Source organism: Alligator mississippiensis, chromosome 6 (assembly GCF_030867095.1).
Source record: "Alligator mississippiensis isolate rAllMis1 chromosome 6, rAllMis1, whole genome shotgun sequence".
Lineage (NCBI taxonomy): Eukaryota > Metazoa > Chordata > Crocodylia > Alligatoridae > Alligator > Alligator mississippiensis.
In genome coordinates, this window is record NC_081829.1 from 19,630,678 (window position 1) to 19,851,532 (window position 220,855).

A 220,855-nucleotide genomic window follows, 5' to 3' on the forward strand; every position below is an offset into this window, starting at 1 on the left:
ACTATGGTAAGTGCAACACAGTTTACTCCACCTTCACTGATGGATAAACTACCTTACATTTCCTGTGGCATAAACATGTATACCAAAATAGCTGATATGCAGTACATTTACACCCTGCCTTTTCTCAGAATAATTGTTTGTATAGTCATATCCTTAGTTTTTGTACTAACCCCATCTTCTCCAGTTTGTCTAATAATTTCCCATGTGCATTTTAACACATGCTTTATGGAGATCTTAACAAGAACGATAGGGGTTGCACCTTACAGACCAACTCATTTAGAAAGGCATAGGCTTTTGTGGATGACACCTTCTTTTTCAGATGCTATACAGAATGACATAGCTTCAGCTGGATTAGTGAAAAATGACTCCTCAGTTTAGCCTAAAGTTTGAAGGTTGGTAAATTGTTCTAAGACGTGGAGATGTGAGTTTGAATGCCATCAAACTGAGGAGAGAATAAAGCCTACTTGCATCTTTTCCTGGGTGAGTGCTCTGACTAGTAGGCTGCTTCATTAAAGGTGACCACCACCACCACTTCCTGTTAGTTTTTGCATCTCTTTGATCAGCGTTTCTGCATGTTTTTGGATCCTATCCTGAGGTGCCTAGATCTCTCCATTCACTGTACAGTGAACTAATGTATCTATCACAGGGTCTTGGATTTTACTCCCAGGGCCAGGTGCCTGAAAGCTAGTAGGGTTGAAGTATTGTGTCCATGATGGTCCAGAGAAGTAGAAAATGTGCAATAAGTAATCTTAACAAGTAGATGTCACTATGTAGTCTGGCTCCTTTCTTCATGCTGTGGATTTCCCATCATAAAATGGCAGGATTCAATGTTTTTAATAGATAGACACCAATAAACATCAATGAACTTGACATTCACAGACTGACAAATATTTTAATATTGTAACCATCAAAATTTACATAAAGGAGACTAAAAAAAATCTGGGACAGAGGTAAGGAAATCTGGGGCAGGGGCCATTGCACCCATATGTACACACACACTGGCCACTGCAGGAGCTTGGGGCTGTGCTGGTAAGGCTGTGCTGGGAGCAGGGGTTGGAGAGGCAGGGCTGGTAGCACTGGGGAGCCCAGTGCTGCTGGCTGCTCGTTCTGCCCAGGTCCCAGCCAGGGTAGGGGCCAAACTCTTTACCAGCATGGCCCCCAGCCCCTGCAGCGGGCACAGCACATGTGTGCATGTATGTGTATATGTACCAAATCAATAAAAGTAAATAAATAAATAATGCCCCTAACTTCATGCAATCCTGAAAATGTCAAAATTGATAAAATTTAAATAAGTGTTTAAAAATAAATGTTAATTTTAGCCATTGAAATTAAAAAAAAAAAAAAACAACTTCTGCCAAGCCTATCCATGTTGCAGTAGGGTTCAAATGTTTTATGGACTTGATGGTCCAGAAAATATGTAAGAAACAAAAAACAATTGTCGCTTCTCTAAAATTGCTAGACTCTAAGTTTGGTATTGGATTGTTTAACTCTACAAAAGGTTTATAAACAGATTAAACTTACTGACATCCCACAGTCCAAACTACTACATTTTTACTCCAAATTATACAAGGAAAGAATTAAATTACAGTATTTCCTTTTGTCTTATGAATCAGGTATACAAAGGTATTAATATGGCTCCAGACTACAGGTGGATCATGGAGGTTGGGGGTGTGGCCAGTGGTGGGAGGGGCCTGCCATGGAATCTGGGGCCCCAGTGCCGGTGAACATAGCCCTCAGTGGAAGAGGAGTGAGTGAGGGCTGTGCAACATGCAGTTGTTTGTACACCCCTGCCATGGCAAACAGCTGCTTGGCTCACTGTTGCTCTGGTCACTGCCCAGTGTCTGCCATGTCTCCCAGGCTGGATATGGCCTATAAGATGCCCATGAGGCTGGATCTGGCTCAGGGCCCAAGGTGAGTTTCACATCCCTGAGACATACCATCTCTCTATATGGCACTCTTGTCCTTCAATATAATATCCCTTTATTCAACACTAAACCCCCAAAAAGTTAAATGAAAACTTTCTGACATAAGCAAGGAATATATAAAATATCTATCAAATTTATAGAAATTATTAACTCTAAAGTATCTTTTTTTTTAATGGTTGTTGTTCACTAAAACAACTGTATGAATGGCATGGCATATGAAGGAAAAAAACATTAAAATGGGTAGACCCCTGAATATGCAGCTTTGACAAATTAAGATGAATTGCTTAACCTGGGAGTTTTAATTAACGATGTAGCTTAAGACAGAAATACAACCTTGCAAGAAAAAAGCCTCTGCCGAGAAAAAGATCAGAAATGTGTTATACGCTGCTGCCACCCAGTGGATAGTGACTACCATAACAGAGAACTATAAGAGGTCGGAAACTGGGGGCACATCGCCACACGCGCTTGCAGCAGCAAAAAAACGTGGCACAAATTTGCGTCGCTTTTTGCAGCCAAGCACTCCCCTGCACGTGTACATTGGAACAGGGCAACATCCCCCAACTTGGAGAAACTGCTTTTTTCCTGCTCCTCCCAGCTCCCAGCATACTGGAGAAGCTGGGGCAGAACTAGGGGAGGGGAGATGTTTTGGCCAGCAATCAGAGCATCTCCCAAGAGGACTGTGATATGCTCCTGTGGCGTGCACTACATTGCTTTTTTCATGGCCTTTTTTTCTGTTGCTACATAGATTTTCTGGCAGCAATTTTTGCCCCCATGCTACAAAACTTCATTGCAGGGCAAATTTTAACATGCCAGGAGTGCAGTTTGTCACATCACAAAGAGGTTTGCAGTGCCACTGCTGCATGTGCCAGTACATCTGGATCTGGCCTGAGGGTCTAAAAGAAAATGTCTGAGAGAGAAGCAGTAAGCAGTTGCCCTTCATGGACCCTTGATAAAGGGTATAAAGTGTGAAACCATCACGTAGACACCTCAGAGGTCCTGTATCTATCAGGTTTCTGAGTGCATGAAGCACAAATGGATGCTTACATCCACAGGTGACTGGTAGCGGGGGCATGTGCCCCCCATGACAGGGCTGAACCCTGCTGCCAGCAGCTTCTGCTGGTGCTCAACAGCCCCGTCCCTGCCACTGCTGCCGCCAGCTTCTGTGGGTGCCCCACTAGATTCAGGAGGCACCAGTCACCCATGTTTACATCATCCCATCTGGACACGGTGGCCTTCCTCTCAGGATAGGCAGTAGGGCTGTGCGAGGCTTCGGACAGAACTTCAGATCCGGAAAAGCTTCAGACGCTTCAGGGTCCAAAGCGGCACATCCGGGTCAAAGCGCTGGCCTCATTAGGCTTCCTGAAGCGGTTCGGAGCTTATGAAGCACTTTGGAGCCGCCTTGGAGATTGGGTATAATGGGGAAACAATAAAATATCTAGAACTTTGTTGCTTTTTGTCTGATTTGAATTAAACTTTCAGGAGTAGTAGACTCTTCAGAGAGCATAATGCCTGCCAAGTTTCAAGAAGATTAATATAGGGGTTTGGGGGGAACTGTACCCTGAATTCTTGAAAGAAAAACTCATGTCATGTCTATGTGTTACAACATGGTGGGGAGGGGGGTGAAAATGCCGGGGTGGTAGCTCTTGCTGAGACCACCGGAATCTGGAAGATCAGTGCCGGGTGTGGGGCAGGGAACTGCACTTGAAGCTGCTGACAGGCAAAACTTGTGAAATAGATGACCCTGTGTGTGATAAGGCACAGCGGGCTGAAAACTGCAGGAGAGGTGGCCCCTGCTCAGGCCATGAAGTCTGCCAAGTTTCAAGGAGATAAGTGCAGGGGCTTGGGGGCAACTGTACCTCAAGCTGTGGACAAGCCAAACTCATGACATGGGTGACCCTGTGTGTGTTAAGGTGCAGCAGGGTGAAAGCTGCAGGGATGGTACCACCACCATCCCTGCAGCTTTCACCCTGCTGTGCCTGAACACACACAGGGTCGCCCGTGTCATGAGTTTTGCCTGTCCGAAGCCTGAGTTGCAGGCAGTTCCCCCCAAACCCGTGAACATATCTCCTTGAAACTTAGCAGGCTTGGTGGCCTGAGCAGGGGCTACCACTCCTGCAGTGTTCAGCCCACTGCGCCTGAACACACACAGGGTCATCTATGTCACAAATTTTGCGTGTCAGCAGCTTCAGGTGCAGTTCCCTCCCCCCCACACTGATCTTCTTGAAACTTGGCAGGCTTTGTGGCCTCACCAAGGGGCTACAACCCCTGAAGTTTTCACCCCCCCCCCCCCCCCGGTTGTAACACATAGATGTGACAGGAGTTTTGCTTTCAATAATTTGGGGTGCAGTTCCCCCCAAACCCCTGCACCGATCTTCTTGAAACTTGGTAGGTTTCATTCTCTCAGCAGAGGCTACAACCCCTGCAACTTTCATCCAAATGAGACAAAAACCAACAAAATTATAGATATTTCCTTGATTCCCCACTATACCCTATGGATCAGGGTATAATGGGAAATCAAAGCAAAAACCTGGTCTGGAGCTCCAGATTGGATCCCTGGCATCTGAAGCAGCTGGATCAAATAGCTGCCCACTCTCACGGGTCTAACTTGCGCAGCTTGTGAACACTGCAATACTGGGGCACATGGAGCATCCCACAGGAGTGCAGGGGGCCCTCCACGAGCTCAGCGGGGAACCCAGAATTGGATCAGAAGTACTTCCAAGTCCACTTCTGGGTCCACCAGGGAGCAAGCTGGGGGGCCCCCCACACCACCCTGGCTTGACGATCAGCTGTGGGGGGACCCTTGGGGGGGGCTCAGCTGTGGGGGGACCCCGAGTGCCCCCCCAGACCCAGGAAGCACCAGTTGCTGAACCAGGAGGGTGCATGCAGGGGGGCCTCCCACATGATCCCCAGCAAACTCAGAAGTGGACAAGAAGTGCTTCTGATCCACTTCCACGTCTGCTGCCAAGCACAATGGGGAGCCCCCCGCACTTCTGTGGGATACTCCATGCACCCCAGCATTGCAGCATTCATGAACTCCCTACTACCTAGGGGTTTGTAGAAAAAACATGTAAAGCTGTGTCTATATCCAAATCGCCGAATCTCTCCAAATCGTTTTGGAAGGTTTCAATTCAATTTGGAGAGATTAAAGGGTCCTCCAATTCAATTTGGATTCAGAGATTTGGCCACCGAATTGGGCCAAATATCCACCAAATCAAATCAGGGACTGAAGCTTCGCGCAGCCCTATTAGTGAGTCAAACTTATTGTATGTCTTGATTTGAGAAGTAGGTGTCAAAGTATGAGCTCACCTGAGAAGAATCTAACATTAAAACGAATAAGTTCCTTGAAATAATTAGAAAGGATTGTCCTTATTAAGTTTCATTCAAGTATCAGTTCTCGTATTTACCAAAATTAGAAAATACTGTTTGTCACATTTGGGCTTTTAAAGCTAAATTGCACACTGGCAAATTCAGAAGTTTCACCTCCTACCACTGGATGCCCAGATCCAGCTCCAGAATTTCTCTCCTTTGAAAATCCAGATATTTCCAGTTTGTTTCCATTTCAAATTGGGATAAAAATTAAAACATCAACATTTTCATGGAATCAAAGTTTTAAAAAAATTTGGTCTAGAATTGTAATGTTTTATGTTGGCCTTTTGGATCAACAAAAAACATTTCTGATCTAGAATATCAACACATTTCATTTATTCTGTCAGACCAATAAGAACGTACCTTACTGTTTGTGTTCAGCTCTGTAAGGTATTTGCCTACTGCTGCACTAGCCAATGAGCTGCTCTGTGGCAACATGAGGAATGAACTCTACCATCCCAAGAGATCCCAAATTCCAATTTATTGATGGGAGAGCTAGATTAATGAAGAGCTCTGAACATGCTCAAGGCTGGTGGAGCTGCAGAAATGTGAATCTTCAGAAACTCGGTTCTATTTTAATTTCAGACAGGCCTGAATCCACCAGTGGAGTAGCACTAGGGACTTCCCCTGAGCCTGATTTGAGCCATTGCTGCTCTTTTAGCAAATTAATTAATTAGCAGGTGGATTTGAGTGGAGTTCATGTCCCTGATGCAGTCAGCTTGCTAAACTGCTCAGATCTGATCACTGAAGTTGCATCAGCTTGATGTTGTGTTAAAAATCAGCAGTGTTGGGATAGAACAAATTGTCAGCTGCTGAAGGGTAAGACCCACTGGATCAGCTGCCCCACAGAACATGAGAAAAATTGTCACTGTCTTCAACAGCATAAAGTTAAACACATGGGCAAGGTGAAACAAGGCTCTAGACAGGACTCAGTTTCCTAATTTGTGAAAAGGGACAATACTCATAGAAAATGAGGGGTGGTAGGAACCTCAGGAGGTCATCTAGTCCAACCCCCTGCTCAAAGCAGGACCACCCCCAACTATATCATCTCAGCCACGGCTTTGTCTTGCCAGGTCTTTAAAACCTCTAAAGATGGATATTCCGCAACTTACCTGGGCAAGCAGTTCCCAGTGCTTTACTACCTTCATTGTGAGAAAATGTTTCTTAATACATAACCTAAACTTCCCTTGCTACAACTTGAGACCATTGTTCCTTGTTCTGCCATCTCCCACCACTGAAAACAGTCCAGCTCCATCCTCTTTTGAACCACCCTTCAGGTAGTTGAAGGCTGCTGTTAAATCCACCCTCAGTCATCTTCTCTCCAGAATAAATAAGCCCAGTTCCCTCAGCCTCTCCACAGAAGTCATGTGCCCCAGCCCTCAAACCATTTTTGCTGCTCTTTGCTGGACTCTCACAAATTTGTCTATATTCTTTATATAGTGGGAGGCCCAAAACTGGATGCAGAACTCCAGATGTGGCCTCAACAGTGCCAAAGAGAAGGAAAAAATTGTTTCCCTTGATCTGTGGGCAACACTCCTACCAATGCAGCCCAGTATGCTGTTAGCCTTCTTGGCAACAATGGCACACTTTTGGCTCATACTCAGCTTATTGTTCACTGTAACCCCCAGGTCCCTTTTTCTGCAGAGCTGCTGCTTAGCCAGTCAATTCCTAATCTGCACTGGTGCATGGGATTGTTCCATCCTAAGTGCAGGACTTTGCACTTGTCCTTGTTGAACCTCGTGAGAATTCTTTTGGTCCAAACCTCCAATTTGTTGAGGCCTCTCCAAATCCTAGACTCACCCTCCAATGTATTTACTTGGCATCATCTGCAAACATGCTGGAGGGGTCATTCCATCCCATCTTCCAGGTTCTTAGTGAAGACATTGAACAAAACCAGCCCTAGGACCAATCCCTGGGGCCTTCCACTTGATACTGGCTGCCAACTAGACATTGAGCTATGGATTATTACCTGTGAAAGGGGGAGAGAAAATTCACCCTGACTCTCACCGGCACTCACCGCAGGGGAAATGACAAGAGACAGCCGGTTCAGGCATGCCATTTTTTAAGCTGCCTGAGCCTGCAAATCAGCAACGGGAGAGGGCATGGCCAGAGAGAGGAATGTGGCCCTGAAAACACAGACAGGAAAACAGCTGGGGGCAGCGTGGGAAAATTCAAGTCCGGCAGCAGGGACACACCGTGGCATGCTGCTGGAGGCGAACAGCGTACTGAGGCACTGGCATGCCTAGCAAGTACCCAGAGAGGAAGACTGGGAAGTGCTGCAGAGTGCAGGGCAGAGGAGGCACTGGCATGCCCAGCTGGTACTCTGGGAGGAGGACTGGAAAGTGCTGTGGAGCACCAGCATGCCCTGGAGAGGCACCAGCATGCCCTGGAGCTTCTCCTGGAAGAGAAATGGGAAGCATTGTGGAACAGAGTAAGGGGCCAGGAGGAACGGGCCGAGTGCTGTGGACCTGCCACACTGACAGGGAACCTCCAAGCGGGACGAGGGCTGGAGACAGTACCAGGTGGTGAGACAGTTGGTAGGACAGGCAGCAGTGTGGGGCCATGGGGCTACAACAGCCCAGGGCCTGAACAAGGCAGGGAACCAAGATGGGCTGCCAAGGCAAGAAGTGGGCACACCAGCTGGAGTGACCCAGACAGCCCAGCCTTGGGTCAGATGGGACCAAGGTGGGGACCCAAACAAAGCCCCTAGAAGAGGACTGCTGGGGGCACAGCTGCGAGCTACCAAGCCTGCAAGGCAGTTCTTAAAAAGGGGAAGGCAAAAAGTCCCAGCCAGGAGCCTGCGAGCCTGAGAGACAAGACCTCAGGATCCATCAGTGGATGCTGATCTTTTCTGTTGGTATTACTCATAAGTTTACTGTTATCTCAAGATTGAGGCAGGTTTAATTGCAAAGTTTACAGTCCACAGATGAAGAACGGCCTATGAAGAGCTGATGGACAGAAAGTCGCCAACCCTCAGAGGTGGAACGGCACAGATAAGATGATAAGTGAGATCTTCGGAGATTGATGTACATCTAGGCCATAGATGTGGTAAGGGTGGGGTAAAGATGAGATTGGAGCCCCACGAAGAAGCCCAGGTGTGAGACCCCATGGGTCACCTGCTGGAATTGTCTACTAAGAAGAACATCAAGTCATGACGGGCAAGCAGGAACAGCAACCAGAACACACAGGTGGTGCTAACATGGGGACCCATCCTGACATCGCTAGGGGCAGGGCACTAGCTAAGTAGGGACCCAAGCCCTACAACACCTACCAGTGACACTACCCTCTGATCCTGATGATCCAGCCAATCTCCTACCCACCTTACAGTCCATTCATTCAACCTGTACTTTCTTAGCTTGCTTGCAAGAATGGTATGGGAGACTGTATCAAATACCTTGGTGTTAGCAAGGCTTATCTCACTCACTGCTCTTCCCACATCCAGAGAGTCAGGCAGTCATCTCATCATAGAAGGCAATCAGGTTGGTCAGATATGACCTGCCCTTGATGAATCCATGCCGGCTGTTCCTAATCACCTTTTCCTCCAAATGCTTAGAAATGGATTCTTTGAAGACCTGCTCTATGATTTTTCCAGGAACTGAAGTGAGGCTGATTGGTCTGTAGTCCCCTGGATCCTCCTTCCCTTTCTTAAAGATGGGCACTATATTTGCCCTTTTCCAATCTTCTGGGACCTCTCCCAATCACCACAAGTTTTCAGAGATAATGGCCATCAGCTCTTTAATTACATTGGCCAGCTAATTCAGCACTCTTGGCTGCAACATGTACAGCCCCATAGGTTTGTACAAGTCCAGCTTTTCTAAATAGTTCTTACCTGGTCTTTTACCACTGTTGGCTGCTCACCTCCTTCCCAAACTGTGCTGCCAGATGCAGTAGTCTGGGAGCTAACTTTGCCTGTGCAGACTGAGGCAAAAAGGCATCAATTATTTCAGTCTTTTCTGCATCATCTCTCACTAGGTTGCCTCCCCCATTTAGTAAGGGACCCATACTTTCCCTGATGTTTCTCTAGTTGCTGACATATTTGTAGAAACTCTTCTTGTCACCCTTCACATTCCTGGCTAGTTGCAACTCCAGTTGTACTTTAGCCTTCCTGACTTCATCCCTGCATGCCCAAGCAATACTTTTATACCTCTTCCTAGTTGTTTATCCAAGTTTCCACTTTTTGTAAGCTTCCTGTTTGTGTTTTAGGTCACTGGGCCCATCTACTCATGCTATTAATGCACTCAGAAAACCTCTGGCACTTTTTATCAGAGTTTATTACCCTCAGGTGCAGCATTTACACGTGTGCCCAGGACCACAGCATGTTGAGCTGGGGCAGTGCAACCCCAGCTGACCAGGGAGGAAGGGGAGAAAGGGGAAGGCAGGGGGAGGGGCCAGCCTGCCAGCCCACAGCTGCTTCACCCTGGCTCAGTGTGCTGTGGAGGCAGCCCCTGTACTAATAGCATCCTCATGCCCCAGCCAGCCCCAGTCACAGTCTACACGTGCATTGCAACATACTAAATAACTCTGCCATAGAATAGTACTTGTCCGGAACAGTACTATCATACAGCGAAATTAATTAGTTTACTGTGGCCTAATAGTGGGACCCACAGTTATGCTTTACTGTGGAGCTAACTAGTCAACTCCACATAAGTGTACATATAGATGCTGCCACTGAAGAGTTCCTTGCTAAGCCAAGCTGATCTTCTGCCATACTTGCTAGTCTTCCCGCACATACTTACCCATCTTTGCAAAGTGCTTTGAGATGTTCAAACAAAAAGCACTATATAAAAGTGCCAAGTATATCGTGTTACGGACTAGTATTTTTCAAGTGGGATCTGGCCTTTGCCCTAATGTTTCCACCTTGGCCCAAAACCAAGAATCAATATATTACCAAGAATCACCAACTGGTCGATCCCGATTGACCCGCCCCTGATAGTCGATCTCAGTCTGGGCGGGGTCTAGCCCCCCCGGACTGAGATCAACTGCCAGAGGCTCTGCAATTCAGAGTGTCCAGGATGCAGTCCGGGAACGGCAGGACATATAAGCGGCAGGACACATGACAGGATGCCAGGGCCTGCTTGAGTGAGTGGGATGATCCCCCTCCATACTCCCTGCCACTGGGTGAGTGGGGCCCTGGCCAAGCCAGGCCAGGGGAGGGTCAGAGCCCGGGAGGCTTGTCCAGGCGTGCAGGGGGGCTCCCACCACTGCATGTATCCTGGTGGAGGCCTGGGGGCCATGTGCTCCCATGATCTGTGTGCAGGGTGAGGTGGCTGCCACTGTGCTCTGGGCTTTGCACCCCAAGCCCTGATGCAGTGCAGGGGACAAAGCCTGGGGCACAAAGCCCAGTGTGCATCAGCAGCTGCCTTGCCCCATGCACAGATCACGGGGCACATGCCCCCCCCCCCCCCCAATGCAGGCCAGCTCAGGTGGCTGCAGCAGCAGTGAGGGAGGAAGGGAGTGGGGCTAAAGCAGGGACAGGCCCTGAAGCTGGGTCGGGACAGACCCACAAGCGGCTTGTCTAGGGGAAGTGGGGACATGCACCATGGGAGGGCATGGGGGGCACATGCCCTCAGATCTGCATGCAGGGTGGGCTGTAGCTGTGGACTGGAGCCAGGCTCTTACTAGCAGGGGGGCTATGCTGCCGGGAAAAGCCCAGCCTGTGGTGATGGCCCTGGCAGTGGGGCCACAGGTGAGCTGCAGCCACCCAAAAATTTGCTGTAGCCCCCCCAACCACCCCTCCCAGTGCCACCACGGCCTGTCCTGAGCACCGTGGCACAGACTTCCCCTCTCCCTGAGCATAGGAGACATGTGCCCAGGATCTGCATGGGGCAGGGTGGCTGCCATTGTGGGCTAGGGCTGGGAGCCTGCACTGCGCTGGGGCAGGCTGCAGTGGCAAGTGGCAGCACTGGGAGGGTGGGCTACAGCCTCCCCGTAGCTCTTCTCCAAGTGCCACCAGCCTCCCTGCCCAGAAGAGCCTGGCCCCAGCCCACAGCTGCGGTCCGCCCCACCCTCCCCTACATCCAGATCCAGGGGCACGTGCTCCCCATGCCCTCCCTGCTGGGGGGTGAGTCTCCAAATATTTTTTTCTCCCTCTGCCTCAATCTGCCTCCACCCTTTCCCTCCCCACAGACTTACCTGATGGGCTGGGGGGGAGGCGAGGGGTAGATCTTGGGTTGCTTTTAAATTCCAAAAGAGGGAACTCCTACTGAAAAAGGTTTCAGCTAGAGGTCTTCATCTGGCAGCAAGAGAGTTGCCAGATGCCCCAAAGATCCCGTAACATTTTATGGTTGAAAAACTTACTGTGCATTTCCTTCAAGTTTTGGGGCTTAATAAGCCCGTTGTGGCAACGGTCGCTGTAAGCCATTTTCTGTACATGAGGGAAGAAAATGGGAGATCATGCTAGAGACAGAGGGCATATGGGGACACATTGAACCCCTGAAGGAAGGGAGATCAGGGTCCCTGTTATGGTGGGGGTGGGGAATGAGAAAGGGGGACATAGCTAAGATAAGAGAGGTCCTGGGAAATGCACAGCCCCCTGCTCTCACAGCACAAAGGACGGCTTTGCAGGGAGTCCCTGGAAGTCTGGAGAAGAGGAGAGGTGGTGCATGAGGAGCTTGTGGGAGGGAAGACTTTGACAGAAGAGACTTAAGTGGGCTGAGCTCTTGTTGGAACCACTTTGGGGGTGGGCTGGAGTGGAGGCTCCAGGTAAGCAAGCTTTGCTGCATAGAATTCTTGTAAATAGGACACTTTTACTCCCTCTTCTCCTCAGGGGCAGATGGTAGCCTAGGCCTGATGACAGCCACAGAAACCACACTCTGACTTGTTCCCCAAGATAATGTTTCATTGCATTGGGCGAGTGCTGTCTCCAGATGAACACTATAGTTCTGTAACTGTTCTGTTGCATGGGTAACTGACTGGACTTGAGGAGAATGAGTGAGACTCTGAGGCCATGTCCACACAAGCATGAACGTTTATTTACCTGGGGACATCTAGCAGTGGGACACCTAGTGCTGTCACTAGTTGTCCCTGGGGAATGCCTGTGCCATGTGCCCTCTGGCATGCAGCAAGTTACCCCAGGTGGAGTAGAGGAGGCTTGGGTCAGCGCTGGACTGGCTCCAGCAGCCTTACCTGGGTTCCTAGGGGCTCCTGGGGCTGCAGCAGCAGCAATCCTGCCACTCAGAGCCTGGATATGGCTGGCCAAGCTCTGGTTTTGAGCTGCATGTGCTGTCCCCATGGGTGCCACTGTTTTTTGGGTTGGTTTTTTTTGAGCCCTGGAGGTAAAAAAAAAACCACTGTGCTGCTCCACTGCAGTGCAGGGAACAGCTGAATGTGCGGTATGTGGTGCTGCAGACCCGTCTGCAGCACCACATATCCAGACAAGTGTGGCTGTGTGGTGTGGCCCGAGAGACCCAGAAATGGGAAAAAGGTTGTCCCAGGAGGGACAGAGAGATGGCCCCAGGAAGGACAAGTGGAGTCTGTGGAAGGACAGAGTGAGCTGGAATGGCATAATAAAAACTGCTTGTTTTGGAGCAGAATCTGTTGTGCTGTTTGGGATGTTGGTCCTCTGACCCCTCCTCTTTAAAGAACAAAACACCCGCTCCTTCCCAGGTTCGGACTAAAAAAAAGCTCTCGGACATGGGGATGCTACAGATCACCGGGGAAGCCAGGGACTGAGAAGACCCAGGGTCTCAGAGCCAGAGGCTTGGCTCTTGTGAAGCCACACCAGGGTGGGCTTCCTCGTGGAGGGGTGGGAAGGGGGGGGGCGGCAAAATAAGGCTGCTTCTTCAGGAGTCCCCAGGTAGACAGTTTTCCCCTTCCCCTCAGAAGGGGCCTTGATCCTTCATGACAGAGAGGAAATGTAGGGATGGGTGCAAGATAACCCATGGGTGCAATAAGTCTGGCTGACAGAAGCAGCACAACCTGCAATCCCCTAGTGCCATTATCTTAACAAGTGCCTGGCACCACTGTACCCAAGCAGAGCAGAGGCTGCAGCAGTGCCAGGCTCTAATCACACATCCTTGCCTTTGGGTTGGTCATTTGTGAGCCTCTTGCAACAAAACAAGTTTCTGTGTCTGCCCACCCCCACCCACTCAATGAAGCACACCACCCTTTGCCAGCTCATCCTCACTGCCCAATGATTTCTAGGACAATCACCTTCCGTGATCAGGCCTTGGCCAAAGGTTTCCCCTTTTGCAGGATATTTGCATTAAGCAAGTGATCACTAGTTCTGTTTCTCCAAGTATCCTAGGAACTTTCACCTTACATCTTCATCTTCTGACAGGCAGCCAGGTGGACTTTATGTACTTGAATGTCTGACTACCATATCACCAGTCCCTATCCTATATAATCACTGTCCTGATGCTGATGCAACTTATGCTGTTCCTTTCATCAGTTGTTAATAACACTCACCAAGTAGTTCTGGTTCATTATTGTTGACTGTATAATTCAGCTTTTGCTCCCAGAGACTGTTCTTCACTTCCTGTCCTAAGCTGCCAAGTAATGCAGTGCCGAGCTGCTATGCTCTGCCCAGATGATGGCTGTGCTTCAGTCGGGCAGTGATGAAGTCCATTGGCAAGAAAGACACTTGGTGGATGAAACAAATTATGATTAGCTACTACACTTAGTTACCTCAAACCATTTGATTATTACAACTGACTTCCACTTGCAGCTAGATCAGTAGTAGGTAACCCCTGGCACGGGTGCCAGAGCATGGCACATAAAAGCATTTTGCCTGGCACGTGGCACCTCAGGGCATATGGTGGGGAAGGGGCCAGGACTGGATCTGGCCCCTCGCGGCTTCCCTGCTGTCCACCCCTGGCACTCCAACATCTTACAAGTCAAGGTTACAGGTGTTTTTGGCACTCTGCCCAAAAATGCTGCTGACCGCCAAGATACATGATAGACTGCTCTGTTTCTTTGAGCTCTCACTCCAGTATTATATGCTCCAGCAAGTCAGTGGTAAGCCCTGAAGACATCTTAGCCCCTCTCCAGGCAAAATGATGCGCACAAATTCTTGCTAGGGAATAGACCTGATCTAGCAACATTTATGAATAGCCTTATTAACTTCACTGGGCCCAGGATGGGGCCTTTCAAGTCACAGAGAAGTACAGATGCCTCCCTCAGAGGAAGAGTCATATATACATCACTCCCATACTGAAACTATTACTCTGATAAAACAGAATGAGAGGAAAGGCTCTTGCGCCTCCAATGAAGTTTGCTGTGGACAACACTTTCTAGATTTCATTCACTCGTTCAGCACCTGGGAAGATGTTATCAGCTTTATGCCCATTGTGTCACACACCTTGGCCCATCACTATCTGTTCCCCAAACTCTGCTACTGGCTTTCCATTCTAAGGAAGGGTCATGATATTATGACTTAACATTTAAGCACAGTTCTCTGAAGATATGCTCAACCCGCTTCCAACAGCCACCACACCTGACCTGGCCAAAAAAGCGAAAGCTTAATGTTCATTTGCCCCAGGGCCTTACAAAAATTTAGCCTTGCAAACAAAAACTATCAGACCAGCCCCACACACCTCTAGAACAGCAGTATTCACATAAAGGAATTCATATAAAAACTGTGGATTCAAAACACTTGAAAGTTTGGAATAACACACAGTGTCCAGTGAGGAAGATCATATGTTAATGCCACAGGATGTATTATGATCCTCTCACCTGAACTCCTGCACAGCAGATATAAAATACCTTCTACTGAGTCCTGCATTGTATCTAATAACTTATATTTGATCTAACAGATATTCCTCAAGAAACTGGAGATCCACCCAGCTATTTTCAAGGTTGCTCACCTTTCTTCAAAAACAACCCACCTTCAGCATCCAGCTACTGGTCCTCACTATGCATTGGGCTTCTACTTTAGCAGACATTTGATCAGAAGTTTCCTTCATATGAAGTTTGCAATTAAATCTCTTCTGGAGGACTTGGCATCTCTTAGGTTTGCCCCTCCCTTTGCAATAAAAGGATTTCCTTGCCAGTTACTTTGGTTTATTTTTTTTTTATAGAAATGCTTTATTGCTGCAGTCAACCCTGTGTATCACAGCACAAATAACCAATTACAGTTTAAGAAACTAATAGTACTTCTGCAAATGGTAATACTGAGAAAACGAACATACAGAAAAGGATACAAAACTATACATTTAAGTTACTAGAAATTTACTAAATAACTAAAAAAATTCTGCGGAATTGTGAAGTGTCTTGTAGAAACTATACAACACATGCCAGTGTAAAGTTGATTAACAGTATACAATCACCTATCTACAAATGTTTTATCTAAATACAAGATCAGCTGTAATTTTTAACAGTTATCATCTATACAAAGACAAGTGCTTGCTAATTTTCAGTACTTCACTGGAATACATAGATGCTGCAATATTGCAAACTAAAAAAACCCCAGGAGAATCACAAAATAAGTGGTCCTGTTTAAAAATTTTATTTGCATATCTAGGATAATGCTGTGAAAATCCAGCCCGCAAGAATGTTGCTTTTGTATTTGCCCCTCACAGTGCCAGAAAACTAGAGGGATCTAAACCAGAACCAGAGACTCAAAAGCCACTGAAGCGGTGTGCATGGAGGGACAACAAAAAAACAAAACAAAACAAACAAACAAACTTACCCCCATAGCAGATCTCACTCTCTACAGAGAGCCACTCCAGGCATCAAGATCCCAGCACTCCTTTGTGTGAGAAGCATTTGGCCTGTTTGTCACCCACCTAATTCAGTCATCCAGGGGCATAAGAATCAAATCCCATGTGCAGCCATGACAGTACTTCCCAAGTCCTCCCAGTGCTGTTGGAAGGCCTCGTACACCTAAATTCTCTTCCCAACAGTAGGAGCTAATGCTTAGATCAGTGAAGCTGAATTGATAAAAGGTCAGAAGTCAAGAAAGATACACAATTCTTTCACAGCATCCCACTACCATTTACCCCTGCCAGTTCAATCTACACCTTTGCAAATTTTCTCTACTTCTACAATGCACTGCATGATATCCTGGCTCTGAACACCAATGATCTCTGTAAAACTTGGTCTTCAGGTCTCATCCATTTCTTTTGAATACAGGGCAACAATGGCATGCATTTGTTTTTGTTTGTTTGTTTGTTTTTTAATCTCCTGCCCACCCACGTAAAAAGTTAGTTTAAGAGAATCCTGAGATTTTGTAGGGGTTTAACATATGATGATCTCAGAGTGAATCAACCTTCTCTAACATGCATGTGTAGCTCTAAATGTGTGCTTATGACCCTGCAGATATACAGGAAGGAGATTTCCTCAGCATAACTAGACATGTTGGACAAGACTATGTAAGACAGTGAAATGCAAATTTTCCATTAGACTATATTTCATGATGTTCCTACTCTGCAGAAAACAACCAATGCGGGATCTGACAGTCTATAGATAATGCTGTAGTAGATAAATTAAGCTACTGTTCTCTTTGACTCAAATTCTACTCTCACTTATACACCAGGAGGCCCATTGACTGTGGTCAGGAATTGTGGGTGTAAGACGAGCCAAAAATCCACTGTAGTTTTGCCTGATTATTGGAAAAGTATCCAAGACAACAGGCTTAGAGTGCCTGATTTGATAAAGAATGGTCATTGTCATGATCAAAGTCCAGAGAGAATGCTAAAACTTGCAGAATGAGGGTAAATGCTTTGCAGCCCTTGTTGATGGCCTTTATTATACCACCTGATGGCACTGTGGTAAAGAAGCAAAACATAGTTTTACAGTCCACTGGGCAAGAATCAACATGAGATACGTCCATAGGATGAACAAAAGTCAGCAAGAATAATAAACAAATGATCAGTTCTGCAGCTCTTACTCTCACAGTTCTGTTGCTTTCAAAAGGGCTACACACAATTATTATTTGCCTTGGTAAGGGTTGAAATACCATGCCTTAATTTCACTCAGAAAAGATGAATTAGGGAAAGGAACCTTACAGCATCCCAAATCTTCTCAATGGGGAGAAGGTTTGCAGATAGGAGGGCAAAGATGATGGGAGCAGCAAGGGACAAAGTGTTGGAGGGAGAGAGGGGGGTGGTAATGCAATAGTGGTCAAGCTGCTTGATTCCCCCATTGCCTGCCTTCCCCACTTCCTGTCCCCGTGCCACTGCAGTGGTCCAGGGGATGAATTTAAGACAACCCTCCAATAATTCAATTTTATACATGGAAAATGATAACAATTTTTTTTTTCCATGTATAGAATGGAAATGTGATTATTGGAAAGTTGTCTGAAACTCAGAATCATCTTGGATTCTGATGAATACAGTCAATTTAGTGATGTTTCTCAAAGGGTTGTGGATTAGATAGGATGACATGTGGCACCAACCTAAAGGAAGCTGTGTGTGTTAATTTTTAATCCTTGAAGGCTTGTATGCATGGAAATGTATTAAGAACAGGATGAAGGCATTGAGGACCTGGTATTCAACCTACCTGAGTATACTTATATAACCTTCCACAAAATAAAAATAAAACACTGCATTATCTGGGTTCAGATACAAAGACATGAAATCAATAGCACCCCACATAAGACAGTTCAGAAAGAGGCCCCGTATAATTGCACTTTAGAGTGTGGCAGACACAGGTAATGGACTCTGCAGGCATGGAGACACGATGACTGCAGCCAAGATGGTGGAAGTGAGGTTTCACCTGCTTACATCATGTAATCCTGGGACATAATGGCACCCAGCATAGCACACACAAGTGCATCTTGAGAGACTGTCCAAAAGCATGTGATATTTTCAAGTATCTCAAGAACAGGGGACCATGTTATTAATGAAGACTGAAGCCAGTAAGCTTGAAGTTAACACACATGCACATGTATGCGCGCGCGCACACACACACACTTTGAAGACCACAGGTCCATGTCCTCTTAGTATGTTCCCTCTTCTGCCACATAAGAAGCAGATTTTTAATTCAAAAGATTGAGATATAAATAACTCAATTCCACATTTCAAGAAAAACTCCTTGATTTCTTACTGTTCTTCCATTCTAGGATCCATAAGAGGAGACATGTTCATTAGGCCCAATTTATGTTCAATACGAGTTTTATTTGAGAATGGACTGAGAAACCCCTGAATAAGGAGTCTGAGATCCAGGCCAATATTTCAAGATTTTCTAGTGAAATGAGAGGTCCAGAGCAATTTCCACAATAGTCAAAAGGGAAAAATTCTCATTGACTTTACAGGGAGATTGACTGAGCCCCTGTAAAGCAAGTCATCATTCGAACATGGAAGCTATTTCATAATGACTTATTTTCCCCTTATGTGTGGTGGCACTGACACACTACTCTGCATAAATTAGCCCTGAGTAGCCTTCACTTTAACTTGACTGTGCTTGAGGCAATGATTTCCTAACAAAACACAACATATTTCCAAACTTCTAGATGCCTCTATCCAGTTCTCCAAGAGACTGTTTACACCATGGCTGCAATATGTCCTAGCTGAGATGACCCCAGATGTGCCCATTCCACTCCCACTTACATGCTCCAAGGCTGGAAATGAGACAGTAAGGCTACTCCAGGGTGTCCCTCTGTGGCTGTTCTCAACCATAGCCGAGTCCATGGCCTTGACACCTACCATAGAAGCATGCCCTGGAATAGGCTAAATGCCATCTTTCCAGATCTGGAGGGTGAGTGGGAGTGTGTAGTCAGGGCATGATGCTTCCAAGTGAGAACAATAGTGGTGCAATGTAGATACACCCACACGGACTACAGAACTGTGCCTCTTTCTGTTCAGCAGCTAGTTCAATGAGCCATTTGCAAAGTTAAACCAAACCAAACTAAACCCACTCTGTCCAAGGAATATATCACAATCTGAGCTTAACAATCTTACCTTTGAAGAGACTGAAATTCTTATGCAATATTTACTCCTTATAAGTTATCTACAGTGTCAAATAATGCACCTTCATAATGTCAAATTCTCACACGAGTCACACATGACACAGCATTAACAGAGGCAAACTATGTCCAGCTGTATTAACAGTGATGAGTTTTTGTTTTGTTTTGTTTCATTTTTTTAAGAGCTCACATTTTTCCGGTACAGCATCACTCTTCTGCCAGTAGCTTGGGATGAAAGTTACATCAGGAATGTGTTCAGGTCTGTTAACTGTGTAGCTGATCTTTTTAAAAAGCAAAACAACCCCTCCAAAAGAGAACACTGCGACCATTACACATTAGAAACAAACATTTCTACATCCACTATTCTCCATATACAAGTCACAAGTGCAATATTCTTCCACAAATTTGCTCCTGAAAGGGGGAAAGAAACCCAAGAGGCAGATTTTTTAGTGTTACATTTACTATGATACCATGGGCATGTGCTGAAAACCATATTAGTTGTTTTGTTGTTTTTTGTTTTTTTTTTAATAAGGCAAAAGGTTTAGAATCTAATAGGATGGATGTGGATCAAGAGTGAATATTAAAAAGGGATATTCTGAAATGAGACATTCTTTCAAGTTTCATTCCCATTGGACACTTATATTACAAAATAAAGATTTTAAAAAGTGCTATATGCTTTGTGAGTCTTTTATCACAATATGTAAAGCATAATTTTACAACTGCTGCCTAAGTCAAATGTTAGTGGCAGTGTTAGCAGTAAATTAGACTCTAGCGCTCTCATGGTTCTCTCTCAGCTGCTCCTCAGAGTCGGATGCAATGTTATCCCACACACATTCTGAGACGTATTAAAGCTGTCTTTCGAAAGCAGCGCACACCATAAAGCCAATGATGGTTTACACTAGGGTTTGCCATGCACTGAAGCCTTGCTTCACACTCATATTTCCTGTGTCTCTTTGTTCAGGTCAGTCTGAGAGACAAAACACTGAGAGGTATGCAGATGATAACATATTGACAGGTATATCAGAGCATTTAAAAATGTAAAAAAAAAGAAAAAAGAAAAAAAGTTCATCTGCCAGTCATAGGCATTTAGTTAAATTGAAAAGGTAGAGCAGTTTGAAGTAAACAATGATGTTTTAGATCTTTGACAACATAGAGGATAAAACCCCCCAACAATCAGACATGAAGGATTTCTGCACCACAGTCTTCTGGCTCCGTGTAATGTGAAGAGTTCGTATCTGAATGGTGAACACCAAGCATTTCTTTATTTTCAAAGTTTGGCTCCATTAGTGCAGGTTTTTCAAAAATATTTTTTTTGCTAGTTTCTGGACAGTTTTGTACATATATTACTCGATTATAAGCTTTGAGTCTCTTCCACAGTTGTACATACACTTTGCACTGTACGTACATAAACAGAAGTCCTCCAGTGAAACCAATAGCTACAACCACCAGCTTAGTCCAAAATGGCCACTCCAAAATCCCTGGAAGAAAGTGGGGAAAAAAAGGACCAAATTAACATCAGTCAGGCCACACTATCTATAAAGCAAATCTTTAAGTGAGGGTTTACAGGGTTCCATCAATACAAACAGTTTACGTTTTAATATCCCACACAGGGCAAATATAACAGCCAGCAAACTTTTTTATACCCTACTATTTTTAAATGGAGCATTTATGAAAGAGGAAAAAAAATGGGCAAATGAAAGCATGAATCCATTTATAAAAGAGGATAGTTGATGAGATTGCTGCAATAGCAAGGGACTGCACTTGGGGATCTAGGAAGTCTCTTCCAGCCCTAGGTTCCAATCTGTGATCACAATCTGTATGGATGCCAACTATAAAAAATATGCCATAATAATGGTAGTTTGAATTTGTCATCCTGGCGTTCTGGCCACTAGATCTTAGTATCCCTTAGTTTCCTTGATTTAAGGGGGGCATTAATATTAAATATCTTCTCCTCATTCAAGTACTATGCATATCAAACCTCTCTACTATTGACTAGTCAAGGACACTGCAGGAAAGACTACTGCCTTCACTTTGATCCATGCCTGTTCGCTTTCCTAAACCATGTATAACAACATATCAAAATCCCAGCTTTCTAAAGATTCTCCATTGGCCCATACTTGGCCACTTGGAACTGCATGACAACGCTGGTAACAGACCCCAGACCCTGACCCTCTTGTTCCAAAGGTAAGAATCCATGCCCCTTGGTTACAGTTAAATCCCCATTATTGATCAGCAGCATACAACTAGGACTAGGGACCTACCAAAAATCACATTTTCATAGATTTCGCAGAAATCACGAAATCCAGCATTGCTCGTGAAATCCATGAAAAAAGTCTTACTGAAAATAAAATGCAGGCTACTCAGAGTGAGCCAGCAGTCCACACAGCTCTATGGCCCAGCTCCTCAGCCCACCAGGGAGAAAAGAGAGGTGGGGGGCAGGTTTGCCTGCATGAAGGGCAGTCCCAGGTGGCTGCTGCTCCTGCCCGTCTCCACTGATTGGCTGAGGGTTGCCTGGGATGTAGCCCCACCCCTCTTCCAGCAGCGAAGTGCAGGGCTGCATGATGGAGAGCCCTCACAGCCAATCAGTGGCGAAGGACAAAGACAGCAAGTCTCTTGCCCAGAGGCATGTTGGAGGATGGTGGGGGGGGCCACCATAATCAGCCCGTGAATGTGGCAGCTGGCCATGCTATCTCCCCATGAAACGGGCCAGCCACCTCCTTGAGTTAGGTAGACCCCCTAACTATAACACCCAGCTGAACAGTTCTGATCCATCCAGTGCAAGGCAGTGACAGCTGCATCCATTCTCGCAACTCACTACAGTTCTCACCAGAGTACTCACTCATCCCATGTGGATGCCAAAGCAGTGTACTGTGCATCAAGTACTAACTATTCATATTACTCAATTTATGCTCCTCTAAAACATTTATCATCTAAAACAACCTGAAGGCTATACGTGTTTGAAAGCATATGCTTTTTATAATCATATTGAACCCTCAAAATTAAGAGGCCAGCAATTTTCGCTACGCATATAAAGGATGCTGTCAGATGGGAGAAAGACCAGAAGCTTTCAATCAAAGCAACTTCTTGACTGAAGAAAGAAAAAAAAATAATCAAGAACATTCAAGCTAAACTGAAAATGAAAAATGACAGTCATCAAAAGTGTACAGTTTGAAGGCTGGCTCTACCCTAGAGAAAGAGATTCTAACATAACTTTATGAGCTTGTAGGTTTATTAATACTCAACTATTTGCATGGCAATTTCATTCCAAGTAACAACACTTGCTTCTAAACTGCCAATCCTGCAATCTAAGATTCAAACTAGAATCAAATCCTAGCTACAAAGTATCTACAAATCCGACCTACAAAACAACAATTCACAGCAAGTTAAAAGGGGGTGGGAGCTTGCTCCAGAGCAGTCCGTGCCAGGTAACTGTTTGTTAGTCCTCTCACTCCCATGGCAAGTTAAACTTAAAACCTCAGTGATTTAGCCTGTTTTAGTGATGGATATACTTCCCAGCTTAAATTTCACTTATCATAGGGTAAAACTAGCACAGTCATCAGATCAGCTGTTCAGTGAAAAGTCCCCATAAAAGAAGTGTCATACTGGGTCAGACCAATGGGCCATCTAGCCCAGTATCCTGTCTCCCCACCCACTTTTAACTTGCTATACTTTCATTTTTTGTCCAATATGAAGTATTCTGGTTCACATATTATGTGACATTTAATCAAGGCAAACTGTCCCTTGGAACACCAGTGTATACTTACTCTGCAATGGAGTGGTTTTAATAAACAATACTCCTCCTGAATTGAAAGGAGAAACTGAATCTAGATCTTGGTCTTTTAGCTGTGTTGGTCAGCAAGATTAAAGAGTAATACATAGCAAACACCTAAGGCTGTATCTAAACTTAGGAAATGCACCAGTTTAAAAACTGATTTATTTAAACAAATGCAAATTTGCATGTGAAAACTCTGAATACTGGTATTGTTATATGAGAAAATTTGTTATATGAGATTAGTGTCCGCACCCTTTTATTTCATAGATGCAAGGTAAATCAACGCAAGACAGATTTTGGTTGATTTTAAAAGTGTCCACATATAAAAGTTGCACTTGTTTTACAGTGTAACTGATGGAAGTGTGGCTATATTTCAGTTGCTGAAACCAGAAGCTCTTACTGAATAAAAAAGTTGTATTCCCCTTTGCATTCAGTCACCAACAGGATAAAGAAAATAAAGTAATGTACCAGTAGTCTGTCCCTGTTTAATCTCTTCAGCAGTCCGGTCTATGAGGACATATAGAGACCACACGACGCAGGTGATGGCAATGATATGGAACGTTACAGAGCACATGATCTTCCTCCTCTCACTGGCTGTCATCTGCAACTTCTCCCACTAGTAAGAAATCCAGAAGGCAGAGTGAGATTAGAGATGTTTGTTCTAGCAACAGCAGATGATCACAAGAACACTGGTAAACACACTTCATAGGCAGCAGATTGTTTCCCTAGACTCACAGAAGTGTTTCTTTAAAAGAGTGATATGATGTAGTTGCCCTTACCTAGCATGTACCAATTCAAGCAGCTGAGACTGGGACTTGATCTTTTCTTTCTTCCACTGACTCCACTGATGTTCCCAGAGCTGATTGGGAGCAGCAGTGGATTGTTAGAGCTGTGCTGGGTCAGGGTGCACTGCTACTTGTTGGGTCAGTCTGTGCAGAGGGGCTTGAGCCAGGAATGGATCCAGGGTGGGGTTGTGGGGGGAGCATCAATGTATGCACAGTGAGTTCTCTGAGCTCACTGGCATGTCAGCACCGCGCCTGCCAAAGCTCTGCATATGCTGCAAGACCTCTGAGCTCACCAGCTGACCAGCACAGGGTCTGGCCACAGCTCCTGCTTTTATGCAGCTCTGGAGACCAGAAACGAGTGCTGCTGCTTGTCCATGGTCTTCCCTGGCTGTTCAATTCAGCAGACAGGGCAGGAGACAGGTGAATGGTGGCAGTGTTCACCCCTGTGCTCTAAAACCATGTAAAAGCAGCTCCAGCAGGAGCTACGCCGACATGCCAGTGAGCTCTCAGAACTCACTGCACATGCGTCATGCAGCTGACGAGGGGAGTGTGGCTGCAGCCCTCTTGCCTCCATTATGGATCTGCCCAAGGCTTCAGTTATAGATGACTAGCTTTGTGACTCAAGTTAAGACTGTTTGTTCCCAGTCAAACTAGAGGTTAAGGAGGGAGTGGGGAGGGAAGGGTAGCAGCTGCTCCAGCCAAGCTCTAGGTCAGGGGTATCCAACCTTTTTGAATGTGGGGTCGGATCATGAACTTTTTATCACCCAGTGGGCTGGCAGGAGTGGGCGCTCACGCGGCCTGTCCAGTCTGGCCACGGCCTGGGGGAGCAGGGGTCAAGGGGCACTGCCTGACCCCCCTGTGTCCCCCCTGGCACCTGGGCGGCCTTGAGGATGCTTCTACACCTGCGTGCCTGAGCTCAGCAGCCAGGGGGACATGCGGAGACCCTACAGGGGGGTGCGGGACATGCAGGAACACCCCCCTGCTCCCTCTCCCCCGGGGCAGCCTGAGCCCAACCGGCAGGGCTCCTTCCCTCCCCAGGGCCCGTGACTCACCACCCCCAGCTTGATGTCTGTGGGCACAGGGGGGGAGGTGGGAGTGGTGCCAGCTTCCTGCCCCAACAGCTGCAGGCACAGCAGCAGCAGCAGCAGCAGCATCTCCCGTGGGCCTGGCTGCAGCATCCCTCTGCGCTGGCATCTGCACCCCCTGCATCTGCCCGCCCACTGCACCGTGACCTGCTCCGGCCCGCACGGCCGGCAGGACCAGCGCAGGGCGGGGCCAGCATGCAAATAAGGAAGGGAGGGGCGGGGCTAGGACGGGACACAGTGAAATGAAGGGGGAGGGGAGGAGCCGCACTGTGTCGGCAACGTCAAGCTGACACGGTGCGTGTGGGAACCTTGTCCCTTCCCCAGCCCTTCAGCAGCCATTAGGAAGCTGCTGAGGGGCTGTGGGAGGGACAAGGGGTGGAAATGAAAGTCAACAGTGTTTACTTTCGTTTCCTTTCGCAGCACTGTGGGCCACAGAAAATGGCTTGGCGGGCCACATGGTGGCCTGCAGGCCATATGTTGGACAAGCCTGCTCTAGGTCAATATTCAGAATGGTCTTGTGTACTAGTATAACAGACACTACTCTAGAAGGGCATGCGCGACTCAGTGGTCAGCATGTGTGACGACTCTCTCTGTACCGAGCCCAGAGAGAGATAAGAGTATTGCAACCCCCAAATGCAGAACCTGCCAGTAGAGATCCATGCTGTCAGCTTGGGAAGCTCCCTGTCTGAACTCTTACATACATTTCATGCTAATTATTAAACAATGAAAGCTGTCACCTGTTTTATAGCCAATGTTTCCAGGCACTAACGTAGAACTACCTTTCCCCAAGAAGTAGTCAATGGAGACAATGGGATGTTCACTTTCATCAGCGAGAGGAAGCAGCAGGCAAAGTCCCTAGATCTATGCCTATTATAATGACTCTTCTAACCCCATTACAAACCACAGATTCTGGCCACTGCTAAGAAGGAAAATTGAAGAAAAGGTAGAGAGTTCTTACCAATACTTTGAGTGCTAATCATCACTCAGAAATGGCTTTGGCTTTTGCCTAGAGATCCTTAGAATTCATCAGAGGCTACTTCCCCACTTTTAGCCCAGGAGGTATAATTTTGTTATAATGCATTTGGGAATAGGCTGGGTCTTTCAGTTACTTCTCCATATGTCCACGTCAAGATAAACCCTGCACACACCTTTGCTCTATGCATTGTAGACATAAGTTGTTCTCAGTTACAGCTGTGTAAACCTGTAGAACTGCATTTGACACCAAATGGATGCATTTAGTACACCAAAGCCTTTAAGAACAGGAACAAAAATGCTATAGGAACTGAGTAAGAACCACCTGCATGACTGGGGAGTCCCAGAACTGGCAGCAATAGCCCAGCTTCTATGAATGTGAGAATATTGGCTGCATCACGTAACCAAGAGGAGGAGTTGGTTTTTTGTGTGTCCCACTAACAAGGGACTCTTCAGATCAGCCCAAGACTGATTTTCAGGGATTTGGGGTGCCCAGAGCTCAACCTGAGGTAGGAATTTTGAGGTACTCAGTACCTCTAAAAAATCAGGTTTGAGATCCTTGAAACATCAGAATTTTACATTCTCTTGGGGTTTGTTTTTTTTTAAACACAGTAGTAGCCAAAAGTTTTCTACTTAACAATTTTAAAACAGAAAATTGAATGATTATCTAAATTATTTTCTCCACAAGAAACATTTGCTTTTCGCATACAATTCTGATGGTCTTTGCCATTAAGAAACCCTGACACCTGCAACTTGAAATATTTTGGTTTGGCAATGCCATCACAAAGCCTCACGGCAACTGCAGTTCAGATGCCTTATGCTCCTCACCATCCTGTCTAAGCTGAGCTCCCTATTTGGACTACATCTCCTATGACTGACTTCAATCTGGAGTCTGGGACTCCCCATGGTGCACCACTTCCCTCCTCTAACACAACATGGTGCATATTAGGAGACAGAGGTTCAGTCTGGTAATACAAGAGCATGGGAGCTGGAGGCACCTGAATTACAGCTTCTATGAAGCAACATTTAAAAAAAATTGGGGGTGAGGACACAGATTTTTTTTTTTTTTAATGTTACTGAAATTCAAAATTTTCTGTGGAAAATTTAGATGCAAATTATTCCCTCATTTTAGCTGAAATTTTCCCTGAAACTTCAACCTATCTATGTTTGCCCAAATTTAAATTCAGAGCTAATTTTCTTGTTTCCAGCCTTTCTTTTATTGTGCAAAATTTTTACAGAGCTAGTTTGCACCTGTTTTAACTCCCCTATGACCCAGCATTCAATTTAGGATGACCATTTGGCTCCTAACCTCCAAGATGCATCTGGGGTACTATTTGGCCCACACTGCTCATAATCTCAATGGCTACAAGGCTATTTTCTTCTGATTGATGAGACATCACATAAGAAGAATTGAAGACAGGATGCTGACATTTTTCATCTGATGTAGTTTGAATCTCAGGAACACTTTTGAGAGGCAACTCTATTTTGTTCAATTTTTTTTTCCTGTTTGTTGCTCTGTTTCTATTTTAAGGATCTGGTAAATCACAGTTTCAGAAAGGACTATTCTATTGATTTTAAGTGACTTAGTATTTCGCCTTCTGACTTGGTATTCTTAAAAAGGTCCAGATTTTCAAAAAGCTGAATTTTTACACATGCATTTAAGCACAGCTACATTTAATGTGCATTAAGCGATTTTTGGCAGGTGTCTACACGTGCATGGACTCGGCACTGTAGTTGGTGTTATAGGATGATCCTGTTTGAATTTAATCTCCATCACTTATTTTAGTCCCAAATTGAGATTACTTTTATTAGTTTATTTATCATTGGCAAACCTAGCAACATTTGCCAATTCTAAGAATATTAGTGTTACACATCCAGAAATCCTGATGTTGAGCACTGTCTGTCTTTGAAAGCTAGAAATATCTGGGAAAAGGAAAAAACCTACTAAAAAAGAAGCTGAACATCTACTGTGACTTACAATTAAGTATCCTTACTGCAAGACTGCTACAATCCTTTAAAACAAAGATGTTGAAGTGCTACCATGCATTTCCAATAAATGATAACAATGTAAATATTTTCTGGGTGAATTTAAATTACACTGTAAATGAGATTCTGAATTTAACAATCATTTGCTGCATTGTTTTTACAAACAACTGGCAGACTACATGAATAGATACATTCTGTACATAAATTTGCAGCTGGAGATTCCAACATCTTTGAGAAAATTCACAAGCCATGCAGATAACTGTGCACCAAAAACCTTGGGCATCAACAGGTCTTGCAGCTCTGAAGGACAACTTTGGGGAAATGATAGGTTCTGACAAAACTAGACATTTGTACAGTGTGTATTCACAGTAACAGCTGCCAGCTTGGCTGTCTACAATAAACATTTATTGCTACTCCAGAAGCCTGGCAAAACCAACACAGCTCAGAGAAGGACCTAGATTCTCTTCTGGCTCATACAGCTTCAGCAGGCTTCTAACTTAAGTCCTGACAGAAAACCATCACTATAGCTAATGCATAAAGCCAGAAAGACTCCTGCTTAACTCAGATCAGTCATTTATAAAACTGACCCCATTGGATAGGAAATCACTGAGTGATAATAAACAGAGTCCCATTGTGCCATGTTAAACAGTCATTTTTTGAAACACAGCCATGCTTGAATGAAGCAGTTTCTTTGGAAATGATCCTTACACCTACCTTTCTTAAAGGCTTTAATTTGGTCTCCATGATGAACTCGTACTTGCAGAGTTCACAGCATCGGGTGTCAGAACTCTTGATCCATTGCTGCAGGCAGGCTTGGTGCACAAAATGCAGACTTCCTGTGCAGTGACAGGGGGTTATCAAGGGACTCTCGTCGTCTCCTTCACAGTGACATATCCTGTATCAGAAGCAATGCAGCTCATTAGAAGGAGACAAAGAAGTTGGAGAAGCTGAGGTGCCATAGAAGAGGCAGGAATAATGCGTGATGACAAATGGTCACCCATTGAGGATCCCAAAAGACAAATATTTCATAAAAGAATATATCCATCAGCTAAAAACATAAAATACCACATAAATAATGGTGCACAGGCACTGCTAACCACAGCTCTATAGCAGACGCACAAGGTCTGAAAAAAAAAACTGATAACAAAAAAGAGAAAGAGGAGGGTAAGAAATTACAACATGGCATCTCATCTACTAGAACAACAGTACTTTACTGAAAGTGGCATTTAAGCGGTATGGATGACACTTCCCAAAACAGGTCGTGTGTGGAAAGATGCGAGGCTAATTGGAACTTGCAATTAAAACAAGTCTACAGTAAAGCTGGAATTTAAGCCTCCAGAGCTGTACAGAGACATCTTAAACCACTCTGCCACCACACCCTATAAGAGGATGAGGGCTGTGATAACAGACATTACACTTAGTGCTCCCCACTTGCCAACTCACCAATCCCGGCAGAGTCATGGACTCTCCCCACTAAGAAAGGTTCAGGGCTGGAGGGCTGCCTCTGAGTGCCTCAGATGTAATTAAGCTTCTTCGGCTTCACCGTTCATTTAGATCATACAGCTATAGTTGGTCCCTAAGCCATGGATGTGTGTCAAGGCCACAATCTGGCCTATCACTACCACTGGGATGTTTTATCACACTTTTTACCTAAAGCCACCAGGTATAAATATATCTGTGAAAATGAATGGAAATATCTTAAAGAATCATAACTAAATTGACCCCCCCAAGCTGAGAAAGCAACGCTTAAATGGCCATCCTTGCAACAACAGTCAGCAAAGCACATTATTGCTCTTTAAGCTAAAAAATTGTTCAATTTGCCCTTTAATATGTGTAGCTTATTCTCTCAGATATTCTTGGCTTTGGCACCAATAAAACCGTGTTGGAACACACAGCTGAGAAACGAAATCACTTTGGGGTGCAAAGAATTCATTGACTCAAAAAGGAAGCCTCTGCTTTGCAGACAGATATTATCATCTATGGGGAAAGCTGTGGGCCTCAAACTGCACATATTAAAGGAAGGTGACAGAGAAGTCAGAGAAAGCAGAGCAGGCCCCCGCAAACGTGCGAGGTTTCAGAGGAAGGCGGTTCTCTGTAAACCAACCTGCAGGTATCCCCTGATGCTGACACAGGGGAGAGAGGGGGGAATTTTTCTGATAGGGGGGAAGGGCAGTCTAGGTCACTGTCCTTCTCAGCTGAGCAGAGCGGTGCCCGCAGCTCTTTCATCTTCAGCTTCACAGAAGCACTGTCCTCAAACACATCATCATCTCCCATGTCATCGGAGCCAAAGCCTGTGCTTTCCACCAGCATGCTGGAAGATTTCTCTGCGTGAACATGGCTTGGATAGCTCTCCAGTTCATGGAACTTATGCAGGCTGCTGGCACTTGCAGTGTGGGAAAAGGAGAAAAGATAACGCAGCAGCTTTTTGCTTCTTGATATCTCATGGTCCACCCTGTCCTCCAGGAGAGGAATGTGTACCATGCTTTCGTTCTCTGCTCCTCCTGATGCACTCGAGCCATTGGAAAAAGAAGGGATATAGGAGTGTTTGGAACTGTTAAAAGAAAGAGGCCCAAGATTGAGTAATTTCTTCTCTTTCAAGTGAAATCTGTTAATCCTTGAACACTGCTCCTGAGCTGGTGTCAATTTGCCTTCTGAGCATGTTCGCTCCATGTAGTTAAAGCCCGCAACAGTGCTCTGTGCCTTCTGGTCAACATCATTGAGGGACTTGGAGAATTTCAGAGAGTGGGTGGAGCTTGCATTGTTGGCAGCCTGGACTGGTTGCACCCAATCCTGCCCATGGGAATTTCTCTTTGATGCCTGTAACGTGTCCTGACAGATTACTGTCACAGTGACCCCTTGTGTCAGAGAATTCTGGCAGTTAGGATTTTTCAAGACAACAGCAGACTGCACTGGACTGTGATGACAACATTCAGAAAACACTGCACTGGAACTGCATGCAGAACAGTGGAATAAAAGCACAGAAAGTAAAAACAATTACAAAAGAGAACATGGATAATTAAAGCGAAGAAATGAGAATTATGGCTACAGTAGGGATGGTAAATACAGTGAGCAAAACAGTAAGTGGGATCCAACAGAGCAGTGTTAGACAGCAATCAAGTCAAACAAACGGGACATTAGGATCAGAACCCCATGTTGCTCACTTCCCAGGGTACATGCTTTCTAGTTAATTGGTCCTTGTTGGAGCCTCATTGTTGCCCTACACACAACTCACTTTACCTGCAGATGTCCTGATTGGATGGTGTGACAGATGTCCGAGGGAAGCTATGAGGAGCAGAAACAGAGGTTGGACTGCCAGCCTGCAATGAAAAATCACAGGTTAGCTTTCAAATTGTTTGTTTTTACATACCATTAACCTTCAGCATTAACACAGTACACTGAAGTTAGTTACTGCACCAGATCCAGTGGTCTCAGGTTAGCTGTAAGCATGGGAGGCTTTATTGCTGACTGTCAGAGAGCTTAGCATGAATAATGAACATGTACTGCCACAAAGTAGTAATTTGTATACATGGAGCATTGCTCTTAACATCAAAATGCAATGATTTCTGGGGTAGGATCTACTAGCTTGTAAACACTGCACAAAACAGGAACTGTTATACCCAATCAAAGGAAAAATTAGATGTGGAGAGAGAATATGTATTTGGGTAGAAATTAGCACACAGAAGCTACCACTTCTACTTTTAAGAAAAACACAGAGGGACTTTTAACAACAAGATATCAGGGTGTTGGTTTTCCAGCAGGCAGGACTATCAAGAATTCAGTATCACAAACACAATTTGGGGGCCTATTTTTAGTACCAGCACCTGGAAATAGCCCTGACTGCTAATAAGACTGCCCCTGAAGGGGACTCTATATTTTGATGTCCTATACTGTGGACTTATAGGGTGTCTATACACATATTTCAGGAGTGGGAGGGGAGGACCTTAATTAGAGTGGCTCCAAGAGTTGCTGTAATTAAAGCACCTGGAGTGTCTCATGTATCAGCATCCCCAGACTGGAAAATGGCAGTGGGGGTACTTTAACAAAAGCTTGTCAAATGAGCTTTAGTTAAAGTACCCCCATCGCCATTTTTCAGCATGAGGATGCTGATACATAAGACACTGGAGTCTGCTGGAGTGTGGTAGTTATCACGCTAAAGCAGACTCAATTAATCAAATTCGCTCCAACCAGGGCCGGTGCGTAAGGGGTGCACACAGGTGCAAGTGCACCTCCCCGAGCATGGCGGTGCACCCCCTAACAAAAGGCACTGCCAACACCGCTGGCGGCATCTGTGGGCTAGTCCGTGATCCGCACTGGCTGCCGCCGCCACTGTTGGTGGTGGCTGCAGGTGGTCGCCAACCCTTGGTCAATGCTCGCCACCCTCCCCACTGCCACCGACTATGCCCCTCTGCCTATCTAAGTACAGACAAGTCCTAGTGATGTTTAGTTTTTGAGAGCCAAGAAGATCACAGCCTGAAATGAAACAATGAAACAAATTCTGCTGGCCCATGTGAAAAATACATAGCATCATTTTTGGCTGAAATTAACAAAGAAAACTTTAGGCGAAATTTCAGGAAAACTGGTGGGATTAGATTGCACAATAATCAGTAAGGGGAAAATGGCAGACGTTCCAACCGTTCACACATTTAAATTGGGTAAAATAGCAAGAGCAAGGCAATCTTGCCCTGCTGGTAGGACTAGCTAGATCCTGTGGTTTGTTTTTATTGGAAGTTTCCAACCACCCTAAAGTTTTCTGAGAGACAGAAGCTGGTTAACTCTCTGTAAATGGGTAATCTTCAGGATTGGCTCCGTGTGTTTTACAATTTTACACCTAGGTGCAGAATCAGATCTCACCATTTAAACATAAAACTGTTCCAGCCCACCTCGTTGCAAAGCAAAGCTTGAAATATGGACAGAGAATAGGCAGTGAAATGTCAGCCTGATCCTAAAGACAGCCTGAAGCAAGAGCTCCAATTGATGTGAAATCCCCCATCCATTTTCCTGGGTTACTCTGAAACCTAATGATGACCATTTAACAATTATTATTTAACAATAATGCCTTCACTATTTAACTTTTCAGGAGACATGTCCAGCTAATGTGCTGGCCCCACCATCCTAAACTGACTCAGGCTCCTTCTGTTGCCAAAATTCCAGGCTTCCCAATGGCAACTTTTATCATTCAGGTCTCTGTTTCCAATACAAAGCGCCTTGGGACATAAAAACTGGAACAGCATCAAATAAGTGTGATTTTCTACCAAAATAAAGACTATACTACTGAGTGCATGATTCCATTCTATATCTAAAGCCTTCAAAGCCCTGATGGCATGTTTAAGCAAAGCTGCTCCAGAGATTAGGAATCTGGCTGCTAGAGGCCTGATCTACATAACAGGTTTGCTCTCTCTTGGCGGCAAAACCCCTTCCTCCTGCTAGGAGAACAATGCCAGCTCTGCAAGCAACAGGAGGCTTCTGCCACCACAGAGAAGCTTCCCTAAAGTGCATAAAAATATGCCAACATTTTCTGCTAGCAGCTGTGGCCCTTAGAACAGCTGGTGCCTCTTAGGGTGCACTGCGGCACAGCTGCTGTAGTGGAGCTGCCATAACCTGTGAGAGGGGAGATGTGCTCTGGCAGGTTCCCTGTGGGGACAAAAGGCTTGTAATGCTGAGAAGCCTAAAAATAATTTCTGCTTGCCACACAGCATGCACCACACAGTGCTTATGGGACGGGGATGAATTTACTGCAGGACACAGGAATTTATAAATAAAATGACCATTTAAAACAGAAGCAACAGAAGACTACAAAGATGTTTGAATAATCTTAAGTATGTAACAAGCCAACTGCAACTTGAATGATCAGTTGCCATCAATCATGTATTTTATGCCATGCAGCCAATGAGCTGCTGATACAGCTAAGTGATAATGTGCATACACTGAGGTGCGTTCAGGACAGTGCCAGCTGTTAGTATAACACCCTTTTTTTGCCTGTTTCACAGCCATGTTACCACTTAAAAGAAAGTTTCTCTCTGCCGTGAAATGAGCCAATCTCTTTAAGTACATTTCAGGAATGATTATGGCTGTTTCTCTAACCACTTCTTTTTCTATGCCTGTCTGCTATAATTATGCAAATGCACATTAGTTTCTCTTTAAAATTACACTATATTTAAAAGCATATTTAGCAATTTCTTAAAAACAAAATGCTAACCCAACAGCATGGAAGGATGCACTTTGCCATGGAAATGTTCATGAGCATGTTGCCATCAGAACTAGAGAAACTGATTCAAGAAATAAACACCCTTCTGCCTTTCCGTTATGCTAAGGGATGACAAGGTCCAATGGTCACAAACTCCTCCAAGACCGTTTTAGGCTGGGCATATGGAAAAACTTCCTTATTGTCTGAGCCCCCAAGGCCTGGAATAGACTCCTTCCAGAGGTGGCACAAGCACCTACTCTGGACTCTTTTAAGAAACATTTGGACGCTTATCTTGCTGAGATCCTTTGACCCTAGCTGACTTCCTGCCTCTGGGACAAGGGGCTGGACTCGATCTTCCGGGGTCCCCTCCAGCCAATCTATGAAATTTCCTCTTGTTACTTCCAAAGAAAACAAAATCAAAACAAAACAAAAATCAGTGAATATATGACACTATTATCTACAATAGCAGAGAAGTAGACTTAATGAAATAGGAGGACCCTTCCAGTCTTATGTTCCTGCGCTTGCTGCTTTCTTGACCTCATCAACCTAGCACCAGTCTCGCTGCTCAGGACAGTAAAGGATTTGGATGAGTGCTGTGGGAAGCCAACCCTTCCAACTACTTTTGAAGGTAGAGTTGATGCATCAGGATTTGATTAGCCATCCATAGGCATACCACAAACCATGAACACCATCTGACTCCAGCCTAAGGAGGCCCCAGGACCAAGAACTGCTCCACAACTGCATGGCAACAAGTTGTAACAAGAGATCCTTGTATAAAGGGTACTAGACCTTGTATAAAGGGTATCAAGATGAACAGTGATCACTTAGTCCCAGGGAACTTTTAGAATAGAGCCCCAGAAATGCCAGGTTGAAAGGCATAGTATCTTGCAAGAGAGATCTTTATCACACAGCTCACACACTATATGTACAGAAACTTTTCATAAAGAACTACTTTCAATAACAAGGTAAAATGCTTTGATCACCTATGTTCTTATTCTGCCACCCCAGAAACTCCATGGTAGCCCAGTCCTCAGACTGCCTCTAGAGATGCCACACTTCCTGTACATATTTCCAGGAAAGCTTATTTTCTGGCACAGAAGGCAGATAGAAGGGACTTCAGGAGATCACATAGTCCAATGTCTAGATTGCCTAAATTTGTTTGGGAAAATCGCCCATGAAGCAGATTCCATAACCTCCACAGGGAGCTTGTTTCAGTGTTTTACTACAAAACAGGTCAGAAACATTTCCTAATAGCCTATTCAAATAATTTTTGCTGTATATTAAGCCAATATTCTAGTACTTCTTCCAGTGCTCACAGCAGTGATTCTCAACCAGGGTGGTGAGGGATTCTTTCAGGGGTGCCAGACAATGTTAACACTGGTAGGTGTGCAAATGTGATTCACAAAATAAACCCAGAGATTTCAAAACGAATCCATGGTGTTGGAAATATTCTGATTTGCTGTGGTCTTTTTGAATTCTTTGACATAGAAAACTCTTCTGGAGTCAAAAAGCAAGTGAAGATTAAGAGCTAGCATTTTCTAAGGAGTGCCTTGAGTCCAACAACAGGTGCTTTGAGTTTAACAAGAAGAATCGCTGCTTCATGGGGAAGGATTAATTGCTTTCCTCTTTAAACCAGCTTTTTTACATTTTGGAAGACTTAACATGATTTTCTCTTTTCTAGACTGAGCAAATCCAACTTCTTTTTCATACACACCTCTTCCTCATTGGTCAGGATTTCCAAACTTAATATTACTCTCTCAAGTTTGTCTACATCTTTCTCAGTGTTGTGACCAAAACTGAACAAATACACCAGCTGTAGCACTACCAGCAGTGAATAATGCAGAATAAACACATCCAGGCATGTCTACACTAAATGGGCATTTAATGTGCATTAGCCTGATTTAAAGCAAATTAAGGGCATGCATCTACATGTATGCACACTTAATGAGCCTTAAAACTGGCAAATTTAGGCGAATCCTGCCTAAATTTGATACCTGCATGAAGCAAGTATCAAATTTAGGCACAGATAGTTAAAATGCATTAGTGCACGTATAGGCACGTTAACGTGCATTAACACAGGGACTTTAGTGCTGGGTCTGCCTAGCCACTAGGGGGCTGGCCAGAGCCCAGCCACAGGGCTCCTAGCTGGCTGCCTCTCCTCCTGCAGGCCTGGGCTGCTCTCTGAATGTAGCACTTTGCACTTGGCTTTGCTCAACTTCATCTTGTTGATTTTGGACTCTCCCCACTTCCTCTATGGCATTCTGCATTCTGGTTCTGTCCTCTACAGTGCTTGCTACCTCTGTCAGTGTAGTGTCACCCACAAAGCTTATAACTGTACTTTGTATTCCATCCTCCAAGTCATTAAGGCTAGGGACAGAAGTTACACATAAACCGGAGTAAGTGATTGGAAACCAGTTCAGAACTCTAACACAACAGAAGATCAGTGCACATAAACTGCTTTCAAGATGCATCTGGATGGATGTAGTATCAGACTTAACTAATTTAGGTTAAATCAGTTTATTGAACTTCTGTCCCAGATCCCCTCCAGAATGAAGTTTATTCACAGTCCCCCAGTGTGCCAGGATGTTTTGTACCGCCCCCACAGGGTGAGCAGGCTAGCTTTGGCCCAAAGCTGTCTACTCCAGTAGAGCAAGGAGGCGTGTTCTAGCATCCCCCCATTCCTCTGCCCCCCGTTTCTGGCCTGGGCTGCTGCAGGCATGCAGCTACATTTCCAGAATCAAAAGTGAATGTCTGTTCAACTTGCTCCACTTAGGCTAACCTGCAAAGACTGAATTTATTCAGCCTCAGGCTTTTTGACAGTCTGTATTTAGCCACAGGTTTGGATACACATACATTAGGAGCTGCTTAAGAAAGGGTGGAGAGGAGCAGGACTCTTGCTGTGAATGGCATAGCAGCTGTTATGCACAGCAACAGTTAGGTGTGGGCAAGCAGGGCACCATACAAATGTAGGAGATCTGCTCCAACTTTAGTACCACTTCATTCAGGGTTAAGGTTGGAATGTTTTTTTCTACATTTGTACCATTCCCAGCTGGTTCACACTTGTAAGAATCAAAAGAGCAGTAGCTGTTACAAACATCCCTCCCCCTCTTTGAAACTGCTCTAAAATGTATGTATGCCAATACCATAAAGAAAACAGTGAATAGAAGCAGAAAGACCCAAGACAAAGCCCTGTAGGACCTCACTTGAAATGCCCCCTCAGTCTGACAGTGAACCGTTTGAGAACAAATTTTCAGCCAGTTGTGCAGCCACTTTATATTGATTACAGCTAGACCAGATTTTCTCAGCTTGCTTATAAGAAGGACAAGTGAGAAAGTGTCAAAAACTTAAGGAAAATCAATATACATCACATCTAGTGCCTCCCCTTTATACGCTAGGCTAGTTAACCTGGCAAAGAAGGATGTCAGATGGGTACAATACAACCTGCTCTTGACAAACCCAACATCTTATCTTCCATTATCATCAACTGCATCATCACTTATAGCTTAGGGGCGTCAAAGTCATCCAACCCCATGGACCAGATGAAGGGCACGGGACTGGGTTGCAAGCCGGATTAAGCTACAGAATGGCCTCGTGTGTGGTGTGCAATTTACAGAAGTGGTCCAGGGCACAGGCTGTATATGGTGCCCAGAGCTGGTCTGTGGGCCCAAACCAGACAAACCCCCAATGAAAGTAAAGGGCCAGTTTGGGGCACCCCTGGCTCATGGGGCTAGGCTGGCCTGGTGTGCTGGATCCAGCATGTGCAGCAGGTCTGTGGACCCAAATCTGGACCAGACTGGGATCCAGCATGCAGGGCTGGTCCAGCATGGGTGCCACATGCAGCACACACCCCAGACTGCCTCCACACACTGCACACAGTACACACCAGCTCCAGCCTCTACACCATGTGCAGTATGTGCCAGATGGGCTCTGCATACCATATGCAGTGCACAGGGCTGGGGTTGGGGCTGGAGCATGCTTCTTGCAATGCGCTGGTCCAAGACCCCCAGCACTCCATGCTGGATCCAACCTGCAGGCTCCCCTGCTCTAGATAGTTAGAGATGAATTGTTTAATGTGGTCCAGAATCTGTCCAGGAATTAAAGTTAGTCTGACTGGTCTATAATTTCCTAGGTCCTCCTTTCTGAAAAGTATGCGCTATGTTTGTTCTTCTCTATGTTTGTTCCCTGTCTTCTACAAGCACTTGATGATAATGGCCAATGGTTTAGAGATTGCATCAATTAGTACGTTAAGTACTCCAGGGTGAGTTTCCTCAGAATTTGCTGACTTGTATACATCTGCCTTATCTAAATATTCTGTAACCTGTTCTTTTCCCATTCTGAATTAGGCTCCTATCAATTTGCTCTAATTATTTTGTTAAGCACCTGCTGTGGATAGGGGATATCTCTTTCTTCTACTATGGAACAGCATTAATAGTTTGGCTGCCACTCTACTCCCCAGAGGAAGCTGCTTTTCAGTAGCACTGGTGGTAAGGCACTAGGGCAACATATAATAATATTAATAAGCATAAAAGGCCTCAAAACACAGATTAGCATTGGAAAGGCTGGCCTTAATCCAAGTCCAGAAGCACAAATGGTAAACTCGATGCCAACAAAGCAATGCTCAAAGCGACTATGAAAACCAGGATTGGACAGGAAGAGTTCAGAGAATTCTCTCACACAGCAACTTAGCTGAATTACAATGGAGACAGACAAAACTTGCTGATCTGGCCCTACACAGCAGGACTCAAAATTGTGCCCAGTCATAGGACTGCAGGGAGTATAAATTTATTCTGAATGAGATACAAACCCTGCTGAAAATCAGCACGTGACCAAGAAATCAAAGGTTGTACTGTAATACATATTCATATACAACCCTAAGGATATGGATAGATGACTAAATTAGTTAGAATTAAGTTGCTCTGGTTTAAATTTCCACTTACCTCAAAATAGGAACAGATTTGTCTGTTACTACAGAACAACAGATGTGTGCTTTTAACTCTGTAAATTGTCCATCCACACCTTAATTTATTCATTTTTAGTGCTGCTTTTTTCCACCTTAAGGAAATCTTGTTTCATTCCTTAAATCACTTCCCTAAATGCTATTCCACCTGAATACTCAAGGGAAAATCCATTCATTTTTCTTATGCAAAACTACAACAGAATATGGAGAAAACTCTATCAACTATCAGTGTACTATACCTGGCAGCCATGGGAGCAAAAAAATGTTGCAATATTAAACTTTTCAAAAAGTAGCCTATTCTAATCCAATAAAAACCCAGAGAACCTGCAAGTACATTTTCTTTTTTTGTGCCTTTTAGAGCTCAGTCAGATCTAAACAGATTGTCAGTAGACTTGGGAAAGGCACATCTGTTACTCAGAAACAATGATTCTGTCAAATTTCAATCTTTAAAACACTACACCTATTTATGAACACTTGCCAAATTCTTTTTCACAAAGAAAAAGGTCTTTCCCCCCTCCCCCATTCTTCCTTCTCAAAACCAGTAGATCTGCTGGTTCTCAAACTTCTCCCAAAACATAAGATAAACCAAAACTAAAATTTAATCTCTGAAAGTGACCGGCCCTAAAATTTTTCAACAACCTGAAGGATGAAAATCTGAGGATGTTATAATAAACCAGGGGTGGGCAATTATTTTGGGTGGAGGGCTGCTTACTGAGTTTTGGCAAGCCATCGAGAGCCGCATGACAGGCAGCCAGGGGCAGATAAATATTAATTTTCTTAATTTTAGGGGGCCCCATGGGCTGGATAGAATGGCCTGGCAGGCCGCATCTGGCCCCCGGGCCACATTCTGCCCACCCCTGTAATAAACTGTAATAAAGTCCCAAGAAAATAAATGCTTAGCAAACAGTAACATTGTAGCTGCTCCTGTGAACAACAGGTTTCATGCCTGTGCAGGAAGTCTCTAAGTAGTAGTATTAATTCAAATATCAATGTGCAATAAGACTAGTAATGTTTTTAAAGCATTTTGACCTACATAGTTTTTTATCAATGGACTAATTCTGCCCTCACACTCCAGATTCACATATAGCAATTCAATTGACTTGTGTGCTTTCGCTCCTGATGAATGCTGGTAAATGTAAGAGAAGAATCAAGTGCACAACTCCTAGAACAAATGCTGGAAACCACACTGTACTAAATTGCCTCATATAATCATAGCTGTTTCCTATAATAGCTCAGAACAAAGGTCAGTACTTGGTTATTAGTGTATATTGACATTCCAATCTGTTGCAATTCAGCGAGATCAGAACGTGTTCTTCTATGCTGTTGTTCAGATAATCACAGTGAATTTGAAGATGATAATCCTTCACAGAGAGGTAGTTAGCCATGTTAGTCTGAAGTCAGGCAGAAGGCAGGCTACATTTCCACCTTATAAACTAACTGAATCCAAGATATAAGCTTTTGGGAGCTCAAACTCATTTCAAATGCTGTGAAAGGATATGCATAAAGCAGAGTATAAAATGGAGACTGAGTGATTTCACACACTGCTCTATGCACACCACTTCACAGCATCTGATTAAATGAGTTTGAGTTTATGAAAGCTTATACTATATCTGATTCATTTAGCCTACAAGGTACAAAGCTACTCTTCCTAATCCAGCATAGCACATAGTTAGCACCAGGTTCATCATTAAAAAGATGACTGTAGTAGTCTTTCAGTCTAATTCTTCTATCTCCTGTGGCCAGTCTGATCTGCGAATGACTCAACTCAGCACATTTTTTAAAGCTGTCTGCAATCAAGTGCTGGATATGCAATACCCCCAAAATCCAGATGCACAAATTGCACTGTAAGCAACAGAGAATCAGCTAATACTGAGGAATATATTTAACTACTTAATCATTTGAGAGAAAGATTGTCTTCAGTTACCATTGTCCCACTTTAGGCTGCACTTTAATACTCTCTATAATTATTAGCAACAAAGAACAGGCTTGTCACATTCAAACAAAATTATATTATTCACTGAAGGCAAAAAAATGCATAACAAAGTCAGATCAAGAATAAATTCTCCATTGATTAAAAGCCTGGCAGGAATCAAGTGAAGGGTTTCCTCATGTTCCTCAATATTGACACATGACACTGTAATCTAAGGTGCACATCTTTAATGGTTTGTATTATAGAATCAGCTATGGGCCTTGATTAAAACTGGGTCACAAATGTGTTAGGTGCTGCACGTTAATAGTAAGAGACCCACCACACTCCAAGGCTTTTACAATCTAAGTAGAAAAGTCAGATAGAAAAAAAAGACACTTTCTTTTCCTCTGTCTAAATAGCTAAGGAATTATGGCAGAGACAGATTAAGTTGCACACAAAAAAAAAATTATCACAGTGTAAGGATCAAACTTTAAGCTCCTGAATTCCAGCCATATGCCTTATTCACAAAACTCCTTCCTCTGGTTTTGTTATGATGCACCTATTTTGTACAGTATTGCATCACTGGCACAAAAATCTAAAAATGGTCTAACCAGACCTTGGAATCACCCTAGTCCAAGGCACCTCTTGTGGCATAGAGCTGCCCTGGAAAATAGCACTTTTCCCCTTCCCTGCTACGGTAGCAAGGGGGAAAAAAAGGCGGGGTGGAGGGGGAGGACAGCAGAGTTTTCTTGCATCCAGATAATCTAAGCCAGGGGCATCACCCTCACTATCTCTACCAGAACTGGATCTAGAACGTGGAGGTCCACACAGGCTGGAACCAGACATGGCAACAGGGCAACCAGCAGCAGTTAGTGCAGCTGTCACTCACCCTCTGCCATCACATTCCCAGCCCTTCTACAACACCCGGGGCCACACAATATGGCTCTATGGGCCAGATATTGTCCATGGTTTGTAAATGTGACATCCCTAATCTAAGCTGCCTACCCACATTTTGCTCAGTCTCTGCTTCTCCCCAAGCTGATTTGTATGCAGCCCACCTACAACCAAAGAGCTATCCTGTTACCTTTTAACAACACAACAACCATCCTGCACTGTTCTACTTCTCAACCTTAGTTTCTCAATTCTGTGGGTTCTTAATGGTCAAAATTCGTAGTGTAGCCAATAGCAATCAGGACTTGTAGTAGAGACAATCAGGACTTGTAGTAGAGATTATATCTTTTATTAGACCAACACGATTTTTGCAAAAAAAGTTCTTTAATTGCAAGCTTTTGGGCACAACATATGTTTTGCCTTCAGATTTCAGGGAAGTCAATATATTTATAAATGTAACAATTAGCAATTCCAACTCAGTCCTAAGTACTCTTTAAATGTACAGAAACTCATGAGTAAGGAAGGTTTATGTTTAGCCTGAGGGATACATCAATCAGCTATTTGAAGACATTGCAGAACACACAATATTGCTTGACTCAGTCTAGTGCTACTGGTCCCTTGCCTTTCCAAATGTCAAAAATACTCACGTTCTTAGTTAAACACTGCAAATATACACATACATTGGCTCAGAGACCTCAATGCACAAGTGACATACAAGCCCAGCACAACAGTTTCTAGAACAGGGACAGTCTTTTTTTCCTGAGAGACATAGGAGCATAGGAAAGTAGGGCTGGAAGAGATCTTATAGAGTAATCTCATCCAGCCCCCAGCTCAAGGTAGGATCATCCCTAATTAAACCATCTCAGCTAAACATCATTTTCAAAAAGGGGAGGAAGGAGGACCCGGGCAACTATAGGCCGGTCAGTCTCACCTCCATCCTTGGTAAAGTATTTGAAAAAATTATCAAGGCTCACATTTGTGAGAGCCCGGCAGGACAAATTATGCTGAGGGGAAACCAGCATGGGTTTGTGGCGGGCAGATCGTGCCTGACCAACCTAGTCTCTTTCTATGACCAGGTTACGAAACGCCTGGACACAGGAGGAGGGGTGGATGTCGTATACCTGGACTTCAGGAAGGCCTTCGATATGGTATCCCACCCCATACTGGTGAACAAATTAAGAGGCTGTGATGTGGATGACTGCACAGTCCGGTGGGTGGCGAATTGGCTAGAGGGTCGCACCCAAAAAGTCGTGGTAGATGGGTCGGTCTCGACCTGGAAGGGTGTGGGCAGTGGGGTCCCGCAGGGTTCGGTCCTTGGACCGATACTCTTTAATGTCTTCATCAGCGACTTGGACGTGGGAGTGAAATGTACTCTGTCCAAGTTTGCAGATGACACAAAGCTATGGGGAGAAGTGGACACACCGGAGGGCAGGGAACAGCTGCAGGCAGACCTGGATAGGCTGGACAAGTGGGCAGAAAACAACAGGATGCAGTTCAACAAGGAGAAATGCAAAGTGCTGCACCTAGGGAGGAAAAATGTCCAGCACACCTACAGCCTAGGAAATGACCTGCTGGGTGGCACAGAGGTGGAAAGGGATCTTGGAGTCCTAGTGGATGTCAGCAGATGCATGACAAATAGGTCCAGGGAGGTGATACTTCCCCTCTATAGGGCGTTGGTCAGACCGCAGTTGGAGTACTGCGTGCAATTCTGGGCGCCACACTTCAAGAAGGATGCGGATAACCTGGAGAGGGTACAGCGAAGGGCAACTCGTATAGTCAAGGGCCTGCAGACCAAGCCCTATGAGGAGAGACTAGAGAAACTGGACCTTTTCAGCCTCCGCAAGAGAAGGTTGAGAGGCGACCTTGTGGCTGCCTATAAGTTCATCACAGGGGCACAGAAGGGAATTGGTGAGGATTTATTCACCAAGGCGCCCCCGGGGGTTACAAGAAACAATGGCCACAAGCTAGCAGAGAGCAGATTTAGACTGGACATTAGGAAGAACTTCTTCACAGTTCGAGTGGCCAAGGTCTGGAACGGGCTCCCAAGGGAGGTGGTGCTCTCCCCTACCCTGGGGGTCTTCAAGAGGAGGTTAGACGAGTATCTAGCCGGGGTCATTTAGACCCAGCACTCTTTCCTGCTTATGCAGGGGGTCGGACTTGATGATCTATTGAGGTCCCTTCCGACCCTAACATCTATGAATCTATGAATCTGCCCAACCTGCTCTTGAGAAATTTCCCAAAATAGAGATTCCACAATTCTAAGGTAGCTTGCTTGGCCATCCTCATAGTCAGAAAGTTTCTCCTACTTTCCAACCTAAATTTCTCTTCCTGTAGCTTGAGACCACCATTTTTAGCCCTGTACACTACAGCCACAGAGGAAAACCCCATCTTCATCCTTTCATAATCTCCCTTCATGTATCTGAAAACTTATCAAATCTCCCCTCAAGTCTTTTCTTCTCTGGAGTGAATAAGCCTAGCTCTTTCACCCTTTTCTCGTGTCTTGCTTCCCAAGCCCCTAATCATTTTTGTTGCTCTGTGCTGTAGTCTTTCCAATTTGTTCACCTCTTTCTTGAAGTGTAGGGACCAAAACTGGACACAGTGAGTACTCTCCAGTACTGAACACAGTGGGAAACCACTTCATTTGATTTGCAACAGACACTCCTGTTAATACAACTGAGGATGCTGCTAGTTTGTTGTTTGGGTTTTTTGTGTGTATTTGGGGGGGGGCGGGCGGAGGAATTGCAACAAGATCATGCTGTTGGCTCAAACTCAGAGGTATACTGTAACCCTGAAGTCCTTCACTACTGCAATTTAGCCAGTCATTCCCCAGTCTGTATTTCTGCATTCGGTTCCAAGTGGAGAACTTTTCCATGTTGACCTTCATCTGGTTGACTGCAGACCATTTCTCCAGTCTATCCAGGTAATTCTGGATCCTTATGCCTGACCTCCAAAGTGTCTGCAACTCCACCAAGCTTGGTGTCACCCACAAATTTGCTAAACATGCACTTAATCTCATCATCCAAATCATTACTGAAAGGTATGGATACTTGATCCAAGACAGGCCCCTGGTAAGCCCTGCTTGATACGTCATCCCAACTAGACATGGAACCACTAACTAATTACTTAGCATGACAATCCAACTAATATACATCCACATTACAGTACTTTCATCTACTCTGTATTTTCTTAGGTTGTCAGTGAAAATGTCTTAGGAGACCATGTCAAAAGCCTTGCTAAAGTCAAGGTATATCACATCCACTGCTCTGCCCCCATCCACAGAGCCGATCACTTTAATCATAGTCTATACTGTGCCTAGCAAAACAGGGTCCTGATCCCCAAATGGTGCAATGTGTATGTAATAATTGCTGTTTCTGGTATAGTTTGGCCCATCACTTGGGGTGGTCAAAATAATACAGGTGGTTTCCAAATGGACACTGACAGGTGCAGGCACTGAAGCTGTTTTCTGAGGCTCAGACAGCAGAGCAACAAGATCAAAGAGTAATAATTTATGGTGCAATTCTTTAAACCTTTACTCACTGCCACAGGTCATTTTGACTACAGTAGAAAACAGTCTCCCTTGTGTATTAACTAAGAGTCTGTGCCAGAAATGAAATGTATTGCTGAGGCATGGAATAACAAAGAAAACAGAACACCATGGCAGAATGGTTTGAATAAGCCAGTCTCATTGTCAGAGAAAAATGGTGTCCCCCTAAGTTGGATCCCAAAAAACACTGCAATTGGAGCATCATGGATTTTCAGTCTTACCAAGGAAGCAGAGTTGAAGGAAACACTGTACGGTCATATGTGGAAAAGACAGGTGAAACTTTCATTGTGTCACCTTTGATGTGTTCTCCTGGCAATGGCTCTCAAGTAATAGGTTCTTCTGGAATGGGTTGTTGTAACAGGACCATGCCTCAAAAGGCAGTAGTGTTGGCCCCTGGCAGCCACACTAAATCTGTTTTCTGCTCTGGCTTATCAGGGTCACCTCCCTGATGATCACTAACCTGCCACACCTTTGATATTATAAAATTGGGAGGCTGTCCCACTCCTGGGTGATTCTTTTACCCCTTAGCCCCATCTCTCTGGATGTCTCCAGTAGCCTCCTGCCTCCCCTTCAGCCATTTCCAGGCCTTGTACCTTGAGCAGCAACATAAATCAAACCCCAAACACAATCATATGCAGCTGGGGTCCTTTCTCCAAGCTCTCCCCAGGCTTCTACTAAGTTCCAGTAGCTTCTCCTTCCAGAGCCTACTCACAGTTCCCCCAGTCTCCAATGTTATTTCTCTGTTCAGTGCAAGTAGCTCCTTCACCTAGCACAGCCTACCAGTCTGAGACTCCATCCCAGTGAGCCAGGTTTATATAATCCTTTATTCCTCCCTGTCGGGTCACATAAACTGAGATCCTCTGAGCAGGATACAGATGTTTGCCATTGACTGCTTCAGCAGCTTTCTAGTTCTGTTGCTCAGCCTCACTCTCAGTCACAGGGGTTGGCCCTGTTATACCTGTCAAGAGAGTATCTCCTACATTTGCACTCCTTTCCATATTGTACAATCCATGTAATCCACAGCTTAAAACTTGCTATATTCCTTGAAACCAAAAAGTTAGCTAAAATCAGCTTCCACTCAGATTTCCCAAAAAGAAACTCTTGGAAGGATTCTGGAGGGACCTTAGTGGGATGATATCAGAATATAAAGCATTCAAGAGTGGGTCACCTGTCAAAAATCTCCAAAGGAATAATTCATCTCCACAGGATATGGGTAATTCTCTTTGATCTCAGTGAAAACTACTTGCACAGTACAGGCAGATTTTCACCTCTGTCTTTAATTATGGCTTTCAAAACATACTTGGGGGACTGAGGGTATGAGCAGACAAATAAATCATACCATGTTAAAAAGGAGAAACTTACTGTGCATCACACAATCCATGGCAACTGTTCTAGGTGTTCCATCCTATAAGAAATGAAAGCTAAACAATGGGGGAAAAGGCTGTTTCATTAAAGCATAAGCAGCCAGGTGCTCCAGTTTAGTTTTCACTTACGGTGGGACAGGAACGGATATGACACAGCCAGTGTAGAACAACCAGACCTGTTGTAGGTGCCTCCCTTTTAAACTTAGTATAATTTGTTTGTCTGCCCATGCCCTGAGAACATAAGAAGAAACTCCTCTCTTTTCCTGCTGCTCCCCAACAGTTCTTAATAACTGCACTGACAATGAAGTTAACATGGAAAATCCAAAGCCTGATGCAGAGTACCAGAGAATGGGGGGGATTAGCTGACACATAAGAGTATTATCACACTGTGCTTGAGTACCAGTTTACATGCCTTGGGGGAAAAAAAAGAACATATTTTAATCTTCACATTATAGAATTGTCCATGCTTTCTCTTTGCAATTACTTTCCCAATAGCTTAACAGAAACAGGATTGCTTTAAATAAAATGCTACAACCCTACCACACCCACCCACCCCCCTGCCCCAAGTACCTGGAAATAATACTTTGAGCAGCAGTTCTTTTCAGTAAGACATGGCCTTTTGATGGAACACAAGAGAACTAAGCTCAGTGAACTGTATTTCTGTGGACTAGTGTTCGTTGAATCCATCAAAGCTTTAGGCAACAGTGGACGTGTATATTCATACGCTTTTCTAAATCTGTTCCGAGCTGATGAACAGCCTAAATGGATTTTAAATTTCATAGTGAGCTTAGGCTACCACTTTGCATCTGCATTGGCTGCCATTCAGGGCAAGAATAATTTAATACTCTGCTGTGTACCTTTGCTCCAAAGATAAAGCTGCACAGGCCTTCAGAAAAGACAAAGTATTTACATATCTTAAAAGAGGGCACTTTTGATCTCTGTGCCTTGATCCCATAATTACAATTTTCAAAGACTGCACCTTAAAGGGCTCTGAAAACCAGAGTAGGAGAGCATCTTCACTGCCTTGAAATTATCCCATAAGAGCATTCAGAGAACAGACACAGTACACAGATGACCTGAAGATATTTCCATATATTACATCATCCACCTGAGGCTCCAGCAGACACTCTAAAGCTAAACAATACAGCTAATTTGAGGACACCTGTTTACCAACTAGTGTGTTAGTGACCTCATTTAATTATATCATTAGCAGAATTCCTTTGTTTTATGCCAGAAGCCCTGAATCACCAGCCACGTTTGAGCTACTCTGTGTTTATATATATATATATTTTAGGATAAGATATAGTTACATTTAGAAGCAGAGGCTTCATTAAGTTTAATGTCTTTCCCATGTGATATATATGATAAAAGCACGTACTAATGAAGGGTAGCTTCTAAACAAAGAAGCTGGTTTGGTACAAGCTATAGACCTGTATCTGGCCTGCTTATTTCCATGTCATCCATGAGTAATTCCCTATGGGTCACTGGGCCATCTCAGTAATTATTCCTTTATAATAGTCATATTTAATCTCAGATGTGACTTAACCAGCTGAATGCAGCCTGAAGTGTTATTATTTTTAAATTTGGAACAAAACAAAAAGGTAATCAAGACATGGAAATTCATTTTGGGCCGAGCAGATTCAAACAAATGCTCTGAATTTATTAAAAACAAAACAAACCCCAAGAAACAAGCAGGCAAACAAACAACAACAAAAGAAAAACAGATGAGGCTGGGTAAGGGCTATGCTCCCTGATGGGCGACTGTGACAGCTGCCCACCTGACTCACCTGCTTGCGGCAGCACAGACAGCTGGAGTGCACATGGGCAAGCCCCAGGGCTGTGGTGTAATGTAAGCATGGTTTTTGGCAAATTTGAGAGCGGGCCCAGAGGTTGGAAGAGTTTATGTACAGGTCCAAAGTGGGACTGGAGCCCTCAGGTGCAGTCCAAGAGGTATTCTTCCTCCTGTGCTGTGTGGAGGTAAGGTCTACGCTGTGTTGATCACCAAGTTGTTCTGTGTCGTGGTAATATTCCCTTAGTGTTAGGAGACCAAAAAAAAAAAAAGGCTTGAGGTCTCCATACAGCTGCACCCTATTGAGTTGTGTAGTGGAGCCAGAAAGTCAGACCTTGGTATAGTACAGTCACCTCAGAAGGGCTGAGTGTGGTTGGATGGGTTGATGATGCTTCTGTGCACTGCAGAGTTGCTGCTGAAGCATGTGAGTTTGCTTGCCCTGTCTTCTGCCTGATAATACTGAGTGTAAGAAGCTAACAGACAGATTTGGAAGCCAAGAAAATAGTAGAAACTTGAGTCACTGTTGTAGACAAGTATAACTGTTTCTGTTCACATGCATATCAACATTTCTGGTGTTGCAATGCACAGCTGATCAGCAGTATTTGCTATTGCAGTTAAAGGGCTACTCTTAATGAAGCACAGTACCTCCAAGGTCAGAGTTCACTCGGGCAAAAAAACAGAGGACAAGACTACAGCTGTACTCCATTCCCTGTTTTGCTGCAATGGACACCCACCAGAACCTATGTTCAGAAGGACAGTACTTCTGAAGGTACCTTGATGGGTGAATTCTGACAGCTATTTTTATATAGGGTCATAGACAAAGCTTCAGCTTGCACCTGCTCATCTCTGTGGTAAAACCAGTACAAGTGAGCAGGGATCAGTTGCAAGTTATTTGCCCTGTTAGGTGAACTTGCATACTCTAGGGCTGATCCTTGTACTTCTGTCAACATGGACAACTTGTGTAGAGAGGATGGAAAGCTGTGTCTTTTCTGAGTTGCCTCTACCACCCACAGGAATTCTAGCTCTTCATGTCAGATTTTGCTAGTCCTTGTGTATCTGGAAGGCCAGGACTGGGATCCTACCATTTCCCTACATACGTTCTGTTTGGAATAGAAGTCCCACAACAGAAGGCAAATTCAAATCTTGTCCTTCTTGTAAACTGGTGGATTAAAAAAAAAACTGTTTTAATAATACTAAATACAAGCTAGAGATACCATGAATGACACACACAAAGATCTGCTGCTGTATCACTGATGTCAACAGGCTGTTCAATTTACTGGAAGCAGGACCAGGCCCTTAATGCACACTATTATGGAGCCCTGTCAATATGACAACATCTGCTGACTTCAACAGAGCCCTGAACACTAATAAGACAGTCTGCACTGCACAACTACTCTTACACAGCCAGGAGCTGATCCTAAAAAATATACACACATACACGCAGCATGCAGATTTACTCACTAGGGAAAAGGTTTTTAGAGAAGTGCAGTCCACGCTGTACATAGCTGCTCCAAAGGAACAGTTCCCATCTTCTGCCTTATTGCTGCATAATATTCTTAATTATTACAGTTCTCATTTCAATCCAAGCAGCACATCTGAATAAATGCATCCTCCCAGACACAGATTTGAGTGGCACTGCTTAGAAGGAAGTTCAGGCCCATTTCACCATACAGGACTGGTGCTCTAAGGAATGGCTTTTATGATTGACAGCAACAGTAATGTAGGAAGTTCAAAGGTAGCAGTCTTCTTAATCAGCTGCATATTAATTGACTATCATAGAAACGATAGAAAGCCTTGCGTTTACAAAAATTGACAACAGTTCATCATTACAGCAAGAAAAGTCTCCCTCAGTCATAAAGAAAGTATCTTATACAAGAAATAACTTAGAAGCACACCAAAGGCCTGATTTGCTGCTCTTCCACATCAGCTTAATAGTAGGGAAAGTAACTGCACCCCTATAGTCACACTGCTGTACATGTGGAGAATCAGGCCCTAAACATACAATGACTAAATAAGAAAGAACATTAATTTCTTATGAGGTTATTTTGACTAAACTAAAAAGCTCTTCACAAAGGAGGTTGGTAGCACTGCCTACATTTTGCAAGCGGATAGACAAAGGCACAGGAAGCAGGAAACAGACATGGAAAGGGGGAAATGATTTGCTTGAGATTACCATGGAAGGCACACTGCCAGCCTTCGTGGTTCCTGGCACTGAACTTAGAGGCAGGGCTGTCAGGCCAAAGGTATTATAAACAAAACAGCTTTCCTCCCTCCCTCATATCAGTCATCATTCAATTTCCAAGTCTCTAAAACTTTACCAAGGAAAAAAGACAATTATTTCATTTTTCTCCGAAAAGGTAAGTCTGTCTCTCTAAGCTCCTTACTGGCTAATGAGTTTTCCACCAAACAGAGAGCTACTCATGAAACCCTCACTGAGGAGCTGAGACCCTACTGAACTATAGGCCCGTGTGAGCAGGCAGCTATTCGATCCGACTTCGGATCCAGCCTCTTTGGACGCCAGCGATCTGATCTGGAGCTCCGGACTGGGTTTCTGCTTTGATCTGGCCAAAGCGGCTCCAAAGCTTAGGAGCCACCTTGGAGATCCGGCCATAGGGTATAATGGGGAATCAATGAAATATCTATAACATTGTTGTTTTTTGCTCATTTGGATGAAATTTGCAGGGGTGGTAGCCTCTGCTGAGAGCATTAAGCCTGCCAAGTTTCAAGAAGATCGGTGCAGGGGTTTGGGGGGAACTGCACCCCAAATTCTTGAAAGCAAAATTCCTGTCATGTCTACGTGTTACACCACAGTGCAGTGAAAGCTGCAGGGGTAGTAGCCCCTGCTGAAGCCATGAAGCCTGCCAAGTTTCAAGGAGATAAGTGCAGGGGTTTGGGGGGAACTGCACCTTAAGCTGCAGACAAGCAAAACTCATGACATGGGTGATCCTGTGTGTGCTAAGGCGCAGCAGGATGAAAGCTGCAGGGATGGTAGCCCCTGCTGCAGCCACAAAGCCTGCCAGCTGTCGAGGAGAAAGGTCTAGGGGTTATGGGGCCCTGCACCTCTGGCTGCTGACAGGCAAAACTTGTGTCATGGGTGCTTGGGCACCTGACTGTCTCCGTCTTGGGGCAGTTGATTGTCTGTATTGATTATTTCCTCTCCATAGTATATGGTTTTGTAGGTGTTAATCCATGTTCATTAAGTCGTTATGTATTAGCTAGGTACAGTGTATTAAGCTGGTCCCTGAGTGAATCGTGATTGATTGGTAACTGGTAACACAGTAGCTTAGCAGCCAGGCCTGCAGTAGTCCCGCCCCCACCCCGTGCCCCAAGACAGACATAGTTACACAAGCATCCATGACACAAGTTTTGCCTGTCAGCAGCCAGAGGTGCAGGGCTCCAGGACCCAGAACCCCTGCACCCATCTCCTCAACAGCCGGCAGGCTTCATGGCTGCTGCAGGGAGCACCATCCCTGCAGCTGTCACCCTGCTGCGCCTTAACACACACAGTGTCACCCATGTCATGAGTTTTGCTTGTCCACAGCTTGAGGCGCAGTTGCCCCCAAGCCCCTGCACTTATCTCCTTGAAACTTGGCAGGCTTCGTGGCTTCAGCAGGGGCCACCACCCCTGCAGTTTTCAGCCTGCTGCGCCTTAATAAACACAGGGTCATCTGTGTCATGAGTTCTGCCTGTCAGCAGCTTGAGGTGCAGTTCCCCCCCAAACTCCTGCACCAATCTTCTTGAAACTTGGCAGGCTTTGTGGCCTCACCAGGGGCTACCCCTCCTGCAGATTTCACCCCACTGTGGTGTAACACATGGACGTGACAGGAGTTCTGCTTTCAAGAATGTGGGGTACAGTTCCCCCAAACCCCTGCACTGATCTTCTTGAAACTTGGCAGGCTTCATGCTCTCAGCAGAGGCTATGACCCCTGCAAATTTTCTCCAAATCAGACAAAAAACAACAACATTATAGATAGTTCATTGATTCCCCATTATACCCTATGGCCGGATCTCCAAAGCGGCTCCAAAGCTTTTCCGAAGCGCTTCGGAAGCTCTGAACCGCTTCAGAAAGCCTAACGAAGCCAGTGCTTTGATCCGGACATGCTGCTTTGGATTCCAAAGCATACGAAGCTTCTCCAGATCTGAAGCAGGGTCTGAAGCCTTTTACAGCCCTACTGAACTATGTGGCTTTTAGGCATCAGTGTTGCACAGCTTGGGCACCCTTGCCTTTCAGCTATAGCCATAGGGTTTTGAGGGCTAGGAAGTGCAATATGTGAATATGTCAAAACCTACTGTCAAGCTAGTCAAGAACAAATAATATCCTATTCAAATCTACAGGAGGCATTCAACTAGATATATTTTCCTTACCCCTACACACCATGAAAATACATTCCTGTAACATATATGGTCACCGGTGTAAAACTCAGAAAACCAGAAGTCTACCTGAAATTCAAAGAAAATCAGCTCTTGGCACTGAGCTCCAGTAGGTAAGTCGAAGTCAAAAAAATTTTAAAAATCTAATGATTTATTTTATTTCCATTAGGTGTATTCCTGGTGATTTGTTTAGCAATTAAGTAATATAACAAAGAGACTCTAAATGCCTGAAAGGACAAGTTTATGGAGCAGTTAAATACTTTGGTATGATCTAACTGGCAATCCTGAGAGTGCCCAAGTGACCCTTGCTCTACACTTTTTTCCTAAGTCAGCTATTGTGAACCAAAATGGGTCTAAACTGAATTCTGGCTCCAAGCACTTCTGAAACGGAAGGATTTGGGATTCAGATCTCAACTCTGAAGCATGCCCCTTTCTTTTCTGTGAACCAACCAAACCAATACAGAGCACCCCTTAACCTTGGGGTTCAGTTCACATCTAGTACTGAATTTGGCAGCTTGGGCTCCATCTCTGTATGCACAAAGCACAACTTGGTTCAGCTCGAAGGTATTCAGGAAGTCAGTGGCAACTGTGAGCCTTACGTATCACAGAGAAAACTGGAGTACTTGAACGTTTGCTTTATATGCTCCAATGTAGCTTTATAAAAGACAGAGGCTTCCTCCACACTACAAAGCTCTGCCAGCAAAGTCCTGGCTGGATATACATAAAACTCCGCTGTGGAGGAGGACCACTAACTTTAAACCATCTCTGAGAGCAGAAAGCATGCATGTACAGTCCCAGTCTCTCTCTCTGCAACTGCAGCCTACTAAACCTTATGTACATCGGTTGCACAGTTGTTGAGGAAAGTCATTCAAACCCTCCAGAAAAACCTGGTGATACATAAGCTCTGGTGGAGTAGCTCTGGCAGCAGAGGCAGGTGAGTGTAGGCAGTGACTCACCAATTTGCTCACCAACACACTTAGTCACAAGAGGCATTTATAGACATGCTCCAGGAGCCTGTGGGGGGCACTTTAATTAGCACATCCCTGAGAGCTACGCTAATTAAAAGGGCATGGAGCATCACGTGTATCAGTGTCCCTGTGCTGAAAAACGGTGGTGAGGCACTTTGAACTAAAGATCAAACAAGCTTTTAAAAGTGTCCCTCTGCCATGTTTCAGTGCAGGGATGCTGATACACGTGACACTGGAGTCTGCTGGAGTGTGGTAAATACAGCACAGCGGAGCAGCCTCCCTGCACATGTATAGGAGCCCAAGTCTCTTCACACCACTTCAGCACCACTATAACTCTTAACACAGGGGGGTGCAGACAAAAGTGACAATTTTCGCCTGATCTGGCCACAGAAAGTGGTTTATAGCCATGATCAAATACAAGAACATGGCTGCAGACAGCTTCAAAAAAGGCCGTTTGGGTGAAAATTGTATGAGGGGTCAGATGAAGACATTTCCAAACAGAACACCTTCTGTAACTTCTGTCTGCTTTGACTGCCAGCCTGAAGCTGTTTTCAGAATGGGAGAGGGGAAAGGGAGTGGAAGGAGTTCGGGGGGGGGGTTTCAGTCCCTGCTGGCAGGTGGGGTAGGTGTACTGGAGTCCCCCCACCCTGGCCAACGTGGAGGAAGACTCTGATTCACCCTCCCCTCTGGGGAACCCCTAAAATGAGCTCCCTCTGCTCCCTTTCCACCCGCTCATTCTGAAAACTTTGCAGCTTCACAGGGAGCAGGGGTTGTTGCTGGGGGAAACTGGCTGTAGGCTCTCAGCCAGCAGCTAGATTCCCCTCCTCCCTGTAACCAACAGTGAACTTCTTGCTCCAGGGGAATCTTGTAACTCAGAACCCTTCCTGCAAAGTGTTCTCAGTTACAGCAGGGAGCTGCACTTCTGTCTGAATCCAAGGTGTCAGGTGTGTAAGCAGCCTTGTGTGGGCCTTTCATCAAGGGATGAAACCTACTCTGGAGTGGCAAACTGCTCCTGCCAGAAGATTTGCTTTACCAGGTTTCACATGTAGCAATGACTTGCTAGTAAAAAACAAAAAAACCCAGCTATCCTTGCTGAACAGCACTTGAAAAATTCAACTAAAGAAAAGCACAATCACTCCACAAGGGAAGAGCAGGTACATTAAAGGGAATGTACAGAGCAATTTTCTCCTCCAGTTCCCTCCCCCCTTCAGAAAGAGAAAATCAAAAGGGCACTCAGATTATTTGCACGACACACCCAGGAACACCACCACAGAAATCCCCCTGCTCAACGAAAGACAGCACTGTTGGGCACGTGTTCAAGAGCACACATTGCCTCATTTCTCAGGTTTAGTGTCTGGGAAAGGGGGTGTAGCACAGTCATGTCCTATGTCTCATGATGCACCTTTATCCACTCACCCTACCTCAGTACAACCCTGCTAAAGCATAGGTTGTAGTACCTTTTGTTCCCAAAAGCTGAGGACAAAACAACCCTTCCAGCTGAGATATACCCAGGTTCTGGTCTGAAGGTACTTCAGGTGTCAGAATTATGCTGCTTGTTTACTTAGGGCAAGGCACCGAAACACAGGAGTATATGGGCACAGGTCACTCACCTATGCTCCCTGCAGGGCTCTGTGCCCTTGTACCAGGGAATCTAAAGCTCCTGTTACTGGGGATGCTGCAGCAGGCTGAGCTTGGGCCGGCTGTGGTAAAGTAAGCAGACAGCACAGAAGGAACAACTGCAGGCAGCTGAGCTAAGCTCCAGCAGAGGAAGGCAGGCTAGTCATCAGGCCTAAATGGAAACCCCCATGGGTGGCTGGAGAGCCACCTGACAGGAAGGCGCAGGACTTTGTAGGCACATATGGCCCGTGCCCAAGGACAGTCTATCAGTCTGACCCTGCAAGCAGTAAGGAGGAGACCCCCTGAGCAAGATGGCAGCAGAGAAGAACTGACCAGTACCCAGGCTATCCCTGAGATGCAAGTAGAGAGCTAAGGGGGACTGCCATCTTGCAGGTGGTAATTATGGACCCAGCATGGGAACAGTTTTAGTTATACAGCCAATCGGTTTGCATTTTCATTCTGATTAAGTACTGATGGACTGGGTGTGGCTATCAGAGGGGAAGAGGAGGCCACACTGGGGTGCCTGAAGGACACACCAAGGCTTAGGTCACATCAGAATGCCTAGCAGGGCAATCAGAAGCAGGCAGCTTAGCTTGGGGGTCAGGGACCCAGAGAGCTGGGGTTGATGTGCAGTGTTAGGCTAAGGTGGGACAAGCTAAGGTCAGGATCAGGCAGTCTAGCCTGGGGTTAGGGACCCAGAGGACTGTGGGGTTGGTGCAGGTTGAAGCTGAGGAAGCCAAGGCAAGTGGCAGCAGTTCAACCTGGGGTCTGGGACCAGTGTAGCAGAAATAGCCTGGCCTGGGTTCTGGGACCCAGGAGGCTGAAGCTTGGGAAAGGGCTACATCTGCCATGTGAGAGCTGAGGGCCCAGAGAGCAGAAGAATAGAGCCAGAGCAGACTTAAGCAAAGGGTGGCTAAAGCCTAGAAAAGGGCTGAAGCCCAGGACAGGCCATCAGGCCAAGTGGACAATTTAAGGTGACATCTGCAAGGCATGGTTGTGGCGGGAGGGGTGGCAGGAGACCACAAATAGCCCTTGAGGCAGGGGCAGGCAATTATTTCAGGCGGAGGGCCACTTACTGAGTTTTGGGAAGCCATCGAGGGTGACATGCCAGGCAGCCCAGGGCAGATAAATATTAATTTTCTAAAATGTTTAGGGGCCCCGCAGGCCAGATAGAATGGCCTGGCGGGCCGCATTTTGCCCACCCCTGCCTTAAGGTAAATGGTGCCCTGGAACATGGACAAAGGACAGGATTGGGACCAGCTAAGTCCAGGAGGGACCTTCTGGCCAAAGGGCTTGTTCTGGGACCCTGGGGAAGCCTCCCTTTTCTTTTTAAAATAAAATAACTTCATCAAGGTGTGGCAGGGGAGAAAAAAGAGGATATCCAAGGAGCTGGAGCCGGATAGGGGTCCTGTGGCCACGGGGGAGGATCACAGCCATCCCTGGGGCCCAGGCCCAACACAGCCCTACAGATAGCTGCTCTGTGTAGCCACTACGTCATTGCGGGGTGCAGTTAGGTAGGAAATAAGCAGGCTGAGCCAGAGAATGAGCCATTGCTTTGGCTCCCATCCCCAGCTCTTGGCCAGCAGAGCTGCACCAGCATGAGGAAGTGGGAAGAAGTGAACTGGTAAGAACTGAGGCCCAGTTTCCTCACTGGCCTGCTCCTAGGGTGGCAAAGCCTCGTGTCATCCCTTCTTCAGAGCAGACTGCGAGCTGACAAGCTCTGTGGGACACATTGTTTCTCCTATGTATTCTTCATAGCATTCAAAACAACTCCCAGCACCAACCCAAGGATTCACACTTACTCAGCTACATAAGATGGTCTAAAGCAATGTTGTGACCCATGTTTTTCTCCTTTAAAGGTGAAAAACATGGTAAGCCATGGCTTTTCCCTTGCTGGCTGTCAGAGTTCCAGTCTGCAAGGGGCTGTTTGGGGCCCCCAACCCCACACACACCTCCCTCGTACCATACACCCATCCTCTGGCCCACACACTGGGGGGCTGGGGCCTGGGGGTGGGGGGCAGCAGGTTGGGACTGACCACTAATGTTTACAAATGGGTCCTGGTACAAAAAAAAAGGTTGAGAACCACTGTTCCAAAGGACCTGACTGTGACTAGCCTCAGTGGTAAAAGGTGTGTAGGGCTACATAGCCACAGCCAGAGTGCTTACACTCTGTGAGTGGTACAACTGCTCCACACCAACCTTACCAGTAGTGAGAGGACTGTCCTGTCTTCTACCTTACCCGCTGTGTTAGCTACCCTAGGAGGAAAGGACCTGAGCACATGCACCCCAGGAGAAGTTTGGGCCAAATGAGCACAGTTCCTTTGTTAAATCCCATAAGGCAGTGTGGCTTTTACCATAAAACATACCTTTGAGCCAAGATGTCATATTCTGAAAAGCTCTCAATGATTTAACTTTAAGGGGCATTGTAAGCTGAGACATCACTGCACTCAGCAATATTCCATGCAAATATAGCTAGTTGATCATTAAGAACAAATTATTTCAAACCTAATGTTTAGGTCCAGTGATGCTATTAACATATTTGTTCACATACTACATGCACTTTTTCAAAAAAGCTAGCAATGGAAAATTGAAGTGTGTGACTTAAAGAAACTAATTTCCATGGGGCCCTGGAGGCTTTGGTCACATGAAAATGGGCAGGATTCCTCTCTTTAACCTCACTCCCCACTGCAGGTCTAACATCAAATGGTTTAACCCTCCCCAGCCACTGCCGACTTAAGGTTTTTATTATGTTGGTTTGCAAACAGTTAGGATGCAGCTATGAAAAGGTTAACCATGTAGCTGGTATAGTAGAAATCACCCATGGGGGACAGGGATAGACCATCTTGACAGATGCTGATGAAAGGATTTGACCCTTGTTCCTCATGGCCCAAGCCTGCATCAACCACCTAAACACCATTTTTTTAAATGAAAAACTGGTTTTTCTTCAGCCTGCGTTTCCAAAACAAGCCATGTGTCCTATTCAGGGGCATGTGGTATTTGAGTCAATAATAATTATAATTAGCTGTAATTACAAACAACACCTTCCACTGATCCCAACAGAATGCACACCCTACATTTAAAATAAAACAAGATCACAGTATTTCAGATTTACCCCACTCTTCAAACAGTTGGGTACAGTACCTTTGAGATGTTACTGGAACGGCTCACAGAATGCCCCAAAGCCTTCTCATTCTGGAAGAGAACAGAACAGAATCATTGTACTGACAGGTATCTGCTGTAAGAAGGTTTTAAAGAGGTATTAACAGTGAAATAAATACATTGAAAATATTAGAGAAAGTTTGGTTTTGTGTTTTTTCCATAGGATTTTGCTTCTACTAAAGTCAATGAGAGTTTAGCCACTGACATTAATAGGAGGTGGCCTGAGCGCTTTGATTAGTTGAAAGTATATATCACCCAGCCAAAATCCACTAGACAAGATAAGCATGAATGGGAAAGTTAAGACAATGACCTTCTGTGCCACATCAAAATTCACAAATAATTTTCCTGTACAAAGCCTAATTTGAAAAGGAAACCTACCCACTTCCACCTTATTTCCAAACAATAATATATTACCACTGCAAGTGAAATCCTAAACCCTTACTTAAGAAAAAAATTTTCCCGGTGATGTCAAAAAGGAATGTTCATTATTCACAACCATGTCATTCTTTAATATAAAATACCATGGAACTTCCTTTTTCCAGGGCAGTCTGAGCATGATTAAACTGGAAACATCTTGATAAATGGAGCTTTTAGAATGCTCTACTGGTTTCATTCTCCTGGCAAATGTTACATTTGTCAAGGATTATATGCCAGGATTGCAAGACAAATTGTAACATGTCACCTGGTCACGTTAAAATTATTAAGGGATAATTCTACATTGCAAAGAAGTTGCTGTTTCAATGAGTTCAACTGGTTTAACATCTGGCATATAAACAGACAAAAAATGTAATGGCTGCCAGGGTCTTCAGGCACAGGAGACAGTTTGGACATATGACTCATTTACACTGATGTAACCGGCCTTTACATCAATTTAAAACAACAACAAAGGATTGGCAGACACTATACAAACTTATACCAGCCGAACTTATTCATATCCATTATAGAATTACCTCAGTAAAAATCAGGGGCAACACTTCATCAGTGTAAGTTAGACCAGTGTACTTACTGTTTACAATTTATCCAAGGTGACCATTTCCTCAAGGAAAAATGGGTGATTATTTGCTCCCCACCACCTAGTGGCAATGTGCTGTAATATTTACCTACTGCATATAGCTACCTCAGAGTAGCTCCAGGTGTGTCTGCTCGAGAGCCCCCTATAATTTATACCAGTGTATATAAACAGATGTGAATTACACTGGTGTAAATGTGTAATGAGTTCAGCACCTGAAATTAATCTGGTATTAAACAACTATTCAGGTAATTTCCCTCCACAACTAGCTGGATAATTGTATCCAGAAAGGACTACATACAGCATGTAGCCCCCTTGCTTGCTTACCAGGCAGTCTGCCCTCTGTTTAACTAGCTAGTTACATAGTTGTTTTCATAAGTGTAAATAAGTACCTCTGGATTCCAGCCACACATTCACTTTTGAAAGTAATGCAAATTTGCCAACAGTGGGGTATGCCACAATTATTCCAATGCTGAGAAACTGAACAGTGTTAGTTGCTTGTTCTGGCTGGAATCCAATAAGGAATTTTTTCTTTTACATAAATACCAGAAATGAAATCAAGCCACAAGGTTTAATTGTGGAGCAAAATTCAACTTATTTGAAGGCTGGGGGTGGTCAGTTTAAAGTGTTTTGAAAGGGAACTATGCCCCAAATAAATGGAAGATTAACCAACTTCTTCCATAATTACTGGCACAATGCAAATATTTCTTGTGTAGTATCACAAGCACTGAAGTGCTGCTCCTGCATTAGGTTGCTTTCCTTCCAAAAAAAGATATGCATACACCCTCCAAAGGGATTCTGACAGCATCTTATGCCTGATGACTTGGAAACGGGGCGATCACGCTGCTGTAAGATGGTATGTTGTACATATGAGAAATCATAAACTGGTTTAGGCAGGAAAGGTATTGGGTGTTACAGAGGGCACAGGTTGCAATTTGCTACAATTAAGGTGAATTTTAGTAAATAACTTCATGTCAAGCTAGCACATGGTCAGGGCAGTCCTGAGCACATGAAAACTGCAGATCTGTAACCACCAAACACGTTAAAAGCCCCAGGCTTCAGGAAGCTTGTTCACTTAGCACAATGCCTAGTGCCAGTAAAGAGCTCTATGCTGAGATGGAGAAGAGGAGCAGGCCAGAAGGTCTCTGCAGTATGCGTCAAGTTGTAAAGTCTGGTCTAATTCTAAATGCCAAAACCCAATTTTCTCCCTTTCCCCCCCATATATGGGCACTGTGCAAGGGAAACAGCAACTGATTCATCTCTATGCTGACCCTTCATACTTTATGGAGTCAGTGAGACACAGGTATATGGCATGGGAGAAGTATGAGTACAAAAGGAAACAGCATGGAGAAGAGCCAGATGTCTGGTCACCCATGCTGTGATGGTCACTGCTAGAGGTGCAGTTCAGAAGTTTTGAGCCATGTGGTAGTGGCTGGTGCAACACTGGCTGGGTCAGCAGCAGCTGCCATTCTTGCACCTCTCCTAGTCAGCATTTAAGGTGAACATGTCATTTGCCCACCTACTGTTACACTACAGGTCATAGCTTCAGTTCCCTGAAGACTTATGGAAGGAATGTTATGTTGCATGTGTTACTCTACGCAGAGGACGTGCAGGCCTGTTGCAGAACACTTTAACCTCCTTGGACAGTCCATCGCTGACCCAAGGGGGACTGTTCTCAGGCAGAAAATCTTCAGAAACAGATTTGCCTGGGAATGGTGGATCAAAAAAATCATCCACAGACTGGATTGGTGTTAAGTATGTTTTAAAGGAAGACTATGGATTCCTATCCCATTACATGGATAACTGTTGTGACTCCTTTGTTTCTATGGGTTTATTGTTTGCATGTTTGCTTTTCTGCAGCACTGCACCCCTTCCCCTCTCTGCCCCCTTTCTGCTTTTGTATTCAAAAAATTCTTTCTCCTCATATGCGGTTTTGTGCACACCCTTTCACAGCATCTGATGAAGTGAACTTCATCTCATGGAAGAGCTTGTACTATGCAGCTACTTTCGTTAGTCTATAAAGTGCAAATCTACCCTGCCTTCTGTTTTGTTTCACAGAATCATAGGGTTGGAAAGGACCTTGAGGGTCATTTAGTCCAGCATTTCTCAACCCATGGGTCACAACCCATAAGTGAGTTGCAAGACTATATGAAAGGGTTGCAAACAAACTTTAAAAATAGATTTTCTTTTAAAGGAGAAAAGCCATGGGAAACTATGGCTTTTTACTTACAGGTTGGCAGAGTTCCAGCCTGCAAGGGACTGTTTGGGGCTCTCCCTGCCCCACACACCTACCCCCTGCCCCGCACACTGCGGGGGCTAGGGCCCAGGGGCGGAGAGAAGTGGATCGGGAGTGAGGGGCACTGGGTCGGGACTGGCCACTGATGTTTACAAATGGGTCCAGGTACAAAAAAAGGTTGAGAACCACTGATCTAGTCCAGTGGTTCTCAACCTTTTTTGTACCAGGACCCATTTGTAAACATCAATGGCCAGTCCTGACCCAGTGCCCCCCACTCTCACCCCACTGCCCCCTGCTCCCAGGCCCCAAAGCATGTGGGGCAGGGGATGGGTGTATGGGGCAAGGGAGGTGGTATGTGTGGCGCATGGGGAGCCCCAAGCAGCATCTTGCAGGCTGGAACTCTGCCAGCCAGCAAGGGAAAAGCCATAGTTTCCTACATTTTTCTCCTTTAAAGGAGAACCCATTTTTAAAGTTTGTTCACAACCCTTTCATATATTCTTGTGACTCACTTTTGGGTTGCAACCCATTGGTTGAGAAACGCCGATCTAACTGATGCAGGATGTGCTGTCCCTAAGCCAGCCCAGACAGATGTCTATACAGCCTTTTTTTGACAGTCCCCCAATCAAGGAGATTCCTCAGCTTCACTACACAACTTGTTCCATTGTCCTACTGGTCTCACAATTAGGAAGATTTTTATCCTGAATTTTCTAGTTTTCATGCCAGCAAAAATACTCGCAAGGAAATGGCGATCAGGGAGCTACTGAAATTCTTTACAAGAGAACCACTTGCCACATTTAAAATCAGTGTGGACCAAATTCAGAGTCAGAGGAAAGTGTCCTCGCACACTGCAAGACTGTGTTTTGGCTTTTGGGGTGGAGATGTGTTTTTATTAAGTGAAAATTATTATTTCTAGGAACTCTAGAACAAGAAGAAGAACAGTTCAAACCAATAAGTAGACACTGTGCTGAGACATTAATCTTGAATTGCTACAGTAAGAAATCACATGGCTCAACTACAGTAGTAAAGGAAGGATTTGGTAACCTCATCACATCAAAGGAAGAGTGACTATAGCAACAGAGAAAGTTCACTGACTGCAGAAAGCAGAGAAAAAAAGAATGGGACTGTAATGCTGGGGATGTGTTTACAAGCCATGCTGATAGGAGAATGGAACAGGCAGGTGTACCCAAGGACAGCTTTATAATCTGTGGGGTTACACTCACTTAACTCTAAGTGATGGGGTGGGAGGTAAAATAGAGAGCTATCCCAGAGGGCAGGGAGGGACAGAGAAAAGAGACTGGGATCAAGTCTGCCTGAACACAATACTCCATGTGGCATCAAGACAAAATGAAATAACTCAGAGCTTTTTTGTACTAACTCCGTTCTCCACAAATTCTGTTCTTTAGCTGCAGCAGATGTCAAGCTAGGGAGCATGACTGAACGCACATGGATGTCTGTGTTGAAAAGGACAGGCTGAAATTTAATAAGAATGCACAGGGCTGAAGCACAGGGACTGTGTATGTGCAACGTGATACATTATGCAGGTCAAACCTGTTCTTACGCAGGCCACAGATCTAGCTTTGCTGCTGTACTTCTGTGGTTGCAATTTGATCTGCTCGAGGTTTTGAGCAGCTGAGAGACAGCAACTCAAGTTACATTTATTGATCTATCATTAGAAAACATTCCCGTAATGGCTTCAGTGGATCATACCAGCTAGCACAACTGGTTTCACTGTTTAAAAGGGATCATTCTTTGAATTAAAAAAAAATACAACACTCTTGGGTGAGTATTTCCTCAGGTTTCCTGAGTGGAAAGACTGTTTTTTTGTCGTTATGCAGCATGCACACACAGATACACACTCACTTAGTAACATTATTTCTAGTGTATTCTGCATTGTATATAATCACCACACAAATGCTAATGGATCTCAGATTTTAACTCCTTACCACACACCCACTTTATTTCGGCAGCAGAAAGGGAACAACACTGTGGACCTAGACCGTGTATCTGATGAATATATAGATATATTTGAGATATATTTGATGAATCAGAAATTTTTTATGCCACTACTACATCACAGGTTACAGTACCACACATTGTGATGTTCTTTAAAATGTCTTTGTGTGATAGAGCTAAAGAATATCAGCCCACCAAGCAACATCAACATGTACTTCACCCCATTCACAGAACAGCTCTCCTGAAAGAAACCATAGGCATCTCTTTCTAGTTTCTCAAGAGCTGGAAATATTCTGATTATTCAAACAGCAACAGAGAGCTTTTATTCAGCAGAGTTTCACAAGCACTAGCTGTGCTGCAAAGTTCTCTTTTCCAAATACAGGGATAAAAATCTATCCTTATGGAAAGTCAGTATTTGTCAGGGGCTACAACGGTGTGCTAAACAAATGTAGTTGAGAGGTTTTGCTGTGTTTTACCATCATTAAGACAGGAAATAGAGCTGTGGTGCCACAAAAATAGCTATTGGTAATAGCAACCACTGTAGTCAAGAAAAGAATAGAAATGTTAAATAAAATGAATTAAAATTAGTTGCAAGGCAAACAACTCAACTGTATATTTAGGATCACATCCTATTCCATCTTCTGGGTGTTTACGAGGACTTTGTCACTTAACTGCAGTCCTGTTCTACCCTGTTAAAGTCCCTTAAAATCCATGAATGCATCTACTTTTGTAACATCCATTAGCTGGATCTAATTCTGACCCTTAAGATGGAGTCAGACATAAAGAACAAGGAGCAGAAGAATCTACACAAATTTCGCATTAACTGTTTTTCAGGGACTCTAGGTGGAACAGAATCTCATTCAGGTGCTGAAGTCAACTTATGCACCTAATAAGTGAAACAAAATCTGGCCCGTAACTTTTAATGATTTGGACTGTTCACATGTTACAATCAGCACAGGTGAGAGAAGATTAAAAACGTTATCAAGTTACTATTACCATACAACAAATAAAAGGTGCTAAACCAGTCTTTTTCCAAAGCTCTCCTTTGAGTGCAGCAAGACATGCTCCAGCTTGGTGATTATATTTCTAAAGCAGTTTTGTTGTCCTGCAGGGAGAGCGTTAGTCTTTGCACTGGAGTGTAAGGTCAAGACAAATAAAGCATCTGCTATCATGGAGTGTACAATTATCACTGGCTAAAGACTATGCAGTTGTTCTCTGGCAAAAGGTCAGCATTTCCGTAAAGGCTAATAGGAATCCTGCTTTTGAATTTCATCCCACCGTATTAAAGACATCCAGTAGGCACTTTTTCTGAAAATGAGATTGTTTAAAAATAGCCAATGCAGCAGGATTTAGTTTCTCTCCAGCTGGGGCCAGCTGCTACTCTAAGGTCTCCACTGGAGACAGGGTCTAGAGAAAGAAAGTGAAGGGGAAAGACAGGGAAGCTGGTGTGAGTAGGAAAACTACTCTGGCTCCCCCAGCAGCACTCCCTACTCCAAATCTTGGACTCAGGTCATTATTCTCACACTTGCTTTCCTCATTCCCTCCTTTGACTCTCAGGCCTCCTTTCTCTCCTACTGCCTTCTTCTGAAGCCTGCACACTGCTATCACCCTTGCTCATGGACAGGCCTCCTTGCTGCAGTCCTGTCTTCCTTCTCCACCTCCCTGACCTGCACCTTCCTCCAATCACTCCGCTTCCATGCAGTTCCCCTCCCACCTATGTCTCCCATCTAACTCCATGAATCAGGTCCATGGCTTTTCATCCCATTTGCCTGACTCATAGATCACTTTTGAGACTCTTGGAAGTGTGTTGTTTTATTACTTCTAGTTTGCTTAGACCAATGAATATATCTCCTGCAAACACAGATGCTGAATAAGCCGTGCATATACAGAAAGTCCAGACTAGACCCATGGCCACTTGGCTCCCACAACACCAGCCTCTATATGAGCTAACAAACAGTCCTGCCTGCAGGTAGAAATAACCAGAGTCAGTAGGTAGGAGCACTTACTCTCTCATGCAAGCAAAATACACATGCAAAGTTAACGAGTTACAGTGCCTTCTCCTCAAATTCAATCACTCCTGTAATATAACATCATGTTTTGGCAGATTAAAGCAAACAATCCTTTGAACTATGGTGGAAAAGTAGATCTTGGTAAGGCAATAGGTTTGGGTTTCCAACAGTACTTAGAGCATTCAATCTGAACAACAGGGGAGGACAAAGATGAGGGAAATCTTACTAGGTGCCTAAGAGGGAAGGAAGGGTAGGGTGGCACCTTAGAAACATGGTTAACTCTCTCTCTCTCTAGCTGTCTAAGGAACTGTGCCACAGTTGAATTACCAGCTACCATGGAATCAGTGCTACCAAAAATCTTCTGAGAATCGCTCCAAGAGATCTCTATGGGTACAAAAATTAAGTATAGCATGAACGTAATACGCAAAAGTAATCCACATGCAGAAGTAGCAAATGTGAACTTTCAGGAGAGATCGCAGGACCCTGTGGTAAAAGCAGTGGCCATTAGGACAAGAGGCAGAAGAGTTATTCCACCTGTGAATAGGGGCAATGGGGTGGATTCTGTTCTAATGCTCTACCATCTACATTAGTATGTGCGTGTCAAAGAGAAACCAGACTCACAGAGGACAACCTGGTTCCAACACGGATCTGTTGCACGAGACTGAGCAACTCACTCTGCCTTCCTGCACCCCTCAGACCTTTGTCTGTTTAGCAATAAGTGCTCTTACTAGGTTTGTACAATGCCCTCACCTTGGCTGGGTTCTCTTGTTTAACACAGATAGTAATCATGCCCTTCCCACTGATGGAAGAGCAGAGAAAAAAACTGCAGCATCCCCCTGTGACTGCAAAGACAACAAAAATAGCTCCCCCCATTACCCTGACCCTTTCCCTATCCTCCCCCAGTATATGCTCTCAAAGATCAAGTTCTCCTCCTAATTACTCTATTTATTCGAATTTAAGATGAGGATCGCCCCCCAATCAGCCTCTTGGCTTAGATTCTGATACAAAGTGTATGGTGGGAAGTGGGGGGCTTGCAGCTGCTCCAGCTCTGACTCTGGCCCTGAGCCCAGGTTGGGGCCACAATCAAACCCACAGCAGCTGCCTGCCCCTCAACTCTACTTACCCTCTGGAGCTTCTGCCCCCGCACTTCCTCCCCACTTACTGTTAGGTGCAGCTCAGTTCTAGCTTGGACTGGATTTTTTGAATGGAAACTCTGTCCACTGCCCAGCCAATCAGCAGCACTGCTGCTTCTCCATGGCCCAGCAAGGGCTGTGCTTCCACGTGTTGTGCTCTGACACAGGAAAAAGAGCCAAAGCAGCATCTGCTTCTCTGCCTCTTGGGGGCTAAGATCAAGTGGGAGCATCTGAATCCTAAGACCTCCAGGCTTGGGCCGGCACGTAGGATGCCTGCCAATGGATTTGGGAGTATCTGTGGTCCCAGGGTGAGAGCCTGGGATGTAGTTTGCTTGTTGGTCATAGCATACATGCAGTTTAAAAATTATTTGAGTTCTGCTTGCTCAATTAATATGGTTTTTGGAACAACTGAGTTCTGCTCAATCAAAATGATTTGGAACTGATTTGGCCTGGAACATGAAAAATATTTATTAAAAAAAAAAATCTAACAGTAAATGGGGGCAGGGGGAAGGGGAAGAGGCAGAGACTTCAGGGAACAGGGAGGCAAGGGGCAGAGACTACAGAAAATGGGGGGGAGGAGGGGCAGAGGTTGTGGGGAGCTGGAAGTCTGGGGGTGCCAGTAATGGTGGGAGGGGGTGTGCAAGGCTGCAGGGGGAAGAAGTAGGGAGTGCAAGGGGGCCACCTGATCACCCCCTCTAGCCACTGCTTTTCCTGCTATAGCAGCGGGAGGAGGATGAATTTAAGACAACCCTCCAATAATTAGATTCTATACCTTTAAAATTATAACAAATCTATATTTTTTCCATATATAGAATATAGTTATTGGGAAGTCACTTTAAATTCAAGGTTGACTTAGGCCATTCTGCAAGGCCTTTCCTAAAGAGGCAGATCCATAGCACAGTAAGTGTTAAAGAAGTGAGGGAATGATCCACAGTCACTTGTTGATAACACCTTTGCTTTAGGAACTGCAGGTATGTTTAGATTTAAATAATTAAAATTTATTCTGAACTACACCTTCATCATTTCTTACTTACACCCAAAGTCACATAGGAAAATAATCTGGGAGTGTGGGTAAAAGGTCCAAATTTGCCACTAAAATTTCAGGAGGCAATTTTCTCTACTCCAACTTTTGGGGTGGGGATATAGAACCCACCTGGCAAGAAGATAAATGGAAGGCCTTCTTCTGGCCATCCACAGCATCAGGTCACTTGTGTCTCAACCATTCCCAGTTTCAAGGGAGTGCTAGCTCTGGGTCTCTCTGGCTGAATCTAATGCAGTGTCTTGGTTCAGCTGCTGGACTGTGGACAGCATATAGTCCATTCTCATTACCAGTAACAAAAATGCTTAGCATACAAAATATGTTATGTTCCCAAATTTGTGACACTGCTGTAATTTTCATAAGATGGCCATAGTACAAATAGATTAGGATCAAACAAAAGAAATAAGGAAAAAAAACCCCAGAGCTTGTGTGAGAAAGATGCTGTATAAGTAGATATTTTCTATAATTAATAATGGAGAGTAGGGGAATGACTCAAGATTATACTCAAAGGCAACTGATCTCTTTACAGCAGTGCCCTAGTGGAAGAGTTACACTTTAAAAGTTTCCCAGAAGCCGGTCAGCTGTTGCAGTAATCACTTCCTGATAATAGCCTTGCTCACTGCCTAGACCAAACAGGGCTGAGATCATGCATTTCGAAGCAGCCTTCATACAACTGTGGTTTTATATCTAATATCTTAAACTCATTTAAAAAATAATTTTGTGTCTTACATTTTTTTTTTATAAAGATAGCTTAAGTATACATTGATATTTCATCTGACCATGCTATATTCTCGGCAGTAATTTGCTGAACATTTTAACAGAATTATCTAGTTTTACCAGAATTCTTGAATCGGTGCAAGAAAAGATGAAAGGAAAATTCAAGAAAACACAACTGGATCACTCCGACATCATCCAAGTTCTGACGGAATTTAATGGCATAACAGTTAGGCCACGAACTAAAATGGTTAATTTATCACATTGACTTGAACCTGAGGCATTTTTTTCTCCAGTCAGCAGCTGGGGGGGGGGGGGGGTGGGGGGGGTGGAAGAGGAGGAGAGAGGAATGCAGACCTCATCATCTTGGATTCACATATAAAGCGGGGGGGGGGGGGGGGGGGGGGGGAGCAGGAGGCTTCTGGGGCTTCAACTCTAGCCCTGAGCCCAGATCAGGGCCAAAGCCACAGTCACGGCCTACCCCACTTCCACTTGCCCTTTGCAGCTTCTGCCCCTGCCCCTTCCCCCCGTTACTGTCAGGCACAGCTTGGCTCTGGCTTGGGATGGAGGCCCTCATGGGCACAAAGAAACTCTGTTCCCTGCCTGGCCAATCAGCAGCACCACTACTGCTACATGGCCCAGCAAGGACTGCACTTCCACATGCTGTGCTCTGGGGAGGGAACAAAGACTGAGAAGCATCTGACAGTGAAGGGGAGGAGAGGCAGAGACTGGGGGGAGCAGGCTGGGGGAAGGGGCAGAGACTGGTGGGGTGGGGAGATGCAGGTGGCAGGGGGACAGGAAGGCTGCATGGGGAAGAAGTTGAGGGGCACATGAGCCCCCCCCCCCCCAGTCACTGCTTTCCCTGCTGTAGCAGTGAAGGGAAGGACACAAATTGGAAACAACTCTGATAATTATATTTTATAACTGGAAAGTATAACAAATTAATCAATTTTCTATATACAGAATCTAATTACTGACGGATCATCTTAAAAAGTCAGGGTTGTCCTAGACTTGAGTAAATACAGTATTATTATAAACAACTGCCACATTAGAGGGTTGCCTACTCTGTTAAAAAGCTACTGTTTAAAAACCTGTGACAATCATCACAGATCCTGGCCTACGTTACTTGCATCAGCAGCAGCTACATCAGTTAAAGTCTTTGCAGCACCAGCAGAGAAAGAATAGGTGCTCCCACGGTGCTCCACACCTGGGAGCAACACACCTCAGCACACCCCACTCTCTTGCACCTGTTCACATGTGCCAGGTACTGATGTTAATACTGTATTTTTTCAGATTGGCCTTCAAGGGGTCTTTTAATCTCTTCTTTTGCCCACCTCTAGAACAGTTACCATCAGTGAGTCAGCAGTGTAGGACTGTCAGGCCGTGGCACTGGTCTACCTGGTGCAGCTGCTCATCCCGGACTGCCACTTTCTCAACCGGACACTGGGGCAGACAGGGGGCCAAACCCTCCATCTGGGTCTAGCCACACACCCACTCCCTGCCACCAGAGAGTGGCCAACCAAGGTCAGCTTACCATTCAGCCCTTCCATCATAAACACCTGATCTGGAAAAGGAAGTGTCCAGGCAGCAAGGCTCAACCTCATACCTAGGCTGCTGCACCCTTGGCTTGTGCTGCTGCTGACTCGACAGAGTCTCTGGATAACCAACCCAGCTTGCTCAGACCTCAAGTCTGGAGTGACCCTCTGGACAGCTGACTCAACTCTGGTTTGATTTCCTGAATACCTGACCCAGCTGGCCTCCTGATCTCATGCTCGGCCTGACCCTCTGGATCTCCGACTTGGTTCCCCAGATAGATTTCCTGGCGTCTAGCATCCACACAGTCAGACCCCTCATACTTCCCTCAGATCCTAGCTGCTTCTTCCAACCCTTAGGCAACCCCCTGGCCCTGTAACCTGGCATGACAAGGATCTGTTTTGGGCAATGGTTCTCAGACAACTTCGTGACATGCCCTAAGAGCTGGTATTGTATAAACATGGCTTCAAAGCTGGTAGTGTTCGTTTGAGCCAGAGTGCTGGCATTTGTTCTTCTGTCCTTCCAGTTGATACAGAGGATTTTCTGAAGACAGCACTGATCGTAACATTTCAAAGCTTTCAGGCATTTCCAATATGTCATCCCAGGTCACCCATACAACAGGGGAGGGCTGACAACAGCTAGGTAGATGAGGAATTAGGCTTGCGTCCTGATGGCATGATCATCAAAGACTTGATTCTGGAGACATCCAGGGTTGAATACTGTCATCTATGTTTACTTTTTGGGAAAGGTGGCTACCCAGCAGGGGAAATGCTCAATTTCCAAGGACTGCCCTCCCATTTTAAAATATGGCAAAGTAGCTGGTTAGTTTGGGGAGGGCTGGTAAAGTACCTTGGTTTTCACAAAGCTGACAGTGAGTTCAAGCATCTCATATGCTTCACAGAAGCAATCAAGACTGACCTGGAGCTCCCCAATTGAGCGGGCACAAGAGGCCCCTCATCCAGTCATCAGCATATTGAAGATTGGTAGGAACCTACCTAATTCACAGACGGTACCTCCAAATGTTGAGGTCTTAGCTTAGTATCAGGCACCATTTTCATGGTGGAGTACAGCGAGGTCCCCCATGCCTCTGATTGGCTGAGGGGCCCCATAAGTCCCACCCCTCCCCAGACACTGACAGGTTTAATACCATTCCAGTTGAATAATAGGTTGAATCTGCAATCATTCTGCATTCAGTCTTGCAACCTGGTAGCTATCTGTCAATCTCCAGAGAGAGGAGGGACTTCCAGGGCCCCTTGGCCAGAGGTGGGGGGGGGGGGGGCATTCTGCTCCAAAGATCTCCCCCCCACTTCTCTTCCCTCCATGTTTCAGGATGCCAGGGCTTCCTGCTTCTGTTTGCAGCTCCCTTTTCCTCTCCCCTCCCTACCATTTTCCTGCTTTTTCATGGTTCCCATGTTTTTCACAGGAAACCTACCAGTTTCCACAAAAATCATGAAATCATGAATTTCATAGGTCCCTAAACATTAGTAATGGAGGTACTAGTTTTCTTGGATTTAGAATGTAACTAACTGGTTGATATTAAAAGAGATTTCTGGCCAGGAGATACTAGATGCTGAATCTAGATGGAAGCTTAGTCTGTCAGCAATAAGAAGCCAAAACGCTGCAATGTAGATGGGAAAGAGTGCTGGTGCAATTGCACAGTCTGTCTTGACTCCAGTTCTAAGAGTGAGCCATTACTTTGGATGGTTGCTGTTGTGTCGTCCTGAAGAAGTCTGATAACAGTACTGTAACAAAATTTTGGCAGGCATCCAAATAGCAACAGGATCTTCCAACGGGCCTCTCTGTCAAAGCAAAAGCCTTAATCAGGGCAAAGGACACACAAAAGATGATGGTATTGGTTGAAGCACTTCTCCTGCAGCTGTCTAACAACAAAGACCACATCTCTATTGTACCTCTGTCTAAAACCACATTTTTGACTCGGGTAGAATTGCTTTAGTGAAGAAAAGTGAGTCTATGAGGACAACACTGGTGAGCATCTTCCAAGCTATGGACAGCAGTGCAATACCACGATAACTGCAATCTGATCCATCTCCTTTCTTGAATATAGTAACAATACAGTAACAATTCCAGAATCTCTCAAGTCACTGGGAATCTGTTCATGTTTCAGTGTTTTCATAATAATAATGCCTAGATGGTGAGAGGTTCTTCCCACCTCCCATCTTGCTTATAAATTTCAGCTGGTATTTCATCAGAACCACATACTTCATTGCTGTTCTCGATGGCTTTCAAGGCCTCCTGATAAGTAGGTGGACCTGGAAGGTAGTCCTTAAAGGGGTGCTATGGAATGACTTTGATGGTATTGTCTCCAACATTAGAATCTCAGTTCAAGAGCTCTTGAAAGTGCTCTCTGAGTGCTCGTGCTGCCGCGCAGTACAGGGATTGCCTGTCTTGCCTGCCTTGCTTGGCACCCATGCAGCATCTGCCCCATAGTGTGGGTGCAGAGCAGCTGGACATGGCCCCACGTGCTGTCTGGGAGCTGAGATGGCTCCACCTGTCAGCTGGAGCCTGGAACTGCTCAGCCCCAGCCCCCAGACAGCATGAAGCACCCTGTCAAGCCACACTACACCTGCACCATGGTGCATCTGCCAGGCGGGTGCTAGGTGGCAGAGGAAGGAGGTGCGATCTCCACTGCCCCACAATGCATGGGGGGCTCTGCCATGAGCACCCAGAGGCCCCAGTCACCGCCGGTGAGTGTAAGGCTTTTTTTTTTTTAAAGCTCTGCACTCAGCGGCTGCAGCAGTGGCAATTGGGGCCTCTGGGCACTCATGGCAGAGCACCCCCCCCCTCCCTTGTGCAGCACGGGGCAGAGGGTGGCAGCAGAGATTGCCCATTCCCCTGCTTGGCACCCACGCAGCAGCTGCCCCATGTCACGGGTGCAGTGTAGCTTGGCAGGGCTCTGCATGCTGTCTGGGAGCTGGGGCAGCTCCACATGTGAACCAGAGCCCGGCAGCACTCAACCCCAGCAGCCCCAGCTCCCAGACAGCGTGCAGTGCCCTGCTGTGCTGTGCCGTACCCGTGCAATGTGACAGCTGCCACGCGGGTGCCAGGAAGGGGGGCTGATCCCCTCTGCTCCCCACTGTGTGGGGGGGCTCTGCCCAGAGGCTCCAGTCACTGCTGCTGCAGCCAGTGAGTGTGGGCCTTTTTAATTTTTATTTTTTTTTAGTGCCAAGGCTAGGCTGAGGCTGCACGGGGGATGGGGCCATGCAGGGCAGCCATGGGGGCTTCTCCCACAACTCCCCCCACCCAGGGAGAGGCAGGCACAGCTGGAGGAGCCATGGGGGAACCTGCATCCACCCAGCTGTGCCTGCCTCTCCCCGGCAAATCCAAATCAGCAAATTTCTCCGAATCAGAGCCGAATCTTCCAAAGCCAATTCGGCCGAATTGATTTAGGACAGTGATCCGAATCTCCAAATCGAATCACTGTCCTCCGAATCAGCCAAATCTGAATCGAATACTTCCCTATTCATACAGGCCTAATACCTCAATTGACAACCCCTGTCCTAGAAAGTAGGGAATAGTGCTGCACTGGCATTATGATGGACTGGATGCTCTAATTGGTCTTTTCTGTCTTTGATCGGGGCATTAATAGAAAACATTTAATTGCAACTTTCTTCCCCATTTGAGATAGCAGGAAACATATGTTCATATGATGCCCCTGAGTGAGAACTTATATGCAGAACTGACACTGGAAAAGTATTTTTAGTGTTTAATGTACTAGGACCAGCACCTTGGAGTCAGTCACATCTCTGAAGACCCTAAGGGGCCTCTGGGCTACTGAAAAAACTTGTCATAGATATTGCAGACCTTTTCCCTTTTTGTCCTGCATCTCTCCTATTGTCATTTATTCCAGGAAAATGGTCCTAATTCTGATCTGCATCATTTCATAGTCACTTTGTCTTGATGTACATGACTATTCAAAATGCAAGGCAGAGATCGTTTGGGTCCAAAAGATTCTACTAAAGATACTTGCACTCTGAGCGAGGCTGGTTTGAGGCCCCTGTGAAATCTGGCCTGAGATGTTTGGAAGTGTTTTTAACCAAGTTTAACACACTGAGATCTAGCACAACAGGTTTCAGCAAGTAAGGTCCTAAGATATCAAAACAGAAAAACTGAATAAAAAAAAAGAAATGAATGAAGACTATTAAAAGTAAGCATTACTCCTAAAGGAAAGGTTACTTAAATAAAGCATTTACATTTTTATCTATAATTGAGGGGAAATGCAGTTAAACTGTTTAAAAAGAACCCACTGAGAAATAAAGTTATTAGAAGCAAGAAAGCAGTGAAATGAGCAATCTCAACAGAATCATCTTGGAATCCTGGCTAATTAATTATACAGTAAACTCAGGTGTCAAGTGAGTATTTACCCATACTACTTGATTAAAAAAATCCAGCACTCTCTGCAATTTAATGGATTATTCTTAAGAGAAATAAATCCAAATGAGTGCCTCAGCAGTTTGTATGCTGGGGCTGTGCTAGGAGTTTGTCCTAAGGTGACTGTCCTGCTTTCCTTCTGCTAACAATACTCTGCACAAGAGCTCCAAGATGGTACTGAAAGAGGAACTACTGTTCACTTGCTGTTATATTCCTCAGTGACTGCAGAGAAAGAAGCACTAGGGCAATCAGCATTGTGGTACAGTGACTGGTAATGTAGGGCCTGCAGACAGCAAGTGGCTTGTGCTCTGTAGAAAGTACAGCTAGGTCATGTGTCGCTTTAAAAAAAGATCTACAAATTTTAGATTAAAATAGAGGTTATCATCTTAGATGCTCACTTCTGTCCTTGCTAACAGAAAGGTAAAATAAGGAGTCACTTTTTGAACCCTGAGACAGGCTGCTGATCTCACTGAGCATGGCATAGAGAAGCAGAAAGTAAATCTATCCCCAGAGCCCAAACATTAAGGTGCTAACATACTGCAGCACGTATATTATAACAAATGGAGCCAGGGTGCAGGTACATGGCTCCATCTCTGGCTTTGGACAAGGCACTATTAGTACCCTCTTCCATAAAATGTGAGTGACACCATTACATTCTTTGAAGATGTTAAATAACTTATTGCTAACCTCTAGAGAAGTCTGTATTTGTGTCCCATTCCCTGACAACAAACAAAAAACCCCAAAAGACAAGAATAAAGTAATTTGTCCAGCAGCCCCTGCCACAACATTAGTAAAGATTCATGCTACAATAGGTCTGTCTCCACCCCACCTCTAATATAATGGAGAACACTTTTAGACACAAAAGAGACATGGTCTGGGTGTCTTGAATTGCATCACACATGCTCCTTTAAGCGGCTCTGAGGCAGCAGCAGAAATCCACTTAACAGACTAGCAATTGCAGCACAGCACAGCAAGGCTAGGGACAGGCATTACACATAAACCAGTTTAGGTGATCAGAAACTGGTTTAAACCTGTAACAGAACAGATGTTCCATATATATAAACCAGTTTGAAAATGGCTGAAATTGGTTTGAGATAAACTTAGTTGAATGTAATATCAGACTTAACTGATTTGGTTTAAACTGGTTTATGCAATGTCTGTCCCAGACCTCTTGCTGATTGAAGTTAAATCAGAGTCCCCCAGCATCCCTGCATGCTCTCCGGGCTGGCCTGGGTGGGGCTCTCTGCTCCACAGGAAGCCAGGGTCTGCCTGGCTTCCCTGTGTGTCCCCCCCCCCCCACCCCGCCCTTCACTGGTTAAGCAGAGCTCCCTTCCTCTTCTCTGCCACAGCACGGACTATAGCCACCAGCATGTGGCGTGCTAGCTAATGCTGAGATGGGTCCGTGTGTGTCTCTCTCTCCAATTTCACTGGGATAGGCAGACAGAACAATGACTGCTTAGGGCTTTTGGAACTAATCAACAGGGCAGCTGGTAAGAGTCCTGACCCTTCCACAGCCTACAGGGATTTAGATATGAAGCTTATAGCTAGGGTAAGAATAGCATCCTCAGGAGATACTGAGCACCTATCATTCTTGAGATCTTCAGCAAGAGCTGCAGATGCTGAGTACCCTCAAGCTTAGACATAGTTACTTATTGAAGACTTTTTGCATGTGGTTTGCTTCTCAGTGCACCTGAGAAGTGGTTGTACCACTCAACAGTGAGGATAAACAGAGTACCGCGCCACCAGCCACCTTGTATGCCATTTTTACACCACAGTTACAGGACAGTAAAAACAAGAGTACAAGTCTTAGCAATCGCTTATTGTTTCCTCCCAAATATCACTCACATATCAGCACACAAATACAGTAGCAGAGCAACTGCAGTATCTGGAATGTAATTAGCTGTGTTAGTCTGAAGTCAGACAGAAGACGGGGCAGAGATGCATCTTATTTAGTTAGTCTATGCATCTCTACCTTGCCTTATGCTAATTTAGTTAGTAACATCCAGGTCCATCTCTATAAAAAGAACACTTATTAGCCAGCTAGAAAAGGCTTATTATTTCCTCGAATACACATCATGTTCTCACTGTCTTTTTTGTGTCTCATTTTTCCCTGTAATTGCCACAACAGTATTTACCCACTCCAGTCTTGCAAAGGGAAGCACTTGGGATATTCAGATTATCTACCTTCTGCCCTCAAGAGAGACATTGCTGAAATGGAGGGGGCTCAGAAACAAGCTATACAATTGATGAACAACACCAATTTCCACATGGAATGACACTCTAGTGACACACTTTAATTTAGAAAGGAAATAAATAAGAAAAAGCTATTCATAGATTCATAGATGTTAGGGTCAGAAGGGACCTCAATAGATCATCGAGTCCGACCCCCTGCATAAGCAGGAAAGAGTGCTAGGTCTAGATGATCCCAGCTAGATGCTTATCTAACCTCCTCTTGAAGACCCCCAGGGTAGGGGGAGAGCACCACCTCCCTTGGGAGCCCGTTCCAGACCTTGGCCACTCGAACTGTGAAGAAGTTCTTCCTAATGTCTAGTCTAAATCTGCTCTCTGCTAGCTTGTGGCCATTATTTCTTGTAACCCCCGGGGTCGCCTTGGTGAATAAAAACTCACCAATTCCCTTCTGTGCCCCCGTGATGAACTTATAGGCAGCCACAAGGTCACCTCTCAACCTTCTCTTGCGGAGGCTGAAAAGGTCCAGTTTCTCTAGTCTCCTCGTAGGGCTTGGTCTGCAGGCCCTTGACCATATGAGTGGCCCTTCTCTGGACCCTCTCCAGGTTATCCGCATCCCTCTTGAAGTGCGGTGCCCAGAATTGCACACAGTACTCCAACTGCGGTCTGACCACCGCCCGATAGAAGGGAAGTATCACCTCCTTGGATCTATTCATCATGCATCTGCTGATGCACGATAAAGTGCCATTGGCTTTTCTGATGGCTTCGTCACACTGCCGGCTCATGTTCATCTTGGAGTCCACTAGGACTCCAAGATCCCTTTCCACTTCTGTGCCACCCAGCAGGTCATTCCCTAGGCTGTAGGTGTGCTGGACATTTTTCCTCCCTAGGTGCAGCACTTTGCATTTCTCCTTGTTGAACTGCATCCTGTTGTTTTCTGCCCATATGTCCAACCTATCCAGATCTGCTTGCAGCTGTTCCCTGCCCTCCGGTGTGTCCACTTCTCCCCGTAGCTTTGTGTCACCTGCAAACTTGGACAGAGTACATTTCACTCCCTTGTCCAAGTCACTGATGAAGACATTGAAGAGTATCGGTCCAAGGACCGATAGTGTTATAGTGCCTCAGCTCTATATATGAGATACATTGATATGTAAACATGGAAGAGGTTGGGAGAGGGGGTTGTATGTGCATCTCTAACTGCATGAAGCATCTCGGCACAGGGGACCTCAAGTTCATTATTAAAGTAATAATCAGCATGTGCCAGCTCTTATGAAACCTTTCTGGGTAGGATCTAAGCTATCAACCTTGGCCTAACTGCCCCCATTGCAATCAACATGAGTTTTATAATCATTGGCAACAGGAGCAAGGTTAAACAAAGAGTAAGGCCCAGATCCACAAAGATATTTATATACCTAAATAGCAGATAGAGAGGCCTTTGTGGACTTGGGCTTTACTGCTTTTGAAAATACCATCCAAAAAGAAAATGGAGAATAGAAGGAAGAGCACACAACTGTAAATAAAAGTCAGCTAGACTTGTATGAAGGAAACATTTTAAAGAAAAACACAAACAGACGTGGACAGTTATGTAAGAGCAATAATACAAGGCGACCCAGATGCCAGAGTTGTACACACCTTAAAGCTGAGATAAACCTAGTGAACCAGCACATTAAAGCAAGCAACAACGATGCTCTCACAGTAGAATCATTGGTGCAATTCACAAAGGGAAGCGCTGAGTACATCTACAACCACCACTGCATCCATTAACTAATGTAATCTACAAGTTTGATTCCAGCATCAACACACATTAGACATACAGGGAAAACTCTGTTAAGCAATCAGCTGGAAAGTGTGTGCTAACACAAGGGTGATCTTCCAGCACAGCTGGGGCAGAAATTATACTCCAGTCATTGGGATATTTTGGGACAGATAAAAGATGTCAACACATTTGAACGAGCTAAGTGTCATTCACTGCTTAATGAGATGAAGAGAACTATTTAGTTATCATTACAGGCTCAGGAATTATTATACTTTGCACTTAAAAACAAACAAACAAACAAAAAGCTCTCCCAGCAATTTGATTACTGTTTTTACATGTTCCTATTCATCTCATTACCCTAAGCTTCTGTGCTTCACTTACTGTATATACTACTCAGTGTATTTCTGTGGTTTCTAGTTGAGATACATGAATAAGTTTGCAAATACTAAATATTCAACTAGTAAAATTAAGCAGTTAACTTAGTTGGCTTCTTCAGTCTAGTTCATGCAACTGTAAAGCAAACTACAGCTGGCAGAGTATTTGCGGACCTCTAAGGAACCGTACTTCATTCTTGCACGTAGACTGATACAGCATTTTTTCCAAAGTTTGTCCCGGAGAGGACTGGTTATAAATAAATTGCATATTCACAGTAAATCTATCCGTGATGTTCTACAGCTTCTAATTAAAGCAATTTTTGGTCAAATGAAATTATATCAAAGTCTCTTTTTCAAGAGCCACACATTCTGGATTAGTTCATATGATTTACTGTTGTCACTCTGGTTTTAAATTGACAACCAAAATGAGAAAGCACAGAACCAAATTCTTATAATTCAGTCTTTTCTATATTAACTGCTATAACATCTACAGTCATCAACTTTAGACATTTTTGGAGGTTGTATATTTACAAAATTTAAAAAACGACTTATATTAGAGAACTGATAGCAGTCTATTTAAGTGACCTAGCAGTTTCTACTATGAGGTTCTTGGGAGTTGCTAGCATCTCTTTTATTTTCAGGAGCCCTTTAATATATGTGGTAGGAGGAAAGCCTGCAGCTAAAAAGTACCATATTTACTTGAATACAAGAAAAGTTCATCTCTCACCCCACTCAGCATGGGGACAAAAGCCCCTCAATCTTACATTTGCATATAAGGAAACCTCACTAATATATTGTGTCTCTCTCTTGTCTCTAATTATATAATTGAACTGCTGCTAAATGCAGCATGGGCTCAGAAATGGAAGCAAACTACCAAATTGAGTAAATGCAGCCAACAGTGAGCATTGCTATAAAGCTCATGGCCCATATTGAACTAACATACTGATGAGAACCTACCAGAAGAATAGATTAATGTAGCCCATCTGAATTAAGATATGTTGGGGTGCCTATTGAGTGCAGTCCCCGCAGTAACAATTCTTTTAAAAAGTCATGGTGAGCCACTACGCTGAATACATTTCAACTTCCTCTTCGCTCCCACAGCTGAGCTGCACCTTTCTGTCCCATGTCAAATTATTCCTGTTTCTTTAACAGGCTTAAATCTATGGCAAACACCATGAAATGGGGCACCAAACAGTTAACTCAAAATCTGTTGCATCTGATTAGTACAGCCCTACCCTCCGTGAGGTAAAGCTGGACTAAGTTGCCTGTGTCTCATCTGCATACACATTTATGGAGGATCCCAGAACTCGTGACAAGAACACCCAGTTCCAGTCATGAATGGGGGGCTAATTAGAACATGGATCCTTTGTGATGGATACTGAGCAGTGCTAAGCTGTTAGGTCAGCATGGCTTGAAGTACTATTGTGTCTGGTGGGCCCAGCCCAATGAATTACATGTTAAATCATAAGCCTTTTTGCTTTGGACTAATATATATAATACAAACTATGCATGATAAGTAGGTGCCAAAGTGCTGCTCAAAAGTGTGATCATGCAAGTTTACCTGTGCTAAAACTTGCAGCAGTTTCAAAAGAAGCACAATGCATCAATTCTGGGTGAACTAAGTCTATAGGTACTATATGTAAATTACTATCAGCATATTTATTTCAAAATTAGTGTTTTCAAATTTGCCCCTCCCTTGCATGTGCTCAGGGAGTGCAGGGTCTGACCGTATGTATTTGGAGAAGGGGCTACAGTGGGAAGAAATTATGAGGGGCAGAGGCCAAGGGGGCTACCTGACCTTTCCTCCCCACACCAGTTTGTAATTCTGCTGTAGCAGTGGGATGGGGACAAATTCAAGGAAAACCTCCAGTAATTAGATTCTGTATCTGGAATATTATAACAAATTTATAAATTTTCCATACATAACATTTAATTATTGGGGGGTCATCTTATATTCAAGTAAATATGGTGTAACCCAGGCGGTACTCCAAAAGGTACCCTCTCTCCAATTGAAGGGATCAGAGCAGGTGCACAAGCACTGTGGGAGGTGTAGGGACTCTCCTCCTCCTATAGAGCAGAGCCAGACCACCACTGCGGACTTAACCATATACCTTTTAATGAGGGAACATAACAGGCATAATCGGCGGGTATAGTGGACACCACAATGCCCCAAGGGGCAGGATTCAACAAAGGTTAGACACTTACAATCATTGGCAAAAGACAGGGTTAACAAAATATAAAACGCACAACACAAACAACAGAGAAAACAATACTGGTTGGGGAAATATAAAAAGGCACAAAATAAAAAATGTCAAAGGACAAAGAAATATAGGGCCTGGGTCACTGGAGGGGGGAGAAAGGTGGGGAAAACAGAATGGCTCCTGTCTACTGCAAGAGGAATTTTCCCTTGTTAGCTTGCTCACCCCAAGTCACCAAAGCTGGGACTTGAACTCAGATCTCTCACGTGGGAGGCAAGAACACTGCCACACAGCCACCACTGCTGATAATGCTTCAAGCTGCTAGGGGTCTTGACCTTCCTGGAGCCCCTGCCTCACATCAAGCTGCCTGGCCTCTGATTGGAGGAGCTGGAAGCCAAGCTGGGACCCCTCAGGTCGCTGCTTAGATCCTCCTACTGGCCACAGCCTCTTGTAGGGGATCCTGGAGCCCAGCAGGAAGCCTCTCTTGCCAGCCACACACCTTGCTGCTGAGGGGCCCGCTGCTGCCTACAGGTCCGGCTCCTTCAGGCTCTTCTGGGGCAACTGCTTCCGCCCCGCTGGCTCAGCTCTTGCCAGCTCTTTGAAGCTCCTTCCTCATAGTTCCCCGCTGGTCTCCTCTTGAGTCAGCCGTGCTGTCCCTTTTATCCCCCTCCAGGTGACCCAAGGGGCCAATCAGGGGACATGAGGGGTGAATCTCTGGGCCTGATTGGTAAGGAAAGGGAATCCCAAGTCCTCCAATCATCTTTTACCCCTTCAAAACCCCTGGGCCAAATCATTACCAGATTGGTGAGGAAATGGAATCCCAAGTCCTCCAATCATCTTTTGCCCTTTCAAAACCCCTGGGCTAGGTCACTGCCAGCTAGCCCATCACAATGGTACCTTTCCTTTATCCTGTGAATTTACATTTGGGTTTTGCTTAGATACAAAACATTCAGAACCCTCCATTTCCTGCGAGTCACTTGCTCTGCTCAAGAAAGCAGTGTGTTAACATAATAACCAAAAATACGCTAGGCTCATGCTGATGCCAAAACAGCATTACCAGTCACCACTAACATATGCTCTGATGCTGCTGGAGCAGCGTTAGCAAGATTTATGCAGGGGAAGGGAGAGGTGAGCTGAGCTAAACTCTGCCCGAACACCATCTGGACACAGTACATAACTTCAAAGACCTATCCCTTCACCAGTAACAGCAATATTCTCTTGCTACTGTGGAGCACAGCTAGATCTCTAACTCTAGAAGTCAAAGTTGGTGCAGAAGGTTCAGGTTTCCAGCTGCATGTAAGGGAATTTGTTTAACCCTATTCTTTTAAAATAAAAACATAGAAAATAATTACAACCTGCATTAGAAGGAATGTTGTTACTTAAATTGGGGGGGGGGAAATCAAGCACTCAGAAGTTTGGGAAGTCCAAATTTTGTGTTGCCAAGCAAATATTTAATTCCCTTACATGTTATGCTACAGCATTTAAATTACATGGTTCCATACTTTTTTTCCACAAGAGCCTTTCCTCACTCAGTGCACAGTAGAGATGCACAATGAAGCAGAACTAAGGGTGCATGGGCAAAGATAAAACTGGCATTTCTTAACTTTTGAGTGCTTAATATTGCAATTTCAAAATATTCTTTTTATGCAAGTCTCTGCCTACAAGCATGCAAAAAATAAATGAGCACATAGATATGCACCCTAGAAATAATATTCTTTATAATGACATTAATGTTGAACCACATGTGGAGAACATGAGAAAATTCTGTATTAGTTTTAGGGGACAAAAAATGCCACCTACGAGTACTGAAAGGGTTAAATTTCTTTTCTGGGACAGGAGAACAAAAAATGGGTGTTGTTCACATAGCCATATGTGGATTGGTTGGAATAAACTATGAAGAACTGTCAGCACATGAAAAGTTACCTTGGGGACACAGTGGAAAGGCAATGACTGGAAGTTAACTTTAAACTACTGCTGGGGAAGACGAGCAAAACACATGACATAAAAAAGAATGACTAGGGCTTGAAACAAAGAACAGAGTTCAGGACACTGCAAGAAGTATTCTGCTGCCCAGTGCAGTGGAGAGATGGCATCCCAATATGTTTAGGAGCAAAGAAGCACAGTGTGCCATGAAGTCTAGCCATACAACCCACCTACCCACACCTCTCCACCCAACCCAGTTTTACATTTCCATTTTAATCTAACAACCCTAAATACTGTATTCCAATAAACTAATATAGGCTTTCTTATTCTGAAAGAGCTAGTCTTGGGTTGTGCAAAAATCTGATTGCATAGATTGCATATGATGGTTTTAGAAATGTTAAATAATTTTAGAAATGTTTCACACCACTGATCATAAATGAACGTGAGACATGGTATTTGCATGCCACAGCCAGCTTTAATAATCATGACATTCTAGCAGAAGAGGGATAGTGAGCTCACTAAACAGGGGAAGGGGGGGGGGGGAAGAGGCCAATCACTATAGACCAGGGGTGGGCAATTACTTTGGGCATAGGGTCGCTTACTGAGTTCTGACAAGCCATCGAGGGCCGCGTGACAGGCAGCCCAGGGCAAATAAATATTAATTTTCTAAATGTTTAGGGGCCCCGCGGGCTGGATAGAATGGCCTGGCAGGCTGCATCTGGCCCACCCCTGCTATAGACTAAGGGAAGGGGAGAAGAGTGAAGGGGGGGTCATGCCTTGACTACCCAGGTTACTGCTGCCAATTAAATGGTGTCAGTTCCAGGTAGCAGCATCCCCTTGGCCAAGCTCCCTAGTCCCTGATCTTAGTGCCCTGTTTGCTCCCCTCCCCCCAGATCCATACAAATTGGAAGCAGGGCTGTGCCTGCTCTGGCAAGGTCTCCTGTGGTGAGAAGTGGGACAGCACAATTCTGTCTGCCCCACTCACCCCCTTCCCTCTTCCACCTCCCACATACACTACTTGGTGCAGCACTGCACTGCCCAGCTCCTGTGGCCAGGCAGGGGCCGCACAGGACTGTCCCTGCTGTGACAGTCTCTTAGGACGCATCCAAATGAGCACAAATGTGCAGATGGTGGCGCTGCAGACTCGTCTATGATGCCACAAGCCACGCACACTATACATGCAGGCATCCACTGCGCTGCTAATTTGTATCCAGGTGTCAAAAAATACATGACAAAAGAAGCAGGATGGAACATGTGGCGGCAGTGCGCGCTGCCTGAAATCAGAGCCTGGCCAGCCAGAGCCACACTCCAGCTGCTGGCCAGAGTCCATGTGCCTGGATCACCACTGCTGGAGCCTCAGGAGGCCCCCAGGACCCCTGGTAAGGCTGCCGGGGGCCAGCCCAGGTGCTGGTCCCATTCTCCCTTACCCCACCCGGGGCAACTTTCCACGTGCCAGGGTATGTGTGCACAGGCACTCCCTGACACAACTATGTGTTGTTGCTATTTATCCCCAGGGAAATGCCCATGTGTGCTCTTCTGGAGGGCCACTTAGCAAGTTTAGGTGAGCTCTTGAGCGCTGGCCCTCTGCCCCACCCCCCAAATCCCTACAGCTCTTCCTGTATCCCCTCCCCCACCCTGAGTCCCGAGCACATGGCCGGGTCAGCAGGAGCTGCACCAGGCACTCCAATTGCCCTGATATAGCCCAAAGTGGTGGGTGGGAGCACAGAGCAACAATGGCCCAGCTGCATGCTCAGGGCAGGGGAGGGGGTACAAGGACAAGGGGGCCAAGAGCCACAGGTTGCATAGATTTTCCTTCTGAGGAGCAGTCACAGGATGGATAGAATCATTTGGTGGGCTGAATCTGGCCTGTAGGCCATCTTTTGCCCACTCCTGCTGTAACCTATAAATTAATTTTTGAAACTGGGTGCCACTCAATTCACAAAAGATATGGAGGGGTGCCTCAAAACCAAAAAGGTTGAGAGCCACTGAATTAAACTAATTTCAGTTGAGGTAACTTAAGAATACATTTCACAAGTTTATGAATTCATTATTTTAAGACTTTACAAAGGCTCTTTATTGTAAAAGTAACTTGATTTAAAGGAACAAAGACAAATTGTGTAGGTCGTTTATCTCTTTGCTTAGGAAAGTCTTTTTGGAACTTGTTAAATGATCTGTATTTTGTACAGCTCAAACAAGTTTCCAAAAACTGGTCACAGACAGCTCATGAACAACTAAAGACCAAAGTTACTTTTATCATATAAATTTACAAATAACCAAATTAATACTTCAGGAATCCCAAATGGCATTACCTAGATCTCATTCTTACAAATAACTTGATGAGAAGCCATAGTAAAGTCAATGGAACTCAGCATAAGCATTGTAGTTTGACAGCATGAAGTCAATTGCAAAATCTAATTTTTAGGCGGGAAGCTCTCTGGGACAAGAGCATCTTTTTGTTGCATGTCTTTACCACATGTCTCTCAACAATGTATCCATGATCCCCAACTGGGGTTTTAAGACACTACCAGAAATCAAACAGTGCAATTGATAATGTTAGCCTGTTTTAAGTGCTAAAGGAAAGTTACAGAAAGAAAAAATATTACTGCCTTGAACACGCACACTTTAGTGTGTATATAATATATAGTATTCTAATATAATAAAGGGCTTAGTCTGTCTGTCTATCGGTATGTCTGTCGATCCATAACATTTTTGGCTAACTGTGCATGTGCTGCTGAGAGGGTGGGTGGCGATTGGCTGCATGGGCCTGGGCTGTGCAGGCCCAAGTTTGAGCCGCTGCCAAGGAACTTTGTGGCAGAGACAAACACACCCCAGCTGCCGGAGCAGCGGGGCTTCCCCAAACCTCCCTGCCTGAGGGCAAAGGGGGGGGTGTCACGGTGGTGGTGCCCCCTCTCAGCCCATCCCCGATGCCCCCCAGAACAGCTGGCAAGGAGGGGGAGGTGGGAGGTGAGGGGCTGGGTGGCAGGGAAGAAAGCAAGGAAGGGAGGGAGGGAAGTGGGGGGGGCACAGTGGCGGTGCCCCCCTGCCGCCCTGCCCTGCCAAAAGCCGGAGGCAGGAGGGGGGAGGGGGCCCCCGTGACAAAGGCAGTGGTGGCTGTGGAGGGAGTCTTTACATGGCTGGCCCTGATGAGTGAGCAGGGGGGTGAGGGCAGGCTACATAAATACTCCCTGAAGTCTGTCATTCTTGACGGGCAATAATATACATGATACCTAAAGTGTGTGAATTATATATATCAAGACTCAGAGAGGCAAAATTGCCAATCTGGTCAACAGGAAAAATAGATACGAAGACCAAACTTCTCCCTGATTTTTAAGATAAGGGGGAATAAAAGGCACCTTCATGAGAAGCCTCTTGGAAGATTTCAACTGGTGAAAAAGAAATATCTGTTGGGGGGTAGCCACTGCAAGTCTGGTTAGCTGATTCAACTAGATAACTGCTCTGGGAAGGCAAAAAGGGAAGACTAATTTGATGGTGGTGAGCTGTAGTTCTCAGTGGGTGCATGTACATGTGCAATTAATTTGAAGCAACAGACTCTGGAGCAGTTTAAGCCAGGGTAAACTATTCCCATGTGCAGTGTCCATGTGTTTACACTAGGGCCACTCCTGCCCTGCTCTGTCCTGGGCTCCATGGTAGAGTGGCTGGCTGGGACATGAGGTGCTGAAAGTGCAGAGCTATGTGGCTGGCCTGCAGGCAGAGGTAGCCCCTTGCTGGCTGTGCTGACTGAGCACAATTTACACCCATGATCAGCATCTATATACGTGTTTAACTGCAGTTAATTACTCTGCTGTAAGATAAGATAGTACTGTCACTATGATGCTACTAGTTTATCGTGGCTTATATATATTATCACGCATGTAGACAATGATGCTTTACTCCACAACCAATTAGTCTACTCTGTAGTAAAGCATGTGTGTAGACATAGCCAGTATAGCTTGGGATGCAAACGGAGCAGCAAGAACTGATCTATATTAGAAAAGACAACCTGCTGATGATCACACACTTGGAAAGATATTGACACATATCAAAACATTTTAGTCCAAATCCAGATAAATGCACCAGTTTATAAAAGTTATGATTTGGTGCCTGAATAAAGACCATCACAAAAGGATGAATGTGACCTATCTAAAATGATAAAAATACTGAATTTTATACAATACAAAATGTATACTAACCTTTTTTTTTCTATTATTCTTGTGGATAATTAAATAGTTTGTTTTAAAGAAGCAGTTCTAGGTCAATGCATTTTTTCATACGGGTCACAGGTGCCCAAAGAAAAGTTTACAGCTGGGTTTAAATACCCATTGGAACTGCAGAGGATGCATTATTGCTGAATAGGGCTTTTGTGACCCGAGTGCATGCTCAGAAAGTAGGGTGAATTGTGGGGTTCCACCCTGGAAAAATAGTATAGGCATGAGCCTGTTCCTGAGAAGCAAAAAATTTAAAACGAAGTGTGTAGCCTGAAATAACAGAAGTACTGTATGCAAGAGACCTAGGAAGTCATAGTATCATTCTATTCAGCACTGGCTAGGCCTCTGCTATAGTATTCGGTTTTACTCTTGGCATCACATTTTAAGAAAGATTTAAAGAAACTGAAGAGAATCAAGAGGCAAATAACAAAGATGAAAAGGGGGTTGAAATGCTAGCCATGCAAGGAAAGGCTGAGACTAGGTATCTTAAATCTGGCGAACAGAAAAATAAAGGGGGGCATGATAGCAGTTTCCATGTTTGAAAGATGGGCATAAAGAAGTGGGAAAATAACCGGTCTCTTTTGCCATACAAGACATGACATGAGGAAGTGGGTTTAAACTGCACCAAAGCAGATTGACATTAAATCTTAGGAAAAAACTTTCTAACTATAAAATTTGCAGGACAATGGAACCAACTGTTGAGAGAAGTCATAAAATCTCCTTCCTCAGAAGTTTTCAAGAGCAGACTGGAAAAGCATGCATCTAGGGTGGTTTAGGAACAGCACATCCTGCAGCTCTGCAGAGCATTGCACTATAAGATCCCTTCCAACCCCATGAAGAGGTGCTCACAAAGAAAATGTGTAAGGGCTGAAATAAGATTTTCAGCTTCTCCTGAAAATATAATAAACTATTGATATAATTAATATCTGAATTTTAACATCACAAAACCTGGGAAGTATTTAAACCCAATGTTTTGGAAAAGATATGTTTGCTTTGAATAACTCTGAAATGTAATGATAATAAATCTAATCTAATTTGTCCCCCTTAAACACTTGGTTTAAGAGAATATTAAAAAAGATGAAAATTCATAGATATTTGGGTTGGAAAGGACCTTAGCAGATTATTGAATGTGACTCTCTGCCCTGGGCAGCAAAGAGCTCTGGGGTCAGATGACCCCAGCCAGGTGCATGTTTAGCCTCATCTTAAAGACCCCCAAGGTAGGGAAGAGCACTACCCACCTTGGAAGCCCATTCCAGATTTTGGCAACCCTTACCATATAAATTCTTCCCGATGTCAAACTTAAATCTGCTCTCCATGAGTTTGTGGCCGTTGTTCCTAGTTACTCCAAGGGGTGCCCTGGTGAACAGAGCATCTCCTATCCCTTGCTGCCCCCCCTCCAAAAAGAATTTGTAGGTGACCACAAGATCACCTCTCAGCTTCCTCTTGTGGAAGCTGAAGAGGTCCAGGTCCCTGAGTCTCTACTCATAGGGCCCTTACCTGCATGCCCCTAACCATATGAGTAGCCCTCCTCTGAACCCTCTCGAAGTTATCCACATCCCTCTTGAAGTGCGGCACCTAAAACTGGAAGCAGTACTCCAGCTGAGGTCTCACCAGTGCCGCATAAAGGGAAAGTATCACTTCCCTGGACCTGCTTGTCACGTACCTGCTAATGCTCAGACATTTGAACCAAAAAGTAGCTGACCAAATTTCTCACAACTGCTTTGAAGATTACCTAAAGTATTTTTAAGGATCCTTCATGTTTCAGTTACAAACAAGACTGAGAAAATTCTCATATAACTAGTGACCTACCTAATTCATGGGACCTGCCCCTCCCCCTCCCACATTGTAAAGGCAGAATACAGGCTCCGGAAGCCATTTTGCTTGGAGAGCATGGTACCCCTCTCCTTATTGGCTGAGGGGCCCAAGTGGTCCCACCCCTCATTGTTGATTGGCTGTGTGGGTGCCTACCATTTGGCCCCACCCCTTGCTGCTGATTGGGCTCCAGGTGTCTGTCATGCAGCTCCATCCATCACTGCTGATTGGTGAAGAGGGGCAGGGCCACATGATAGGCAGCCCAGCAGCAGCAGAGAGTAGGGGCAGCAGCCATCTTGCCTACAGTCCTTCAAGTGAGCAGTACTTCCTTCCCCCCTTCCTCACCCTGCCACGTTGCTGCAACACACTGAGGACCACTGGCTCCCTCTGAGAAGCCAGCATTTTCTTTTCCTGTGGATTTTGCAAGCATTGCAATTGCAAAATTTGGTACGTCCCTATTTATAAACCACTACCACTTTTCCTATCTATAATGCTTATTACCAACATCTAATGCTAGTAACTTTGGAGATACTGCCTCATCAGTAGTGGAAGTTGAAAAGAGGATGATAGAAGTCTCTCAAACTTGTAACAGCCCAGGCAAATAGGTAGGTGACTTGTACTCTACAATCTGCCGCAGAAAATAAGGCTGTAGTAAAAGGATCAAAACTTTTGTGAAAAGTGAACACTTCTCCTGAAAGATTCCAAAGCACTCTTCTGCCCTTTTGGAGTGATATAATTTAGCAGTCAAAAAGCATGATGTAGCAGGTTAAAACAAGGAGCAAACAACTTTGTCATCTCATCTACAAAAGGTTTTATGCAAGCATTGCACAGTTACACAGCTTCTTGCACTAAAAATTTTCCATAAACATTTACTGTTTAAGCTTTGCATCAGACCTCTCAGGCAGGCAAAACCCCATTATCATTACTTAGCAGCAAAGGAAAGACATGGGGAGATCAGTTGATCTGTTCAAGGTCACATGCCATTTCTGTTTCAAGTTCATTATTTGCCTAATATGTGTAGGTAGTGTTGATCACTGCTGCATTTCACCCAGAGGGAGGGAGCAGGGTGTTCTCGGCTAAAAATGGGATTCCTGTCATGCACAGCACTTGGCCAGGCCTATTGTACAAAGGTGAATTTCACAGAGAAGCTGTGCCAGAGCCAATGGGATACAATCACGGTTTCTTATGTTAGTTTTTTTCACCTGCAAATCCCCAAACTGGAATTTGGTCAGAAAACTGGTCTTAAAAACACACATGCAATAAAATATATTAGAGATACATACCATATTTACTTGATTAGAAGACAAGGTTTTTTCTCCAATTTAACTGGGGAAGAGAGCCCCAAGCCTTACAACTGAACATAAAGTGAGGGGAAGGGGCAGGCAGCTGCTGCAGCTCTGGCGGTGGGGGCTGTGTTGCTTGCCTCCTTGCTGCCTCTGTATGGCCTGCCACTCCTCCCCTGCAAACCCCAGTCCCACCCCCTCAACCCCACACTACTTCTCCCTCTCTCCCCTTCTGCCGCACTCCTTGCCTTTGCCCCATGCTGGCAGGCTCTGTCCCTGCTGGAGCCTGGGGCATGGAGAATGGATCCAGTCCAGCCCCCAAAGCAGCAGCGCAGATCTGGCAATGATATTCCAGCTGGGCCCCATAGCAGCCATCGTGGGGAGCCAGTGCTGCTGCTACAGGACTAGGCTGCAGTGCTGGCTTCATGCTGCTGCTACGGGGGCCAGACTGGACCCACGCTCCATGCCACATGCTGCAGCAGGGACAGAGCCTCCAGGCCTGGAGCAAAGGAAAGGGACAGGGCGTGGGTGGGGAAGACAGGAGGAAGGGGAGCGGGGACCTGAGGCTGCGGGTAACAGAAGCAGCACGGAGTGGGGAACAGAGGAAGGGGAAATCAGGGCAGTCTGAGGCGGTGGCGGGTGGGGGGCATGGTAGGCATAATGGGGAGGGAGAAGTGGAGGGACAGGGATGGGACAGGCAGCAGGGGGAAGACTGCTTGCCATACTGCCTCCACACACATACTAGCTATGGTATTGTCTTAGACACCACCTCATTTTTCTCTCTGTTTGGAGATTAGGGGGTTGAGAAAGGCAGTAAAATATTCAGTTTTCATTGTGTACAGAAACCTCAATGCCCATTTTTTCCACATGTATAAACATGACACTAAAGGAGTAAGAGGATTAAGTTTTAGGAAATACATATTTTAGCACAGGACTAGAGGCTTAGGGGAATTACAAAGCTAGCAGCTGCTCCCGAGACCGCCATAGTAAAGCGTGGCATACCGATGCCACCTTTATATAGGGTGACCATATGTCCCATTTTCACCTGTACCAGATGTCCTGTCAATTTGGTCAAATGAATACCTTTGTCTTGTTTTCAGCCATGTGTGCAGACACCTCCTCCCCTCCCCTCCCCCCATGCTCTCCAGCATGATCAGCTAAGACCAGAACTCAGACAGGTGAGCATACTGGAAAGCAGCTGGAGCAGTGGAGTGTCCTGTTTTGATACTTAGGAAATATGGTCACTCTAATTTAAATTAAAGTGAATTTAAATAAGTGCCACTGCTTAAAGCCAAGAGTAATACAAAACAAGATGTGGCAGACTAGAGAACAAGTGAACCAGGGACCACCATCAGTCTCATCTTCAGACAAGTCCTTTGTCTGCTCACTCCCTCCAACTCATGCAACACCGACCTCCTCTCTACCTATTCATACCATTTCAGCAGAGCAGATCAAAAAAGTCTACTCACCCCTCCAGATTTTGGTTTGACTGCAGCTCTTGCTATATAAAAAACAGCTTTTCGCTCTCTCTCTATGCCTCATTTTCAAAATGTATTGAAAACATCTCTCTCATGCCTTTACCTGCTAATGTCTCATGCCTTTACCTGAGGATACAATTTAATACAATGCATGATAAACTTACATGAATTGAAATACAAGTGAAGTAAAAGTGAAAAGAAATACCAGGATATTTTATTTTCTCCAGTGAGTGAAAGTGAAGTGAAAAATACATAGGCTTGGCAGAATTCAATTTTTATATTATATATATATATATATATATATATAGACACCTAAAATTGATTTTATTTTTAAGCGTTTCTTTAGATTTATCAATTTTAATTAAATTTGCAGAATTGTGCAAAATTAAGGGTGTAGAGGGCAGACAATTTATTAATGATACTGTATTGTTAAATGCTTTATAAAAATCACGTTGAAATATAAAACATAAATATCCATCAATCAGTAAAGCATACCTAATCATACAGGGGCTGGGCCACACTCACTAGGAGTTTGGCTGCTGCCCTGATTGCACAGAAGCTGGCCCAGACTCTCTGGGAGTTTGGCACCTGATCCCTGGCTGGGACCTAGGCAGAGCAAATGGTTAATGGTACCGGGCTCTCCTGGCTGCCAACAGCCATGCCCCTCCAACCCTCCTTCCCAACACAACACCCAGCTCCTAAAGCAGCTGCTCAAACTGCTACCAGAGGAGCAGTGTACAGGCAACACAGCTGGAGCTCCCCCCACCCTTCCTGCAGCAGCTGCTGTGTGTGCCCCCTACCCCAGATTTCCTTGCCCCCATCCCAGATCTACCCCATGTTCCCTTTCTATAAATTTCGATGATTACTGACAGAAATATTTTCCCGTTGGTCCGAGTGCCAGGTCAAATCCTCATTCATCAATAAAAATTGAATCCTGCCTAGCCTAAAAATACAGTAATTTTAAATGATCTAATCCCAGGTATAAAAACAAATATTTGTGAGCTTCAGCAAAAAGGAATATTCTTATTTTTAAATCCAAGAGGATTCTTCTTACTGATAGCCAATGCCCTACAAAGGTAAAGTGTTTGGCTCTGCTCCCAGTTAAACATTACGGATATGAGAAACAGCTGTGTTTCATTTTGGTTTTGGATTTGGCCGTTTTGGAGGACAGTGCTTCGTTTCAATGTTTCGGCTTACTGTTCCGTTTCGATTCAGCCAAATCTGTTTTGGAGTTTCAATGCTGTTTCGGTGATTTGGCCATAAGCCATAACAGGGAATCACTAAAATGCCTATAACTTTTGTCATGTCTTGCCCAATTCAGATGAAAATTGCAGGGATGGTGGCCCTTCTGAGGGCATGAAGCCTACCAAATTTCAAGGAGATGGGTCCAGGGGTTTCTGTGAAACTGCACCTCACACTGTTCAAAGCAAACTCGTATCACTTACCAGCAGCATGCTGTCATCCTGCACACAGATCTGGGGGCCTGCACCCCCCGGGAGAGCTGCAGAGCTGTGCCAGACTCCTCCCAGGGGGCGCGGGCTCTCAGATCTGCGCGCGGGACAACAGCAGGCTGCCGTCCTTCCCCCAAGGCACTGGGTTGGAGGGGACCTCAAGGACAGATCGCAGACACCGGCCAGCTACAGATGTCAGTATCAGCGCGGGTCCTCCCCCCCATCTTCTGAGTTTGTTTTGGATGTTTCAGAATGTTTTGGGGACGAGCTTGCAGGTAAACATGTCAGATGGTTTCGTTTAGTTTTGGAGATGTTTTGGAGCCTTCCATTTCATTTAATTTCTTATTTGGTGTTTTGGGTGCTGAAACGGGCCAAAACACCTCCAAAAAAAAAAATGGCTGCCAAAATTTCGCACAGCCCTATTAACCATGCCTTTCTGATAAATAACACAATGGTAGACATTCTATTTCCAGCAAAATGAAAAACTGAATGAATTGGAACCAGTTTGCTTATTTATGTCAAGGGCACAAAACCACTGAGACAGTATTTTTGGCTACAACTGGGGAAGCTGTGTCAGAATTTGAAATGGACTTGGATGTTGGCTTCAAACAGGAGTTGTCCAACTGCTGACCCATGGGCTGCATCTGGCCCCTGAAAAGTTAAACAGCAGGCTCCAGGCTTCTGATCTGGGCACCATTTCCTCTGTTGCTCTCCAGCTGCTGCCACTGGAATCTCTAGGCTCCTCCTCCTGCTTCTGCTGGCTGATCCCATCCCTGGGTGTGGGGTAAGATGAGACACTTCAGAGCCAAGGATACCCATGGCCAGGGGAACCCAGGGACTCCTCCAAGGCAGCGATGGTGCCAGTGTAGTGAAGCAAGGTGGTGGTGGGGAAATAACATTAGGCAGCGTGATGCAGTAGAGCACTGATGCAGTTGGGACCGGAAAGGAGGGTGTGTACGTGGTTCAATGCAGTGCAGTGGGGACTTAGTCTAAGAAGGGGGGCACACAGAATGGTGCGTGGCCTGAGGGATGTATAGTGTACTAAGAAGCAGAACAAGCCCTGGAGTAAAGAACTCTCTGCTGTTTCCTGGTAGAAACAAATGTAAGTTTTGATTTGACAGAAACATTTAATGTTATAAAAGATTTTCCTGTGCTGCTTTCTAGTGATTATGCTCATTCTAATGTTATTGGAATGTATCGTGCAGCACAGACTATCAGGACAAATGCCAAAGAAAGACTGTTTGACGGGGATGTCAGGTCTGGGCCTGACCCAAAAACAAGCTTTTCCAAACTCCGGGAACATTCCACTCTAAACTCAAAATTCACAGCTTTAGCCCATCTCGAAGGTGGGAGTCTGACTCAATGCTTCACACTTTGGAGAATTTCATATTGTGAACCCAAACTCTGCAGTGCAGACTCAACTCCTGATTTTTGCAATGCCCTCCCTCCCCTTTCTCAGCATAGGATATCAGTGGAGATAGAATTCAGGATCTTCAGTGACCAAAAAAAAGCAAGCCAAATGAACAGCCCCTTTAATTATTATCAGCTGTGCATACTTTTCTCTGTGTACACCACCCCCCATTAAAAGGAAAATGGCAGAGTTATGTGCACTTTTTACCCATCACTTGCACAAGTCAAATATATGTTTTCTTTAGAAGCTAATAACGAAGGAGGTTTCGTTTTGAATTCTTTGCTAGTCATTTAAAGTGTGTTAGGTACCATCTGCCTCCATGTTTGTTTTATAAGTAAAAAGTAGTCACTGTAGTTTGTGCAACGTGATATCCACAGGTCCAAATGAGAATCAAAGCCCTATTGTGCAAGATATAATAAAAATTCATGGTAAGAGCCCACACCTGTTGCAAAGATTTTGCAGTCTAATTCAAGACAAGACATAAGTGGGTGAAAAAGATATCAGTCCATGAAAGGGGAAGCCTAACGGTTTACTGGAGAGACAGGCATAGATAAAAGAAAAATGTGTTTACTCCTACAACAAATGTATTTGAAATAAGAGGAGATTGGGGTGGGGGGAGAAGAGAACAAAAACTATATTTTGGCCTCTTTAGTGTAAAGTATCTGTACTAATTTCAATCTTTCAAAAACTAACCAAAAGCTTCTACAGTTCTGTAATCAGATATGGACATACTTCAATCCCTGGGGGAGAGCAAGCAGAAAACATGAAAAAATGTTTTTCTTCTGATGGGATATGTCTACTGAACTAAAATGATGAGTGAGCAGATTTTACCTGTAGCACTGAGAGATTGGTCCCATGCTTAAAGTACAGACTTGGGTTTAGGGTACAGCCTGTTCCTAGATCTGCCTGTAACTCTGGAGCTAAACACATACAGTCAAAAAGCCCAAGGCTGAATCGATTCAATCTTCACAGCTTAGACTAACTTGCAAAGATTGAACTGATAAGCAAGTGATTATGGAAATACAGCCACACATCTGCAGTGGCACAGGCCAGACACTGGGGCGGAGGGGAGAAGGTACTAGAGCATGCCTCCCTGCTTAGTCAAGACTAGTCTGTCCACCCTGCAAGGGTTGGGGTGGGGAGGTGCAAAACATCCTGGGATGCTACATGACTATGAGTTAACTTGAATCTGGAGGAAAGCTGAGACAGGAGTTCAATGAACCGGTTTAACCTAAATCAGTTAAGCCCAATACTACATCTATCCAGGTTTATCTTAAACTGGTCTTAGTCATTTTGAATGCAGTTTATATGCACTGAACTTCTGTTCCGTTATAGGTTTGAACTGGTTTCCAATCACATACCCTTTGGAATGTAATTTCTGTCTCTAGCCAGGGAGTCACTGAACTTGGCATCTCAGTTTTACCATTTAAATGATAGCATGTCATCAGTAATGATATTATTTCCCTCTTTCACAAAGGTTAAATGTGTTCAGTTCTCTAAAGCATCCAGAATTCTTGAAACAAGGGAGCTTATAGAAATGCAAATATTATTATGGCATTATTCTCCTGCCATTTCATGTCATGTCTCCTGCTATTCTCCTTGGTAAATCCATGATGTTTCAATACTGCAGATGTACTTTTTCCTTTGACTGTATCGATGTTTAACTCTTTTTCTGTCCCTGAAAAGTATGTTAACATTTACTCTGGAGTCAAACGTGTGAGAGACTTCCATTTGTCCCTCAATAAATTGAAAACATCTACTACATGGCATGCAGAAAGTGAAATTTTTTTTTTTTTAAATAACAACTAAAAGTAGCAAAAGAAGAATGGAAGATAAGGTAAGCAGCAAAAACCCCAAGCAAAGCAGTGTGGCTTGTAACTAGCAAGGAGGGAATAAATATGTTTATAGTGTCTTTGTTACTTTTTAAAACACAAGAACAAAACATTTTGAAAAATCAGAGATGCAAGGGTCTTCAAGGGTCATTTAGACCAACCCCCTGCACAAATGCAGGATTTGATTTTTTCCTAAATTATCCCACAGCTATCTGTTCAATCCAGTTGTTCTTGGAAAGAGTTTGCCAGCAAACCTTTTAAAGTATACACAAGGTCCAAGTTTTTCTAACCCTTTAAAAAGTTGTTAAACAAAAACAAACAAACAAAAAAACTTCCAAATGTGAACTGATGGATTTGTTCTCTACTGAAGTCTGCAAACAAGCTGAAACAACAGGCACTGGGATATAGTAGCAATACTTATCATTTGCACTTGTTAACTTCATAGATGACCAAAGTCATATAAAAAGGCTCAGTACAGACAGTCAAAAAAACCTGAGGCTGAATTTATTCAATTTCTACAGGTTAGTCTAAGCTTAATAGACTGAACTGATAAGCAGGTGAACAGACATTCACTTTTGATTCTGGAAATATAGCCAAATGCCTGCAGCGACTCAGGCCAGAAGCCAGGTACACCTCCCTATTCCACTGAACCAGACAGCTTTGGCCAAGGCTAACCTGTCTGCCCTGCACGGCAGGGTGGAGGGCAGGGAGGGGTTTGTGGGGGAGATGCAAGACATCCTGGGATGCTGGGGGACTCTGAGTTAACTTGAATCTGGAGGGGATCTGGGACAAAAGTTCAATAAACCAATTTAACCTAAATCAGTTAAGTCTGATACTACATCCAGGTTTATCTTAAACCAGTTTTGGTCATTTTGAAAGCAGTTTATGTGCACTGAACTTCTGTTGTGTTACAGATTCGAACCAATTTCCAATCACTTATACTGGATTGTGTGCAACTTTGTCCCTAGCTTATAACGAACGCTTTGTATTCCATCTTCAAAGCCATTAAGGCTATGTACTGCCCATGCACTGAAGGGTTTGTGTACTGCTGGCACTGCCTGCATGGGGAAGCAGGGGGAGTTGGAGGGGGTGGGAAATCCCAGGAGCCTACCCCCACAGCATACATGCAAAGTTCAGCCCTTGGTCATGTTGATGTTGAACAGCCCTGACCTAGATAAATGATATAACAAGAAGTCAAACATGCATTTGTTTTCTAGTAGACCAAGAGAAAAAAATGACAATAATTTAATCTAATGGAAACAGGATGAAATGACAACATGTTCAAAGAACATACCAAATTAACACTAATAGACAGATAGCAGCACACAGTAACTATGAGAAAGGGAGAAAAAAACCTTGATACCAGAAAAAAAAGATATAAATATCAATATAACAGCTGATAGCCAGGCTGCTTTCCAAGATGGATTTTTTATTATTTACTTCTGTTTAGGATTTTGTTTTTATTAATAATATTAACAGAAAAATATCCATCCTTCAGCCCAACAAGAGGTATCAAGACAGGACTCTGAAAGATAATTTAAAAGCAGTCTCCTCCTCTCTTCTGCCCAGATTCTCCTGCTTCCCTTTGACTCTTTGCATTGCTGATTCAGGGACTGTTTAAAAGTTTCTGACTGAGCTTCACTAAAAGAAATAAAAAAAAATTCAAGCATTTACACAGTGAGATTACTATTGCTGGAGACTAGTGTTAGGTTATTTGCCCCAGTTAAAATGATGGTCAAAGTGTCTACACCATCATAAAAGTACTGCTGGATGCCATAGCCAAAAGCTGACTTTAAATAGCAATGATAGCTCCACCATTCCTAACTGCCACAACTTTCTCTGAGTTTTTCGTATCTGGCTCAATACTTATAATCTTATTCTCTTTCAGGGAAGCTGAATCAGAACCCATGCTTTTCAAGCCCTTTGACACTTACAAGCAATCCAGTATTGCCAGCATCAGATGTTTAAAAACCTATGAGCCCAAACCAACACAAAAAAGGGAACTGACTTATAACCCATAACATTTGTTAAAAAAAAAAAAAAAAAAAAAAAGCACCTAAACATTAATTGTATTTCAGACTTTGAATCTTTGGGGTCATACTTTCAAGTTTTCTCCTTAGTCACAGGCGCTAGTAAGTGACTCACAAAGGTAAAATCATCATGAAATGAGTAACTCTTGGAGCTGGGCTCTAAGGCCACCTACCACTAAACCCACAACAAAGCAAAGGCAACATTATGTGGGCCTGCAAGAGAAATGGATAAGGAATTACCCAAGCTTTGACTGCCTTTAAAACCTTTGTCTGAAACATTTACTTATAAAAACACATGAAAATTAAAGATTTTAAACATCATCTTCATATTACTTACACATCCTTCTCCTCATATCTTATGTACAACCTGGGTATATAGATATGAAATCCATCATGAAAATAACAATGACCACCACGTTGCTTAAACTTGTACTGTTATGGTTTTGCAATTTAAAGAATTTTTTATTTTCCTCAAAGTTGCATCTTTTAAGGCAAAAAAGGGACCCCTATTTTTGCTTTAATTAGAAATGGCCATCACTTTCCTTTTTGTTTATTTAAACAAAGTAGCTTCCCTTCCTTTAAGACAATAGCTGTTCATAGGGAGAGGACAATGCTTCCAGCCAAGAAGGCTACCATCTTCCAAAAGTTTGAATCCAGGCTGGCCTCAGCTTAGGATAGCTATCCTCATTCACAGGTTTGTTCTAGGTAGAAGAAAATGGAGAGACCAGAGAAAAGAAATCATGTGATCCTGCATTATTATAGCATTTTCAACCTCATCAACCTTCTACACCTATCTTCTGTTTTGGTCTCATCTTCACAGAGATAGTATTGGCTAGATTGTTTTTAATCAATTGGGTAAAGTAATGAACACATGTAGAGTATGTTGACAATGAACAATTATAGAGAACTGAGGCCCCTGATACACAGTACATTTGTGCCATAATTAATAGGATAATCACAGCATAAATGGCAACAGTGGTACACACACCCCACTCCCTACCCCCAACCCCACCCAACTTAAGGTGCCATAAAATGGCAATATAATGTAATATATTTTTATGGATGGCTTGTATAGTGCTTTAAAATTGAACATATAGTAGATCTGGGTCAGGACCAACAAGCTCTTGATTGTCAGCTCCAGCCAGAGACCACAGTGGAGTCTCAAACTGGCCCCAGTGTGGCTGGGCCAACAACCAGTTGATTGCTAGCCCAGGCTGGAGCTGAAAATTAGCTGACTGTTGGCCCTAGCCCCAGACACATGGGCACCCAGGAGTATCATCTTGGGCTCTCCCTGTGCTGGCAAGTAAAAAGGGTGCAATTGAGATCTGATCCCCTATCTCCAAATCACACCTGCCATGCCATATGCATGGCAGAAGGAGACACAATATTGGTATCTGCGATCAGCTCCTGTTGTGCCTTTAAATGAGCATGTACTGGGGGCCTGAGAAGCAGAGCTCACAGTTACTGTATTGATCTATGCATGTGAATACTGAAGGGGTTGGGTTTGGCCTTTTTGGTCTCTTTATTGGTATCCCCATAATGGCAGCATATTTATTTCATTATGGAAATGAACAAAAATGTATTTTGCCCAAGCAAAAGAAAGCATGGGTCAGAATTCAGAGTCTTATTACCTTACATCCACTGCATATGGATGCTAGCAAATCAGGAGAAGATTTTATGGAACCTAGTGAGCCCAGAACCAGACTGGAATATTACTTTTTCAAACATATGATGTAAAGAACCGATCTTGTAAACAGGTTAATGTAACCTGGCTAGGCTAAACTGGTTTGCAACCATGAAGGCATCCCCTCTGGACTGAAAAAAAAAGCAAGCACATGCCTGAACTGGCTCAGGCTAGAAGCCGAGGGGGGGAGGGGGCACTAGAGCAGCCCTCCCTTTCTTCCACAGGGCTGGGCTGAACTGAGAGAAGCACAGCCAGGCCCCCGCAGGACGCTCCATTGTCCCCCACTTCTTGAGCAGCCCTTTCAGGGAATGTTTATCATCCTTAACTCAGTGTTTATCAACCCATTAAGAAAACAAAGCCTCTCTCCATTAGTTCAAACCTTCTTAAACAGTTTTTCCAAAGGACATTACCAGCTACCTGTTGATTAGCTCCAAAAAGTCTGTTTGCCTTTGTCATCTCCCATAGAATGGACTGCAGCCAGCATGCAGTCTACTAGCTAATGCTGAAAGGTGTAAGGCAGAGGGGCAGGGGAAATAATACCTGCTTGGCAGGGAGAGGCCAGGCAGATGCCTGCAGTCCCTGCTGGACCTCCAACGATGGAACAGATGGGAGGGGCCAGCCCTGCTGTGGTGCAGAGCCCTGTTCAGCTCAGAGAGCATGCCAGGATTCTGGGGGAGTCTGGTTTATCTTAAACCAGCAAGGGGTCTGGGACAGACATTGCATAAACCAGTTTAAGCCAAGTCAGTTAAGTCTGATACTACATTCAATCAGGTTCATCTCAAACTGGTTTCAGCCATTTTCAAACTGGTTTATGCGCACTGAACATCTGTTGCTACAGGTTTAAACCAGTTTCTGATCACTTAAACCAGTTTGTGTGTAATGTTGGTCCCTAGCCCCTGCCTCATTAAATCCTTATTTTCTGGCAGACTGTTAAAGCTGTAGAATATTTAAGCTTTCTGGACTATTTCAGCTTAACCTTTAACAAGGTACATACCTACTGTGGTGACTGGTACCAAGTAAGTGAATATGATAAGAGCAGCTGTTAGTGAGCTGTTTTGTGATGATTAAAAAAAGGACAGGAAAGTCCCTGATCATGATCTATACTCTCATCTATGCAGAGCAGACTGATGAGAGAGGGATATCAGTTACAAAAAGTTGCAGGTTCTGAGGTACAGGAGACAAGAATATTTACAGCAAACCTAAAAATATGAAGAAGATACGGCAACATGCTAGAAATGCCAGACAACCAGATTGAGCTAGAGCACAAGCAAAGTTCATGAACTCCAGGAGAACATCAACATTACTAATAAGATCAAAATGCATTTTAAAAGAAATAAAAGATTAAAAATTGAGAACACTGGAAACATCAAGCTAGAGTGAGAATATAGAACAGGCTAAATACCTGAGAGAAAACTTGTTTTGAGATCTGGCCTATGTGAGCCAGAGAAATAACATTGTTTGCAGAAACAGAGGATGAGAGTATCTGGCAAAGTTAACTACAGTTCATAAATCTGACTAGATACCAGGGCTGTGTGAAGCTTCAGGTGCTGATTCAATTTGGAGGAGAACTGGCTCGATTCAGCGGCCGAATCTCTGAATCCGAATCAAATTGGGAGACCAGTAAAAAGGTCTGGATCTATTTGGAAAAGATTCAGAGAGCTTTGGAGATTCGGGCAATCCCCACTCGCTGCCGCAGGGAGCTGGACCCAGACTCTGTGCTGGTAAGTAGGGGGCAGGGGCAGGCTGGAGGAGGGGGGACAGGACCATTGCCAGGCCTCATCCCCTGCTTGCTCCCCCAGCCCCCCCCCCCTCCCTAGTGTCTCCTGACCCCCACCTGCTCTCCCAGCACCCCTCCCCCTCATGGCTGCCCCACCCAGCTCCTAGCTCTTAAAAAAAAAAAAAGCCCCCAGTCACCAGCTGATGCCAGGTGGGGGGGACAATCCCCACTGTCCCTCACTGCCCCGTGAGCAGTCGGACTTAAAAAAAAAGAGCTGGGAGGCTGGGGCCCAGCAGGGCAGCCATTGATAGGACTGGGAGAGAGGGCAGGGGGTGGAGCCTGTCTGATTCGGAAATTGGACCAATTTGGTGTCGGCTGAATCCGCAAATCAGATTCAGCCAAATCAATTTGGGACAGTGATTCTGAGCACTGAATCAAATCGCTGTCCCACAAATCAGCCGAATCTAAAGCAAATATTAGCCACTCTGCACAGGCCTGCTAGATACCATATTTTGCACTGCAGGACTATCTTACATCATACTGCTGTGCAATATTCTGCTTCAGTGCAGAAGCAGACAAATGGGGGGGGGGGGCAGGGGATGGAAACCATAGCCCTGAGGTAAGTGGGGAAGTGGGAGACTTGGAGGAAGAGCAAGCAGGAGGGGGCAACAGGGGAGCTGCTCTCACACTTCTTGAGAAATCAGGGTAATCAACTAATTACCTCAGGTGCTTGTACACGAATGTGCAGAGTCTGGGAAACAAGCAGGAAGAACTGGAAGTCCTCGTACAGTCACAGAACTATGTGATTGGAAAAACAGACTTGGTGGTATAGCTCACATGACTCGAGCACTGTCATGGATGGGTACAAACTGTACAGAAAGGACAAGCAAGGGAGAAGAGGAGGAGTGCATTTTATGGAAGAGAGCCATATGATTGCTCAGAGGTCCGATTGCTCAGAGTATGAAGCTGGAGATGAGCATATTGAGAGTCTCTGGGTTAGGGTCGGAAGGGACAGAAACAAGGGTGATGTCACGGTGGGCGTCTGCTATAGGCCACCAGACCAGGAGAAAGTGGTGGATGAGGCTTTCTTCAAACAGCTAGCAGAAGTTTCCCCCATCACAGACCCTGGTTCTCATGGGGGACTTAAGTCACCCTGACATTTGCTGGGAAGGCAATACAGCAGTGCACAGGCAATCCAGGAAGTTTTGGGAGAGTGTTGGGGACAACTTCCTGATGCAAGTGCTGGACCAGCCAACTAGACGCTGTGCTCTTCTTGACCTGCTGCTCACAAACAGGGAAGAATTAGCGGGGAATGTAGTAGTGGATGGCAACTTTGGCAGTAGGGCTACGCGAAGCTTTGGTAACCGATTCAATTTGGAGGAGATTTGGCTCAATTCGGCAACCGAATCTCTGAATCCAAATCAAAATCGGGAGACCCATTAATCTCTCCAAATTGAATTGGAAGCCTCTGAATCGATTCAGAGAGATTTTAAGGGATTAAGAGATTTGGCCATAGACTGTACAGGCAGGCATTAGGGCAGTGCTGGTGAGCTGCTGGACAAGCCCCAGCTTGAGCCGGCAGCCCTGGGAGAAGCCAAGGCTCATGCAGCTGCTCCCCTGGCTGCCCCCCTGCCAGGGCAAGGCAGGCAGCCCCAGCAGAAGCTGCGAGGGCTGGCAGGAATGATCAGGAGCTGGCGGAATGAACAGGGGCTTCTCCCTAGCTCCTCCAGCTTCCCACAGGGCTGCCAGCTCAAGCCACAGGCTGTCCAGATGCTTCCCTAGCGGCCCTCCCCCCTGCCCCTCACTGGGGTGAGACAGGCAGTGCTGGAAGCCCACAGAGAAGCTGCAGGGGCTGGGGGGATTGATCGGGGATCGAAGGGAAATGATTGGGAGCTAGGGGATTGAACAGGAGCTGGGGGAAAGCCCCTGTTCGTTTCCCCAGCTCCCGGTTCGATCCCCCCAGCCCCTGCGGCTTCTCCTGGAGCTGCCAGCACTACTTGCCTCATCCCGGCAGGGGAGCAGCCAGGCAAGCCATGGCTGCTGCCAGATGAAGCCGGGGCTTGTCCAGCTGCTCGCACTAGCACTGCCTGCCTGTATAGTCTATGGCTGAATAAGATTTGGTGCTGAATATCTTCAGATTTGGCTGAATTGAATCCAGATAGTGATTCGAATCACTGAATCGAATCACTGTCCTGCTGAATCCGAAGCAAATCCTTTCCGCTTCACACAGACGTATTGAGCAGCAGTGACCACAAGACGATAGAGTTCAGGATCCTGAGGAAAGGAAGGATGGAGAGCAAAGACCCAGGACTTCAGAAAAGCAGACTTTGACTCCCTCAGGGAACTTGTGGGCAGGATCTCCTGGGAAGACAGACTGAGGGGGAGAGGAGTCCAGGAAAGCTGCCTGTACTTTAAATGAAGCCTTACCGAGAATGAAGAAATAAACCATCTTAAAAGTGCAGGAAGACTAGCAAGTATGGCAGAAGGCTAGCGTTGCTTACTGAAGAGTTCCCTCCTAAGCCAAGTCACAGATGGAAGCCTTATAAGAAGTGGAAACTTGGACAAATAACTAGGGAGGAGCATAACATTTTTGCTCGGGCAATGTAGGGATGAAGAACACGGTTCAAGCATTTGCTCAGGCAATGTAAGAGCATTGCTTGGGCATGTAGGGATGAAGTCAGGAAAGCTAAAGCATAATTGGAGTTGCAGCTAGCAAGGGATGTGAAGGGTAACATGAAGGGTTTCTACAAGTATGTCAGTAGCAAGAGGAGGATCAGAGAATGTGTGGGTCCCTTACTGAATGGGGGAGACAATTTTGTGACAGAGAACACAGAAAAGGCTGAAGTGCTCAATGCCTTTTTTGCCTATCTTCACAGGCAAGGTCAGCTCCCAGACTACTGCACCAGGCAGCACAACTTGGGGAGGAGGTGAGCAGCCCTCAGTGGTGTAAGAACAAGTTAGGGACTACTTAGAAAAGCTGGATGCGTAAAAATCCATGGGGCCAGATGGGATGCACTTGAGGGTGCTGAGGGAGTTGGCTGATGTGATTGCAAAGCCATTAGCTATCTTCTTTGAAAACTCACGGAGATCGGGAGAGATCCTGGATGATTGGAAAAAGGCAAACCTAGTGCCCATATTTAAGAAAGGGAAGAAGGAGGATCCAGGGAACTACAGACCAGTCAGCCTCACCTCAGTCCATAGAAAAATCATGGAGCAGCTCCTCAAGGAATCCATTTCTAAGCACTTGGAGAAGAAAAAGGTGATCATGAACAGTCAGCATGGATTCAAGGGCAAATCATGCTTGACCAACCTGATTGCCTTCTATGATGAGATGAGTGGCTCTGTGGATGCAGGCAGACAGGTGGATATGGTATACCTCGATTTTAGTGAAGCTTTAGATATAGTCTCCCACAGTATTCTCACAGGCAAGCTAAGAAAGTATGGGCTGGATGAATAGACTGTAAGGTAAATAGAAAACTGGCTGCAGCATCAGGCTCAGAGTGTAGTAATCCATAACTCAATGTCTAGTTGGCAGCTGGTATCAAGTGAGTGCCCCAGGGGCTGGTTTTGTTCAATGTCTTCATCAACAATCTGGAAGATGGCATAGAGTTCACCCTCAGCAAATTTGCAGATGACACCATGCTGGGAGGAGTAATAGATATGTTGAAGGGTTGGGCTAGGATTCAGAATGACCTAGACAAATTGAAGGATTGGGCCAGAAGGAGTCTCATGAGGTTCAACAAGGACAAGTGCAAAGTCCTGCACTTAGGACGGAACAATCCCATGGCAGCAATACAGGCTGGGGACTGACTGGCTAACTAGCAGCTCTGCAGAAAATGAGCTGGAGGTTACAACGGGCAATAAGCTGAATAAGAGTCCGCAGTGTGCCCTGGTTGTCAAGAAGGTTAACAGCATACTGGGCTGCATTGGTGGGTGTGTTGCCAGTAGGTCAAGAGAAGTGATTATTCCTCTCTATTCAACACTGGTGAGGCCACATCTGGAGTACTGTGTACTGTGTTCAGTTTTGGGACCCCCACTACAGAAAGGATGTGGACAAGAATGTGGAGAGGGTCCAGCAGAGGGCAACAAAAATGGTTGAGGGCTGGGGCACATGACTTACAAGGAAAGACTGAGGGAACTGGGCTTATTTAGTCTACAGAAGAGGAAGCTGAGAAGGCATTTAATATCAGCTTTCGAACTACCTGAAGGACAATTCCAAAGAGGATGGAGCTAGATTGTTGTCAGTGGCGGCAGATGACAGAACAAGGAGCAATGGTCTCAAGCTGCAGCAAGGGAAGTTTAGGTTAGATATTAGGAAGTATTTTTTCACTGGGAGGGTAGTAAAACACTGGAACAGGTTACCTAGAGGTGGTGGAAGCTCCAGCCTTGGAGGTTTTCAAAACCTGGCTAGACAAAGCTTTGGTTGGGATGATCCAGTTGGGGCTGGTCCTGCTTTGAGCAGGAGGTTGTCTAGGTCTCCCGAGGTCCCTTCCAGCCCTAGTTTTCTATGATTGTCTGAAATATTCCTGTTGTGGGTGAAGGGATGCCTAGATACAAAACTTTCACATTCCTTTGCTATACTTCAGGGTGAAAGTACAGTAGCTATATGAAACAGAGTAGTAGTTTTTATTCTTTATTGTTGTCTAAAAGCACTGCTGATGACAAGAGTGAGCAAGGAGAACTCTATTCAGTCATTTCTACTGTGGTAAGAGAAAAAGTGGAGAAAGAAGGATCTGAAGAACACAGTTCAAGGATACAGACTTATATGGAACAGTTTATAAAAATATGATAAGAGGTGAAAGATAACAGACTCTTAAATTGTATTGTTTGAATCTGTTAGAAGAAAAGCAACGCTACCTGGATGGCTCCTAAAAAAAAAAAAAAAAAAAGTCACTGTGCCCCCTTGAAGTAGGAAGCAAAGAGTATTTCTCTTCATTCTACAAATGAATGGCCAGTTGGAAATGGTCAACTGCTACCTTTTACTTAGAAAGATCCAAAAAAACTGGATAAATCTATCATGCTGGAAGGGTCAAGCTTAAAATGAAACCACCTTTGTTCAGAAACTTCTTTAACTGAAGCCTTTTAATAAAACTTCACAACACCAGTGGAGAACTGACTCAGTACAGGCAGATACTGTGGCAAGAACAGAATTTGGCAAGAAAAAGTAAAGAAAAGAATAAATAGCCAAAGTATGAAATATTCCTGGACAAAACACGAGGTCATAAAGATCTACTTAACCAGATATTTCACCTGCCAAGATCTCAGATTCAGAAACAAAAGCCTGATGTCAGGTAGTTGTGTCATAACACAGCCAGGAGAACATCATTAGCATAATGTCAGCTGTTCTGTACTAACCAAGGGAATTTCTCCGAAGATCTCCATCTCTTAATTGCATTGCCATCCTCATAACATTTTTGTGTCTTTTGAAAAAGGACATCTTCTCAAATATCAAAAAAAGTTCATAAAAAACCCTCCGTCTCTAAGCCATGCTTAATTTATTAAAAAAACTCAGATACTGTCCTGCCAAAGACTGAAGTTTGCTAGTCTTGTGGTCTGAAAAGGCCCACTTTAATTTATAAACCAAACTCTTTTACTCTAGAAATTGTCACCACAGAACAAACCTTGAGCTCTACCATGGTATTTTCATAGTCACTTTTTAGAACAAAGCTGTACATTGAGCTGTAACCCCAAGCAAAGCATGTTGCAGTGGTGTAATCAAGGCAAGGGAAATGCAGATAACTGCAGCAAGACCCACGCCTGGAAGGAGGAGGGGGGCAGGGAAGAAAAGTGTTCTGGAGATCAGATTATAAAACATAACTGTTCAACAGGAATCTTCAATGGTGTCACCAGGCTGGGCGATTAATGACCTGCCCACCAGGGGAACATAGTGGGCTCTGCCCGAATTGCCCACAAACCCAGAGGGAGAGTAGCCTGGGTAGGGCTACTGATGAGCAGGGTCTGGAACAGAGTCCTTAGAGCGGCATGCACCACTCTCACAGTGTTTTAAATGTACATGCTCCCTGCACGTGGGCAGACATGCAGGGAGCAATGTATTTAGGAAGCACCCAGAGACAGAGGAAAGCCAGGCAACAGTGATGGCAGGAGATCGCCGGGAACTGGAGCAAGATAGGGGCAGCTGGGAAAGCCCCCATGCTCTAACCCATCCCTGAGCCTGTGCTATTGAGCCGCGCAGAGAAGCTGGAGAAAGCCTCAAGCTGCAATGAGATGAGGAAGAGAGGCTGTGGAGCTTCACCTCCAAGAACTCAAAGAAGCCTCAGAAAAATCTTCGTCCCAAAAGGGAGCAAGCCGTACCAGTCATGTGAGCTGAACCTCGCATAGTGCCAGACTGCAGGGTGATGGATGTATTTTCTTGTTCGGTTTGCAAGTTCATTTATATGCTTAAGAATCGGATAAGTAAAGACTGTGATAATGCTTGTCCAACCACTAGCTAAGAATTGCTCTAAGTCATGAGTGATAGAGAATGGTGGGACTTTGCCAGTACTGTAGTTGCTGTATACTAAGAGCCCCAAAAAGGAACAGTAAAAGAAAAATACACTCAGGTAGGAAAATTGCTATTTTAATCACAAAACACAGGCACACCACTGACTTAACAATATGGCTGGCATGTGGAAGAGGTGTAGGGGAGGTGGAGCCTCAAGAAATATGCCCACAAAGTACCTCCTACTGAGAGGGTGGAGAACATATAATTTCAGAGCCTCCTTTTTATATATTCTTTTCATTGTGATCTAGTCATGGCAGGAGAGTAACGAGGGACTTCGCCCCTCCCCACCTTTTGCGTTACACCTCGGCAGGCCACAAATGACAAGCCCCACACTCTCGATAAGAGGTTGAGAGTCGCTGCTATTTCTTCAGCTTCCTTCAACCTACTTACTAGTTTTCTCAGTCTTATTGTGAAACCTGAATTTAGGAGAACCACAAGCTAGGTGTGAAACTAGTCATTTTGCAACTCTACAAGCTGCCAAATGTAATATTAGGAAGAAAGGAAGGTGTGAGCACACAAAGGACTTAAGTATTTTTATTATAATAGAGGCACAGGCTCCATTGCACAGTACAAACACCTTCAAAGTTCTCAAAGTACTTACAGCTTTATAGACAAATGACATGGGCAGGATAGTTCTTTCAGTCCTTTCACATGAACCACAGTTCCCAGGCCTCTAATCAAATTTATTGCTCTTCCCTGGATTCTTTCTAATTTGTCCACATCTTTTTTGAAGAGCGATTTCCCAAACTGGACACAAGTGAGACTTTCCCAGGACAATCTACAGGATAAGCTGTAGATTGACCACCCCCTACAGCTCCTGCCCTTACCTCCAGGACTTGATACCAACTGCCAACTAGACATTGAGCCATTCTGAATCCTAATCCTATCCTTCGAAGTGTCTATACCTCAATTAAGCTTAATCTCACATGCAAATTTGTAATCTGTGCACTCAGTCCCATCCTCAATCATTAAATGAAGAAATTAAACCTTACAGTACTGCCAGCACCATATAGTACAGTACATTATATCCTTGGCTTACAAATGAAAGTGTCACAGGATACAATGTTGAAAGCCTTACTGAAAATTGAAGTATAAGTCATCTCCACTGTTCTCTCCCCATTCACAAAGCCCCTCACCTTTTCATGGAAGAAAAACAAGCTGATCAAGAGACCTGTTCTTGGCAAATCCACACTGGTTGTTCTTCATCACCTTGTTAGTCTACAAGTATTTAAAACTTGTTTCCTTTATGACAAGCTCTATAATCTTTCCAAGTTTCATTTTCAGACTGACCAATTTGTAATTCCCCTGATCTATCTTCTTCTGTTTTTTTATAGATGGGCACTGTATTTGCCCTCCTTCAGCTGCCTAGGACCCTAATTTAAGCTCCACGAGTTCTCAAAGAGAAGACTGCCAACGCCTCTGCAATTATTTTAGCCAATTTCTAAAATGCATCTTGTCCAATATTGCTAACTTGAAAATATTCAGTTGCTCCACGTGATCTCTGAACTGTTCTTTCCCTACTCTAGGCTGCTCATCTCCTCCCCTGTTCTTGCTGCTAACTGTACTCAGTGTCTGATTACTGACCTTATTCATGAAGACTGAAGTAAAAAAGGTATTAAGTAGTTCAGCCTTCTTTGCATCATCCATTAGACTGCCCTCCAAGTTCAGTAAAGGTCTTACCTCTTGATCTCTCCCTTCCGACATACTTGTAGAAAAGTTTTATTGTTGCCTTTCACATCTCTTGCTAGCTGCATCTCAGCTCCTGCCTTAGTCATACTTTTACGTGTCCCTAGTAATGTGGACAATTTTCCACTTTTGCAAGATTCCTTTTTGAGTTTCATTTAATTGAAGAGTTTTGCCCTTTCTCTCCTTTCTTTGCTTCATGATAGCCTGTTCCTGCACCCTTAAAATGGTCTCTTAATTCACAGTTTTTCCAAAATATCTTGACCCTACCATATAATAAATACACAGGCTAGAACCTAAGATTTTGAAAAAATGAAACTAAGTATAAGAATAAAGGCCAGTACTGAATTTTGTTTCAGCAAAAACCTGAATTTTGCATATCCAATTGAAGACAAACATTTGATCAAGAAAGTGTTAAATTATAACTGTGGCAACAACTTAAATTGGTTATAAAAGCTCCTATTACAATTAAGTTTTTAAAGCACCCTCACCCATAGATTTTGTGATAACTTAGAACACAACTTTGCTTTGGATGACAACCTTACACTGCCAAGCAAGGCTTTAAAACATTTATACTTTTTTCCTGGAAAAAGTTAGACTGTTCTGGCTACTATTCTGGTTGCCAATCTCTGTCTGTTTAAGCACCAGGAAGAAGTAATGGACAGCATTTTTTAAACTTTCTACAAAATGTAAAATGGGAGGAAATATGTTGATATGTTGTCTGATGACATTTGTACTCCCAGTACTGAGCTAGCCCCTCTGCCTAGGTCACCTTTCTGAAAAACAGGAAATCTCATGACAGCTAGTCACACCCAGCACAAGAACACCATCAAGACATTAACAACAGGTAAACTTGTCACTTCACTACTACAAGCAAAATGATGTTCCAAATACATGAATCAGTCTAAGCAGTATTCTGCAGCAGACTCCTGTTCAGTTGTGCACACATACCTACTGGTGCAAGGAGTCAAAGGAAAAGTCTGAAACCTCCACATGAAGTGCCAAGAGACTTGGAACTAGCTGTGGTTTCCGGGCTGGACTGCACCCAAGAGGAACAACTAATCCATGACTAGCGGCAGGACAGGAGAACAGGGGGAACCGCTAGTTCTAGCTAAATCATTAGATTGCTGAAAGTTGTGAATTGAGGAGACACTACTAGAGAGACAGCAGCTTTGATAGGGTAGGCAAGACAAGGTGACAGGAAGCTGTTGAGGCCCACCAGTTTCATTAAAATATAGATGCTCTAAGGCCAAAATCTGTGCTGTTCAATCTGCAACAGCTAGGTGGCAAAGGTAAAAGCTGAAGAATGTAGGTACTTAACTCTGTACTTCCTAGGCACTGTAGAAATGGGATAATTAGAATGGGGAGCTGCTGCTAAGCTTCATGAGAATCCATATGTGTCTGCAGAGTCTAGGAACGGGAGGGAAGAGGAAACCCCCTTTCCTCCTCCTCCTTTATCTCCCTCCAGTACTACCCTTAGGTCTGCAGTCAGGAAGAGGGCTTTCCTGGTGCTGATGAAAAGGTTGCTTTCTTCATAAGGAATTAATTCCTCTTGAAGTTCTGCACCCTACAGAGTCCACCACTCCAGGATCAGGGGGAAGGTGGGAGAGAAGGAACATCACTCAGCAATATAACTATGTGACATAGGTCCAGAGGACCCTGTGGTCTCAAAAGCAAGCAATGGAGACCAAAAGAGAGAAATGTAAAGAGTTAAAAATGTAAGTGAGAGCGCAAAAGAAAAAAGTCTGGATCTGAAAACAGCTGTAGGCCAAACACAGCCTGAGTAAGATAGCAGAAGCTCCCACTCAAGCTAAGGCATTTCTGAGGAAATGAGGAGTGGGGTATGAACACTGCCCTTTACATCCTTGGTATGGACCATGAGAAGAGACATGGTATGCATGCACTGTGTGTTAGTGCTGCTAGGGCAAAAAAAGTCCCCGAGCTGGAATGCTTGAAAGATATGCACATTCCATTCTGGATGTTCATGCAAGCAACACATTTCAGAGGTGAAAATATATTCTTATACCTTTAACTCTAAATTTGTGAGTGTTATTTACCTAAGAATAGGAAAATAAAGTTTCTCCAAGGCTTGGCATGCCAAAGTCAATTTAGAGATTTTTAGCCCCTTAATTAACTCCATTTTTTCTGGAGTTTAGAAGCCTGTAATTGAAATCCCTCACTTAAATTTAACAGTAATCAGACAAGTGTCACCCTTATACCAAAGATCCATTTTAGTATAACAGCTCCATTCACTTTTTAATGCAGTATTTAATATATGCTTTCTACTTTCCACTGCAGTGTTGTATTGCTTTCTAGTATTGCTTTACATGTGGTACTACAAATAGTTGATATTTTCTATGTATTCTTGACTGTTCTTGATGGGAATATTCATCTTCTACTCCAAAGTGTTAATACAATAGGATAAATCAGATTATCAAGCTTCATGACAACTCTTGGAAATTTACGTTAGTTTGAACTCAACATAAGAGTATCATTCTCTGATATTGTATTGACTCAGTCTCTGCTCATGATGACCTGTAAGGAGATGGAAGAAAATTGGATTTGTAGCCTCTCTTTTTTTTTACTGCTTTATAAAGACATCAAGAATGCCCAGCCTCATTTTCCTTGTTTCTGCTAGAAAACCCATTGAGCGCTCCTTTCAAACATGCATCTCTATCACAGCCCTTAACTGAAGAAGCAAATGTGCAAAAGCTTTTAACAACAATCTTCTTCCAAAGTCTCTCTGAGGCAGTTGGGTTTTTCGTGTTTTAAGATTAAAACCTATTTTTAAATCACAAGAGTTTTGAACAGGCTAAATAAAGACAAAATTGCTTCCTCTGGCAAATAACCAGATTTTACTATCATAGATATTACAGCTTTTCCAGATATCCAATTCCTGGTATATCCTGAGGATTTTAGGGCATTCTTTCACCAATGGGTGTAGCTCTGGTATGCCAGCATGGAATGACCAAAGGCCATCCTGTCATCTAGACCCAATATGAACATGATTAGAAGTGACAGTGGTAAAGTTACTTGGATCCTCACTATACTAGCATCCCTATTTTGTTGCACTAGTGTCACAACAATAGTGGGAGAATTCCCCAACTCGCTCGAAATAGACAAAATCTTTCAGAAACTCAGTATTTCTGCCCTCACACTTGACTTCCAGTGATTCTGGATGCAACCACATGTTGCAATGTTAATAAAAGCCTTTTAAGTTTGGTCTCAGAAGTCCGAATCTAGCTAACTAAAAATCTGAACAAAATCAGTTATCAGAAGAATCCAATTTCAAGCACCATATTTTGTTATAGAACAAATATTCCAACATACAGTTTATAAAAACACATTACTCTCACTTACATGCATATTTTATAACAAATACTAATGCAGCTGTAAAATGCAAGGGACAGATAAGATAACACTGTATTCTTGATTATCCTGTTCCATAAAGAACTTTAAAGATGTAAAGAATGTAAAGATGTAAAGAAAACAAAGTGAGCTGTAATTAAGTCGTTTTAGGACTCCCGAACACCCGCGATGGTGAAAAATACTGAAGTTATGTCTCATTCAACCTGCAAGTCTCTTAAACCATAAGCAAAATCTGAATTAAAAAAAAAGAAGAACAGATGTGTCAATAAAGCATTCTATGCATACAATTTATACTAAATGTGAGCAAGTAATCTTGGAAGGCAGCATACGGGCATACAGTGCATGTTTAAGCTTCAGCAACAGCACGTGATCATTAATCTTCTCCTCGGGGATTTCACATAAAGCTGACAATTTCTGCTTCCACCAGTAATGGTTATTTCCTAAACCCTGGATTGGACTGAAAGCTACCGAAAACAAACAACAGAAAAAACCAACACACATCTGCACAGTAGAACACACCATTTTGTCCCAATGGACTAACATAAACCATTTCCTATTTCAAGTTTGATTTTTCAGGCAGCCCATCTTTTTTTAAACCATCAGGGAAGTTAACAGCTAGGGACAGCATCCATACTTAACAAGACACACAAAGCAAATGGCAATGTTCAACTGTAATTTCATTTGGCAAGAGCATGCCAGTGTTCCCCTCCCACACAAAAACTGCCCCCACCCCAAAACAAACACATAGAAGTGCAAATAAACCTTCACAAATAGAACAAAGACCCTTTGTTATTGTTCTGGAGGGTTTTGTAAATCCCCTTCTCTAAGGCTGAACTATTCAGCCAGCATCTTTATTCAGAAAATAAAGATGAATTAAAATGAGATTTTGCAGGCATGTACAGATGCACATTGAGATGCATAAATGGAACTTGGGGTTTTTCACACTCAATTATATTCAAGCAGGATCTTAATGTTAAAACACACACATTTTAATGTTGATAAAACAGTGCTACTATAATTGAGATGAACACATAAGTGTTAGACAGCAGACATGCTCTCTCCTCCCTTTTGCTTTAAGGATTACTAGATTAAGAAGAATGCTAGCACAGATCCAAGGAGGGTTGCTGCGGGGAGGTGTTTGTTTTAAAGGCAGTTTCATAATTAGAATGGAGCAAAGTATCACACTGAAAAGGACTGTTGATGTAGCTCAATAATGAAGAGTCTCAACAGTAGGCCCTCTTGATAGAATGCCCTACCTTACACACATTTGTTCTGCAAAGATTAATGGCATCCCTACAGGAAATTATAAACCAAGACACTCTGCTGACAAGGCATTCTCCTACCTGAAGCTTCATTTTCCAGCACGAATGCATGTGTGTATCCTTAGAGTGGCTTCCCCTTGTTGCATGACTCCTGTTATCCAGACTAAAGAGCCAGGAACTGTGCAAGCAGAGCTGCTGACTGCCCTACATTTGCCTGCAGATGAAGAGAAAGAGTTGGTACTGTACTTGCCTAGGCTTTTATAAGCCCCCTAAGTACAACACTAGTGTAGCTCAAACTAGACTAACTACTTCCTCCAGCTGATCCCAATGAAAGAAGCCTGTGATGAATAATGCATGAGAACTCCCATGACCACAGTCCATTCCTTCCAGCAGCTGATGTCTAACTTCCCCCACCCAAAAAGAGGCACTTTATTGTTTAAAAAAATCTTTAGAAATCCCTCTAATATGAAACACGAATTAATCTCCCAGAGTCCAAGTAACAGAGCAGTTGCCCTCCCACATTTATGATTTTCTTTCCTGTACACAGTCAAACCAGCAAGGCTGTTTGCTTTAAAATATTTTTGATGTTTATAAATGAACAGATCCATACACATTCCAGCACAAGAGTTCATGCTTAACATTGAGCCCTACATTCAGGCTAAACAATGCCAGTAAATTCAAATAGCAGCTCTGGATTGTTGTTGCTTTAATTCTGCTGGGCTGTGGAACTAGAGGAACCATATAAAGATTTCAACGTGAAGAACAGAATAAATGGTGTGATACAGTAGGCAAATGATTTGCAGACCACAAAATTATACAGAAGAAAAAGGGAACAATGGAGAACTGGGGGAAGGACGTTCATATACTCAGTTAAATGACTATTCAGAAAGTGGGGATAGATTGTTTAAAGGAATTTAGGGGTGAGGGAAGAATCTTCCTGCCCCTTATGTCTAAGAAACAAAACACCCCCACATTTACATGTTTAATCTCTGGACACAGAATTCAGAGTTTCTAGCCTAACTTTAAAAGCTATGATGCAAGCATTTCTTTTTAGGAATAGTTCAGAATAGTAAAAGCAAAACAATTTATAGCTGTGAGGGTAGTCTGCATGACTAATTTGCAGGCATGCTTATCATGGTGGCCATCTGTTAATTTTCAAAATTCATGACTTTGTAGTCTGTACAGGTTGGGCGACTAGATTTTTGTGAAGAAAATGCATCTTTATATCCCTTACTTGTATGTATTATGAAAGCAGGGAGATGACCAACTCATGGATCAAAACCCTTCAGTGCCATGCCAGCAGCACATTAAAAAAAGAACAGAAAGAAGAGCTCTGCTGCAGAGCTTACAAGTTAAGTGGCAAGATGAGAGTCCACATATGAAAACAAGAAAGAAAAAAAAAACAAACAAGGAAGCAATGAAGAAAACCACTGAGTAGCACACTGCCCAGGCACTGACCATGTTTTTGAAGGCATCATAGCAGAAAAGAGTAGAGAGACTTTTGCTAAGGAACATTCTGCAAGGATCCTAATAGTCTCACAATTTCTGAGCAACTTGCTCTACTAATTTGGAGTCACTTATGTTTCTACTGGACAGTGTTGTAGTTCTCCAGCACCTCTGGGACTGCCACATGCAGCAGTAGAAAGGAGTTCACCCTCTTGTTCTCTTCACTATGATTGGTCCCAGGAAGATTTGGAATTGCTCCAGAACCCCAAAAGGAGTTGGAAGCTGAGTGGGCACACATGGGGGCTCTCACCACATGTGCACCCCCCTGCAACTTACCAGCAGCAGCGGAGGCAGCAGCAGCTGATCCCCCGAAGGTAGGTGGGGCAGGAACTGGTGCAGCTGCAAAGGATCTGGAGGGGAAGCCCCCAGATCCCTCTTTGCTGAGCCAGACAGGGAGCCGTGCTCCCGAGCTGTGCGCACGAACAAAGCATGCAAATGGGTGCGCTCTTTAAGGGCACGCTGTCTTTCGCATAGGCGGAAGCAGGTGGGGCAGTGAGAGAGTCTTCCTCAGGAAGGAGGAGGCTCCACCAACAAGGAGAGAGGCAAGGACTATCTGCAAGCCATGGTGAGGACTTGTAGCGCTGCCAGGGGCCCTGGCCCAGGGGTGCTGCTCTTCTGGGGCTCCTCTGAGGCTGCCACCCAGACAAAGCCCTTAGGGGGCCTGGTGACCACCTGCCCCCCCTGACCTGGGGGGGTGGGGCTGAGGTCTGGCGACTCCCCCGCCTGCCCCTCTTGTGAGTGTCTTCAGGCTTTGGAAGGGCAGGTGGCAGAGCTCCAGGCTGAGGTGAGCATATTGGAAGGGATCCGGGCGGTGGAGGATGAAATTGATTTGCATTTCCATTCTCTGCAGAGCCAGGAATCCAATGGAGAGACCCCGCATGCAAAACGTCCAACTAGTTGCTGGCAGCAGGTTCCTGTCAAGGTCACGGCAGCTCGTACAACTGCTGTGCCTGCTCCCCAGACACCCCTTGGGAACAGGTATGCAGCCCTGGCTCCCCTGGAGGAGAAGGCAGAAGAGCAGATCCCCAGAGTCATTGATGCTGCTTGACCTACAACACAGGGTGAGGAGAGGCAGACCCCCGAGGAGGAGACGTAAAGTTCTGGTCATCGGGGACTCCATCCTGAGGGGAGCCGATGGTCCAATCTGTCGTTCTGAGCCCTGGTCACAGCAGGTCTGCTGTATGCCCGGAGGGAGGATTCAGGACATCATGGAGACCATCCCAAAAATCATCAAGCCCTCTGACTACTACCCACTGGTTGTGGTCCATGTGGGGACAAATGATGCATCCAAGGGCAAGCCGGACAACATCATGGAAGACTACAAGGACTTGGGACACCAACTCAAGAAAATGGGAGCTCAGGTGGTATTTTCCTCCATCCTCCCGGTAAGTGGACAAGGTAAGCATCATGAAGCCTGCATTGATGTAGTTAATCAGAGGCTTCGGAGCTGATGCTATGAGGCAGGCTTTGGATTTTTTGACAATGACCCGTACTTCTGTACGGAGGGCATGCTGGAGTGGGATGGGCTTCAGCTCTCCCCTAAGGGAGAATGTATGTTTTCTTCTAGGTTGGCTGATCTCGTACAGCGGGTTTTAAACTAGCTTCCCAGGGGAAGGGGCCACTCTGAATGGAGAGAATGCTTCGCCAGCATGCAGGGTGACGAGAGAAAGGGATGCCCAGGTAAGCAACAACGTCCTGGGAGCAGGGGGCCACAACAGTCATGGGAGTAGGGGGGAGACGCAAGCACCCTCAGGAGGCCTCAAGTGCCTCTACACCAATGCTTGTAGTATGGGGAGCAAGCAGGAGGAACTGTGCCTCCTGATTGCGAGTAAGAATCCAGACTTAGTAGGGCTCAAAGAAACCTGGTGGGACCCTATTCACGACTGGGTGTTGGGCATTCGGGGGTACACCCTATATAGAAGGGACAGAACAAGGAGGAAAGGTGGGGGGGTTGTGCTCTATGTCAAAGAGCAACCTATCATCAAGGATTAGCTTTGGGTTAGAGGAGGGTTGGGCGGAGACACTATGGGTCAAACTACAAGGGGGGCGTGGCGAAAGGGACTTTATGATGGGTGTCTACTACAGACCACTCAACCAGGGGGAAGTGCTAGACCAGGATTTCTCCAGTCAGCTTATGGAGGCAGTTAGGTCAAGGGATGTCATAGTCATGGGTGACCTAAACTACCCAGACATTTGCTGGGAGAAGCAGACAGCCAGATCTGACCACTCGCGTAGGTTCCTGGCTGTATTACAAGACCTTCACCTTATCCAGGAGGTGCACAGTCCCACTAGTAGTAATGCCTTGCTGGACCTGGTCCTGGCCACTGGGGATGACCTGGTGAGGGGACTGCAGGTCCTTGACCACCTGGGCAATAGTGATCATCACCTGCTGGAATTCACTATCCAGTGCAGGGTGTCAAGGGCTTATAGCAGGACTAAAGCCCTTGACTTCAGAAGGGCCAAGTTCAAAGAGCTTCGGAGATTAGTGGGGGAGGCACTGAGGGCCCAGAAGGTAGAGGAGATGGGAGTCCATGAGGGATATAGTCGTACCTTAAGGGGGGCAATCCTCCAGGCCCAAAGGGTAACAGTCCCCGAGAGAAGCTGGGGGGGTAAGAGTGCTCAGACACCCCCATGGCTTAGCAAGGGCATTCAGGAATGCCTGAGAACTAAAAGGGGGGCGTACAACCAGTGGAAGGGAGGGGCTATCACCAAGGAGGAGTACTCCTCCTCGGCCCATGAGTGTAGGAGAGTTAGTAGGAAGGCCAAGGCAGAGCTGGAACTCAGGCTAATGTCCAGGATTAAGGACAACAAAAAGTCCTTTTTCAAGTACATTGGGAGCAAGAAGAGGGCACCAGGCAATCTAGGGCCCCTGCAAGATGCAAACAGTAACCTTGTGGCTACGCCAGATGAGAAAGCTGATATTTTTTAACAGTTTCTTTGCCTCTGTTTTCTTGAACAGGGACCGGGACATCCCTCGTGCCAGAGGTAGGGACAATCTCAGAGATGGCTCTGACAGGCCTTGGGCCAGCACAGAGGTAGTTGGGGATCTTCTCAAAGGGCTGGACATTTTTAAATCCACAGGTACAGATGCCCTCCACCCAAGGGTGTTGGGGGAGCTGGCAGGGGTCATCGCAGAGCCCTTGGCCTGGCTGTATGAGCATTTGTGGTCATCTGGCCAGGTGCCGGGGGATTGGAAATTAGCTAACGTGGTCCCCATTTTTAAGAAAGGGAGGAAGGAGGACCCGAGTAACTATAGGCCCGTAAGCCCCACCTCAGTCCTCAGGAAGATCTTGGAGAAAATCATCAAGGAACACATCTGTGGGGGGCCTGCAGGGGAGATCATGCTCAGGGGCAACCAGCATGGGCTCAAAGGCAGGTCCTGCCTGACCAACCTGATTGCCTTTTATGACCAAGTAATTAAATCCTTGGATGATGGTGTCACCATGGACGTAGTCTTTAAGGCGGCCTTTGACACTGTCTCTCACCCCATTCTCATCAATAAATTAAGCGACTGTGGCATTGATGCCTACACAGTTGGATGGGTAAAAAAATTGGCTAATGGGGCGCACCCAGAGAGTAGTGGTGGATGGGCTGTACTCAACCTGACGAGATGTGAGCAGTGGGGTCCCCCAGGGCTTGGTCCTTGGGCCCACACTGTTTAACATCTTCAGCAGCAACTTGGGCGAGGGGGTTGAAAGCACATTGTCCAAGTTTGCTGATGACACTAAGATGTGGGGCAAGGTGGACACACTTGAAGGGAGAGAGAGGCTGCAACTAGATTTAGACAGACTACAAAAGTGGGCAGACGAGAATAGGATGGGGTTCAGCGTAGACAAATACAGGGTGCTGCACCTTGGGAGAAGGAATCCACAGCATACATATAGGCCGGGGAGTTCCCTTCTTGAAAGCACAAAGGCAGAAAGGGATCTTGGAGTCATTATTGACTCCAAGATGAACATGAGCCGCCAACGCCAGACCGCAGCCAGCAAGGCCAGCCATACCTTGTCATGCATCCAAAGGTGCATCTCAAGCCAGTCCAGAGAGGTGATACTCCCCCTTTATGTGACTTTGGTCAGGGCGCAGTTGGAGTACTGCGTCCAGTACTGGGCGCTGCACTTCAAAAGGGATGTGGCCAGCCTGGAGAGGGTTCAGAGGAGGGCCACCTGCTTGGTGAGACGGCAGCAGGACAGGCCCTACGAGGAGAGACTGAGGGACCTGAACCTGTTCAGACTTGGGAAGAGGAGGCTGAGGGGGGACCCGATGGCTGCCTACAAACTCATGAGGGTCAACAGCAAATAGGAAGAGCCCTTTTCTCCCCAGCACCACCTGGGGTGACAAGGAACAATGGTCATAAGCTGATGGAGAATAGGTTTAGGCTAGAGATCAGAAGACAATATTTTACAGTTAGGGTGGCCCAAAATCTGGAACCAACTGCCCAGGGAAGTTTAATTGCCTTAAAACTAAGTTATAGTTTAGTTAGTATAGTTTTAGTTTTAAAACTAAGTTTAAAAGTTTAAATTACCCAAGTTTACCTTGGGTAAATTAAAAAAAGAGATTAGATGATCACTTATCTGGGGTTTGTGAACCCAGCATTCATTCCTGCCTGTGGCAGGGGGTCAGGCTAGATGATCTGTTCAGGTCCCTCCCGACCCTAGCTACTATTTTCTATCATGTTCACTTCCAGACTGAGGTGGCTTCACTCAGTCCATTTTTGCCACAGTCAGTTTCTATGCAAATAGAAGTAGTGAACTTGATTTGCATAATCATTTGTCTGACTGGTTATTTGGTTGTAATGGGGGGGGGGAAACCCACCAAGTGTTTATAAGACTTGGAAAAAAAAATGGAAATTGGCAAGGCTGTGATAACTGCATACAAATTAAATGTGCAATTACATACAGAGGTTTGCAAAAAGCTCTAGGGTTCTTCATTTTTCAAAATCTGACCCAAACTCTTCTTTCCTCCATTTATCCTGCTACTACTGCTTTACTAATAAGAACAAAATTGCTGAGATGGAAAGGATGTGGGCCACTGATTTAGTTTTGGGCATGTATTAAAGTACAGGGTCCCTGTAAAAAAAAATACAAGGGTTGAATCTCTATAAAAAGACATTCTTTCCCAAGAGTAAGCCTTTCTTGTACACTATGAAAGGTGAGACAAGCATAAGTACACTGCACATGTACAGAAGATTGGTTATCTTCTTAATAAGGTAGAACAAACAGGGAATTGAGGAATACAAAGAATTTGTCTGGGGTGCAGAGCCACCCAGCTGCATAAGGGCCATTTTTGTCACTTAGGTACAGTCTGTGAACCTATTCCATGTGCAGGGTGGAATATGCAAGTATCCACATGGCTACTGAGCATGCCTAGAAGGCTGCATGCTAGTCATGCCAGAACATGGTACTGTATGTACATACCTGAGTGCAAGTCCTGAAATTCTGGCCTAGCAAAAACCAGGAGGAGGAGGAAGACAATGACATCCTTCCCATGTTTCAGCCAAATAACCTGGTAGCCAAGGCACTCACCCAAGAAACAGGAAACCAATGTTTTAGGACCCTCTCACTCAGAAGCTACAAGTTAGAGAATAAGCTCTCCATATTAGACACACCTCTCTCCACCTTTTCCTTTCAACCTGAGCTATTGCACCTTGCTTATAATATTCTTTAACTAAAAAAGGGGCCCATCCCTGTGAGAGCAGCATTCACCTCGAAAAACCAGTGGGTGTGTGGTTTTATACTTCCTCCTGGCCTCACATACGTCCTTCACTTGGCCGACCAGAAGCCAAGCATCAAAAGGAGCACTGGAAAGAAGACTGCATAATGCCTCAATATTGATCTGATGGTTATGGCACTGTACTGGGGAGCTGGACAGATGTAGGTACAACCCCCAACTAGACAACTGAGTTAAAAGAGGGGAGGGCCCTCCTTGTTCTTGGCTACAGCAGGTATGTACTGTGTTTCATACCTGCCCAGCCAGAGCACAACCTAATTGAACATGCTCAAAAGCCTTACAGATGCTTATCCATGGTGCACGTGGAAGAGAATCATAAATGATGTAGCACAAAAAATGTCAGCTAGGTGGCTGAGTAACTGCCATCTGGGAGTGTAAAGTGAAATAGGACTCTGCCCCTAATGCCAAAATACTTCTACATCTTTCAAGATACTGCTATATATACAATTTGACATTTCATATTTTCTAAACCAGGTGAGCTGTGCTAAAATCTGTTTGAGTTCACTTAATTTTCCTCAGTTGATGCATAAATATAGTGCTAATCTGACAAATGACTAACAATGGCATTATGAAGATTCCACATTTATGGTGGCTCAATATCACCAGATCAAAATTTGCTTGGTTAATGAGTACCTGCCTTGCAAACTCTCCCCAAGACCAAAACTACAAGTTCTGTCATCTGGCTCAACCAGAGAAGCATAGAAAAATCAGGGTCAGAAGGGACCTCAAGAGGTCATCTAGTCCAACCCCCTGCTCAGAGCAGGACCATTCTCAAACAGACCATCCCAGCCAAGGCCATCAAGCCAGGTCTTAAAAACCTCCAAAGGATAGAGATTCCACCACCTCCCTGAGTAACCTGTTCCCATGCTTTACTCTGGTACCCTTAGAAAAAGGTTTTTCCTACTACCCAACCTAAAACTTCCCTTACTGCAACTTAAAAACATGGCTCCTTGTTCTGTTAACTGCCACCACTAAAGACAGGCTAGCTCAGAAGCAGGCCAAATACAGCCTGCGAACCAAATCTGGCCTGCGGCTGCCTTTCTGACACTCCGCATGGGGACGAGTTAGGCCTGCTCCTGCTTCAGCCGGCACCTGCCAACAGCACTGCCCCAGCCCTGGCCAGGCAACACAGCTTTCCAATGGGGCTGCTTTACCCCGACTTGGTCACCTACAGGTGGTTGCTCATGGTGCTGGGTGAACAAAAAGGGTAGAAGGCAGTTGGGAGCTGGAGCTGAAGCCCCACACACTCAAGCAGAAGCCACCCAGCTGCAGTTTCCCCTCTGCCTGACACTTGCCTCCACGGCTGCTGTCACTTCCCTATGCTACCTACTGCCTGGAGCAATGCAGCAGGAGGAGGAGCCACTGGAGACTAAACGAGCTGAGCAGTACCTGGGCAGCTGCAGCAACAGCAGGACCAGCCCTGCTGGGAAGCTATGCATATTGCCTGGGGCCGGGGCCACAGGCAGGTGTAGGGTGGATGAGAGCAAAGAGCAGGTTGCCCCCGGCAGAAGCAGGTAGAGCATGGCCCTATACAGAGTGCCGTGGGGGCAGCCCACACCTCCACCACACTCTGCAGGCAAGTTCTGCTGCACGTGCCCCCTGCTTCCCTTCCCTCTCCCCACCCCAGCTAGCTCCCACAACTTAGCATGCAGGCAGCCTCCCAACCCCCCCAACACACAATATACAGAAGTAAGATTATTTTAAGCTATTATGCAATCACCTCTATATACACTACTCAACCCCCCCCCCCCATAAAATTGGGGATTTAAAAAAAATATTTATATAAAATTAACATGTTATAGTAGATGTTTGATATTTACTATATGGTTCATTTTTTATCTAGAACTTGTTAAAATATTTTCTGAAAGATTTTGGGTGTGGCCTTGAACAGATCCATCAAAACGCATTAAGTGACCCACAAACTGAAAAAACTGCCCACCCCAGTCTAGCTCCATCCCCTTTGTAGCCATCCTTCTGGTAACTGAAGGCTGCTATTAAATCCCCCCCCCCCCTTGCAGACTTCTCCTCTCTGGAATAAAGAAGCTAGTTCCCTCAGCCTCTCCTCAGAAGTCATGTGCCCCAGCCCTGTAGCCATTTTCACTGCCTTCCACTGGAATCTCTCCAACTTCTCCATGTCCTTTCTGTAGTGGGGGGCCCAAAACTTAACACAGTACTCCAGATGTGGCCTCACCAGTGCCAAAAAGATGGGAAGAATTACTCCCCTCAATCAGTTGGCAACGTTCCTACTAATGCAGCCCAGTGTACCATTAGCCTTCTTGACAAGGGCACACTGTTGGCTCGCATTTAGCTTATTGTTTAATTTAAACCCCCAGGTCCTTTTCTACAGAGTCGCTGCTTAGCCAGGCAGTCCCCGGTCTGTACTGATGCATGGGACTGTTCCATCTCATGAGATTTCTTTTGGTCCAATCCTCCAATTTGTTGAGGTGTCTCTGAATCCTAGCACTACCTGTCAGCATATCTACTACTCCCCTCATCTGCAAACTTGTGGGGGGTGTACCCCATCCCATCTTCCAGGTTGCTGATGAAAGCTTTGAACAAAACTGGTCCCAGTATCAAGTGGAGTTTCTCAGGGTTTGATCCTCAGTACCAACTAGACATCAAGCCACCGATTACTAACACCTGAGCCCAATGACCCAGCCAAGTTTCTATCCACCTAACAGTCCATTTATCCAACCCGTACTTCCTTAAGATTACTTGTAGAGGTGCACTTCTACTTCGATCCCATATTGGATCAGCACAGATGAGGAAAATTGATAGCATCAGCAATTGGCCTTTTCTGTCTAATGTGGCTGATAATGTGGCCAATAAATGCAATCCAATAAACAGAGCAGCATGCAGACGGCCAAGAGCGCAGCCCAGCAGCGTGGACAGCAGCTGGGTCTAGCTAGTAAGTCTGTTGAGGGGGGAGGGAAGGGGTATAAGTGGGGGGGTGCGTAGATCAAGGCCCCCTGCAGTGAGGGAAGGAGTGGGATTGGGGCAGGCGCTGTCCAGCCGGGGCAGGGCAGGGCAAGGCATGGGAAGGAACCGTGGTTCATCCAGGGGGGGCATGGGGAGTGGGGGTGGCTCCCACCACTGAGGGCACCCTGGGAGGGCATGGGGGTGCCCTCCAGATCTGCACACAGGGAAACAGTGGGCTGCCACTGTGGGCTGGGGTTGGGGCAGCACTGGGCTCAACCCAGCCCCAGGGGGGGCTGGGTCAGGCTGCATTCAGAGCGGGGGGTGGCAGCGCTGGGAGGGTGGGTTGGGGGAGACTGCAGTCACCCCAAAATTCACTGTGCCCCATGCCTCTGATTGCCTTCTTCCCGCTCCCCACAACCACTAAGCAGCCCCTTGCAGACTGGAGCTCTGCCAGCTTTCAAGAGAAACCTGTGGTTTCCCCAAGTTGTTCCCCTTTAAAGGGGAAAATCTGATCTGTGAGTTTTTTGTTCTCCTTTTCCCTTTAAAGACCATGTTTTTCCACAGCAAATGGAAAACCCAGCTCCCTGGCGATTAGGAACAGTCAGCATGGACTCACCAAGGGTAAGTCATGCCTGACCAACCTGATTACCTTCTATGACAAACTTACAGGCTCTGTGGATGCAGGGAGAGCAGTGGATGTGATGGCTTTTGATATGGTCTTCTACAACATTCTTGCAAGCAATTAGGGGTGCACCAATAGAGTTTTTTCGAGCCAATACCGATGGCATATTTTTAATGAGTCATATCAGCTGATACCGATCCGATTCTGATATGCAGCTCCGCAGTGTGAAGAGTGGCATCCAGCTGGTAAGTCTGTTGTGGGGGAAGGGAAGGGGTGTAGGGGGGCAGATTGAGGCCCCCACAGTGAGGGAAGGAGTGGGGCTGGGACAGGTGTTGTCCAGCCGGAGCAGGGCAGGGCATGGGACAGAGCCATGGCTTGTCCAGGGGGTATAGGGATGGGGAGGGGACAACTCCAGTCACTGCATGCACCCCAGAAGAGCACGTGAGGTGTATGCCCCCTGGATCTGTCTGTGGGGCAAGGGCAGGCTGCCACTATGGGCTGGGACCATGGACTGTGCCAGGCTCTTCCCAGTGGGGGGCTGTGCTCAGGTCACACTCCTGAGCCAACAAGTCAGGGAGGCAGATGGATGCCTCCATCCCCAGCAGAATGGAGTCACAAACCACCACCACCCATTGCTTTCTCTTGCTGGCAGTAGTCTTGATCCTGTCAACCTTGGGGATGCCTGGCCTGGCCTCTTCTGCTAATGGAATGTGCTCTCTCTCCTGTAGCTAGGACTCTATCTGCTCTCCAGGCAAACTGATGCAGGTGGGGGTGAAGACTTCTGCTTGCTGCCAGTGGTCACAAACTTCCAGATTCCTGGGAGTCCACATCCTCTTTCTTCTCTAGTGCCACCTCTGGCAGTCGTCCTTCCAGTCCTAGAGGTCACTTCTACCATCAAAATGGATGAACTCCTTATGACGGAGGATAGTTTGGAGACTTGCCACCTCTTCCTGTAGCTATCTTGCCTGTTCCCTGAGGGACGCCACCAAGACGCCACCATCGTGGGCACTTCGCCACCTGGCTGTCACTGAAAGGAACCTGCAAGCCACGGTTTCCACAGAGCGAAACCAGGACATGGGGGGGAAAGCCTTGACACTGAGCAGTCCTACCTGGACAGACACCTCACAGGTACAAGCAAAGGAAGAGCTGGCAGTGGCAGTGACTGGCACTAACATCTTCCAGCCATTTCTCTGGGTCTCTTAATTTGCCACCTCTCACTTCCTGTCCCTTTCTCCAAGCAGACCTTCCCTAGCAAGCTGCCCTGTAAGGTGGCCTGTTCACTGCTACTTTGTCCTGAAAGGTTCTCTTTTCCCTGCTAACCTGCTTCCTCAGACCAAGCTTGCAGTGAAGGAAGTCAAGAAAGTTTCTGGGCAAACTATCTAGTGAGCTCCCCCTCACTCTGGACTCTAATTGAAACATGGGCTAAAGTGTTAGTCTAACTGCTGAGTGTTAGCTATTTACACTAAATATATGCAGGTTAGTTACCCTTAATTCAAGAATTTATCTTCAAGCCTCCCCTTCGAAGGGAGGGGACAGCAAACTGACTTGCAAAGCTGCCCTGTTTGCAGTTCCTGTTCACTCAGTCTTTTATATACTTCTGGGCCTGGACTGGCTCCTGCCCTCTTGATAGAGCTTTTGTCAGACACAGGCAGCTCTCCCAGCTGCTCAGGGCACCAAACACAAAGAGCACTCAACAAACACTCAGCAAGCCAAACACAGACATCCTTGGCTCACTTACCTTCCTGGAGCAGGATCTGCTGCCTGGCTCCCCTTCCTCTTCCCCCTCCTCCTCTTGCTCCCAGCAAACTGCCCTATTTGCTGTCCCTGTTGGCTCTGATAATCATCACCATTCAGCAGTCTATAAACCAAAGGTCTGTCCTAACTTACACCTGTACAATTTCATAGTCTTCAATTTGTCCTGTAATTGCAGTTTTGTTAATGAGTCTATTAAACCATGAGTGGAATGATCTTAAGCCCTTTAAAAACGAAACAAAAAAAGTGTTCATCACAAGACTGCACAGCTGTGAGTTTATATAAAGGAGTAAATAGTTAAAGTGAGAATGTGCCATTTTTAGTTACTTTGTTTCAAGGGAAATCTTACCTCACTTTAAAACATCAGGGCAGTCTGTGTGCAACCTTATCATCATTAAGAGAGAACAAGTGTGCACATCCATCAGGTGAGATCAGACACCCGCTAACTACACTGCAGCAAGGGAAACAGAGGACTTAATTTAGTTGTCCCAGTATACAAGTTAAACTCATATCAGTTTCAATAAGACTCCTGCCTGCAAGAGTGCAGGATTAGGCCCATTACATGCTGTGAAATGAATACAAACATTTCTGAAAGAAACACGCCAAAACAGACTATTTCAACTATGTGACCAATTAAGCATTAAAGCTTTTCACATTTCCCCTTCCCTTGCCATTTCCAATTGAAAAAAACATGGCTGGTGTAAGTTTTACAGTACATATGACCCCATTAATAGTAATTCTTGACTTTATGGCAAATCTTGCAATACCGGTATTTGACTTTTTTTTTTTTTTTAACCCCAGCCTCTAGAACCATTTTAAAAAAATGCCATGATCAAAGCTAATTTTATGGATTTTCAGCATGTACCTTGATTTCTGTATGTCCAAGGTTAGCAACACTTCACTGTTCACCCCCCACACCTTTTTCACTCTTAATATTGCTTGTCCTCAAGTTTCAACATAACTAATCGGTGTCAATCTTTAAACAGACAAAATTAACAAGTAGTAGAACTTAATGAGTAGAGGAGTTTGACTATTGGTTTAATACTTCAATTTAAATGTACAGCAATCTATAATCATTCTACTACATGCCCAAAGAATAGTTGCCACTGTAATGGGAAATGGTGCAGCAGAAGCATCAGTTTTATTAAACTGCACATAGCAAAAATCTCTCTCATTCATGTACATGTACAATTATTAGTTGAAATGTGACGCAATGAGAACAGTGTCAGCTTAAAAATACATCACACAATACATACTTGTGTTAGGAGTCAGGCTGAATCATTTTTTGGTAAAATATTTATGCTACTCACTGCCTGGTTAATTTAAAGTCAAATCTTGTAAATGTCTACTTAGTTTCTCCCATTTTTAAACAACTGCATGCTCCTGGGGAAAATCGTCTACAAGGCCATCTGCTCATTTCTTAGGAATCCTCCTTTCAGATCTTAGGACAAATTTTGAGCTCCTGATCATAACTCTTCGATGTCTATGCTAAAATGTTTTCTCAACAGAAACCTGCAGTATGAAAACGCTAATTAGCACCCAACTGGTAAAATATTTTTAAATAATAGAAGTAAAAATTAGTAATTTCCTTAAAATTTATCTTAAACAATGGACATAGAGTAATGTAACAATTTATGCTCTTCACATGTCATAGGTCAGGAAATTTTGGACACGCAAATGTCATAATTAAAAATTAAAAAACTTGCCTTTTAGCACACTGCACTCTGGAACTAATATACCCCTACATACTGTGATCTTACTAATGGAAGAAATTCTGAGCACCTGATTTTTGACAGCAGTGAAAGTGGCCAGGAAGCTAGAGAGACTCACTTTGGATGAGAGCCGAGATACAATCTGTGGTATGGTGCTGCCCCAGAAAAAAGGTCCCTCTCAGGCACAGCTGAGTACTGCAAACACCCATCTTTCACTTTCACTTGGCTCTAAATTCTTGTACGTAATCCACAATGTTTAAAGGTAATACTTCCCAGGCTGCCTACACGCCTCTTAGCTGGCATAGTCTTTACTGCAAGGCCCTTAGCCCTGCCCCTGCTGTCATCCAGCCCCAGGCCCCTGCTCAGGGAGCAGGACATAGAAGACAGCAACTCCCAGTGCTTCCTTTCCAGCAACACCATTCCCCATCATCAAACCTTTAGGATGTTTGTGGTCCTGTTCTTTAATTGGTCTCTTCAGAGCAGTCCTCAATCTCTTTGGCTACTGCCTCTTTGCATCTGAGCTGTGGCCTTTTCTGCCCAGCTATTGATGGCTAAGCATTTAATGGCAACTGAAGAGACAGCTACTGTTCTTTTGCAACAACCATGAAATGGGGTATGCAACTGCCCATGAGGAACAGGGCAACAGCCTACAAATACTGGAAAGATTGTACCCCCAGAGAGGAAGAAGAATGATTTTGGATGATAAAAGGGTTGTAATAGAAAAAAAAAAAAATCAAGATAAAAAGACACATTATATAGTGGTCTACACTTTTAAGTCTTACTGGCAAAACTGTCAGGTATGGGTGAGAAGAGATCACACCCTCTATACCTGGCATAGGTATGCTGGCAATACACCCCTGGTATAGATACAGCTATGCTGAAAGAGGCTTCCATCAGCTTCACCACTGTGGTAGAGGGAAATGGTGTAGCTATGCCAGCAGAAAAAAAAAAAACCCCTTCTGCCAACATACGTTGCGTGTCCACTGGGGGCTCTGCCATCATCATAGCTATACAGCAGCATCTCTATCATGTCAACAAGCCTCAACTACAAAGAGCAATCTCTTGTCAGTGAAGTGTTTCAAGCTGTGAAATAGTCTTCCAAGAAAAGTGATGGAAGAAACACTGCCTGAGACTTCCCAAATAACTGGTGTGGCAACCACACTAGAAAATGTATGGTATACAGGTCATTTGGAAAAACTGGGAAACAGAAAATAGATTGCAGGAGCTACACAATTGCTTTCTTCTATAATTCTACATGAAATTCAGAATTGGAAGATTGAGGCTATATAGCTATATCAGCAGTTCCCAACCTCAGGTTGTGACTCAAATGAGGGTCACAGGGCCAACGCTGGTGGCGCCACACACAAAAGATGAGCCATGCCATGTGCTAGGAGCCTGCCCCGCACCGCCACCACCGCCACACTTCGCTCCCACCAGCAGGTCATGGAAAAAAAAGATTGGGAACCACTAAGCTATATAAATGAGATGGAGGAAAAAACAAAACATCTTCATTTGCATCATCAATCCCATGTTCATCTTCCTTCTTGCATGCTCAGAGGTACACTTGCTATAGTTTTAGCATTCACGACACATTTAAATTCTGCAGAAAATAAACTTTTGAACCTGCAGTTTTCGAGCTCAGATTTGTGAAGGCAACCTTTTCAACAGCAAAGCACTCTCAAAAGCAATTTGTTTCTGTGCAGTCTTAATCAGAAACAGTATCCAAGTGAACTGCCCCAAATAAGCAAAATGGAAGAGAGAGAAAGAAACTCATTTTTTTAAAATTTTTTTTTGATGGAAGAACCTTTAAAATTACTATATCCCGAGTTTCCACCCATTTCCCTGTTTATATTTCAGACCCAACTGTGTGCCGCCCCAGCACATGAAGCCCTCTATATGATAACGAACAGCTCTTGCCCCAAAGGGAATGCAGTTTAAGATGAGATATACCCGGTGGCTAACAGACACAAAAGATAACAAAGGGACAATGAGACGGTTAGCATGATCACCCTTCTTTTCAGGCACTTTTACATGTGCTGGGGGACGGGGAGCACTTTAATTAGAGCGGCTCCAAGAGCTGCTCTGTCTCCTATATCAGCATCTCTGTGATTAAAAATGGCAGTGGGGGCGCTGGAACTCAAGCTCATTTCAACGAGCTTTAGTTCAAACACCCCCACCACCATTTTTAAGCACGGGGACGCTGACACACGAGACACAGAAGGCTGCTGAAACATGGCAATTGCCATGGAATTCCAGCACATCAAAGCAGCTGTACACTCGTGCAGAGGCACCCTTGGTGTCTGTATCAACTTCTCTGTTCTGTTTTAGCTCTAATCCTAGTTAAAAAACAACAAAACAAAGAAAACCAACGACAATTTGACCACAGACCAAAACAAAGAAAATCTGTTGAAGACTTTAATAAATAACATGAATCACTGATGCAATGCTGAAAATTGCTATTACAAGAGCTGTCAAATGCAGCAAGAAAGAAAAAAGTTGTTGTTTTAGTGCCAATAGGCTCAGGCAATTAGTAGTAACAGGAATGGGTATAACAAGTTTAGGTGAGCATGGTTAAATTCTGAAAGCATTAATGTAGGTATGCAAACTGCACATGTAAAACAGGTGCCAAATTCATCAATTCAGTAAGCAGCTTAACATGCTAAAAAAAAAAAAAAAAAGTCCAAAAACCAAGGGGCAGATATATCTTCCTGCATGGTTACTTCTGGAGGCTGCTGCTTGAGGCCTTTGTTCTGCATTTTAGTCTCACAAGATATAGCACCCTGCAGACTGTAGGCTTAGGCTACAGTTCAGTCTTTGCAGGTTAGTGCAAGATGCACAGCTTGAACCAACTAGCAAATGGACAGCCATTCACTTTTGATGCAGGAATTGCAGCCACATGCTTGCAGTGGCTCAAGCTAGAAGTCGGGGGGTGCCAGAGCATGCCTGCCAGCCACTGCCAAAGGGGAGGGAAGAGAGACTTTTCCCCACTCCCTCCTGAAGCAAAGGGGCTGTGGCCGGGGGCCAGTATGCTGGCGTGGGGACCCAGGTGTGCAGTGGGGGGAAAAGGGCAGTGCCTGCCAGGCTCCTTCCCCCCTCCCCATCCCCTACTTGAGGGAGTGGGGGGCAGAGGGAGGGCAGCCACCGCCAGACTGAAGTGGGGGGAGGTAGTGGCATTGAATTCATAAAAGTCTTGATCAAGAACAGTCCTCTCTCTGAAGCAACTATGTATTGAACACGGCACTTTGCAATATCAAGCACAAGACAAAACAATCAAAACCCGTCACATCTAAGCTAAGATACAGCCCAGTAAAACACGATGAGAGCATGCACAACTCAGTCTAACTTAACTCGAATGTAATAAACCAAAAAGACAAGTCCTTGCTTAGGTATTGCAGTCTTCCACCTTCTCCAGCTTCTACTTTTTAATGTTAATGTAGTTCACTGCATTCTTTTGTCCCACTAGCTCAAGCTGTCTGTGACCCTCTCCTGTTCCCTTAGCTCCATCTCCAGCACATACATGTGATGATTGTACCAGGTCTTTGCCAACACCTGGCACTTCTCAGTCTGCTCCAGCAGGGCTGGGCTCTGTGCTCACAGGTGGCAGAGGACCAGCTGAGTTCTCCAGCCTCTTCCCCCTCCCCCATGGCCTGGGGGAGCCGAAGGGAATCATATCCCCTCCCCTTATTAACTGCTTGCTTTGGTCTCTGCCAGAGGTGAGAGGGGATGGAGTCTTCTCCTTAAGAAGGATCCTATCTTGTCCCTTCCTCCAAATAAATCTCTGGATAGGAAAACACATTCTGCTAGGTGGTAGGTCAATAACTTAGAAACAATCAAAGCGGTTAGCCCCATACTGCAGTCTTGATGGTTCTTCGATTTTTTTTTTGGGGGGGGGGGGAGAAGAGGGAATAACACCCCTTCCCTGCCCCCATTTGCCATGCAGGCAGGCATCTGGCCTTGTCCCCACTTCTGCAGCTGCAGCAGCAAGATGGGGGAAGGGGTGGGGGCAACAGGGCTGCTGTGCCATGACCAGGCAGACCCCAGCTGGGGCTGCAGGGGAGAGCAGAGAGCCGGGGGAATAAACCCCTTCCTTGCCCACTTTGTTTCAAAAGGCCATGCCGGGACAGTGTCTGGCTATGCTCCCACCCATACTATGGCTAGAGAACAGAGGGGTGAGGCCAGCCCTGTTCTCTGGAGCAGACAACACAGCCCAGCCCAGGGCTGAAAAGCATGCTGGGATGCTGGAAGTCTCCAGTTTCACTTAAACCAGGAAGGGGTCTGGCACAGATGTTCCATAAACCAGTTTGACCCATATCAGTTAAGTCTGATACTACATTCAACTAGGTTTATCTTAAAGCAGTTTTGACTATTTTGAAACTCGTTTATGTGCACTGAACTTAAGTTCTGTTACATATTTAAACCAGTTTCTGATCACTTAAATTGGTTTGTGTGCAATTTCTGTCCCTAGCTGTACAGGCTAGTCAGAAACAACTTTCCTTCATGAATGTTTGTGAAATAAACAGGAAAAAGGTACATACATTTCTGAACAGTCATCTTAAAAACTGAGGTTTTCTAGTTGTTCTGCAGATGGGTTCATACATTAAAACTCAGATTTTGAAAACCCCAAGGGTCAGTATTCTTGCTTAGTACACTTGAAAAATGTAAACCAACATACCAAATACCTCAGAGACAACAACATGGCTTTGGATCAAAAGGTTTAATTTGGGATCCTCTCTATGTACATATTATTCAGGGGGGGGGGCGGAACAGGACACGCGTGCGGGGACCTAGGTGTCCCCAGCTCCCTGCTCAGCTCCTGGTCTCGTACCTGTACTTTCTAGACATCTGCTGGGAGGAGCAGTCAGCTAGATCTGACTGCTCACGTAGGTTCCTAGCTGAGATACAGGACCTCCATCTAACCCCAGGAGGTGCACAGCCCCACCAGGGAAGACACCTTGTTGGATCTGGTCTTGGCCATGGGTGACGACCTGGTGGGGGGACTGCAGGTGCTCGACCACCTGGGTGACAGCGATCATCGCCTGCTGGAATTCGCCATCCAGCGCAAGGTGGCGAAGGCCTGCAGCAAGGCAGCAGCCCTGGACTTCAGGAGGGTGAATTTTAATGAGGTAAGGAGATTAGTGGGGGAGACACTGAGGTCCCGGAAGTGAGGGGGGGGCAGGGGGGGGAAGCCGCAGGGGAAGTTGGGTGTCCAAGAAGAGTGGTCGTTCCTTAAGGAGACGATCCTCTAAGACCAAAGGGAGGTCATCCCTACATGGATCAAAGGGGGCAAGAGGGCACAAAGGCCCCCATGGCTCACCAAAAGCATCTGGAAAGGTCTCCAAGCTAAAAAGGAGGCGTACACCCACTAGAAGGGAGGGGCCATCACCAGAGAGGACTATACCTGTTGCTCGGGACTGTAGAGGGGCAGTCAGGAAGACAAAGGCAGAGATGGAACTGGGACTAGCTACCTGGATCAAGGACAACAAGAAGTCCTTTTTAAATACATAGGGGGCAAAAAGAAGGTACCGGGTAAGGTGGGGCCTCTGCAGGACACGTTAGGAAATCTGGTCATTGCACCAGACAGCAAGGCTAACCTATTTAACAATTTCTTTGCCTCCATTTTTCTGAGCAGGGACCTGGTCATCCCCCCCCCCCCCCCACTGAGACCCCCATAGGCCTCGTGGCAGGCACACCCAGGCCTAGGGTCAGGAAGGACCTAGTCAGGGAACTTCTGGTGGGACTAGACACGTTCAAATCAGCAGGTCCTGACAATCTCCACCCCAGAGTGCTGAGGGAAGTAGCAGAGGTTATTGAGGCCCTTTGGCATGGCTTTACAAGCAGCACTTATGGGGCTCTGGTGATGTGCTGGAGGACTGCAAAAGGGCCAATGTGGTTCCCATTTTCAAAAAAGGGAGGAAGGAGGACCCAGGAAACTATAGGTCTGTCAGTCTTACTGCGGTCCTGGGGAAGCTTTTTGAGAAAATTATCCTGGCGCATGTCCATGAGGGGCCAGCAGGGAGACTATGCTTAGCGGCAACCAACATGGGTTCATTAGAGGCAGGTCCTGTCAGACCAACCCAGGGGCCTTCTACAACCAGGTGACCAAATCCCTGGATGCAGGAGTTGCGGCGGATACAGTCTTTCTGGACTTCAGGAAGGCCTTCGACATGGTCTCTCACCCCATTCTCATTAAAAAACTAGGAGACTGTGGTGTCGATACCTACAGAGTCAGATGGGTCACTAACTGGCTGGAGGGCCGCACCCAGAGTGGTGGTGTATGGGTCTTATTTGACCTGGAGGGATGTCGGCAGTGGGGTTCCCCGGGGCTCAGTCCTCAGGCCTGCACTGTTCAACATCTTCATCAGCGACTTGGACAAAGGGGTACAGTGCACCCTGTTCAAATTTGCAGATGACACTAAGATGTGGGGAGAAGTGGCCATGCTAGAAGGAAGGAATAGGCTGCAATCGGATCTGGACAGGCTACAGGGGTGGGCAAAAGAGAACAGGATGGGTTTCAACACTGACAAGTGCAGGGTGCTGCACCTGGGCAGGAAGAACCAGCAGCAGACCTACACGCTGGGGAACTCCCTTCTCGTCAGAGCAGAGGCAGAGAAGGATCTTGGAGTCATTATTGAGGCCAATAGGAACATGGGCCGACAGTGTGGGGAAGCAGTCAGAAAGGCCAACCATACCTTGTCGTGCATCCACAGATGCATCTCAAGCAGGTCCAAGGAGGTGATCCTCCCCCTCTGTGCGACACTGGTCAGGCCGCAGTTGGAGTACTGCAACCAGTTCTGGGTGCCACACTTCAGGAGGGATATGGACAGCATGGAGAGGGTCCAGAGGAGGGCCACCCGCATGATCAGGCGGCAGCAGGGCAGGTCCTATGAGGAGAGGCTATGGGACCTAAATCTGTTCAGCCTCCTCAAGAGAAGGCTGAGGGACTGTTTACAAACTAGTCGGGGGGACCAGCAGGCACTGGGAGAGTCCCTGTTCCCCCCGAGCACTACCAGGAGTAACAAGAAATAACCATCACAAGCTGGCAGAGGGTAGATTTAGGCTAGATATCAGGAGGCGCTACTTCACTGTCAGGGCAGCTGGATTCTGGAACCAACTTCCAAGAGAAGTGGTGCTGGCTTCTACTCTGGGGCTCTTTAAAAGGAGGCTGGATGAACACCTGGTCAGGGTTATTTGATCCCAGTATGCTTTCCTGCCATGGCAGGGGGTTGGACTTGATGATCTGCTTAAGTCCCTTCCAACCCTACTGTGGTGGCCAGAACCAGAGGGGTTACTATCATGAGCAATAAATATATGCTCTTGGAGACATTCAGGCAATTGTCTAAGCACTTAAGATAAGCTAATGTAAAGCTTGCAAGTTTGCAACCTGCAAGTGGAATTTGTCTGTCACAATTTAACCAAAAAGTGCTCAATCTAACTGTTTGCACTGATCATGGGACCACTGAGCCCCAAAAATAAGAACAGCTATAAGATTAGCTGATCTAGCAGGTTTTTTAAAGGTCAAGCCATAACAAGATCTGACCACCTAATATAATTAGCACATTCCAAGGAATCCAGGAATAAGAAACTAAGGGCAGAGTAATGCTAATTTCAAACCTCAAAGTAATGTGGTGTAATTTGCTTATCGGGTGAACCCGAGTTTGGGCCGTAACCTTTCATGATAATTTCTAACACCTTTTGATCCCATAGGGTAACAGCTATAGGCCAAGATTGTGAGTGACTCTAAAGCCAACAGATTAGCATAAGATAAGGCATAAAGGAAAGCGCATGTCAAGTGGCCAGTTAGAAGGACAGGACAGAAGGACCATCGCTGTACCAAGTCTGGACCCCGGACTCCCAGCATGAGTGAGGACCGGATCCCCACCAAGGGACCTTCCAGGTGACACCTCGGACAGCATTGATCAGGGACTCCTGACTTCGCTGGAACAACCTGGCACACATCTGGCATAGAGGGACTGCTGATAAGTTGCCAACCCCATGTGGGAACTTTGTCATTCTGTCCATCTGTTGTTATCATTTGCTATTAGCTCTTTATTACTGTACTATCTGTTCGTCGCATTAACCTTTCTGTTAACTGTTGTATGCTAAGATATAAGTAAATTTGCCTTTACTTCACTCCTGACTAGCCTCCTCGATCCCGAACCCAGCAGAGCTGGGGGAGGGGGCAGGGGGCTATGGGTAGGGAGTGAGGGGCAATGACATGGGCAGCTCACTGGCATATTGGGGCTGCTCAGCACCACAATGTAGTACGGGCGGAGGGGGGGGGGGGCAGCCACCGCCTGGACCTGCATCCTGGTGAGCAAAGAGGACAGGGGAAGCTCTGATTTTTTCCATTATAAAAACCCCAAAATCAAATGCCAAAATTTATGTGTGTGTGGGGTAGGGGTGGATATGGGCTGGCAGCTGTGAGCTCAGGGCTTTTTGCCCTGCTGCCCCCCACCCCACACACAAATCTCAGGGCTGTGTGTCCCCCCATACCCTCCCTGGGAGTGCATGAAGTGGTGGAGAGCCAGCCCACCCACCACCCCTAGATCAGCTACCTGCTACACTGCACCCAGATCCTGTGGGGTGCATTCTGGACCTAGGTCCAATGCCCACCCCAGCTGGGCAGCGGCCCCAGCCCCAGCTCTGCCCAAATCCCTCCCTATGAGGGCCTGAATCCCCTTTCCCCCCACCTTGCTAAAGACATACCTGCAGGGAGCTGCTCTCTAGACTGCCTGGCTACTGTGTGCCTGTGTACACCTGCACATGGCACCCCCTGCCTGATTGCATTTCTCCTGCTACCCCTAGTCCCTTGCAGGCTAGAAGTCTGCCAGCCTGCAAGGGGAAAGCCGCCGTTTCCTGCATTTCTCTCCTTAAAATGAGAAAATCCAAGTTTTACAGCCTTTTTCCGATAGTGAACAGAAAACTCGTATCCCTGAGGATTACACACCTACCTATACTTTGCACTGTGGTGAACCTGATACTGCAGGGCTATCCAGTACTCAGCCTGCAGGCCAGAGGGGTTATGCTACAGGCTCTAGGCTCTCATCCAGCTGCCATTTTTCCTATTGCCCCAGCTGCTGCTGCATCCAGGTTTTCCAGAATTCCCGTCCTTCCTCCAGCTTCCATTTCCTGCAGGCCAGGGATCTGGGGGCCCTGCCCAGTCCAGGCTGGAGGGGTGCTGCACATCTCACATGCTGACAAGTCAGACAGCCCTATGACACTGGATACTTTGAAGGGCATAACAATGCATAAACCTATTCAGATGAGAAATTAAGAAGACAGAGCTACACCAGCCTGCATGCAGTACCAGGCACTATATTTTCCTTTTGCTTCTTACAAACATATAAATGCTCTAGCTGAGTGCTCATTAAAGGGAGAACAAGTAGGACAATACATTTTATTGTGAGAGTCTACCTAGTAACAGGTGATGCATAAATGACACATTTGCTGAGCCAATAGAAAATATCGCTCTGGTTGTAAATAGGTCAGTAGTAGTATGCACCATGACAGGAGGGTGGGAGTGGGGGTGCAAACAGGCTGCTTTTCTGTGTGTGGTAGAAAATGAGAGTGATTGCAGGCATCAGAGAGAGAGACCTGGCAAGGAGTCTCTGATGCTTATTAGGGAAAAATCATTATTTGTTCAGTAAATTGACATTCATAAAATCCAGTTCAGTTTCACTTCCACTTTCCCTCTCTCAAACCCACAGCCTCAGGTCCTCATTTGCTGTGAGAGACCCCCAGAGCACCTTTGTGTCAGAGTCAGTTAAGGTGGGTTAGATGAGGGATCAATGAAGAACCATCCCCTTTCTCCAGGAGGTGAATGAAATTCTGTATTGCCACAAGCACTAGCTGGCCTGAGAAGCAACAGGCCCAAACCTCGTCTTCTCCAATGGGCAATAAAAAGAGCTCCCAGTTCCCCCTGTTCATTAGATCAGCCTCACTGTCTTCATACCTCCTGGGTTTCTTACCACTGGGACTTGACCAAGCAAGTTTGCCATATCATTACCATTAAGCATTTATACTGCATCTCAGAGGTCTCCTTCAGGTTATGGCCCATTGCACTAGTTGTTGTACAAACATAAAGGACTGTTGCATCTACACTTTGATTCTGGGATACAGAACCAAACATACTGAACCAAGACACCAGGCGTGTCTACATGTGATGCTATGTTCCCATAGCAACATGCCTCAGCAACATATTGAGGGCAGTCACAATCTGTGGCGCCACAGCTACGTCGCCGTAGCAATGTGCTCCATCATTATAGTGCATTGCTATGGGGATATAGCAGCTAGAAATAACCATGCACAGCACAGTATAGCCTGTTACAGCACTGTCATTTAGTACCAAAAGGAAGTACTAAATGATGGCATAGTACGAAAGGCTCTGTAGGGACACGTGTACACACGCCCACCAAGCTGCACCTAAACAAAGGGATTTGACATGGCAAAGTGCTAAAACTAACAATCCCTGTCCCAGATTGCTTACCAAAGCATGAAACAGATTAGACTGGATACAAGAACTCCTGAAAACAGAATAGCTAGCACATTTGTTATTTCTGTCCCATCTCAAAATGTACACAGTGCTGAGCAAGCAAATTGTGCAGAACAATTCCAATAACTGTCCTGAAAGATGTATATAGTACAAGGAGTAGGAGTGGGCATAACATTACAGTTCAGTGAATGGGCACAGTATTTAGGGCTAGACTTCTCAAAAGAGCTCAGCTCTCATTTAAGCAACTCCACTGACTGGGCAAAGTTTCAGAATCTGACCCAAACCAGAAGTCCTAAGCATTTAAAAACCTAGGCCAGAGAACTGTTGAAAATGTAACTAGGGTGCCTCATTGGCTAGATGTGCTCTCAGAGCTGTGAAGAGAATGAAAATTATTCAGGTATGTTCAATTGCCGTGTTAATCCTGAAGTCCAGACATGTCCCTAGTGCTCAAAGGGCAAATCGGTGCATGTTACCCCACTTACTCAAATGTAAGATGACCCTGAATACAAAGACAAGCCCTAATACTTATACATTTTCCACACCTTGGGTAGAGAAGGGGGAAGGATGGTGTAAGTATTTTTCAGAGAAATTGAGGAAAAGGAAGGAACAGAGAGCAGTGAGAACTGAAGATGGAATCTGAATAGAAAAGCATGCAGAGGTGCTGGATAAGGTAGGAGAGTTTCATGAAGCACTGTACAAAAGAAGAGGAGTGGATGGAAGAAAAATGAAAAAAATTAAGGTGTTCAATGAAGAGGAGGAGATAAAGGAAGGGATAGAGGATGGAAAGAAACAAAAGTTGAAGAAGTCAAGTATGAGAAAGGTGGAGGACTGCTTAAAAGCTTGCAAGCGAGGGAAAGTGCCAGAAAGAGATGGACTTCTGGTGGAGTTCTATGAAAAATTATGGCAATGGCTGGGAACACCAGTCCACTATGTGAAGATGGAGAATTTCATAAGGGTAAATAAACTAAACTAGAGGGTGTGGGATTACAGGCCTTGAGAGACTGTAAGAAGGTGAGTAATGTGGCAAGAAAGAAAGATAAGATAATAGTTGGGGATCTGGCAGAGACAGATGGCAAATATATGGAAAGTAAGCAGAACAGAGCGAGTAGAAGTAATGAGTAACACGTGATTAGCAAGATCAATACTGAAATGCTACTATGGGAAATAAGAGAAAAGTCCATATTTATGGCAGCTGTACGTACCTCAGTTTACCTATCTGATAAAATTCCGTAGGTAACTTCATGAAGACAATAAGGCTGCTGTAGGAAAACAGTAAATGACACCGGAACAAAAATAAAAGTTTTCCCAGTCAGAACAGACACAATTCCAATAAGAAATTTCATCTTTCCAGTGTGAATTTAAGGGACTGAAGGGGGGGGGGGGGGAAAGGGGGTGTTAGAAATTAAGAAATGCTCTTCCACCTGCCTCAAGCCAGCTTAAGAGGTTTATTTTTCACAGTCCCAAGTTTTTTTAAACAGGCACTAAACTGTTAAACTTAAAAACCATGACTTTAGATAAAGGAACTAGTGGGGGAGGAGAGTAGAGGGTAACACTTATGGAAAGTGCAAATTCAACAGCAATCTACAGATTACCCTTTCCCTGCACTGCCGTAGGGCAAAGGTTAGGTAAAGAAGCAGGAGCGCATAGGCCAATGTTTTAACAGGTATCAGGCCAATGTTTTAACAAATATCCCCAATTGCTGTGCATCTCTGGACGAAGAAAACTTTGTTTTGAAGTCGTCTTGAGTCACTTCAGTCAGTTACTGATTACAGACTTTGAGATGAAAAGAGCTGAAAAGTAACGAAACAGTTGAGTTTATCATTTTTTCATGACGTAGCTTGGCAGGCTGCTAAGAGGAGACACAGTGTAAAAGAGGTGGGACCACATCACGTCACTCAGATATGGCTGAAGGTACTGAAATCTGGCAGCTATAGACTGCGTCTCAGATGTGCCAAAAGTTCATACCACCTATAACGATACTGGACCCTACCAGTCTTACACAGCCACCAAAAAACTGAGGCACCCACTGTCAGCAGACACTTAAAAATTTCAGCCAATTAATATTTTAATAACTGGTCTCAAGAGTACCTGATGCTTATCAGCAGCCAAAGGGGAAGTTACACTACAGCATTTGATGCAGAATTAATCTATTTAACTGCTGTTACATTAACCAGCTGAAAGAAATCTAAACACAAAATTAGCAAATGTTTCACTTGGTTGCATACAAGCCTGGTTTGTAATCATTACCCAAATAATGTGCTTTCAAGCATCTGGCTTACAGTAAACATGACTAAAAAGGCTGAAAAAGTATTTCCCATTCTCCAGAGTCAACCAAATGTCTTCACGGTTGTTTTGCATAAACAACTGAAGCCAAACATCTGTATAAACCACTGGCTGAAGGAAATGCAGTGGGCTGTGCGATCTTAAAAAGAAAAAGAAAACTTACTTTCTAGGGCATCTACTGTCTGGAAAATAAAGCTACTAGAGGGGTTCAGAAAGCAGGGGTTGTAAAACTGCTTACAAATAATTGTCCTGGAGTTTGCATCTAGTAGGACAGAGTACCCAATTTACTGCTCTAAGACTCCCCATTAAGATGAAGCTGCCACTACATATTAGAGTTTTTCACATTATTCTTTGACCAGTATAAAGCCAGAAATTGATCACTTGGCATTCAAAGCTTGTCATAAAGCTGCAAACCCCACACAGTACCTATGCGAGCCACAGTACCACAGGATCTTGAGAGGTCATTTTGTTCAACCTCCTGCCTTAGACAAATTCACAGATATTTGCCACTTTACTTGCCATGTAGTCGCCAATCTAGGATGTGTGCTCAACCCTCAGCCTGCAGGCCAGATCTGGCCCATGGAACCACATCCTCAGGCCCATGGAGCTTCCTGAGGGTCCAGAAATTTGACAGTGGCAATGTTAGTTGCCACTCCTCTGAATGCTTCTGGACTTGTGGGGAGCCCTGCAAGCCAAATAGCATGACCCTGCAAACCGGGTCACAAAAGGGCACTGGCCAGATCCAGGCATGTGGGATCGGGGCAGCGTGCAGCTGAATTAGGCTGGTGTGGGGTTGGGCCACTGTGCAATCAGATCCAGGTGTGGAGGATTGGGCACAGGGACCAACACCACGCTGCTCAGCCTGTGAAGCATTATCTTTCCAGTCAAATTTCTCCCTACCTATTGAAAAGAAACCATGTTGTCCTCCAAGATGGAGGATGCCCCAGTTCAAGCTGGAAGACTTCCTACAGCATGGTCAGCATGCAGCATAGATGCCACAAGTGGCATGGGCAGCCTGTGTGGCATGCATAGTGTTTTGTATTCTCTGTTTTTATTTAAAATAAATAAATAAATCAATCTGGGAATTTTGGGGGGATTATCTTTGAAATATAAAAAGCAGGATGAAATCGGGGTAAAAGGATGAAAGGGGGGAAATCAGTTGGGGGGGGAAGGGGAAATCTGCAGTGAGGGATAAGGGCATAAGGCTGGGACTAGGGAAGGGGGAGGAGGAGGGGTACGGTGCAGCCCATCAGCCGCTCCCGGGGCTGCAGCAGGGAGCAAAGCGGAGGGGAGCTGTCAGTGGGTGGAGGGGATGCAGCTCTTGTTGCTACGTGCCCCCCCCGGGAGGCCTGCGGGCTGGGAGGCTGTGCCAGGCTCTTCCCAGTGGACATGTGCCCCTGGGTATGCATGCAGGATGAGAGCAGGCTGCTGCCTGCCCCAAGCACCGAGAAGAGCCTGGTGCCGCCTCTGGCCCCAGGCTCTTCCCGGCACTCTGGGTGGGCAGCAGCCTGCCACCACTGCAAGCTGGGGCCAGCAGCAGCACTGGGCTCTTCCCAGCGTCTGAGGTCAGAGCTGGGAGCCCCGCAACCCTGGGCAGTGGCTCCAACACAGGCCCATGCTGAGTGCTTGGGTATAGCCCCCTGCCGCTGGAAGCGGGGCTGCGCTTTCCTGCCTGTCCCCCTGGGGAGATGCAGGGCTTGCAGCTTCAGCCCTGCCCCGGGAGCTGAAGCTGCCAGGATGCAGGTGGGACCCGCACAACCCAGGAGCAATTCCCACGGATCATCCCACCACCCCAGGCTAGGGCCAGGAGCTCCGTGCCCCCAGGCAGCAGCTCCAGCCACCCTCCCCCAGCTCCCACACAGCCACCGTCACCCCTTGCCCCCTGCTCCACACACAGCCACCACCACCATCTCCTCCCCACTCTCCCCAGCATCTGGCCAGAATCCTTTGCCTCAGGTAACCAGCACAGTACCAACACCACCCTTTTTTCAATTCAAATCCCTGTTAACTGGCACAAATGGGGAATGGACCATTCCCCACTCATGGGTGTAAATCAGTAACAAACAGTAAATGGTGTAAGTGGGTGTAAATCAGTAAAAACCAAATGACTTGAAAAAAGTAAGGGAATTTATCAGTGGGGGAAAAAAAAAATTCAGTAAAAAACTGAGAATGCGGAACGCCAGGCATGCAGTAGATTGGGAAGGGCACAGACAGCACAGTGACAGATAGGGCCTGGGAGCAGAAAGCAGAGCAGTAGCTTAGTCAGGGAGCAGAAAGCAAAGCAGCAGCTTGGCTAAGGAAAGGAAACAGAGTGGCACTCAGGGACAGTGCTGAGCCAGTTTGTGGTATGCCTACCAAAAATGTTAGCTCCTTCTGTCTCTATAGAAAGTGAAAATCTGTTACCATCTTTATGATGAAACTTGGCACCAGCTACAAAGGTACCCTTCTTTAATACCTAAAAATAAAGATGAGGAAGTGAAGGATATTACTCTTTTGGGTGACATGCTAGTCCCTAGAAAAACAGCTCTCCAGGACAAACAGCAGAGGGAAAACAGTTGGGTTAGCTCATTCTCACTCAGTCTCTTAGATTACGTTGTAAGCATCATACTTTCCCAGGTAAGAATGCCCCCATTTCTAAGTAATTTAGTGATGGCTGTGTAGATGCTAAGACTGAACCCTCACCTTCTAATAGGCCCTATTATAGAGGCTCTCAACCAGGGTGCCACAGCACCCTGGGGTGCCATTAGACACTTAGATGTGCCACAGGCTACCATACAATATTAGGATGTAATTGTTCACAAGATAACTCAAAGATTTTAAATAGGAATCAAGTGTCAAAAAACATCCTCTGCAACAGAAACAATGTTCTATTATTTTTCCAGTCAGTCAACAAACAAGCAGAAGCTAAGAGCTGGCATTTCCCCAAGGGCTGCCTTGAGTCTCAAACAAGGTTGAGAGCCACTGCTCTATTACAAGATGGCTGCTTGACCTTTCAAGCCACACACACAGAGAATTGTATCTGCATTAAGTACAGTATCCCAAAGGCTTTACCTATATCTAGGTTTGCTCTCCAATAGGCATGGCTGTTAACATCTTCCATTTGAAGATCTCATCAGACCTTTTACATATGCTAGGCAAGTTTAAAACACCCAGTTGTCTCGCAGGGGTTCTTGCTCTTCATTGCATGGGTAAAGAAACTGAAGAACAAAAGGATTAAATAACTTTTCCAAGCTAAAATGTGGACCAATAAAATAACCAAGAAATAAGCCCAGAGGTCATAACTCAGCCTTATATTTTAAGTCACTAAGACTTAACCTACAACTACTTTTTAGACACCATGATACACATCCAGGATGGCACCCTGCAAACCACTATGTTAAAAAACCCACAGAGTACCATACTTGCATCCCCAAAACAAAAATTATCCAAAGCATACCAAAAATGCTATTATCTACACTCAGGCCTGAGACACTACTACACATACTCAGAGGAGAATATTCACGACACCCACCTGGCCAGCCTGAAGTCTGCCTTTATACAAAGGACACTCCAGCAGAGAAATAGAATGCATCCTTGAAAGGACTACCCAAATACCCCACAGTAAAACTCCTGCAATAAAGAAAGCAAGCCCCCTGTGATGACATCTCTCTAGTGGCCACCTACCACCTCACACTGGAATGGATTAAAGAAGCAAATAATTACAGTCTATACTTGACAAAGATTGGACTTTGAGAGGACATCTTAATCCCTCTGCTCCTAGCTTTCAAACAACCCTCTAACCATGCCCAAGTCATCATCAGAAGCAAATTTCCTACTGCTCAAACATCAAGTACAATGCAGTCTTGGCCTGAACAAGATGCAAAGCTTATTGATATAGACACCCCCCCCACAAAGCAGCCATCAAAATCCATGGATCCTACATGTGGTTTTCCCAAATCGTGGTCATCTGATCCAATACACCAAACGTCCTCATGGTAACTATGTGGGTAAAACTAAAACAACTTATGCATCAGAACTAAATCTCACAAAAAAATTATAAAAGGACCAAGATGCACAAATGCTATCAGGAGCACATTTTTCACAGAATGAACAACCACTCCCTTTCTGACCTCACTATCTTTGTGCTCAAGGAAAATCTACCAAATGCCTTTAAAAGGCGAGTCTGGGAACAAAATTTCATAATCATCAAGGACTGAATATTGATATGGACTTTATGGCATATGGTAACTATCCCATTCCAGAAATTCTTCTTTCACACTACAGGTGATAACAACCCTCCTCCCTTTTGTCAGATCTTAATCCCCTCAGTCAAACTTCTTTTCTTCCACTATTCATTTGTCTGCTACCTCCCCTCTCCAATCTCACAGCCCTACCCATTTGTTTTGGTCAAGATGAAGAACGTCTTGCATCCTAAAGTTTGCCTAACTCCATCCAAACTATTCATTTGGTCCAATAAAATGTGTCACACTAAGACATCCTTGCCTCTCTCCCGGTTCTTTCCTCATTCCTTGCATATGAAAGTTAGTCTAAACCTACCCCAACCATGCAGCCTTGCTTCTTACAAGTCACTAGATAACACTTTCAAAAATTTCAAATTACAAAAAGTTAAACTAAATGAAAGGCAAAAACATGCTACAGTTCTGATGAAGACACCTATATAAATATAATATTTTCCCAATAATGTATTTGAACCTGAAAACAACAAAAAAAATCCTTCTTGCTTGTGTACAAAAGTTGTGTGCCCGCTAAGATTTGACCTCATCTCAGAAGAGCATGAGAATTTTGTTCTTAAACTGAATCTACAATACTGATCAGTAAAAAATCATTTTTCATACATACAAAAGTGTTTCTCAGAGTACTTCATAGAAACAAACCAAACAAGGTTTTTCCAGGAAAAAGAAGCCAATTCAAACTATCTTTAGCACAGTATTGTTAAATAAATAGCACAAGTATATGGTTATTCTAGCGAAAAACTCCTACTGAATTGATTCCAGAATTCCTGGAGTAAAAAACACAACACAACAACCCCTCCCCCCCAACCCCCCCATATGTTCTTACTATTTGATTGCCAACTAAGATTCACAGTAGTTGATCTTCCTAGTGATCTACCCAATGAGGTTTAGACCACACCTTGTTTTGCTTTGGTTTTGGGTTTGTTTGTTTTTAAGTAATCCTTCAAAGCAATTAGGATATAAATTTTCAGTGTACTTTCTGATCTGTGGTGCCAAAGCAGAAAAATGAAATATGACATTAGAAACTCAAAATGATCATATAAACAAAAAATCATGGTATAATGCAAAAAAATTAAGGATATACTACTTTTTTTGCATTTAACATATGATCATATTACTATAAGCATTAAATACTTTTATCATCATTTCACTTTCAATCCTCTTAGACCTTTCATACCTCAGCTGAACTCCACTGCATAATTGCTGTCCTCTGTTGCTACATGCTCAAAGCTTGTTACTTATGTGACACTGACTCTAAATGAGAACATGAGGGACAATGAAAAAGCAATTCAAGGTTGTCTGAAAATGGAAAAAATTATCAGATATGAACATTTTCTCAGGAGGCAAGCATTCTTTACATCTGCCCAGGCTCTTTTCACAACTATTTACCATTACACAAATACCCAAGGGTCAAATTTACCCAAATAAATGCAAACATTTTTGTATATCTAGTAACAGTTTCCCACCTCCCCCACCCCTTGCCAAAACCTGTTAATGAAGGATGGACAAAAGTTTAAATTGCACACATCCATTTCCTTACCCTTTATGCTCAGATTTTGCGGGGATCTTAGATAGGGTTTTTGTTCTGTTTTGGTTTTTGTTTCAATTCAACCCTTGCTTCTAGTGCTTTACATTTCTATTATAGTGCTATTGACACTCACCGAGTATAGGTGTTCAAATATTGAATAAGACTTCCCCTCCCACCCTTTCAAAATCCCTGCCTTAATCCGAGCACAGAATACATGCAGGAAGGGACAGAATTAAGGTTCAGCAAACATCTGTAAGCACTTCCTAACTTTCTTGCACTTAGCTTTGCAATCTAACAACATTCTTTTAAGACTTTTTTTATTTATAGGTATTAAGATGCATATCACCATGGGCAAGCACTACAATGTGCATTTAGCACGGTCGTTAAAGCCAAAAACAGCACTGCTCACATTAGATCAGCAATGCCTTTCCATGCTGCACACCACCACATCTCATGCCCACAATAAACTCAGATGCATTTCACATCATATCAAATACAAAGCTGCAATTAAAAGTAAGAGCCTCTGCTACTGTGGACATGTAAAAGTCCACTGGAATCGATGGATGAGTTGCCCATTTACAGACTAAGTATTTGGCCATACAAGTTTCCCCTCGCTTTATGAAAACAGCACATAACTCAAATTTGTATAAAGGGAGCCAACTTTACAATGTAACAAATAGGGGTACATTCCAAGACATCGACTGTACTGACCCCCAGACCTATTTCTACCACTTTTACAAGACAATTTTGGTACTCAGCAACAGAAGAGAGGGGTAGGAGATAGTGGGATGCTTAAAAGCCATAATGGGAATGGCAACTACAAAACCACTTGTCGCAGACAATGAGCAAGGAGCACAGATCCACACAGGAGACTATTTCGGTACACATCACTCCCACTCCCACAACGCATTGCACAAAGCAGCTGACTGTGGGCTTCCACCACACCGATCACATAAAAGAGTGAACTTACCTCATATATAATTAATTTTTGGTATAAAAAAGGGTCATCGCATAAAAGAGTGAATTCACACATACAGAACCCTCATAAAACAAGGGAAACCTGGATATAAACTCAGGATAAGAAGAGATCACTTGGATCACAGAGTCCAGTTCCCTGCAACTGCAAGCAAATAAGTAAGAAGTGTTAATTCCAAAAGGGTCTACAAGGACATCCTATGCTTTGTCCAACCCCCACCCCACGACGTACATACAACAAGCTACAAAACACCCCTTAGCACTCCATACAGATGTAGGACCTAAAGAATCATAAGTAAAGCATAAAAAACCCAAAGGCCTCAACTTGGATCTTTCTGTGATGATCATCCTTCCCTTTAGAGAGCTCTGTGTTTGCAGAGATAAACCTGACTCCTGGAAAATAAAATCCTGAAACTTGAGACACTAACATCACATAACAGATCTCTGGCTGCATTCTGCTCAGCAAGTAAAAGGTGTTTTGACTTGTATGGTTTTTTTTCAGGGCAATTACATAGGCAGATCTCTAAATAATACAGGGGCAATGCCTGCTACCAACGAGATAAACATGTTTAGTAGCAGACACCAGGTTCTCCCTTCTGGGACTAGTAATAGGTAAATAGCTCCCAGTGGCAGATTTTGTTTCTAGGCAAGAGGATGCCAAGCTTGTGAGGCTGTGAGCATAACAGCCATGCAGAATACCAGACTGTGTAAAGAATGAAGCGGGGAGTGTTTGATTTTCTATGCAAGGTCAATTCAAAACTGTCCTAAAGAGATGCATAAATAAATTCTAAAGCTATCAACCACCTTTCAGACATTTGAGAGCACATAAAAGGGACATCAACCTGAAATCTAGCCTCTTTTAAAAATAAGGTAAACAATCTTAGCTACTTCACTTGCCCACACCCTGCCAGATCTTGTAATTTTACTGGCCTTAGAAAGCATTTTTCTTCCCTCTCTTGCTGTCAAGGTAACACAAACAGAAGGTATATAAACTGATGGATCATTAAGAGCAAACAGTACCCTTGGCTAGAACAGCATTTTACATAAATGTACAATGCAAATACTGCAGGAGAGAAAAAAAAATAAGTCTTTCTGATTTCTTCACTTCCAGGAAAGTTAGGCAAAAAGTTGTTATGAAAGTAGGTCAGAAATTCACAAAAGCACAATCTCCTAAGTACCAGTTTTAACAAACTGATAACCTACTGGCTGATTAAACAAATTTCAAAGCTTGACTAATTAGGGCCTTGATCCAGCAATGAACTCATATTGATATGGAGCCCCAGTTGCACCTAAGGAGTGTGTCCAAATGCAGTTAATTGCAGGAACAGGGCCTAATGGATATTAAAAAATAGGTAATGGCACATCATAACATGTTCTGTATGATCCTATAATCTATAATACCATTCCTTTGGCAGGCATGCATATCTGTTTGAAACAATACATACAACAGAACCACTCCAGTCTATTGTGTAAATAAATGGCAACAGTATTTGCATTATGAAGTAGTTATTTTTCTAAATGTCTCTCACAGCTTGCTCAAGTAAAGCACATTGCTAATAAACATTAGACAGAGAAGACTGTGTGATAATAAGGAAGGGAGGTGGTTTGCAGATTCAATTTAATGAGCTAGCTGAATGTCAGAGACCCTAGCACAGTTAAAATAATTAAACTACAAGTTTCTGGGTCTCAAGACACCAGAGCAAGGGACTAGGACAAAACAAGTAGATAAAACAAAAATAAAAGACCATGTACAAGTAAGTCTATTCACAAGCAAAACAGCAGTGGCTGGCCCTTCAAAGGTTGTTTTTTTTCCCTATATATCATTACAATTGCTACGTCAGCTGTTACTAGGATTTGTAATGATTACTGATAAAAAAAAGACTCCTTCTCCTTCAAATCCTCTTCAAAGCCCACTACTTTCCGCTTGCCCTTGATAATTCATAGAAGCCATCTGCTCCCTCCCTCCTTTCCACACCCCCCCCCCCCAAGATGCACACAAAACAGAATCAAACAACATGATCTGAATTATTTGTAAATAATGCACCAGAGCAGTTTTCTCTTCTTACTGTTTTCTTTTGGTCTCCTCTCTTCCCTCTCTTGCTGTCATTCTTGTGAAGGTTTCTAGAAAGCACTGTGGACTAACGATTAGCATCCAAAACTAGGTCTCAAGCGATATGGTTTCTAAACCTCGCTCTAAACAAAAAGTGGGTATAAAAGTTTAGGAAGATCACCAAACCATTCTGCTTCAAAATGTTACCAACTTCAAAGCAATTCAGTCCTCATCCTGCAGTTTGATCCAGGTGAGTGGATCTTTCCATTCAGTGGAGTTCTTTTGCAGCACAGGGGTTTAACCTAATGAAGTGGACTGCAGAATTGAGCTGCTGGTGAAACCTTTGATCCCTTAAGATCAACACATAGTAAACTACATAATCCTATCTAGCTCTTATATAACACTTTTATCCCAAGACCTCACAACACTTTACAAGATGAAGCCAGTACCAGAATCCCCATTTTATATGTGAGGAAACAGAGGTGCAGAAACTTGCCCACCATCACCTATAAGATCAGCAGCAAAGGTTTGAACAGAACGTAGATGTCCCAAACCCCAGTTCAGCCCGCTATCCACTACACCACAGAAGTTCAGGCCTACACTACAACACCCTGGCAGCACAGCCCTGCCAAGTGTGAGTGTGAGTGTGAGTGTGAGTGTCAAGGCATCACATGCCCAAAGTTGCAAAACCCTTGCTGGAGATGCAATCATGTTAACACATGTGTTCCTGTCAGCTTAAATCGGAATCTCTCAGGGAAGTGATATTACTACTTCAGCAGAAAATTCCTGTGTGTCAGCATCTACACTAGGAGGTTCAAGTGACTTATCTATAGCACCAGAGGCTCTGTAGTGTAGATAAGCTGTAAGTGGTATGTCAGAAAACTTGACAAGATCAGAGGTTGGGAACTATGGCAGAGTCATGCGATCTGGCTCATGGACAAGGGGCTTCAGAGGCATTTTGCCAGAGGCAGGGGGTTCAGCAGAAGCGACTTTCCAGTGCTGCCACAGGGAGAAGCACTGGCTATAGGCATTCTCTGTGCCACCTCACAGAAAGTGATGGTGCCAGGTCTGTCTTAGCACCCATCTGCCTCTGACAAACTGGGTCATTCCAGCCCACAGCCTAAAAGGGTTGCCAACCAGTGGTCAGCAAGCCAGTGGATCCCGATCCACCAGTAGATCTAGGAGCCTCTTGCAGTAGATCTCAGAGCCTCTTGGAGTCAATCCGAGGCTGGGGTAGGGGCATGAATGCCGCATGCCCCCGGAGGCTGTGGGAACATGGAGACTACCTGCAGGTGGCAGCAGCGCTGTCAGCAGTAGCGGCATGGCACCAGTGGGTTGGGGGCTGAGTGCCCATGTGCATGCACCCCAGCCCAGCAGATCAGTCCATGGGGGAGGGCAGGTGTGGGGGCTAGATCGAGGCCCCCGCAGTGAGGGACACTGCCACAGAGGCAGGAGCAGGGATAAGCTGAGTGGGGCCCCAGACGGGTGGGATTTACCTGCCGGGGAGGCATGCCCCCAAATATTTTTTTCTCTCTCTGCCTTGATCTGCCACCTCCCCCTTCCCTCCCAACAGACTTACCTGCTGGGCGGGCAGCACACAGTAAACCTTGGGTTGCCTTTAAACACCGAAGGTGACCTCCTACTTAAAAAGGTTGGAGACCACTGGCCTAGCCTGCAGGGCTGCTACCACCACAGCCTTGCCAGCACAGCAGCTGTGGTACATGGCAGTAAGAGGGGGCCATTTCTGGCCAGTAAAGCTGATTCTACACTAGTGGTTCTCAAGCACTCTCATAACTTTATGAATTTTACCACACCCGAGTCGAAAATCACTGAGATGGATCCAAATTCAGAAAAGTTATGGAGAGACACCTTGAGATTAAAATGTTGAGAATCATTGATCTAGCTGGTGTCACTTACGGGTGTCATGGGCAGGACCTCACCCTACCATGCTCTGCTTTTTCCACTGCCTGCACCCTGGTCTGCATCTCATGGGACAAAGGGCAGCCTCTGCTGCTGAGTCTGCAGGGTCTCATGAACCAGCTACCCCCACAGCCCTTCCCACCAGCCCTGGGGGCAGTCTGCAAAGCATGGCTCCTGTCTATGCATCTGCCCCCTCACAGGAGAGAGCACTGCTGGGAACATGGAAGGGGCTGGCACATGGGCTGAAGAAGGCAGCAACAGTGGCAGCAGTCCCCGGAAAAGCTTCTCTAGGCACTGCTGGAATAGCTGGGGCAGGTGCAGGGTGCTGGAGAGGGGAAAAGAACACTTACCTCCTCACACAGGGACTAGGCAGGCAACGGGGCACCCTGGTGAGTATTGCTGTTCTAGGACAGAGAGGTTTGCTGAGTTATGCTGGTGTAAGCAAAGCTTAATTTAGACAGTATGGCAGGGAAGTGAGCTTCAAAGTGCCATAGTTATCAAGGATTTGTGTTTTAAATTACTTCTTGTTCATCAAACAAGAGAATGGTAACAAGAACATTGAAACAAGACAAAAACAGGTTTCATGGTCAAGATACTGCTGCTCAGGTGATGCTTGTAGTCCCCAAGCATATTTGGGCATGAACACACACAACACTTGGAACAATTTAAACGTGGTTTAAGCCTGAAGCAGACAGACATACAAACCTATTAAAGTGGTCTAAATTTGCCTGGAATGGTTTAAAAGTGTACCTGAAAAATCAAGTATTACTTTGAATTGCTTCACTGTGAATTGGTTCAGCGTTGTGTGTAGACATCAAACAGAAGATGGCTAAACACTTTCAAACTGCATGTAAAACTAGTGAAGAAAGAATTAAGCATCCAGGCTCTTATCCTCATGAAATTATCTGAATCAATGAAGAACCCAGCAAAAACTTTTCTAATTTGGGCCAACTTAAATGGATTCTGCTAGTCAGAGAAAGAATCAACATATAACTATGACTATGGCCAACAACTACCAATCTACTGCTTATGGGATGCACCCAGAGAGTGGTGGTGGATGGGGCGGTTTTTCCCTGGAGGGATGTGGGCAGTGGTGTTCCCAGAGGCTCTGTCCTTGGACCAGTACTGTTTAATATCTTCATCAGCGATTTAGATGAAGGTGTTGAAAGCACCTTGTCCAAATTTGCAGATGACACTAAACTATGGGGCACAGTAAACACACTGGAGGGCAGGGAGCAAATTCAGGCAGATTTGGACAGACTGGCAAGTGGGCAGATCAGAATAGGATGCAATTCGATGAGGATAAATGCAAGGTGCTGCACCTGGAGAGAAAGAATCTCTAACACACCTATAAACTGGGAGGTACCATTCTGAGCACCACAACAGTGGAAAGAGATCTCGGAGTCCTGGCTGATGCAAAAATGAACACGAGTCACCAGTGTGACGAGGTAATAAGCAAGGCTAACCGCACTCTTTCTTGCATCAGCAGGAGTATCACAAGCAGGTCTAGGGAAGTGATAATTCCCCCTCTATGCAGCACTGGTAAGGCTGCAGATGGAGTACTGCGTCCAGTTTTGGGTGCTGCACTTCAGGAGGGATTTGGATAACCTTGAGAGGGTTCAGAGGAGGACTACTCATATGGTTGAGGGCCTGCACGTAAGACCCTATGAAGACAGACTGAGGGATCTGAATCGCTTCAGCTTCCGCAAGAGAAGGCTGAGAGGCAATCTTGTGGCTGCCTACAAACTCATCGGGGGGGGGGCAGCAGGGAATAGGGGACACTGTTTACCAGGGCACCCCTCACAGTTACCAGAAATAATGGCCACGAACTGAAGGAGAACAGATTTAGATTGGACATGGGGAAGAAATTCTTTATGGTAAGGGTTGCTAAAATATAGAATGGCCTTCCAAGGGAGGTGGTGCTTTCCTCTACCCTGGAGATGTTCAAGAAGAGATTTGACAGGCATCTAGCTGGAGTTACCTAACCCCAGCGCTCTTTCCTGCAGGGGGTCAGACCCGATGATCTACGAGGTCCTTTCCAACTCTAGAAATCTATGAAATGTACTCAGTTCAACATCTGAGCTCAACATCAACATACATCTTTCTAAAGGAACAAGAGAGAAAGAGTCAGCCAAATCTGATACAAACAAATCAGCCAATGAACAGCACAAGGGAATGCTAAACAAACAGAAGGCAAGCTCTTAAGAGCATATTTAAATTAACCTAATACCATATTAAATCTATAGAAAGTGGACCTTCATGCTTTATGGACTACATGTAATTTATCTTTATCTTCTCTAAGCTGTTGTGCCATATTTCTAGGGTTCACATTGTACACACCACCTTAGAGAAGGCTGCTTTGAGATGTAAAAGGTGCAAGATTATGTAATAAAAAGACTTCTACATCTCCATGGACTTGCAAATGCCAGCAAAGAAATACACTAAGGCAGGACAAGAAGTTATCATTTCAAAAACAGGAAGAGGTGTTTAAACAGATTGGTTGTACTTATTTAATTTCAAGTTTGACCAACACCCACCTCTGCTATTCTCATAAGTGTCACGAGATCTTTAAAGACTGTAGCTGCTTGTGTTTAGTTTTAACATCTGAAAGATGCACCTCCAACAGCTCAGTACCGATTACTGCTCAGTCTGGGTCCTAGAACTGCAATGACTGAAGAAAAAGTACCACTGACCCCAAACTATCACCACTGTTTATCAGCACTGTGGTTCTTCCTGGATATCTGCCATACAAATACTGGTCAGACTCAACTCTTAGGTACTTAAGAGATTTGAAGGATCAGAATGTTAATGTTGTGCAATTACTTACAGATTTAATTTAAGCCAAATGCATCAAAACATTAAAATACTATTAAGTATAAACGTAATACACTTGAGATGAACTTAAGGAAAAGCTTCAAACAACAGATTTCCATATCACCTCTTCTCCACTCCTGCTTCCAGGGTAATAAGCTTGTAAAAGATTATATGAAAAACATGATTTTTTTCTTTCTAGAATTAAAAAAAAAGTCATAAAATGGATCTTTAAAGCTAGATGTATTGGACTGAAACTTTTGTAATGGACAAACTATCTTTGAACAAGAAAACAAGTGTTGCTCTAGAAAATCCCTTGACTGGCAGCATTTTATAGATTAAAGAATACTGGTACAATCACTCCATTTTAGCTAATGAGGAGGTTCTTCCCACCTACCTTAAAATAAAAATTTTTAAAAGTACCAACTTTCCAGCAGAAATTCTTAATTCCCATTCAAATCCCAGCACTGAATATATCTGATAATATTAAAAGATACATACTCTCTATTGCTGAATTCACCTTATGACCAAAGCAGTGACCATTCCTCAAGTCAGGTTAGTAAGATTCTGCTCCCAGTGAAGCCTCAGTAAGAAGCTAATGATGTTATTAATAGCCTTTAAACCTAATAGGTCATGTCAGTTAAATGTAAGAATAATAATCTGTTTGTGACCTGGATTTTCACAGGGAAAGTAGTTGTATTATTGTAGAATACACTTTTAAATTAAATTAAAATCTTGAAAATCATGAGTCAAATCTGCCAAAACCTAAAGTAAACTGTTTACTACACTTTGCTAACTTCCAAGGGCTTATAGTAGAAATGGAGGACACCACCCTTTCAAAAGGATTCAGTAAGACGAGTTTCACTACCAACTTCAACAGAAGCACGCTGGAACACATACATATCTACATCTCCACACACATACCGTTATACATACAGCTACCTGTACCAAGGGACTACAATTTGCCCAATTCCAAAAAAACTCTTCTGTTAAGATGCACAAGAAAGTAAGGATTTCTTTCTGCTTTTCATTACCAAGAAACTTAATCCCATATCATCAGCTCATGAAATTCACCTTATAACAATGAAGTCCACATTGAGCTGGAGTAATGAAGCTGTATCTTGATCTGAAGCACCAGACAGGATGCCGAGTTTATTTGAAATTTCTGATTCAAGATCCCACCTTCTTCTTGCATTGCATTTATAAGGATAAATGAGGAAACTCACAAGTGCATTATAACAGATACCAAAATAAGAGGGGGAAAATGCTCATGCTTCAGGGCATAAGAGAAACGTTACCTGAAGTTTAGAAGCTGTCCTTGTAAGTATGATAATGCAGGATTGTCTGCCTCATTGTTTCTTAAACCTTTGGCTGATGCTTCTTAATCTTTTGGCTGTTGGAGGTATAAGGAAGCTGGGAAAAGACAGATCATTGGTCTGATCTGATATTGCAAATTCCTAGAAGTCAGTAGAAAGGTGTAAACCCGCCCCCCCCGCAACACACACTTTGACCTGTTACCTGGAAATCCTAGTTTATAGTAAGCCCTATCTGTCACCTTGTTCTTCCAAGAGTTGAGTAATAAGCTGAAAAAACAGATCAAATCCATTTCAAACCAACAAAATGCATGCCTTGGGAATGCACTTGTCAATATATCTCTGCCTAATATTTTAACTAAATCACATTTGTAAACCGTTTGGTTCAGATGCCATGTTCCTCTTGAATTGAATTTACCCTGGTATACAGACACTTCGGTTGGCTTCTAGACAGTTATCAAATTGACTACCAGACACTTCATTAATATCTGGCCTGGCTACAAGATAAAGAAATATGATTTGTGCTCTGCATGGAAGAATTCTCCTCTATTTCCTCAGTTCAAGCTATATTCCATACTTATCAGATGCAAGTAGTTCACTTCCAGCAGCACAGTGGCAAGCAACACAGACCTAGTAAAGTGGGAATCTCCTGGAACAGGGCTATCCAACTAGTGGGCCAAATGTGGTCCCTGAAGGGTTAGCTTGCAGCCCCCAGGCTCCCAGTTGAGGCACTGCTCCCTCCAATCACTCTTCTGCTACTGCTGCATGGGTCTCCAGGCTCAACATCTCTCCTCCAGCTTCTGCTTCTTGCCCCCGGAGTGGAACAGGGTGTTGTAGACCACAGAGCTGAGGGAGCCTACAGCCAAGGGGGTTCAGCAGGCCCAGTACAGTATAGTGGGAGTTGCCTACCACATGGAGCTGTAGTAGAGAAGGGCACTTCATGGCATGGCACAGCATGTGGGAGAGGGCTATACGGGTATCATGTGGTAGGAGGAGACCACACAGTGCAGCATGGTGCAGCTGCAAGGAAGCATCAAGGGGGAAGGGAAGGGGAGCACATGCAGCATGAAGCCCCTGGCCACTCAAGTTGGACAGCCCAGATCTGTATAAACAGGCTGCATCATGCTCCAAGAGTGATAAGATTTGGTCTCAGCCTAGTTGCTAGGAGTAACTATTGAGTGGTCCATAATCTTAGGCACTCAGCCAGCCTTCATAAATCTGTGCACTATCTACCCAGGTATCCCCACAGAGTGTAAATGAGGTGTACAGATCATTTGCTCTCATTTCTTAGCTTCAGTTGACATCCTACTCATGGTAAACACTTACCAACACATTGAGGTTCAGTTTACACCTCACAATACTTCCTGGTGAGGAATTAACAAAACACCAGGTATGTGTATGCCTTGCACATACCATATAAACCCTAAGTTTACCCGAGTAAATTGGGGGTGGTAACCTACAGCTTGCAGGAGTTCTCCCTGCACTATGCCACAGTTGGCACGTAGTACTCTGAGGAAGAGGTCTGCACATGCCACACTTCAAATCAAACAGAACAGGCTCTGGCACAGGGGGGCTTTTACCATACCATGCTGGAGTTGAGCAGCAGGGAGAAGTGGCAGCTGGGTTTTAAGGCCTGCCTATCCTCTATTGGGGTTTTGAAGCCCGACTCACCTCTGCCCCCCTCCACCGGAAAAAGTGTTGCCAACTACATGGAACCCAAAAGTGCAGACTGGTGAACATGCCAATAGAAATGATAACACCATGTTCATACAAGACAGGAATGGTTGCTTCCATTTGGAAACTATGAATCCTTTATACGGTAGTTGAGATGACTCCAGAGTCCTTGTCTCTCCTGAAAGTATCTTCCTTTTATTCTGCAGGGATTCATAGAATCCTTACCTTGAAAGAAACTGGTCTTCTCCAGTCCTGACTCCAATACTCCACTCCTTCTTAAGGGCCCCAGGATGTCAAAATGCACCAGTAGCTCAGAAGAAAAAGCAATCAGCATTTTGACTACCATTAAGAAAATAAATAGAGGCTTTCTTAATGCTGAAAGCAACAGCACCTTCGGTAGGAAACAGGTTTAGAAATGGGCTTGGGACTTCCATTCCTGGGACCCAAGGATAAACAGATCCTGCAGGTAGCTGGGATTTATACCCGACTCTTAATGCATATGTCCCCAGTTAAAGAGGATATGTTAGTGCACTTTTAGGGAATAAGATAAACTCTTATCTTCCAGCTTGGAGCTGGTGGTATTACTCAGAATCAAACATTTCTCTATGGAGGACTGAAGGAGTGAAAAGGCAAAAGTATACTGTAATGGAGGGGATGCCTGCTTAAAGCAGAACTGAAAGAAACTCCACATGCTAAAAAGGTAGCAAGCAAGAGACTTCAGTGACACTCCTAAGGAGAGGCATTACACATATATGCTCCTTTAAATCATGGAAGACTAGCTCCTTTCCTGGGCCCAGGGACCAAAGACACAATTACACCAGCCAACCCTGCAGAAGTCATGGCACGGTGGTGCCTTAGAAACCAACCAGTTCAGAGTCACAAGTTCTCACAGACAACAGTCTACTTCTTCAGATGCTATGAATGGATCTGTAGATTAGACTAACTGGTTCAAAGCAGCATAAATCATGTCAACCTTGATTAGGATCATCTATCAAAAAAATAAACCACCAAATAAAAAACAAACTTGCAGAGCTAAAACTCTCAAGGCTTAAAAACAGTCTTCTTTTTCCTTTATATTTAAAAGTATGTAGGCAAAAAACTCAAGAACTGCAAATATAAACTATGGGATAAGTTATTGGTGTTGACTTCCCAACAGTTAAGCAGATGAAATTTGTATAGCAAAGTTGTAGAAGAGATTCATAACAAAAAATAGGGTTGGAAGGGACCTCAGGAGGTCACCAATCCAACTCTCTGCTCAAAGCTGGACCATCACCAACTAGATCCTACCCAAGGCTGTCTAGCCAGGTCTTGAAAACCTCCAAGGATGGAGATTCCACAGCTACTCTGGGTTGCCTGTTCCAGTGCTTTACTTCCCCCCGAGAAAGTTCTTCCTACTATCTAACCTAAACTTCCCTGGTGCAATTTGAGAGCATTGCCTCCTTGTCTTGTCATCTGCCACCACTGAAAACAGTCTAGCTCAGGGGTAGGCAACCCCTGGCATGGGTGCAAGAGTGTGGCACGCAAAGGCATCTTGCTTGGCATGCGTTTTGAGGCAGATGGTGGGGAAGGGGCCTGTCCTGCACCGCCACAAGGATTAGGCCCCTCATGGCTCCCCTGCCATCCACCCCTGGCACACCAACATCTTATAAGTCAAGGCTGCAGGTGTTTTTGACACTCTGTTGTCTTTGACAAAAACATTGCCAACCCCTGGATCTAGCTCCATCCTCTTTGGAACCACCCTTCAGGTAGTTGAAGTCTGCTATTAAATTGCCCCTCAGTCTTCTCTTCTGCAGAACAGGATAACAGGGGCTGCTTTTTTTCAACATGGTCAAGCATTCATTTGCAGCACTAAGAATTTCACAGAGTCTTAGCACTGGAAAACTAGGTCAGGCATTCTAGGAAAACTGGGACATACAGGCATTCTAGGCCCCTGGCTGGGAAGCTACATAGGTGACCTCCCCAGCCAGAAGGTACTAGAGAGCTACTCCCACTTTTAGAGGAGCCCAGTGAAGGGCAGCCTGCATTCTCCCTTATCAGGGAAGGGAGCAGGCTGTCAACGGGCACTGGCACATGCCGAAAAAAGGCAGCTGCCACAGACAACCCCTTACCCTATAAGAACTACTCTCCTTGTCCCTTTCATTCCCCACCTCCTGCATAGACTGGCGTAACTCCTGTGCAGGGCAAGAAGCAGACCTCTCCCCTCTTAGAGAGAGCGAGAGGAGGACTGTGGGAGAGGGGAGATAGTTCTCTTCTACAAAAAAGTCCCTGAATGGCTATATGCTCTCTTGCCTTATACCTTTGTTTCACACTCTCAGGTTATTCATTTTTTTTAAATTTAACTGCTTTTCCTGCTACTCACTCTTGCCACTTAAGCAATGCCCAATTTGTAATTTATACCATTTTACACCTCTCCAGATTTGGGCTGTTATTGAACATTTAATCCTAACCTTCTATAAAGCCCATTTGTATTGAACTGTTCTCTGTGTGTTTTTATTCTATTTATTTAGCTAATGTGAAAACTTAAAAACCCCTCTAAAATGTTTCAAAATTGGCAAATAATACAGAACTCAAGATATCATGCTGTACTTTAGAACATAAATGTGTAATATGAGTTTTGGCTTGAAGTCAGGGACTGAACAGAAGCACTGACATGATATGCTAGAAAAGAAAACAGTCAAACAGTTTGTTGTCTGGAATCCAATGAGTCTTGCTCTGTTTGGTGCTCTGTATTTCTGCACACAGAGAAGGGCTGAAATATTCAGTTTATTGTCTCAATTTACAACAACAAAAATAAGGAACAAAAGTAAAAGTCTTCTTAAGGAAGTGGAAGGTGTACTTCTCTCCTTTGTGATATTATATTCAGTGCAGAATACAATACCATTTCCAGTTGCCATTAGAAGCTTAGTCTGGAAAAATGTAAAGGTGAAATACAACAAGGAATCGGAACTCAGTTACATACACAATCACAATGTCTCATTTTGTTCCAAAATGAGCAACAAGTGACCATTAATAGAGGCTATGACACTACAAGCACATTAATAATGGCATCAGACCTAGAATACACAGTTGGCAGCAGTCTCCAAGTCTCATGCAAAACAAATGCTTGAAATTTCTATTTTGCTGTTGTGCTGACTCTAGCCTTGCACAGGTGATTGTACAAATGACAACTATGATGACAAAGGTAAAAAAAGGGGCCTGAATTCAGGAATCCTCTTAATTAAATTCATGGCATTCTGATGCTAAAGTTGTGCTGAATTAGTGAATCAGATACCAATGAGATGAGCTAACACCTTCAAAAATTGAATGAAACTCACCAGTTCTTCTCTCTCTTTGTCTTTGGTCTTGCTCCTGCAGACTCTGGAAGAGGTAACATCCTGAGCTGGAATGACAGAGATCTGATGTAGTGGCATGTTCATCACACCGTCTCGTTTGGTCCTCTCATTTAAAGGAAGGAGTCCTGGGTACAGAGCAAATTTGGTGCCATTGCCAGGCCTTGCACCTAAAGAAATAAGGTACAATTAAATTTTGGTGCTTTTTTCCCCCCTGCCAAAAAAAATGAGTTGTACTGAGTAATACTTCATACCAGAGCTCTACATAATAAAAAAAGAGATTTGGAACCATGGCTGGGTTTGGAATTGGGAACGGGGTGTGGAAATTATTAAGAAACAGAACTGCATGGATCAAAAGTTATCAAATCTTTTCAGTTTATTGGCGTGAATTCAGACCCTGAGCCCAGCAAGAGTTATCCAATAGTTGCTCTGAAGCCTACCACACAATATACTAAAATAATCTACATTAAAAGACAGGAAATACCAGAATTAAGACTGTATAGCATGCTTCTCTGAAGGGCTGAGTCTCTCTGCAGAGATGGCCCATGGTACAGTCTGGTCAGCACACATCACAAGTATTGTGATAGGATGCAATATGCACAAAGGCAGAACCTTTAGAGATTTTTTTTTAGCTACTAAAAATCAAAAGGAGTCTCCGCTGTGCATACATGAATTGAGATTTTTTTTTTTTTTTTTCAAAACAAAAGAATCCTGGCAAATTGGAGTAGATCTTCACAGGCACTGCCAAAACGCATCCCTGGATACAGGCCATCTCCCCAGCCAAGCAGAATCAATTGTTCCAAAGCACAGGAGCCCAAGTACTTATTAAGGAAAAGGCTGACAATTTTAACATGGGTAAAACACAGGTATGCACCTCTTGCTGCCCCAGCAGAGCCTGCTGAGTTGCCGGCCCCCACAGGCAACATGGGCCCAACTGCAACTCCCGCCCCTGCTCTCCCCAAGACAAAACGTAAGGTGTTTGTTGTGGGAGACTCCCTCCTGAGGGGGACGGAGGGGCCAATCTGCCACCCTGACCCCTTAGCCCGGCAAGTCTGCTGCTTCCCAGGGGCCTGCATCCGGGACATTGCAGAGAGGATCCCCAAGCTCCTCAAACCCACAGACGGCTATCCCATGCTCCTTATTCATGTGGGCACCAATGACACGGCTCGGAGCACTCCCAGCCAGGTCATGAGGCGCTACAGGGATTTGGGAGCGGGGCTAAAGGGTCTGGGGGCACAAGTGGTGTTCTCGTCGATCCTCCCAGTCTCAGGCTATGGGCTGAGAAGGGACAGGAGGATCTATGGGGTCAACCAAAGACTGCGGCGCTGGTGTCGTCAGGAAAGCTTTGGCTTTCATGACCACAGCCCGCTCTTTGGCGAGAGGGGCAGCGAGCTGCTGGGAAGAGATGGTCTTCACCTCTCTCCCCTAGGGAGGAGGCTCTTCTCAGCCAGACTGGCTGACCTGCTCCACCGGGCTTTAAACTAAGCCCGCTGGGGGACGGGGGGACTACCGCCACTGCTGGCCCACTGAACAATCCTTGCAAAGCCAGCGGATCATGGCACTCAAGGGAGCCCGCCCCAGCCCCAGCCCTGGTAAAATCTGTGGGCAAGGAAGGAGCCCCCCAGGGGGCACTTGCCTGCCTGTACACAAATGCCAGGAGCTTGGGGAATAAGCAGGAGGAGCTCATCATCCTGCTCAGTGCAAACAATTACGATGTCATAGGGATCACGGAGACCTGGTGGGACTCCACCCATGACTGGACCACGGGGATAGATGGCTATACCCTGTACAGGAGGGATCGTGTAGAGAAAAGGGGCGGGGGTGTAGCTCTCCATGTTAAGGAAAGCTACGCGTCCCTGCAAGCCGATATTGGCGACCAGGGTGGACGGCTGGAGACCCTCTGGGTTAAAATCCGTGGGGAACACGGCACAGGGGACACAATGGTGGGAGTCTATTACAGACCTCCCACCCAAAGTCCTGAGCTAGACCAGGAGTTTGCCCAGGAACTGGCTGAGGCAGCTTGCTCCAGGACCATGGTTGTCATGGGTGACTTCAATAACCCAGACATCTCGTGGGAGGATCGCTCAGCAAAATCTGAGCGGTCGCAGAGCTTCCTCTCGTGCGTGGATGACCTCTACCTGACTCAAGAAGTCTATGGGCCAACGAGAGGCAAAGCGCTGCTCGACCTGGTGCTGGCTACTGGGGAGGACCTAGTCGGCGACCTAGTGATCGATGGGAAGCTGGGTGACAGCGACCACGAGCTGATCACCTTCACCATCCGCCGAAAAGCTGGCAAGTCAGTCAGCAACACGCAAGTCCTTGACTTCAGGAAAGCCGACTTTGACAAGCTCAGGAGGCTTGTCAGTGAGGCCCTAAGGGACTGTGACCGCAGGGAGAGGGGAGTTCAAGAAGAGTGGTTGCTCCTCAAGGGAGCGATCCTCAATGCACAAACTAAGTCTATTCCATCTCGGAGGAAAGGCAGCAAGAGGGCACAGCAGCCCCCCTGGCTCTCCAGGGACCTAGCAGACCTCCTGAGGCTAAAAAGAAAGGCCTACAAAGGATGGAGGATGGGAGTCACCTCCAAGGAGGATTATTCTGCACTGGTCCAGTCCTGTAGGGAGCAGACCAGGAAAGCCAAGGCTGCAACTGAACTCCAGCTAGCTTTGAGCATCAAGGACAATAAAAAGTCCTTTTTCCGATATGTGGGGAGCCGGAGGAAAAGCAGGGGCAACGTTGGACCCCTGCTGAACCAGATGGGGCAACTGACAACTGACGCCCAGGAAAAAGCCAACCTATTAAATAGGTACTTTGCGTCGGTCTTTCATCAGCCCCATGGGATGCCCGTGCCTGCTACAGGGCCGGGAAGTCCGGGTGAGGGTGATCCCCTGCCCTCCATTAATGCTGACTTTGTGAAGGAACATCTTGAGAAGCTGGATACCTTCAAGTCAGCCGGCCCTGACAATCTTCACCCCAGGGTACTCAAGGAGCTGGCGAGCATCATAGCCCAGCCTCTAGCGCGGATCTTTGAAAACTCTTGGCGCTCTGGTGTAGTGCCCGAAGACTGGAAGAAGGCCAACGTGGTGCCGATCTTCAAGAAAGGGAGGAAAGTGGATCCGGCTAACTATAGGCCCATCAGCCTGACTTCTATCCCGGGGAAGATCTTAGAAAAGTTTATTAAGGAGGCCATCCTTAATGGACTGGCTGACGCCAACATCTTAAGGGATAGCCAGCACGGGTTTGTTGCGGGTAGGTCTTGCTTGACCAATCTCATTTCCTTCTACGACCAGGTGACCTATCACCTGGACAAGGGAGATGAGATTGATGTCATATATCTTGACTTCAAAAAAGCCTTCGATCTGGTGTCCCACGATCGTCTCTTGGAGAAACTGGCCAATTGTCGCCTTGGGTCCCCCATGATCCACTGGCTGGAAAACTGGCTCCGGGGTCGGACCCAGAGGGTAGTAATTGATGGAAGTCACTCATCGTGGTGTCCGGTGACCAGTGGGGTCCCCCAGGGCTCTGTCCTTGGACCCATACTGTTCAACATCTTCATTAACGATGTGGACACTGGAGTCAGAAGCGGACTGGCCAAGTTCGCCGATGACACCAAACTTTGGGGCAAAGCATCCACGCTAGAAGACAGGCGGGTGATCCAGGCTGACCTGGACAGGCTCAGCAAGTGGGCAGATGAGAATCTGATGGTGTCCAACGCCGATAAATGCAAGGTTCTCCACCTTGGGGAAAAAAAACCCGCAGCATCCTTATAGGCTCGGCAGTGCTATGTTGGTTAGCACTATGGAAGAAAGAGACTTGGGGGTCATCATTGACCACAAGATGAACATGAGCCTGCAATGCGATGCTGCGGCTAGTAAAGCGACCAAAATGCTGGCTTGCATCCATAGATGCTTCTCAAGCAAATCCCGGGACGTCATTCTCCCCCTGTACTCGGCCTTAGTGAGGCTGCAGCTGGAGTACTGCGTCCAGTTTTGGGCTCCACAATTCAAAAAGGATGTGGAGAAGCTTGAGAGAGTCCAGAGAAGAGCCACGCGCATGATCAGGGGTCAGGGAAGCAGACCCTACGATGACAGGCTGAGAGCCCTGGGGCTCTTTAGCCTGGAAAAGCGCAGGCTCAGGGGTGATCCGATGGCCACCTACAAGTTTATCAGGGGTGATCACCAGCATCTAGGGGAACGTTTGTTCACCAGAGCGCCCCAAGGGATGACGAGGTCGAATGGTCACAAACTACTACAAGATCGTTTCAGGCTGGACATAAGGAAGAATTTCTTTACTGTCCGAGCCCCCAAGGTCTGGAACAGCCTGCCGCCGGAGGTTGTTCAAGCGCCTTCATTGAACACCTTCAAGATGAAACTGGATGCTTATCTTGCTGGGATCCTATGACCCCAGCTGATGTCCTGCCCTTTGGGCGGGGGGCTGGACTCGATGATCTTCCGAGGTCCCTTCCAGCCCTAATGTCTATGAAATCTATGAAAATCCACATAAATTTTTTCCTAAGCTTTGTTCCCAGCAATAGGTGCGCTGCTTTGGCTGAAAAACAACAAAAGTGTAGGTTGACAGAAAAAAAAAAAAAAAAAGTGAGATTTGGCTTCAGACAGACATCTTGCATAGAAACTTCAGCCAAACGGGTGAAGTCTGGCAAAGTTCTAAGCAACTGACAGTGAGGTTACATGATGGAAAGTGTCATAGAAACCTAAATTAATAGAGCTGGAAAGGACCACAGGAGATCTAGTCCAGGGGTGGGCAACATATAGTCTGTGGGCCAAATCCAGCCCACTGAGGCATTTCATCTGGCCCATAGTGGGTTCCTTGGTCGCACCTGGCTGTGGCACCAGTTCTGCAGGTGTGTGGGGAATGGATCAGGGCTCTGCCTCAGGCCCCAATTCCACACTGTCTCCACTCCAAAATCCCAATCGCTGGCTCCACCTGACTGTTTTACTCCCAAACATGAATCCCCACCCACCCACAACCCCATCCCATGAGCCCAGCTGTGCACCCTGCACACACGGGTCCTGGCCAGTCTCCATACAGATTTCAGGATCACTGGGTAGTGATAGCACGGGGCCGAGGCCTGGGGCAGACCTGCAATCCACTTGCTGCCTGCCCCTGCCTGCAGAACTGGCCCCACACTGTCACTACCCCATGATCCTGCTCCCAAACCTGGCCCATCTGCCCATCCCACTCCCAGATGCTACACCCCATCCACCCACAGTCCCATCCCAACCTCCTGGCTGCATGTGGGGACCAGTTAGAGAGTTTTGGTGAGCTGTTGGGGGGGGGGGGGGGGAGGGGGTTGGGTGAGGGTTGGACTCAATCTTTCGAGGTCCCTTCCAGCCCTTAATTTCTGTGATACTCCAGGTCACTAAAACTCCCTAAGGGGCCCTCTAGCCAAAATAATTGCCTTCTTCCCACCCACCCTCTTCCTACCCTGCACCCTCTTGCCACCCGCTTTCCCCACCAAGCCCCCCTCCACAGGGAAGGACAGTGGGGGAGGGAAGGGAAGGCACCAGGCCAGAGCCCAAGCACTCTCTTCCTACCCACTTTCCTTGGGATGCCCCCTGATCTAGTCCAACCTCTTGCTCAAAGCAGGATCATCCTTGACTAAAGCAGCAAAGAAAGTGTCAGTCTAACTTGCTCTTGAAAATTTTCAGGGATAGAAATTTCACAACCACTCTGGATAACCTGTTCCAATGCTCAGCCACCCTCAGTGAGAAAGTTCTTCCTACAGAGGTGCACCGAGATATCGGTCAATATCAGATCGGTACCAATAAAAGGAAAATTAACAATATTAGCAATCAGCTTTTTTTTGACCGATAATGTCAGCGATACATGCTGCATGCATGTGTGCAGCTGCAGCATTCATACAGCCAGGAATGTAGCCTGGCAGCTTGGAGAGCAGTGTCCGGCTGATAAGTCTGTGGTGGGGAGCATGGGGGAGGGGCAGATTGAGGCCCCCACAGTGAGGGAGGGAGCAAGGCAGGGGCAGACACTGTCCAGCCAAAGCGGTGAGTGCAACCCCAGGAGCAGAACAGAGCCGTGGGCAACTCATCCGGAGGGTGCTGGGAGGGGGGGGATGGCTCCCCGCTGCTGTGTGTACCCACAGGGGAGGCATGGGTCCCCCAGATTTGTGGGCAAGGCAAGGGCAGGCTGCCCGCTGCAGGCTCGGGGGCAGTGCCAGCCTCTTCCTGACAGGGAGGCTGGGCCGGGGCTGCACTCAGTGGCAGTGCTGGGAGGGGTGGATACAGCAAATTTTGAGGAGGTTGTAGCTCGCCCTGTACCACCCCTCACAGTGCCACCACCACCACCCGTACCCACCCCAAGTGCAGCCCTAGCCCAGCCCCCCTGCTGGGAACAGGCCAGCACGTACCCTGGCCCTTAGCCTGCACTAGGCAATCCACCCTCACCCTGTACACAAGTCTAGGGGGCACATGCCCCCCAAGCCTCCCCCAGGGGAGCACGCAGTAGCAGGGAGCCAACCCCCTCCCACCACCTCCCAGGTGAGCTTCCCATGGGGCTGTCCCACTCCTGGGGTTGCACTCACTACCCCAGCTGGACAGCTCTTGCCCCTGCCCTGCCCTACTCCCTCACTGTGGGGACCTCAATCTGCACCCCCCCACATGCCCCTTCCCTTTCTGACACTCCTTCCCCCTACAGACTTATTATCAGTAGGGAGTTGCTCTTCAATCTGCCAGGCTGCATATTGGCTATCGGATTGGTATCAGCCGATATGGCTGGTTAATAATCATCTATCAGTATTGGCCAAAAAAATCTTTATCGGTGTGCCCCTAATCTTCCTAATGCCCAACCTGAACTTTCCCCACTGCACTTTAAGACCCTTTTTCCTTGCCCTGTCCCCTGCAGCCTTTTTTAGCTGGCAGGCCAGACTGGCAGAGTCTAGTCCATCCATAGGCCAGATCCAGCCAGTGGTCCCAACCTGGTGCCTGGGGTAGTGGCAACAGGACCCCATCCAGCCACATGGATGAGGCAGGATCCAACTGTTTGGCAAAAGGGGGTATATAGCCTAGCCCTGAGCTGGTTATGCAGAGGGAGGGGAAAGGGAACATGGGCCATCTCCAACCCACTGCACAGGGCTTGGACATTTGGCAGCAGGGGAGGGGTGGCAGTATTAGTTGCTGCCACTCCCCCACCCTCAAGTTTCCTGATTTGTGGAGTCCTTAAGGTCAAATGCCATGGCTCTACAAGACCGGTTTGCTGGAGGTTGACCACCCTAGTCCAAAATTCTTAAGTATAAATGTAGTGTCATGCAACTTTGAACAGGAGTGCTATCACCTCTGTCTATAGCGAAATTCAAAATTCACATCCAGAAAATGATGGAACATAGGGGACTTCAGAATTACGAAGAGAAATGGTTATATATACACTGAATTCAATTAATTGCATCCTAGGACAAGTTGTGGATCACTGCATTTCTTAGAGAATAAAGATCTGATCTCTAAAATCAATCAGGATTTTGAGTAGACAGTTTTGAAAATCTTTATCGAACTTGCAGTGTTTTTACAGAAATTTAAGTTTCCATTTTTTTCCCCACTGGGAACCATAACCTACTTGAAAACAATACTGACCCCAAATATGAAAGAATCTTCTACGAGAAAAAAAAAAAAAAAAAATGGTTTTAATCTGTAAAAAGAAGCGACTAACAAAATATCAGTCAGCTTTACCCAATACCTTTTATAGCCATAAAGACAAAAAAATAAGAATCCACAAATTCATTTATAAGCAGCCAGCTATGTAACTTCTCTAGGCATTTGTATTCATAGACATCAGTATGAAAAAGAAGTATCTTGAAAAAGGAAATCACATACAGGAATGCTGTAAAGCTGTGTCAACATTATCTTTAGTGGGGCAGACTCTGAAACCACTCTCAAAACAGAGACTCAAATCCTTTTTTACTGGGAACTGAACACACACATCTCCTTTTGTCATTAACTTTAACTGCAACTACCAAAGTATTATGAGCATTACAGACAGAAAAGCAAGAGAGCCAGAGAAACAAATTAGCAATGCTGATCTGAAAAGCAGGAGTAATTAACAGTACTTGTTATTAGGCAAGTACATTTGTATTAAACCAAAAGCTTTTGGAAATACTTAGGATCACTGAATGTTTAGCTTGAACCTAACCTGTTGCAATTGAACATAATCACTTGGTTTGTTTGTTTTTTAAAGGCATTAAAGAGGAATTAACGCAACAGGGGCTATATTCGATACAGTAATATAAAAGTGTTGCCATAATATTTAGAGTTCCTTTGTTTTTTTAATTCCATAGCAGCTGAAAATGAAGATTAGGTAGATGTTCTATATTGTTCGTCCTTCGTGGGCAAAGACTACTGCATCCAGATTCGGGGAGGAGGGGGGGCGAAGAGAGAAAAGAAATGGGAAAGAAACAGGGAGGGATGATCTTTAGTATCTTTCACAGGCAGCACAGGTTGAAGTGGTTGAGTTTCTTGACGTGACGCTGGTAGACAGTCCAGGTTTTGCAGGTGTAAAGAAGGGTTGGAAGGATGACAGCTTTGTAAACCTTCAGTTTCATCGACATTCTGATGCCCCTGCAGTCCCAGACTGACTTATGGAGTCTGCTGAAGGCCATGCTAGCTCCTGCTAGTCTCGTGTTGACTTTGTTGTCAATGTGGACAGCATGGGAGAGCATGCTACCTAGATATAAAAACTTGTCAACCATCAACAGTTGTTGGCCTTTAACTAAGATGTGTGGTTCCTGGGGTATTGTGCCAGGCTTAGGTTGAAACATCACTTTGGTCTTCGTGTTAATAGCGAGTCCGAAGTTGTCACAGGCTAACAAGAATAGGTCCATGGACCATTGCAGGTCAACCTGTGAGCCTGCACGTAATGCACAGTCGTCAGAGAAAAGGAAGTCGTGAAGTGCAGCTGTCTGGACTTCGGGGCTTGCTTGGAGCCTGCGCAGGTTGAAGATGTCTGTCAAAACAGTACCTGATCCCCATACCAAAGTCAGTCTTGGAAGGCATCTGACAGCATGGCAGAGAATACCATGCTGAAGAGGGTAGGTGCGAGCACACAGCCATGCTTGATGCCATTTGTGACCAGAAAGGGGTCAGAGCATTCACCACTCACAAGGATGCATGCCATCATGGAGCTATTGAACCATACTGATTAATTTTCCGGAGCATCTGTACTTCTTCGTGATTTCCCATAGGCCTTCGTGGTTCACTGTGTTGAAGGCTTTGGTTAGGCTGATGAATGTGAGAAGGCTGACCTCTTGTTCCTGGCACTTTTCTTGAAGCTGCCAGGATGCAAACACCATGGTTGGCGTTTCCATGTCCTTTTCTGAAGCCACATTGGTTCTCAGGCAGTAGGTCACTTAGATGGTTGGTAAGCTGGTTGAGTATCTTACCAGCAGTTAAGAGGACGGAGATGCCCCTGTGGTCATCACAGAGTTGATGATTTTCCTTCCTCTTGTACAGATTGGGAAAGCAAGGCACAAAGAGTGGCTTGTCCAACTTCACACTATAAAGCAGTGGCAGAGATACAAATACAACCCAAGTCTCCCGCCTCTGCACCCCTGTACTATTTGCCTGCCTATTGGGACCAAATTGACTTCAACAGACTTCCCCTATTTACATCTGGTTAAATTTTGGCCCATACTGTGTTCCCAAGAATCCTAGGACAACATAATATAAAAGATTATCAAAGCACTGAAGGTCAGCCAGGCATATTATCTAGATGTCATGCATATGGAAAGAACAGATGTCCATCCTCTTTCTGCCTGCATTCCTCTCAGATGGATGGAAAAGCAAAGATTTAAAACAGAGCATTTCCTTCACTAGAGAAAAGACATACATGCAAGATTTATCAAACAACAAGTGCCAGAGAAGAGATAACAGAGTGAAACAAGGACTCCAAATGGCAATAAATAAGCCAGGAATGAAAGGTACTTTCCTCAAGAATGCAAAAAATGAAGACTAAAGTCAAGTTGCTAGTGGAAATAAGCACAGTAAATTCTCCCATGCTACTTGCACTGAGAGCTGAATAGGGGGACAATGCAGCACCCATACCTAAGCAGGCTCCTGGGATTTGCAGGCTGATGAAATTTACTGATATACTGAAGGGAATGAAAGTTATTATAAAGGGAGAAAATTATGAAGTGCCCAGCTTCTGACACAAGCACATCATGTTTCTAGGATTGCAGGAGATGGGATTCTTTGAGTTAAAACTAGCAAATAATTATCTTAGATCTTCAAGGAACACACAAAATGATCCCTCCCTCTAGCAGCTGCAAACCACTGTGCTAAGGGGGGGGGGGGGGGAAGGACTTGAGGAAGGGTACTTTAACCAAAAACTTGTCTAAGATTGTTTATTGGAACAATAGATATCACCCCCCAAAAACCCTCTCCCCCTCATATTTTTTGGATGTTGTAGTTGTGTATATTTCACAAAATACAACATTACTCAAGCAATACCAACAAAATAAAGACATGTTACAGAGATAGGGCAGTTAAAGTGTTGGGTTTAGTGCCTAAAGTGATGGGATTATCTAATGCCTCCAAACTGAAAGACTTATGGGGGATATGTCCCCAAAACTCAGGGCAGGAGCTAGTACTTCAGTCGCAGACTGATACACAACTGGCTCTACAGTAAGAATAAAAGTGTAAATTTATGGGAGATAACCAATTGCTATCTATATTAAAACACAAACCAACTAGATACAGGCAAGATTGGCAGAAAAGTAACCCAATGGGAAAGAAGTTGGGGCTACATCTTGACAAAAGGACTTTTGCAAATCAATGCCTTGCACTGCTTTATCCAGCTTCCCAGTATCTGACCAGTCACAGAATCCACAAGTCTACAGAATCTAAACTCTTTAGCTACAAAACAGAAACTGCCCTCGTCACAGGTGCAGATGCGCTCTTGCAGGACAAAGCATAACCATTCAGACATCCTTGCTATTTGTTGTGGCATAAATCACCAGAAGAAAAGGTTTGTAAGTTAAGAAGCAGTTATCCTTTTTATCTTTGTCCAGTACATTTGTGCCAGACATCTGAATGGTTGTCCTGCAATACTCCTGGGTTCGTGCCCAGATGTTAAGACAACGAAGTATTACCACAAGGCATCACCCCTTCCACTTTTTGCCTTGGCTCTCACCCCGAGAAGCTGGCAGCAATAGCTTTCACTCCCATGCACACAACTTACCAGGGATAGGTAAAGGCACTTTATTACAGGCAGAGCATTGCAAGGAAGCAAGGAAATGAGAAAACAAGCAGCTTTTAAATCACTGGGTCTGCTGCTTGGTCAATCTGTGCAGACCACCATGGCAGTTCAGGTTCCCCTGTAACTGGACACAGCATTGGTTGTACTGTCCCAGACTCCGATAACCACTGGTGCTAGCCCCTAAAATTCACCTGACAAGCTCCCTGGAACCACCCATCCTACTACATTTGGCTCATATGGTCCAAGACCAATTTCACAGTGGGAGTGGACAGGTCACAGGGTGAGCTGGGTGCCCCAAGTCCATCTGGGGTGGGTGGAGCAGATCCCCCTGCCCCTGAAAGGTTTTCAGACCCCCCACCACAATCTTTCAGCATGCTACAAACAGCTTATATAGTTGTGGGCTCTTCACAGCAGTGATCTGCCAATCCCCTCAAGGCAGAAGTATGCTTGCTCCCTTTGCATTCTCAAGCTGTACATTTTCAGCAGTGCAGCAGCCACCTCTCTGCAGCTTCTGCTATTTACTGGCTGACAGTCAAGCTACAGAAAAGATTGATCATGCCCCCTATGGCATCCCAGTTGAAGTGTGTAAGGCGGTCATGGATGATAGTGAGGTACAGTTAGGTAGTCTCCAACATGAAGAGAAAAAACACAGCGGTGAGTTGCCTCACCCTCTCCACAAGTCTAAGTCAGAAACCATCATCTCTTATAGTAAGAAGCAAGCAAAGACCAGTGGACTACTTTGTGCAGCAATGAACATGTGCTACCTCCACTGTGGGCTCAGATGGATCAGGTTGGCATCAGCCAGGGTACCAGTTTCCTGCAGTTATAGATATGGAGCATTAGGGAGTCAAAGCCACAGACCATTCTTAAACTGCCCCCCAACCCTCTCAACTGGCCTGCTGGGTTTCATGGCCCCTGTGGGAGTTAGAGACCCTGGCTGTACCCAACTGGCCCTTGCTGTACACCATGGATGTTTGCCCTATGGCTGCCCAGTCATGCCCCCACCTCTCCAGATCCCTAGGGAACATGAGGGGCAGGAGGAAGTGAATTTATCAGGTTGAGAGTCTATCATCTACAGGACAAATAAGCCTGCCTGCTGGCTAGCTGGTGTTGCAACTTGCAACTTTAAGGGAGTTCTTCTTCATGTTATCAGGGCAACAGTGAGGAAAGAGTGAACTTTCTTCATCCTCCTCTACTTTCAGGTTGAACACCTAGAAACAGTGGCAATGGTACCTTGGGACCAGGTAATGGGCCAAGGACACAGAGAGAAACTGGCACCTAGAAGCTTCAAGGCAGACCAAGACTCACTCCTGCATAAAGATAGAAATCAGCATGTCCATGATGGAGGCTAGCTGCTCCTGTGTTGCAGAGGCAAGACAATGGAGAGAGGAAGAGCCATGGGAAAAAGGAGCTGCAGTGCACCACTTTGTGACTTCTCAGGGGGCATGCAGAGGCTGAGGAATGCTACAGGCCATTGCTGAGTGCACACATGAGATGCTCAATGAGTGAGAGGGTCAAGCAAAAGGCCATGGATCACCTCATGTTTGCCTTGAACCAGCAGATAGAGAGCATCCTTGGGCTCTCCCTGTTGCCCTGCAATTTAATCCACAAGTGGAATTGTCCAGTGGTCCCAGAAAAATGCCAGAAATCATGAGTTGGTAATTGTGAGTTGTAGTTTCATCAGACCACAATGGTCCCCACCCCACCAGCCATTAGGCAGGCAGAAACCATGTCCTGAACAATCCTCCAGCAGTGACTGTTGCCACCTGCGGACATGCTACATGCCTGTGTGGCAGCCATGCCAGACCCATGAGTGCTTGCATTCATGGAGGAGTAATGGGTTTGATTCAGTGGCATACCAATGGGGGGGGGGGGGGGGGGCAGGGGAGGGTCATATCCCTGGGTGCAAGCCTGGGGAGGCGGGGGTCGTACCACCCAGACCCTCCAGAGGTACTCAGTCTGGCACTTCCAGTTTCACCACTGGCGTTTCCAGGCTCAGCAATCAGCCACTGGGGACCCCGGCCCCCTACTTGGCTGGGGGTGGGGGGCACAAATGGAAGCACTGGGCCCCCGGGTACTGGAGACCCATGGTATACCAGTGGCTTGATTAAAGACTTTGTTAGGGTTGCCAGGGCAGGGAGGTTGTTTTGCGGGGTTTTTTTGTTTTAATTGCATTTGTTTGCCTCTTTCATATTTGTATACTGCACAGGGAGAATTTGGCACTGTAAAACAGAGTGCACAACCAGCAAGCAGCAGCACAAGGGAGCCAAAAGGATGTGCTGAGGAAGGGACAAGGCTCCCCTTCACTGGAACTCAAGATGCCTATACCACAAACCTAACAGGTGAAACAGTGGTACCTTTCAACTACATTGCACTGTTTCACCTGAGCAAGGACCAATGTAACTGCATTCACATGGTAAAGAGACCAGTTAGCACTGATTCCCCCCCTCCACCTCTATTATTGTGGGGTCAGGGCTACACAAACACAGCTATGTTGCTTCCTGTTCAGGAATTCACCTGCATGGAGCAGCATGGAGTATTTGAGGGCTCCAGCGCAGTTCACTGTGCAGACATGCATTCAAGCATCTTGCTCTAGGCTGCAGGCAATGGCCTCTCCATTCAGGACTCACAGCCCTAATGCCTCTCCCAGAAATACAGGTTTCCCTCAACCATGCGGGTTAGGTTCCTGAAAGTTCCCATGGTTAAAAAAAAACCAAAAACTGTGGTTGGCAAAACTGGCAGGGCTGAGGAAGCAGGGGCTAAATGAGAGGCACAAGCAGGGCAGGGGGGTATATTTTCCATTTGTACCCCACCACCTTCTCTGAAGCGTGGATACTCGAAACCATGGTCGGCAAAACCATGGTTGGCAAGGGAAACCTGTAGGTGCCTAAGGGTATTAATGCCTTTAGAAGAGGAAGGACAGCTGCTACTCAGGAGAATGCACCAGCTGTTAAGCCATAACTCCTATGTCTTGTATCACTACAGGGTCATGCAGCGAACTAAAGCACCTCAACTTTCACCCTGGGAGAATTAGGATATGAATGATTTTGCTGTACTTGCATCACTACAGCCTCGTGCATATGGTCCAAGCAGCAGCCACATCTCCTTCTGAAGCAAATACAAGTATACATTTCTCCATACTCCTAAGACTTTTCTTTCCCAAATCAAGCAATCATTGTCATAATAGTGCTTCATTTTTGTCCAACAGATAAGTGGTTGGAATACTCATCCTGAAAGTGTGAAACCCAGATTCAGATTCAGTGCCTGAGAAGAAGAATCAAGCCCACATCCACACCTCTCAAAGCTGCTTGTCTGTCTGCTATGCCAGAGTAGCTACTGCAGGAGGCACTAGTAGGTAACAGTAATGCCTTGAGTTGGAAAACTTGTCCAACTATCCCAACCATACAGTTAGTCAAATAAAAGATATCACCTTAAGAAATCCTTGCCTCTTGCATAATTACTGGACCGTCATGACTACAACATCACTCCAACACTACCCTGGAAAGAGACAGACAATATCTAAGCTGACAACCTATATTCATGTAGTTTTACCCCTGATTTCTCCTGAGGTAGTTCTACACTGGATTCTGTCCAGTTAGTGTTGAGGATTAGTTTGTTCACTCCTCCTTCACACTAAAAACAAAAGACTGGTTACACCTAGCTTAACATTCTGTGCAAACCCTCAGGCACACTAGCAGGGCAGGACCTTCCACTGCCCATGCTATATACACAGTTTTATCTGTGCCTGTATTTGCAATTACAGTACATCACTAGTAGCAACAATGCTATTGTGACTGTGGACAGCATGCCAGCAACTGCCAGCATTTTAACAGCCAGGAGATAAAACCCGGGCTTTACTGAAGTCAGCAGGAATTTTGCCATGCACATAGATGATGAAAGGCGGGATTTCACCAATACAGTCAACAGGATAGACAAAACAGTGGTTAAATGTCAGCAGTTATTTATATTCATGCTTCCATCCTTATTATGGACTTTTAGCGAGATCAGTGATGGAAAATTAAGAGAACTGATAGTCATATGGACATGGCTGATGCGCAGAAACACAAAGTTTTATTCTTTACAATTGCCAGCATTATATGGGAAAGAGGGGAAAAACTAGTATAACAAAAAGGAGTAATATTACAGATCTGAAAAATATTTGTATTTATATTAATTCATAATCATTGAAAGATGTTTGCATACATAGGTGGTCTTTGTTACAGTGATTCTCAATCGCACCATCAAAATAAATGTATAAAACACCACCAATGAAGGTGAGCATGAGAAAATGAGGATATATGCTATAAAGTTCACAATAGTGTCCCCAGAGATGGGCATGCCAGAGCCTCACTGTAGATGTAGCCAGTTCAAGTGCATATGTCCAAATGTGTTGGCTCTTTGTGCTAGTAGTACACTTGCACAAGTACTTTAGCATTCCTTACACAACAAGGAGAGAAGCCAAAGCAGGAAAGGTAAAGACCTTATGTTTGTTTTTCATTCTAGGAGCAAATCACCTAAGGCAAGTTGCTTGATTTGTCTTTACCTCAGGTTTCCCAATGACAAAGTTAGGATAATATGGGCTTCTCAGCTGGTTTATAAGCCTGCGAGATACTTGGTACTAGAGCAAGAAACACCTTAAGAGAAGCCTATACCTAGAGACAGGCTTTGAATGCCTGTACTGTTAAACAGCACACTCCCTATCACAAACTCTCTTGTACTAAAATTTCAAATCAAAGGTCAAGATTCTCTGCCAAGAATTTCTCATCGAGCCTAGTTCAGTACTTCACAAGGGTCACAACTTCCTTTCCAGAGGTGTGTTACTTAATGTGATACTGTTTGAAGCACAAGATGTACAATGTAAACCGAGCTTTCTAAATAAGCCAGTTAAATAATGCAAAACACCACCAGGTTCTTCCCACTGTGTGACATATGCTGAAAAATCTTAGCAATAGTTTTGAAGCTGCAGGAGCATTGCCAACAGATGTGACATAGAGCATTTAAAGGCATACTCTGGTCTAAAAGGCAAGGATTTCTTAAGGTGATGCATCTTATTTGATTAAAGGGTGGGGGGGTGTCAGATAATTCTGCTTAGGCAATCCAGATATGGCAACACCGTGCTAGCACAGGAAAAAACAGATCACCACTGGTCAGTACCTGAATGGGAGATGTCCAGGGAAGGCCCAACCTGCTGCAGAATGGTGTGAGGGACTAACTGAATCAATCCAAAAACACGGTGTTAACACATGCTTTGCTACCGAATGTATTGGTATGAAGTCTTGCACAAAGTCCTCCCAGCCCTTTCCAAAAGAAGACAAGAATTCACCCAGTGAGGCCAAACTCCAGTTTGTGTAGTTACTCTGTTTATCATATTCAGCTGAAATAAGCAAGGATAGGTGTTAGCCTACATCCTGGTAGCCCAGACCCTACTCTCACCAGAAGCTTTAATTTATTTTGAGCCTGACAGAACTCCTCCCCTACTAATGTAGCCTGAATTTTTTTCTAAAGCTGACAGATGTGCACTCACAAAAAGATCCTGCGTCCGTGTTTCATTTCACTCTAGTTTAATTGGTATTTCATTAACACAGCAGTAAAAAGGTGAGACAGAGAGAGATGCAATCTCTATCTCGCCACACAAACACCTACCTAAAAACTCACCCTCCCCACCCTGGACTATCTTGACACTAGCATACTGTCAATGAGAAAAAAGCCAAGTGATTCAGGATTCTGTTCTTGGGTACACTGGCATAAAATGGGAGCAAGGCCACTAAAATTAATCTGGATTTACAAATCTATTTCAGAGCCGAGCCTGCACACACCACTTTCTGTGTTTACTAGCACAGTAGCAACTTCTCACTTTGTTAAGTTTCCCTTCTCTCAGTTCCTCTTTCCAGTCCACCTGCCAGTACCTTAATAACAACAACAAAAAGTTGCCTTTCAAAACTGATAGTTTTTCTTCCAACAGTGTCCCAAAAATTGATCAAAAAGGGCACAAGTGGCTGTTGCATTTGCCGTCTCCCAAGAATTAGGAATAATGAAGTTAACACTCCCACTATGATATAGGTATTGGCTTTATGCTACAGATATTAATGCATAAGAGATACAGGGATACTAGAGAAGATACTGGAAGTTCTCATTAATCTAAGTGATTTTACTCAAAGTTGGAATATGACTTGATGGAACAGAACAGCTTGTCAGTACAACTAGAAAAGCAGTTTGTTTAAAAAATGATAGCACAGATGAACCCACACAGACCCAGGCCTCCAAGTGCCCAAGTGATTTCAGTAGAAGTTAAGAGTGCCACAACCTCAGAACACCGCTCATCTAAACAGTGCCTCCGTTAAAATCAGTTTAGAGTAATTAAGAACTATTAACATACAAGAAAACAAGCATTCTAACAAAGGGCCATCACAGCCCTTTAGGTTAAAAAAAAGAAGTTTATTTTTCTAAAGCCAGACATTGCAACTATACAATATAAAAATGCTCATTATTCATTACAGATGTCTGTGGTGCTTGCAACATACCGTGCACTGCTCATGCATACAATGGAGAATAAGCAGCTCTTCTGCAAAGTGTCACCCATGACATAACTGCAGCCTGCTGAGTAAGATGCATTTTTCTATGTCCCTCTATTTTGGGAGAACTTTTATAATATTCAAAAAGACTGCTCAGAAATAGATTAGTGCAGTCTTAACTGGGAAAAGGAAATTACCAGGTAAAGTTGAAATTCCATCCCCTTGGGACCTGCTGTATTGCTAATTCCTAAACAGAGGAGTGGGGGGTGGAAACAATCCTTCAATAAACTGTCCCAGTTTGATTTTTAAAAAAAGTATGCAGTTTTCTGCTCCACAGAATCCACCATGAGTAAAGGCACTGGCTGGTTTTTCAGTGAGACACCCACCCTCGTGTGTGTGTGTGTGTGTGTGGCGGGGGGGTCCATAGGGCAAGACCCATGTGCACACCCCACCATACACATACACCCACACACCCCCTCGCACTACCATACATGCAGACCCCCACCTTACACACCCCAGCCTCCCTCCCCCCACACAGCCCCCACAAACCCCACACCCACCCACACACCCAACAGGCTCCCTCACCCTACACCTATCCACCTCCACAGACTCACTCGCACCCTTCCCACACCCTACAGCCCCTCACAAACCTACACCCACCCCTCACAACGTACAGGAGTAAGACTTCTTTTTAAGCTATTATACAATCGCCTCTGTGTACACCACACAAACGCATGTAAACCAGGACAAAAAGATGTTCTGAAATCAAATTAATGAATGTTTTAGATGTTCACTTTTTAGAACATCATCTGGTATTTTTCTGGTTGTGGGATGGTAACACCCCTTGCTGAAAGGAGTACTTCCGGGGCCAAGGCCAGGGACTTCTGGTGGCAAAGGTCAGGGGTTAGGGGGCAGGACTTCCAGTCTCAGGGGGCTCCATGTGCAGGTGGCTGCCAGGCAGCCTGGAGAGCAGCTCCCACAGATAAGGGGCGGGGGGGGGGGGGGGGGGGGGGGAAACTGAGGCCCTCGTAGGGAGAGGGAGGGAGGGAGGGAGGGAGGTGGGCGATGCTTGGGGCGCAGGGCCCCGGTGGGGAGCAGGACAGGTAGCTCATCCCAAGGGAGGGGGGGAGGCAGGCAGCTCCCTGCTGCTACACACTCCCAGGGGGATGTGGGGGTACCAGGGCCCCCCAGATCCATGCATGGGGCAGCAGGCAGGCTCAGAGGTAGGGAGTCAGGGGGCTGCAGACCTGGGTTCCTGGGCCCATAGCCCTGACAGCTGGGGGCCCCCTCTGGCAGGGCTGGAGGGACAGGAAGCTCAGTATATACGTGGGTGGGGAGTGAGGGACATGAGCAAGGCCAGGCTGGCTGTGCGACCAGTGAGGAGCCTTTCATTTTAATCTCCGATTTAAAAAAAAAAACACCAAACCCAAAATCCGTGAATTCACAGGGTTTGGTTTTGTTTTTTAATCAGGGAAAACCAGGATCCCTGCTGATGACACATGCCAAGCTGGCCCACAGGATGACAGAGACAGAGAGAGCTAGGAGCAAGAGTAAATGCTAGAGAGCATATGGCTTAGTGAGATGCAATACTGGCCCTGAAAGGAGGGGTCCTGGTTGCTAGTCCAGACCTTTGTTCTTAGTGGGGCAGAAGCTTTCCAGTGCTGTCAATCCAATTAATGTTAAATGGAAGGGCAGCAGGACAACTTTAAGAGGGTGGGGGAGAGGTCTGGACAATGCCTAGTCCAGGAGTGAGGAATTATTTGGCCACACCTCTCTCCCTTCCCCCCCTCCACCCCATCCCTCACTCCAAGGGCTACAACCAGTGCAGAACTGTGCTACACTGGTGTGGGCATTCCCTCCACCCCCACCATGCACATGGGTGTGCCAACCACATCCTCAGTTCCCCAGCTGTACCACAGCATGCCATTCCCTGGGTTGGGGGCAGCAATTGGAGGCTAGGGAAAGAAGAAAAGGCTAGAGACACCAGCTGCTGCAGCAGCCACACCAACATGGGAAGAGCTGGAAGGAGAGGCTGTGGGGGCAGGGAGGAGTGATAGGTAGGTGGAAGCCTGGGGGCTGCAAGTCTCTTACAGGCTGCATGCAGCCCATAGGCTCATTTCATCAGATGCTAGAAAAGGACATGTGGACAGCAGGCTATTAAATAAAAGGAATGATTTGAATACAAAAAGACAGGGAAGTGCATAGCTTTTTTCAGAGGTGAAAATTAAAAATTAAACACTATGGAGTCTTATTTAACTCAGAATGCCATGCAGTACTGTATCTTGCATAAGTCCATTACATCAACATTTACTTTTTAATCAACAAAACTTTTCCTATAAGTCTTATTGAAAGTTAAGTTTCCTTCAGTTATATCTCTATTTTTGTTAATTAAAATCACAGATCAACTGTTGCAGTTTGGGCCAGGACTGACATGCTAGCAGATGACAAGTATTAACATTTTTTTGTTTGGTTTAGAAAGAAATACCAGGGAATCCTTGCGCCAATTAATACTTAAAGGTTGACACAGAGATCAGTTATCAGCCCAGCATCAGTCACTGCTCCACCCAAAAGAAAATGGGAACTAGGGCCCTGACTATTTGTGCCTCTGGGGGATGGCTGCACTTACTTTCTTCTGAAGCAGGACAGGTTGTTTGGCCTTGGAAAGGAACGGCACCCAGTCTGCCCCCAAAGGACCGCAAAAACAAGACACATAACTAGTCACAAGCCCAGGGAGGGAAAAAAACTAAAGAACCGCCCCTCAAAAGAACAACCTCCAGCAGCACATCCTCCCCTCTCTCCTTAATATTAAAATTGTGCCTTCACTTTCCTTAATTTTCCTCAGAGCATGTAATAGAAGGAGCAATACAGTTTCTCTGTGGCCAGCAGGCATCTCCCTGGCTCTCCATTATAAATAATGTTCATCATTCCAGGCACACAAAGGTCAATGCCTGCAATAGAAGAACTTTATCAAAACACCCTGGCTTTGAAAATCAAAGCAAATGAATACTAAAGCTTCAAAAGAAGGAGGAACGGAGTAAAACAAACTGTAAGGGAGTAGTATCCTGCCATCATTCTGGGGAGAGGGTGCTGATTGATGGGGTATGACTGAAAAGGTTCAGATTTCCCTAAGAGCTGCTGAAATCCAAATGAGTATGTTTTTCTTCTTTCAATAAGAGAAGCAAAGATCAGGAAATAGACTTTTTAGGGAAACCCAGTGAGCAGCATACAAGTACCTACTTCCTTTTCAGTTCATAGAATTTGACAACACAGTGAGCACCTTTGTAACCTCAGAAACAATTTTCTTATACCAAATGAAATGATTCCGAATTCTAGAAATTCACACTGAAACATGGTTGCTTATGTTTCTAATTTGCTATAGGAGTCCATAGTATGTAATGTAAAACTAAATTATATTCATTTCCCCGTTTTCTCTCATAACTCAAAAAAATAAATGAAAAGAACTAAGCCAACTGTATAATCTAAAAGAAAACACGCTGTGCATTTATCTTTTCAAATTAAGGAAGAAATTTCAAACAAGTGAATCAATTCACATGGAAAACTAAAAGCCTGTTTTATTTTGTTTTGTTTAAAGTGTAAATATTTACAACAGAAGATACCAAAGACATTAAACAATTTCATCATTGTTCAATACCAACAGTGGTCTCATTCTGCATTTTACATAGCTAACAATGAGGCATATTTAGGAATTTTTTCTGCTACATCACTTATTTTCCATTACAATAGGATAACATTTGTTAAAGCTACTTATTAAACAACAGAAGCATAAGCAGCATTTGAACAATTGTTCTAATACTAACAAGCTTAATGTTTCCCTAAAGCTGGGGTAAGAATATGCTACTGACTGAATGATTTTATAACCTACTTTTGCAGAACAGATCACCTCCTGATATTTTGTAACCTAATATTTTGCCACCTCCTCTCCAGCCAAACGGGAACATTCCAAAATCATGTGCATGAAGTAAATAATTCTAAAGTCTTTAAGATTAAATAAATCATGTGTTTAAATCCCAAGTATCTTTCTACACATTCAGATTACAGGCAGGTTTATGTTTATTTTTTGTTTTTGTAAGTGTAAAGAAATCCTACAATTTTGCCACCATAATGGTGAATATTTGAATGCATTTGAGGAATTACCTACAAATTATGATCTTTAAAGTTACAGAAGAAAGTGACTGGAAAAGTCTAGACTAAGTTTGTTCAAAGGCTGCAAAATACAACAGAGAAGACCAGGCATCTTAGGTTCTACTTCTGACCCTTTCACAACATCAAGTGCGCAATTCCGGGCAACTCATTCCTTGTGCATCAGTTTTCACATTTTACCTACCAACCATTTGGAAGACATCTAAAATTCTTATACTGTCCCTGAAGTCAATTATTTCCTAATTTAAGTACAGGAGAATACTGCAATGGATTACACACGTAGATTCACAGAAGCTTACGGCTAGTGAGAGTGTAGTAAGTGGGGAACAAATGTGTTAATCGCCGAATGCCAGAGCATTGTTTGCTTTTCTGTCCCTAGAGTCCTCAACTTTTTCCTGGGGCCTCACACCCATCTATTTTTCAGGAGCCCCCTTCTAGTCAGTAAATGTGGCATGGTGAACTCTTCAATATGAATATTTTAAAAAATTGTCCCATGTATAGAATCTATTGGAGGACCATCTTAAATTCATCCCCCACTCCTACAGCAAGAAAGCAACAGCAGGAGGGCAGGTGGTAGAGAGAAAGCAAAAGCTGACCCCTGCCCCTTGCCGTCTACCACTTGTCCTCCCTGCTGCCTGTGCCCCACAAGGCCTCCCCATAACATCAAACCCAGTGGTCTCCAACCTTTTATGGTGAAGATGTGAAGATCACTTTTAGGCACTCCAGGATTTACCATGCCTCCCCCCAGCCCCCTGCTCCGCTCCCCGAACAAGCCGCCCGGGCTCTGACCCCACTCACCCAGCCCAGCCCAACCACATGCATCCTGCTGCTCCCGATCGTGGAGGCTCTGACAGACTGAGATAGACTGTTAGAGGCTCCACGATTGACCAGTTAGTGACCACTGATGTAGCCCCTGATGCCTAGGTTCCTTGCTGTCCGACTTCCTCTCCAGTGCTGGCACTACCTACCACCTTGACCACTGTGCTTGCCCCTCCATGCCTGTACCCTTGCACCACCCCCAGTGCCTGACAACCTGTGCCTGCACCCCCTTGACCCCCTGCTATCTGCCTTCCTACAGTGCCTGTAGTCCCCCCAACACCCCTCCCACCCTGCCCAAAATCTGCTCATTGTGACTGGGGCCCCTGCTGCCTGCTTTCCTCTGCAGTGCTGGCACCCCCTACAGCCACACCCTTTGTCGTGCCCCTGGCACCTGCTCCCCTCCCTGTGGTGCTCTGGCCCCATTCCTGACCAAGGCATGGGCTACATGGCAGCTCTGGCTCTTGCCCAGCCATGCAACAGCATTGGCTGTATCAGCAGCTCTGGCATCCATATTATATTACTTCCTTAAGTAATATCACTGTATAATTGCTGTAGTTGCCACAGGGAACCCATGCGATTGTTGAAGAGAGGCAGTACCTCTTGAGAATCTCAAGATGTGGCTCATAATATGAGGGTTTAAAATCCCCTATGCCACACTATTATTGATGAACAAAAGCTGCAAAGTCCTCAGCAACAGTCCAGGTTCTAAGTATGCCACGAACAAAATGTTTTCCCCTAAAGCTCTAAGAATTAGGTGGTCCCAACTAACTGCATCCTTATTTGAGACCTATTTATTAAGACTGAAAAAACCTTGAACATTTTCTTCCTATTTCTAGTGTCCCTACCGTATCTGGATTATCCAATTGCTCAGAGAGCAGACTAACAGCCTGATTTTTCCTCAGTCCAGTTCCACAAGTGAACGCTGACACCAACACGTACTGGCAGTGGGAGAGAAGCAGCTCATTAATGAAAGGGAATGTTTGAGCTATTTTTTCAAGTAAGTGTGTGGAAACACTTATGTCAGTCTCACTCTCCCTTGACTCCCTACAACTGTGCTTCTGTGCCACTATAAAATAAGGAACTGACATGACTAAGCCTCACAGACAAAGCATGCCTCACTGAAGACTACAATGGACTTATTCAGCTCCTCTGCACCCAAAATAGCTAGTGACTGCAACAGTGAACTACTACATGGCTACATATACATTTTAGTTAATGCCTTCACACTTTTGCAAGAAAGGTCAGTGGTTTACAAAGATTCTCCTTCACCCTTTTTAGTTTCATTTTCAGTGTCACTGCAGCAACCTGCACTTCACAGCAAGAGAAGTTCATGCCTGTTGATACCTCTTCAGATTCCAGGTCGTCAGTTTTGGAACGTAGTAGAATTCTCCACAAACTGGTCCTCAGAAAACCTGGTGACCCAGCTAACAGACTGCGCCTCTGCACAGAAAGAGATCTCCATACACAGTGGTACAACTAAGTGATGCCAGCCACATATGCAACCCCTCCCCCCCCAAAACAAACAAACAAACAAACAAACAAACAAAAAACAACACACAAACCAAAGCCAACAACCCACCAAACAAATATCAAACACGTCAGGGATTTAGAATTACTACATATCAGTTAGTTCCCACACATGCAGGATTTCTTATCCTTAGGGTGCAATTCCATCAAAACTACAACTTTTTCTTATGCTATCAAAATCAAGAGCACTCCATTTCCATTTAACTCAAGTACCACAGTTTTTAAGAGAGTTGCACCATAAAGTAAAGGCCTTTACAAAGTTAAACTTCAGCAGTCACCCAGAGTAACTTCATGGCCTGATAACTTCACCAAGACATCCACCTGTAGCTACAAGCTAGTATAGGTTGGCAGGAGTAGGCCCATTAAAGAGCAATATTTTGATAGAGATGACAACGTTTAGAAAAAAAAGATCATGATAAAAGCACTGTAGTGGAATGGGTTCCTGGACAGTTCCATGCAGTCACAGGGAATCTTTCTAGACAGGGAGCACTTTGAAGAGAGCCAGGGTCATGACCACGCTGCTGACATTGATTCAGATAAGATATTTTGAGCACTGGCACCTTCAGAGATGGCTCCTTTACCTGATCCCTTAGTCTTAATACATGCAGTTGCTTTAAAATTAACCTGAATAGGAAACAACACCACTATCACCACCACAAAAAAAATAAAAACCCCAACAAACCAAAGCATGGACTAAATAAAGATCCAAGATAGTAAGGTGAACGCAGTATTAAGAAACCGGACATATTTATGAGGTTAAAAGCTGAAAGACGGAATATACTCATTTCTGACTTCCCTTCAAAGTCGAGATAACTTCTTAAATAGTAGAGATCTAATCATTTTTAAAAGGCAAAATTCTGTCAGTGGAAAATGTTCACTGAAAAAGGTCAGAAGCATTTAAGCCCTTCAGATCTGCCTGAAGTTTCAGACCAGTCACATTCAGGCTCCAAATAGGAAAAAAAAATTCCTGGGAATGAACCCTAAAGTGTCCAAGCAACATAATTTGATAAGGAAGCCAATACTACTAGGTATGTTCATTTTTCCAGTGGAAGACTCTATTAAAAATGTATACTGACAAGTGTTAACATTGTGCACAATATAAATTGGATTGGACAGACAGTGCAATGTGGATACAGGGCAAAATGGGTTTGATTTTAAACTGTTTCATTTTAAACTGTACTTCAACAATGTAAATGCTGGTGTTATAGAATCAAGAGAAGAATTCCAAGTCAAACAACTAAATTTCTTTGAGCTTACCCTGTGTCATGACAGCTAGCATGTTTCACCCCAGACATGGCTCCATCTGTGATGGGTGCCCCAGGGCAGTGTTTCTCAATCCGTGGTATGCGTACCCCTGGGGGTACGCGAGACACAGGCAGGGGGATATGCGGGTGCTGCGTTCTGGTCTTTGCCTGCTTGAGCCAGAAGTTCCAGCTGCTGCCCCTCCTGCCATGTCTGGTTTCGCTGGGGCTTTCTCTCCCTAGGGTCAGTGTGCCAGGGGATAGGGAGGGAGGCCCTGTGCAGGCTGCTTTGCCCCAAGCTGCGGTGGAAAAAGTGGGACTCAGCTCATGGCAGCCAAATCGAAAGTGCCACAGTGGGCCTTCCAGTTTCACTTTTGCCACATCGATCAGCTGGGGGTAGGTACACAAGATACCAAAGGTTGAGAACCACTACCCCAGGGTACAGCTTGTATAGCACTATTAAATTAGTACAGTATTTTAGGATGAAGAAAGTTCAAACCACTTAGCTTCTCCTGCTACTGAAAAGTGACCAGAAAGCATGCAGAAAAATGTTCTCCACCCATTAGGGTTAGTCAGCATCAGCGCTGACAGATGTGGAGAAACAAACAAACAACCCCTCCAAAAAAGACCACTTTACCAAAAGAGGAAATGCATTAGTTTGACCCAGCTCCCCAGCACCTATCGATCGGGCACTTCAGCAGGGCCTTTTGGCACTTTTATCTAAAGCTGATTCAATCAGTTATTAAATAAAAGCACTAAAAAGTCCTGCTGAAATACCCAATTTAAACAGATGCTGGGCAAGCCAGGTCAAACTATACGTTTCCTCTTCTGGGCATGCACTGCGCTCAGCACAGGGGTGCACCACGCTGGAAGTAAAGCACTGTTTTTGGTTGTGGTGGGGGTCTTTTTCACATCTAAGCAGTCTAATTGGACCTTTACGGAAAGCTTAAAATCACATTCTTCTCTTTGTATCATAACTGAACCAGTGCCCAGAATGGTACTAGGGCATTAGTTCTCAACCAGGGTGCTGTGGCACCCCAGGATGCTTTGAAATCCTTTCAAAAGGTGCCACACAATGTTAGGACTGTTAGGTGTGCAAATATGATTTACAAGATCATCCCAGAGATTTCAAATAGGAATCCAGAGTGTTAAAAATATTTGACTTGTGATCATTTTTCTGAGTCCCTGGCAACAAAAGAATTCCTCTATTTTTTTTTCTCTATAGTAAAAAAACAAGTGAAAACTAAGAGTTAGCATCTTCCCAGAGGTGCCTTAAGTCTAAAAAGGTTGAGAACCACTGCACTAGGGAATCCTGTACTGCCAAATGTACTATATTTTTAACTATACCTAAAAACTACTGCCCTGGAAGAAGTCAGCAATATCCTGTTTTAAAGGAACCTGTGCTGTTCTGCCATTGGCACCACATGCTTCTAGATGTGGTATGGTAGTGTGGGAGGAAAAAGATTTTAGCTGAGAATTGTTTGGTTTCTTGTGAGATCTTGTTAGATAGTGGTAAGTAAACAAATCTCTGCAATGCATATTCCCCCAAATTTCCTAAGAGATCTTGCTGAATCTTCACAATGCAACGATTTAAAAACAGTTTCCTATACGTACCACTACAGGTGGTGATAACAGGAAAAAGCACTTCATGAAATATTGGGCCCAATTCTACAAAGTGCTAAACATTTCCAATAAAAAGATGACTTGCATCTGTTCTTACAGTACCAATTTTCCATTTGGAGGTTCCAGAGACATCCAGTTCTGCTGAGCTTATAACAAGATCAGAGCTTGATGTGGTACATCTGTCCACATGCTTTAAATTAATATGTTTATAATTAGAGATCAGAGGTAGAAATAGAAGGCAGGTTAACATTAGTATTCTGCTGGTTGAGCACTAGCAGCAGACAGTTATAAGTTACCCACTGGTCTTCTGTATGCCATGCTGTAGACACTCAGGTTCAAAGATGACCTCCAGAATCTGTGCTTCAAAGTACAAGCCAACATCACACACATCTATCATCTTTCTTGTGGGGAGTGCAGAAGAGGAAAGTGCAAGCAGTTACCATTCAGATAAGGGAAGAACTCACAAGATCCCTGAGTTCATCTCCATCAAAGCTTAGAAAGAGTAGAGAGAAAAAGATATTTTTTAAGTCTGCTTGGACAAAGAAAACATTAAGTACAGAGCAGCAGGGACATCCTGACTGCGCATACTGGTGAAGATGGTCACAAGCCTTGAAAGTGAATCAGCATCCCTTACATCTGTCAGACTGAAATGGTACCTCTTATAGGAGGCAATTTGGAAAGCTTGGTGAGAAAACATTGCTCCACCTTATTGCCCTTCGACAAGTAGAATGACAAGCAATAGTACACAGGTGTGATTTCATTTGCCAACTAGTTTTCGATATGCTCTGGTCTAGTGAGTAAAAACAACAGGAACACAAACCTAGTTACCTGCTTGATCACAAAGGATGACAGGGATCTTCAACTAGCAGTGATTGAGAGTGTTCAGCACTTTGTAAGATCTGGCTTTTGTTCCTCCACTTTCAAGTGGCAGACAAGGTTCTTTGGGTGAATCTGATATCTTTTATTAGACCAACTCAAATAGTTGGTAACATTCGTCTTTCCACTTTCAAGTGACCTTTTCTAATGATTATGCAAGAGGTTTCACACAACTGCAGTCCATTTCTATTCATCCCCTCCCCAACTGTTAGAAGAAATACTTTCAGGCCTTCCAAACCAATGACTCATTCATTTTATTAATTATTAATCCAATCCTTTTTGCGTCACTTATACTTTAGTATGATTACAGTGAACATACAGTCAACCATAGTGAACAGCATGGGAAATGGACAGGAAAACGTGGACAGAGGATCTCGTGTTATCATTTCCTTACCATGCTGAACTGTACCATCTTCATCTTAATTCTCTTTTTTGTGAGGACTTTCCTATGTTTTTAGAAAGAAAGTAAGATGGGATAAATGATAAAAAGGCATTTCCCCATTCTGTGACTTATAACCTCTTGTAATCTGCAAAAAAGCCCAGCCATACAGAATTCCATTCTTGAAAGATTTGGGTCAACAATATTAAAATATGGTTTCTCTCATACCTCTAAGCATACAGAAGGGAGAATCTCTCCTCTAAAAGACTGTGAGCTGCAGAGGTCAGGGTTCTTTCCCTACTCACCTGCTAAAGCAAGCAGCAATCTGTATAGCTGCCTCATCCCTTAAAAGGAGACAGGGCCAAAGGGGTGCAGTGCTGCAGCAGTAAGCAGGGGAAGGCGGGAAGCAGAGGGGGAGAAGCATAGGGATGGGGGGCAGGGATTCTTATCTGCTCTGGGAACTTGAAAAAGTGCCCAAAGGCTCCCGCAGGGAAATCTGTCTGCACTGGGGTGGGGAAGGCTGGGAGCAGCAGATTCAGCCACCTGCAGCACAGGTTGCTGTTCCCACACCTCACTTTGGCAGTTCCTGGATCTATCCCTGCAAGGTTATATCTTTAGTTCGTTTTGATATTCACAAGCTGCTGTGAAATGACCATATTTTTCTATATTTTATTAATTGTTTGGAATAACTTCTTTGACCTACATTTACTCAGAGATTTTTAACAAAGGGATTGTGACCAATATTCACTATTTAAAAATCAACTATTTGAGCTATTTTTATTGAACACACATGCAGCATGAAACTCTTGATTCTATGAATCATGGGCACCCAGGCAGGAGGTGCAAGCATTCAGGAAAATGCAAATTCCACATTTCCTTTCTGCAAATGTTCTGTAATACTCTTTTAATACGTACAGTTTCTAGAAATGTCTGACTCCTTGAAATAATCACTGAAAACAACACAGTCAAAATAATTTTTAAAATCCCTATTCCAGAACATTTTCCCTGTATTTGCCAGACTAGTAGAAAAGTTGAAATAGTCTGTTTTCCTTGAAATTGTTTGGTGGTAAGCAGGGTGTAGTCAAATTTCCTTCTGGATATGTTGTTTCATATTTCAGAGGAATAAAAAGACGCAAAAGTAAAACGTTTTGTTCAAGGTAATTTGCATCATCATCATCACCACCGCCGAGCTCAGAGACACCTTACTACATAAGAAATTTCTGCCCAGAAGAGCATTCCATCTTTTTACTCCTCTGAAATATGAAACACCATAACCAGAAGGAAATGTGACTACATCCTGCTTACCACTGAACAATTTCAAGATATACAAACTATTCCGACTTTTCTCTGAGCCTAATCTGCATAACAAAATGAACTGTTCCAAACAGGAGATTTTACCACACCTTCAACTCTCCTATGAAATATGAACTTTCATTTCTACCCATAAGAACTTGTACGATCTATTCTCCTATGCCTGAAAAAGATTGCTTGATCCCAAAAGCTTGCAATTAAAGAACTTTTTTTTGCAAAAATCTACTTGGACTAAATACAGACACTGGAATTATGATACATTATAACCTGCCTAACATCCGACTCCCCAGGTAACCTCTCTACTTTTTACCAGCCATATCTATTCGCTCCCTCCCCCCACCCATTGGCTACAGCTACATTCATTCCCCTTCCCCCACCCCCACCTGTCCGTCACCCATTGACTACCTCAATTCACATTTTCACTTCCTTTTACACGTACTGGCCTCTAGTTGCTTTACTATTCCACCCAGGAAGAGTACAAACTAACTACAGATGCTTCCTCAGCCTGATAAAGGGTACCTGAAAGCTTGCAAAGAAGAATTTTTCCAACAATCTGAGTTGGTCTAATAAAAGATATTGGATTTACCCAGAGAACGTTACCTGCCTATGTCCTTAGACTTAGACCAACATGGCTACAACCTACACCCTGGAAAGATGGGGATTATCACACTCCCTACCTCACAAGGTACTCTGATGATAAAATACAATAAAGGTACTCAACAGCTTTGTGCAGCTATGTACCAAAAGTCTGAGTAGTCAAGAGAAATTAGGTGAATCCTAACAAGCCAGCAAAAGGAAGGGAGAGAGAGAAGATTATACACAGCCCTAATAATTACTGATGCAGAGAGAAGGTAGAAGTCCATGGAGTTACACCAGGGATTAGTTTGATTCAATATGTACCAAGTTCTATGAAATCCACAGCCCTTCAGTAATTTCTTGCATCTTTAATTTAAATGAGAAGTAATAGCTGCAATTAATTTATTTTATCTGGAGTTCATAGATGAGCATTTTTAAAAAGACTTTCAACTTCAGAAGTCTGTCAGAAAGATCCATAGTTACCTCTCACCTTGTGATGAATAATGCAAAACAGCCCTGTCACTGTCATCATCAGATCACTGTAACAAAATAAACTTCTCATAGAAAAGGAATGGCTAAGAAACAATTATAAAATGCTTTCATGCCTGAAAGCAACAGGATATTTCAATGCAACAGGGTTAACGCTGCAAAAGAACACTAATAGTTAGAAAGTGGGAAGTTGCTTTATCAGTTTCAGTTTAGTTATGCTGTTATTTTTCCCCACTCCATTGCAGTCACACATGCTGCTTTTTAAATAGCTCTTAGCATCCAGTTGACCACAACTTTCAGAGCTAAGCACCTGTACTTATTACTTGAAGCAAAGAAATCCTTTCGCATAATAGATCACTATGCATTTTTAACATCCTTGATATTCAAAATATTGCCCTGAAAATGCTATTTATCAGTAAATGCTATTTATCTTCATATAGTATCTCTTCCAATTTGGTTGCCACAAGGATAGCAGCCACATTTAACAAACAACACAGTGGCTACAAAGCTACAGGAAAAACAAATGATATTTACCAGAGAGGCTTCCAAACTAAACTAGATAACAAATCAAGCAGCTGGTAGATTTCCAAAAGACACAGAGCTCCCAACAAGAGACTTGTGCTTACACATGCTTTTTCAGTCTGTTTTCCTCTCAGATACATCACTCACTCACTGTATAACAATTTTGCTGTACAGATGCTTATTAAAAGACCTTTCCTGTCCCAAAAAGAGGAAACAAGGATACCATTGGCTTTCGCTTTTCATCTACCCAGCACCTGCTATCCCAAACAGCCAAGTAAAGGTGGAAAAAGAAAGTCACCACAAGTATGTTACACCATTGTGAATAGATTAAATGGTGAACCACAACTACAAAAACAGAGAAGTGTAGACATTTATGAGACTCCTGCCATCAGATCCACACTACAGAAATGACGCAGAAAACATGTACTGAAAGGCTTTTTTTTTCGTTCACTTATCTTCAGATAAAGAGTGCTAGGATATAGCAATATACCTACATCTTTCCATTCATTTAACTCTTGTGATAGTGGATTTCATAGTCACAAGGACTGTAATAAAGGAGAGGTTGGCTTAATGGCGATTCACCCTCAGTAAACACACTGTGCTTTTAAACTAGAAATAGAAGGATTGGGGAGATTACTCCTGTCCTGGGTGACCCAAAACGCCAGTAGCAGCAGACACAAAAATAAACCTCTTAGGAATCCCCTCAGTTCCCGTTGGCTGGTTTCTATTTGAAGGGGGCTCCTGCACTGACTTTCATTAAATAGAGTACCCTCTTACTAAAATAAAAGCTGATAGTTGTTAAGTTTAACGAGAAAAAGACCATTAGTATTATTCTTATGGCTGCCAGTACACCTATTTGAATTGCCTCTCCTGCCCTCCTTTATACTGAGGACTATGGAAGGACACGTACTTGGGAGCCCAAATTACTCAAGTGTTTGCACACTGCTAATGGTATAATTCAAATTCCCTTAAATAGCTGAAACTATTTAAAAGTCAATCTATTATTACTTGATCAAAACTGACCTGTTCCAATCCTGCAGACTAAATTCCATCCTCAGCAACATCCCATCATCTCCCATGGATATAACCAGGTGCAGGTGACAAAATTTAGTAAACAGTTCAGCTAATGAGAATATAATCCATCTCCCTTTACCACAGCTATGGTGGCTTCACAAAGCTGTGAGCAACAGCATTCATAACAGTTTTTGTTCTTTAAAGTCAGAAAATTTGACCCAGAATACACAAAGTAAATTTGTTGATTAAAAGGCATTTTACAGTCATTCTTCATAGAGCTGCACTACTGTACAGTATAGGAACTGAAATATTTCTAAAAATAAAGTGAGGGGTAGGAGCAAACATAATATACTATTGGAGTAGGGAAGTCAAATACACTAAGGATACTCTGCATTAATGCTCTTCATTCAACTCAAATTCTACTTTCTTTCCTTTTCCTGTCTTTTGCAGCTACATTTTTTGATCAAAAGGAAATGGCAGATGCTAAATCCGGACAAAACTGAGGGGACACTACTGCCACAAGGAAAGCATCTGATGGAAGTTTACATCTCTTATAGTGAGGGTATAGGTGCGTCTTTTCCAACATGGTACATAAATTTGGCCCGTACTAGATTCATCCCTTATTCTAAAGACTAGCATAGTAGCAGTGGCCTTAAAGTATCTTTCAGCTGCCTAACAAGTGAGATTCCAGAATGTAAGGTACCTTTTCTCAGATGCAGATCCTGACATTACTACTCACAATCCAGGTCACATTCAGGCTGGACTGCTCTTCTTGGTATTGTTCTTGAAGGCCAAACAGGAACTTTTGGGCAAGGTAAAGGCTGATGACCACCTCAGAAATAGGAATACCTTCCCCAAACAGATACTACCCAGATGCCAGACATATTCCAGGCTCTCTCCTGGCTATAACAAGTGCATTGAAAGGTTAATCTGGGATTTTTAAAAGATGCCTAAAGGAATAATGTAATCAATTTTTACTAAATCCAAATGCAGGACCCGATTTCCTGAGGTCTTAGAAATCTTACCCCTTGTTACTATCATGCTTTGTGACCTGCCTACTGGAGAGAAACCTACTCCAGTACGTTCTGGAATGGCAGCAAAGCTTTAATGATATTAATGCTGGTGATTCTTGGGATGAAGGATTCCAGGATGTTTTCAGTCTAGTTCCCTAACCTATGATATTATGTTAGATCTCTAGTGAATCCCCAACGTGCTGCGAAACTTGCCAGTTCATGTAGGCCTTAAACAATATCAGTTTTAGATGGGCCCCCTGGTACCAAATACAAGGGAGTAGTATTTTGCTTATACCATTGGTCTGATACAGTTTGAATCTGATGACATTCCAGGCATCAAAGTTCAGCTCCCCTCACCTCCTCCCCAGGATTTGATAATGAAGAGAAATGTTAACAGCAGACAATTGTCTGGAGAAGAAGATATTTGAGTTTTCAAATTGCCTGGATCAATGATGTTATGTTATACTTTACTGCAATTTCAAGCATGTATCTTTAAAGTATGTCAAATATGCACAGTGCATAAGAATGAGCCCCTTACTCAGTGTTTTATTAATCTAAACAAGCAATAGTTGCCTAATCTTTTACGTGACTCTTTTAAATGTATGTGGGGCAGCTAGAAGTGCTGGCAATGTATATCTGTCTCTTCCATGCACAACCACACACACAAGCACACTACCTTTGAACTAGCTAGCTTAGACACTGCCTGCCATCCAGCTGCCACAGCTACCTGGCAAACAGAATATCCCTATCTAGTGTCTACACCAGCTTCAGTCGCATCTCTGACTGCAGAAGACATACCTTAAGGCTGGGGATGTGTTGTAACACACATTCTGCTAATGATTTCTGAATATATTTTGATGCTTTTATGTGTAATTAGACATGTTATATAGGAACTGCCACACAACAGCTAGTACTGTCATCTGCTTTAGCATTTAATTTCTCCTGGTTTTATTCATTTTAATTTTTTAATGGGAGCTAGGTGCAAATCTAGGGGCAGACTTTAAAACAGCAAAACCTACCCTTTGATCTATTTGTATTTACCGTGGATTTTCTCCCTAGCACTATTCCATGTAATTAGCCAGTAAGAAACAAAAAAAAGGTTAAGCAAAGGCAAAGAAGATGGTAACTTAAGAGCAAGTAACCACTTACATCAGACACTCCAATATGCAAAGACACTAACAAACCTAACCAAATACCACAGTAGGTTCACAGTCTAGATAACTTTTTTTTTAAAAAACACAGCACTGTCCAAAGTGTTATTCAATAAATTTGTATCAACTTGCTGGAGCTGGAGTGAGCAGTTTACTCGAGTCCTTATGTGGCCTCAGCACAAAAACTACTACAGTATTGCAAAGGTTAGTCAAAGGCTGTCTAAATGGCAGCCCACAGGCCACATGCAGCTTGTGATGGATTAAGATGCAGCTCCTGGCCACCACAGGCTTGCAGAGAAGTGTATGTGTGCATGGGAGGGGAGCAGCATATGGTGGAGCAGTGAGGGGCCGGCCTGTGCAGGGCAGCAGCAGGGGCATCAGTGGTGTAGCTAGTGCTAGTGGGACCTGCTAGCCATTCAGCCCCCCACCACTTACAAGTTGGACAGCCCTGGGTAAAGTATTGTCTTTCCATAGTAGCTATGTTCTTGAAGGGACATCGCCCTTGCTAAAAACGAAGCAGTTAGGTGCTTTGCTGTATGGATTTCTGACGCAACGTCAACAAGCACAACTGCACAGCCCTGCAAGGACTTACTAGAGCTTGTAGTCTTGATCCAAAATCTGGAATTCCACAATGGAAAATGCCTTCTTATCTATCTCCTGCATGTAGTCAAAGCTGACTTGCACTACCTGAAAAGCCATGGTTTCCAGTTCGCTGAGCTCTCCAGCCGAATCAAATCTTATTTATTTTTTTATTTTTTTTAATTTTCACCAAACCGGAAGCTCCCCAACCCTGCAGTTACTCAGTGAAACTAAACTTGCCCTCCACTGATAATAGTAGAGCCAAACTGGCAATAAATAAATAAATAAATACATACATACATATAATTTTACTGGATATCTGCAGGGGTCTCCCATAGTGCCTCCTCTCAAGCACACTCACACCTATTCAGTCAGACCTGGAATCAGAGGCCAGTATCCTAGCCCCAGGGCAGGCCTAGGCCGGGGTTTGGGAGGATTTGGTAAGAATGTACTGAACAGGAGATGTTTCTAACAAAACATTTGAGCTCAGCAAAACAGCATTTTTTTGGGTGAAATTGTTTCATCTGATGGTTTCCCAACAAGTTCTGCTAGTGACCTCCTCACTCGTTCTTGGCAGTGGTTCGGACCCTATTCCAGTTGCAGAAGGTACACTTCCCCTTTCAGGTTACCTCCTCTACTTGTCCTCCCACCCTAGGTAAGGTGGTGGCATTACTGTCCTGCCCAAGGAGGGATCTCAAAGTTTCAGCTCTTCTCCAGGCCTTCGGAGTCCTTCCAGTCTCACTCGCCCAGCAACCTCGAGCTGCCTGTGCTGGGCTACACGATGAGACCGCTGGCCTACTGACACAAGCTGACCGCGCTCAGTAGCGCCATTAAGACACTGGACCCGTTGGACCACGTCTGAACTAGACTATCCTACAGTTCAGTTAAAAAGAATTCAGTTTTACAAAGCGGCGTGAACCATCCTGGGGCTTTTCCTTGCGCTTCCTTAAAACCGGGCACAGAGTTGAACTTTGAGGACGACTGGCAATTTTTTTCTGGTCACCCCTTCTATTTGCCAACTGGAAACAGCCACGAGTTGATTTCCTAAACTGTGAACAGCCTCCGCGCCCACCACCTGTGCCGAGCTCGGGCACCGCCACCCTCCTCCTTCCTCCTCCTCCTCGGGGAGGCAGCTCCGCAGGCAGCCGCCCCCGGCCCGGCCCGGCCCGGCCCGGCCCCAGCCCCGCGCCTCCTGCGTGGCGCCTGCGGCCGGCGACACCCCGCGCGGGGACAGGCCGGGGCGGCAGGAGCCCGCGGCTGTTCGCAAACCCGGCTTGGATGAAGTGAGGGCGTTTCCAGGCAGCAGCTGCCCGCCGGGGGGGCGACCTGCGACCGGAGCGGGCCCCGCGAGGACAGCGCCGGCCCCGCTCCCCGCCGCCTGTTGCTCGCGCGGGGCCGCCCCGGAGAAGCCGCCGGCCCCGCGAAGGGCGGCTCCCCCGGCCCGGGACGTGGCCCCGCCGCGCTCACCTCGCTGCCCCGCGCGGGGCCCGGCTGGTCCGGCGGCTGCAGCGGGCCGCGCTCGCGCCCATGCTCATGCCCGTGGCCGTGGCCCGGCCGGGCTCGCGGCTCCTGTTTACACCGGGAAGCGCCTGCCCGTCAGCGCCGCCCGCCCCGCCCCGCCCCGCCCCGCCATGGCCGGCCTGGGGGCGGGAGCCGGGCTGGGAGCAGACTCCGCCCGCGGGGCCCTGGTACCTGCCCGTCTCCCGGCCGGGCCCGCCACTGACGGACACCCCGCCTCTCCCCCCCGGGCTGCCTGCCTGCCGCAAGCGCGCCCCCCCGTGCAGGTGCGGAGCGAGTGACGGAGGCTGCAGCCCCTTCCCCACCCCGGGCTTCCTCTCCGCCGCCCAAATGCCCGCCCCCCCCCGCCCGCTGGTGTTTCTCGATAATAAGGGGGGCCCCTGGAAAGGCAGCTCTGCCCTTTCCCCTCGCCTACAGCTAGGAGGGAAAGTGAAACTCCTGGTCTGACACGCCTCACCCCCGGGAGCTGCGACCCCGGCGGTGCCCCCGTGCCCCGCTCCCGCCGGGGCTTCTCGTCTCCATCGGGACCCAGGCGCCGGGCTGCCTTGCGGGGCAACGCAACGCACCAGGGCCCAGCCAGACACAGCGCCCAGGCCCTGAACCACGAACAGCCCTTTCCGCACTTATCGCATGTGAGGGTCACACGAAACACGTCTGAACATGACGCCGGTTCTTCGCTTTGCAGGTTGGGCTTTTCTTTCTTCCAGAGCGTTCATTGCGCACTTCGTGGGCTGTTTCTAAGTGCTTCAGTCCTTAGCAGCCTTCTCCCAGCTGCTTGGCTTAATGTTATTGTCTTCACATCTCTCTTGCAAACTTCTTTAAAGCCGAGATAAGGATGCTGGAGTGGTTGTCTTCTTGCACAACGGCTCATTGGGCATTTGCCCATCATCCCTTCTCCGCCGGTGACCAGGCCACGGACATTAAAGCTGACCGGGAAGAGAATGGATGCCCACTATGTCGGCACATTTGGGATTAGCTATTGCTAAAAGGATATTTATACAGACTGCCTGCTGGGTGCCATCTTTAACTATATGGTATTATTTCACCAGTTCTAGTACAGACCAGACTTAAGAGTTAAACATCCAAATCTCAAGATTTTAACATACCATCAAGTACATATCCAATACCACTCTTGTTGTTCCTTAACAGGATAACTACTTAAAGCAGCATTTCTCAAAGTGTATAGGTGCGGACCTGAATTTTGTAGATGCATAAAATTAAGAGGTTAGATGTGTGAAAGTCTATAGAGAAAATGGGAAATAAAAGGTTGAAAATGACACAAGAAAAGGTGAAAGTACTAAAATAAACTCTCATTGTAAAAGATCCCTTACATAATAAAATTGGCCCATTATGTTATCTCTGGCTGCTGCAAGAGTTGTAGCAATTTCTTACTTCAGCTCTGTAAGTAGGAGATATTCAAGGGGTCTTTTAGAAGGCCAGAGAGGTTCATACAGATTTTCTAGAGACATGGGAAGAGACAAATCTGTTAAACTGGAGGAGGAAAACAAAATAAGGATGATTTGAAAAATGTAAAGAGAAAAATTTCACCCCTCGAAATATTATTTCAAAACTTAAGAACAAATGGAAAAGAGCTTGTAAAAACCAGTATCACCAGACTGCATTTGCCTTTTAAGTAAGGCAAACACCAAATGCAACTTTTAAAAAGAATACAGCCTTTGACTTGATGTATGAGCTCATTTGCTGACCCTAGTCACAGCTTTCTATAAGGTGAGACTGCATTTTTTTATGTCAGTAATTAACAAGAATATAAAAAGAGTACACCAGCAAGGGAAATGAAAGTGAACAGGATGTTAGTGGCATAGCCACTTCTGGAGAGGAATATGGCAGCTCCTTTTTGCTAGCAACACTAGGTTTTTCAGAGAAAGAAAAACGAGCTTGAGGAAGAGAACAAGTTAGAAAACTTTTGCGATTAAACTTAAGGAGAAAGACAAATTGGAATTCCAGTTAGAATTTGGCCAGGAGTTCACACCATTTTTGTGAAAAGCTCTGTCATGTTTAATTGTGGATCAAGAAGTTGAGTTTCCTTCAAAAAATTAGACTTTCAACAAGACAGTGCCTCATTCTACTAGGCTGGAAAGTTATTTCTATGTTGATGAGGAAGGAAAAGTGCCATCTCTGGGATTCACCATTGCTGCTTCTTGCAGCCTCCTTTTTATGGAGGTCTCCTTAAGTGCTATCTAATCTCAGCCCTGCTCAGTTTAAAGTTAAGAGCCACTCAGTGCAAAGCATTTCTTAGTCCTAGATAGAGTGTATGGATTACAATAACTGCGTGTAAATGGGATGTTGTGTGGCATAACACGTAGGCACTGTACAGAGAGGAGACCTCAGTTTCATTCCTAACACTACCGTTGTCTTGCTCTGTGTTTTTAAGCAAGTTTCTGGGCCTCTATTTCCCCTCACCTCCTTTGTCTGTCTTGCCTCTTTAAAGGTGCAAAACTCTTCGCAGTAAAGATTCTCTCTTATTACAGGCAAATAAGCCCAGCACAGTGAGGCCCCAACCTTTAGTAGGAGCTGTAGACATTATCAGGATATAAATAATGATTATATAGAGAAACAAAGGTTTACATACTTTTTAAAACAAACTAAAAATATGCCAGAAGCCCAAAGACCCAACATATAAGCCTAACTGAAAGAAGTTGCAATAAGCCACTCATAGGTCTGTCCACTCTGATGGAACAAATGTATTGCTTTTCAGTGGAGTCAGACTTTTAGATACCTCCGAGCATCAGAGCCTAGGGCAGGGCTGCCCAACTTCTTAGCAGCAGGGGGGTTGCACGCTGCAGGGCACACACCAGCATGGGCCACAGCTCTCCCTCACAAGTCTTCCCCCCCATTCCCACCCCTCCCGGCACTGTTCAGGTGGACAGCTCCCCCACCACCACTGCATTGTGCATGTGGGAAGGGGGCAGGATATGAAAACCAGAGGAGGAATGGGGAGCCTGGAGACCCCCACTGCAGAAGCAGCTAGAACAATGAGGGGTGTGGTAGCCAGGGGGAGCCTGGGGTCAGTCACAGATTAAGCCATTATGGACTGCACAAGGCCCTTGGGCCACCAGTTGGACAGCTCTAGCCTAGGGCTTAGACTGAATTACAGGGCTGCTGCTGCTTTAACTATGGCACATGGAGTTTTTCTGTTGCCAAAGGTACACTTGGAACAGCATATACTTTGCCAGCAGAAGGCACTTGCTATCAGCTGTGTTCCATCCATGCTGGGATTTGGCAGGCAGATTTTCACACCCTTAGTCAATATACCTATGCCTGCAGAACCTGGCATCTTACTGAAGCTCAGTAGGGCTCCTGAATTATACAGGAACTTTTGAGAATTTTACTTATCTTCACCTGAAAATCTTTCAAGCCTAATCCAGCTCAGACTCCTGCTCCTCTGCAACCACAAGCATCTGAGATTGCTACTGTTCCTAAAAACTGCTGCTTCTCAGCAGTGCTGGGGGAATCAGTGCAACCTGCTGGAGGATTACAGCTGTAGAACATCGTGCCATAACAGCTGAGAATGACAACCATGGTGGCTGTCTTGCAGACAACATGCAAGCCCATGTCTTTGTTACTGCTTTCCCATAAAATTGATAATGAATTTTAAAAAATCCATTTGTGACAAGAAAGCTGGAGAGCAGAATAAATTTAGGCTTTTGAGTCAGACCACTCATATTGATGCAGAATTATGCAAGACAAGACAATTATTGGTACCAACTGAAACCCCTGTTGGCATTCTCAATACAGAGTACCTTTTGAATCCAGATTAGGTGGGAGGGTTGTCTCACTCGAGAGATTGTAGAACAGAATTATATTCCAACTTTATGTACGCAAATGTGCAACATTGGATTGTTGTACTTAGATCAACAATGAGTTTCCTGAGAAAACTCAGAAAGGTTTGGGCATATACACACCTCACACCCATGTAATCTATGACTAATAATATAAAATGCAGGAAAATAAAATTAATCCATTCAGCATTTGATCAGTTCAACAGAGAAATGCTCTCTAAATCTAAGGTAGTGGAAGCTACATCAATCAATGAGAACATTAGGACAAAGTAACGTTTCACTTAGTGGATGACCAAAATGCAACTTCTGGTGAACCCTAGTTACTTGACTAGAGAGTAGGAGCAATTCTACTATCCCTTCTGGGCATGCAAGCACCTCCATTATAGGAATAGGATTACCCTCCAGCAATACAGACTTTGCCCTATTGGTTGCAAGCTGCATTTTGATTGTCCACTGGGTAAAACTAAATTCTGCCCTAATACTGTACACTGTTGAAAACAGTCATACATGTGCACTTGGGCACGTGTGTGTGTTCATATAGAGAAGGAACAGAATGATCTCCTAAAACATTTTAATTCCTAATTTCCTCATGGCTCACATCGATTTCATTTCATCCCTTAACCTATATATCCTTCACTCTGGTTTTTTGATGGTTCAGTCTCCCTCATGTGTCTCGTTAACAGCCAACTTAAAGTGACTATAGCACAATTATACAAAGCCCTTTATGCTTTCCTGTGTATGTGTGTCCAATAGAGAGCAGGATTTTGCTCCCTCTTTTGCTGGTACTCATTAATAGAGCTCAACTTCGGCTTTGCAAGGGGAGGAGAATCTACGTGGGGCCAAGAAGAGGAAAGACAGAAAGAATTCCTGATGTTGCCCAGCTTCTTATTCCTATAAAAATGATTTCTCATCCTGCTATGAACAGAAAAGTTTGCAATAAATAGAGGCCTTCAAGATGTGTAGTCTTGTATGTATTTGATGCTTGATGCTGCTCATTTAATGCATTTGAGATTTTTTGGGGCCAGCAGTGTCTATTTGGCCTCCTAGCCCATTCTGGTGGAAGCACCTGGTATCTCTTACCTGCTTTCTTAGAGGAAGGAGTGACAGGTGCTGGTATCTGTTGTCTCTGTTCCAAAAGAAACCTCACTGAAGGAATGCATGGCATGCCCAGGTACAGAAGAATAGACAACCCAGAAGTGTAGTAGTCTTTTGTGTATTTTTTCTAATGGTGCCTCAAGGAAATCAGCTACTTAGCTAACAAGGTCATGAAAGCTCTTATAGATGAGACCATGTAGAAGGGACTACGTTTGAGGGTTCAGCATTCACAGTTTCAAATATTCATGAATGCCAAACCCTCATTGTAATACACTTAAAGGAGCTCCTTGGGAGCTTTGTGCTTGCTGCCGCCAGGCTCCCGCCGCTGCCACACTCCTGCCAACACCAGCACAGCTGTGTCCCCTGCCCCAGCCGCCAGGGGCACTGCATTCATGAACACACATGGTGTTCAAGAATGTAGTGCCTTATTCGCAGATTTTGCCATTTGTGCAGGATATGAGAATGTATCCCCTGCGAATGGCGAGGGTCTCCTGTACTGCCTCCTTTGGAGTACTGATAAACGCTGATGTGGATGCCACAGTTTGAGTGTACTCTTCTGCAAATTCCTTAGAGGACCCAGATTCATGTGCTGCAAGCTGAGATTGTCAATCTAAGCATGGGTTAGGAAACAAGAGTCTTGTCATGGAAGATGATACAGAAGTGTTTTGCCTAAGGCATTGATGACTCCAGGAGCTCCAAAAGCATGGGTCAGCAACATGTTTTGGTGGAAGACTGGAAAAACCCAGCTTGGGCTGAAGGCAGACCAAAACTAAGACCCAACCCACAGCCATTTCTCTTTGCTGCCCAGCTGCAGCACCACATGTGCATGGTTGAAATTTCCACTCCACAAGCCAGTTTCAATGGCTCCACAGGACCAGACCTGGCCTACAGACCACAGATTGCAAACTGCTGCAAAAGGGCAAGGTTGTAATGCCATAAGGACAAGGACCTGGGAACCAAAGGAAAGTATCTAGGCATATGCCATGCTCCCTGAAATCTAGGCTTGAAAAAAAACTCTTGCTCTCTCAGACCAAAACTGGTGTAGAGTAAAAAAGGATCCTGCCTATTGTGTTTATAGAATCATAGGGCTAGAAGGGACCTCAAGATATCATCTAATCCAACTCCTGTTCAAGCCAGGATCTTCCCTGTCTAAACTATCCAATCCATGTGTTTATCTAATTTGCATTAAAAAACCTCCAACACCACAGATTCCAAAACCTCTGTCATTCTTCTGTACCAGTGGTTAACCACCCTCGGAGTTAGAAAGTTCTTTCTAGCATGCTGCATAAATTCCCCACATCGCAATTTAAACCCATTACTTTTTATCCTGTCCTTTATGAACACAGAGAAGTTAATTGTTATCCTGGTTACAACAACCTTATTTTAGAACTGTTATCAAGTCCCTCTTAGTCTTCTCTATGCAAGATTAAATAATCCAAATTCTTCCAATTTGTCTTTGTCACATTTTCTACACACTAATCAGTTTTGTTGCTCTCTTCTAGACTCTTACATTTGTCCAGGTCTTTTTTGAGGTGTACTCTTCAAGAGTATTATGTCCAGAAACAGGACACAATACTGCAAGTGAAGCCTCATGAGTGCTGAATAGAATGCAAGAATTCACTTTCCATGACTTGCATACAACATTCCTGGCTTTTTTCTGCAACAAGAGCACAATGGTGAGCTTATGGTCCACTACAACACCCATGTCCTGTTCTGCAGTACTGAAACCAAGTCAGTCATTCCTCATTCTGTACCTAGACTTTTGACTGTTCTGTCCTAAGCATTGTATCTTGCACTTGCCTTTATTGAATTTCATCCTATTTCTTTCAGACCATTTTTCCAGTTCATCAAGGTCATTTTGAATCCTAATCCTACCCTGTAATGCGTCTTGCTCCCCACCAATCTTGATAGCATCTGCAAATTTGCCAAGGGTATGGTCAGATGGACATATAAAGTGGTTCAGATTATGCCCTTATTTGAAGTTCTTTTAATTTGTAACACAGCAACATCATCTCAAAATGTGCCAGAGCTGATGCTGTTGCACCACTCCACAGCTAGCAAGTTGGGGAGCAGGTACCTCAGCATCACTTGGACCCACAATTTCCCAGAGGCTTCAAAGTACCTCTAAGTGGAAAATACAGACTCTAGTGGACATTTGAACCCCTTGTTTCTAGTTTATGAATCCTTCAATTACAGCACTGGTCTGATTCCTTTCCACAGTTCACATCAGGAGATTTAAGTCATTTTAATGTCTGTTGCATTTCCAGAAGGAGCTGAGAATGAATACCTATTAGCTCCTCATCCGACACCCTACAGCCTCTGATTAAGCACTGCCATGAAACACCTGCTCTGCTCTTTCCCTCAGGTAGTCCTTACCTACCTCACCATGCCTTCTGCCCCTTTCAAGCACCCCTGCCATCTGCTGTGCCACAGCATGGAAGTCTAAGACTCTACAACTCTGGCACTAGAAAGACACTGCATTGATCCATGTTCCATGCTCTGTCAACCTAAGAGGAACATGCATCAATTAAGTAAATATGATCTGTCAACCTAAGGGAAGAAATAAGGGCTCCATGATGATTGCCTTCTCTGGGACAACATGCAGACCATCTACTCCCACTTCTGAGCCAAAGAGACAACAGCAACTGGTGGCAATGCTTAGTGCTGGAGATATGAAACGATAAACCGTGGCAGCAGAACTTGAGAATGAGGAAGGTGACCTTCCTCAGGATCTGTGCTGAGCTGGCCCCGACACTCCAGAGACAAGCTACCAACATGAGGGTTCCCATATGTGGGGAGAAGCAGGTTGTTGCCATTTGGTAGCTGGTAATTCCTGATAGACACCAGCCTGTCACCATGGGCAAATCCACAGCTGGATCAGCCCTCCAGGTATGCCATGCCATTTAGAAAAAATGCCAGCATCAAGGCTCCTCTGATTCTTGAATCAGAAGGAATTCATAACTGTATTTTCCTGTATAGGGTTTCTGAACTGCATCAGACCTAAATTCCCATCTAATGCCCAGTGCAGATCCAACCCCTGGTGCTGTCACCCAACCTGCAGAGGTCCTCATGGATCTGTGGGGAGTTCTGCATACCGTAGCCCTGTGTGCTAGATCAGGTGTGCAGAGTGGTGTGGGGTCTTGTTCCACTCTGTGGGGACCAGATGGGTACAGCACAGCGTCCTTAGAGCCCTATTCCAGCCAGGCAGGGTGGCATGAGCCCCCAGCACCTGATCCCAGCCAGATGATAGCAGTGCAGAATCCCATGCTGCCTCCACTCAGGGCTTTGCGCTGCCTCTGCCCAGCCACAATCAGGCCCTGCACTACCTCTTCATAGCCCCTGCACACCAAGATCCGGCCATGGGGCCCCACACCACCCCTGCAGTCTGCCTTATCATGCCCACACCTCCTGGGTGCCTTCACTGTTGCACTCTGCCTGGAAAATTGTCACAGGACTAGCCTGGGATACCCCTCCCGACCAGGTCAAAGTGGTTGTGATGGTGCTTCAGATGGGCACACCACTCCCCTGCAGCCACCACTTTTCTCGCTGACAAAACAACCAGGTATCCCCTGCAAGTCTCCTCTTTGCTATTCTTTCACCTGTTCCTCAGCCTGATACTCACTGAGCTCCAGTCTCAGACATTAACCTTGGGCCCTCAATATCAACAGCAGTAGCTGCAGGTGTTGACCCTGAAAAAAGAAACAAGAAGCCTTTGTTAAACTTGTGTGACTTGAAGATAAGTTACTAACTGCTAAATGAATTTTGTGTTCTGTTTCAGGAGCCTCCTACATTTGCCCCAGGCTTCTGAGATAGTAAGTACACGTGCCCTGGGTTCCAGGAGATCCCTGCTCAGGGTGCTTCGTTGATCTGATGTATAAAGTCAACCTAGAGAAGGTGCCTTCATATGGGCTGCTACAGGACTTGCCCCAGAGTTGGGGAATGATGAGAAAATGGTCAGTCTTCATAGTCAGCCCCCAAAATTAATGCTCCCAATCATCTCTCCAGTTTTGCAGGCCTCCACCATTCTGAGACATGACCTGCCTGTGAGTCATCCCCAAGATGCTGTGAGCTATACACTGCAGTAGGGAGAACCCTTCAGTTTTCACTCTCCTACCACTGGAGGAGATGGGGCTGCTTGAGGATGTTGCTAACTAGAAAGGCAATGCAACATATGGGGCACCCTAGAGAAAAGGAGATTGCCTTTTAAATGTCAGAGCAAGATTGCACCAGTGCTTCCGGGAAAAGTTTGAATACCTTGCCCCTGGAGACTGGGTGACCACAAGGCACTCAGTAGGTTTCCTTCTGGAATGACAAGCTCTCTGTTCCCAAGTGCAGGGTGTCTCCCACCTCTGCTGATTTTGAAATAGCTGCTCACAAACCACTACTTTTGGAGGCCCCTGTGTGCACCCCAGACAAGGTGTCCCCACTGATCTCAGGATGCTCTACTGTGTGCCTGCTGCTGTGTGTGAAGCTCCAGAAGCCCTCCTTCTTCCCCTGTATCCTACCACATTTGAGTTGCAGTGTGCCAGCTTTACCTGGACCACTGAAAAACATAGCCCGTCAGGAAGGTAAGACTGGATGGACAGACCGTAGGTTTACCCATGTGCTCTCAAATCCACAGCTCTCCCCATTGCAGGACTTTCCTGCTTACACACACCATCAAAGGTCAGGGAATGTTGTGGAGTGGGGCATCAGCATAAGGGCTGCAGCTTTGGCTAAGAGATATTTCTGGTATGGTCTGTGTTTCTGAAAAGAGCCAAGTTATTTGCTGCTGTGATCTGTGACTGGGAGGTACATCAGGAAGGGGCATTTTGTATCGCAAGCACAGGGTTGTTCTAAGATCTTTCCCTAGTTACGATCTAGCTGTATTGTTCATATGGACAAAGAAGGAGAATTTCCAGAACATATTGGCTTAAAAAACTCCTTTTTTCCTTTTCTCATTTTCCCAAGAAACTTACAAATTTACAATCTTACTTGGTCAGGAATTCCTGGAGGCAGTTGGGGGGGGCCCAGAAAGGACTGGCTGGTGAGCAACATGAGCGGCTGGGGGGGGGGGGGGGGGGGGAGGGGCAGGGCAGCATCTCAAGGAAACCCAAGGAATGTTACTATATTACCCAAAATCTTGTCTGAGTAGATCCCAACCATGCAGTTGGTCCAATAAAAGATATTGCCCACAAAAATCCTTGCCTCTTGCATAGTTCCAGGACCATCACAGCTACATCACTTCAATACATCTACTACTGGGTCACTGGAGAGTTCCACTGGCCAACAATTAGAATGGGGGAAGGAGAAGCAGCACTGCTCCAAAAGTCAGGTGGGTAAGTTTAACTGCTCCCTTGGTGGGCTGGATGCCCAATAACAGGAGATGGGGGTGGCATGACTTCCCAGTCTTGCAGTCACTCAGCTCCATGTTGGGGTATCTTCCAACTGTGGGCTAGGTATGGGCAGGAACTGCTGAACTTCAGCCAACTCACTGCTCAGACAGGGGAAGAGGGACCGGAGAGAAAGAACTGAGTGACAGTGTATACTGCCATTCACTGAATGACTTGCAAACTGCAGAAACCACACTTTTTTCCTAATGGCTTAGGAAAAAGGTTTCTAGAATGACACCAATTGTTTCTCCCAAAAGGATGCAATTCATTCCCGTGGTGCATGACTATGCCAAGTAGGAGAGATGCAAATCACAGTGGCCTATGACTAAAAATGATAACCATGACAGGCTCTGCTAGCACTTGGTTCTTCTAACTGCCCAAGAAATGATAGCCGCTCTTCCCATACACAAGGTTCCAGAGGCGCAACTAGTGATTTTTTATGCTCTGGGCAGTGATGGAGTGGAGGGGGTGTGTAATAGTAAGAGCTTTGCTAAATGCTAATAGCAAGAGTTTTGTATGCTGACTAGTAGGCCAGTGAAACAGCACGTAGCTTCTTGCTCTGTGAGAGTGACCAAACCATGAACCTAGATAATAAAATGTTGTAATACAGTAGAATGTAGTACACACCAAGTGTGTTAGATCACGACTCATCCCCAAATTCTTAGCTTGAGATAACCAAATCCCTAGTTCGAGATAACGTTATTTACTCCAGACTATATAAACTGTACATTCTTAAGTTATGATGAGTTCCTCCACTCTAGCAAGAGTTCTGACTTGCGCGGAGCCCCAGCGCAAACTGTCGCATCCCCAAGATCGAGACACCCGAGCCAGAAGAACTATGCAGAGTAACAGCTGCTGCCTAGAGCCAATGTAAAGTGACCATCCTCTCTGCTCTGTTCTATTGCCTGCCTCTGCGAGTATCCTTAAAGATTTGCAAGAGTGAAAACAACCATAAGTACGTCCTTTGTTCAAACGCAGAAAATCTTCTGAACCCAGTAGTTCATTCTAAAACAGGGTGCTGTCCAAACAAGGGGGGGAGAGATGGGGGGAAGGTGAGAGGAGCAGGGGCAAGCACAGAAGGTTCTTACCTGAGTGGCCGCCGCTGCTGCTGGGACCAGCTCTCTGTATGCCGCCTCCCTGGGGCTGGGGCTAGGACTGGTTCCATGCATCTTACCCAGCTGCAGCTCCTGGGACATGGGCACCCCAGGGGCCTCCATTCAGGTACCCCCTCCAAATTGGCACTGGGGCTGGTGCACTCTTTACCCCACTGTACTTACGCTACTGCAAGGTCCCTAAATTTCTACAGGCTGCCTCCAGGTACCCTCCTTTCCAAGGTGAAGGAAGGAGCTCCTCCCTCCAGAGTCTTTGGGCTCACCTTCCCACTCTGAGTACTCTAAAACCGTGGCCCTGCAAATGCACATTTGCAGTCATTGCCAGGCCTGCACGTGATGGGTGTGGTACATAAAAGGACTTGGGGCAACTGCTGGGAAGGGAACGGAGCATAGTGATGCTAAAAGAATGTGGGCGCGCTGATGCTCACTAGGGTGTTTGGTGTGCAGCTGTGCAGGCGTTCCCTCCAAGTACCTGGGTCCTAGAGGCTGAGACAATGAAGAGAAGCTGGTTAGAAATGGCTATGGTAGGATGTTCAGCTGGTCCTCTCCCCTATCAGTGCCATCTGAGCTGTCCTGTCCCAACAGATGGTATACATCTCCTGCCTGGCAATCCTTAACAGGAGGAAGGAACTAGGGCTGTGCGAAATGGCAGGGTTCCCTTTCAACCAGTGTTTCGATGGAACAGTGCTCCGTTTCCAATTTTGTTTAGATTCAAAACAGCTGTTCTGTCCCGTTCCATCAAAACAGTTCCGCCGTTTCGACCCTGTTTCGATGTTTCGCCCATAGAATATAATAGGGAAGGTCGAAGCAGCCTATAACTTTGTCATTTCTGGCCTGCTTTGGATGAAACTTTCCAGAATGGTAGCCCCTTCTGAGGGCATGAAGTCTGCCAAGTTTCAAGGAGATAGGTGCAGGGGGTAAAGGGAATCTGCACCCCAAAGTCTTGAAAGCAAAACTTCTGTCGTGTATGTGTTAAGTCACAGCGGGGTGAAAACTGCAAGGGTGGTAGCCTCTGCTGAGGCCACAAAGCCTGCCAAGTTTCAAGGAGATAAGTGCAGGGGTTTGGGGGAAATTACCTCAAGCTGCGGACAAGCAAAACTCGTGGCATGGGTGACACTGTGTGCGTTAAGGCGTAACAGGGTGAAAGCTGCAGGGATGCTAGCCCTTGCTGAGGCCACAAAACCTGCCAGCTGTCAAGGAGATAGGTGCAGGGGTTCTGGGCCCTGCACCTCTAGCTGCTGACACACGCAGTGTCACCCATGTCATGAGTTTTGCTTGTTGACAGTTATAGGCTGTTTCCACCTTCCCCATGATAGCCTATGGGCGAAACATCAAAACAGCGCTGAAACGGTGAAACGTTTCGACTTGCCTCATTTTGTTTCAAGGCTGTTTCGACAATATCTGCTTTGTTTCAATTTTGTTGTTTCGACCTTGAAACGAGTCAAAACATTACTGGCGGCGAAATTTCACACAGCCCTAGAATGAACTCCTAGGATCCTCATGGTTCTCCTGAAGCTACTCTTAATTTGGGGTTTGGGGCAAAGTCTCTTCCTGGTCCATGTCTTCACTACCATCCAACTGTTCACTGTTTCTTGATAGGATAGTATAGAGTTGCTTGTATTGGTTTGACTATAGTTTGGCTAACAGAAGGGCAGGCAAAGGAAATGCTCAGGAGAGAGAATGTCACAAGGTGTGAACCATTTTAGAAAACTCAAGAAAGACTAGGCAAGTGAATATTAGAATAGCACTTATTAGGTACTTTTTATTTTACTTACATATATGTGTGTGTGTGTGTTAACCTTATTCAGTAAGCTTTTTTTTTTTAGCCAAGGAATAGAGTATAAAAACTAGATCCACTGAAGGATTGTTGCTCTTCAGTCTCATTTTTTAAACTTAGGTAAGACAGTCCTTTTCCCAGTTGGTTGGCCACCTGTTAGAGGATTTTCAAGATTTTAGGTCTTAGAAATTTTAAGATGAAATCACTTTCAAAGGCTGACAAGATTGTTATGTCTTTAGATAAATGTGCATTTTATAAATATTAACAATTTGCTCGAAATGCCTTTTCTGTGCTGTTTAGTCATTTAATGTCTTTTGTGTATTTTGTTAATGAATTTACTATTAAAAATGTAGATAGTCTTATGTTGTGAGTATTCAGTTTTCATGGGACTGGCTCTTTGAGCCTTTCTTTGGTCTCAGAATCCATCTGGGAGTTAACAATAGTAATGTTTCACTGATAAGACATCCAAGCGCTAACCATGCCATCAGGACCTCCCCTTTGGCTTAGCAACAATATCAGTCATGGTTGTGCTCATGAGCTGCCACTTCTATTGCGATCCATTTGTGAACAGCCTGATCCTGATGGCTCTCTCTCAGACACTGTTAGGTTGTTTCCTCTTTCCAGATACAGAAGAGGTCCAGGATCTCTGCTCACCACTAATTGGAAGTTGTTTTTGCAGACCCCAATATTGTATAACTGTGCAGTATGTTTGGTGGGTGGGTGCTTGGAAGTGTTTGCCCTACTCTTAAGAATCTGAATTTCTTGTGTGGTGGTCCAGAAAAATAGTGGTAGTGGCAGGACTTCTTTCACAGGATACCCAAAAAATTCTTTGGGATCCCCTGCTCAGCTCTCGCCCAACACACCTTGATGTAGTTGTTATACAGAGTGCAGGAGGCAGCCCTGGTGTTATTACAATAACCACCTGGATTGTGGTCTTGGCCTTATGAGCAAATTGCATGGCTCTGTACCTCCATTACACCATGCCACATACCTCACAGATGGCATCCTTACAGATGTTCTACCATTTCCTGATGCACCCCCCCTCTGGGCCTTCTGACCCCTTGGCATCTCTCAGCCCCACTCTGGGGCACAGACCTCTTGGTCTCTCTGCACAGCCCCTTCTTGGGCACCACTTGGGTTGCCAGACCCATCAATATCTCCTCTGGCCCCTCAGACATCTCAGTCTTTTACAACCAGTCCCTGGGTGACCAGGCCCCTCAGTCTCCCTCCCAGCCCCTCTCTAGGCTGCCAGTCCCTTTATGGTTCTTTGTCCTGGATGCTTTTAATTCTCTACTTTCCCAGCTGCTCTCCAGGCCCTCACAACCCTCCGGTCCTGCCCTCGCTGGGCCACTGGAAGCCATCCCACTGGAAGCCATCCCACTATGCTTGCTGGGCCTCGCTATAAGCCTCAGGCCCCTTGCTGGACTGCTGGACCTTCAGGGTCCAGCTTTTCCCTGGCCCCTCTCTGGGCCATTGGACCCATGTGGTCCCAATCTTTCCTGGTCCTCTCTAGAACTACGTGGTCCTGGTATTCCCTGGCCCCTTGCTGGGCCACTGGATCCACATGGTCCCAGTTTTCCTTGCCAAGTGCTTTTGTGTCAGTGTGTGCTCCCCTAGCCTTCCTCCTCCATGGGGTAACACTGGAAGCTGAGGCTTTCTGGTGCCTGGGCTGCTAACCACTGGGCCTCCTGCCCCTGTTTCCATCTCCCATCTAAGCCCTCAGGCCCCTCAACAGATCACTCCCTCTATCTGGGCTCACCCTGAGCCCTCCATAGGTCTTCCTTAAAACAGTACTTTCCTTCTCTGGGCTCAGCTGGACCCCTCAATAGGCCCTAGTACTCTGCCCCACTCACTGGGGCTGAGTGCACAGGGGCCCATTGAGAAGCAAGGTGAGCTCTGGCAGAGCGGCTAAGAGTCTGTGGGCCTGTCAAGGGACCAGGTGAGCCCTGAGAGAGGTCTGAGTGTTTAGAAGACCTAATGAAGGGTCTGGGTGACTCATTACAACACATCCTACTTCCTTGTCCAAAATGCTGCGAGGGAAATTAAACCTTTCAGATCCAAAGCCAATCTCTGCCTATTAAAGACCAAGATGAGACCTACTATTTAGAAGAGATCATTCCACAATTGCCTATAGGAGGGTTTCTAAATCTTCCTTAGAAGCATCTGGTGCTACACACTTCAGATGGACCTCTGTTACACACTAGATGGACCTCTGTGATCCAGCCTAGCAATTCTTATAGAGGTGACATGCCCAGGGTGGTGTGACAACAGTGACAAGACTCAGAGGAAAAACCAAGGTCTCCCGTATCTCGCCTCAACAAGACTATCTTTTCCCTTTCCAAGAACACGCCATTACTCACTCGTGTTTTTCTTAATACCAGTCAGCTAGTGGGGCTTAGCATACAAGCCCCAAAGCCCAAAATAGAGGCACTGTACTTTTAAATTATGCAAACGGGAATCCCAGTGACTGTTTGAAATGGATGCACAAATTGGGCCTCTGTAAAATGAAGCCAAGGCCCTCTCTTTCATCAAAACACTTTCAAAGCAATTTAAAAAGAATAAAGCCAGCATTAGCATATGGACATACAGTTTATGAGGGAAGAAGGGGAAGAAAGGAAATTAATTCATTACTCCTATATTTCCCCCCCTGTGAAATCATGGTGTGGTGGTGGTGTTGTTTCTTAGAGAAAGAAATTGGGGGGGGGGAAGGGGGAAGACGTTTTTGAAGTCATCAGTTCTTTCTTTCAGTCACTGTTGTATCCAATTTCCAAACCAGTTAACCCCCTTAATCAAGTCCCAAGCAGGTCAAATTGTTTTTTTTGATGATTAGGTATTGTTTTAAATTTCTAACGAAATGCAGAACATCTAATTTCATCAACTACTCACTGTGTAGTTGTGATTAGAATGCATAATCCTCCTGCAACAGTAGGTAATAATTCACACTGCTGGAGACTGGATTAAGGAGGGGATTAAAATGGATTTAAAATGTAGCCAAGGAGTACATTTTTAAATAGTTTCCCCTTAAATGTAAACCTCCTCCTGATTAAATAAGGAGGTTACTGTGGATGAAACAATGGTCTTGCGTAATTTGGGTTCAAGTTACAGCTCTGCTACGTTTTCCAATCTTGAGCAAGTTGCTTAACATCTCTGTTCTTTATCTGTAAAATGGGGATAAACACTATTTTCCTTTACCTTATTAGCTTTGCCTGCAATTCTTGGAGGCAGGGATTATGGGTTTGTATAACACCTAGCACAATAGTACTTCTAATCATTCTAGGAGGAGCAAAAGTGACTCCGAAATTAAGATTGCTTATCACATTCCGCTATAAAACTTTTTGAAATCATTATTTTTGTGCTCTTTGGAGGAGGGAGCAGGAGCTTTTAAACCTCTGGGGCTTGCAAGATTTTTGCAAATTGACTGAGGGGCTGTTCTGGACTCAGGGAGATATCTGTGTTGACCTGCTCAGATCTGGCAAAGTACAAAATTACCACTTGCTGTGTATGTTTTGTGTTGTGCAGCTCAGTAGGAACCACAGCTGCTTAATGCTTGCATGATCCCTGCTATCTCATGTCAGCTATTTCTAAAAGATGGTAAGCTCCAGACCAACCACAGATAAGATCATGCTTTTCCTCTGCTTCTGCTTTCACCCATCAAAATCCCCTCTTGTTTAAGGGAACTAGCAGACTGCAACTTCTAAATTAATTTCCTCTGTTGATTGATGATAATAATTCTGTGTTCTTCAAAACTCTCGTTATTCAGCCAGCCTCATATCCAAGTAAGAGGTTGACATTTAATGGTTATGTCCAATATGGCCAGTTCAAATCTCAACCCTTTTGCCAAGACACTTAATACTCAGCCTAAAGTAGATTTCTTTAATTTTTTTTTAATTAATATGGTACATACCTCTGTGGGTTTGTCCCAGATAAACAAGTGACGGGAGAGTGAAATCGAAAGTGACAGCTAGAGGAAGCAATCAAAAAGGTAAACCTCTGACCTACAGATAAAGCACTTTTCCCAGCAGGGTAACAATGGCCAGGCTACTAGCTGTAACAAGGGTGTAGGTTGTACCTGTGTTGGTCTAAGGACATAGGCAGACAAGGTTCTTTGAGTAAATCCAATATCTTTTATTCAACCAACTCAACTAGAACTATTCGAGTTGGTCTAATAAAAGATACCAGATTTACCTAAATAACCTTGTCTAGCTGTAACAAAGGTTACAATGATGTTTTGCAAACCCAAAAAGCAACAGATTTAAGGACACTGGGCAGTTTAGGATTCAGGCTGCAGAAAGCAATGAAGGTTGTCAGCATGCAGGAGTCAACACACAGATTAAGGCATGCAGAAGAGGGTTTTGTCAAAAACTCATCAGCAGGGTTTTCTGTTTCCTGCGGAAAAACGGAGAAAACCATGGATTCCCTGTTTTTATCAGAGAAAACACGGATTTCTCTTTTTAGCAGAGAAATCTGTGGGTTATCCACTTTTGCAAAGAGCTCTTGCAGGTTGGCACAGCTCCAGCCTGCGAGAGCCAATTGCAAAAAGGACGGGAAACCCCCAGCCCTGGCCGGAGGTGGGGAGGGCAGGGCCAGAGCCTCTGAGGCTCAGACTCAGACTCTCCCTTCGCCCCTGGAGGTAAGTGGGGCAGGACTGGGGAAGATGGTTGGGTGATGAGGCAGTGGGGAGTGCTGCTGGTCCCAGGCGGCACACAACAGCTGGGAGCAGGGCCAGGCGGTGAGGGCAGGAACGCCCCTCCGCAAGGGGCTTTGCGGGCAAGAGATGCAGGGTGCAGTGTGGTGGTGCCCGCCATGTGCAAGCCACACACACGCCACCTGGCCGCCTGCCCAGGGGAGGGGGAGAGGGAGGCTGGCATGTGGCCGGAGTACAGGTCCCTGGCTGGCTCTGCAGCCACAGCAAGGGATGGGGGTTCGGAGGGGGCTTACATGCGGCCCCCAAGCCCCACTTACCTCTAGGATCCAGGGGCGAACGGCATGGCTCTGTGGTGGCAGGCAATGCTTGCCCACGACACTCCCCACCCTGCATGCAGCTGCCACCACCCCGCACCACCACGGAGCCGTGCAGCCAGTTGCAGGGCATGCTGCTGCATGCAAGCCCCCCGTTTTACCCCCTGGCCGGGCGGCACATGTGGCCCGCACATGATGGTTGCCACCACATTGTTGCTGTGGTGCCCTGCACCACTTGCTCACACAGCCACGCGGGTGGTCGGGGGATGGTAGCACAGGGTACAGTGGCAGAGTTGCAGTGGTGGCCTCCATGTGCAAACCTCCTGTCAGGCAGGCCGGCACGTGTGGCCCACAGAGTGGCACCCCTGCCCTCATCCCATGGCCCTGCTCCTGGGAGTGGGCACACTTGCCCCCTTCTTGATCTATCCCCGCCAGCACCTTCCCTTTCCCCCACCCTGCCCCGCCCCGCTCCTTCCCCTCACACACTTACCTGCTGGGATGGGTGTCAGTGTCTGCATGTCTGTGGGTTTGGGGGGACTGTTGCGAGGGGCATCAGGAGGGCTGTTGAGACTGGGGGGTGGGGAGTATGGGGTACCAGCAGCTCTGGGAAGGGCTGTGGGGGGCCTTTAATTTTTATCATGTATTTTGGGTTTTTAATCAGAGAATTTGCAATTTTTAATTAGAGAAAACCGGGATCCCTGCTCATCAGTGTGTGTGGGCAAGGGGAGGAGCAGGAGAGGGGGTCCTGAAATAAGAAGGAACTTCCTGAGTCATGACATGAGTAAAGGTATGAAGCTTAGGCAAGAAAACATTCATAAGGATGCTGTTTTTATCCTAGCCAATGTCTTCCATTTGGCAAATAAAGAGTGCCTTGTTTGAAGCAGCTGTTTTTAAAATTATTTTAATCAGCTGCAGCCACAGGTCCCTGAGGAGAAGGGCTTAGAAGTATCAAACACCAGCTGGGCTGGTAAACAGGGGTGGGGTTGCAGTTCAGAGGTTCAGCTCAAGTAGGATTGAACCCCTGAGCTTTACTCTTTGACAGCTACAGAAAAGCCAGGCCTGCCATGTGAGTAGTGAACTTAAGAATGACTGAAGAAAGGGATCTAAAGCATCAGCAGCCCTGATAACAACCATGAAACTAATTACCAAGAGGTAAGATTCCCCAGGAAGTCTCCTGTGAAACCTGACTCAAGTTGCTGAGCAAAGAAAGAGCTAATGTATGATCCCTTTGCTAAGGATAATACGCTAACCTATCATGGACAATGGATTTTCTGCTTGAGATGTCACAAAACCAACACCAAAAAGGTGGAGGAAGAAAGAGACAGCAAGAGCGAGAGCCAGAGAGCACCCACATCTCTACTAAGCAGAAGGAAGGATGAAAATCACCAGGATGTATTTAAAGAACACATGAGAAACCCAAATTGAAGAATATGGGAAGAAAATACGTAAAGGGATTGCACTTCACTGCTTACGGTATCTAGAAAAATAAGGGCGTAGCCTACGGTGTATCAGTACAGAACAGCAATAGATCAGACTAGAAACAGCAGACAAATCTGACCCCATATGGTGGACACCCTTGGCTCTGATTTGTCCTCAATCTGGTCTCATGTTGATGACATCACTGACATCTAGTGGCCTTTGCTGTCATGCAACAGAATTACCAATTTCCCACAGGACCAGTGCTTGGTTGTTGTAACTCAATCCACTTATCAGGCCAGGCAGACTGGGCCAGGGTGGCGTGGGTGCTAACGTGCATGGTTGACAGCCCAGAGGTCAAAGTTTGAGGCCATAGCAAAAGCGCTTACAGTGCAGCCCTGTCAGTTTCTAATGAATCTGCAAATTCTGGTAAATGCATTGTCACAGGACATGAAAAAGGCAAGCAATATACCTTTTCTAACAAGCAGAAAAAACAGCTCTGAGTCTCCCTAGGTTACGTCCTTTCACTTCTGTAGTTCTGCATGCCCTTTGAACAAAGGATGGTTCAAACAGGATACATGCAGTTAACCTGAAACTGACCCCACTTCCAAATAAGTGTCCTTTCACTCGGCATAATCAACATCTGGTCACAACAACAGACAAATATAAACCAAGAAAGTGAAAAGAAAAGCAGGAAGCTGGACCAAAGAGTAGTGAATTTCCATTGTGGAAGTGAAGTGTAACAATTCTGCACATGAAAAACAAATATTATCCCCTGAGATATTCTAACATTTCCTTAAAGCTAGGCAATGCCCTGAGAAACAGAAGCACAAGTCTATGTCACTTTGTTGAACATAGTTTTGATTTTTTACCTCTGTCTTTAAACTGGGCCTAATCTGCTTTAGGGAATTTACAAATATGGTAACACCCCTCCCTTACAATCCAATCCATTGAAAGCACTTCAATTTGCAAGCACTTCAAGGAATTATAATACAGGCACAAATAGTAGATGTCATCCCAAAGTAGTTGGCACACATTTGTTGGATGGTGCCAGCACATGCACACTGACAACTGACAGGGCCCTCAGACAGGCAAACTTCCCCTAGGAGTGCCAGTGTTTTTTCTTCTCTGCCTTCCTATGACATATATATAAAATGAGTTTACCACATAATATCCTTGGAAATACTGATAGGACATTTATTTACTCAGAGGGAGGTTTCCACTGGAGAAAGGAGGGGGCTGCTAAGGGTAACATGCTAAGTCACAGTGAATATGAAGGGCTATTTTTGGAAGATGAAAGAACTGGCAGAATGTCCTCACCTCTTGCAAAGGTAACAGCTACTTCACTTGAATCAACACAAGAGAAACCTGAGAAACCTGACATGGATGTCATCAACATAATTCAGGATGAAGTCCACTGAAAGGTTAGGGTGGGGAAGACAGCCCAGTACAAGCAGGTTTAACTCATAATTCACATCTAAAAGGCAGTGCCATGGTTTTAAAGGTCAAAAGTGCCAGAAAAAAGAAACAAAGTTACTACTGCAATTCTATTCCAAGGCACTGAAAACCAAACAATTGAGATGGGAACTGCAGGCAGACAGGTTATTATTAACCAGCTTGAGAGAGCAGCCTTCACATTTCTCACTGCTTATAGATAAAAGAGTAAGTAAAAATGAAAAGGAGGGCCAAAAACAAGGTTGCTTTTAAGCTACCACTGTAAGCAGTTTAGGGTACTTTCCAATTACACCACAAAACCCGTGTACAAAAACTAAATATTTTTCAACACCAGATGTGTAATATTATAATGTACCATATCCTCCGCTGAAATCTAATCCACTTAGGAAAGTTTACACAGTAAACGATGATGTGTAGTGCAGCCTAATACATGAATGGAGAGATCTGCCGATATACAAATTAGTCTTATAATTAATTGTTTTATTTGCTATTTGCACATAAGGTTGTGCTGGTGGCTGAGTGTCTGTAACAGTGCTGTCAATTTGGGTGCAACTTCAAACTCGCTGTATGTACAAAGGGCCTAGTGAAAAATTAAAAATGACAAAAACCTACATAGACCTGCTCTGTTGCTTGGATTCCATTTCAGTCACTGCTGAAGTGCCACTCTTGGTTTGGAATAAGAGTAGTAACTCTACACAGCAGTTTATCCAGTTACCTGGCAGGGGAGCTTGGCAAGACAAGCAGAATAATTTTTCAAGTTAAATCTTTGCCTCTGCCTACCATTAATTAAAAAATTTCAAAAGTGGCATAGAAAGCTTAGATATGATCAGGAGCTTGCTTTTAAAATTTATTCATAATACAGCACACCTCTAGGAGTATAGAGCTCCTAACAGCTAATGGGTGGGAGGAAAAAGAAATTCAGTACTAACACCATTTTCTAGGACATCTACATGTTTCTCGGGAGGTCTTCCATCCAAGGACTGAACTGGCCCTGTAAGATCTCATCAAACCTTGTACTGAATGTGTTAAATATTTGGTAAATAATCTTAACACACAGTTGGCTTTAACTGGCTTCCTTGTAGAGTTTCTGGGTGCAGACAGACATAAGCTAACTGTTCCAAGAACATCGCTGCTTGGGAACCAGTTCACAATTGTCCCTGGACAGAGGCAAGGGGTTCTAAACAGAACCCAAATATTTCAGAGACTGCAATGGTGCTGAAATGCCACCATGGAATGGTAGAGTACCCAGACCATCATAGCGTCCAGGGATCAGTGCATGGAAAACCCAGACTGTCTGGATATCGAGCAAGAGTAAGATGCCATCGTCCACAAGTGAAAGTTCCTGCTCCTCCTCAAAACAGTGACTTAAAAAGACTGTTCAAGTTTAATGCAGACCATTGTTGCACTTTATCAAAATGTATGTGGTTGAATGGGGGCGCACAGATGTGTGTATGGGGCAGAACAGCCTGGACCTCATCACAGGAAATGCCCTCCATTTAGTGGGGTCCCAGGCTCATTTGGGGTGGGGGAAGGAGTAGAGGGGTAGCCAAATGCTGGCAGGGTCTGTGTGGTCCCTGCTTGTGGTGCCTGGAGGGCTGGGTACTGTAATATCCAGGATACCTCCTAGGGAGGTGAAATGGACACGGTGGGTTTGTAGGGCAGGGATTCAAAAAGCCAGGGAGTTCTTGGGGAGTCCCAGAGAACTTAGTCCCTTGGGAGCCACAAGCAGGGGTCAACAAGCCTTGTGCAACACCTTGTGCAACCGTTCCACTCTCACCCTCCCCCCAACATGAGCCCGGGACCCAGAAGCTAGAGGGTCATAACAAGAAGGTCACATTGA

General features: G+C 45.2%; 1 protein-coding gene across 3 annotated transcripts; it reads right to left on the reverse strand.

The window, feature by feature from the left end:
• Positions 1-16,937: 16,937 nt before the first annotated feature.
• Positions 16,938-198,120, reverse strand: MARCHF8 (membrane associated ring-CH-type finger 8). Of its 3 annotated transcripts, none has more exons than XM_059729688.1 (8): positions 197,979-198,120; positions 161,490-161,674; positions 58,470-58,520; positions 30,972-31,051; positions 29,839-30,684; positions 28,449-28,629; positions 23,375-23,522; positions 16,938-20,612 (listed from the first exon to the last, which is right to left on the reverse strand). In XM_059729688.1, exons 2-8 carry the CDS (start codon positions 161,589-161,591, stop codon positions 20,308-20,310), a joined length of 1,713 nt encoding a protein of 570 aa, XP_059585671.1. In that variant the 5' UTR covers positions 161,592-161,674; positions 197,979-198,120; the 3' UTR covers positions 16,938-20,307. The 3 variants fall into 3 exon arrangements, with proteins under 3 accessions (XP_059585671.1, XP_019354996.1, XP_059585672.1); XM_019499451.2 differs by lacking the exon at positions 197,979-198,120 and adding an exon at positions 114,741-114,873 and having other exon boundaries at positions 161,490-161,579; XM_059729689.1 differs by lacking the exon at positions 29,839-30,684 and having other exon boundaries at positions 197,979-198,103.
• Between the last annotated feature and the right edge of the window lie 22,735 nt (positions 198,121-220,855).

Bases quoted from the DNA above. Each gene is read 5' to 3' on its own strand.
- MARCHF8 (XM_059729688.1), bottom strand. From the start codon at position 161,591: ATGAACATGCCACTACATCAGATCTCTGTCATTCCAGCTCAGGATGTT. The intron at 30,685-30,971 runs GTAAAGTGAGTT...TTCTGCATGCAG, and splicing joins TCCAATCAGGACATCTGCAG to TTCCAGTGCAGTGTTTTCTG. The intron at 20,613-23,374 runs GTACATTACTTT...ACTTTCTTCCAG, and splicing joins TAAACAGGGACAGACTACTG to GGATTTTGGAGTGGCCATTT.